This window comes from Phalacrocorax carbo, chromosome 1, assembly GCF_963921805.1.
Source record: "Phalacrocorax carbo chromosome 1, bPhaCar2.1, whole genome shotgun sequence".
Classification (NCBI taxonomy): Eukaryota; Metazoa; Chordata; class Aves; order Suliformes; family Phalacrocoracidae; genus Phalacrocorax; species Phalacrocorax carbo.
In genome coordinates, this window is record NC_087513.1 from 203,191,584 (window position 1) to 203,425,782 (window position 234,199).

General features: G+C 41.2%; 1 protein-coding gene across 1 annotated transcript; it reads left to right on the forward strand.

Annotated features, from left to right (window-relative positions):
- The first annotated feature begins 18,136 nt into the window (after positions 1-18,136).
- On the forward strand, positions 18,137-127,051 carry TRPC6 (transient receptor potential cation channel subfamily C member 6). The gene is made up of 12 exons (XM_064441315.1): positions 18,137-18,671; positions 85,769-86,543; positions 94,349-94,534; positions 95,969-96,133; positions 101,307-101,520; positions 103,352-103,579; positions 107,657-107,921; positions 110,752-110,947; positions 112,537-112,740; positions 120,999-121,082; positions 122,980-123,055; positions 124,850-127,051. Exons 1-12 carry the CDS (start codon positions 18,529-18,531, stop codon positions 124,999-125,001), a joined length of 2,688 nt encoding a protein of 895 aa, XP_064297385.1. The 5' UTR covers positions 18,137-18,528; the 3' UTR covers positions 125,002-127,051.
- Positions 127,052-234,199: the final 107,148 nt, after the last annotated feature.

The following is a 234,199-nucleotide window of genomic DNA, read 5'->3' on the forward strand; positions in this document are numbered from 1 at the left end:
AGGTAACGCCTGCAGTTCTTTACTACTCTGTCATCAAAGAGATGTCTGACCTGTACACATTCCTTAGGAGGTCAAGGTGTTTTCATGCATTGGTCTATGCACAGAAGTTTATCCCACCTTCAGTTTGGTGGACTCAAAAATGCATAAATAATTTTGAAAATGTGTCTTGAACGTATAAGTCAGTTCATCACTTCTGAAAACCTGTCCAGGATCTATTTATCTGGGAGGGAGACAAGACACAAAAGAGAATTCCTGACGTGTGTCATCCGAATCCCACGAGTACCATACTGATTGTTCTCACAAGGGGCAGTTGTTTCAGCAAAGTAGAGCTTAGCAACACATTAAATCTAAAACTGAAATGAGGAATGTAAGTAAGGAGCAGCAGGAGAAGAAGGAAGGAGCTGTGACTATAGTGGCATTAAGATCAGATCTCAAATAGAGAGAAAAGAAATTTGGGAAAGGTGACTTAATGAAAAACCTTGCTAAAGTATATCTATACTGCAGCTGGGTTATGAGATCATAGCATCTCAGCTAGATTTAACCAAGCTACCATAGATACTGACGATGATGACAAGACAAGATAATGATTTTCCTCACAGATAGAATCAAAACACCAAAGGATACCAGATTAGATTCACAGGCTATTCAAAAGACTGCACTGTTACCTGTGCGCTCAGTCCAGTTTTGCCTTTCTCCCATCACAGAGTAGATGGATGTGAAAATACTTCTGTAGATACAGATGACAAGATGCTCTCATCTTTTGGTTCTCTTCGCTCTCCAGCTTGCAAGGTCCTTGACTTCTATAACCCAAATGAATATCAATACAAACAGGTATTGTCATACATAATAGACGTAATCTGGGTGGATGACATAATACTAATAATTTCCTTCATATTGGGAAAAGAAAAAGAAAAAAGATCAACTGGTAAGTAAATCCTGCTAATGTGCAAGGATGGAATAATTTGGAACAAACAGAACCGTAGCATTTAACATGCTACACAAGCATCAGTGATGATATATTGTTACCAAAAACGTTAATTCTTCTCCATCTTTTCCATACAAACTCTACTTCCTGTTGCACCTGCTTCTTGATGTTATAATTTTAGCATCTGGAGTTTACACAGCTAAATTTGATTCATGGTTTTTTAATATTTATAGTCCTTTTGCTGCAATAACATGGGCAGATTATGATTATGATTCAGCTTTATCAAAATCCATTACTTCAATTTGGAGAATTTGTATAGCTTGCAAATTCCAGCTTGAGCCAGTGCTCTTACCTTTTTCTGTGTTAAAGCTAGATAGGAAGTAGGTTTTTCTGCCTTCTGAGGATTTTCAAGTTTTCCAACATTTTCTTCTTTGCTTCAGGAGGAAATTTTTAAAAGTTTCCCATCAGAAAAAGTGAATGAAAACAGCTTTAAATCTGGCTGGAAATGAGCTTCAAAACCCTTATTTAGAACAGGGACTTGTGTTTGACTGTTTCACGTATTCTTTCAAGTTTTTTTTCCTTTTTGTTTTCTTTCATGTTGAAAAATTCCTACTTTCCAATCAAAAAAAACCTAATTTAGTTTCATTGAGTAAACCTCTCTGTTTTTCACCAAAAAATCCCCAGCCAGTCGCACTATCAATTTTTAACATTGATTTTTATGGTCTTTGGAGTTAGCAAGGAAATGGTCTGGGGTATGTTAGGCATGGGTGGGTGAGCGAGCAGCCAATTCAACCCTACTGCAAATTGTATAGAGCTATCTGGAAATACAATATATTTCCAAATGAAGATCAAGAATGTTGACAAGTATGTAAGGAACAGGACTACGAGAGGATTTTGATCAACTGACGAGCCTGATCACTTAAAAGATATGAAAAATCTCACTTGGTTTTCTGTGGTATGAAATAGTTTTTGCCAGACAGTACTGGTTGCTGGTTACAAGACAAATAAGATAGCAAACACTCAAGCTACAGACATTTGGAGAAAAAAAAACCAAGTACAGGGAAGAGACCTGGACATCCAACCAAATCCCAAAGAATAATTTTGAGTGGCAAGAACAGAGAGGCAACAAATTATGTGAATTGTTTAAATGGTTTTCACCAGGTCTTATAGTAGTCAAAAGAATCAATAGCTGTGTTAGAAATCTTTGATGTGACTATATATAGCTAGTACCTGTCCCTGGGGATATCTTTAAGCTATGGTAATGCCATCAGGTACCTGTCCTTGCCACTGGGGCCCAGAGCAGATGGACTGGGAGAAGGACTCCGACACAGAAAATCCCAGAAACGCAAAGAAGGCATGTCAGCAAAAAATGCAAATTTGGCACTTTTTATGAGTTCCAGGCAAAGGGTCAGGACTAAAGCTGTTACACCTTTTCTATTAGGGTTTTTCAGGTAACTGTTACAAGACAGCACGCAAGTAAAAGTGGATTCACAAAACAATAACTACTATAGGAATGTAACCTATAGCTGTAACAGCTCTGTTCCTTCCTTGGCTTGGGGACAAACTTGTTTTGGGCTTTTGATCCACATGCTGCTTATGGCTTGTATGGGTTGTGTACATTTTCTAGAACAGGTGAATTTTGTTCTCAGTTACTCAAGAGAAGACAAGGCACTGGGGAAGGCTGTGCAGCCACGCAGCTGTGGCACTAGAGCATGGATGACACTGTCCAGTGTTAACTGCAGAGGCTGCTGCTCCCTCAGTTCCCCCAGAAAGAAATTCTGGACTATATTATTATAGTTCTGTTTTAATCAGGATGAAAGTCAAGAGTGTAGGAAAAGAATACTAGTATTACTAAGAGCAGTGTAGCTGTACGCTTCTACGGGAGAACTTATCTTGGGCCGCATACCTCCGGGACACAGGGCTCTACCCACCCTGGGGACAGTGATGCACAGACATCAATATGATGGATACAAAATGTCCGTTTATTTAGCTGCGTCACACGCTTATATAGCTCTTGCGGTTCCTGTTCCTGCCACTCCTATGGGGAGGAGTCTATCTTTCCGTCACATCCCGTATTCTTCCGGTCGCCGATCCCTGTCTATTCCCCTACAGAGCAGAATTTGGAACATATGAATTTTGGACTATCCAGTTGTCAGAGACGTAAAGCATCCCAAACACAGTATTGCATTGTGTATTGTTGTTATATTTCCCACTTGCATCCTATGCAATGTAGCAGTATCTCTGTGTTTGGAAATTTGTACTTTCTTCTGTCCTTGAGCAGCCGCTACCTGTTATCAGCAGGATGGCACTGTATGTTGCTTATCGTACAATTTTAAACATAACTGTATAATTGTATTTACTGCTGAAAAACTGTAGAGATTTTTTAAATCTATTATGACTGATTGTCAAAGACCAAGTTTAAGACTCTCCTCAATTCCACATCTGGACATCCAGCTCTCCTGATGTAAATCCAAAAACCTGTCAAAAGAGCATCTCAGCTCTTCTCAGTTGCAAGATATGGTTTTGAAGTAGTCTCACTTTGAACACAACACTTCATAACTGACTGGAATTTAGTGCTAATTTTAACCTATATGAAAATGAGCTTCTTTGGAGTACTGTTAAATGAGCTTAGAAAGGTCCTTTCATTGCTGCATCAGTAGGTAAGAATGGAGGACACACAGACAGGGAACTTCCCAGAACTGTTGTCTCCAAACTGGAGGTCTACTGCATTTATTTTCCCCTTAGAACTGGAACAAACTCCTGCTTTGCTTGAAGTTAAAATTAATTTTAACATTAAAACCTGAAAATTATTTTTAACATTAACCCAGCAGAATATGAAGTGGCTTCTTATTTTCAAGTCCGTCTTTGTAGCCCACAAGACTAGAAGCCTTTTTCAGTGAGAACTCTCATGCAAGTAACAAGACCCCAGGAGATGATGAGTGAAGAAGATGAGCAGAGTCTTTAAGAGTCAGGTTTCTAAATTGCAATTTTCAATATGCAACACTTTGCTCAAAGACAAATAACAGCAGTCTTGTGGTTCAGCCAGCAGTACCATGGGAGTTTTATACAAGAATTTATTTAATAAATGGAAAATCCTCTCTAGAATGCTATTGTGGTCTTGGGAACCTCAACACTTCTTGGAAATCTCAGTATTTCAGTCAAAAACCAAAGGGGACAGAACTCAGGGATCCATTTTTGCAGAGATTTCCTGTTCCTAGTCCGATAGCTCACGTTTTAATTTCCAGTGGAACAATGTAAACACTCAGGAACATATCATAGCTGAACTGACTTACAAACATTTATGCATGGTATGTCCCTTAGCACAGAAAATGGATACAACCCATTATTAAATAAGGGGTCTGGGGAACAATTTCAAAGACCTTCAGTCCAGCAAAGATCACGTATTTAGCTCTATTGATGTACGTTATGCCACCAGAGCGAACGAGCCTGGCTACATAGACCTAAAAAAGCCTGCAAGATTTCAGGTATTACTAGATATAAAATGTCATGCTACAGAAGCCCATTCGGTCCTCTGGAATTTGTTGGCTTTGTAACATGATTGAATTTATAAATGATGATTCTGAAAGCATCCATTGAACAATCATGATATTACAGAATATAATATTGCAAGCACATATAACTTAATTCATACAATGATAATTTTCAAAGTAGTTTTCAACAGTTCCCAGAAAGCAATTCCAAACAAATGAAATTGAAGTACTGGGCTGGCTCATAGCTGTGGGAGAGTTTTTGGTATTATTATGAACAATTAATAACACGAAGAGGCTGATCTAGCTCATCCAGACAGCTGAGATTTGCTTAAAGCTTTTGTCCCAATCCTGCTAATACCCAGGATAAACTCCTGGTTCTGTTGTAGTCCACTGATGGCACAATTTCCATGGATTCCAGTGGGGTCAGAATTTCATATCAATAATTAGGTCTCTGGTGGACTATCTATAGAGGGTGACAACTATTAATTTGTTTCTTTATCAGTAATTTGAATAGCTCAAACTAATTGTCACTGTCTGAAAAAATAAAAATGTTCCAGTGCTTAACTGATGGAAAAAAACTCCCAGGTTTATTTAGCTCTTTGAAATATTTGACTCTGAGAGGGTTTCAAGTATTTAATTCTGATTTCAAATTTTCAAATTTAATTACAAAAAGTGAAATAAAGTAATCAGAAAAAAAATCAAGGGGCTACATTTTGGAGTGGTCAAAAATGGCTGTTTTTCAGTTGGCAATTTAACTGCTTTCTATGGGAAAAAACCAACTGTCAAGTAATACCTGAACATTTTGGAGACACTTGATCTGCTTAAAATTGTCAGAGAAGAGTTTTGTGTGAAAGTTTCAGCAGCTTTAGTCAGCTTAATGAACATGATCATGGTTCTTGAATAAGATTCAGCATTTATGTATTTTTAAATACTTCAATGTCCTTTCTGACTTATTCTTAGAATTGTATGCTGGGGACTGAAATTGCTTTCACAGAATAAATGTATCACTTTTTGTATGAGTTTATTGTTATTGATATTATGAAGTAAAACTAAGGGTGTTGACTACTTGACACAATATGGATAATTTTGTGGGTGTTATTTTTTTTTCAGGTAAGTTTTTGGTTTGTGCTTGTTATACACATTTTTGCCAGCTAAGAGAGATCTACCAAAATAATCTTGCGGACACCAGCAGAATATTCTATTAGTCATATTTTCAAAGACACCATGCGGAGTTAAAAATACCTTGTTTCATCTGTTTATAACAATGAGCAGGATTTTTCTAATCCAGAAGAGATTAATCCATGGTGTAGTTTGGAGGACCCAGACAATATTAAAAATATACGACTGTGGCTCTATATAGGTGGCATGGAATTTAACAGAGTCTGTGCAGGAGTTACAGAATTTTTAGTGCAAACTTACTCCCATTGAATCTCAGTAAAATCTAATTCAGTAAAAAAAAACATCTCAGAATTGAGATGAACTGTGCAGAACACACTGTTCCACATAACTGATGCGTGTGCAGTAGATCATTGCTGTAATTTGCATATATCTAATGCATTTTTTTACCTTCTGTTTTCTTAAGCACTGAGGAATCAGCAGACTGGCGAGAAGCTGAGAACTGTGGAGTCTAGGACAAGATGTTTTGCAACTGCAACTTGTCTTGCAACTTCAGCTTGGTAAAGAAAACACAGAAACCTGCTGACTAAACAACCAAAAATCTGTTAAACTTCACCTGGAAATACTGAGTGAATAACTTTAGCACATCTCTCAGTAGGTCTGGTTTATTCAAAAATTTTTTTTTAAACTTTTAATTTCCCAGAGAAAATTTCTCTGGGAGAATTTCTTCAATGTATTGAACATCAGTACTCTTTTAAAACTGATCATGTCCATAAGACTTAACTTTCAATCCAGTCTTGCTTTTTACATACATATTTATCCCTTCCTCATTAATCCTACTTGTCAGGAATGAACTGAATACCCCAGATTCCTTCTGTGGTGTTTGTGCCTATTGATACTTTGCAGAATCTCATTACATGTGGTACATCTGGTCTCAGGGGATAAAAGATCCCTGCATATTTATTGAAAAGGAAATGAGCATAACAGTTCAATGCATTCATTTTCACATTTTTTTCTTTGCTAGCATTATTTACAAATACACCAACCATGCAGATATTTTGCAAAGCCTGAACAAAAAGTATCCAACCAGATTTTAATATTGCCATTTTATTAATTATTGCTACCAAATGTAAGGTATTAGCATTTTGGAAATACTTCTTACTGCATATCAGTTGTCTTAAGAAAATGGTAAAAGCAATCCCTCTAAAGATGTAAATTTTCTCAAATTCTTAATGAATATTTTTAATCAGAAGGTGAAAATAGTATCGCTTAGAGCTGCTGTGTCTGCCCCTCTGCCCTAACCCCATCCCACTCCTTTAGTGGCCTAATTTTACATTAGAAAGAGTCTCCACTAAATCTTGGAATTGTTGTTTGTTTTTGTTTTTGTTTTTTTGAGGGTTAAGTGACCATGGCATGCAATACAGGTAATATCTCATCATTGCCATTTGCAGAATAGGAGTCTGGAGACAAATATTCCTGTTCAACACATTTCCCAGTTTTGTGTACCGTGACTTTGTGGGACATGCACGCATCTATTCCTATTACATAGTCTAAGTTTTATGTGATGACTATTGTGTGGGGGCCTAAAAGGTAATAGGTGAATGCTGAACGGTGAAACAGAATTTATTTTTGCTTAACTTTTACATATTTGCAGTGTAAAATCATCTACTTCTGGGGTAATTATCTAGGCTTCCCTGAAGATTGCTAGGGGAAAATTTCTGCCTGCAGCATGCAATTAGTCTTAACTTAAATAGATAGGCAATTACCTATAGAAGCCGAAATAGCTATATGTCTGTGTTGTAAACATCTAAAGGTAAGTGAAAATGACTTCCCACCCCTACGATAGTCTTAAAAGCCTAAGCATGATGTACCTCTGCCTCCAAACATACCTTTCCTCTTCTATACCCAGCCAGTATCACTTCACTGATACTGCAGATAGTTTGGTAAAGGATTAGGGAGCTGAACACTGAGATGCATTTTGTAAAGTCCATCAGAAGGAAAGTTTTATTTAGAGAAATTGCAGATGTGCCATGATCTGTTTAATATTTTAACTTTTCTAGTCTGAAAATGATTTTACTTACATGATGCTGTGTTTAATGAATATATTTCTTGTAGCTTTCCAGGGACTGCAACGATTTTGTATGTGCCTTAAATTCCTTAATTCTATGTTATGGTGTTATCTAAATCCTTCCAAACTATCAGAATTTTCATAGAACAAATAGCAGCAAAATTCTCAAATCAAACTTTCTGACCGCAAAACAGTAGCGATCCAGTTGAAAAGACATGTCTTGTATCCTGAAGGGGAAATGAAGAGTCTACGTTAAAGCACAGACTGTTTTAGGGGCTCTGCCCTTACTTCTTGGAAATATTATGGAAGAAAATCCTCAAACCATTTGACTTTACCGTTGCTTACAACGTCATAGTTACACCAATACTAGAAATAGCAAGCTTAAATCTATCCATCAGTTAAGCTAATAATAACAGTGTAGGATATATAACACACTGTAACAGGGGAAGTAGCTTCACTGTATCTAAGAAAGGAGTATGAGTCATTGTATATTTTTTAACTAAGTGGTTTGGCCTGGGTCAAATAAATTTCACAAGCTGTGTAGTTAGTGACCATCATTTCTGAAGTGCCATGATGCAAAAGTAGCAGGCAAATGTTATGCATCGTGGTGTAGTCAAACCAGAGGCCTGTGACACCTGTGAATTACCAAAATAGTATAATCAACAACAGTATAAAATATTTTGTGACACTGTGGTGGCATAGCCAGACACAACGAACAAGCATCTTGCATAAGTATGTCAGCGATGTAACCTCTGAAAGGGATAATTATTTATATGTTTCAAGAATAATCATGTTTGACAAGACCAAGTAATCTCTCAAATGTAGTGTTCTGCATCTGACAGTAATATATGCCTAAAGACAGTGCAAAATAAGGCAAACATAAAATGATACCTCCTTTTATTTCCTAAAGGTCCAGCAAGTTGTGTCTCAGAAGCCTTTCTGGAGTCAGAGTTAATATCCTTTTGCTTAGTAAAAATTGGTATTAGTGCATTTAACTAAAAACTCAGCTGTCAGATTAGCAATGTTCTCTGATTATAAAGACTGAGCTTTCACCATCTGGCAGCCCTGCAGTGCCCACTCACTAGCACTTACGCCGTCTCAGGGATGCCCAAAACAGTGAGGCTGGCGTTCATGGAATAAGGCATATGAGTTTCACTCCCAGAGGTGCACTGGTTGCGAGATCTGTCATCCCAGGAGCAGAGAAATTTTCCAAACAGCTCCGATTACTCCAAGCAAACAAAATCTACAGAAATGCTGCATGGTTTCTATCCTGAAGTCATGCCATTTTTTCCCAAAAGCAGTATTGTAACGCTCGTGTAGAGGCCAGTAGCATCTAATATGTTTTAACATCTCATATTCCAGAGTTTGTATTTATCTGCATTTTAGAAAGCAAGCTTAGTACTTTAAGAATATATGAGGTGAATAAGACCCTGCCTTCTTTGGCTAATCACTAGAGCAACCAACCAATGTCCCAAAACAGATCATGAACAGAAATGTTATGACATAAAACTGAAGGGAATGAATGACATTAAAATCTTCTGTGCTCCATATCACAGTTGCTAGTTCTCACGCTGATGCCACATGCAATTTAAGTTTCATAAACTACTGGTAAAATATAATTAAACACGTGACTGTCCCATCGGTGGCAGGACACAAAGTGACTGCCCACTAAGGTCTGAAGTAATGATGGGTAGAACTGATTGGCAAAGCATGTTCTGGCAGATGCCTCCACAGCTCAAACTGTTAGATGGAGAACATATACAAGCAGAATATATTTATACAAGACTTGATCTTATCCAGAATGTTGGGTAGAGCTTGTCAATTTATTTGTGACAAACCCACCATGTAGCAGACCGAGTTGTCTTACATTTTCTATATCAGCCCTGTTTTCTTCCTCAAGATATATATACAGTTATGTTATATATCCTATATATCATGTTTTAGAATTTAGTACATAGATGTCAACAGTTAATATATGTAAAGAAACTTTATCCCAGAAATGGTTTTGGTTTTTTCCTAAACTTACAATAAGCAAATAGTTATCCAAGTTTTAGGATATTATTTCTTCTTTATGAATGCATGGTGGAACTTTCAAAATAAAGGAAAATAATAGCAGCAAGTAAAGGATAGTAACTGTCTTTTCTTGAACAATCTTGGGCACATGTAACCGCTCATGTGTGATTACAGACATGAGTTTCCTCTCAAAGCAGTTATGCAAACAAACCTTTACTGATCTAGAAATATGTGAATGCCAAATAATGGAAGCCATGAATGGAACCAAAGAGTCACTCAGAAGGGAAGGCTGATGGTGCACCACATAACAGAGGAAGGCCTGTGGTGCTCAGGTGGAGCTGTTTTAGGTGGCACATCCCTTCATGCAACAAAACATTCTTTCCCTAACTCAATTTTCCCTGATTTCCGGAAATAACAGGTTAGGCCAACCATCTGCAGCAAGAACATGGAGAAGATAGGGTGACAGAACTACACTGCAAATATATAAAATACAGGCCTGCCTGCAGGAAGCAGCAGGGGAAGTACCTCTGGTAGTTGGCAGATGTATAGCATCAACAAACAAATAAAAGGACACGTCTGAGTTCAAAGACATTCTCAGCTTGATGCCAGTCGATACTGCATCATGTTTTCTCTGTAACACTGATGCTCTCAGACCTTAGAATTACAAGCAAAAAGAATCAGCTTCTTATGTTTTAGAGGGTGGAATCCCCTCAAAACATTAATGCTGAGAAGCATTAAAGCCCTCTACTCTACTACTGAAGTCACTGAATAAGATGGTGCAGCATCTACTTGTAGCAAAAGAAAGAGAAATGCAAAATGGAATATAATTCCAGAATGGATTATTTTCTTTCTTAGTGCATTGTTAACAAGAAACCGATAGTAGCAACTGATTTACTATAAAGGAACACGATGCACATATGTAATTCAGAGAAAATATAAATAAGAGATCATTTGTGGATAACTTAGAAAATACATCTTTGGCAGATAAAGTGTTCTGAGTATTTTTAATACAGCAGGATGAAATCAGTGGGATATCAATGATCATGAATTCCATCTTGAAGGTAGCAATGCAACAGTAATATCCATTATGTCAGAATCTCTAAATGATAAAGTCGACATAGTGATGAGATATGTTCAGGAGGTACTCACTACAGTTAGTCTGCTTTTAAATATAACAAATCTCTTCTATTGGTCTTCTGTCAACATATTTTTCACATTTTGTGTCTTTATCTGTTTCTCAAAGGAGGCAGAAAACTGCTAGCATTACGCTGGGCAGATAACTGATAACTGTTACATGAGTATCATCAATAAGCATGGGGAACGCCCCTCCCAAAATCATAAAATAATATCCCTATGCATGGTATTTGGTTTGAGAACTAGAGTAAGTACTGGTGTCATCTCTTAATATGACAGAGAGACAAACCTGAACGTTAAACCGACAGGGCTAACTCAAGATTTCTGGTACTCACCAGAAAAAAATGACCGTTCTCTCATTATTAGAAGCTTCACATGTTCAACTTATAAAGATCACTTAATATAAAATGAAAAGGAAATAGAAGATGTTGCAACTGTTATGAACCACTTCATTTTCATGGCAGTATGTGATCCCAGCAAGCTAAACAACTCATTTGAACAAACACACTTCTTTGCTCTTAAAGGTTAAATGTCAGCAATAATTATTTGAATTTTTAAGAACCTCTTTTGCTAAAGCTCTAATTTATTTGTCTCTGCTTATGATACTTGTTTACCCTTTATACATTGGTAGGTCTAAATATCAAATCTCCAAGATGAGTACCACATATTGGTTCTGTAAAGTATTACATGAAAGGCTTCAATGTGTCACTTCCTTTATTTCTTTGATAAAATTAGGCAACAAGGGGAGATGCTTTGAATCTATTGGGCAGGACACAGAAGTTAATACAGTATCTTGAGTGAACATGGAACCCATGTAGAAAAGCTCTTACGTTAGTCATTAAAAGGACAAAGGGTAATTGAAAATATTCTTTATGTAATGACAGAAAGTAGACAAAGGACAAAATCCAATATTGAACTCACTTACACTGATTTAATAATGTTGTAATTCTATTGATTTATGTCAGATTGCTTTTGCTTTCCACAACATATATGATCTCTGGTCCAACATCCCTTTACATATACACTCTTTTTGGAAGGTTAGTACTTTTCCACTTCTTTGGAAACTAGTGAGTTATTTTCCACTTAATTCTATCTAGTTTTGACTTCAAATATCCTCCTACTCACATATAATACAGAAGGAGTATCATATTATCTGTAATGGGCATAGGGGCTTGATGACTAGTTATGTTCTTTATCTTTGAGCAGCATGCCTCAGACTACTGGGTTGGAAACATAGTATTTCTCCAAAACCCACAAAATTATGTGTAATGAAACTGCAATGGATTTATTGACAATATTTCAGTTGCACTGACTTTCACAGTATAGATACAGTACAGGTAGGTGTTAGTGTGTTTCAGATTTTTAAAACTAATTGACAATAGTTAATTATACCATGTAAACCAAGACAAATGTAGCATAACAGACCTTGTGTGAAAGTCCAAGAGAAGAACTATGTTTCTGACAGCAAAGAATAGGATAATGGCTGAGTGGGATCCTGTAAGTCGTGTGTGTACACAGGTGTACGTGATGATGTGATGGTGGTAGGAGCATCCCCGGCAGTCCAGCAGTAATGATGCTCTTGGCAATCTTTTTCTCCCCACAACTAGAGTCCTAAGTATAAATGTCCAGGTAGGAACACATCCTTAAATTCATCCCTTCTCATCACAGACCCTCCTTCTCTCCCCTTTCTCTTGCAGTGCAAAAGTCCTCCAGTATCTCCAGCCCCTGAACACCCCAGTGTCTTCTTAGCCAAGACATTTTGGGCAGCTTTTGAAAACTTTTCTACTGTTTCTCTGATCCAGTCCTAGTGCTCTCATTTGGGTGCCAACATCCCCTAGCCATCATTGAGCTCTCCTTTGCAGGAAAAAGGCCCAGCTGTAATTCCCGACACTGATAAAAATTTGCATTTCCGTTTCATAAATGTATCCAGGCAGCACTCTGTGGGAGGGAGTACAGGTATGAGAGCCGAATGTGAAGCAGTAGGCTGGATCATGGCCAGAAGAGACTGTGCTAGGGAAGAATTTTAGACATAGAGAATGTTTCCTGGTAGCACAACATAGAATCATAGAATCATTAAGGTTGGAAAAGACCTCTAGGATCATCAAGTCCAACACCTACCTGTACTGTATCTACACTGTGAAAGTCAGTGCAATTGAAATATTGTCATTAAATCCATTGCAGTTTCATTATACATAATTTTGTGGGTTTTGGATAAATACTATGTTTCCAACCCAGTAGTCTGAGGCATCAACACCCCCAGGCCTCCTAAACCATGCCCTGAAGTGCCATGCCTACACATTTTTTGAACACCTCCAGGGATGGTGACTCCACCACCTCCCTGGGCAGCCTGTTCCAATGCCTGACAACTCTTGCAGTAAAGAAATTTTTCCCAATATCCAATCTAAACCTCCCCTGATGCAGCTTAAGGCCATTTCCTCTTGTTCTATCGCTAGTAACCTGGGAGAAGAGACCAACACCTGCTCCACTACAACCTCCTTTCAGGTAATTGTAGAGAGTGATGAGGTCTCCCCTCAGCCTCCTCTTCTCCAGGCTAAATAACCCCAGCTCCCTCAGCCACTCCTCATAAGACCTGCTCTCCAGACCCTTCACCAGCTTTGTTGCCCTTCTTTGGATGCGCTCCAGCACCTCGATGTCCTTCTTGTGCTGAGGGGCAAGAAATTACTCTGTCCTCATTCACATTTAGACAAAGGCAGAGGCTAGTTGTGATTAGCAATAGTAGTTGACAATGGTTATTTCAGTTTTTATAGAGAGAAATAACAAAACTACTGAGTAGCAATGGTTCACTTTGCTGGCTTTATAAAAGCAAGCCTTGAGTCCTGCACTATGCAGTAGGAAGGAGTTGCAGCAGGCAGGTTACACATCTTTCACACCTCCAAGAAACTGGCGTTCCTTCACTGTATAGCATAATTCTTTTCTTTCTAAGCGATGCTCACATCCACAGCAGTGACACTGCTTAGCCATGGCGCAATTACACTGACTTGTCCCTTTCCAGGTTTATACAAGTGTATCTTTGACGGTATTCCCAGTGCAGAACAGACAGTCAGGAAACTATGACTGTGGGGTGTGCAATTTAAGCAGCTCACAGAACAAGGCTGTGGTCAAACATGAGCAACTACACACCATTCTATGAGGTCTTGAAAATTTCTGGGCTACAAGTACAGGTTGAGGTTGCCACTTCCATTTGTTCCTAAACAGGTTTAGATTAGTCTGCAAGTAAGCAATACAATTGCACCTATATTTTGCTGCATAGAGATAACCTTTGTATAAGTTATTCAGTGAGGCTGAATCATGGTACTGTGCTATTCTGCACGGCTTCTTTTGCAGCCTTCATTGCCATGGTACCCAAGTGACTCCTAGTAGTGCATTAAGCAATGTGCCTGTCACTCATCAGGCAAGTTCACTCCGTCTCTCATCCTTTCCTCTGTACAGGGAATAGCAGCTTTATATTTTTGTTTTCCATCTTTCTGAGTGAAATATCTCAGTCACTATTTTTGATTGAGTGAATGATGATGGAATAGTTTGCAACTTGCTGTCTGTAATAAAACCAGTTAAGCCAGCCCTAAACTAACACTTCCAATTTTGCACTAAACACATCAATTCTTTTTATCTGAGAAGACGGATGTATTTTCAGATTATGCAATAAAAAAGTGCACATAAAGGAAATATTAAGCAGGGAAATACTGCAATTTTTGCATCATCAGCCAGGGTTATAGATTTTTTATTTCAAACGAATGAAAGGTTAATACGTGTACAAGTCAGATAAAGACCCGGGAAAATGGCTCTTTTGTCTAGTTCTGTGTTCACTCTGATTTAAAATATATATCTGGATGGGAAAGACTGCAGTGAAGATCTGATAACTTTTTCTAGAATGTTTACAGCAACTTCATTAGATTTAGATTTGCAATTTAAATGTCTAATGAAACATGGCGTAAATATCAATAATGGGTAAGTCATTAAAAAATAGCATACGTTGTTTATCTTTGCAACAGAAATACCAAGTCATTAGCAAAGCCAGAATAATATATAAATTTCATTTCGGTGTTGGAAAGACCTGCAAGAAGTGTAATGAATACTTAAAGTCACGCTCTCTGATAGGAACCTTTTTTCTTGTCTCTCACAGAAGGAAAGGAGGACTCCTTGCTTCTTCATCCCAGCACCTTGCCGTCCAAAGTAATTCTCTGTAACCTCGCTAGCTTTCAGACAGTTACGGAGTGGATCGTCATCCCTAGACTATTACTCAAAGAAGGAAGCAGATGCAAGTTCACTCCTATATCCTGAACCCTTTCAGACATAAATGCATCCAAAGGACCATAAGTGCAAGAGGTCACACCACCTGTGGACAGGGTTTCCATCATCTTGTGACTCTTGGAACATCCACTGACCTCAGAAAGTGTGCATTTACCTAACCTCTAGTAGAAGTATGGCCCACTCCTGTAGCGCTGCGTGTTTTCACTCGGTAACCAGTCAATGGAGAATAGACAGTTGCTACAGTACTTTGAGAGAGACTTTTTTTTTTTTTAATCAAGTTCTAAAGATTCAGACTTTCAGCTCAGCATCTTTTTCTCTTTCAAGGATGATAAACATTTTTGTTCCTATGACTTGATATGTCCAATGTTTCTGAAAATCACACAACTGTTTTAATTCAGCAAGTTTTACCAGCCCTTGATGAGGTGAGACAAAACTGCACCATACTGTGGTGGGTTTTTAAAGGTAATTTGTACTGGAAAAGCATGTAGGGACAGAAAGAATATAAATACAAGGGGTTTCTTGCTGTTCCCAAGATAACAGGCGCTTTCTCTGTTCTAGAGAAAATGTGTTGTCCAGTGCCTGTTCAGTTGTCCTTCTGTAAAGATTCCTTTTTACAGTTCATTTTGATAGCAGTGCTATGATACACAAAGGGCCAAAAAACCCAACCTGTATCACAGAAGTAATGACCATGACCATCACATGCCGTTACTCTGAAATCATCAAAAAGCTTGTACTGAGATGACCAAGAACTGGAAGTGTTCACAATGCTACCACATTTCTGAGCTATCAAATACTCAGAATCAGCTGTTTGTGGCAGTAAGCAGTCACGAAAAATACTGATGGAAGTTTCCCTGTCAAAAGTGGTTGATATACTCTCGGTGTCTCATTTCTACAGCATGGACAAATAAGACTGCCATATTGCTTTATTTCACTTTTCATTAGTGTCGCTGTTACGATATGGTGTGAAAGAAGCCATGAGAGTCATCACTGCAGTTTACGAGTGTTGCTTCAGAATTTGTGGAAGATTTGGGATAGGTGAGAAAGTAAGAGTGCCTGGGGTGATACCAGCGCTTACAAGGCTGAAGTGAGAGCGGAGACCAAGGAAGGCTTGGGATCTAGGAAGGGAAGCACCTGAGAAAATGGGAAATGTCACCTGGAAGCTGAGAGAGATGCACAAGTATAGGGGAAGATGGGAAATGATCCTAGGGGCATTCAAACAGAAAGTAGAAGATTGAAGAAAGCAGCAGAAGAAAACAGAGAAGGTGGCTGAGCAGGCTCTGAAATCAAAGGATCTGATAGCCCATCAGTAAAGTAGGATGGTATTAGTTTTAAAAAAGAATTAAATACATCAGAGGGTGAGCAAGAAAGAACGGAGAAAAAAATAAAAGTACCTGGACAGAGAATTTTGAGACACCTGTCTAGCATCAAATAGAGCAGTTGAAATGAAAAGTACCTGCAAATATTTTAGGAATGCACAGAAAAGACCAAGTGGAGAAGCACTATATCTTCATAACAGAGTGGGACAAGTGAAATGAAATGGCTATGGATAAGAGCAGTGGAACACATTAAAATTTCCCCCATCACAGAGTACTCTGTTACTGGCAAACAATTTTCTTACAATAAAAATGTGAGGTATTATCAGCACCATATTTCTCAAATGCAAAGCCTGCACATAACGTTATAGAATCTGTTTTCATAGTAATATGAAGTAAGAATTAGCACGACAACTATAAAATTCACATGCTAACATTGCTACTAAACCTACTTAAAATATTCCTTTAGATAAAAAAGTGTTTTGCAAAGAAAAGAAGATTTCTAAAACCCATTAGAGTCTAATTTGAAAAGTCCTCACTATGAGGACAAAAGAAATTTCAGAAACTTTGAGGAACTGCAGAATTACCTTTGACTGCAGGTATTCCTGAACCTCCTCTAAAGACAACGTAAATGCTGTCATAACCCCAGTGAGCTGTGGATCTCTTTCTGTAGCTCGTCCTCTTGCAGTTCAGTAGCTGAAACATGTCTTAGTGGCTCGGGCAGTCATTAAAACCATGGCCTGGCAAAAGCTGGTGGAGAGCACGGGCAACGTCAGCCATCCTGCGTGCTGTGCAAAGCATTGTGCTGGGGTTTGCCCCGTTAGTTTCTCAGCATATCACCAAATGAGGGGAAGGCGTGCATGCCTGTGCGTGCACAGGGCTGCATGCCGTTCAAATACAAACACTGGCAATGCTCTAAATGTGTGAACGTGGCCGGGAATGAGGGAGAGATTTTATTTGGATACACTGATTTCAGCTGCACATTGACAATATTTAGTTATAAATATTCCTTTATGAAATAGTAAGTCTATTATGTTTAATGTGAAAGGTGCCTATGATCACGTTCTTTCTTCAGTGCCCTACATTTTTTTCCTAGAAGAGTTGTAATTATTTTAGTGTATTTAAGCTACTACAGTCTGTTTAAGTAAAAGAAGAATATCATCAGGCAAAGTGCTACCACAGAAGCAGAACCGAGAAACCCAAGCGGACTGAGTTTCACTGAAGTGTTATTATTGCAAAACTATTGGGTTTTTGCTAAGAAAGGTGATATTTTGCCCCTGCTCTTATCTGAAATTATTAGACGTGAGAAGACCGAGTTCTGCTGCGAAACAGATGAACAGCACCCGACCACAGAACACGCTCTATTTCCAACCTAAAATAAAGGAAGAAGACCTGCTCCTGCTCCCTAGCAGCGGGAGTCAGCCGCCAGCTGCACGCTGGCGCTCCCGCCAGATTCCTGGGGGAAGACTTTTGCGTGGTTTCCTCAGAGCACCGCGGGCCGTGCCGCAGGCAGAGCGGCGGCAGGCGAGCGCTGTCCCTGCCGAGCTTGTCCTGAGAATACAGCCCCTCTTTCGGGGGCTGTCGCGCAGCTCAGGTACGCACACCTCTACTCAGGAGGCTGCACCGCGCAAGGGCGGGTGAGGCGGTGGCCCCGCGGCGGCCGAGGCGGCGGGGCGGCCGCTGACCGGCAGCGCCGCCGTGGCTGGGCCCGGCGGCGGGAGCCGCGGCGGGGCGGGGCGGGGCAGGGCAGGGCCGGGACGGCTCGGGGCCGGCGGGACTGGGCGGCCGCCGGCGGGGGCGGCGCGGAGGCTGCAGCCGCTGCGGCCCCTCAGGGGAGGCGAGCGCAGCCCGCCGCCGTCCCTCCCGCCCCTTCCCGCCGGCCGGGGGCAGCTGCGACAGCTGGTGCGCCGCAAACTTTCCTGCCCCCGTTCCGAGCTGCGCGTCGGCTCCGGCGCGGCGGGCGGCGGCTCCCGGGGCGGCGGCACCGGCACCGGCTGACACAGTCACCCCTCGGCGGTCTCGGAGGGAGCCTCCGCGCCACGCCGCGCTGCCCTCGCTCCCTCCCTCCCTGCGTCCGCCGGGGGACGCGGCGCTGTGAGGAGACGGACTCGCAGTGCCGCGCTCTGGCCGCTTCCGCGCTGCTTTCGCGGCGCCCTGAGGGAGCCGCTGCGCCTCCGAGCGTCTCAGCCGCGGGACACGATGAGCCAAGCGCAGCCCTACGCCCCGCGGAGGGGCAGCTCCCCGGCGCCCGGCGCCCGGCGCAACGACAGCCAGGACTACCTGCTGCTGGACGCGGAGCCGTGCGAGGAGAGCGCCCTGCCGCCCTACGCCTTCTACCCCGTGTGAGTCCCGCCGGCCGGCCCCGCGGGCGCGGAGCGGGCCGGGGCGCGGGGCTGCGCGCTGCCCCCCGCCGCGGGGGGAGAGGCGGCGGCGGGACAGGTGCTGGCGGGCGCGGGGGGCGCTCCGGCCGCAGCACAGCCCGTGGCGGGACCCGTTCGCGGGTGGGGGTCGGCCGTCCTCCCTTGTCTTCCCCCGTGGAGGGGCCGGGTGGCTGTGCGGAAGGCGGCGGAGCGGCGTTAGCACCCCCGTGCCCCGCTGGCGGGGGCCTCCGTCCTCGGCGCGGACCGCGGTACCTGCCCCGCTGTGAGGGAGGCGAAGGACGGCTTCGGCGTGCGGTGCGGGGTGGTGCGGGCCACGTCGGGTTACTTAAAACTGACGGTATCCGGTGGGTTTAATATCGTTACAGACATTTTAACTCCCACCGTAAGTCGCTCCCGCAGAGAGGGTGCACATTACAGGCGTGTTTGTAAAACCGTAATCCTTCCATTACTGCATTTTGTCAAAACCGTGTAGCCTCGTGTAATGCCATTCTCTAAGTTTTGCCGGATAGTTATTGTTGAAAGTAGGGTGTAAGAACATATGCAATAAAAACTAGATGAAACATAAATTATAAAGGTTCCAGGAACAGCATTTTTTTAACATCCAGGCCAGTTGACGTTTGGTGTTGACAGTGTCCCTCTGGTTATGTGTTGTCAGCATGACTTCCATAATTACCACTTGTTAATGCTTCTCAGGAGAAGCTATCCTACAGAGGGGGAAAATGGGTATTAGGCAATGCAAGATGAGTCCTAAAATCTCAGGTGATTACCAGAAAATGTGTACTTTCTTTTGTATGAATTGTGTTTTATTGCTTAACTGGTGAATTCCAGTTATCAACCTCTCCTAATTTATGCTGTTTTATCTATGGGTGACTTACCAGCTCCTTGCCAACTACCTGGGTATGGGAAAGGAATAGCAGCAACGAAAGTGGCAACACTCACAGTGTTTGATTATTTATAAACTCAGCTAAGAACAACCAGAGTTTTCAGAATTCACTGCTATACTGCTATTTCTAAGTGTCTTTGTAGGGTACTAATTAAATATGCTCATGTAGCTATAAGAGCATGCTAAGCTCATGATGGTTAGTTCAGAGATTGGTTCCAGCTAGTGGCCTTCAGCTTTGAACTAATATGGCAATTCTGAAGTTCTTTTGCTGTGTACTCATTCAGAATGGTTGTGCAGCTATGAGAGGATATATCTTGCATAAATGATTCAAAGCATCTCTTAAAATCTGCAGGGTCTGTGGGGTGCTGATTTTTTCACTTCAGCGGCATAAACCTGTGCTAGCAGCTTTTGATCCAGCACACAAGTGTGGAGATCACCTCTCATCATCTCACAGTGGCTATCAGGAAAGCCTACATTCTAATCAAGTTGCTTTGTAGAACAAGGGTAGCACTAAATGCAGGAATTTGTCTCCAATCATGTCATGTCAAGGGCTTAGATGGCTGATTCTGTGGTACAGGTAGGTCCAGGACCCTAGAGTCCCTCCCTGATGGAAGGTGTTTCCATCAGTCTTTGAGAGAACAGACAGGAGCTACCTGATACCTGTGGTGTGTATAAATTTGAGGAATGTGCCCCTTCTCAAATTTATACAATTGCTGCTAAGAAGGCTGTTTTAGTACTTGGTTTTTTTACACATGTTAGGCACAGGGAAGCTGTCCTTTGGGGCTTCTCCGGTTGTGGAAAGGAGCCACTTCACAGGCACCCGTAAACAGTACCTACATGGAACCGCTGCGAGGACTTCCTTGGCTGGCAGGGGTGAACGCAGTGAGTATAGGCTCCACCAGGGTATGCTGGTTACTAAGTATAGGTTTTGAATTTTCTGACCTAAATTCCACCTACATCATGTTTTAGGTACATTTTGCAGATCTGTCTTTTCAGCCAGAAGCCATTTGTTTTAGTAGTGGCCTTCATATGGCCAAGAACATAATCAGATGGCCCATATTTAGGATGTACTGTTTATGGTCTTTGTCATCTACATGTAGTAAGAATACTTTTCTCTACTTTATGTGAAAGTCCTTGAATGACCAGTATTTCCTGATGTTATTACGGTAGAGAGTATTCTAGTATCTGTAGAGTGATAAGGTCTCTGGAGATCCCAAGGACACTGCTGCTGAAGGGCATGTGTTACCCTGACAGATAAATTAGTAAAATCAGTATTTCATGTGCTGTGAATCTACTTGGACTCAGTGTGCATGCCTTACCAAGTCTGTCCGTACATGGTTTGTCAGTGTTTAGTCTTTAGCTACTTTTACAGAAATGGGGCAGCTTGGGGGAGCTGCTCCTGCTGTCAGGTGCCATATTTTTCCTTGAAGTCCTTGTATGTATCTTTGGTGACTGTTCAATTATGAGTCTAACCCATTGGGTCTGTGGGTCTGTCCGTTGAGTTAGAGCTGTGTGTCCCTTGAGATTGAATGGTACGTCTGTGCTTAAATCCAAACACAAGAAAATAACCCACCAGATTACATCAGTTGATGTATTAAAATGTTTTAACTAAAGCTGCTTGTTTCACTTAGAGTATTTCTGGGTATATCCAATTGCTAAGGGTATTATTTTCAAAGGAAGTGGAAAATGATAGGCACCATTTGCACGTGCAGAAATGCCCCAAGAACATCCTGTGAGATGGTGATTATTGCAGAACAGTAACACAGAGTACAGGTGATGTCCAAAAAAGGCTGAAATGTACCTCCTTTTAAACATTACTGAGGGTAACGTGCTTACTGGTGTAATAGGGCACGTGACTGTGGCTTGAAAAGTAGTCTGATACCAAGGAATAGTTTTCCTCAAGTGGCAATTTAACGCTAATGCTGATATTATTGCTTGTGTTGTTTGTAGAACATGCTTTTTATGTGTTGCTTTGTGACTGCATTTAAGTGGTGTAGTGCTGCATAATTTAAAAAAAAGCATTTTAAGAGAACTATTTCTCGTATTTGTAGCTAAAGCCCTAATCCACCAAACTGCTACTTTAGTTCAGTGGTGTTATTCCTGACCCTTGATATACAGTCCCTTTATAATAGCAAATAATTGTCTGTTTAATAAAATACACTGAATTTGCCTCCCCCCCCCGATGATTTTTCAGATGATTCATTGATTTTAAAATAATGTGGTCACATTAAAAATCAGAATGATTGTGAGCGATCAACCCAGCTGGGTTGATGCTGTGTCAATGAGTTCAGCAGCACTGATTGGGTTATTCTGTTATGTTTAGGCTGAGACAGTATAGTGTGCTTAGATATTAAATTACCTGTAAATTGGAAAAAATATTTAAATACTGACCTGTCAATGTTAACTGACTCTGTGAGTAGCAAGAGACCTGAGAGAATTACTCATATATTCAAGGCTTTGAGTTTCAGTACTTGTGCTTAACAAAGTGCATCACATCGAATGAGTATGAATTCCGTGCCCCTCTTTCTGCAGGACAGCATTATTGGGTCTGAGGTAGCTGCTACCTTTGTTACCTTGGGCTCAGCAGCTCTGTCAAGTAGGGTCACACAGTCTTTTGGCAGTGAGTGGATAGAAGAGTATTAACCTGATAAGTGATATGGTGCAAAACAAGATTCTAATGGGATTTTTGTGCTGAAAAATCTTGCTTTTCGTTTGAATTCAGGACCTTTGGTAGGAAGAACACACTCCAGGCTACCTACAGAATTTGTAACTAAATGCCTTCCAAAAGATAAGGCTACTTTTAAAGAATTTAGTAATTGTATATGAGAAATGATATGCAGGTAAACACTTTCTTTCTAGTAGTCATCTTTCATCTAGTCATCAAGGTTTGCCCCTAACATGTCAAAAAATAAATTGCGACATACCTGTCAGAAGATTGCCTGCTGAAATACAAAAATGTGGATATGTTTTTTTTCCCCTCTTGTGAAAGTATTTAATTGTCAAAGAGCCTGGTTGTGTAGTTTAAAACAGGATGGAAAGTGCATTTTAAGGTCTAACGGCAAATCTGAGTGCTGATGTGCAGTAGGACTTGAAAGTGATAGTACGTGTACGTAAACTTCCCTGCTGAAAAAATGTTATTGAAGAACAGATTGTCAGCATACTACGCTAGTGAGAATACACTAATTCAGTCAGACATCTGGTTATATTGCTTATTTATAGTTTGAAATGTTTTGCATCGTGAAAAATAAATATGTTTTCTTATACATGTGAGGTAGGATAATTATAAATGTCAGTTGTAAAGTAAATGAGGCACGTAAATTATCAGATGGAAATGGGAAAAAGGGTTCTAATGTGCAATACTGCCTTGAGGCGAGATTATCCTCAGATTTTTTGGTTTTCAGTTCAAGTGTTTCTCAGCACCGTCAAACCCAATATACTTTAAAACACTTTCTTTGTTAAATAATATGTTCAATAATTTATTTCCTGCCTACAATATAACAGGCTGTGCTATTGGCATAACATATTTTTTATCTCCAGCCTCAACTCTCTTGCTTGAAATGACCTGTAAAATTATCTTCCAGACTCTTCATTAGACATAATCTCTTCAGGGAGTACTGTGCAATGTGGCAGCTGTGTTTCGGATTGCCAGTCTCTTTGCTGGGATGCTATATCCTCTGCAAGTCTGTTGCAATAGTTTTGTTGACAGCAAAAAGGTGGAAGAGTTAGTATGAAGGGGTGTAATTTCCTTTTATAGCCTAGTGGATGGAACACTTTCCTGTGAATTAGGATTAATGGATCTACTTCCTACTGGGCACATGAAAAAAAATCATGTCTGGAACTCTCAGAGTCTGAGAGGCTGAACTTAATCCCTGAAGTCTTGGGTAAAAGAACATCACCATTATTACCAAGCCCCAGAAAATCCAGCTTTTAGTTCCCTCTGCATTTCCTACAAGTATCTAGAAGGGAATGCTTCACTTTGAACTAAAGATAGGCTTAATATTGAGTTTTGCTTTTTTTTTCCCTAAATACATTTTTTTAAAATCTGAATGAAGAATAACAAATAAATATTTTGTTTTAAATCAAAAGGAAATATATTTATTTTGATGTTTCAGCCTGACAGGTTAATTAGTAAAAAAAAGTCAGTCATGCGGTCTGATGTTTCCTGCCTCATCAGAAATGAGGAAAAAAGAAACCATAACTGTGAGTTTTATGGGGGTAGGGCATTCAATAAAGGTTTCTTTTAAAAGAGCAGCAAAGCAGACTGACAATAATTATTTCAGCGTGGAGAGCTGAGGTCTGTTGCTAGTGAGGACTGCTCTAGCTTACCATACAGCTTAGTCCGTAAAGAGCATGATACTGGCCAGGTATAGGTCTTGGTTCGGTGGTCTTCAACATGCTCCTCCATTCCTGGAGCAGGCTCAGTGTTCTGTAGATGGAGTTCTCTACCAGATCGTTTTATACATTGAAGATGTTTGAAAAAACAGTGAGCTTATGCTGGAACTGGTGCCTGGCCTGAAAATTACCTCTCAGAGGTGAATTTAGCCATGTATGTTCATTTTTTGGTGAATACCTGTGGGATTTTTTGTGTTTAGTTGTTAGGCACTTTTGTATTCACTGTGTATGCTCACTAATTGAACAGTGAACTTCGTATGGTCAGCTATGTTACCTGAATGGTTTCGTATGCTAATACTTAATAATAGATTTTGCTTTACCCATTGCAGTGTTTCTGTAGGTTTATTTATACCCACTCCTAAGAAAAGGTGGTATTTGTGGATCATTCTTCCATAGTTATGGAACGAATGAAAGTCACCTCCCTGTGGGACCAAATTTTATAAAACTGGAAGCTTTCCATGTAAATACAAGTCATTTGTTACATTTGCATGAGGAAGGTGGAGTAGTGATTAAGCAATGTGTGGGATATATATGGCATACTTTTCACTGTATAAATATTAATAGCAAGTGTGTTCTTTCTCAAACACCCTCTCAGCAGCATTTGCCACTGCAGAAGCTGGAGGTTATAATAACTGGCTACTTGAAGAATTCCTGCCAAATATCAGTATCCCAAAGAAAGGTGACTTGGCATGGTGGGTCTGCCTCATCACGCTGTGTTTAGACTTTCCAGCTCTGCAAGCATGAGCAAAAGAAAATTTTGGCAGGTAAACTATATTCATCAAATTCTTTATAACTTGGTTTTGTACCTCAAACTGTGATGGAGTGCAAGGCAATGACTTAGCAAAGGGCTTCAATCTTAAACTGTGTAAAATGAGTCGTACGTACATGTTTGTGCACATATTTGTGAGTGTAGACATGCACACAGAGCCTACTCAGCGGGAGGCATAAAGGATTTGCATTGATAAGCAGTATTTAAATGAAAGTTTTGATAATTAAATGTGAACAAAAAGCTTAGTGATAATTAAATTACATGCTGTTTTCTCTGGAATGGTTTAACATTTTTATCTTGCAGTAGAATGCTTATTATTTGTTTAGCAGTGACAACTTAAATACATAATCAAGTATACTACTTTTAGCAAAATAAAAGTTATGGAATATAATGTGAAGGTGACTCATTAAAGTCTGGGTTTATTTTCTATATCCATTTCTATACAGCTACACTTTTTCATACCATCAGTACAATTGACAGCACAACTGTATTGTTCCCCCAACTTAATATATCTAAATAAACCTGTGTCAATATTAAAAAAAAAACAAACCACCAAAAAGCAAGCTTTGGCACTAGGAATGAAATGTGAGATTGGATACAAGAGCCCCAAGTAAATGGAGTAGAAGAGGAACTGCATATCAAGAACTGTGATTTTAGGTGTGTTCTCAAAGCTATGTGGGAAGTGTGGATAGCTTGTTTTCTGCAAGAGTTGACTGTAATTTTGTTTAAAAAAGTTACTAATTTGAAGAAAATGGCAGTGTTGCAGATGCGGATTTCCTGGGTGAAACCTTTTTGTGGAAGGTCCACTTTCTTTTAATGTGGAATAGTAGTGAGGAAATAAAAATGACAAATAGTAATAATAGTAATCATGAATCACCAAGAAGTAGATGTGATGCCCGCCTCTTCGCTCGAACATTCCTTCAGTCGTGTCCTTAGTCATACTGCTGTTAATGTTCTCCCTTATACATCATAAATTAAAACCAAAACCAACCTTGCCCACTTCCAGATCAGAAGAACGTGACTGGAGTTCTTTTATACCCTTGGAAATCGATTAAATACTGTTTTTGATGTCAGTATCTACCTTAGTGAAGAGATTAAAGAACTGAGGGTTTTGTAAAATTATTTAGTATCTGTGAGGCCTTCCCATGCTCATAGAAAGAAGGATCACGAACCAAAAGATTCCAGTTCGTGCAAATTGGATTTAAAAATACCCCAGAAAATGGAGGACGGATCACAAGGTCTGTATGATGCAGTGCTAGCAATTTTACAGAATATTCCGACTGGAGAATTTCTGTGAAACTTTTCTGCTTTGTTACCAAATCTTGAATGAAACAGTGCATCGCTTAAAATTGGCACCTCATATTCTTTTGAATTAAGTCCTGGTCTGTTGAAGGTAGTGGGAGTTTTGCTGGATAGCTCAGGTGTTTAGCAGGTTCATATTACAAACTGGCCTTAATTGTAAATGACCAGCAGCAGCCACCCCCCCGACCACGAGCACAAATAGCTGTTCTAACAGACTTCGGCTTGGCTCTGTTGTGGTATGCTGATAGCTGTGCACACTGCAGCTTGTAATCCCTGAGCTGCACAGGAGACCTCATGTATTTCTAATCAGGTGCTGGTTAGTTGCTATTAATAAGGGCAAACTACTATGGAGCCAGCTGAATTGTTACTTTGAAAAGAGGGGACCTTGATTTCACCATGACACGTAGGTACCCACCATGTGCAAGCAGGCAACATTTAACTCAGAGCTGGACATCAGCTAGCCCAAGACTGAGGACGTGTTGAAACAACTTGGCAGCCACAGGCGTCCTGGTTCCTCCTGAAACATTATTTTTATGCATCCTGATCAGCTTAACTAGCAAGTAAGTATGCGCCCAGCAGACTGACAGGGTTGACTGCAGTGCTGGTCTGTTGCCTCCCATCTTCTGTCAGCACTGATGTTAGTTCAAATGGGCATTTGGTTGTGCTGATTTTCCTCCTCGGCTGGTCTGGGTTTCTCCTCTTGTGCACATTGACTGAGTTTAGGAATGATGACTGATTGCTTAGAAGCCTTTCAAAAGGGAAGATTCCCTCATCTTTGAGTGATTTATGTTTTCTTTCTCTTCTGTAAGATTTTTGCCTGTGGTGTGCATGTTTCAGCTGTTCTAGACATGACTTTTCTCCCTTTATTTAGAACAGGTTGTCAGGTCGGACTGATAAACTTTGTTAGTCCCACCCTGTGTACATGTCTTAGGCCTGCCAAGTGGTAATAATCCAGTACTTGGCACTTCTTGTAAGGCTCCTGAAGTGCATTGCAAACAGACGTGTTGCACACAGTCCAGCTGTCAGCCTTCCAGCCGCTGGGTCCTTGGCAGCAGAGAGAGCGGTTCTTACAACAGCAGTGTTTTAAATCACAGGTTTCGTCAATTAAACACCTCTGTAGCACCTGGCATATCACAGGAGAAAGTAACAGTGGTACCACCAGCGTGAATCTGGGAAATACTTTTAACTGAGATGTAGCTTGTGGGAGGATGCTTTGGAAACTGGCATCACAAAGCGCAGAAAGTCTGTGCCATTGAGACTCGTGCTGCAAACGCCATGATTACAATTTCTCTGCTCATCATGGTGTGGGAAAGTGCCCTCCCTTCCCCACGTGCCCATGCACATGCCGAGTCACGCGTAGCAGAAGCACACGGTGAGCAGGGGCTTGTGTGGGGCTGGTGTCTGGTATGTCTGATCACTTAGCAGTGGGCTCCCACATCCGTCCCACATGAAACAGCTGAGCTTGAGAGAGATGTGTGTCGACTCGCAAGCCCCACACTGGCAGCTTAGTTTCATGAAAGACCCACATATTAGTTAAAAGAGTGGATTGTTGGGTTTTTTTCCCTAAGAATTTACAGTATGTGACAACATTTATGGTCATGTTCTGTAAGTTTCTAACTATGTTTACTGATATATGTGGGATCAGAACCATTGTATTGCGTTTTTGGTTTCTTATTTTTGGTAATCCTTCCAGAAAACACAGTGAAGCAATTTGAGAATTGTTCCTAACCAACTGTTTTTCATGATCAAAGACTATAAACCAATTTCCCCTTCAGCTTCATAACACAATAATTGATTTTCTATATTAGTTTAGTTCCACTCTGCTAATCTTTGTTTTTATACATTATTTCCTTCAGCTAATTTAAAATTACTTTCAATTTTCAAGTGTTCTTTAAAATTTATTAATGAAATATTACATGTACTGGAAATTTCTAGTTTATTTTCTGCACTTGCTATATTTATTGGATTGTATGAGTTGAAGATATATTTCTTTTTTTTTCTTGATAGATTTATTAATTTATAGTTAACTCCAGTAAACCTACTATGACCTAAATATGTTTAGTAGAGAAAGATTTTTGAAATGGTAATTTAAAGGTTATGGAAGTTTTACTTTGGGCATATGTGGGAGAGGATTCTTTTTAGAAATTGTCACAGAATAAGGTTTTTTACATGGTTTTGGTCTAGCAGCAATTTAGGATTTATTAATATTTTTGAGATAGATCACAAAATTAGGTTGTGTAATTCTTAAGCATCAGCCAATTTAACAGAGCGATTCAATGAAATTGTTACAGTCAAAATAGCGACTTAGTTAAAGATTCAGGAATGTCAGGGGTCACCCGCAACTCACAGCAGGGTTGTACACACAGATGGGTTTTAAATCAAATCACACACATGCACAGACGGACCAACAGACAGCTCTAAGTAAATTGCACACATACACACTGACAGGCAGACAGTTTAAATCAAATTGCGCACGTGCACACAAACACCACACATACACACACAGAGGTTAACCTGTGATTAAAATTTCCCTTTTTGTGAGTTTCATGGCTCACTCACTTGTATGTGCTGTCATTCATCAACGGGTGGTCAGTGAACCTCGCAAAGTCAGGCCTTTGAGTCCAAGCGAGACCTTCGATGCATGATCCTTCAATCCTTGCAAGATCTACCCTGAGATGTGTCCCAGGCCTGGGGAAGATATTGGGTCACACAGCTGCGGTTCTGGAGACCTCAAAGGTTCTCCCTCTTGGATCGCTCTTTACAGGATCTTGAGATGATTGGCTTTGGGCAGTGTTTCCCATCTGGCCAAAATTTGTGCTGAGCCACTCCGGTATACAATTCAGGCAGCAGACAGCCCAGGTGTGGCCAGATGGTGCCTGGCACCCCAAGTCCCTGCGCTTGTAAGATAACAGCACAATAGGGCTTAGCCTCAGATCTCCGAGTGGCCCCAGGTGGGGGGGCTGCACCACCACAGAAGTTATTGTAAATGTATATAGTACTAGTGGCACTTATTCAAAGGGAGATCCTGTGTGCTGAGAACTCTCAAGCTTCTCTTAGCTCTGAATCAGAGGATGAATCCATATGCTCATGGATCTTCCTGCACGATGTCCACTGTCTGGCTTTTGCTTTCCTCTGTCCTGGTAGGACCACATGGACTAGGATGGTTGCTCAGAGGGTTCAGCTCTGTGTAGGATCAACATATTCCACTGTACCAGGGAGGTGAAATTAAATTAAGTCCGGTGCAGTGGGATACTTAAGGATATTTGCAGTAGAACTTCTAAAATTTCCACTGAGACGTTTAAGTCCTGCTCTGAGTAAATGATCTGAAAAACCAGATGCAAAGAGCAGGCTGCTGGATGTCAGCAATGACTCTTCCTCTCTTCTAGCTCTTTTTTTCCTCTCTCTGTAAGAACAAGTTTCCTATTAATTTCTCAAGACAGTTATTGAAGACTGCTGCTTTTATAGCTTTCTCAAGTGTGTCTTAGAATCTTACTTCTCCCCTTCAATGTACTATTTAATTTTCCTCTCTCTCTATAAGTGTAGATATCTGAACTGAAAAATATGATTGTTGGCAAAAATGGGATTGAAGTGCAGTAATGCTAACAAAAGTTATATAAAACAGCTTCATTTGTAGGTAGTGGGGATGGGATGGAACTTTCCAAGGATACTAGATATTTTGTATGGCCTCACTTTAGTATTCTTACTTCAGGATCTTAAAACCACACAACATCAAAATTGCTGGAAAGTTTAGGCTGCAGTCTGTGTTTCTGTTCGAGTCCCATGGTAGTTGGTGAGGCTGAGAGTCTGTAACAGCCTCTTGCTGGCCAGGAGAGGCTAAGGCGTTATGGCAACATGGCAGGTATTGTGGAGGAAGAATAGCAGTATCTTGAACTGACATCTAAGCAGTAGATAAATCAAGGAAAAACCAGAGTGGGAGAAGAACATCAGTTTCTGAAGATACAGTCTATATTATTTAAAGCATTTTGTAGAGCACTGCTAACACAAAAGCCAGCAATAGCAGTACCTCCAGGTGGTCTCCAGAATGAACACTGCCTACGATAAGGAGTGGTACCAGTTAGTGTTCTCCACTTTTCTTCAGAAAACAATTTCAGAGAATTAAGTCAGAAAGCTATTTAATCATTTAGCAACATCTGATGTGAGCACATTGGTAGGTAAAGAGCAGCTGACATGATAGTGAAATTTCATCACTGCTTTGTATGATAAAATAATAATGATCTTACCTAATGAGTTGATATATAAAATATACACTGGGATTTCTTTCCCCACAGCTGCTTCCAGCCTAAAATTGGCCACAGTGTTTAATATATAACAGGAGGGGAAATTTGAAAAAGAATGTAGTCCGGGATTCACAGAGCCAGCAAGGCTAATGCCTCTAGTCTTACAAAGCTGTCTGAGGATCTTTAATGACCCAAGGTTTCTATGTTACTGAGTTTTACATCAAATCTGAGGAATAGCAGAAATTTCCCTAACTCCTTAAAGGGAAAGAATATCCTTTGTGGATTAACCAGCTTCAGTTTGTGCAGGGTTTGTGACATGTCTCCATGAATCAATGAGGAAGGTGCTGGTGCAGGGGTAGCAGCACTGCTGGGTATCTGTGTGCCTTTTCCAACCTCTGGCTGTGACAAGACTGACTTACTCCCAGCACGGAAATTTTGATATCTCCAGAGGGTCAGAAAAAGTGTGAAGGTACGCAGTGAGGAGGAGGGGAAATAGGGAGTCTCACTGCGGGGGGTTATGGTGCAGTTCTTATCTGGATTTCCTTTTCATTGAAACTTGAGTAGGGGGTGGGAGGGATGGTGCATGTCCAAGTATCACCCCAAAGACAGCATGGACGCATACAGGAAGCTGCAGAAACTTGGGAGCACTCCTGGTGTGAGTGATGTATAAGCAGCTTCTGATTGCTTCGTGTTCTTGAGTTTTACTTCTCTTGGAAGCAGATTTCGTGAGTCCTGAGCTTCTAGGTTAGGTCCTTGGTATTGCATGTTGTGGGCCAAGCATAGTAGGATTGACAGAAACTCCACATCCATCCATGGTTTGTTTTCAAATCCTATATCCTTTAGCAAAAATGTACCATCGTCTTCTGCTTTTGAATTAGATATGGGATTTGAGGTTGGAAGGTGGAAATCGTGCTGCTACCTGCTTTCATCTCTGTGGTCATCTTCAGGCTGGGCTGGCAGGAGTGGCAGTAAATGTAGGCTGAGGGGTTTGTCTGAAATGAAGCATCCAGCCTGACCTTGTGGTCTGGGCTCCTTCTGTAGCGCATGAATGAGACAGGCCCCTTCAGGGCCTAGTTCATTAGATCTGTTTCAGAACTGGGTGAGTCACGCTGGCAACTCAGATATTGTGGAAAGATTGTTGAAGAATAGCAAATCTGTATTCCACAACACACAGATGCGCTGCCTCTAACTTCAGTCGAATTTGTGTTCCTACCCTTTGGAGAATATTATCCTCAGTCTTCAATATCCCTGAATGTGCATTTTGTCCTGTGTTTCACTGTTTGTGTTGCAGTGTGTGTCAATAATTTATAATTTAAATATGGAAGAAAAGATTATGTATTTCAGGAACAGACTACAGAAATGAGAAATAAGTGAAAACCACATGTAATTCTTGGACTAAGGCCAAATTTTGATGTATGTATATATCAATGAATTTTCTGATCTTTGGCTACTTGAACTATACTAAATGTAGACTGACTTAATTTTTGGAGATAAAATTTTGAGACAAGAGGAATATTTTGTGTGTTAATTATCTGCAGTGCATTAGCGAACAGAGGCAGGAAGAACATGATATACAGACCCTAACAGCTTTATCTTTTAACAAAAGAAATTTTGTTTCAAATCTTAAATTAAAATTTGAGCCAAGTAATCAGAGCGTGCTCATTCACAGAATCACAGAATCACAGAATGGTAGGGGCTAGAAGGAACCTCTGGAGATCATCTTGTCCAACCCCCCTCCTTGAGCAGCCACACCCAGAGCAGGGAGCACAGGAACGTGTCCAGGTGGGTTTTTAATGTCTCCAGGGAAGGAGACTCCACAACCTCCCTGGGCAGCCTGTTCCCCTGCTCTGGCACCCTCTCAGGAAAGAAGTTGTTTCTCATATTTAAGTGGAACTTCCTGTGTTCCAACTTGTGCCCATTGCCCCTTGTCCTGTCATTGGGCACAAAAGAAGAGAGCCTAGTCCCATCATCCTGACACCCTCCCTTTAGATATTTATTGGCTATTGATGAAATCCCCCCTCAGTCTTCTCTTTTCCAGGCTGAACAAACCCAAGTCTGTCAGCCTTTCCTCATGAGGTTGATGCTCCCGTCCCCTGATCATCTTCATACCTCTCCGCTGGACTTCCTCGAGCAGTTCCACATCCTACTTAAACTGGGGGGCCCAAAACTGGACGTAGTACTCCAAATGCAGTCTCACTAGGGCAGAGTAGATGGGGAGGATAACCTGTCTCGACCTGCGGGCCATACTCCTTTTAATGCACCCCAGGACACCGTTGGCCTTCTTGGCCACAAGGGCACAGTGCTGGCTCAGGGTCACCTTGCTGCCCACCAGCACTCCCAGGTCCTTCTCAACTGAGCCGCTTTCCAGTAGTTCAGCCCCCAGCCTGTACTGGTGCCTGGGGTTGTTCCTCCCCAGGTGCAGGACCTTATACTTGCTCTTGTTGAATGTCATGAGGTTCCCCTTGGCCCAGCTCTCCAGCCTGTCCAGGTCTCGTTGGATGGCAGCACAGCCTGCTGGTGTATCAGCCACTCCTCCCAGCTTGGTATCATCAGTGAACTTGCTGAGGTTACACACTGTCCCTTTGTCCTGGTCATTGATGAATATGTTGAACAGAACTGGACCCAGCACAGACCCCTGGGGAACACCACTAGTGACAGCCTCCATTCCTTTTCGTTAAAAGCTTCACTTACAATTTGCAGAAGTATTAAATCTGATTATTTTTTTAATAAATTGTAATGATAGATTCCGTAACCCTCACAAAAGATTTTGCAGAATTTCAGTTCCTCTTTCCTGATTTTTCAGTTGATCATCATGGATAAAGTAATATTGTTAGTGGTGATGCAACTTTGCCTCTAAAAAGCATGCAGGCCAGTACCTAAGTTGTAAACAAGAATGTACCTCAGTTGTAAATAAGATTTTGCTCTGTAGTTATTTAAAATTGTAAAACATTAACTGCATAAAATTTGCATAAAGTTTGCATTGAAAACAGGAATTTTTTCTGTTCAGGAATGAATGAAAGTCTTAATTTTCAATATTTTGATGACCTGAATGTTGACCCGAAATTATTTTTCTCCATTGACAGATTATTTACATATATACAGTTTTTGTTTCATGTGGCTAGCAGCTGTCCCTGGAGTTTAAGGAAGGATCCTGCCCACTACTAATCATCGGGTAGCATGCCATTTTCTCTTCTCTCTAGGCTGAAAGGCACCAAAGAAAAGAGTCTCATTTAGAGACATGAGGACGGTTTTGGAGAATCAGAATTGCGTGAGAGATGCAGCAGAAAAAAGTCTCTTTTGGGTGAGAGGTAATTTCTGAATATTTATTACTTTATCTGGAATAGTTTTTAAAAATACATTAATATTATATTGGGAGAGGGGTAAATATATCAACAGTATTCTGGGAGAAGAAAAATGTTCTCCCAAATGTGAATTACCAGCCAGACAGCCCCTGGACAGTGGCACAGGAGGGATGAATGGTTTTTATTCTAAGAAATATAGAGCGAGATTTTGAGTGCTGAATGCTGCCTGAAAATTCAAGTTCATGCTTCTTTGCAGGCTCACAGCTGGACTCGGCAGCAGGCTGCTGCTGCTTCTCGGCTCGTAAGGGGTCTGGGGATGGCTGAGTTGGGATCCTGCCTCTGTGTCTGCGGGGCTTTACTGCCCTACTGTGTGATGACAGGAAACAGCCAAGACTGCTGCAACTTTATCAGCAAAATATCCCACCTGGTTCTATCAGATAAGCATATTTTTCTGTGGTGCTCCTTGGGCATGTTCATGCTTTGCTATACGTAGTGTTTTTCCTGAACATAGGCAATGGGTCATTAGTAGAATGTGTTCAGCGATACCCACAGCAGCATTTGCAATAATGGGATGATACAGTTCAGCAGTAAGTACAACTGACCAGACTTTGCCCTCAAGAATGATTTGAGACCTTCAGTTGTGAGGTGTGGTGTTTTAAATTTCTGAATTGTTAGCTTCAGTGTACCAAGCAGCTACTTCATCACTTACTGTCCTATGTTGTTGTGGTTTAGCCCAAGCCAGCAATTCAGCCCCACACAGCCACTCGCTTACTTCCTGTAAATGTGAATCAAGAGTCTCTCTATTAAGCTCAGAAATAAAATCAGTGCTTCTACTCCTCTGTCTGGGGACCTGCTCACTGGAAACTGGAGCAGCAGCTTTCCTGGAAGAACCTCCCTGAGTGATTGTTCTTCCTTGCAGCTCACATACCCCTGCCTGTAGGGTCGAGGTAGACTTGCCATCCCACCTCATCATGTCCTCTCCGTGGTCACGCAGGTAGAACCATAGGGTGGCCCGTGGTGAGTAACCTCTCCTCTGAGCAAAAGGACGCTTATTCCTAACAGCTGAGACACTACTCTGTCGAGGTGGGGAGTAGGACATATCTTTGAGTGGACCACTCGGGATAGTTCCTTCACAGCAGAGACTAGCGAGGAAGAGAGATTTGCTTTGTAATCCTGGAGTTTATCAATCACCTTCGCCACCATTGGTGCCTCATCCCCTTCCCAGGACATTACTGCCAATGAGTTTGCATGCGAAGATGGTGCACTCTGTACAAACTTCCGCTACATGAGTCGTGTGCACTTGGCTTCATCTGGATCTTTGGATGACCGTTGGTCGTCCAGGTCACCATAAATCACCTCGAGCACGGCTAGTTCCCTCAGGTACTGGATACCTTTCTCCATGGTTGTCCATTTTCCTAGGCAATATGTAACATCTTCTTTAAAGGGATACCTTTCCTTCACTCCAGACAGGAGTCGCCTCCAGAGGCTGAGGGCTTGTGTTCCTTTTCCAATTGCTTTGTCAACACCCCTTTCCCCCTACCCTGGCTTTTGCCTTTCTCTCGTTATTTTCCTTTTCATGTGGCATGTGGGAAAGCTCATGGGTTGAGATAAGAACAGTTTAATAATTAAAATAAAACAATATTAACAACAACAATAATAAGGCAATGAAAAAGAAAATAACAAGAGAGGCAAAACCCCAGGTGGAAGGGGGAATAAACAACCAAAACAAACCACATGTGACAGAACCACTCACCACCCAATGCCACCAGTCCCTGAGCTGCAACTGCCCCCATTAATGTACTGGTCATGGCGTCACATGGTCTGGAATGAACATCCCATTGGCCAGTCGGGGTCAGCTGTCCTGGCTGTGGCCCCGCCCCTCCCAGCCTCTTGCCCATGTGGCAGAGCGCAGGAAGCTGGAAAGATCCCTGATTACTACAGGCGATACTTAACAACAACTAAAGCATCAGTGTGCCATTGGCACTACACCAGCTACAGTGAAGAGAATTAACTCTATCCCAGCCAAAACCAGCACATATATGTAACTGGAAGTTAGAGATTCCATTGAAATCCTGAATAATTTAGCATGATCCCATTTGGCACAACCTGGGAATCTCTTCATAGTCTTCACTGAAGAATAGAATCACCTTACCTCTTGCTCTGTTGAGCTCAAGATTGAGACACAAGATGTAAGAGAACAGGAAAGCATCTATTGCTGCTAGGTATACCAGAAAGTATCAGTTCTCAGAACGTAAGAGGCAGTAAATACCAAATTATGATTCCTAAATACCTTACAAAAAAAGGGCAAGGTGCTAGAAGTGATGTAACTGGAAGGAATGTTTCAAAGGAATGTAGAAAGTTAGGGATGTACAAAATAAGAATGACTTTTTTGCCACCTGTCCCCAATCAGTCAACATCTTCCTAAAAATTCAAGGTCAATTCCAGAAAACAGCAAAGCCAGCTGAAGCTGCTGTATGTTCTCTTGCCTTGGAACTGGACATCACAGAGTGGGGGAGAGGGGCTGTGAAACGATTTTCATGACACTTTTCATATGCAGCATCTAGAGAAACAATATGTTGAGTAGAGTAGCTTTATATTCCAGAGATTATTTCTGCATGAGAGCATACTCTCCGTTCCTCTCTCTTCTATACTTACTGCTGTTCCAGAGAGTACGTAGTATAACACAAGAGGATCATGGCAAAAAAAACCCTTCTAAGTAAACAAAAATTGTAAGTAAAATTCTGCAAGTGTGTGTGGGGTTTTATTCCCCCCCCCCATTTTTCTGAGATGTCACTTTGTAAACTTGGCAAAACAGAAAAATTTAATTTTTCCAGTAGAAAATATATATGAACACTGTGTTCCCATTTTCCCAAGTCCTATGTAAAAGTGAAAACTGAGTAAGTTTGGAATTTCTGTTTACATGAAACATTACTGTTTTCGTATCTTTTTTTCATGGTTAAAAAAGTTAAAATTTAATTTTTTTGGCCAAATAAGTCTTGACCATGGTGTTCTCAGAAACGTTCACCGTTTACTTTTTGATCCAAACTGTTTCAATATGTCTGAAGTAAGAATGTTTAACTTTGGCTTGTTGAGGTCACCCTAAATAATACGTGAGACAATTCGATATTAACTGCTTTTGTTTCCTTCCCCCCAGCTGACTGTATAGAGGACAGTTTCAGCTCTCTGTTGAACTCTTTCCCATAATGTATCCATGACGTGACTCCCTTGGCAGGCAGCAGCTTCAGAGGGTGTCTGTGTGTTTGTGTTCGGCCAATGGTATTCTCTCGGGAGACCAGCCCAGGCAAGGCAATTGCAACCAAAACTACAATTGTGTCTCCCTTCATTATGAAAATTTAGGAGCTGACGTGAAGTGGTACATTTCAGATGAGTTACAAAGCAACCATACGAATGCTTTCTTCTCCTCCACAACATTAAGGTTTGGATCCACGTAACACAACCTCTCTTTTTCCCCTTCGTTTTAATGTATTTGCTTAAAATCTGGTCAGTGAAGTTAGACAGTTAGACAAGCAAGAAGAATTTCTGTTGAAAGTTTTGCTTTTCAGAACCTGTATTCGCCACTGGATAAATGAAAAGGCCACTCTGATTCTCATTTCTCCTGGTTTAGTTCATTTCTCCAGCAGAAGAGTTTTCATCCCAAAGAAATGGTGCTGTATGGATCTTAACTCTGCTAATGTACGCGTGATTTCACACTAAAAAATGCCTTACATCATTATCCTGCTTTCATTCACTGAATTCTCTGGATGTAATTTTTAAGTGATAAAGGATGTAACTAAAAGTTTTAAATAAATGATCTTCTCTGGAACATGTTGCAAATCCAGTATAGTTTGATAATAAGCAGAACTAAGTAAAAACTGTTTTCAGTTGGCATAAGTACTCCTTAGGAAGAATTTTCATTTCTTTATTTCACCATAGTGAATTATGAGGTAAGGTACGTTTGTGGGGTGTCAAAGACCAAGTTGCAAGACCTCTTTAAATTCAGGCAGAACAGAAATCTCAGTCCACAGTTGCTACTTTCCAGAAAAATGTTGGAACTGTTCTGTCTCTTCCTCGGGTTTCTTGAAGATAAAGGTCTCAAGATTTTCTCATTGTGTTTTGAAACTTTATTTTTCCACTGTGAAAGTGAACCTTTTGATTCCATTTAGATCTAATAACAGTCTTTGGCAAGTGGTTGTAAAAGCCTCCCTATGTTATTTATTCTATCGTTATCACCTTACTGGACAGCAACAACAACTAATGATATCATCAAATATACTAGCTCAGGGATTTCTGATATTCTGTGGGATCAAAAGCAACATGGTGTTTGGTGGATGCCAGGGCTTTTGACTCCCTGAGTGGTGTGGGAACTGGGGGGCAGAGGGTTCTTTAAATGTTACAAATGTCAGGAAACATTCTGCAATTATGAAATAACAGTAACTTAAAGGTCTCATTTTATGCCTTTGATCTCTCTCTTACGTTGTGATGTTTATTGGAATCGTTACTACATCTCAGGTCTGAAAAGGCAAATGATCTTTTCCTGCTGGACTTGCATGTGTGACTTGCTACCAACTCTGTTTTCACTAAAAGTGTCCCTGGGGTCAGGATAGCAAGTGCTTTATTTGTGCGTAGCAGGAAACAATAAACATTGTCATTGTTTCTTTATTCTCATAAAGTAATTACTTTTTAGTAGCAGTAATTACAGTTATTAGAAGTAAACAAAAGTAAATACTTTTAAACATTATTTTCCTTTTATGTAAGCATACATTGAAATGCTAAGTACAGTGCAGTGACTCTTCTTTATCCTGAGGTTATATTACGCTGATTTTTAGTGGACTTTTTTTTGTTGTTGTTGCAGAATGCATATTTCTTCAATGTAAATGCATATTTCTTCAACATACTTTCCATCAGATAATGGGTAACATCTACAGAAAAAACTTCCTCCCTCCTTGTTTTCATGGAATTCAGTTTCATGCTTTTTACCTGGTTTTAGTTTTCTTCTGGGTAACGCCACTCAGCTTTTCTCGTTGAATTGAAACAGTTGACTACCAGTTTGTTTTTTAAACACTTTTAAGGTAAATTTTATCATACTGCCTTGCTTCTTCCATTTAATTAGCAATACATCACATTAACATAATGAAAATGACTTATTCCTAACATAGGTGCAGGAAGGGTATAGATAGGCACATTTCATTATTTTCCCAGTAGAGGAGGAAAAAAAGTGTCTCCAGTACTGGAACTAGAGTTATTGTGGAAATCTTTATTTTATCCAAGAAGGAAAAATTGGATTAGATTTATTGTTTTATCTGAACTTGTTAAAAAATAGTGTTTCTGGTTAGTGTCAGCATTTCATCATTGGTTGAGTTACAAATGAAGCTTTTCTGGGAAATTTTCATTTTGTAGAAATACTTGGTTAGACCAACATTCATATTGGCTAATGGATGCATTTCATTGTGTTAGAGTATAATGAGTGAACAAATGGATAAATGTGTGAAGGTCCCTCATCAGTCAAATGTGATAGCTAGAATAATCATACCTGCCAGCTTTTTGGAATTCTATTTGATATATTATTGCATGTGTTTTATGGGAACCACAGTTATCTCTAGGTTAATTGTTCTCATTAGTACAGTTATATCCTCTTCTGCTTTTTCACAAAGCGCGGGCAACTTATTTTCTCTTCTTTCTCTGGTGCTGAGCAGAACACGTACTCCGTGCTTCTGCACAAAGGAGTTCTCTGTTGCCAAACCCTAGTCACTCATCTAATTCCAACAGGGTCTCCTATTGCTACTTTCTTTTCAGGCATTTAAAAGACCTTTAGTGCTTTTGCCCTTACTCTAAGTAGTTCTGAGGTTGTCAGCTGTCAATTTCCTAATCACTTGTTTACATGGCTTTCATTTCATATCACTCCCTTTTATACACAATTGCATCTACTCATAACTTACCGTATTAGTCTAGTTCTCCTTCAATCACATGAGACATTTGTATTCAGCATGGAGGATCCATGATGTTAAAGTCTGTATTTTTCTCCTATCCTTATTTTCTTCAGGTCAGAGCCCTTGTACCCATGATGGGTGAGAGATGTACAAAGGAGAATATCTGGAAAGATATTTTAAAAAAAGACTAGGATCTGAATAATATTTCAGCATGAAAAACTCTGAAATTAGGGGCTATACTTAGGAGTTGATGCTATTTGATGACATCTTAGGAATGTTGTGTTTCATATCTGCAGTTCTCTAAAAATCAGGCACAATTATCGTCAATGGTAGTGATGAGTGGGTTAGATTGATTTCGGCTGCGTTTGCTCTTAATAGTCAGATTTCAAGAAATAGAGACTAAATAGATCTCCTGAGGGTAAAAGAATTACTCAGTTTTTGGTTACAATCTAAAAGCTGACTAATATGATTAAAGCACAATTTATTTCTATCTTGGAGTGTTAGTTCAGTGCTGACTGGAGGGCGCGTGGATCTGCCGTATCCCTGTTACAGGCTCGCTGGGTTGTACACTATAGGTTTTACGGGTCAACCATGCAGATGTATTTCCTCTCATTCAAATTAATAATTTTTTAATTTTCTTGCACTCTCTTCTATCTCTACTTGCATTGCATGTGGAAATATTGGGGTGATTTTAGTTGCCACATTGTTTCCTGTCTAGAATTCATGCTTTGCAACTTGATGGGTTTTTATTGTCTATCCTTTGTGCTATAGAAGATAAGAATTATTCTGCTGAGGATCTTAATTTCTGTGCATGTTTTTCTTAAAAGATGCCCAGTAGTCTCAGCTTAGGACAGGCAACAAAAAATGTGAATAGCTAAAATTAATACAGGTTTACAAAAATAAATTATCTTATTTAGACTTGTGACCTTTGGCAGCATCTCACCAAGTAGCACAGGAGGCAGCTAGCTGAAATGCTGTCTTATTAAGGCATTTTATGTTACTTTTAGCATCCTTTTCCTCATCCTCTCCAGCTGTTCTGTTGGGGATGGTTTTTGTGTTTCTCTGGCCTTTTTGCTGATACCATACCCTATTGCCTGGACCTACAACTCTCTACAGTAAACTGTGCTAAAGGTAATGGTGGAAATTGTGTCTGACTCACACCAGGAGTAATTCACAGTGCTAGAACAGGGAAAAAGAAGAAAAGGTGACATCATGAGTTTGGTCTGAATTCTGTGCCAGTGCTTCACCCTGTGCTTGAATCTACCCATGCATTTCTTGGATTGCTGTGTTACAATTGGATTTAGATACATTAAACGACTGGCGTGGGCTCATTAAACTCTACTGTGTGATATATGTTTGGTTTTCCTCCTTTTAGAAACATATATATAATATAGGCATCAGTTCATACACGTTCCCTTTTTTCCCCATTTTGAAAATAGATGGCGTTACATGGAATTAAAGGAAATTACCCCTTGTCATTAAGTAATCATTAAATAATCAAGGCAGTGAGAGCTCAGCAAAGCTCTTGGCAGCACTGGCACAGGCTTGTGTTATCCTGTCAGCATAGCGTCACGTTCCTCCTCATCTGCTGAAGTGTTCTCTGAGTAGATGGTGGCTGAACCTTACATGGGTATGAATTGTATGAAGGCAGTCCGGAGTTTCTTCTCCCTCCCCATCACACGACACCCCCAAGGGGAATTGCAGCTTCTGAGCTATGGAAATGCTGCCACTGCTGCCAGGATACCCTTTGGCAGAGTTACTGAAAGACTTGGGGACAAGGAGAAGATAGGATCATGCCTCTGTCCCACAGCCACATAAAAGGGGTGGCCAGGGTAGCCAGCCATGTGGGATGCAGAGCAAGGATTATTTTGCGCCTTGTACATACAGAGCTGTTTTATCTGGGTGAGTTTTTGAGATGTGATGTTAGTCACCACATGCCAGTTCATATATTTTAAATGCCAATTGACATTGTTTAAAGGCTCAGACAGTTTGAGCATGAGTTTAGGGGGAGGCAGCGTGTCCTAGCATCACACCTTTGAAATACAGGCCTACAGAAGGTCTGAAGCAGAAAGTCTTCTCAGTGCCCAAGCATCCCCTTGTTATTGCAGTAATATGGCTAAGTGCCATGCTCTCACATTTGGCAAGTGATTGCAAACATAAGCAAAGCAGTTGAGTCAGAGAATGGCATTTTCAAACAAGGCTCTACATAGCTAAATACACAAATATTGACTGCTTGAGCTTAAAACCGTTGTCTGGAAAGAAGAGAAGACTCTCGGGTTTTTATGTTGATCAGGCATAAATTTGGGAAGGGAAAAGCTGGAGTCCTAGCAAGCATTGTCACAGATGGGTCTTGTTTGCAAGCCTGAAATCAGTTTTTGATTGAACAAGACCTTGTTTCAGCACAGACTGGCTAATATTTTCATACTTTGTTGCAGTTGCCAAACACAAATATTTTATCTGTACAACTCCCTAGGATATTATGGATAGGAAAAGACAGTGCTAGGCAGAGCTCACCTACTGCTGGTAGGTCATGACATTAATAAGGAGAGCAGTTAAATAGTGTTTAAATATTGGAAAATAAACATGTTGAAGAGGTTGACAACTGAAGCATAAGAGATGCAGCTTGTGAACTTTAAGAGAAACGTACTAAACATGGGACTGCAGCACTGAAGATGCAATCCAGCAGAATGCCTAAAATCCAGCCTCACAAAAGCAACAGTAGCTTTATAATACAAATGTTAAAATGGAGGATACCATGGTTGTCCATCTGGTTTGCCCAGTTTCTTCATTCTGCTCAATCACAGATGCCAGCCAGCCAGATTTTTTGTTTGTGGAGGCAAAAACCCAGGCCTGGGAAAGGGGCAGGCAGTGTTGCAGAAGCTTCTGCCTCTTCTGAGGCTATCTGTGAGTATGGCGGCTCCATTCAAAGTAGTGATTAATTCCTGACTAAGAAAGCATGAAAGGGTTATTATTGGTAGATTAAAAATGTTAAAAGACTATAAGGCACTTGGCAACTATTAGTTTGCTTTGACTAATGTGATTATATGTGCTTAAATTGCAGCTCTGTAGAACCTTCTTTTGCTTTTGAATTTATGTGTACAGAAAAGGTGTAGGGAGCAGTGGAAGTAATCCAAAAATGTTAATTATCTAAGCCTATCCATAAGGTTGAACACACATTTAAGATGCCTCCAATTTAGAAAGCACTTGAGCTTGTGATTAAGTCGTAATGGTGTTAATGGAACTAAAAGGTATTCTTAAGTGAAAACCACAAGAGCTTCATTTATGAATTTAGACTTCAGCTACAGAAGAGGAAATGGAAATAACCCATTCTGATATTTTACTACTCCTCTGCTTCTACAAAAAACATTTTTTTTTCTTGTTTCAGGTGTGATATTTTCATTGTAGAGAACTTAAAGATTGTGTAAATATATTAGAATCATAGAGTACCAGGTTGGAAGGGATCTAAAGGATCATCTGGTCCAACTGTTCATGGCAAAAGCTCGGTCTAGACAAGATGGCCCAGCACCCTGTCCAGCAGAATTTTAAGTGTCCAGTGTTGGGGAATCCACCACTTCCCTGGGGAGATGATTCCAATGGCTGATTGTTGTCATTGTGAAAAATTTTCCTCTGTGTCCAATCGGAACCTCCCCAAGAGCAACTTGTACCCACTACCCCTCATCTTTTCGATGTGACTCCTTGTAAAAAGGGAATCTCCCATCTTCTTTGTAGCTACCCCTTAAGGACTGGTACATGGTGATGAGATCCCCTCTGAGCCTCCTTTTCTCAAGGCTGAACAAACCCAGCTCTCCCAGCCTATCCTCATATGGCAGCTTCCCAGTCCTCTGATCATCTTGGTGGCCCTTCTCTGGACCCCTCCCAGCCTGTCCACATCCTTTTTGTAGAGCAGGGACCAGAACTGTACACAGTACTCCAGGTGTGGCCTGACAAGCCCTGAGTAGAGTGGGATGATGACTTCTTTCTCTCTGCTGGCGATGCCCTTTTTGATGCAACCCAGCATCCTGTTGGCCTTCTTGGCCGCAGCAGCACACTGTTCGCTCATGTTGAGCTTCCTGTCCACCAGCACCCCCAGGTCCCTTTCCACAGAGCTGCTCTCCAGCCAGGTGGATCCCAGTCTGTGCTGCACTCCCGGGTTATGTTTTCCCAGGTGCATGATCTTACACTTCTCCTTGTTGAACTTCATAAGGTTCTTGCTGGCCCACTCTTCCAGCCTATCCAGGTCTTCCTGCAGAGCAGCTCTCCCTTCTGGAGTGTCCATTAAAATAACTGTTTTAATTTTCCTACTGTGTGTTTTACATCACATTCATGAAGATGATTCTGGCATTCTGTGCTTTTAAATCATTTATTTGTGCTGATGTTTATTTTTCTTTTATGGTTTCTTACATTGGGAAGCAATAAATTAAGTTTTCTCTAGTATTTATTTGAATATTACACTGTCTTTTAATCAAGTTAATAATAAGGAGTTAGAAATTTCCAGACATAGAAATTTAAGTTCCAGTTTTTAACATTAGTGAACAGCATTCATATGATACATTAGAAGGTTGGGTAGGTAAAGAGGTATACATATATTGAACTAACTTGTTTCTGTGTGTGGATTTTGTAAAGCACATTATAATGCTTTAAAGCACTTGTCAGTTTTGCAAATCAAAAAGGGGATAAAAACACGAGTTAATTTGCATAAATAGAGATTGAAAGATGATTTGGCATAGATGAGCAGTAGGACTTAATCTGCTAAGAGGTTCTATTGACTAAGATTTTAGAATGAGAAATAGTTTAACACAGGTGCTTTCTTTTTGCTACCTGAGATTATTTAAACATGTCAGCACTGAGTAGTGGTGTTAACAACAGCAGAGTCAATGGAGAGAGTCACAAGGTTCCATGCCTGGTTAAAAACAAGTATTTGAAAATGAAGACGACTGACTGCAGGAAAAAAATCGACCACTCATTTAATTTAGAAGAGCAAATGAGAGTATTTAAGTACTAAAACCCAAACCTAAATATGTCTGAGGAAGTGTTTAAAAACACAGAATGTATCTTGGCTGTAGTTAAGTTGTTGACATATCTATTGCCAGAACTTCAGCTATTCTTACAGAAGACAGACAGTGAAGATGTGAACACTAGTTTTATAGCTCTCCTGAAGTAGCCCTGAAACTTGTTTGTGTTACAGAGAAGTAAGTTTCAGCTCAATTTAGCCAGTCAGTTTATTTATTGCAGGTGAATGGGATTTGACTAAGTATTGCTCTACTTACACAAGACTTCATTTTCTAGTTGTAAAACAGGTGATATGTTTTCTGCACTTCTCCAGATATTTACCGGTTGTCTTCTTGTTGTGTAGGCTGAAAGTCTGCGTAGATTTCTGATTACCTGGATGACTTTCATTCTTACTGATTAAACTACCTTTTGTGTGTGTGCGTTGTGGGGGTGTTGTGTTTTAATGTGAGAATCTTAACAGGTTGCATTTTTAGCAATTAAGTATGAATGGGTGATTTGTAAGTTCCAAAACTACAAAAAAATAACTTTACTGTGCTCTGCTTTCCTTAATGACAGTTTGGATGTCTTCATGGTAGTCTTCAGAGTTCCCAGCAATTTACAGAAACAATTCCTTAGGATAGTGGTACAGGCAATGTCATAAATGCGATTGAGACACAGATAAATATCATGGTGATAAGGGGGCATTTATGCATGTCAACATAACTATGAAAAGGTCACTGGTTTTGTAATGGCTTACACCATCTCAGGTTCACCCTTATTTATGGCATTGACTGGGGGAAGGGAACAGTATTTGAACACATCTTGTCTGGATGGCCAACACTGAGAAACATTTTATTTGAAGATCAAATTATTATGAACTTTAAAAAGCCATCTTTTCATACATGCAAAGTCACTGAAATAGTACATTTGTTTTAAAATTATGAAGATTAGTCATTCTGATTATGGATGTTCATTTTGTAACATCACTTTTAGAACTAGGAACTTATTGCATAGGCAATTATAACTACTGTGAAAATAAACACCTTTGATTATTTGTACCTGACAGGGAATTTATGAGATTTCAGGTTTTGAGAGTTTCAAATGAATTTTCTAAAGTGAGCTTCAAGGTTTGATTAAGTTGCCTGTGTGTGATCGTGGCAGTATTTTTTTTATGTGCATTCTGTCAAAATGTATACTTAATCTGAAAATTACAAGTTCTAGTCTGTCAGAAATTCAGTACTCAGCTGTATTTTTTCAGTTACAAGTGTAATAACTTCAAGGAAAGTTAATGGTGACCTTCAAGTGTGAACAACACTGAAACATTCTCTATTTTGAAGTTACGTCTCAAGATGTATAGTACACTTACAAGCCGTGAACTTTCATTAAGGATTTCTATACTGTGAGTTGATGTAATTTTGATTTTGGGGGTTTCTGAACCAGACAGAGGTTATTCTCTGTTTTTCTACAATAGGTGAAGTTTTTCAACTTGAGACAAATGTATACTTTTGACATCCTTATCCTAGGGCAAGTTTAGTGAGGCAGATATTATCTGTGCTTCCTTTATTCTAAAATGTACATTTCTGTATGACCAAAATTCTTGTTTAGGGCCTGAACACAATAATTAGAAATGGAATAATTAATTACATGCTATGTGAAAGTATCTTGCCACATTTGGCATTTGTTGAAAGGTTGCAGTATTTACAGCACATTGCACAGAAACTGGGGCACCTTTCAATTCAAATAGGTCCTACTTCTCATTCACAAGGCTGATTCTGATCTTTTTACTTATGTTGGGAAGGACCCAGACTAGGCATATGCCCAGTATAATACTTGGGCAAAAGGTTTGTTTGTTCCCCAGTTAAAATGCCAGGTACAGTATTTCTAAATGAACTTCTTGTCAATTTTATTTCTGAAGCTTTCCATTTCAGGGACTTTGGGTTTGGAAGAGGCTTCTGAGGTCAGTGGCTTGATTGGCCAGTGCCTGGGAGAAGCTTGAGAGTGGAGTCAAGGCATGAATGTCATGCTCAGTGCTTGAAACTTGACAGATCTGGAACAGTTGTCAGACAACTTGATTATGAACAATGTTGAAAGAGAGTGAAGTGTATATGGCAATGTAAATTATATAATTTGGTGAACTACTCAAAGATGCTGAAGTGCTACATTGAGGGGTCCCAGAAAATTATTTGAAGAATGACATGTATTCAGACTGAAATTATCAGAGAGTTAATGTTATTTAAATGCTAATACTGTAATAATTAGCAGAGCTAAATTGTTATAAAACCAGTCATGGGTGCCTTCAAAGAGCAGTTCTCTGATCTGAACTTTCATCATCCCTGGACATTATTTTTGTCATCACTTTCCTTAAAAAAAAGCAGCTTGCCGTGTGTTGTACATATTATACTTGATCATTGTTATATTCAGTTAGACTACTGGAGTTACCCTAAGGTCCTTTCATAATCAGTAGAGAGAAACAGTAATTTTTAGTGCAGAGTTTACATCAGCCTAAATATAAAACTCTAAGATGTCTAAAATAGCGCAAACCCTGGTTGGGGGTGTGTGTGTATAACTGTCAGTTACAGTGTGAGCCTGTGGTCTAGTTCATGTGCCCCTTTCCACGTTGTACTTACTATGTATATGTTATTTAGATAACTGTATGGAAATGCAGAGCACAGCATATCTCAATGGCGGTGTAACACTCAAATGTAAACATTAGTTGTGTTTAAATTAATTTTTTGCCACTTCACAATAGAAAGCCTCTGTATACATTTTCATATGGGTATTGAAATGTCAAAGGGTCATGTAGGACACTGAGCTGGGGAACCCATGAAAATTAGAAGCTCTTTCATCCTGAAGCAAGCTTGAACATCTTAAGTGTGTTCAAGTAGAACAAGACCTATGAGAGGCTCAGCTCTGCTGTTTTTTACTCCATTGTGTCAGTTAAAATGAGACATACTGAGCAATGTCTGTTTCAAAATGAAACTTTTATGTCTATATCTTTGCATTTTGATTGTGAATCTTTGCTGACTAAATCAGACTTTTGTCTTTTTTAATTGTATTAATGGTGATAGGATCCCTTTATCCCTTTATTATATTTTTTAAATTGCAGGTTACTGAAGACTGATGCCAGCAGTACATTAACTCCTTTGGGATTCTTAGATTCATCCACTGTAGCTTTCTCTTGTGGTGGAGTGGCGATCCAAGACTTGTCTTGGTTCCTTGCTTTCTGTTAATGTGTTTTTGGAATAATCTGACTACTCTTCAGGCACCTTCAAGCTGTTTGAATTTAATTTTTTCCCCCATGCTTTCTGCTTCTGTATTCTCTTCCTGTGTTTGTGCTCTTCCTTAGCAAGCTGTCAATTCTGTTTCCAGTACTTTCCTGTATCCAGAGAGGCCCATGGTTTGGTCAAGATCATCCATTAACCTTTTTATCTTCCACAACAGAAAGCTGTAATATTTGTCCCCATAATATTGGCTTTATTTTTAATCATCCCCTGATTCTTCTTAACTCCTTTTCCTTTTAGAGATTTTTTCCAAGATCTTATTTACTGTTTCTTGAAATGCATCCTGCTATAATCCACTATTTTTGTTTTGCCATTATACTTCCTTCTTGTACTATAACAATTTCCCTTTCCATTTATTGACAAGGTTCTCATTCCACCAACTCAGGCAATTTGATCTGAAGTACATAAAATTAATTTCCTGTTGCTCTTCAACTGTTTTGGTAACAAAAAGTGGATAGATGATTGAAATGAGTTTATGAAATATGATCAAGAAAAAAAAAGAAGAATTACAAGACTGTCTCTTAAAATGAAATGTCATGTTGGTGGAGTTGGTTCAAAACTTGTTATAAAAGGAATAGGGAAAATACTACCATAATTTTTCCCAAGTCTAACAGAAGCTTTCAGTTTCTAAAGGCAATCTTTCCTTTGCCATTTCAGTCTTTAATAGATCTATCAAATAGGGGTGACATTTCATGACTAACCCTGTTTTAAGAACAGTACAGAAAATTTTTAGCAAAAAAATTTGAAGGAAAGATGAATAATAATAATCTAATAATAATTAGATGAAATAAAAGGCATTGAAGGCTAGTACAAGACTAATTTTATATGAATAGGAAGGACAATAGAGTTAATTTACCAGAACTCAATAAGGCATTTGATATAATGTCATATAGGAAATGATTTGTTAAATTGGAAAAGGTTGTTGAAATTGAAGAAACCAATTTAGTGGAAGACAATAGAGTGTTGAGTTCTGGTTTTCAAATGTTTAACTTTTACAGTTTTTCTTGATTTAACTTCTTGCCTAGTCCAAGAGAATAATTATTTCTTTCCTCCTTGAAGTGTTACCTGTCTGAAAACTTTTTTGTATCATGGAAGTCTTCCCAATCTGAGAGTAAACAATACAGTTCCTTCAATCTTTTCTCAAGACCTCTTTTCTTGACTTCTAATAATTTATTACCACATGTTTGCCTGTGATGATTGGGTCCCTATTCAGTCACTTGTAAAGGAAGTTGCCTCTCAAAAACAGTTCATGTTTCATATGTTTCTGTACTTCCAAAATATACTTATGATTAATTTTCTAGTTGGAAAGGGAGTCTACCTTTATAATGGTAAATGAAACAGCTTCTGGAGACATTCCTGGGTACTGGAATGCAGTCATCTATACTATTAAATTGTTCATAGAGCCACCAAATCATAGAAAAGTGTGGGCTGAAAGGGAAGTGTTAGGTCATTTAGACCAAATCCCTGCTCAGAGAAGGTCCAGCTGTATCATATTGCTCATGGCATTGTTCAGTTTGAACACTTTCATTCTCCAGCAGTGAAGATTCCATAAGTTCTCTGGCCAGTCTGTGCCACAAGGAAGAATTCTTTCTTTATATCAAATCTGAATTCCCTGTGTTGCAACTTCTGCCTTCTTGTCCTTTGACTGGGCACTTCTGAGATGAATCTGGCTCAGTTATCTTTATATCCTTCCAGTAGGTCTTTGTAGAAAGCAGTAAGATCTCCACCTCAGCTTTCTTTTCTTCAAGCTGACCAAACACAGTTTCCTCAGTCTTTGATCTTGTGATCCAGCACTCGCTGGACTTGTCCCAGTATGTTCATGTCTTTTTTTTCCTGTCCCGGTGAGCCCAGAACTGGACACAGCACTCCAGATGTGCCCAACTGAGTCTCACCAGTGCCCAACAAAGGGGAAGGATCACTTCCCTTGTTGTGCTGGTAGCACTGCTGCTGATATAGAGTTGTACATGGTTGATTGCCTTTGCCACAAGGGCTCATTGCTGAGTCCTCTTCACCTTGAGGACCTTCAGATCCTTCCTGGAAAGCTGCCTTCTATCCAGTGGTCCTCCAGCCTGTTGCATTGGTTAATCCATCCAGCTGTAAGACTTTACAGTTGCCTTTGTTGAAGTTTATGATGTTCCATTTGGCCCTTTTCTCTAGTCTGCTCTCTGAATAGCAACTCCACCCTCCAGTGTATCAAACACTACTACCATCTTCCCAAAGATGCGCTCTGTCTCATCATCCATGTCATACATTAAACACTATTGGCATTAGTATCATTCCTGGAGGGATGTCAGTGGTAACCAGCTGCAGCTGGACTTCATAGTGTTTTTCACTACCCTCCAAGGCCAAACACCCCGTCAATTTTCTGCTCATGTTATACGTCCCTCTCCAAACTATATCCTGCCAATTTGTCTATTCCACTGTGGCATCATGTTGAAGGCTTTGCAAAAATCAAGGCAAGTGGCAGATGTTGCTCTCCCTCAGTGCAGTGAGCCCATCTTCTTGTCACAGAAGGCAACCAAAGTGGTGAGGAATGATTTGCCCTTTAGTGAATTGATGCTGGCTATTCCCAGTCCCCTTGTTATCCTTCATGTACTGGAAATGTCTTCCTGGAGAATTTGTCACATAGCCTTCCTGAGGAACTGAGGTTGAGCTGATATGCAGAGCTGTAGGCCAATCCTGCCTCTGGGGAAGCCGTGCTTTGAAGATGGATGTGACACTTCCCTTTTTCTAGTCATCAAGAATCAGGAACTCTTCCTGGTTGTCAAAACCTTTCCAAGATAGTAGAGGTCAACCGTGCAATGGTAGCGATGAGCTCCCGCAGCAACCTTGGAGGTGTCTGTTGTGGTCCATTGGACTTATGTATATCAAATTGGCTCAACTTAATCTTCTTGTAATGTAGATAATGCTTCACTCCCCCAGACTCTGATAGTTGGCTCAGGGATATGAGGGGCTTGATGACAAACCTTGCCAGTAAAGACTGGCAACCACAGTACCTCAGACATATTCATGTCACTAGGTTCACTGCCCCATTGAGTAATGGACCCACGTTCTCTTTAGCCTTCCTTTTTCAACATTGTAATTGTAAAAGCCTTTCTAGTTGCTTTTCACTTCCTTTGCTAATTCTAACTTTACCTAAATTTTGGTTTACCTAACTCCATCCCTGTATGGTTGGGCAGTATCTTTGTATTGCACTCAGATAGCTTGCTTCTTCTTCCACTATCCCTGTGCTTCCTTTTTGTACCTGTGGTCAGTCAGGACTTTGTTATTCATCCACGCTGACCTTCTACCATGCTTGTTTGACTTTTGGTAAATCACAAAGGACTGTTTTCATACTTTGGAGGAGGGTTGTCACGATCCACTGTTGGGTTGCACAGTTTGGCAGAAGTTGAGCCTCCTTGCTTTCTAACCAACCTCAGATAATTCTGGGTGGCTAGGGGTGGCTGGGCTTAACTTCGGAGTGATGTTCAATTGGATGTGTTATCGTGACCGGGTTTGTTGTATTCTCGGGAGCAGAATTAAGACTTAAAATGGAGTGAAGTGCCAAGTCACTTTATTTGGCCACCAACAAGTATGCAAGAGAAAAGGAAAGAAAGAGAAAAAAAAAAAGGAAAAAGAGAGACAGAGAGTTACAATAGCTACCACCACGGATCTGCGGCATCGCATCAGTCCAATGTATCTTCAGTCCAGTGGGGGAACGTTCCAACTGGTCTCTGCTGGTTCCGCCTTTTATAGCATTGTCCTGTTGCATAGTCAATGAGCTGGTTTGCATAGTCACACCTCCCACTCGGCAGTGGGGTGCATGTGCAGTATTGTCACTAGAGAGTGCTTGATGGTTCCAGAGGGTTCCAGGGGGTCCAAGCCCCCCTCCCATATGTTGTAAGATGACCCTGAGGCCAGGCGCATGTGCAGAGGACTGGGCCTATGTGCTCTGAGACAACAAGATATAGATATATATGTTCCTGTTGGGTAGAACTTCCTCAGTTGCCGTCGTGGTGAAGCCTTGGTAGTCAAGCCATTCTGCCGACAATGTTGAGACAAGTTTCTAGTCCCTTACAAGGGTGTTCTGAAGATCAACAAGTTCTCCTTGACTTATTTTCCCTCCTACAGGATGCTGCCAAGCATCTCTCTGAACAAGCTCATGTTTGGTCTCCTGAAGTCCAAGACTCTAATTCTTGGTGCCTTCTTTCAGGGTTTTGAACTGCTCAGCATCAGAGTCCTTGTAGACAAGGCTGTGGCTGATTTTCATATCTTCAACCAATTCTTTGTTTGTGAGTAACAAGTTGGAAAGTTCCCTGGCGTGTTTTTTGCCTAAGCCATCTACAGTTTTCCAAACAATTCCCTTCACAGTTTGGGAATTAAGAGTGGTGCTGGAACTGTTCCCAGTTGCTGGTTTTCATGCAGCCACTCTGTTTTCAACAGTGAGAGAGTTTACTGGAACTGAGCACAGTGGTCATAGTTGTGGGCTGCCGGATACCAACTGGCATTAGCTGTCTGAAACATTCATGGGCATTTTTACTCATGTAGATGTAGCTGAGGATTAGTCTCACAGGCCTGCCATGAAAACAGTTGACTAAAATCAGCTGACTATACAAGCTAGCATCAATGAAAACACATTTCTTTGTTCTGCAAAAGCAGAGTTTCTTTAGCTAAAAAGGGGAAAGATACAGAAAATATGATAGAGAAATGAGGAGCAGGGGAGAGAGGTGAGAGAAGAGAGAGAGGAGAGAGAGAGCGTGCACGTGTGTTTGTTTTCCCCCAAGCACTCAGCCAGTCCTGACCTAGGAAAGTTGTAAATAGAGAGTTTGTTCCTGGTAGGAGATAAGTGGCCCAGTACCTCTGTTGCTGTACTGGTTTTTCTTGCTCCAAAAGGTTTCAGCTGAATTTAAGTTTGCTCCATGCTGATTCTAGAAAGAAAGCCTGAAGAAGTAGCTGATACACTTTGCCTAAACTGGCCTGTGCACACTTCCAAAGCCCTGCATCTGAAACATGCGCTGGAAACTTCAGATCATGGTTTCCTTTCCCGCCCCTCCACCTTCCCCACACCCTCATGTTTCCATTTGGCTTTATAGAAAATAAACTTTCATATGCAGCCATAACTCTGGAGTTTACTCAATGCTGAGTTTTGACTTAGTCTTAATAAATACATCTCCTATGACAGTTTAATTTAGCTGGATATTATCACCACAATATAACCATTGAAAAAATAATCTCTGACAATACACTGAAAGTGAATGTATTTATAGTTGTACGATAGAAGTGTAAATGTGTTCTTGAATCCTTCTAACAAAATCAAAATATGTCACAGCAAGAAAAAAGAGAGATTGGCCTGAGAAACACTTAGGAATTCTTGGATGGCTGAATAGTGAACTTTGGCTAGAACTCAAGAAAAAAAGGAGAGCTTACCACCTTTGGAAGAAGGGGCAGGTGACTCAGGAGGACTACAAGGATGTTGTGAGGTTATGCAGGGGAAAGATTAGGGAGGCGAAGGCCCAGCTGGAACTTAAACTGGCGGCCACCGTTAAAGGTAACAAAAAATGTTTTTATAAATACATCAGTGACAAAAGGAGGGCCAGGGAGAATCTCCCTCCTTTGTTGGATGTGGGATGTAACCTTGCCATGAAAGATGAGGAGAAGGCTGAGGTACTGAATGCTTTCTTTGCCTCAGTCTTAAATAGTCAGACTGGTCATCCTCAGGGTTGTCAGGCCCCTGTGCTGGGAGATGGAGATAGTATGCAGAGTGAAGTCCCAGCTGTTGAAGAGGTGGCAGGCACTGACCTGCTCCTCCACCTGGATGTTCACAAGTCCATGGGGCTGGATGGGATCCACTCGAGGATACTGAGGGAGCTGGCAGAGGAGCTCGCCAGGCCACTCTCCATCATTTGTCAGCAGTCCTGGTCAACCAGGGAGGTTCCAAATGACTGGAAGCTAGCGAATGTGACACCCCGCTACAAGAACGGTCAGAAGGAGGATCCGGGGAACTACAGTCCTGTCAGCCTGACCTTGGTGCCAGGAAAGGTCATGAAACAGATCATCTTGAATGCCATTAGGCAGCACGTGTGGGAAAACCAGGGGATCGGGCTCAGCCAGCACGGGTTTATGAAAGGGAGGTCCTGCCTCACTAACCTAGTCTTCTTCTATGATAAGGTCACCTGCTTAGTGGATGAGGGGAAGGCTGTGCGCGTTGTCTACTTGGACTTTAGTAAGGCCTTTGACATCGTCTCCCACAGCATTCTCCTGGAGAAGCTGGCTGCTCACGCTTGGACAAGTGCGCTCTGTGCTGGGTTAAAAACTGGCTGGACGACCAAGCCCAGAGAGTGGTGGTGAAAAGAGTCAAATCCAGTTGGCAGCCGGTCAAAAGTGGTGTTCCCCAGGGCTCAGTGCTGGGGCAGGTCCTGTTCAATATCTTCACTGATGATCTGGATGAGGGGATTGAGTGCACCCTCAGTAAGTTTGCAGATGACACCAAGCTGGGTGGAAGTGTCGATTGCTGGAGGGCAGGAAGGCCCTACAGAGGGACCTGGACAGGCTGGATCGATGGGCCGGAGCCAACGGCATAAGATTCAACAAGGCCAAGTGTTGGGTGCTGCACTTGGGTCACAACAACCCCATGCAGCGCTACAGCCTTGGGGAGGAGTGGCTGGAGAGGTGCCTGGTGGAAAAGGACCTGGAGGTGTTGGTTGACAGCTGCTGAACATGAGCCAGCAGTGTGCTCAGGTGGCTGAGAAGGCCAACAGCATCCTGGCTTGTATCAGGAATAGTGTGGCCAGCAGGAGCAGGGAGGTGATTGTGCCCCTGTACTTGGCACTGGAGAGGCTGCACCTCAAGTACTGTGTTCAGGTTTGGGCCCCTCCCTACAAGAAGGGCATTGAGGTGCTGGAGTGTGTCCAAAGAAGGGCAACGAAGTTGATGAAGGGTCTAGAGAACAAGTCTTATGAGAGGCAGCTGAGGGAACGGGGGTTGTTTAGCCTGGAGAAGAGGAGACTGAGGGGAGACCTTATCACTCTCTACAACTACCTGAAAGGAGATTGTATCGAGGTGGGGGTCGATCTCTTCTCCCTAGTAACAAGAAATAGGATGAGAGGAAATGGCCTGAAGCTGCACCAGGGGAAGTTTAGGTTGGATATTAGAAAAAACTTCTTCACCGAAAGGGTTGTCAGGCAATGGAACAGGCTTCCCAGGGAGGTGGTTGAGTCTCCATCCCTGGAGGTATTTAAAAGAAGGGTAGATGTGGTGCTTGAGGATATGTTTTAGTGGTGGACTTGGCAGTGATAGGTTAGCGGTTGGACTCGATGATCTTAAGGGTCTTTTTGAACCTTAACGATTCTATGATTCTATTTCATTGACAAGTTATTCACAGTGTTGTAGGTAGAATTTGTTTATTTATTTATTTATTTACTGTTTGCAGTATTTCCAGTGAATGTCTTATTTTCATTAACTCCTCTATACAGTATTTCTTAAAACAGTACTCCTCTTTATGGTACCTTCTCTATAACTTCATTGAAACTACTTACGAAGTTTTTGCATTGGTACTGCTCATGTTTAAATCTGTGTATTGATGTAGTCCTGCAGTGATGAGCTCCTCAGCCTGGATGGAGTTATGCTGCTCTGCTGTGGCATACACTGGAACTTGTGAGCCAGGACAGATCAAAACTGGCTCCTGCAGTATGACCGTCTTGGCACCAGTCAGCTGTGCTGAATAGACATAGTAGCTGGATACTGCATGCTATATATGTCTTGGCCCATGTTAGCTCCATTGCTGAAGGCAGTCATTGCTCATGTATTCTAGAGTGATGGAACACTGCAGGAGTCCTGTAGACTCAGTAACTTCAGTTACTGAGCCAGCATGGTGGCTCTAGGCTGGCATTGTGTAGTGCAAGTTATATGTCTCTGCATCACGCTCCCACTGTGCATATTATCACGGCTTTTTCTTATCTTTGTAATCTCAGAGCACTGATATGCTGCTAATGGGAGGTTGACTGTATTAACTATGTAGAAGTACTGGTTTGCAGTACTGGTTTGCAGATGAAAATTACTTCTGTGCAAAGGATCATGGAATGAGATTTCCTGAAGATCTAGTAACAGCCAGGTCATGACTGAAAGAAGTATCACCCATGGGTCAAGATGCATGTGAGGTTCATAAATGTTTCTTTGTGCTGTGCAAAAGTGTCTTGCAGGACTTTTTGCTTTTTAAACACAGATTATCTTCTTACTGTTGGGTGTGGTATGCACATTCCCCTTGATACAAACAGGTAAATCAGAAAATATTCTGCAAGGAGATGTCAAGACAGGTCATAGCTAAGGTCTGCAAATAGTACAGAACAAGTCTTGTCAGTCTAAATTTTAATTGATCGTGGAGGGTAGAAGAACTTGCTAGATGAATAATGGTGAGTCTTGAAAAGACCCTCACGTTCTTTCATTACTGTATTACCTCCAACATGAGAAGCCACCTAATACCCTCTTCCAAAACCTGTAGAAGAGATTTTCAAATACTTTATTAAATACTTTGATTCTATTTTAAAAATTTTCTTTAATTTCAAATTTCAGATCTAAAAAGTAGTTTTTCTGAGTTTACAATTTTTATAGGCATTTGTAGTTGGCTGTCTTAGGACTCTGGTTTCAGCAGATAAGTATAAAGAACTTCAGTCAGAAAGTTGTTCACGATTCATCTTTCCATGTAAATAACTTCTCTTACATGAGGCTGGATTTGAATGAGTATGTCCAATGTTTTGTGGTAACCTAAGGACAAGAGGCACTGCAATAAAGTGTGTGAGAATGAGACAATGAGAAAGTAAAGAATCTTTTCCTCCTCCAGTAAATTCACACCTAAAAAGTGAAGGCAGGTTTCTTGAACCTTTCCCAAAACCCTTCTCTGAGGATTACATAGCACCACTGAGATTCTGTGATGATGATGAGATACAGGGATTTATACTTCGGTATAACCTATTCATATCGACTTTATGCTGTCAAAAATGTGGCAATTCTTGCCTAGCTAAAATTGTCCCGCTCCATGGAACTTCAAGAATTTAACTTCAAAATTATTTTGCTCTGTATTCATAAGAAATTACTTGGCATTCTCATTTTAATTCTGCAGGTACTATCAGTGTATATGCACTTAATGCTTTTGGCTGTCTACAAAATTAGATATTCCATATGCATAGCATAGATGGCTTACTGTTCCCACAGAGAACCTCTGCATGGATATGTATACAGAGTCCTTCACACATGGATGCCAGCTTGGCCTGAACTTGCTTTTAGCTTGTAAATGCCATTGGTATGGCGCAGCATTTGGGTTATGAGCTCAGCTGGAAGGCAGATGGCTCAGACTGAACTTTTGGGTTAGCTGTGGTTACTCAGCTTTGCAGTTGGTGGAGGTTCACATCAGGCCAGCTTAGAAAGTCAACAGAACGAACGCTCGTCTGCAGGCAAAGATTATACAGATGCCAGTGTATTTTTTATATCCCTTAATGTATCTGCCCAGGAACTTCAATGTGGCTGTTTCTACTAAATGTGGAAAAAGGAGAATCTGTGGTGCTGAAAGGTGAATGATCTGTTCTTCTTCTAGCACTACCTTAACTATAATTAAGGTGCTGAACTGTCACTTACCAGTAACATTGATTACAATCTTTTGTCCCCACCAAAACATTCCTTTCCTTGCAGTTCTGTTTTGATTTGATATTTAAGAACGTTTTCAAAGCCTTTGTTTCTTCTTACTGCTCTATTTTTCCACTCAGCTCTGTGTTTACCTTCATGAACAGGTGAAAGATTGCAAGTTGCCTACATAGGAGGACCCCAAAGACCCAAAGGATCCTGACATGGCCATTAGTTGGGATGAAATTGCTGTGCTGTTCTGTCTGGGTGACTTTTCCTCACTTTCTTTCATTTTCTAGAAAATATCTTAACATATCATTTAACAGTTGTAGTCTTAGAGATATCATTGTTGGTTGAAGTTTCAATTTCTTTCAGTTGTTTTATTTTTCCATTCTTCAAATTCCCTCCTATTTATAGAATCTACAAGTTTCATACATGCATTAGTGCAGATCCCTCCCTTCTTTTGTTAGGTTACAACTATCTTTTAATTGTAAAATCATATTTTTACATTGCAAACAGCATGTCCAATAAAAAACAGATGGTTAATTTTTTTTTCTAATAGGTGTAAACCTGAATTGATTAAAAAGGAATTAAGGAAGACTGGGAAAAAGCTGCTGCTTTTTTTGTAGAAGGGACTTCCTTGGTTTTAGGAACCTTATACATTTTTAATGGCTGTGAGACCTCCCTCTCCTCCATCTCCCTCCCTGTTCTCTCAAATCCATCACTAACTGTGCAGCATTCTTTTCTCTTTGTTTTATTTCATTGCTTGTCCTTGGAAATATATGGGGGGTGGAAAACATCTTGTCATTCAGCTAGCCATGTTTCCTGGGTTATGCAAGGTTTATTATTTGTTTTGGAAACACAGGAGCTTTGTTAGGGTTATTCTTGGGCATCTGCTCTCTCCACATTTTTCTTTCAGGACCCAATGTGCCTTTTTCAACTTTTTGTGAGTACCCAGGAGATTCACAAAACACCTGCAAACAGAATCAGTAGGTACTGAGAATTGAAATGAAATTTATATTTTTGTTTCCCTTGTAAACCTGTTGATCCCAAAAGTACTGTGTTTTCGTGCATGCCTGGACAGCATCTCACACAAAGGGTTTCTGCTCAGTGACTAGGGTCCTTAGGCTACGTCTGTACTAATAAATTAATAAATGCCAGAGAATGTTCCTGGGCAGCAGAACTCAGTCATCTGTATGGCTAAATTGTTAGCATGGTCCCTGCTATGTTTTTGGACTTAGCGAACCAGCGCTCCCAAATATTCCCATGCACTGCTCAGGAGTTAAGCCAGGCTGTAGAAAATTTCCATTAGGTAGTCTGAATGTTGCCACCCTGTTTTGGTAACTAACAGAGTTTAATAAAGGGTCATGGGCTGTGCAGCGCCAATTCACTTCAATGGCCCCAGCACACTTTGCTTTTTAGTGCGGTCTTAGAGCTTTTCCCAGTTCCCAGATGTGCGTCCCATCAATACTTTAACTCCACATCAGAGCAAGACCCAAGAACTCATAATTTTCTTCAGATTTCCCTCCCACATCTTGATGCTTCCGAAGAAAGAAAATGAGTCTGCTGGCTGGAAGGCACCTCTAGCATGCTCCGGCCGGGTCCTCAGTCTGGGCAGACACAAGACCAGGACAATGGAGAGAGCATGCAGCAGAAAGCACCTGCCATTCTGTTTCTCTATAGCCTTACATAATGTGTCCTGTTCTGAGCATAAAGCAATTATTTCAACTCTTGTTTCCTGCATTAAAAGGGAGGGATCTTTATCTTCTTGGGAAATTACTTGTATTGCAGGCATTTGAAGCCTATCATTCTCTTCAGGACCCAGCGTGCCAGAGGCAGCTCATTAGCCTTCCCTGTGATCCAGCAACTCACTGCACCTGGCATAAGAGATCAAGAGCAAACAAAACAGTATGGCAAGCTGAAAGCAAGAGAAATGAATGAGCTGCATCCTTTCTATCTGGGATCCTGTCTGTGAACATTTATATCTTAATTCTAGGGTTACAGTCCAGAGCACACCTCTACGAAAAATGTGATATGCAAAATTTTTTGGAAATTTGCACAGATTTACCTATGTTTTATATAGTGCGGCAAAGCAGAATACATTTATCTTTTAAGAGTTGTAATTTTGATTGTTGCCAAGGCATACTGTGAAATCCCAGCCTCATTAAAATGAGCAGCAAAACTTCTATTCCTTTGATGGAGTAAGAGTTTTACCCCTGTTGGGGTTTGGTTTTTTTTTTTTGTTTTTGGGGGGGTTGTTTTGTTTTAACAATGGTGTTCTAATACAGCGTGGTAACTAAAGTAAGATGGCTGCTTATTTTAATAGTGATTCATCTCTTCCAAACAGATAGTATTACTTGATCTCATCACAGGACTTTTCAGACCCTTTTTGACCATTAAAGGTCCAAACCAGTTCCCACACAAGTCAGTAACACTTGGATCAGATCCAAAGAGATGTTTGGCTTTATCTGGCTTACACTGACATGGTACACATGCAAGTGCCTGGGGAATTTCCACAGCATTATTTGACCTTTTGCAAGAGCTTAGATTGCATATCAGAAAGCTATGTTTTTAAGAGTGCATTGGTTCTTATGTAAACCTCTGGGATACATGCTTTAAATTTAATTTCTGGTACGACTTCAAGCATAATTCTCTGTATTCTGCTTTATAGATAGAGGGGTGCAGTCTGAAAAACTGGTATGCTTCGGGTTCCAGAGGCAATGCTGTCATAGTCGTAATTGTTTAAGGATGTTGGAAAGGTAAGGTTTGTGAATAGAGGTGATACCTTTCTTGGACCAATTAATGTAGACCTGAGTCAAAACATGAAAAGTCTTAATCTTCTCAGATAACTTTAGTGGAAGTATATGTAGGTATCTACACCTCATCTATGCATACTCAGCTCATTTTATAATCAGAGCATGCTTAGCTCATTTTAAAATCAGGAGAGATAAATAGGCATTTCTAATGTGCAATTCAATTTAGGCGTGTACTTGGGGCGATGAATCATGCTGTGGAAGGGCTTGTTTCTGTCCATCAACAGTGTTGGAGGTTTGGGGTGCCTAGCTCAGTTGCAGATGTCTGCATTGTGCACATCTATATTTAGTCAAATCAATCCCATCTGATTGTGTCACACATAATGGGTATGATTAGACATTATCTAATTTTCCAAGTCAGTTCTGGTGTCAACATGAGTGTACTCCATTAAAAGCCGTCAGATTATTTTCTGCTTTGCTCAATGACTAATGATTGAATTTTTTGAAGAAAACTACACCACACTGACATACAGCATGTTTCCTGCTAGTGGATTTCTTGTGCAGCGTAAGTCAGAAAGATCTAGTGTAGTAATGTAGGCTGTGCACAACGGGAGAGAGCATGCTTGACAAAAGAGCTCCCTCCAGGTCTCATTAATAGTAGAAAAGCAATTGAGTCCCGAGTCCTGAGTCCGTTCCGGGAGTATTTGGAAGTGCCTGGGGCATTCTGCTCAGGTGTGTTGAAACCTTCTGTGTAACATTGTGAGGACCAAAGGCTAATTTCGTCCTTCTACACAGAGTTGCTGGCATCCAAACAGTCCTTCAAAAATTCTGTAACCGTTCAAAGGGAAGTGATTAAAGATTAGTTTGAGAAGTTCTATTAAGAACATTTAACAATTATAATCAAAAGAAGTGGTGGTAGGGAACTTGTTCTTTGAGTTGTAATTAAAAAATAAAGCATTCATTTAGAAATAAAACTTATAAAGTTATAGACTTAATCATACCATGCTCTGCTAAATCTGTGACTGGAATTTGATGACATATTTAGATATTTCTCCCAAGTTATTGCCCAGTGTCTGGACTTCAGCATTGGGAACAATTATAGTACATGGTCCCTAGACACCAGTTTTGACGTCCTGATTCCTGCACACCCTGTTAACACACATTCATATGCATCCCTTCCTTGCTCATTTCTCCTGCCTAAAAGTGAAAAGGTTCAAATATAAGTGTTAAAGGAATGAAATGGAATCCACCGGTGAACAGAAGTTTCCTGTAGCCTAAAATGTGTGTATATGGTAGTTTTAGCAAGGAGCCTATAATGGCTCCTAATGAACAGTTTGACAAGGTTTTTAGAGATGTTTAATCAGAGAGATACTTCTGGGGGTTGCCCTGTGTTGCGCTGGCAGTTGCTCGCTCTCTGAAGTTAGATGATACTAAGGACTCCTCCACGATAATAGAAGTGTGTAATTAAAGAAAATTTCAGATCTGTAAAGAGGATTATGCCTCCCCTGCTCTGACTCACCCTGGGGCATTGCAGGGCCCAGGTAAGGGGCTGCCGCAGGAGGTCTTTGTGAGGCAGGTCATCCCACCAGGGCCCAGCAGGAGTGGTCATGCATAGGGCAGGCAGTCTGACTTTAGCCCTTTATGAGCTGAGGCATACATTGAGCTGCTTACTTTGGAAACTGAGTTGATAAGAATGTACCATGGGAGAACATCCTGTGAAACATCTCAAAATGAAACCTACAGAGAGTGTCATAACCAGGTATGGGTGCCTTATGCAAAGAGCTGTGGCTGCCCATCATGAAAGCAATTTCAGAAGCTCAGAAAACAGAATACAAAATCTGGTGTTTCACAAAACACAGGATGTTTATTAGTTCTTTACCAAGGACACCATTTAGGACATGCTTCTCTAATCCTAGCAAAACAGTCAATTTGGGAACATTATTTAGCTTCTGACAGCATTCAACAAAGAACCACCCTAGACATAGCAATGCCTCCTGCCAAATAGATGTAATAGGTTACATTTTTCTCCAGATTTATTTTATGATATTTCTTATTCAGTCTCTAATAGTTTTTGCTTTTGGAAAGCCTAAAGAAAGCACACTGTTGTTCAGGTATCTGGTGATGCAATGATGATTGTTTCCAGAAGTGAAAGTGGACAGAAACTGATTGTTAAACCTTAGGGCCACTAACACCAAGTATGAGGTGCTAACACAAGACTTATTTTTCCTTTTAAGGCACAAAACCGGCAATTTGGCAACTAGCATGTGACCTTGAAGATCAGGATTTAAATGTGTCCTTTTGACGCTGAGCAAAGCACCTAAGGCTTTTTTAAATTTTCGGACTGATGGGCCCAAGTTAACATTCAGGTTTTGCTCCATGCCTGCAGTCACTGAAACCTTTCATTTCCTCACTGATGAACTTCAGGCCAAAAAAAAAAAAAAGTTGTTCCCCTAGAAAATAAGCTGCTTCATCTTTTAAGTTCCTTTGGTCCTATCCCAAATGTGTTAACAGCAATGGGAATTTTTTCCTTTGCTGTCTGTGGGTTTTGGATTTGAGTTGCTGCTGTTTTGAGGGAAGTAGAAGCAGCTTAAATTGTTAATTTTTTGAGAGAAGCAGAATCAGCTAACAGATATAAAGCCAAACGGATTATGAATGTCCAGATCAGTTCCAAGTTCCAGGTGGTGACATCTGCAAGTTTATTTATTGCAATTTACTTGCTTACCTTTTTTTTTCCCTTGAAAGACTACCCCATCTGGGAGGTCAGCTTGTGGGTTTTCAGTATTTTTGTGGGCAGGATAATAGGTGTAAGAAGCCTTTCCGTGGTACAAGATAACATGAATTTTGGCAATCTAAGAAAGCAACATGTTCAGACTGTTTCCTTGTATGTCATTGATGTTGCCCATGATTTCATGTGAAAATAATAACTGAAATGTTTCATCACCTGCTGTTTCAGTGACTATTTTGTGCTTCACACAGAGACCCAAAATGGTAGCGATACATCTGTGAGTAGAATTGGTGTAGTTCTGTTAGGCCAGAGAGGGAATGAAGCTTCAACCAGGAGCTGTATACTCATTCCTTTTCTTGCAGTCCATTTATCCACACAGGTTCCTACACAGAAGCTTGTGCAGCATGGCTGTTGGGGAGTGGCGTTTTAAAGATATGTATCAACAGATCTGTAAATCTTTCACTATTCTAGAGAAGCACATTTAGAGCACCTTGCTCTCCTCTGTCCTTTCAGGAATGGAGAACGCAAAAGATGGTTTTATTTTTCTTTCTATTTCTGTAGCTGTTTGATGGTATGGCATGAGGATTCCTTGCTCTCTGAATATGCAGATATGACAAGTTTGGACAGGGTACTTCCACTGGCATTGAAATCCAGTGAAATGTTTTGTAGGGCACATGAATTATTTAAGTAACACAAGAAACATAGGGTTTGAACAGAGCGGACCAGAATGTTTTGTGGTTTTTTTTTCCTCCCCTTGAGGGAAAATGTTGATTTAATGATGCAAAAGGAGAAGGGGGACATGCAGCCAGAAAGGGCCTGACAGTGCACTCTCCTGGAGTGTGTATTATCCATTTTCAGGCTGTCTCTGACACCAATGGATTTTAGTTTTGCGAAGAAACATCCAAGGTCATATACTGCTTCAGGAAACTGAGTTTGTATCCTTGAGTTATTTCCTGACCTGAGGTCCTGGTTGTTAACTTTTCCTTGAATTTTCTCCTGCTCTCTCCTATTTAAAGAGCAGTTCCCCCTTTGCATCAACCGGCTGCCATCTTGTAGTTTTTTAAGTGCCTTAAGCAATCCAGGTGCCAGCATAAGAGGTATGTTTCTAAGTCAGATTTCTTAGATTATTTTCCTTCTTGTCAGCAGTGCTTCCTGAAACAGCCATGGAATAATAACACAACTCTCTCAGGTCATTCAACCAAATTTTTATTGGCCAGTCTAGCAAGTCCTGCTCAGAAGATTCACTCAGACCTCATTCAGCTTTTTTTTTCTCGAAGAAAAAATCTCCAACAAAGACTGATACTGTTGATGTTGTTTTAATCATATTGTTTTATATTTGATATTATTTATTTTGATGATTTATTTCCAAGTTTAACTAATTTAAAAATATTTTTCCTTCTTTGCCTTATTTTAATGTTTGTTTCTCTTTTTTTGTTAATTGAAATGAGTGAAAAACTTGAAAAATTATACCTCAGAGGCAGAAGAAGTGAAAGGAAATATGTGGTATCTGTCTTGGGATTGTTTTCCTTCTCTAACCAATTTGTGATAAGATTAACATCCTTTCAACAAGTTCATTATTGCTATTGTAAAGCTGTCGTGATTGCTCTAGCAATTACAGTAAGCAACAGTTTCAACAGAGGTACAGTATACATGAAAAGTTACGCAAAGGAACGCTGAAGAGTTAGACCAGGATAAATAAACTGTTATGGTTGATGATGCAGAGAGAGGGAATGTAACGTGTTAAACTTATTTTCTCCCTGCTATAGCAATGAAAACACACTGATTTTCTTGGAAAAGATGAGGTTGTCACAGCATATACGCATACTTTTGCTGTTACTGACCTGTCTGTAGAATGAAATAAACTAAAAAAAAATACGACAAATTCAATTAAAATCTCTGGCCTGATTTTTCAGACGGTTTGTAGGACTCATGGTTAGAGGCCAATGTAGAAGCAGATGAAAAGAGGGCAGGAGCAAATAGTACAACTTGTATATGAAAGCCTGAGAACAAGGTCCCTACATTTTATATCTGTGAGTAACTCCGGGGCACTGTGCTGTGCCCATGCAAAATACATTAATCAGAAGAAAGGTAAAATTAAATAAGTTCTTATAAGGAAAATTAATAGTAATTTCTTTGTGTCTATTGTTTCTGCTTTTTCTACTTTATTTCATCTTTTCCTCTTATTCAGTCTTGAAGTTATTCTTCATTTGCTCTTACTTCTTTAAATTTTCTTGTAATGGATGATCAAATCTATTCTCTTCTGCATGATTCTTCTCAGACTCTCTCATACTGCCTGTCCTTTTTCCTCAGCAGTCTTTTCCATTGTTGTCTTACGTTTTGAGAAATAGAAAACACAATATCCAAAAGCATGCAGACCTCAAAAAGAAAGAGCTGAGTTCATCTACCTTATTTTTAACTTACATTAGTGCCAGACATTGCACACCTTTAAGGGGACACAAAAGGTGCTTCAGTAAGAAACTCATCCATTCTGAAACTAAAGGTAGCATTAAATGAATCTGTTCACTTTTTTGGATAGCTGAACTAGTTTTTGTACAGTGAACTTGACCCAGATGCTTCGTACAACTATCACTTACTTATGGGTAAAATGTAAAGTGTTTTCAGAAAAAAGAAAAATATTACTCTTTGCTTACAAGAGTTCTTTATTTAGGTCACATAAAAAGAAGGAAATGGAAAATGTTATACAATATACATGAAACGTGGATAAAGAAATGTAGTTCTGGCTGTGTTTCCAAAGATACCTCTCTCGATTCAAGCTGCAGTGAGATTTGTAGCAAGGTAAGGAGAGGGTAACGGGTACACCAGACAGCAGCTTCTTTTGGCTACATGCAGCAAAGCTCTAGGTGATCTGGATTACTTTTTCTGCTTCCACAAATGAGATAATCTGATATCGTTTTTTCCCTTTAGTATTAAGTACTGGCATGCTTTCGTGTTCATTTTCTGAGTAGAGATCACTTTCTGTTGCTGTCTTGTATGTGGAGATTATAAGGTGTCTCTATAGAAAGGTTTTCCTTGGGCAGCGTGCATGCGGTATGTGAGGAGGTTTTGATTTTTGGCATAATAAACTAAAGTTTAGGCTTTGGGATGGTTTGCTTTCTCTGCTTTATGATACAAAAAGCAATTCAGTGTGAGCCTGGACTACTGAACAGCTTGACAAATGTTGATTAAGGTGGGCAGTTGAATAGGTTGATTAGATACCTTCTAAAATTGTCCAATACATTTATCAGTGTGGAGTTGAAGCATTGCACAATCTCCTAGAGTAAAATTACAGAATTGTTTTTGTCAGCCTCTCCTAGTTGATATTCTACTTTATTATTTACATATCAGACTATCTTGCATCCACTGATTTTTCTGGGTACAGACACCAGCGTACCAATGAACCAATGGAAGTCAAAGCCCAGCGCTCAGCAAGGAGGTGGAGCGGCCGCTCCACTGGCTTCTGCTCCAGCAAAGTCTTCTGAGTGGAGTGGCCTCGACCTGTGGTGCTCTTCTCCTTAACAGAAGGTTTCTAAATATTTGAAAACCTGTTTGATGACAGCTTTTGCGGACATAATTACCTTGCTTCATCCCAGGCTGTCATATTTAACTTTTAAGTTGTGGATTTTTTTCACCAAAACTGGCCAAAGCATAAGTTCACTTTTTTACTTATTCATGGAAGGTCAAGACACACATGGATTTTAGGTAGATTTATTGTTTGTATTGTGAGACAGATTTTTAGTGTAATACAGAAAGAACTCTCCTGCTAAGCAGAACAGAGCTGGAGATAGCAGTGGTTTAGTTGTTCTCAAATACAGTTTAACCTTGCACAGCCTGGAGTACTTTGGAGTGCCTTTTACTTGCACAGACAATGTCAAACTGATTCTTTTCAGTCTCTATATATATACTTCATCTCTGTATCAATTACAGTTGCATGTTCCTGAAGATGGTAGGTAAAATCAGGAATTTGCATCAGGAAGGTCCAGCTAGGGACCTGGCACGTTCTGGTTCCTCTGCAGCACCGGTAATCTGTGAAAGCTCAGTCAAAAAAAAACAAAAAAAAAAAGGCAAGAAAATGGAACGCAGGGGGTGGATGTATTTTTATAAGCTTAATTGATCAGTCTTCAGAACTAACTGCCTGAGGTCATTAGTAAATCTAATGAAGAATAATTATCATGGTTCTTCTTTTCCCCTTTTACTCTGCAGAGGAAGTAATGATTGGGCTCAATATAATACCCATATTATTACTTAAAAAATGGTCAGTAGCACTAGAAGATGACCTGCTCTTTGTACAGGTTTAGCAGTGCTTGTTATAAACTATGAGAATGGAAATCTGGCTTTCTTTGGGAAGTGGAGAGTGAGTCCAAGCTCTATATGGCAGGTCCATCCAGACATACAGCCTGTGTTCCTTCTGTGTTATTTCCAGTTCTTGTACTTCAATGGCCATCTTTCATTCTGTTGCTGGATTGTTCAAAGGGAAAGAATGGTTTGTGGAAAAGCAAGTATATACACTCTATATAGCTATAATATTTTAATTTGATAAATATTTTGCTATATGAACACTGATGTTTCTGTGGTTTGAGGAATTGGAGAATCCCTGAAAAGAGATGGTTTATCTATTGAAAGACAGGAAACTTTGAAAGCAAGAGAGCACTCCTTGTTAATTTTCTGAAGTTGTTTTTAAGTACCCTGAATATGTTGCATCAGAGAAGTGATATTTCTTGGAGATAGCATATTTATGTTTTCTAAAAGCACTTGGCAAGATTCCTCGCTGGAGATCATGAACTATGGTAAAATGGTGTTGAGTGAAAGATGAAATAGGGTATTGGCTAATTCTCAGGAACCAAGGAACTGCCATAGATGGATCTTTTCATAACATAAAGGAGCTAAGAATGGAGTAACCCAGTAGCCTGTTCCTGTCAGAAGGGGGATTTTATTATACTACTGGGCTTCTCCCTGTCTCAGAGGTGAAAGATGGTTGACACAGAGAGACGAACGCTGTCCTGCATCCTGAAAGAATCGTACCTTCCCTCTGTATTTTAAAGATTAATAAATGGAAATGGTAGAAGGGCTTTCTATTTGCTGAAAATACAATCTGGCTGCGATTGTGGATTTTAGGGGTAAAACCACTACGTTTATTTCTTACAATTATAAGGCAAGAGTTTTTAAGCCCTGATTACTTGGGTAGATAGTTATCTGATGGAATCTGGTGTATCTCTATGCAAAGTTTGTGCAACTTTGTACCTGTTTGTATTCCCTGGGGTGCCTTTTCTGTGTGTTCTGGTTTAGTTGATTGTTACTAACAGATGTCTTCTAGGCCCAAATCGTGTAAAGTGCAGCCCATTGCTGCCGTAACTAGCTTTCAGTTTACACACAAAACCAGAGAACCCAAAGGATTGGGAAGAACAGTGCATTGTTTTCCAATTTTTGTTCTAGTATTTTAATTTATTGTATATTATTATTTCCAGGCAATTTATTAATATCTGCCAGCAGGTTTTGAATATGGATAAAGTAGGTGACAATATTGTCTGTAATAAGTGTTGCTTTAAAAAGAAATGAAGGAATTAAGAAGGTGTTTGGGGAGAAGCATTTCACAAATGAGGTTAATTATCACATATGTCAGTAAGTAGAGTTCAGTTTATGAAAAAAAAAACCCCAAACCCCAGCAGAATGAACAAAGACTGCGGTGGAAGGTAGAAAGGTACAATTAAAATAAACTGAAGAGGAGCAATGCTAGCAAGATTATGAAGTTTCTCTGCTTTTAAAATGTCTTCCGGAACGTGGCAGCTTTAAAAGTTGAAGTGAAATTAATCTTTAAACATGCAACTCCGCTGTTATCAGAAGACTAATGCCTCAGGACCATAATAGGACATCTCTTCATATCTGAGGCATAACTTAAATATATCTTTCTCCAGCACTGCCTGAGTTTTCTTCTTTCATTTTTTTTTTTCTTGTCAACAATATTCAGCCAGGACTTTTTCTTGTCCATCTGTGCAGTGTCTCACAGATCTGCCAATTCTAGCAAGCAAAACAGAATACTCCATGAGATGCTGTTACTAAAAGCTGCTAAGTTAGGTTTACTCATCATTTCACAGATTTAGGCAGTCCTTTACATGCTACAACTACCTGCAGTGTTCAGCTGTGGTCAGCTGGAGTCATGGCCCCTGCAGTTCTGCAGCTGGGGTTTTGCCGGAGCTCACAAATGCATAGCTATACTCGAGAGCCCTACCTCTTCAGCCCTTGCTCTTTGCTTTGGGGATATAAGCTGGGGACTACTATTGCTAACTACTTTCCTTGTTGACAAGAGATGGAGTCAGAGTCTTCCATTAGTTTGTAACTTTTCTAGTAAAACTGGTATGTGGCATTTCTTAAAAATAAATAAATAAATAGTCGTGTATGAGTGTTCTTAAATTGTGACATTTATGAGTTTTCATTTAATCAAGTAAACATGGTCTTGCACTAGTGGAATTGTTATTTGTTATATATTAACAGGACTAGATGACCTTTTAAGGTCCCTTGCAACCAAACTCTTCTATGATTCTGTACTGATGGTGTCACTTCCCTGACTGCAGACAGCCTGAAATTGTAGCTCCATGATGTATGAACTGCCCAGTTTTCCAAATCAGATATCTGATGTTTCCTGCCTTTATTTCAAGGTCACCTGGTCCCAGCAGAGTTAAGCCTTACAAGCAGTAAAGCGCTACTAAATGGAAATAAATGTATCTCCCTGAAACCCCATATAGTTGCATCTTACGTTTTTTTCTCTAAAGGTCAAGGTATGCTATGCAAAGTATGTTTCATGCATTATTGTGTGTACTATTCAGAAGAGGATAACTACGTTTAGAAAAAGGTTCTGAGTTGTGCTGTCAGATACTTTAAAGGACTTGAATTTTAAACTGGGGTTGGAAAACACGGGAGAATTTTTCTCAACTGTATTTTTTACAGTTAATTACTCTTGTAGGTAGAAGTTCATCATCAGAATCATGAGTGTTCTCTAACTGTGAGCCATAGTTGTATAAAGTTTTGCAAAGGCAAGAAAGGTTGGATGTAGAGAATGATAGATGACAGTATAATAAATCAGTGTGGCTGCAGAGTTTATAGGCTGTTGCTGCAGCACCAAAAGCTCATGCCATTGCACTTTGACATTTCAACTCTGGAATTTGCTGATGAGGGATGGACTGCTACAGAGCTAATCAATTAATGTTTGATCTTCGTCTCTTTCTGATACATTGTACTCAGATGTTAGTGTCTTTTAAAGCTATTTAATATCAGACATTGATATATATTAAGAAGGAACCTAAATCAAGGTCAGCTGTCTGAACGCTTGAGTTCTTAAAATTCTAAAGAAAAATTGTAACTCAGACCAGTTTCTAATCCTTTCACTTATTTGCACTTATCTCTTTAATGTATTTTTTCTTAGGTGTGAAGTGATTTTATAAACATGAATCCATTAACTGTAAATTACCACTATACTAAATCAGATTCCATGTCTCTGTGATGGATTGTGGCTTTACTCAGAGAAGCAACGCAAATGTAATTTTGTCTCTAGTATATAGACGTACTTTCCTGTTGCCTAATTTAATAATCTTTATCCATACTCAAGTTTATGCAACAAAATTCTCATACAGAAATGAATTTTTATTAAGTTACTTTGTTACAGCTTGCAGACATCTATGTGTTACTTAGAAATGTTAAAATTGTTGGCCTAAATCCAGAGCTCTTCTAGGTCCTGGCCAAAGAATGAGAAAAGAAACAGTCCTTTGAAGATGTTCCTGTGCTTTTCTTGTTTATGAGACACCCAGAGGAAAGCTGTTACCTCTCGGTAAGCTGAACAGCCTCAAAACACCAGAGAACATGCCACTGCAATGTGTTCTTTACTGCTGTGGGGTCACAACAGATTATAACAGGAGCTGTTGGAGTCCGCTGTGGGCTATGCAAACAGCTAGATATGGGAGTACCTTTACTGAATCTTTCTGCCCAGGGTGAAGAATTCAGAAGGCAAGCTAGTACCTCTCCTCAGTTCTGCTTGTGGTTCAAGAAAACCTTTTGAGTCAGGCACCTATATACAACTATATATATGAATAGGTATGTACATGATTTTATATATAAAAAAATATATAAAAGTAATAAACTACAGACCTCACAGTATCCTGTGTCCAGCAGAGGCCAAAATCAATGGCTAGAAAAGCCTATGAGACTGGTGAAGACAAGAAGCCATTCTTCCCTAGCTTCCTGTAGTTTAATGCTCAGAGACTTCGGAAGCTTTGTATTTAATACCAGCAGTGGATTTCTGTTTGCTGTATTTGTCCAGTTGCCCCTTGAACGTATTGTTAAACTTTTAGCACCCATAGCATTGTGTGGCAGGTTCCACATACTAACTGCACAATATAAAGGATCACCTCCTTTTGGTTGTTTTGGACGAGTTATCTGCTAATTTACTTACTGCTCTATTTTCTTCAATTTCCTTTGGGGGGAAGAGCTACAGACTCTGCCTGTACTTGTTCTTGGGAAAAAAAGGGAGGACAGGCAGTACAAGTCATCAGCTCTCCCTCCATGTGCTATTTAAAAACATGCCTATGTGTGGTCAAAATCAAAGAAAACATGACAGAAGGAAAATACATACTATGGAAGTGTGATGTTGTGTTGCCAGGTAGTTTTAAACATGTTGTTCTGTCAGTTCATTGGCATGTGCTCTATAGAGGGAAGGCATGTGTATGTGTGTAAATGGGGCTTTGCTTTTTTTAGGCTCCCAGCCATCCTCTTGGAAGTTCTGTAGTTGCCTTATGATGACTCAGAGATTTGAGCAAGACGGCTCTGCATGAGCAGTCCTGGGGACCACAAGCATCTGCATTTGTGAACTGTAGACAGTGAACAGAGAGTAAAGCATTAAATGCTCAGAAAATATCCTGGTCCCTCTGGACCAATAGGTTTCAACCTGTTTTCTGTTTAGTAGTCACTAAAACTGGAGATGTAGTTGCTTTCAGTGTTTAATGCAGGTCAGCTGAAGGACCACTATTAATGATTTAAATATGAATAATATGCCCAGCTTCTGTTTATTCAGTTGTGACATGGGACACTGCAACACAGAGCTTGATAGAGAAAATCCACATGAAATTACATTGTCTATTTAGCTTTTCACCTGTCTTTTCACTTGTTCGCCATCATAGGTAGATCATCTATCTATTCACTTGATGAGTGAATACAAACTGTTGATTGAAAAAAACCCCTTTTTGCACATCACAGCCTATTGTCCTGACTAATAGAGCTCACAATATAAATATAACATGAAGCAAACAGGATGGTGCAATGGACGCAGGGAGAGCACAAGGAAACAATAAAGCGATACTAAGCAACTTGGTAGACAGTAGCCTTTGTGGCACAGAGCAGTATTACTGTAGCTGTTAAGTAGCATTAGTCTATAGATTTCTATACAGTTTGGGGTGACTTTAACAAACACTGTCACCACAAGAATCAAGTCTCCCTCTTTCCTCACTCCCTGCCACTGATTCCTGTCCTCACACTACCTCCTACAATGGGCCAGCACAAGTGTTTGCATCTGTATGATAAACTGGGTTGAGAGCTGGGCTTGGAGTAAGCATTTCTCCTCCCCCCCCCCCCCAAATATTAATTTTCATTTAGATAAGCGCCTTGATTGGGGTCAGTCTGGAGCTGCCCCAGTACTTATGTCAGAATAAGAAATGGCATGGTGCGAGAGCAATGAGCAGCCAAAGCAGAGAAGAGGGTTGGGATTATTTCTGCAAGAATGCACGTGAAACAACATCCTGACCTAATTTACTAAGCAGTTAGCAAAACTGCTGCACCATATAAATTATGACAGTATATGAATTAACCTGTTTAGTTGATTGAAACCAATTTTAATCCTTTTGAAGCTAAAAAAAAAAAAAAGAATTGTATTTGTCCCTCCATCTCTATTGGATCTACATTTTGTGTCACCAGATTAGATTTGGAGAGATGAAACCTCTCTGAAGGTTGACACTGATCCTTGTCTGTAACTTATTGTTTGAAAGACAGCTTCTCTTTAAGAATCTTAGCGTTTCCAACAGGGGAGTACCAAGATCAAGTTGCTTGTATATAATAGAAATTTGCTTTGTTGGTATCCAGTTTTAGCATTAGTACAAGTATCCACGCTCTATTTTAAGTGTTTGTATTTATAACCAGTGGGACACAGCACTAAAACACATACTACATGGTAGCATAACGTTCCAGAGATCTATATAAGTGGGTTTTGCTTTACTTTGAACTTCTTGTCAGTTTGTTCCTAAGGAACTCTGAGAAAATAACAAGGGCTATCTTGTTGATGTCTTCTGCTTCATTACTGATGTAATACTGTTCTGTTTATAGAGGCATGTTTGTCATAGACAGCCAGCTGTGTTTGTGTTACACCATTATATTGATTGAGATCATTCTAACTGGACAATGTTTTAGCTTCATTTTAAAAAGCATGACCTGTTAGCTTCAGTGATTTACTCTACAATTCATCAAGGATAGTCTTGTGACAGTAATCATGAAAGAATAGTAATATAAAGAAGTGACATTAGGAGAGTTACGGAAATTTCAGTGGTGGATCTAATATGAACTAGATAGATCTTTTCAGTGGGCTCATACTTATGTAAACAAATGGATCCTAACTTGCCATCTCCAATAAAGTCAGACCTTCAAGTTTGAGATTGCTAATTGCAGTAGCTTATTAACACAGAAGCCCTAGGGATAATTAATGGAAAGGAGAAGCTTGCTTGAGGCAGCTAGTCACCTAGCAATTGCTGTCTACAGTAGTCTTCATGATAGCAGCAACTACTGATGGTCATCTCATAATGAGGTGAGTAATGAAAGCCAGTAACTCACTAGAGATTGGGAGCACAGCAGACTGCTTGCATAACACATACACTGTACAGATTAATAGTCTGTAGATATGGCTTGAACTGGACAGCAAGCACTTGACCAGAAGACTGAGTTTCTGAAAGGAGAAATAGTTTTCAGCTCTAACAGAAGGAACCTCAAAAAGAACCATCACCTGCAATGACAAAGTTAGACACTGCATGGTAACTGAGGAGTGAACAAGGCACAGGACATTCAATTTTGCAAAACATGCAAGCTCAGATAGACCTATACATACTGTTTAAGCCCCAACTCCAAAGGCATATAGATACTTCTGGAATTGCAGAATGATTTACTTATCTCAAAATGGCTATGCATAAGACTGTAGGAATAGATACCGAATTTAGCATATCCCTTGCAATATGCTGGAAGTGGGATAACTCTACAAACACAAGGCAAGGAAGGCTGTGATGTACTTTAGGTATTCCACACATGAGACACAGATTAGCAAAGTAGCCAGCTGTTAAATTTATGCAAAAGTCATACTTTGTATTTTATTTTATTTGCTTCTAATTTTTTTTCTTTTTTTTTTTTTTTTTTTCAGTCTTGTAGCTAAAATGCTAGCTTTAAGTTGATTTATTAAGGCTTTTGAATCTTTGTTTTACTGCTGCTGAAACTAATAAACTTTGGATGGTCTGTCTCCAGAGGGGGTAGAGGATGTAACAAAATTATGCAGTGGGTACCAGAAGGTACTTCCTAGAAAACATGTAGGGAATGTGGAGCTATATATTTTTCATTGAGAAGCTGGGTATAGAGGGGAATACTGGTGTTATCAAGTGTCAAGCTTAGTAAGAAGTTCCCTCTGGTGGGTGCACATCAATATTCTTTGCCACCTTCTGCAAGAAACAGTCCTGAAAAAAAACTTCTTCCTGGCTTTAAGCAACCTCAGAGTAACACATTGATCAAATAATCTGTGAAACTAGGCAGTTACACTTAAATTAAAATGTGCTTTAAAGGGTGCATTCAGCATTGTTTTACAGTTGAGGAAAAATGTTTTAGCAGGTATGTATTAGATATAAAGGAACTAGTCTTGCAGACATAGCCAGACACCATTCTGAGCAAGATCAAGTACTGGAAAATGGTAATTCAGGTTTTCAATAATAACCCTAAAATTAGACGTCAAAGCTTATATTTAAGGCTTATTGTCCAATGTTTTCAGTAGCCAGCATGAAATTATGCATGTGCTCAGGTACAACAGGATCTTCAGACCTACAAAACCTAGTTCCATAATAGCCTTCTAAAGCTTAAAATTACACTGATCCCCAAAGAAAAGAATGATAAAAATAAAAAGCTGTCTTTTGCCCCTCTATGCTTAGTAGTCTCAAACCATTTCTTAGTGTTATCTGTCCTGCTTTACCATCCTATGCTGTGTAATCTACCCTGTTTTCTTTGCCTTGCCTTGCAAGTATGGTATATAGTAGGTTCTGGGCTAGTAAAGCAATCTCCTCTCCTTTTTTGTTCTTAGGAAAGAATTTAAATCCCATTTCTCTGTTTAAAAGCTTCAAGCAATCAGAATTTTCTACCCTTTTATTTTTTGTTTCTGATAAATTTCCTTTAAGCAGACTCAGTTACAGTTTTCCAGGCTGCCTTTCCGCCTTGGACCATTTTTCTCCAGACACTGTTTTCTTACTCATTTCCCTAAACTTTTATATTTACTTGTCATTCTCGTTTCAGTTGTGGGCAGCTGCTTCGTCAATAATAAGCCACCAAATTTATTGATGGAGTGAAAAAGTAGGGAAAATGACAAATGAAATGAGGAGCCTGAGAAATGGTTGTTTGCCCTACATTGTGTGCTTTCCCTCCATCTGCCATTAAATAGCCACTGAACTATTTCCCAGGAGAGAGAGAAAAATCTTTTGCTGTTTCCTGAGGAAAATGTTGGACCACTAACCTTCCAGGATCACATCAACAGATATGAACTTTTCACCAAGCTGTGGACGAGGAAATACTCTCTAAAATTAAACTACTTTTATCTGCTTCTGTACAAAAGCATTTGCACAACATAATAAATCAGCTTGGAGATAACACTTCTCAGCAGTATGTAAACAAAAAGCTATGACAGTTCAGGTCTCAGAATTGCCTCCAGGGCAGTCCCAGAAGACACATCAGTTTCAACCATAATTTCAAATAACAGTCTTAAAGATGACATATCTCATACTTGCTGTTAGATGTGCATCTTCTGATAAAAAATCCCACACAAGTAGAAATACTCTCATTTGTACCTTTCAAGTGCTGCAAAATGAAATACTTAAGGGATGTTCATTATGGGCTTTTCTCACTTCTAATGCACTCACTGTCATAGATTGCCTGGAAAGTTTATTGCAAATGTCCACAGCTGGTTTTGGCTTGTTATTTACAGTGCCTCAGCTCTAGCCCACTTACCAGCTTCTAAGGGTTATGGAGGAACCATGAGCCTTTAAACCAAAGCAGATGTCTTTAAGAGGCCTTTCCTTAAACAGATTGAAGAATGATAAAGAATCATTCCAGTTAGAAGAACACCAACAAAAGAAGCCATCTTGCTACCTGTAGAAGAGAAATGTCTCTCTGACACTGTAGTGGTGGTGGCCCCACAAGCTCCCCCAGCTGCACGGTCCTGAGCTCAGATCTGGAGACAGTACTAACCAGCGCCCTGACGTGGTGTCCAGGCCTGTGAAATGGGCCTGTGTCTACACTCAACACTTTGCATTCCTTCAGTTTGTACAGGCTCTAACATTGACGATCAGATTCAAGCCAGGGAGTTGCTGTGGTCTGTAGTTTGTTACTAGCTCCGTATCTTGTGAGAGCTGCATGCACATGCTTTGTAGTAGTAAACGATGTGGGACTGTCATCGGCTTTAGTGACTGATGATGGAGAACTGCAGAAGCATGAGTACTGAATAGGATGGTCTGAGGGCTTTGTCTTCTCCCAGGAGACAGACATACCCCTGTTAATTTGCAGCATCAAACTGTAGACAAGCAAGGTTAGCTGTCCTACAGCCATTCCTATCATGTGTTTGTCTCGGCTGTTCTTCAAGATCTCTGGTGATGGAAAATCCAAGTTCTTTTCAGATATTTGTTTCCAGTTGTTCACCATCTTTACATTGGGAATTTTAATCTGATCTTCCTTTCTACAGCATATCACTTTCTGCCCTGTAGCGTGGCATTGCATAGAGGTTCAGACCATGTGTCTGTCTAAGCTCACATCCTGTCTCTGATTTGACTAAGTATATGTTATTTAATTTTGTACACATTGCTATATATTTTATATATATCAATATATAATTTTATAAATTATGTCTTGCAAGATATGTCATATATTATTGTTATATACTACATGTATGTATATTTTTTATATATATATGATAAAGAAGAGTAGAAAAATAGAATATCCAAATGATCCTTCTTCCTCTGAAATATTTTATCACCATCAAGTTTTAGGGACTTTGGATCTACAGGTTGCCTACTGATCCCAGACCTGAAGAGAAACAAAATACTCCCTTCCTTTTACGTCATTGCTTTGAACATTATCTATCTTCAATCTTCTCTAGATTAAACAAAATGTACCTGTGCTTTTTTTCATATCTTCCAGACCTTTGATCAGCGTTGTAGTCATTATCTAGACTAATTGCAGTTTGGTCTGTAATTGTTCTCGAAGTGCAGGGCCTGTGTCACCACAAGTTTGTGTAACCCCAGTATTATTTCATACCTATCCCACTTCCAGACTAACCTAGGCCATTCCCATCTTTGAACATGTGCTTTCTTATTCATACTTAGGTGCAAACCTTACTTCTTGTTTTCAAATTACATAGTGTTTATTTCAGATCACTTCTTGTCAGGCCCATTCAAAATCCTAACCTTGCTTTCCTCCCATTTTCAGTCCTTCCCAGAGTAAGTCTCCATGCAAATGTAAAACGTGGAGTTTCTCTTCAATCATCCATCATATGTAAGAATATATTAAATCATACCAGATATAACTCAGAGTTTCTGAGCTACTTATCTTTATACCTTGGATTGATAAACTACAGTTTTCCAATGAACTGTGCTTCCTCTTCATAATTTCATTCAGCCTCTTTCTCTAGTTTGCTTCTTAGGATATTATGTGTGACAGCAGCAGAAGCCTTACTAAAGACATATCTGGGTCCTGCCTGGTTCACATGGCCTCTTATTCTGTCACAGAAGGAAATTGGATTGTTTCAAGATCATTTATTCTTGGGTGTTTGGTGTTGATGGTCTTATTTAGCATTACTTCTTATCTGATCTCCTAGCTAATTACTAATTATTGACAGTTTGCCAACAGTGTATGAGAATTAAATTTGAAAATGATTGATTTAGCTTACATTGGATTTTTCTTTTTTTTTTTTTTTTTTTAAAACATCTGTGGCCTTTTGAGTTTTCTGTAAACTCACCCACAGAGGTGATTCAGAGGTGATTACTAATGGTTTCAACATTGTTTCAGTGAGTTACTTGAGTGTCAACAAGCAGTGGATACTCTTCTCACGCTTAGTAATTGGCCATTTTTCAAAATTCTTGAACTTCATGAGATTGAGGAGTTTGTGATTAAGCCAGTGTGGTGACATAACTCTCTCCGTTTACTTTGCTCTGAGAGTATTTATCTCTATGACTTTAATATTTCTCTTTAGGATGCTGCCAGCAGTCTCAACCCCCCCTTTTCCTCCATTCTTCCAGCCTGTGGATTTGCATTGCTGGCAGTATACATGAGTACACATGCATTTTCTCTTCACAAGAACTGCAGGCATGACGTCTGTTTTTGCATTAGTATACCCAAGTAAGGGACTTCAGTGTGGTGTCCCTTACTAAAGCGTGGTCATGAAGACAGAAGCATAATTGGATTTTGAGAGTTTAATATGTTCTAATTTCCTAAGAAGTCGTATAGTCTTCCTCCAGAGGTAATAAATTTTTGAGGGTAAGCCAAACCTCAAGTTTAAATGAGTTAACAGAGTACTCTTACACAGTAAGTTTAGAGTATAATAAACCCTTTTACATGAGTAAAGGAAAAAGAGGAGGAGGCTATCCTGTCACTATGCGAGCTCATTCAGCCTCTAGCAGCTATTGCAGACTCTCCTAAAAAGCTTTCTACTTTGTATTATAATGCTGTGGATGCTCACAACTGTTTCCCACTCCTAGACTTTCCCAGCTCCACAACATTCATAGCGAAAGTTGAGTTGAGGGTCAAAACTGGATCTTTCAGCACAGTTCTTTGAGTTCATAAATCAGAGACTCACTGTTTGACATCTGATTAAGGGAAGTCAGCAAAGGCAGAAGGCTTGCCTCTGGCTCACAGAGGAATCTGTAATGCCTAAACAATTTCTTGGATGTAAATACACCAGAGAGATAGCCAAAGATGTACATTTTAACACGAAATGGTTGCTAATCATTTTACTGCAAACACTGACACATGGGATTACTGGATAGTTCAGGAAGGTGTACTTGAGTGGGTCTTTGTTATGTGGCAGGTTTAGCTGCATGGACATAGTAGGAAATGGGATGAGCCATCCTAAAATTATTATTAAATGAAGACAGAAGAATTGTCTCTCCTTTATCTACAGAGTAGATCAAGATGACTAATTTATACCAGAATCCTACTGTTCCTATGATAGAAGTGAGATGAGTGGAATACTACCCTGTAGAATTCACCAAATCGACCTTATTGTGCTTAAAGTGGAGACTATGTGACCCTCATTGCTCTCTTGCATTTAATTTCTTATTTTGTGGAACTTCTTCCTGTAAAATGGTATCCAAAATGATGACAGTATTCCAGGTTTGGTCATGCTGGCTCTTAGTAATAAGTAGTAATTAGTACAGTCATTTAGACTGTATTTCCCCCCAAATGCATTAATAATCTGTTGCAGCCAATAGTTATTCTGTAGTCTGGGAAGGCTGAGGTTTCAAGTGGCTTTAAGAGGTGTGGCCAGAATCTGTGACAATAGGTACTAAGATGGGCAACTTTTTGATTAAAAGTAGACTGAAAAGTCCTTAGTAATGGTGAAATAAATGTAAGAACGTCAGAACATAACAGGACTGAACATACTCTTCTGGATCATCAAATTCCTTTCTCTGCTCTTGGAGGCAATCAAGTATCTTACACTCTTCTTAACAAACTCCTGAATTAATATTTACTGTGTGTATCTAATTAAGCAGAAATAATAAAGTAGAATAATTTGCCTTCTTTGTTACAATTAAACATTTATAGTCTTGTGCTGCAAGAATAATTTTTAATTACAGACCCTTAACTTTAATTAACTGTAATTGTAAATGGGCAAAACAGGAAATTTATTTCATACATATAAAATATATTGATGCAGGGAAAATGGATTACACTGAGATTCTAGAGCTCTGCCTCAGACGTGTTACAGTCCAGCAAACAATGAAAATATCTTCTGTTTCATTCTGTAATAAGTTCTGCTCCAGAAGATGAGTTGCTATCTAGGGAATGTCTGTACTTAATCTCCCATTTAAGCAATGATTTTCTTCTAAATAGAGGCAAGGAAAGAGGAAATGCCACTGGACAAACAAGCTAATTCTAAGTATTCTTCACTAGCAATGATTACTCTTTGTTTTGATAAATCATACTGAATGTTACTGGAATAGAAATATAATCGGTTTCTATCATTTGAAAAATGAAAGGGAAAGTGTTTAATGAACTAGAGTTTTTGTCTGGTTAACTGAAGTTCCATCGACATCTCAGGGGAAAATAATGACCATGATCCTGTTGAAGGGTTGTTTCCTTTCGCCTTATAAGCATCAAATGCTAGCGAAAAATTTTATACTGGATTAGTTTTGCAGGGCAGATAAAGATAAGTATTTTAAATCAATGATATTGTTATTGTCGCTTAGTTTAAATAAGATCTGAATCTACACTGAATGCATCTTTATTTTTTTGAAGGGGTTTTAAAAATTGTTATATTTTTGATGAGCTGAATTTGTTGTCTATTAATTAAGATCAGTACAAATTATTTAAATTATGTTTAGCAGTAAATGATTGCTGCATACATTATGAAGAAAGAAGCAGTTCAAGATAGATGTGGAGTTTGCCAGCATGCTGCTCAATAGGATGGTTTCTGTGTTTCAGGTTACTGCACTACTGCAGTTTGATGATTAGTTTATTCAAAACTGAGAAGCCAATGGGGAGCTCAGAAAGTTGGAAAACCTGTTTCCTATGAGTAAAAATTCCCCCAGTCGCTATGCACTTCAAAAGGTGCTAGAGACTAGCCTTGAGATGACATCTACCCACCCCCTCTGTACCCTTGGATGCAAGGCTTCAAGATTGTGCATCCAGTTGGCTTAATTGTAGCCCAGGTCAGTCTTCCTTGAATGTAGTTAATGCTTCACTCTGCTACTTGGTTGGGGACCTTTGAGGTCTGCAGAAAGGTCTTACTGGTGAAAACTGAGGCAAAAAAAGTATTGAGTACCTCAGTCTCACCTGTGTCCTTGGTCACTGGGTCCACCAGTCTGTTGAACAGTGGGGTCCACATTAATTCACTTAGCCTTCTTTTTGTTTCTAGTGTACTTTCAGAAGACCTTTTTTTTGCTGGTCTTCACATCCTTTGCTGCTTTTAACTCCAGCTGAATTTTAGCTTTCCTAACTCCATCTTTGCACGCGTATGTATTGTCTCAATGTTTCTGCCAAAAGTGAGAGTCAGGAGGATAAGGAAAAGCAGTAGAGATGTGTTATTATCATGAGTCGAGAAGATGTGGGGAATTTAGGCGATTTATCTTAGGCTAACATAAACATGGCATAGCTTATGTTATGTTAGTGATGCCAGCCATCCTATAAGAGGTATATAATCTACAGAAATGGAGTTCCTGCTCTGAATCCTGGTCTCATGGTGTCTGTTTGCCTTTGCTGCCTGTAGTGGTTGGAGAGATTAACCTCATTAAACTGAACTTAGTCTTTGCAAACTCTTCCCTTCTATGTAGGAGACGCAGCATGCCTCTTTGGATAGTATATATTAGCAGGAGGAGCTTTCATGTACACAGTCACAACACATATGGAAGGAATGGGAGAGATACTGATGGTGTAAGGACTGGGGGGGATAGAACCATGATACCAATTGGAGAAAAAGAACAAATATTTCTTGGTTATATTATCATTCTTATGGTGGTTTGGGTCTTTAGAATGAATTGAGGTGAAATTGAGGGAGCATGGAATCTCTGCGGATTTCTAAGGTGAGAGATACTGCAGTGACTTTTGTTAGAAGATGGTCATGACATCTTAACGTCTGAAGAGGCTGTGGAGAGGGAAATTGCAGTAGCCATGATGCGAGTTAGTAGAAGCACAGGCAGTACAAGTCAGATAAGGACACATATAGCAGCTGATATGCTGACATCTGCTTGTGTTAATTAAAATCTCTCAAAGCTTTTTCTTTGATAAAAGTAAGAAATAAAGATCAGTACATGATAGACACTGGTTACTTTACTCATTGCCCGCTTCTGCTGCCAGCTGAGGCAGCTGCAAAACTCACACTGAGGGAGTGTTAACACCTGTAACGGCTTTTATTGAGCAGAGCAGAAAATTGTGGAAGGGGCTTAATAGCTTCAGAACTGCTCAGAATATAATAGATTTTTTTAACTTTAATTTCATTAATTGGACTGGAGACTCAAACCTATGTGATGGGTGATTAACTGCTGTAGAACATGTCCTGCTGTCCTCTTCCAAATATCTCCTAAGAAGGAGTGGCAATTCACAATTCAGTGAACTGCCATGACATCGCATCTGTAAAAAGTCTTAAAAGCAGTACAGTCAAAGTTTTTGTATCGATTTTTTAATGAATTTGTTATGTTACATTAGAGAAACTTTAATTCTTATCAGTTAAGCTCTAAAATCAAACCATGTTTAATTAAATTTGGTAGAAGCATACATATACAAGATGCGTAACTACAGTATGTATTGTTTGCTTTTATTTAGCTCTAGTTCATTTCACTATAAAAATGTGTTTTTTCCAAGCATCGCACAATTTGGATATGCAAGGGCAATGGTAAACGAAAATCAGTCCTGATCAGTTGATCAGAATCAACTGAACATTATTTTTGAAGATGTTATTATCTGGAAAAAGAGCCTCTCTTTTTCCAGGAAGCTGTAAAACACAAGAAACACATAGTCCAATTTAAAAACCTTGGCCATAGGATTAATTTAATTGGGATATTTAAGTCCTTTATCTGTTGAGAATTGACTGTGTTGTGGAAATTAGGAAACTTGTCTATGGTCATATTCCTGCTGTGGTCATCTCTTAGAAGTTGTTCAGTGCATGAATCTTAAAAGTCAGCAGGTTTTAAAATTTCTCCCTCATCTTGTCATTACCTTCCTTCTCTTTCTTATCTCCCAGCTGATTTTCAGCCTACCAATACACTCTCATATTCCAACTTTGAAGAAACTTTTCAGAACCATATTACAGTCCTTTAAGGTATAACTTTCAATACTGGGAAGTCTGGAATCCACTTTCTCTGCTGTGATCCCTCCTTTGTGCCATTTCCAGTTAAACACTTGTAGGTATGTCTAAAGGCTGACTTCTGTTCAGTGGATTTCAGTTTTTGGCACCAGTGTTGTCACCAATGTCAGTAACATTTCCATTCTTTTAGTTTTCATGTTTTCTATGGAACCTCTCCAAGGCTGTCTTTTCAACAAATACAAATATTTTTTTCTTTTAAAATATCTGGAAATACGCATGGAAAAAATTCAACCAGCCATATAGCATATTCTCCTATAAGACATTGGCAGTATATCCATGCTCTCTCATATGCTTGGAACCCGCAGTAACTGAGACGGCCTTCACAGAGATCTTGAGGAGTAGAAGAGGATGGGATCTAACTTTTTTCCATATCATGAAATGATAGACATAGCCCAAACTAAGACTATAAACATGCCGTTGTAGCATGGTATTAGTACTGTCTGCATATTGAACAATGTTGTATATGTCAATTTTGTTATATTCCACATTCCAATCCTGTGATTATCTTGCAAAAATGTTGTCCTTTTAGATTTAACACTGTGTCAATTTGAAGCATTTCCAGTGCTGCAGAGGACTGTATCTCTGGAACGGAGAAGGCAAGAGGCAAAAACGAAATTTATACTAAAGTTAAATATAAACAATCTAGAAGAAATAATATCTTGCAATGTTACTTTTTGTGAAGACGTTTTGAGTCACAAAGGGCTGATTTTTATACTGTCATTTAAATACTTAAATTCATATTCATCATTAAGCGTTTAATGAATAAAATATTGCTCATGGTTATTATTTTGTGGGTAATACTTAAAATAGTGAAGTGTATTTGAGCATATGGATGTAAAGAATCATTAAGCCACTATTCAAAATGAAAAAAGATGAAGTTGTTGTGAGTATTATGTAGTTTAGCAGAGTAATTCTAGGAGAGGAAATGATTTACAGTTGAATTTCTATTGAGGATTGGGATCTTAGCTGACTGAAGTAATAGCCATGAATTAGATTTTTTTCTTGTTAAAGTGAATGTAGCACATTTTATAGCATTCCTCAGCAAACTTTAAGTTTTGATAATTAAATAGTTATTAAGTAATTAATTAATATAAGAGGTGAAGAATGTCTGAGGGTTTCAGTAGTAGAAGCAGAAGAACAGACAATGTTTCAGAGCTATCATGAAGCAAGAATTGGCAGGGTTTGGTGACAAGCCACTGAGTGGAGGAATAAATAGGATATCGTGGTTATGAACCATAATAATGAAAAGGATGGTGGAGGTGGGGAATAACAGCTGTCATACAATGTAGTTGATATGCTTTTATCTTGTATGGATTCAATTTATAACTGAGCATTCAATTATAGACGGCAGAAAAACATCAGCAGAGTGAAGAGGAGAAACTAGATCCAAAATGTAAGTTAGGTAGTTGTCGAGTAGCGATGGCAATAATAATAAGAGCAAGTGAAGTCAGCCTGCTTGCTTCTCTGAGGCAGAAAGAAACTTAGAGAGTTTCCATGTTTGTGTGCCCTGCTGTGCTCTGCAGTCCCTCGTCCCTCATCCCACAAAATCGTGTCATACTATGACTTATCTTCATGCTGAGCTGTGACTTAGCACGAAAGTAGACCAAGTAAAGAGCTTTGGGTGAATGGCATCCTGAGGGGATGGTGGCTTTCAGCAGGGCCACCTGAAGGCACCTAGGCTCATGTGGTGTCACTGGGACTCCTCTTACCAGCTGAGCAGATGTGGGCTCTTCTCACTGCATTGAGCTGTTGATACCAGCTGTCTCTGGACTGGGATAGTCATTACATGTCATTACTATTCTCCAGGTCATCTTTGTATTTCAAATATATACTTAAACAATGAACTTGAGACCTGAGTTTTGGGTTTGGTTTTTTTTGATACCCAGTTGTTCCAGTGAAGTCCTTCAAAATATCTGCTAGATCTAGCAAAGGTGTCAGAAAGTAGTACATTTATCCAGAGAAAATATAGTTTTGCTCTTGAAGCGATTCTCAAACTTAGATGAATGTTTTCTGTTGAAAATATTCTTGTGATCAGAAAGTGAAATATTGGCATGTAAAAATGTTATAATGCTTTCTTTTTTCTAGATTAAAACAGGAAGCACTTTTTTCATGAAGTGACCTTACATAGCAGGGGATGTGTGGGATAGCAAAAGATGATGAGAAGTTTGGACAGAAGAAGAGTGCTGGAAACCAGAGAGGGTTTTCTGTGTAAACCTGAGAAAGAACTTTACCTCTAAAACTGTTATTCTACCTATGTAACATGAAGCATAATCCAGCTTCACTAAAAATTGTGCAAAAGCTGTGGAGGATGAAATAGGGAAAAAAGTGTAGTCTTAAATTATGATTGACTAGGGCTTTTTCTTCATGTTGAAATAAAACGTAGCTGGGTACTGATTCCAGGGCTGTGTAGCAACAGTGGTTACAGAGTGCATCAAAGCCAGGGTTTATGGTTTCCCTGATGTATTAAAAATATGCAGCAGACAAATGATTAAAATATTTTTATTAATTATTTTTTAAAATGGATATGCCCTTGCATACAACAGAACTAATAATTTCTCTGCTTCCACACAGCCGAGGCAACGAGAATAGACTAGCACTGCGACGGCAGACCATTCTCCGGGAGAAAGGGAGGAGGCAGGCCAGTCGAGGGCCAGCGTATATGTTTAATGACCGCTCAACAAGTCTTTCTCTTGAGGAGGAGCGCTTTTTGGATGCAGCAGAATATGGAAATATTCCAGTGATTCGCAAAATGCTGGAAGAATGTCCCTCACTCAATGTGAACTGTGTGGACTATATGGGGCAGAATGCCTTGCAGCTGGCAGTTGCCAATGAGCACCTGGAGATCACAGAACTTCTGCTGAAGAAGGAGAACCTGTCTCGGGTTGGGGATGCCTTGCTTTTGGCTATTAGTAAAGGTTACGTTCGGATAGTGGAAGCCATCCTAAACCATCCTGCATTTGCCGAAGGCAAGAGGCTTGCATTGAGTCCTAGCCAGTCAGAGCTCCAGCACGATGACTTCTATGCATACGATGAAGATGGCACACGGTTCTCCCATGATGTTACACCGATCATTCTGGCTGCTCATTGCCATGAGTATGAGATTGTCCACACTCTGCTGAGAAAGGGAGCTCGGATCGATAGGCCACATGACTATTTCTGCAAGTGCAGTGAATGCAATCAGAAACAAAAGCATGACTCTTTCAGCCATTCTAGGTCCAGAATCAATGCCTACAAAGGTCTGGCCAGCCCTGCTTATCTGTCTTTGTCCAGTGAAGATCCTATAATGACTGCCTTAGAGCTCAGCAATGAGTTGGCTGTGCTTGCCAACATCGAAAAAGAGTTTAAGGTGAGTAGAGGGCAACAGATTCCAACAGACACAGAATTGCAGAGTTCAGTCAAAGGTCTTTGTCCCATTCTTTGAACACTAAGAGATCAGCATCATCTTCACAAATCAGCAGGATAATGTGGGAAAACATATAATTGTTTAATGAATGGGAGATTTAAGTCTTTGTAAATGTCTTACTGCTCTGTGCTGATAGTAATTCATGCTGCTTATGTAGAAGGTACCAGTGAAGTAATTTTCCACTTCCTATCAAGCAGGATAGTAAGGGGAGTCACTTTGAAGCCATGGGAGAAGCTGGCTTAGGACAGGTGAAAGAGGAGACTGAAAGAGGACAGTTTGGTAACTTATGCAAGCCAAATTACAGCATTCTACTAAATCCTCATACATTGTCATTATTTTCTCATAGTTGGACTGAAGGCTTTCTCACTTCTCACAATGTTTTACAGTTATTTACTAAAAGGACTCTAAATAATCTCATTCTTGTTCTTCTTAAATGCATTGCTTTTCTCTGGTGTTTCTATTGACTTATTCCTCTTTTTTACTTATTTGTGCCTAGTTATATGTGAAGTCTATGAAGTTAGAGACTTTTTCAGTGTAATATAGAATTTTTAATGCTACAAAAATGCATGATTTTGAAAAACAAAAATTGAGACAGAGGTATTCAAGGCCCTTAGATCCTTGAGGCATTAATGTTCTTCGGGTTGTTTTTTTTATTATTATATAGATACAATGGTGTACAACCTACAAAAATATTTACCACAGGTCATTTGTGTTAAGACAGTAAGAATGTAAGCTTTTTGCTGTCAGTAAATGCAAAGTCAGGTCTTGTGCAAACATAGGAAGTGTTAACTATGACTTAGGTTTGCCAAAATCACTTGGACTGGGTTGGTTTACCTTATGCGACCCTGCTGAAAGCAGATGCTAGTATGTGATACTGCTGTGATGGAGCAAGATATCTAGACCTCACTAGGAGGAGATCAGTCCCCTTCCAAAGCAGTAAGAGAATAATTTCCAACATTGTGTTAGGAAGAGTTTGAAGTTGCCATCATCAATATTTAATGTTAATCTTCTTAGCAGTGATACAGTTCTCAAGGCTGTGAACCCATCCCTGCTCAGCCAACCTGAGCTAAGATGTAGCAATTCTGAATTAATTACTCCTGACTTGTTCTTGTAGATGTACCTTTGTGGCACCAATCTGTTATAAGAAGCTGAAGTATTTCAGGGGGAATGTGTAAGGACTTGTTAAAAACAGCAGCTAAACAGCTAGAATAGGAGCAGAGGAGAATTTTTATTTTATATCAATAAGACCAAATTCTGTGAAAAGCATTTCAGCTTAAAACAGAGGATGAAAGTCTGCCCCATGAAGTCCCTGGCAGGAATCCTTAAGACCTCATAGACTGAGATTTCATTCAGTGCTTTCATGTACAGTTCAGAGAAGGCTATTTAAACATACTCTTGTTTCTTTCTCTTTAGCAGCTGCTGAAGATGTGAACAAAAGGACTTGATTAACTTAAAGGGGAATAAATTTAGAACAGAACAGAAAAACATTTTTCATACACCATAAATACAGTCTGTTAAGTTCACAGCTATGTTGAGATTTGTAGGGACTGTGTAGCTCTGTTTACCACAGTTGGAGTGACACAGCTAAGATTATTATAAAGATAAATAAAATCATCATCTAGAACTGTCAGCAAGAGGCGTCCTCCAAATGTGTGCTGCAGTACACAACTGGTGAGATGAACTAGGAGCGCAGTATTTGTCCCTGGTGCCACCAGGGCAGGGAATGGAGCACATGGGTGAGAAAAGGTGGGCTGGTTCAGAAAGCATGCTTCTGCAGCCTGCCCTGAAGTGCCATGACGAGGTCCTTCCTCAGCATGACCTGCTCATCCCCAAGTGACTTTTGGTTTTTTAATTCCTCTTTTGCTTTAGTTGCCTCCTCAAAAATTAGAGCTCTACTTCTAGTGTAGTGTTGTATAAAGGATCACAACAGAGTTTTTGAGGTACTGTCCCTCAGCAGAAACAGGAGGCTAGGCAAGAGACAGAGCAGCTCCATACTGCTGGGCGTGAATCACCCCAGCGCTGCTGGGGACAGTCATGCTCTTTAGAGTAGAGTGAAGGTGAATAGGAACAATGAGGAGCAGGTGCACACAGCAACCCAGAAATTTAGCTCTCCCTTAATTTAAGTTTTCACCCGGAGTAGGTGGCTGGCAACATGAGGTCTTTTGGGAATTTTTTGTAGGTATTAAAATAGTGTGGTGGTTCTGGATAAATTTTAAAGACAAAGGAGAACATTTATATATGCGTTGATGAGAGTTAACATTTACACTATTGATAAGTGATAACATCTACAATATTTACACAGGCTGGGGGCTTGACTGAGAAATACCTGGCTTAGGTTCATTGCAGGCAGTACAAAGGTTGTGTGTACAATCTGCAAGAAATGGATGCTGAGTCTGGGCTTGTTTGGTGTCCTACAAGCTCATATCTCTGCTTGAAGCAATTTATCCAAAAATTGTCACCCTTGCTTTATTCCACAAGTTTGCTACAATTATCCAGATAGTGGAGTCCCTGCATAAAAATGTGGTTTTTATAAAACTGTTTTACTCATGTTAGTATAATCAAAACAAGTATATTTTTAATGCATAAATTAGCTGGACACGGCAAATCTTTAGCTTCACCTAGAGTTTGCCTGAGCCATTTAAAGTATTTAAAACCTTGCCTAAATGAAAATTGAACTTTCTAGTAATACACTGTTTTAAAAGTCACCTGTTTTATAGTGCTGATGGGGTATTGTTGCAAGGGAGCTTCCTAGTGCAGCACCCAGTGGCACAGACAATTTCAAGGTCTTCCTCAGAAAGGGTTCATGCTGAACTGTGATGCTGGTTGCTTCAGGACTATCTTATAAATTACTTCTGTCTCCTGTCTTACACCATTGGTTAAGGTTAGAGATAACACTGACCATGAAAATGTGATTCACACAAAATAGGAAACGCCATAATCAGTGGAAACCCTATTCTCTGGAATAAATGTTTGCTTCAAACCTCCAGTGGTGGTATCTAGCATTACATGCCTGTTACATTGGGGCGCAGGTGGTTTTACAAGATGTTTTTAGGATCGTTCTTTATTAGGAGTAAAACCAGAACAAAATAGAAGATGGCTTCTAAAGGAAGACTAACTGGACAGACATGTCAAGCATAGTGTAGGAATATTTCCGTACCAAGCATACAGCTGATTCAGATTTCCTGAGTAATTCTGAGATCTTCAGGATTTTCTGAAAGCCATTTAATTTAGTTTTTTAAGACACGGCTAAGCGTGCAGCTTTACAAGGTTTGATACTATGTAGACTATTTTTATTTTGGTGGACTGTGTTTGTATTTTCTGTCATCAAAATTGTTTGCCCACCCTAGAGGTAATCTCTACTACGTCCATAAGGATGTAGATGATATCTGACAAATGTTGTCCTGCAGAGATGTGGCCTGGAGTTTTGAGAGGTACAGCTGTGGCCCAGTGCTGTTCAAAATGGATAAGATTTGCATCTAGTGCAAAGTCCACTGCAGCTATAATGGCAACATACTGTTTTACAGTTTAATGGAATGAGTGGAAAAATATATTTTTAAAATAAAGGTAGGTATGTTACTATGTTACATATTAATATAGTTATGTTTGCTATAAATTAATACCCCTAATAAAGTCATCTAAGTTTACTTTTCTGATGAGAAGCAGAATTCAATTTATCATCTCAAAGTCTGATTTTCTGTTGGGTGTTTTTTATTTCATTTGTACAACCCCCATTACAGAAATCAGGTCCCAGTCTTCATTACAGGTATTGTCAGCTCTCTTAGAAAAAAGTTCACATCACTGTTTAGGGAAGAACTGAGGCACCGAAGGAGTAAGAGCTACCTTTGTAAGGGGATTAAGTGTTTATCTACCTACTAAGATGCCTAAATCCAATGTTTAGGTCCCACTTACATTCACAGGACACTGTGAAATCCTAAATCCTCATATAGTGGTACCTGTGTTTCTGGTCTTGGCCTCTACAGTTCACTAAGCAGGGCCAGGACACGATCTAGAGCACTGCTCCATCTCATCTGTGGGGTTCAGAGTCAGCCTGCATCCTGAGAGCATGTTCATCCCAGGCACAGACTGGGGGACAGCAGGAGCCTGTGACTGGTCACAGGAGGCTGCATGGAGAAGACCCCTTTCTTCTGGGAGAAATGGCTGTGGTGATTCTCTCCTGCTCTCCTGGCCATGCTGTCCTGCTTACGTGGTCAGAGGTAAGGCAAATCATGGTCAGCAGAGGTTTTCAGAGTGACCGTGTCCTGCTTGCTGCCTTACCCAGGACACCAAGACAGCCTGAGGCTGCTCCTACTGCGAAGGTCAGGTGAATCCTCTCAGGGGCAGCCACTGTCACCCCCACCCCTCCTGTCATTCTTCTGCCCCTAGCATCTTGTTCCCCTGGTTCCTCATCCCCCACAGCGCTCACTCCTAATCATCACCTTTCTTTTGGAAGCTGGCTTTTCCAGCCACTGCTGCCCCCTTGTCCTTGGTGTGGCAAAATTTGGCAAAATTGGGGTTTTCCTAAAGTGCTGAGGAGCCCTGAACCAATGTTGTCACATGCGTAAAATAAAGCACACACATGATTTATTGCAGAATTAAGGGCTGATTCTTTTTAGAGCCTCCAACTGTAATTTAATTGCTAACTACCTCCTCAGGTCTCCCAGGACTGCTTTTTTAATTCATTAAATTTACAATTTGCAGTAAAGGAGAGAGAACTTGTGGAATTATCTGTGTGCCTTGGTTCACATTAATGGTAAGAGATGTGAAACTCAGGGAGGGGGATTTTTCTGTGTGTGTGTGTGTGATAGGCACTGAAATGTTGAGAAGAGTGCATTAATCGTTTTTGCTGTCACTACACGTTTAAGTGGACCAAGTCGACAAGGGGCAGCAGGTGGCCTGTGCAGTAGTTTCTGCAAGTTAACACACTTGATTTTTTAGAAACAAAATTGCCTGGCTAGAGCTACCTTCCCTGTGTCAGACCCTGACAAACCTTCCTGTAACAGTTTAAGACATCATCCCATCACTCCTCCATAGCCTTCCCCGAAATGATAAATTCTTCATAAGGGAATGCATCTCAAGACAGCAGCTGTGCACTGGAGAAGGGACATGCATTGCCTTCAGTCCCGTGCGGCGGCTGGGCAGAGGAGGTGACGCCGGGCACCGCCACATTCCCCAAAGCTCATTTGCTGTAACCTGACTGCCGAGGAGACGTCAGCTCAGCTACTGATCACAGCTGTGGCAGTATTTCACAGGAGGGGAAGCTGGTTTATTACATTTGCAAATGAGAAAGTAAACTGGTGGAGTTTATGAACTAATTTACTGGATGCTGATATGTACTGTGATAACTGTGTACAAGCCTAAATTCAGAAGGGTTAATTCTGCACAAAGTGTGAATGGGGGTATCTGGGTATTTTTAAAAGTGCCCATTCAGTATTTGTTTTGGTAAGTAGGACTACACTCGGAAGAAATCTTATTCTGTATTAGAATAAATTATCATATATGATTTTTGTTTTGAAACTACCACCATGGAGTAATGGTCCCCTCACATACTGTTTTGAAAACCCATGTCATACCTCAGCCACCAGAGCTGGAAAATGCTAATAAAGAGAGTGTGTGAGTGTGCATGTATATATGTATCTCCTACCAGAAGATATGCACATGCCAATATATTACAAATATATTACAATATTTTGTAATAGTTATTTATGAAGGCCAAAATATTTTGTTCCTGAATTTATTGAAAAATACTCCGTTTTTCATTTGATGTTCAAGGGTCACATATCAGTTTGGAACAGTTCATGGTACCTAATCATATAAGGGTGCATATGTTGACTCTGTGTTTTTCCTTTGTGAATCTCAAATGGCTACTTTTCCTTTAATTTTGAAGAGGACATTTATGTAAGAAAATGTTTAAACACTTAATCTTATCTGAGCTGCTGATACAAAAACTGAAAGTCAAACAGAAGGTGATATATTACTTTCAAAAATGTCTTTCTGTAGTGCCAAGAAGTCAGAATTTTGGTTAATCTCTATTGTTATTCTTCTGAAGAGAGGGAAACTAAATAATACAATAATAAAATACACAGCATGTCGTGAAATGGTTAGTTTTAGTATTTAGCTTCTGTTGTCTTGGTAGAGAAATGTCATTAAAGTTCCTTTCTCTTTTATGACAGATCTGAGCTATCTTGCTTACATTACATTATTAAAAAAATAAATCACTAGCAGTTTTAAGTAGACATACAATGTTGTCTATAACTATTTGTCTGTGAATGTTTGCACCCATCTAAGTAAAACAAAATGTAAAACTTGGATGTAATCCTTTAATATATCCAAGTAATAAACTGGTATTGTGGGTAATAAAGCACAAACATGCATGAAGTACGCCCTTGGCAAATAAATTAGGGTATTCTGTATGCTCAGAGTAATGGTTTCTCTTCCAGGGTGTGCATTACATGGCAGTTAGTATAAGGGAAGTAATTAAAAAGAAGGGACTAAACAGAAACTAAGAGTGGGAGAAGGGGGAATGCTATGAAGAACAGACCGGAACGGGGGGAAATGTGTCGCTGTAATAAAAACATTGATAGAAAGTTATTTTGAACATGAAATAGAGACTACATGAGCAGTCCTGTATGGTTGGGTGGTTGGGGGTTTTTTCATTCTTTTGTCTGGGAAAAATTCTACAATAATTTCATCTTTTTAAGACATTAATTTTGGCAGAGATCACAAAAATATCGGAAGTTGATGACACATGTATGAGTAAATCTCTTGGAAGATCTAGGCCAGGGCAATATATCTGTACACATTTTTAGCTTTAGATATCCATCTATGTCTATATCCATCTAACTCCCGATCTGTCTAGCTATATTAATCTTTCATGACCCAAACACAGCTGCAAGTACGGAGTGGTTAATAAACCGTGGATTGCAATGATCAAAATACCTTTTTTTTTCTGTTTTGACTTATGCCTTTTGGAAAACTGTGACTGAGAAGAATATCTGGTAGTTAAAGCAACAAGCAACTGAACGTGCAGTTGTAGAGCAACATTTTGGCTCACACAATGAAGTCTCATGAGATATTTGAGTAGAGAGTTGAAGTTAGAAGTGTGGTATCACCATGCTAACTGTAGCACTGCTGACACTGTTGCTGGAAAACAGCAATCAAATCTTGTGTTATTAAGCTAAAAGAGATGTTGGAAAATGAGATAAGGTTTATAAGAATAATTCAAGAAAATTCAATATATTTATCTAATTCTCAAGTAGGTTGGGAAGTTGTTTAGATGTGTTCTCTATAGGATACTAATCTTGTCCAGCTGAGATCTCTACAATGTAACTTTCTACATCTAACCTAGTTATCTAGACTTCCGTGACAGACAGTGAGTTAAAAAATTTCCTGTGCTATACATCTCAATTTGAAGTAGTCTTTAAAATATGTCATACAATATTTCTGAAGGTGTTTTTTTACTTTCAGTTGGCTCTAAGGCAAGTCTTAGAAGTGACTCAGGAGTAACTCAGGTGTAAAAATTGGTAATGTAGATGTCCAGGGTAACCAAGGTGAGACAACTCCCACTCTTTGAACATCAAGGGGTGGTGGATTCCTGATAACAAAGTGCTGTTAATCTACCAGAAAAAAAAAACCATAACAAGATGCAAACAAACTGTTGATGCTGACAGATGTGTAGCTGGGATGTAGAACTATTTCTCTCATGTTAGGTCTAAACAGCAAGCTATCTTCTTTCTTCTTTTCTTTTCTAGAATGATTACAAGAAATTGTCTATGCAATGCAAGGATTTTGTAGTTGGACTCCTTGATTTGTGCAGAAACACAGAAGAAGTGGAAGCTATTCTGAATGGTGATGTAGAGATGAGCCATAATAATGGAGAACGTGGTCGTCCCAGCCTTAGCCGCTTAAAACTCGCCATTAAGTATGAAGTTAAAAAAGTAAGTAATTATGTTGATCAAAGAGAGGTGTCATGGTAGTGGTATTAAATTGTGCTATTATTAAATGTTCATGTTTTGGTAGCCTCTGACAGTTAGATGAACATTTTAGCCATTCTGCACAGTGTATTTTACAAACAAAAGAATCCTTGCCCCAAATAGCTTGCAGTATAAACAAGAAGCAGATATTCAGGGTGGATACTGGTCACAGTGAGTATGAGAGCAAATGGCTTTAAAAAATGTGTTGCTATATGCAAAATTTGTAGATGTTTACTTTACAGTTTTAATCTATTAAAAAAAAAAAAAAAAAGATGAAAGAATTTTGCATTACTTCTGCAGCCTGGAAAAGTCTAAGATTTAATAAATACCAGAGGATAGCACAGCAGTCCTGTGCACTGCATGATAAATATTGATACACATTTTTGTCAAGCTGTTGTGTCTTACTCAGAAAGCTGAGAAGACTTAGTGAAATTGTGTGTCTCAGAAAATGTATATTTGTCTGTAAAGAGGATCAGGGACACAATCTAGGAGTAACAGTATTGTGGTTCTCACTTCTGAGGAACAGCAGGCTCCAGGCAGTGTTGAATCCAGGAGTTATTGTCCCTTCTTTGGCTTACTTTCATTTCTAGTGTCAGTTTAATGCTGTGGTCTGCATCTGAAAAGTGCTTAGTGAAACCAGCTGAGTTAGTAGCTGCACCAAGACCCTTGAATTACCCAGAAAACTTCTTCTGGATAATATAGGTGGTAAAGTTCTAGGTGACATGTGTGTAAAGCAGGGAGAAATGATTTATGTGATGAAGTTTGTACAACCGAAGATCAAGAAAATACAGCTTAGGAATATACTTCAAAAGCAGTTTACCCTAAAGTGGATCTATCTCCTGACAGAGCAGCAAGACCTTTGATAAAGCTTTTCCTACATAATGAAATGGATCAGGTCAACACTGAAAATAAATATCTCTAGTCTTTAGTTATGAAGGAAAGAATATGCCACATTTTTACATGCTAACGTAGAAAATACTTTTTTTTTTTTTTTTTTCAAAATACCATCCTTGGCAAAGGATGCAAGAAAGACTTAAAGTTTTGGAATTTCTGAAGCAGTAACATGAACATTATAAATATAAGAAACAAGTAGAGTTTGCCCAGATAAAGTTTAGTTTAGTTACCCTCAGATGGAAATTAATAGTTTTTGATGGAACAGTGTCAATAACATAATAGTTTTTTAAATCAAAGCATTTATTGTTGCTTATAGCAACATGCCTGCATGCTGGGAGATTATGCTCATCAAAGAATTTTTTCTCATACCCTTGTTAATGCTCCTTTGAATATAAGCTGAGTTGTTGCTATTCCCACATTCTTAACGCACTTCATACAGCTGTTGTTAATAAAAAATATTCTGATAGCAATATTATTTTGTTGTGCTCCTTTTCTTTGTTACAGTTTGTAGCACATCCAAACTGCCAGCAGCAACTTCTGTCAATCTGGTATGAGAATTTGTCAGGTTTACGGCAGCAGACCATGGCAGTGAAGTTTCTGGTTGTTCTTGCTGTTGCGGTGGGACTGCCATTCCTGTCTATGGCTTACTGGATTGCTCCTTGCAGTAAGGTCAGTCTGTGAAATCTTGTAATGGCCTTTTATTAACTCCTGTATCATCTGTATGTAGATTCCTGTCTGGCAAAGATGAAGCATGAGTATAAATTCCTGACATGCTTAAATAGTACTTCAGAAATGTCTTATTTTAAAGCTGAGTTAGAATGGAGTGGCTACAAGATTGCATGTTCTGACAATTGTAATTAAGACAGGTAATGCAATGTATATTAAATTAAATCACAATGGCTGAACAAGAATTGTCTTGTAGAAATTGTACTTTAGAAACAATGAGTGAAACTATTTTTCATTTAGTGGTTGTCTTAGTAGGCAGATGCCGAGGATCCTCATTTCCCATTGGTTCAGAGCTAGATGAAGTTCAAGCTGTGAGTTGATTCCAGTTACCTCATGTCATAGAGGTGCACTAAGTCGAACTAGGCAGGTGATGTAACACAAAATAAGATTTATTCTAACCAAAAGTGCTTTGATACTCCAGTGAATGTTTGTAAACCACAGGTTCAGGCTGCCAATGGGAATTAACACTACACAACCAACTTAAGAATTCTTAAGCTTTAGAACAATGACCCAAGATACATAATCACTCACCCAATAAGGTGAGGGTTCTCAACCTCAAGGAGTTACCTTGGGCAGCTTCCTGACACAAGGGGAGAGTCCCTGACGGCAGACCCGCTGCTCCGAGTAGGACTGGCTCAGTTTGTCCCCCGGCAGGACTCTATACCCTAGTGGAATCTGCCCTGTGGTCATAGATGGTCATGTCTGTTAACTGTTGGCCGAGAGCTCCGTCTATCGGCAACTGTGTATGTGACAGCAGTCACAACAAGGCAGTAAGGATGCGAAAAGTATTCAGCAGCTACTTTGCTTCAACAGTAAGAAGGACCCAGTTTCTGTCAGGGCGAGTGTACCTGTCACACCTCAAAAGCAATTTTGGATTTGGTGATTAAAATTTAATAGATAAAAGCCGCTGAAACATGAATGCAAGAAATTATACCAACCATCATCAGTTTTCTAGAAATTGAACTGTGTTGGCTTGTCAAGACAGTGCTAATACTCATTATATTTCATGAGTTTTTAAAGCAGTCATGCAGCCTCCCCTGCATCTCTTTATAATACACTGTCTGGATTCAGATGCTACCACTGTATCTGTTTTGGATGATATATAATATGAAAAGCCTTTTCACTGAAGATGGGTTACAATCTCTGACCTCTGTGAACTTCGTGTTGAATCTCTTTTAGTTGGTCACTATCCTTTTTAAATGGACACTGATGGAAAACTTCCCTTGAGAGTATGTTAGAGGGAACAAATGGGACCCTATAAAGCTTACACAACAGGTTACAGTATAACATCCATGATTTTAGCAGGTCAAATCCTGCGCACATACAATGATTCCAGGGGAAGAGGAAGGTTGAAAGAGAGAACTGAGGTCTTTGTGGGGTTTTTTTACTGTTCTCTGAGAGGAGAAAGGTGGTTGTTTTTTGTTTTGCCATATTTTTCTTTTTTTTTTTTTTTTTTTTTTTAAGTCTGGACAGTAAAAATCCGTTATATCATTTTCAATTTTCTGTATAGTGACTAGGATTTTTTGAATGCTTTATTCTTAAAACATGGCTTGAGATTCAACATACTTCAGTAATTGGTTTTCAACTGTAGCAGTGACTTATCTATTTGTCATTTTACTTTTTCAATCATTTATTGGATCTTAAAGTAAATTTAAACCATTGTACATTCTGGAAAAGCTATTTCAGAATAGCTTTTTAAAGTCAAGGTTCAAGGCACAACATCCTTTAAGGTTTCACTTCCTCTGTCACTATTTTATCATTTCATTGCATGATTTATATGTTGAATGCTTTTGTTTCATTATATTCTGCAAATGTAAAATCTAATCCACCTTTTTCACCAGTTGCCATTTCTTACCTTGTGTTTCACTCATACTTCAAGATTTGATTCTTCTGGTTTTTGAAGAGAAAAATGTTCACTGTTTAACTTCAGGTTAGGATGGCTCCAATACAGAACATGATCTGCATCAACAGCGTCCATTCTTTGTAGGAATTGATGGAATTTTATAAATCTCTTCTCCTCCTACCAAGATAAAGTACCCGTTGTTCTTCTTAGTTTGCCACTGTAGGGCATAGTGACAGAAGAGAGAGAAAATACTCACAGTATTTATGGTGAAAATAACAGCTTTCAGTGGAGTTATTCTGACCCATTTCTTCATATTCTCATGCCATGTCTCTGAGAAAGGCAAAAATATCTTTATGACATTTCAACATCTCAGTCAAGTTACCTGTGTAGCTGACTGGTTGTCTCTTTAGTAAAAAGTTAATCTGAGCTTAGGCCATAGGTACTGAATTGAGAGTTTCATATCTGGAAGAAATTTCATAGAAATATGTGGACAAAGTCATGTTAATTTGGCAGGAATTCACTGGTGTCAGATGCCAAAAGGAATTAAGATTGCCTCTTATTTAATGAGTTTCAGCCAGCAGCCCGCATGGAGGCACTTCAAAGTTTTGTGAACTGTTTGCATTTCTATTTGGTAATTCAGTCTAACTGCTGACACAATTAACCCAAAGCTACTATTTTATTACTTGACATTTTGGAAGAGTAAATATTTTTTTCAGTTATCTCCAAGAATCTCTGTGTCTATGCTGTTCAGCTGTAATTAATAATAGAATTTAGATTTTTAGCTTTCTGAATTTGTAAGTAATTCAGTCAGACCCTGGCCAAGATGAGGGATCTGAATTTGAGATTGAGTCTTCTTTCGCTGTTCCCCACCACCTGGGGTTGACACTTCTAAAAAAGTAACTTGATAAGTCCCTACAAGCTCTCTAGCAGCATGATCTGAGGGTTACACACATTCCTCTTTTGCACTGTGGTAAAGAAATTGAACATTATGTCCAGTATATGAGGAGCTAGGAAATTTTCTTCCTAAAAAAGTATATGCATTATCTCTTTTTTGTGTTAGCAGGCCTTTTCTCCTTTGTGATAGATTTGCTACTTGGAATCCTATTTTATCATTTCTTTATCAATGCCATACTCCATAATGTTACAATACTGATTGTTTCTGCAGAGTCACAAAGGTGGAATAATGTGAGTCACTGACTTCAGTCCCCAGCAATTTCAGGTGACCCTATATACAGACAAATACATATCGAAGTATCCACAGTATATTTTATATCTTGCCCTAAGCCAAACCAACCAGTAAAAGACTCTCCAAAACTCTATAGCAAACCAAAGACCATAGCACAGAGGATCAGAAACCAGAAAAAAAAACCAGAACAAACCCCAAACCCACTTAAATTACAGAAAGAGATACGGAGCATTTAGAAGATCATGTCCTTGGTCTGTGCAATGGGAAGGAATTTATTACCTCAAAATGCACAGTGAAAGTATATTACAGAGGGACTCTAGCTTATAGAAAAGTTGAAATTTGCAAGATTATGGCATTGTCTTTACATGTTGTTCTTTCTTTCCCTGTTTCATATTTTCTGATCTTTATCTTTTCCATAAAGAGATTCAGAATTGTAAAAGTGTCATTTCAAGATTTTGTTGGATCACTGTTACATAGCAATGCCATAATAACTTCCAGCATTTGTGTAATGTTCAACCATAGTCAGTCCTGCTTCCAGGAAGATTTTACTATACATATGTAAAAAATACTTTTCTGTCTCTTTAGAAGGGGTGGGAGGGGGGATGTTAGGAGTCTGGTCTTCTAAATTTTGTATTTTTTGATCAGGGAATATATTAACATTACCTCCTTTGGTATTTTTTCTTCTTTTCTGGCTATGTCTCTTTCTGGCATCTGTCTCCTAACCCATCTTTGTTTGTCAACACAAGCATAATGCATTTAAAAGGACACTGTCAAGGTGCTTTATAATTTTCCAGCTCTGCTTTATTGTGTATTGTTTATGACTGTTCCTTCCTACCTTGAAATAAATCTTTCCCCATGATGATTACCTGTGCTCTTTGTAGTTCACGCAAAATAATTGGTTGTTGATGTTCACCTCATGAGGCTGACAGAATATTTTATTTAATAAAAGATAAATTACTTTTATTGAGTGAGAAGCATAATGAATGGCATGGGATTGCTAAATAACATAAAGGAGAAAGAATATCAAATTTTGTGCTGGCTAACTTTGACAGTGTTCCTTTAACAGTATCTTGTTTTTATATTTGTCTAGTTTTCTTATTGTTATCTGTATTTGAGACCTTACCGTTGCATTCTTGGCTGCATCCTCTTATTCTGTGTTTCTTTACAAGCTGACTGTAAGGGCAGCAAAATTCTGACTTGGATGTTGAAACAAGTACAGCAAAAATACAAATACCAATACCTTATCTTTCTGCTTTCCCCTCCCTTTTCCAGACCACAGATTGTTATAGATTTCAGCTGAGATCCATGACACTTGCTTTGAATTCTTTCCAAGGAATTTTTGTCAGATACAGATACTGCCTTCATCTAAAATAAAAGTGTGGTTTTCTGCAGCTGCCAACTAAGTGAACAAGCTAAGACTTTTACTATTAATACAGGCACTCTCAAAATTAAAGTAAATAATTGCTAAAAATTCAGCCTTGTGTGAGTTTGTATGGAACTTCTAGGTTTTTTGTGTGTTGCACTAAACCATTTTAAAGTTGTTCTTAGTTGTGACAAAGGAAGGAAGGAAATCTTTTGAGGCTTCATGCCTTTTTTTAAAAAAGAAGATAAGTTGAGAAAAATGCAGAATAACTGCTAAACTGAGTATCATGTCAGTCAGGAAAGAGTTCTTTAGTCATAGTTCACCCCGGTGATAATTTAATGCTTTTAGTAAGTGTCAAAATCTCATTTTTTCTTGCCTCGTAAAGATGACTAGCATGTAAGAAATTCAACAACTATAATACATTTTTCTCTTGATTGCCTATAGTAGACATAGATTCACCAAAATAATTACAGAATTATTTCAAAACACTGAGTTAAAACTACGTATATAGTGAAACTGATAGTTTATCTGTCTGAAAACAGCAAATAAGTAGAAACTTTTAAAGGTGACTGTCAGCATGGCGTCATAGTATACAACTTGTTCCGAATATTTCTTCCTATGTGTTATTGACGTATATATTTCTCTGTGTTACTGTTGTTTGTATACGTTTTTGTTTTGGAAGAAGGCAATGCAATATCCTTGTGTTTCATAACCTCTGTTGCAGCTGGGAAGGATAATGCGTGGACCATTTATGAAGTTTGTAGCCCATGCAGCCTCTTTCACCATTTTTCTTGGTCTACTTGTCATGAACGCAGCTGACAGATTTGATGGCACCAAACTCCGACCTAATGAAACAACAGGCAATGTAAAACAGCTATTTAGGATGAAAACATCCTGTTTCTCATGGATGGAGATGCTCATTATTTCTTGGGTAATAGGTAAAGATTAATTTCCACTTGTATTTGTATTGCTGTGATTCCACTGAGGCTGGACCAAATTTTATCATTTGCTATTAATATTATGTGTAAAAATTGCAATAAAGAGAGCTCATTCAACTGGCTGCAATCCCACATTGGCCGCATGTTTCTTATTGGATGTCAGTAGGATTCACATGTGCCTAGTTAATCACAAACATTCAGGTTGACTTAGGTGGAATCTCCATCATCTGAATATGAATGGGTTCCGTTTCATGAATATCAAAGGAGAGTGTCTGCCAGTTTTCTGGATTTTTTTGAGTCTGGCTGTGTCAACTCCCAAGGGGAATGATTTCCACATCATGCACCAAATTTTTTTTGCATCCAATTGTCTCTTTCTGTTAAGTTTCTCTTACTTTGCAAGTATGCCTGTAGAATTAATAACATGTAGCTGAATGTATTGTTGACAATATGTATTATTGGATACAGACCTCTGAACATTGAGCAGTAGATTTTTCCATCCCAACATAGGAATGAAGTGAATACTATGAATAGTACTCTGAGCAGACCCATTCAATTCAGCGATGCAGTACTAGACATAAGAACTTGAATAAGGACCCTCAAAAATATATTAGCTATCTGATTCTTATTTACAAGTCTAATACCATTTATTCCAATGGGATTTAGATGCCCAGATATTTTCAAGATCTGGGTTCTGGTGGTTAGTTAAGTCAGTAATATGGGGGAGTTAAATTCAAGCTAAGTAAAATCTGTTTTCATTCAAGAGGTTATGCATTTAAAATATTGCTTTTATGAGCTCTCTGTGATTGAAACGGGAGCTGTTTGTACACCAACTAATTCTTATAGCCTCAAAAGACACTGACAATCTATTTATTTAATCATATAGCTTTATATAAATTAATATAATGGGATGTTATGGGAATAATATGGCACTTACGTTTCCAAATATTTTATAAATATCGGTGTTTTCATCTGATAATAAAGGAGTAAATAATTTTCCAATTTGAAGTTCTAGTTTGCTATTTTAATCTATTTTTATTTCAGTGTCATGCATAAGATGGTTTATGAAAGATTAATTCAGTGCATACAGATGTAGCACTGAATTTAATTACTGTAATTAACAATTGTCCTTATCTGAAAATGATGAAAAGTTCCTTCAGACAATTCGATAAGTGCAAAAAATAGTGACGTTATTCCAATTCAGTTTTTTATTAGCTCTCTTTAGAATCCTAGAAATGTAGTTCATGATTAAATAAATTTTAATTTAGGAAAAGGATTTGTTCAATAAAAAGGATGACATAAACTAATACTGTACTTCTATATTTTGTTATAAGGGGGAATAATTGGGAGTCGAACAGATACCTTTGCTCTGTTGAAGAAGCATTAACTGATTCTTACTTTCATGCTCATTTGTCACGTATATTTGCAATTTCAGTAAAATAGACTACACCCAGGGTACTCTGCAAATAAGAAAATGTGCATTCTGCTATTAGTTCTACCACTATATGATCATACCAGAGCATTTCTGCTCATTCAGTTTCTTTCTGTGTCTGTAACAGATGGTAATACTCACAATCCGTTATTTTTGAAAGCTTTTTTAGTTGTACAGGAAAAAGCAGTATGACAGATCGTTATTATTACTCACATGAGAAAGAAGTACTGGAATGTATATGAATTGGCAGGTTCAAGGATTTAATTTGTGTTCGAACTGCCACTGACCAAAATGGTTTTGAGTTTGACTGCAACCAAGAGCCTATCTTATACATAATAAAATATGAAATGAAACAAACATGAAGATAAAAGAACACAGTTTTCTCTGTTCTCTCTTTTACAGGCATGATATGGTCTGAATGTAAAGAAATTTGGTCTCAAGGTCCAAAGGAATACCTTTTTGAGTTATGGAATATGCTTGATTTTGGTATGTTAGCAATTTTTGCAGCATCATTCATAGCAAGGTTTATGGCATTTTGGCATGCATCCAGAGCCCAGAACTTCGTTGATGCAAATATGAAAGATCTGACAAGTCCAACACTGGAGCCCAACATAAAATACTACACCTTGGGTGAGTTGACTGTACATGACTAAGACTTACTTCTTGGGCCAAGATGAACTGATTTGCTGTTAATAAGTCTTCAATACTTTAGTTCTACAATGTGCTTCTTAAGAAATTCACAGAATCACAGGATCACAGAATCACAGAATGGTAGGGTTTGGAAGGGACCTCTGCAGACCATCTTGTCCAACCCCTCTGCTTGAGCAGGCACACCCACAGCAGGGGTACAGGAACACATCCAGAAAGGTTTTGAAAGTCTCCAAGGGAAGGAGATTCCACAACCTCCCTGGGCAGCCTGTTCCCCTGCTCTGGCACCCTCGCAGTCAAGTTTTTTCTCATGTTTAAGTGGAACTTCCCGCATTTTGATCTGGCCCATTGCCCCTTGTCCTGTTGTTGGGCACCACTGAAAAGAGTCTCGTCCCATCATCCTGACACCCACCCTTTAGATATTCATAGGTATTGATGAAATCAAGTTCACACCTCTTCTCTTTCTCATCCCTACTATTTGATTACATTCCCTTGGCTATGCTCAGTCATCTCTTCGGGCACTGTTCTAGATATCAGGCACTGAAATGATCTAAGATGAAAATTACCCCACTGTCACCCCACCCCTTTTCAAGATTATTTTAATCCAGGTCATTTCATCTGTTCGGTTACCTGCAATGCTACCCTGCAAACACTTGTGTTGGCGTGACTGCAGATGTGAAGTACTGTAATGCAGGGGCAGAACTAAGCAGTTAGATGCAGGAACTTCTTAAACCTGCTTTGCCAACATAATCAATATATCTTTTATATATTCTTTGCTCAGAGACTGTTATATTATTTTAATATTTCTCAATCCACTCTCTTTACCAGTAAGAAACAAAAATGTTAGCAAACTTGCTTGGCATATATGAGAAATGGCTAGGAGCTATTTTGCCCATATGAGAAAAAATTAAGCTCTGTTTACTTGTATTCACTCTCACCACCACCACATCTCTCTTCCTTTTATTAAATATTTTTCTCTAGATACTGAATTACATCAGTTTCTATCTCTATTGTATGCCTCAAATACTGTTTCTGATAAGGTTGCATTTCTTCATTATCCAACCTGTAGACAAAGCAGAGCAATAAATTTACATTCTGAAACCCATTAAACTATAGTCTAATAAATTTTACTAGAAAGATACAAATTTCACATAAGTTATAAAAACAGCTATTTAAATATTAATTCAGTTTTCGGTAACACCCACTTGAATAATTTGCAACAGGGACTGTTCATGTTCACAGGTTCTGGATATGACAAGCACAAGTCTTGTAACTCATTTATGCTATATAAGACTGTATCATCTAGCAAGGCAGTTTCTGTTGACATCAGTCATGAGTTGTGACTTTGTTATGCACTTAAGCAGAGTTGAGCCATTTTTAGTGTATAGACTCATAGAATCATTTAGGTTGGAAAAGACTTACAAGATCAGTGAATCCCACTGTTAACCTAACACTGCTGAGTCCACCACTAAACTATAGCCCTAAGCGCCACATCTACACATCTTTTAAATACCTCCAGGAATGGAGACTCAATCATTTCCCTGGGCAGCCTGTTCCAATGTTTGATAACCCTTTTGGTAAAGAAATTTTCCCTAATATCCAACCTAAACCTCCCCTGGCACAACTTGAGGCCATTTCCTCTTGTCCCATTGCTTGTTATTTGGGAGGAGAGACCAACACCCACCCCACTACAACCTCCTTTCAGGCATCTCTTCTATAATGAAAAGCTCAGAAAGCTGGGACCATTCAGCCTGGAGAAGAGAAGGCTCAAGAGGGATCAGGTATATAAATACCTGAAGAGAGGGTGCAAAGAGAATAGAGCCAGGCTCTTTTCAGTGGTGCCTGGTGACAGGACCAGCGTCTATGGGCACAAACTGGAATACTGGATGTTTTCTCTGAACCTCAGGAAACAATTTTTAGCTGTGAGGGTGACTGAGCACTGGCACAGGTTGCCCAGTGAAGTGGTGGATTCTCCATCCTTTGAGATATTTAAATGCCATCTGGATATGGTCCTGGGCAACCAGCTCTAGGTGGCCCTGCTTGAGCAGGGGTGTTGGACCAGATAACTTCGAGAGGTCCCTTCCCACCTCAGACTTGCTGTGATAATACAGCTCATCTGGAAACCTAAAAGACAGCCGTTTACTAGCCCATACTGAATCATCTGCCCTCTTTGACTTTAGTTATCCATGAAATCTGAGGTAAAGCTAACATAGGTATGTCTGCGTATGTGAAAATGTGCGGTCTTTTGCCATGCAGACATTTTCTCATCTGAATGTAGTGTGTAGTAGGCTTTACAGTGAGGAGCTCAATAAACAAAGGAATATGCACATACCTACAAGAAACACACAGCAGCTAACAAGGCAATGAATATGTGCTAACTGAGCCTTGTTATGCCTAAAATCAGTCATTCATTACTTTGTCATAATACATGAATGCTGGCATGGCAGTAAGTTCCTTGAAGAATATAATTTTCTGATACATTATTAAATTGTTATTTGTTAGTTAACATATCTTTTTTTTTTCCAAATGCCGGTGATTGCCTTCATTGCATTATAAATTATTCGTTTCACTTTTTGGCATTTACAGTAGAATAAACAGAGATGACAACACTCTCCTGGGATGTAGGAAACCCATCCCAGGTTAACCTCTTCTCTTTACCTGAAGCACAGTAGTGAATTGAACTTAAGCCTCCCACCTCATGGGGGAATGCCTTAGTCTCCATCTAGGAAGTATCCTGAATGGTATTGCTTTGGATTTCTTCTTCACTTTTCTGTAAACATTTTTAAGTACAGGTTTGAACCTGAATGTTCCCCTCTTCAGTTAAATCTGTTCCCTATCAAACAGCAGTATCATTCTGTTATTCTATTAGCTTCAACAGAAGAGACTGATAGAAATGGTGATAGAAAAGGTGATGGAAATGGGTGTTCAGTGTATGTCAGGAAAGGGCCATTACCATTTCACTATGAGCAAAAAGATGGAGTAAATAGAAAATTGGAGAAACATTGTTTCCACAGTTTTGGAGTTGTGGGTGGCAGGTAATGTTTCCAGATCCCCACATCCAAACAGTTCATTTTGGATAGCTCAAACAAATCACATTTTACTTAAATTCTCTAACAGGCAGGGATTTGACTCCCAAAAAGTTACTTCAGTGATCTTACAGCACACCTTTATAATCAATGGAGATCTAAATACAGTGAGTGAGCTGTGAAATTGTTTTAGTGCTACCTGGCTCAATTCAATTGGCCAAATTAAGTGTCTAGTGCCATTTGAATTGCCAGGGTGCTGGTCCAAAAAGTCCTCACATAGATCTGTACAAATAATCTTGGATATCCTGGGCATCTCAAATGGCAATGGATGTCTCTGTTCGGGTATCTGAACCAAGGCCCAAGTGCTTACTATGCTGCAGTGACTATACATCCCATTTGGGTAGATATCTGTAGACACCTTAATCTCAAACTAAAGCCCGCTTGTGGTTTCTTCTAATTAAAAATTACTCTTCTGATGAAGGTGTAAAAAGAAAAGAGTAAAGCATAAGTAAAAAAGTAAAAAGCTTCTCCAACCCTGGCATAGTAGATGGAATAATATCCGACTTCTGTTTCAGTCTTAACAAGGTATCTTCCTTTCCTTCGCTTTTGTTTCTAGCAGCACCTTCATGTGAGACATTCGCTGAACACTGTGGCACTATTTGAGCAGTCATACTTGGCACATGGAAGCCCAAGTTAATCCCTACGTATACACAGCTCTCAGTGAGGACGTAGATTTTCTGTGTGTTTTTTAAGTTTGAAAGGGTAGAAAGTAACTGCTCCTTACTTTTAGACAGCAAAGTCTTAGAATTCTTCTGCAAGTGAAAGTTGCTGAAAATTCATGATGCAATGCACAATAAAGGAAAAAAACCTATGAAGACTGCATCTTATCTGTTCCAAATTTGCATAGCACCATTGTATTTAATTTCTGTTTAGCTTGACTTGTTCATTTTTACTCACCAAAAGAGAGTACTTCAGTGAACAGCCTGAGGTGGACTTTGAAATACTGACCAAAATTCTCATCTTTTGTTTCCAGCCAGAATAAACTGGGATCCATCTGATCCTCAGATTATATCTGAAGGCCTGTATGCAATTGCAGTAGTATTAAGTTTCTCCAGAATAGCCTACATCTTGCCAGCTAATGAAAGCTTTGGACCGCTGCAGATATCACTTGGCAGAACTGTGAAAGACATCTTCAAGTTCATGGTGATATTTATCATGGTGTTTGTGGCTTTCATGATTGGCATGTTTAATCTCTATTCCTACTATCTGGGGGCAAAACAAAATGAAGCATTCACAACGTAAGTACAAGTGATTAAACTGCAGTGATGGTGGGCTGTTTTTATGGCAAGTCGGTTGCTTGCATTCTATTGTTTAAAGTTTACTAATTGTTTTATAAGTTTTGCATCTCTTAAAAATTTCCTTGCCTTGGATTAAGTAGTAATTTTCTCTCTTGGTATGTTGCTTAAAGTATATATTTGAAATCAGAGGATGAGCTCTTGATCTCAACAACACTATGATAAATCAGTAAAAACAGGCTGGGAAGGTGAGAGGTAGTTGGCCTTTACATGAGAGAACAGCAGGAATACTTGTACCTCTGCCTAGGGATAGTTGATGAGCCAGCGAGAGCTTATAGGTCAAGATTAGAGGGCAGATGAACATGGGTGATGTTGTAGTGGATGTCTGCTACGGAATGCCTGGTCTAGACAAAAGTAGATGAGGCCTTCTTCAGACAACTGGAAGAAGCCTCACACTTGCAGGCTCTGGTCCTTATGGGGATTTTTAACCACCCTGATGTCTGCTGGAGGGACAACATGGCAGGGCACAATCAGTCCAAGAGGTTTCTGGAGGGCATTGACAATAAATTCCTGACACAGGTGATTGAAGAGCTGATGCAGAGAGGAGCTTTGTGACACCTGACTTCTACAAAGAAGTAAGAGCTCCTTGGGTACGTTAAGGTTGGGAACAGCCTTGGCTGATTATGAGATGGTGGAGTTCAAGATCCTGAGAAGAGAGAACAAGGCAAATAACAGGACCACAACCCTGGACTTCAGGAGAGCAGACTTTAGGCTATTGAGGGAATAATCTCATGGGATAAGGCCCTGAAGAGAAGAACAGTCCAGGGAAGCTGATTGATTTTCAAGAATTGTCTTTTCAGTGCCCAAGATTGGGCCATCTCAATGGGCAGGAAATCAAGCAAAGGTGTCAGGAGGCATGTATGTATGTGAACAAGAGTGACTGATGGGCCAGCTGGTTGTGATGCCACTCAAAAGGACCTTGACAGGCTGGAGAAATGTGCCAACAGATACCTCATGAAGTTCAGCACAGGGAAATGCCATGTCCTGCCCCTGGGGAGGACTGGGAGGTTATCCCTGGGAGGAATAACCTCAGGCACCGAGACAGGCTGGGTCTGACTGGCTGGAAGGCAACTTGGCAGAAAAGGACCTAGGGGTCCTGGTGGACACCAGGTTGACCATGAGTCAGCAATGTGCCCTTGTGGCAAAGCAGCCCAACAGCCTCCTGGGCTGCATTAGGCTGGGGAGGCTTATAAAAAAACAGAAATACCTCAGACCCTTTACATAGCACTGCACATATGTCAGATGACTTGTCAGTGCAATCTGTTGTTCAAGGATTTCAGGACATAGGCTGGGTCAGACCCTGGGCCATCACTGGCACTTCAGAGTGCAGCGTAGCAGCTCCCTGCAGCATGTGGGAGCAAGGCTGGTTCCTCCAACTTCTGCTGTTATCTGTAATTGAAGCAGACTAATAGCTACAGTGTGATACACATGATAAATTACTTGTCCTTTGATTCAGACAACTCTGTATATTCTGACCAGTCAAAAAAAATTGAATCCCTATTTTAAACTCTGGCTCTCCGTAGTTTCCGATGGCAATAACCTATTCAATCTTGAGAGGAGAAAATATATTCCTTTTTTTTTCAATTCTTTATTTCCTCGGCTATTCTTTTTTTCTTCTCCCACCGTAAGAAGAGAAATTCTGAATTTACTGTGTCAGGAGTTATTTGGTATACATTTGTCATGCCTCTCAATTCTAGCTGTGATTTTAAGATAAATCACTTGAGTGGAAACTCATTCTTTTCTATGCTCTGCGGCCCTTGCCCACTTAATTTCCATCTGTCACAATATTCAAGGTATAGCTGTTATGAAGTATACTAATTCAGGAAGCAAACTTGGCCACAAGGGAAAAAATTGTTACTACTTTTTTATTATTATTGGTTCACACAGCAGATAAAGTACAAAAACCTACAACTCGCAGATGGAATACTGGTAAAATACTATAAGCAGAGAAGTAAATTCATGACTAAAAATTACAAGTTTCTTTAAATTTTTTTTCTTAACAATAACACAGTAAAATCAAAATGTTCTTTGCAATGCTACTGTATTTTTGGGTATGGGGAACTGAGATCTCTTCATCAAAGCAAGAGAAAATATGTCTTCAAATGATTGGAGATAGGAGGTTTGGACTTACGTGTATATATATAAACGGATTAAGAGGAAACACATGCATTCAAATGAACTAACCTGACAAAAAAACAAGTGTCACTACACCATAGCTTATTACCTTTACCCTGGATTTGTGGAATAGTGAAAACTCAACTGGGGGATTATGGTCGGTGAGACTCAGTTTTTGAAAAATGCTGATTTGCAGTCAGAGATCCTATCTTCTTCACAGTTTCAGAATGTTAGTCATATTAATGGTGAAATAATTTGTGCTAACTGAACTAATGGTGCAATTAAAAGAAAGTATTTACAGATTAATTATTTTGTTATTTATGTAATCACATTACTGGCAAGTATGTGGCATGTAGATTAAAGTAGTTAACAAGTGAATCATTGTAATATTCTTTTGAGGATGTATATATAATTCCTAAACTGAATCAGATGGTTTTATTGCCAGTTCTAAATATTAGGAATCTTATATTATGAAACAGCCTGTACCTATGAAACGAGACCGTCTACTTGTCCTGCATAATAGCACTATGGTAGAGTTCTACATTACGATAATGAAAAAATTTTTACACTGTATAAAAATGGTAACTGGCAATTTATACAGTAAGAATATACAGCTTTTCTTCAGTAACATATTCTCGTGTTCAATTTCTCCTTTTAGTGTTGAAGAAAGTTTCAAGACATTGTTCTGGGCTATATTTGGACTCTCAGAAGTTAAATCAGTTGTCATCAATTATAAACACAAATTTATTGAAAATATTGGTTATGTCCTTTATGGAGTCTATAATGTTACCATGGTCATTGTCTTACTGAACATGCTTATTGCAATGATCAACAGTTCATTCCAGGAAATTGAGGTAAAAATAGCATTTATCATGAAATATCACCACATTTACTGTTATAGCTAATTGTCTAAATCTCCTGGAAAATCTTCCTTGTTAACGTCTTATTTAAGAAAAATAACACGTAGGCTTTTGTAATATATTAGGAGAAAATATTAATTCCACTGTACATTTTTATTTTAAAATACCTGGAAATTACCCAGCTGCTTGTGCTTGTAATAGTAAGAACTAGACTGGATGAAGAAACTGCTGTTGAATTATGTTATGTTCCTGAAGAGGATGGGCTACATTGTGTGACTTTGTGAATCTTTCATTTGCCTCATTTGTAATTGTTATTTGGGTAGTGTCCATCCTGCTGCAAGGTTCCTATGTCTTGACCTTGCACACAAATCTATAACATGCTGTCTTCTTCCTGTATTTAAACAACTGTTGCTCTAGTCCTCTGCAGTGAACATAACTTTACTTGACAAAGTAATCAGCAGGGTTACTGAAAATCAGCATGAACTTTTGCATGCCATGGAAAACAAAGAGCTAAATCATTATCATTGTTTAGAAAAAAAGGAAGCAGATCTCCAGGAGCCATCCTGGCCTTTCCCAGGTGACGCCCGTGCCACAAAGCAGCAGACTCAGGTTGTTTGGCACTGCTCTGATCCCAGGTTCTACACTCTGGTTGGGGCTGTAGTGTTGTCCAGCTTGAGCAAGAGCAACACACATTCTTCTGACTCGGGAGGCCGCACAGCAAACTGTCAGATTCAGAGCAATAAAAAACAGGCTATTATTGAAAAATATGGTGACTGGGTAGAAACAGCTTCTAAAAACAGCTACAGCAATATCAAGTCATGTCCTTGAACATGACATCAGTCCTTTCTGCAGAAAACCTTCTTGAACTTTACTCTAAAGTGAATGTTTTGGTTATCGTAAATGTTAAGCATAAACCATGGTGAGGATAGCATACCTGATTTAATCTTATATTCCAGCAATTGGAATTAGGTAAGAATCACTTAATCTTATTTAACTTCATATTTAAAGTAATAGAGTAAAATTTTCATCTAAAATTCTGATACAATGTCTTCTTCACAAAAAAGATAGTAGCTACAGAAGAGACCAATCAGATAAGAAATCAGAGCTGTTAGTCTTATTGAGGGATTTTCATTTTTGTTAACAGAGGAATTTTCCATTTTGTTTACTGAGCGTGACAATGTTCCAAGCAAGCTACTACTCAGTCAAGCCTAAAGCTCTAAATTGGGCATTGTATTGTGCGCTTTTAAGTCAGAGCTTTCATTTTTATCAGTGTTTACAAAGAACACCAAACGAAGAGGTCTGTCTTCATGATCCTATATTGCACTCTATTAGCACTCACTCTGGAGTAACCAATATTTAAATCAAATCCACTTTGTTCTTCTGTAATTGCATTATTTTAAATGGATTACTAAGACCAGTTCCATTCATTGAAATTTGGTTTTCACAGATTATGAACAAGTTCTTGTTCTGCTTGACATGAACTTCAGTCAATTACATTCAAAACACATAAAGTTTAGCTAGAGCATCTTTAATAGTCAAGGTGGTATTAACAGTGTATTAACAACTGTGTTTCTGTCTTTCAGGATGATGCTGATGTAGAATGGAAATTTGCAAGGGCTAAACTTTGGTTTTCTTACTTTGAAGAAGGGAGAACTCTTCCAGTACCCTTCAACTTAGTGCCAAGCCCAAAGTCTTTGCTGTATCTCCTACTCAAAATCAAGAAATGGATTTCTAAACTATTTCTGTGCCAGAAAAAAAGCTTTCAGGAAGATGCAGAAATGAACAAGGTAATTGTGTAGTGTGTATACGGGCTGCTAATTTTAAAAGATATGAACAGTTTTAACTTAATTTTTCTTGTTGACCTGTTTTTCTGATTAATTTCCCAACATACTCAGTACATACTGAAGTCAGTCACTATGAACAGGCTGAAATTCTTGCTTTGTTTTTTAATATATTTATCTACATCTGTATCAGTAAGGGCCAAAAATAGCATTGTAATCTTACAGTTCTTCCTGCTTCTTGTCACAGAATCAAAGAATAATTCATGCCAAGACAGACTTCAGGAGGTCTCTGGTCCAACCTCCTGCTCACACCAAGGTCAAGTCTGAGGTCAGGCCAGGTTGCTCAGGGCTTCATCTAGTCAAGTCTTGAAAACCTCCAAGGATGGAGATTGCACAACCTCTCTGGGCAGCATGAGTCACCTCCTGACTGTTCCTCATGCGGAAAAAGTTGCTTCTTCTACCTCATTTGAATTTGTCCATTGTCTCTCATCCTCCTGTCCTGCAGCACTGTGAAGAGCCCAGCTCCTTCTCCTCAATGACATCCCCCTACACACTTGGGGCTTCTGTTAGGTATGCCTGAAGCCATCTCTGCTTCAGGCTGAAGAAGCCCAGATTCCTCAGTTTCTTTTCACAGGGCAAGTGCTCAAGACCCAGATACCTTGATGACCCTCTGCTGAACCTGCTGCAGTTTTTTAACATCTTTCTCACTGTCCCCCAAGTCCCCTGGGTCCTTTCCTTCCCCAGCCCATGTTGTTGAAAGAGTTATTCCTTCCCATTTGTCCTTACTGAAATTCACAAGGTTCCTGTCAGCCTCATCCTCCTGGATGGCATCCCTGTCCTCAAGCCTATCAGCTGCCCCCTGCCCAAATTTGTCTTTGTCTGCAAACTTGGCAGGGGTGAGCTTCAATACCTCTGACACCTGGTCATTGATAAAGATGCTTAAAAGGGCAAGTCCCAGGGCAAGACCCCTATACTATCCTCTGAGCAGAACCATCCAGCCAAGATTTTGCCCATCTAGTTCTCCACCCATGCAGGCAGTAACATCCTAATGTGGGTACAAGAATATTAGGATATAGTGTTAAAACCCTTGCTAAAGTCAAGGTAGATGACATCTCCACCTCTTCCCTTGCCTGCAAATCCAGTCATTTTATCTCAGAAGGCCATCTGGATGGTCAGACAGGTTTTACTCTTCATAAGCCCTCACTTACTGTTCTCTGTCACCATCTGCTCTTCCATGTGCCCAGAAACATGCTCGAAGAGGACTTAATCCATTATTTTGCCAGTTACCAAAGTGAGCTTGAGCGGCCTGTGGTTGCCCAGATCATAATTTTGGGCCTTTTTGAAGACGGCTTTGACATCTGTCTTTCTCCAGCCTTTAGGGATCTCTCCCAGTCATCTCCATGATCTTTCAAAGATGATAGCATGTTTGCAAGGACCCGTGGACACAACTAATTCAGTCAAGTTCTCTCAAGTAACCCCTGACTGGACCCTCCTCCGCAGCTGGTCATTCTCCTTTTCCTCGAACCCCTTCACTAAGCACAGAGGCCTGAGAGACTGTTGGTGAGGCTTGAGGCAAAGAAGGCATCAAGTCCATTAGTTTTACCTGAGTCCACTGTCACTAAATCCCCTGCCCCACTGAGCAACATGCCCACATTGTCCTTGTTCAGCCTAATACTGCTCCTGTACAGTAGAAGCTCTTCTTACTGCCCTTGCAAATGTCAACTTAAGGTGAGCTTTGGCTTTCCTCCACCACCCTCACAAGCCTGGGCAGAGTTTCTAAAATCCCCCTTTGTAGCCTGTCTCTGCTTTCACCAAAAATGCATCTTGCTTTTGTTGTAAAGCATTGTTACCTGTTTTATTTACAGTAAAAAGCACTTAAGTTGATTCCTTGCTGTATCTCAAGGGCTTATTTAAAGAGTTTATAGTCAGTCTGTTTTTCCTGCAGTGTCTTGGTATAAATCAAATTAATTGCTTTCAGAGGACATGGGGCATTAGCACATGGTGTTAGGTGGTACTGGAAGTGTAAAGACTGGCAGTATTCTAACACATATAGGGAAGAAGAGCTTTGCAAGACAACTGATCAGATGTAATGGGTAAAAAGGTGAGCATATGGTAGCATTCACCCAAAAAAAAGAAATTACAGGTTTGTCACAGTAGCAAAACCAAATGTGTAATTTCTAGAAATTTTAGTGTGCCAGGATCTTTGTTAAAATAGGCAGTAGTCTGAGCAGAGGCCTGCTCAAGGTTAGGAGTTCTTGAGTCTGTAGTCAAGAGTCATTAGACTAGGGGCCAGTAAAGAATTTACGTGCATCTGTTAGCTCTCTGTCACCAATGTGACAGGTACTTTTTCCATCACAGTTATCAGCTGAAAAGAGAAAAGAAACTGATTGCAATCCTAGAAGGAAAAATGGAGCTATAGGGGAAAATACTGTGCCTCTGACAAGTCTCTGCCTCTGGTTAAATTCGTAATAGTTTATAAAAAGAGCCTCAGATATTACAGACACTCACCAAAGTCAAGATTGTGGTTACCTTCAGATTTCTTGTGCGTGCTACTGGTAATTTTTCTAGCATTTCACAGATCTCATTTAATTTTGTTTGGGAAATCTAATCCTAATATATTTAAGATCCAACAGAGGTGATACTGAATTTGCTCAAGATTTTAATGATTCTGATATTTGCAAAACTTTTCATTGAGCTGGTTGATGCAAATTGATTTCATAACTTCTATGAGTGATAAAGTGATCACTGAAAAATCATGACTTTAAGGAGATGCATGTAAACTTCAAGTGGAGTAGTGGTGCAAAAACAAGAAATCAAAGGATATTTTTTCTAATTCACTTAATTTGTGACTTTGAAAAGCATATAAGTAAGTTAGTTTATTTTTAATGACCTTTTAAATTTAAATTTATCTTCCATAAAACAAGTACTCTTAAAAATCCCATTCTTACACCCTGAGGAAGGAAGCTGGATTTTTATCACTCCTTTCCAAAATTATATTGAAACCTAGCAATTCAGATGGCTAAGTGCAAAGTGTAATAATTACCAATCCTAGATAAGACAGTAACAGTTGTGTCTACTTTTACAGCAATCCCTCTGAAAGAGCTGTAATGTTGCAATCATAATTTATCAGATTTTTTCCTAAGCCTGCATTAATTTTTAGTCTTCAAATATTAATGCTCTCCACTCACTGCAGACTGTAGTGTAACTAATGCTAAATGAAATGTGCTTACTCCCTAACCAAAGAAGCTATAAAACTACAAATCAATTAAAAAAAAAAGCTTTTACGTTGAAAAACATAAAGCAGTTGAGTCACATCTATTCATTCACCAGCTTTTCCAGAAGGGTGACTGATATTGCCAGATGATTACATTTTTACTTACCTTTTGGACTGCCGCACACTGTGGAGCTGACTTTATCTGAATCTATCAGACGCTGCCATCCTTCACTCTTCTGAGAAGTAACTAAAATGTTTTTGTGTCACATTTTGACCCACTGTTGGTGATTTTTTATTGCTGAGGCTATTTTATGGCATCTTCTTAAAGCATTCTCAAGCTTTTTGGGTTTTGACTTCAGACTCATCCTGTGCTGAGCAGGTTGGTGCTGCTGTGACTGGTGAGCTACTTGTGCAAGGAGCTGCTATAAATGCAATGAATTGTGCAAAGCTCAGAAAAGATTTGCCAAGACCAGACCCAAGACCTGGTGGCTGTGGCTGTGCTAGTAAAGTAAATGTGACAGGGAGCTTATGTGGGCCCTGAAGCCAATTCAGGAATGGCTTGCTGTCCAGTAGTTTTCCTCCCGAAGTAGGGTTGCTGCAAGCTATTGTCCCCAGACAATTCCAACTGCCACACTGTGCCTAGGGAGAGAGCCGGTTGCTCTGGTGCAAGTTCTACTTGGGAGGACACAAAAAGTCTACTGATAGAAGGCATTGCATTGCAGTACCCAGAAATGTTAACACACGCCTGAGTTTAATGATTCAGATCCAGCCTGTGGGTCTTTCTCCTGCAGAGTCTGCATCTTCTCAGTGCAAAAGCGGCAGCAGCACCAGGGTGAGTGTAAAGACAAGAATTAAGATGGGAATGGGGGAAATTCTTCTTCTAGAGCCAGCTCTGCCCTGATTCCCATTGGCAGAAAACAAAGCCAGATGCCAGCAGTGCTAAATGGCGAGTGATTTACATAGCTGTGTTCGAAGTATAGCATGCCAGAAATTAATTTCTTGAGACATATCTACATATAATAATAAAGGCTGTGAAGACGTTTTCTTTCAGGCTGTTGATTAAAACTTGCAGATTTCTTCTATTTCGGGCTAGAATTGGTGTTTTAAACATCCAGTGGACAAGAAACTCAAACCAAAAAAGGGGAGAAATAAATGAAGAAAAAGGAGAGTTTTAAAGAAACCTACCTTGAGTTTTATTCTAAATTGAAAAATTGCCTTGTGAATAAGAAAATTTATGGTTTAACAATCACAGAACTTGTTCTTCTTCCTGAGCTAAAACCCCACAGTGGCAGATCACCTGTTTAAGCCTTTTTCTTAAAGCATGGACCTTCAGAACAGAAAGAAGGAACAACTGATTTTTGAAACAGCTTTAAAGTCTCACTCAAACAATTAAAAATATGTTAACTTTTATTTTCCTAGTATAAAATAATGTTTCTGAAATTTTCACAAGTGACCTCTAGTTCTGGGAGTGCAAAATGAGTCATTTTCTGGGAACCCTCCCTTCTGGTCAACACACATAAAATTTACTGTCATTCCAAGTTGTCAGCTGCTTCTGAAAACTGGGATTTAAGAGGTAACAAAGTGCTACACAAAACAGCTACACTAATTACATTACTATTCTGATTGCATCGAATTTTAAGTAATACTAGAGAACAATGAAATGAGAAGCAGGTTTAAAGAAGAAGGTGTTTTCTGAGAGCAGTGGTCCATGTAGGCTGCATTTCTTCTTTCACACAACACTCCTGGAGGAGAGTTAACTTTTTTAGGGTTTATATCATTGTTTTATTTAAATGACATTTTTTCCCCTCCAGTTTCTCATGTGCAGACGTTCAATAGATATTAACTTAAAAATATTAATTCTAGTTCATTCATTAATGTGACAGGCTGAGTTTACTCTGGTATTAGTTTTTGGGAGAGAAAAAAGCCATAGGCATGAAGCTTAAAGGGAATTTAAAAGTTTTGTGTAAAAATGAAGTTATAATGAAAACTTGTCAATCTCTGCCACCAAGTGGTCACTCAGCAATATACAATAGATATTCTGTCCTGTTACTGTACACATAAGCAGTTTTAATGAAGTTACACACTTCTGATTTACTTCCAACTTTCAAGGTGCAGTCTGTACCTAAGTAAAAGTACATTATTCTGTTCAAAAAATGCAGAGCGCTGAAGGGTCGAATTTAAGGTAAAGATGTTACAGTGTGTTTGGTTTTACAGGCTTGCAGTGTCTCACTTAACTCACTCCACCACATATTACCAATTTTGCTATTTCAAGTGGAAATCGAGTTTTAATTAAGCATTGGATTAACTCTTAAGTGAACTACCATACCAAAAATTGGAAACTGGTAATCGGCATGACAGATTACATTGTATATTGTAATAAAATATGTATACATTACATAATAAAATGCATAATAAATATTAAAAATACATTATAAAATAAAAAGCATTTGTAGATTATATGTAAACTGATAAGTAAATGCATCATGAATAAGATCACAGGAAAAGTCAGAGGTCCAGAAGGGCTGCGACACCAGCCACACAGCTGGAGCCCAAGCTCACGCCCTAGCGCAGCTTTGGCCAGGGCGGCTTTTCTCTGCCACTGCAGAGGAAGAATACTCTTCCTCTCATTTTACCACATTATTTCCAAAAATTGTGCATTAGGAAACCAGCAGCTGAAGAAGCAAGAAGTGTGTTTTTCTTTTTTAATCTAGTAGTAAAAGTGAGGACCAAGAGAGTATTATTAGTTCTAAAATCCTGAAAGACATAGTGATTACACAGTCATGTAAACTCACTAGCCACTTTTTAAAATTATAAATCAGATATGTAGTTTAAGTTGAAGCATTTAGGTAAACTTATGTTTTCTAATATATATTCAAAATATTTAAGGTAACTTTATTTAAGCAAGAAAAAGTAACAATAACTTGCCCTTTTTATACATCTTTAATTCAATTTCCATCCAAATTCAGGTTAATATGTTAGAGATAAATATTAATTATTCATATGTCTATTTATATATCACTATATATCTTTTGTCATTATTTTTGCTTAGTCAAATAAATATAGTCTGAATAGATAATGTTTTTAAAAGTATGTGTGTATAGATACTGTGAATATTCCTAAAGAACAAGAAGAAATTAGAAATTTAGTGTAAAATTTATATTAATTGTGAATTAATATATTTTACCAATAAATGTAATCTTTTCTTCAGGAGAAAATATCAAAGTACAAACCTGATCTAGTGGAAGATGTCCCTGCCCATGGAAGGGGGCTGGACTACATGATCTTTAAAGGTCCCTTCCAACCCAAACCATTCTATGATTCTATGAAATGCTAAACAAAGTCTAAAAATATTTAAATTATTCCATATTTGAAAATTCATGAAGTTTTAGTTACTTTACTGTTAAAGTGAATATAAAGTTATTTGGAATTCTAGAAAACTAGATTAGTTTTAAGGAGCAAGATCTTCAGTAGCTGGGAGAATTGAGATTTTTAATTAATGTTCTCATTGTTAAACAACTCAATCTGATGCCTCCTTCAGCCTTTTTATATCTAGCCAATTCCTGTTTTTTTATTTTAGCCTTTATGTTAGTACATGTATGTTAGAATGAACCCCCACTAAAGCTCTCTGCTGAGATGTTTTAATCATTTTCTGATTGACATCTGGTGAATATTTATGACATATTCTATACTCCTACTTCCATTTATTATCAGAGTTCAAACATGGGAAGTTCCCATTATACCTCAAGAGATTATAATGATTTCAGTTGCAGGAGAACTGGCTACATGAAGGCTTTAGCCTTCATTAACATCGGGCATTGTGGTGTGGGCCCCCTTGGGGTGTGACATGCCTGTACAGCTGCATAAGCATCTAACCCTCCCCTGCTTTCCTCCCCACCAAACTATATCCCAGCATATCCCACATATTACCAGGCTTCAGAGGGCCCCAGTTTGCTTATCTGTAGGTACTCGATGTGTTAAAACACAGAGATAACCAACATAGAGAACCTCACTGAAAGTACAGCACAATCCCACAGGATCTTAGACACTGCAATGGTAGCCCCACGTTTTAAAACAGTAAAATTTTTTTTTGTATAATTTTGTATGTATAATTACAGAGAACTGACTTTTTAGTGGCAGTCCCACTTATTCCTCAGCCAGATCAATCATGATTTATATTTCACATTTTTTTTTTTATTTCTTGCACTAGTACTCATTGAACTGGCCACATTATCATTCTAAAGTAATATCATTTACTTCGTTTCGACAGTTGCTATTCACTCTTACTGCAGCCTAGTCATTCAGCTTGAGTCTCGGTTCACCATTTTGTGATGCTCTTCCTTCTCAAAGATGTAAATCAGTAACAAAGCACACAAATTGCATCCTTGATGTTTGATCGGGGAGTGATGTTCTTTTCTTTCATCACATGTAGCAAAGAAGATGCTATTCAAAAATGTCAGCTGATAATTCTGTGGTCCCTGGCATGAACTGTGTAACCAATTACATTCAGCCATTAGTGCAAGTGAGGGGAGAGGCAAACCCCTTGTGTGTTTTGTGGTAGTAGAGGTCACATTATTTATGGGCAAGTGCTGTGAAAGAAAGGAAGGTGGTAATGCTGCCACCTCTCCTTCTTCCTTGGCTTCTCCCACACCCTGCCCTGACTCTCCTTCATCCATTGCCTGCAAAGCTCTGCTGCACCAGTGCTGCCTTTGTCCTGATGTGGATCTCCCTGTTGTGCACCTTAGAGGCAAGGGAAAGCCCATGGGGAGGTGGCTGCTTTGCTCTGGTCCCTTGGGCAAGTTAGGAGCAGGTGAGAGGCAGAGAAAAGGGAGAAAATCTCCCAGTTCTCACTTTCCTACATCACAGTCTGAAAGGGTTTCTTTCAACTCTTGTGGTGAAATTCTGCACAGATACGAGGACTTCACCACAGTAATTTAATATCTGCCAAATTGAGCTTAACAGTTAATGTTCTGTCATGCGATATATGCATAAGGAAATTTAACCATATTGTTCTCCTATTTATTTTGTACTATAAATAATGTTTCCATTTCAGCTTGGTCAAAGGAAGCAATCAAGTATAAGAAGCTCAGATGAAATCCACTTAAACAGTATAAACAATCCTCCAAGGCAATACCAGGTAAAAACCAGTTTATTTTTAAACAAAGTCAAGAAGTAGTAGAACTGGCGGACTGACAGCATAAGGACGGTTCTGAATTTATGGTAAACAACATGAATCAAGAATAAATCCACAGACCTTGCATGTATCAGAAATACACGCAATGATTTAGATATTTGCAGTACAATCTGAGGGTATTTTTCTCTCCTCTTTGTTTCTTAAATGCTACCCTTATAGTGCAATATTTTAAAGCGCTTGAAAAATGTTTTTAATTTTAGGGGCAGATTGAGTCCTCAACTGTGCAGGGCGAATTAAGAAAAAAAAAAAGAAGCCTAAAATCTTCCCATTCCATCTGCTGAAGAAGCTCAGCTTACTGTGCAACACCTCTATATTCTACTACCTCAAGCACTGCAAATATCTCTCAGCCTTTATGCTGTCAATACAGCCTGTTTATTCTTTGCTTCCCAAACAACTGCAGTGAGCCTTTGTGCAGTTTGGTATAAAGACACGCAGCACAGTCCACATAAAGCTCAGCTATTCTGGTCCAGAGGCTGCTCCTTTCCTTCCTCTAATACTGCAAAGCAGGTGGAAAGGAAGAAGCAAGAGCTGCCTGGCAATAGAGTAAGACCATCTGAATGCAGAAAGGCATAGAAAACAAGTATACCTTTTTTAGCCATAAGACAGAAAAAAGTGTTTCCCCTTGGGCAGGCTAGCTCTGCTCTACTCTTACATTATGCAGTGTCTGCACAAGTCTATTCCAAAAACTCCCTGACTTTTTCCTAGCCAATTTCATTATGATGCAGTGATAGATAGTAAGATTACAAATTTTTTCCATAAATTTGAGGATGTGTGGCTTTGTATTTGAAACATTCTCGGATTATTAGAATAAGCAGTACAGCTGCTGACTTTGCAAGCATTACTGTAGTGATGATCTGGAACCACTCACTGGTCTGGGATGATTCACTTCACAACCACCTCTGATCAGGTCTATTACTATGGAGAAAAAAGACACATAAAACTGTATATTTTATATATTGTAGTAAAAAAAAAAAAAAAGGTATTGTGTGGTCATGGATTACATCATATGAAAATATTAAACCCAAAGATAGAAAGATAGATCCTCCAAGGTAATTAGATACCTTGTTCTTAATAAAGTAATTTGAACTAATTGGAGAATCAGGCGGAATCCATTTTTCCTGGAAAGGTAAAATTTACAGCTAAATTTGGTGGCCTATATTACCCTTATTATTAGCAGAGAGGGTAGTCATTCTAATGGTGGGACTTATTTGATCAATTTTAGTTGTCCAAGATGAACTGTGCTCTCAGGTTTGCTTTTTCTGTCCATAGAAGGAATTAAAAGGTGACTGCCACAGATATGTAATTAGAAAATAACTGTATTTGATTAGATGAGTCCCAGCTGAGATGCTTAAATGTCTCTCAGAACTGTGGGCCCCATTTTCTCTAAGCCTTACACTGGGAAAATATAACTTACCAAATATAATATGAAAATAGATTAAAATAAACTGACGGCAAAAGGGTTTAATATTTAGCACAGCTAATCGGGGTCTTTTCCATCTTCGGGTAGCAACAGAGGCTAGATAGTTTCACCTATATGAAGATCAAAGCTGCAACTGTATTAATCATTCTCATACACTCCAGTAGTAGGTTAAGATTCATGAATGATAACATTTGTAAGATGTGTTTAGTTTTCTAACTTTCATGTGCATACATGTGCAGAATCATAAAGCATAAAGTTTAAATATCTACTGTAGATGAAAGCAGAGATTTTTACATCATATTCCTTTAACCTGGCAGGTACTACACTGAAATGTCTGATTGCAAAGAGCTCATGTTTTGAAATGTCATAGCAATACTAGAAAGTCCAAATAAGAAAGCTCTTTTTCCTTCTTCTCTGCAGAAAATAATGAAGCGTCTCATTAAAAGATATGTACTGAAAGCTCAGATAGATAAGGAAAGTGATGAAGTCAATGAAGGTGAGTATGTTGATGAATTGTACGTTTATCTCTAATCACAGAATCAAAACAAACTCATTAAAGTGGTTACATGTGCCACTTGAAAAAAATGGTTCAAAAATACTTAATCCACTTGACATGTTTACAAGTGCAAGATGAAAAATAAACATGAAATTGAAGCTAAGGAAGAGATATGGCTTTCTGTCTCTGCTCTCCCATCAGAAACTATCACTGATCTGATGACTTCTCGTGAAAAGCATTGCTACTTCTAATAATGCCCATGCATTTCCCGTGGTGAGGCTGCATTTAATGCAGCAGCTGGTTTGGGGCACTCCCATATGAATTCTCCCTTGTGTGGATATATGTTCTTATTGGGGATTCATGCATGGGGATATACATGATTCAAACTTTTTTTTTGTTGCATGATTTATTACGTGGAAACAGCTAGTGAATGTACTTCATAGAAATGTTCTTATCTGTGTGCACCCCTCTGATCCTGGAGAAACACTTAGTGCAGCAGGAAAAGGAGAGAACTGCTCTCTTTTGGATAGTGAGAGGCCTAGTTCTGGCCAGAAGGACTCAGGCACCCCTGATCTGCATGATCTGCCCTAAACAACCTGGGGATGGTGGTCAACAGCTGGCTGAACATGAGTCAGCAGTGTGCCCAGGTGGCCAAGAAGGCCAACAGCATCCTGGCTTGTATCAGGAATAGTGTGGCCAGCAGGAGCAGGGAAGTGATCAGTGCCCCTGTACTCGGCACTGGTGAGGCCGCACCTCAAGTACTGTGTTCAGTTTTGGGCCCCTCCCTACAAGAGGGGCATCGAGGTGCTGGAGCTTGTGCAGAGAAGGGCAACGAAGCTGGTGAAGGGTCTGGAGAGCAAGTCTTCTGAGGAGAGGTTGAGGGAACTGGGGTTGTTTAGCCTGGAGAAGAGGAGGCTGAGGGGAGGCCTTATTGGTCTCTACAACTACCTGAAAGGAGGCTGTAGCGAGGTGGGTGTTGGTCTCTTCTCCCAAGTTAGTAACAATAGAATGAGAGGAAATGGCCCCAGGTTGCATCAGGGGAGGTTTAGATAGGATGTTAGGAAAAATTTCTGTACTGAGAGAGTGGTCAGGCATTGGAACAGGCTTCCCAGGGAGGTGGTGGAGTCACCATCCCTGGAGGTGTTCAAAAAATGTGTAGGCATGGCACTTCAGGGCATGGTTTAGGAGACATGGTAGTGTTGGGTTGATGGTTGGACTTGATGATCCTAGAGATCTTTTCCAACCTTAATGATTCTATGATTCTATGATAAATTGTGCCAGGGGAAGTTTAGATTGGATATTAGGAAAAACTGCTTCACTGAAAGGGTTATCAAGCACTGGCAGAGGCTGCCCAATGAAGTGGCTGAGTCACCACCCCTGAAGGTACTTAAAAGACATGTAGATGTGGTGCTTAAGGACATGGTTTAGTGGTGGATTTGCCAGTGCTAGGTTAATGGTTGGATTTGGTGATCTTAAAGGTCTTTCCCAACCTAAATGATGCTATGATTCCGTGATCTCTTCTGCAGCAGAACAGCAGGTTCCATCTAATGAATCATTTGAGTTTTGTGAACTGACGTGATATCTCACACTTTTGTGTTCAGATTTGTTTGATTCCTGAATTGCATCTTCATATTCCTATCCTTAAGCCATCATTCACCAATGGGCAGCAGATCATACGCCTTTTCTGCTTCAACAAAAAAATCCAGAGAAAATCCGTGATAACTGTGAGATATTCGGATATGCCGGTTTTTTCCTTTGTTTCTTAATAGTGTGATTTTCTAATGTCTCTTACAGGTGAACTGAAGGAAATTAAACAAGACATCTCAAGTCTCCGGTATGAACTCCTTGAGGAAAAATCTCAAAATTCTGAAGACCTGGCAGAACTTATAAGGAAACTTGGGGAAAAATTGTCAATTGACTCTAAGGAAGAAGAAAGCAAGAGATAACCTAAATGTTTAAGAAAAGCAACAGAATGTTAACAATTCACTTAAAGCCATATTTCTGTTTTTCTCAAGTCTAGCTCACATTTCTACAACAGATACAGAAATTAAATCATTCCAATTCTTTATTGAAATGGCACAGTGGCAAATCCTCTGGGTCTACAGTAGGGAGGAGGTAACACTTGAGTAAAGATACTTATTTATTCTTTACCTGCTGAAGAAGACTTACTTTGAGAGTTACTTTAATATTCTATTTACCTCTTTCAGAATTCCAGTGGAATCTTGATAAGCCCAGTCATGAAAGTTTAAAGGCATAAATCTAAACTTTTCCTACATTAACTGGTTACCTTTGCAAATTTCCTTTTGTAGACATTCTTACATATATTTTAGTGAAGCAAAAGAGGAAAATTCCAGGCTTTTACATATTTATATCAAAAACTATTTAATTTTTCAAGCATTCCAAGCTAGCAAAAAAACCCCAGGCGCTAATTTCTTAAAAATGTGGAGGATATTAATGTATTTGAACGTTTCCTTGAAGAGGTAGATACTAGAATACTCAGAGCACTGTGCTATACTTTTCCCTACTTACCCCGTCACCACTGGACTATCCTGAAAGATACCTAGGTTCCAGTGGGAGTTAGTGCATTAAGAAATAAATATTTTTCACTAAGTTTATTGAAAAGCTATTGCTGAAGCCTGAAGAAAACTTCTTTAATCCAAAATAATTAATCCTTGAAGTTCTAATCTGTTCCAGAATTCCCAGGGTCTCAAGCTTTTATGTCTTGAACTAAAACATGCAAACTGTAGGGTAGGGGTTTGAATGTAAAGCTGGTAATGTTTATTTAAGGTGGAAGACACTAAAATATTACGTGCAAACTGTCTTTTTGAATTCTGGGAACATCACACATTGGGGACCATGTTTCCCCACAGTTAAACTTGTTTAAATCACTGAATTTTGTTCAGTTCTATCCTTAGCAAACAAAAACATGTTGTTCCAAAAATTCTTGAAATTTCATCTTCTATGGATTTGCAACCCTTGTCCTTTTTTCCATTGGAGAAATCTCAGCTCTTGTCCTGTATTCCCTAGGGTTCCTTCAATGAAGAATCTTCACTCCATGTCATGAGCAGGAGCGTCCAACACTTCCACCCTGCCCACTGCAGTACTTCTTTTATGTCTCCTGTTAAACCAGAGAAGTGGTAGCCCAAGCTGTGTCTGGCTGATAGTTGTGTGACTGGCCAGATAATACATCCATGCAGGATAGTCAGCTGGTTTCTGTCTCTCTAGATAGATATAGGCTAAATTCCAGCTAATTTTCCCATCAGTTAATACAGTAATTTGGGTTTCTCTTTTCTGATAGTCACCAATTCTGGGACTGTTAGAAGCATATATTACATTGGGGATCTCTGCTCTCTTTAAGCTTGGTTGAAATTAGTGAAAGGGCTGTGAAAAATTGTGACAGGAATATCAAAATGTATAACACACCTGTAAAAGCCTTGTATGTTTAGGAAAAAAGGCTGAAAATGGCTTGTCAGTAATTGCTTTTAAATTAGCTTTGTGAAACTTATTTGTTGTGGAATGTATCAAAATGTTTGCACCTCTCCCTTTTAGGCTAGAGGTTATTTTTTAATGGGTTTAGATTAGTTTCTAGCTGAATTTACTGATAGTTCTTTTTTTTTAAAATTGCTGGTGAAACCACTGTGTATTTTCAGGGAAAAAAGAGAGTTTTAGGATGAGTTTTGAAATCACATGGAGGCAGGTGGAGGCGAGGGGCTGTGATCTGCCTGGAAAGCAGTGGAAGCTGCTGTGGAGGTCGGCCTGCCCCAAGGGTATTTGTCATGGTCTGGGGGAACTGCTCAGCCTTCTGCTTGGCCCATTAGTTTAGCCACACAGTTTAAGATCCAGGCACTTTTAAAGTGAAGATGTTTATTACAGAGGTAAAATGGACACTGTGAATTTGTTTAAGCCCAAATTTTGACTTACCTTAAAACTATAAGATCATAATGTATATATTGTATTTCATGAAGAAAATACATATGGATTTTTTAATTCAATGAAGATATTTTATATGTAGTTATTACTTATGGAACAATTTGTTACATATATTTGAAGAGGTCTATTGCAAAATGTAGTGTGACAAGCAATGTAGTATTTAAAATGAGCACAATACCAAATATATTATTCTGATAAAAAAATTAAATGTACCAGACTCAAAATACATTTGTGATGCATTGTATGAACATGGTAGTTCTTCACTGGGAACCTTCAGCTGCTCTTGCTTGGAAGACAGCAGCAAGGAAAATAGAGTAAAATACTTTTATTTCCTAGCAACACTAGTACAACAAAAAAGTCTCACAGAAGGATCAAAGGTCTTCTCATACTTAATTTACTCAAGGTCAAGTATTTTGTCTGCTGTGACTAACTGTGACTGATGCTATATGTTTCAAAACATCTGTAGTAGGTAACATAATTTGCATCCTACATAGTTCTCCTGGTTTCTAATAAGACAAGATTGACGTAGCTTTGATGAGGAATTGCCAGGGGTTTTTTTATGAATTATTAGGATAACAAGGTAGTCTTGCTACATACTTAATTGTTTCTTTAAATCTTGTTCATTTTTTGAGCTCACAGTTTGAGATTCACGGTTTCTGCAGCAGCAGCTTCCACATATAAACGAAACCTACTGTGAAAAAGTATTGCCTGTATAATTTTTTCCCTGGCTATTTCTTAAGCTTGAATTATGAGGCATGGTGAGAGGAATCTGTCATCTCTTAGACATTCTCTTTTCCATTCATGCAAATATATTTCACTAGAAGATACAGGATGGCTTATGAAACGCTGAGCAGAAGAAAACACAGTAAGAAAATCCCCAAATCAACAAAGGTTTGCCCAAGGGTTTCTCCCACTATTCTGGATGAAATCAGATCATTCCTAATTATTGGGAAGAGGCCTTATACATCGTAGAGGACTGCAGATATTAGAGAGTAATACTGCAATGCAAGCTTAAGGTACTCAAGATTTACAGTAACCGGTCGTAAGGTCTACAGGGTTTCACATATAGATGCAGATTTTCCAGGTTAAAATCTGCTGTATTTCACACTATTTTAGAGCACTGCCAGGCCAAGCTGATGCACGCTGCTGGTTTTAGAAGTGGGATCTACAGGTTCATCTGATTTTAGATGCCAGCCATGAAGACTTCTCTCATCTAGACTTTCTTTATATTCAGTGGATAGAAGAGGTCAAAGGGATGGTTTTGCTTCATCTTAAGGTAGACAAGTATCCCAGGTGAGTCTTATAGTAGCAGTGACTGTTTCTCCCCAGTTACTCTAAAGAAGCCAGTGGAGCTGTTAGCAGTGTTTACAGTGATGTGTGAGAAGTCCCAGCTTGGCAGAAATGAGCACTGCAGTACACTGCAGAGCCATGAACCATGGCAAATGCTCATCTGCTTGGAAGTGCTTGAACTGATGAGGGCACTCATTGAGAGGGGCAGGATCTAACCTGCCTCCAGAATAATCCAGCCTGTCCCCCAGGGATGATGGATGGGTATGGTTCTTCTGTCCTCTGCGGCAATATTGCATTTTTTGCCTTCTTCATTACTTTAACCGTGGGTAGGCATAAATGAAAATACCCGTTAACTGCATCTACCCTAGACATGAGAAAACCTGTAATGTACTGTAGACATGGCAACTACATTCTTGTTAATAAACCAGGAGCTTTATGAAAAAAGTTCATATCCGATGTTTTAGTACATTGTGTTGAGCATATATTCTCAATATTATGCCTTTAAAGTTTACAATATGAAGTTTGATCTTGGCAGTACTTCCACTATAGCAGCTGTATCATGTAATTTACTAAGAACATGTGCTCATGACTTCAGTGTCCCAAAATGGAGTTTAGTCCAATGAAATCTTGGATTTGCTGCTTAGGGATTTCCCTCAAGCTTGAAATTTGTAACTGAACATTATAATTAATACATTATAGAGCACATAATGTGCAACTGTACTCATTTGCAGAACAGTAGAAGTTGTCCTTATGTTGAAAATTGCTCATTTTTCATGTAAATATTTAATGCTTTTTTTAATTCATTAGAAAATGCCTGGTGTGAATAATATTTCGAAGCACTTATGTTCCTGCTAAAATTTTAATTTGGCCTGTGGAAAATAGAACTCATAAATCTAAAAGTTTGTGTTTGGAAAAATACTTGAACTTCAGGAGCTCATATCAAAGGAGAAGTTAGGTGAGGCTGAGGAGTGTACCTTAAACTCCACGCACTTAGAAGGCCAGGGAGTCCCATACAATACACTGCTCTTCCCTGGTGTATATGACCTTAAGGAGCTCAAACGATTTCATTTGTTCTGGTTTCCATTGTTGCAAAACCCAAGTCTCCTCTTCCTCTTTCTGTTCTTGTCACCATCTTTAATGTGACACCATCCTTAGCATGACAGTGCAGGAGGGATCACAAGGTGCAATCTTTCAGTGCTTTCTATCTCCAAGCAACTGTATTTTAGTAGCATCTGGGTTTGTTTTAACCTTTTTAATATTCTGTGATTCAGCTCCTTGATGTTTACTCTTTGCTTCTTTAATCGATGGACCTCCAATCAAAGGAATTGAAAAAGATCAGAGCGTATAGTATGCAAAGTACAGTTCAGCAGATAAATCATTATCAATATCAATAGCAATATTTTTATGCACTATTATGTATGAACACTTCTATATCACTTTGATGTTTCATTGTGTTTTATAAACTGCAAGGAGTGTATTCTGGTAGGTTTGCACACTCTGTTAAAAAGGGCATAAATAAAATGACAACCAGTCCAAAACCATTTTGACTGTAGGCAAAACCTGCTCACTCTCAGCTAGAGAATGGATTTCTACAAATAAATTTCTTTTCCTACGACCTTTGTCAAGCCAGTTCAACTCTCTGTTCCGCAGCTTCTTCACTTATGCCAGGGGAGAATGATACTACCTCATGTAAACATGCTCAAATATGTAGTTTGAGGAATTTATCATATAAAACTTCAGTTCTTTCTCAGAGGGAGCATTTCCTTGCTTCCAGAGAAGAATTTATTAACTATACCAGAACTCCAGTGGTGTAATCCGCTTCAGTAGAGAAAAAACACAGGATTTCATAAGTTTAATGTCTTCACAGCAAAAGGCATTGCTGTGGGATTGTTCTTGAGAACTGCAGTTCTAAAAATTCCAGTTAAGACACTCACTGAGCCTGTCCTGTCTGTAGCCCAATTTCTCAGTCCCCGTCTCCTCATGGTAAACTGAGGCTCTGCAGCTGGCTCATACTCACTTTTGAATGGTGAAAAATCACTGACAGAGTAAACTGATTAAAAAAACCACATCATGAACACTCTGGAGAATAGAAAATAAGGTACAGTCTCAGGTTGCTATCAAATCATGTTGGTAGTAAAAGATTCAAGACTGCTTCGGGTGGCTGTGTGAGAGCACGAATGATTTCTCCTGAGGTGGTGATTCTGTTTTTCAAAAGAAAATGTTTTTCCTGGAAATGGCCTCGTGCTCGAATGTGGTAGCACCATGTAAGAATACAGTGAGTTTCTTCCTTCTTGAGCAGACCTTGCACTTTGCTTTGCACTTTATTTGAGGAAACTGAACGGCCTGATACAGCCACATCCCTTCAGCAGACACTTCTTTCTGACCCTACAGGAGACCATTGACTGTAGTACCATCAAGAGTGTTAAATGTTAAAGCCAAGCCCGGGCTGGACCAAGAAAGATTTCTCAGAATCAGAGTGCAAGGAAATGAAGAGAAAATTACTCCCACAGAGCCTATGGTTCTTCTACTGTATGAAGTTTGTAACCACCCATGAATGTTCCGTGTGTCTGGAGGTTTTGTCTCTTTGTTCTAGATATCCACAACATAGATAACTCAGCAAGCTATCTAAAGCTCCTCTTCTAGTTTCTGAAAAGACATAGAAAAATTTAGATAGTTTTAAATGTCTAAAATATGCCAGCAAAACATACTTTCAAAATACCTCCTTCTCGCTGCTGCTCAGGTAAGTGCCACCCACTGTCACAAAACCCTAGCTGTGAATGTCTGTGTGAAAGCAAGCACAGACCTCCAGCACCTTTCTGCTTCAGGGCCTTCACTCAACAGACTGCTCTTGCCTGAATGCTGCTTCAGAGGTAAATCTGGGCTTAGAGCAGACACACCGCCTTGGCCCAATCTATTTGTAGCTGCATATCTTGAGAAAATGGGAATTCTGTATTGGGTCACCAATGAGGTTTGCATGCAAGTAGTGACCTAACAGGAAGTTACACATGAAAATACACAGAGTCTCTTCTGATAGTTTCACAGCTTCAAAGTACTTCTGTAAGGCTCAGGCACCTCTAATATTTGTGCCTCTTACAAATTAATCCCCATTACACTTGGCGTTGCACTATACAATCCATCAGCTGCAGCTGATCACAGAATCACAGAATGTCAGGGGTTGGAAGGGACTTTTGCAGATCATCTTGTCCAACCTCCCATTCTTGAGCAGGGACACCCAGAGCAGGGGGCACAGGACTGCATCCAGGTGAGTTTTGAATGTCTCCAGGGAAGGAGACTCCACAGGCTCCCTGGGCAGCCTGTGCCACTGCTCTGGCACCCTCACAGGAAAGAAGTTGTTTCTCATGTTTAGGTGGAACTTCCTGTGTTGCAACTTGTGCCCGTTGCCCCTTGTCCTGTCACTGGGCGCTAATGAAAAGAGCCTGGTCCCATCATCCTAAAACCCAGCCTGTAGATGTTTATAGGTATTGATGAAATCCTCCCTCAGTCTTCTCTTCTCCAGGCTGAACAAACCCAAGTCTCTCAGCCTTTCCTCAGAAGGGAGATGCTCCAGTCCCCTGATCATCTTCATACCTCTCCGCTGGACTCGCTCGAGCAGTTCCACATCCTACTTAAATGGGGGGCCCAAAACTGGACATAGTACTCCAAATGCGGTCTCACTAGGGCAGAGTAGATGGGGAGGATAACCTGTCTCGACCTGCGGGCCATACTCCTTTTAACGTAGCCCAGGATACCATTGGCCTTCTTGGCCACAAGGGCACAGTGCTGGCTCAGGGTCACCTTGCTGCCCACCAGCACTCCCAGGTCCTTCTCAACTGAGCCGCTTTCCAGTAGTTCAGCCCCCAGCCTGTACTGGTGCCTGGGGTTGTTCCTCCCCAGGGGCAGGACCTTATACTTGCTCTTGTTGAATGTCATGAGGTTCCCCTTGGCCCAGCTCTCCAGCCTGTCCAGGTCTCGCTGGATGGCAGCACAGCCTGCTGGTGTATCAGCCACTCCTCCCAGCTTGGTATCATCAGCAAACTTGCTGAGGTTACACTCTATCCCTTTGTCCAGGTCCTTTATGAATATATTACACAGGACTGGACCCAGCACAGACCCCTGGGGAACACCATGAGTGACAGGCCTCCATCCAGACTCTGCTCCATTGATCACGACCCTCTGACTTCTGTTGCTGAGCCAGTTTTCTATCCACCTCACTGTCCACTCATCCAACCTACACTTCCTTACCTTGCCTGTGAGGATGCTATGGGAGACAGTGTCGAATGCTTTACTGAAGTCAAGATAGACAACATCCACGGCTCTCCCTTCATTGACCCAGCCAGTCATGCCATCATAGAAAGGCTATCAGGTTGGTCAAGCATGATCTTCCCTCTTCCATTTGAGTTTCTCTAGAAGCTCTTTGACTCATCCATGCGGGTCTCCTGGCTCCTCTGCCTGACTCCCTCCTGGGGATGCACCGATCTTCAGCTCGGAGGAAGCAGTCCTTGAATACTGTCCATCTCTCTTGGACCCCCCTGCCTTCCAGAGCCCTAGCCCATGGGATTCATCCAAGCAGGTCTTTGAAGAGGCCAAAGCTGGCCCTCTTGAAGTCCAAGGTTGTAATCCAACTTTTTGCCCTGCTTCTACCACACACTATCCTGAACTCGACCATCTCATGGTCACTGCAGCCAAGGCTACCCCCAACTCTCACATCCTCAACCAGCCCTTCCTTGTTTGATAGGATAAGGTTGAGCAGCACATCTCACCTCGCTGGCTCCTCCACCACTTGCATCAAACACTTTTCCTCAGTGCTCTGCAGGAATGTCCTGGATCATGCATGCCTTGCTCAACGTGCTGCTTTTCCAGCAAATATCAGGGTGGTTGAAGTCCCCCATGAGGACCAGGGCCTGCGATTGTGAAGCTACTTCCAGCTGTCTGTAGAAGGCTTCATCAGCTTCCTCTTCTTGATCAGCTGGCCTGCAGCAAACGCCCACAACAGTGTCGCCCATATTTGGCTGTCCCTTAATTTTTACCCACAACCTCTCAACCTCTTCTCCTTCCACCCCAAGGCAGAGCTTGATGCATTCCAGTTGCTCCCTCACATAAAGAGCAACTCCCCCACCTCGCCTTGCTGGTTTGTCTTTCCTGAGAAGCCTGTAGCCATCCATGTCCACATTCCAGTCCTGTGAGCCACCCGATCATGTCTCTGCAATTGCAGTCAGATCATGGCCCCGTGACTGCACACAGACCTCTGGTTCCTCCTGTTTATTCCCCGTGCTCCGTGCGTTGGTGTACAGGCATTTCAGAAAGGTGCTTGAGGACACAGGTGATCTAGCAGCCAATCACTCAACCTCAAATTATTCAATCTTTGCATTAAGCAAGTACCAAGATGTTTTTATTTCATGCAGGTAAATTTTCTACTCACCAGCCAAAACTTAATCTGAAGGAGATTTTGTTGGGGATAGGATGTCTGTTGATGATCCCAGTGAGGTATCACCACCTCCCTGCCCCAACAGCATCTCATAGGATGATGGCATGTCATGGTCTTCATTAATTTCCCCAGGATCTTGATAAGAGAGAATGGAGTTTTTAAGAATTTAGAAGAATTAGAATTATTTTTTTTTAAAATGCTCTTGTTGTAAGGCTTGCTTGAAATTAATTCAAATATGTGGGGTTTTCTTTGTTTATTTTATACAGAGATCAGTTCCAGAGCCACAGGACTACATGAGTGTACTGCAGTAGCTCTGGAAAAAATAATCCCAGCTCTTCCCTTACTTTATCAAACAGAAGACTTGAAAATTTTTGAAGCAGTCTTGGTTACTGCAGTGTTGACATATACATGACTCTCCAGCAAACTCTTTCTGCTAAACTTATCCTAATCCTTCTTTTGAAAAGTAAATTTTTAAGATTACCCATTTATTTTTAGGTTTATTGGTTTACATACTTGGGTTATGCAGGAATTCAATTCCAATTGAAATAAATGTATTTCAAGTAATCATTTTCAATGTCTATAAATTTTACAGTCTTGTTGTAGCATAGTCAGGAGCTGCTGACTATGGTTTGTCATACTAAGCTTCTTCCATGCACAATTAATAACATCAGTTCATGCAATGGTAGGTAAAGCCCTCTGACCCGCAGACCACAGGATGCACGCCAAAAGACAGATGGTGGTAGATACCCATCTCATTTAACTGGCTATAGCAAAGACAGCCTGGACTTTCTGGCAGGTAAATGATGTTTGGATTCACAGGGCACATTGTAGCAGTGCTTCTACTTCAGACTTTGCAGGCCCAAGTCAAATTGTTCCATCCCAGTGACTTCAATGGCAATACGCAAAGAGTGAATTTGCCTTCCTGTGTACCCAGACAATTTAAATTAACTTTATAATTGGACTGAAAATTCTCTATATGCATGCAACAACCTGGAGAAACTAATCTTCAAATGGAATCTCAGGTGTTTCTCAGTTCAGGTGACTCGGTCGGTAAGAGGGAACTAGAGGGAACTATTACAATGGGGGCCAAGTTACGATGAAGTCCATGCAGGGCTGTGGGCAGGCTCCCAGAGCCCAGCAAGAACCATCCTGGAATCTCCAATAACATAGTTCAGTAACAATTGTAAATTTCTAGTCCTAAAAATTGCAAAGGAAAACCTACGGATAGTTCCAATATAACCAAAGAAGTACTGACTGTCTGAGTGAAAGACACCTTCTAGCAACTTCTGAGGTGTATGGTCCAACCAGACATCTCAGGAGAGTTAGAGCATAGTTCCTTCTTTGCCAAAAACCATATGGTAGTGGGTGTCCACATGTGGACAACAGGCAAAGAAACCACCATCAGCTTGGCTGAGCCACAGCAACACTTGTAGTGCTCTCCAAAATAAATATAATTACTGTCTGGCTCAACAAGAGGGTTTGATGTAGCCTAGAAGCATATCATATTTTCTCCAGTGTATAAGAATTACATTCCCTCCTGCACTAACACTGTCTACGTAAGTCCCGCTAAACCCTATCTTCTGCTAAGTCCTTCCCTGCAAACGTCTCAACTGGGTATGTAAATACATGAAGCATCATTCTCTTTCCAATAAAACAAGTATTTTCACAATTTTATTTCCCAACTGTATTTCCATGTTCCTTTGTCTACTCTTTTCCTAAATAACAAAGAGCTTGAAAACAATAATTTCCCACAACAGAGCCTTGGCCCTGCTGACATAAACTCATTATACCATGGCCAGAGGTTTGAATTAACAAGTGCAGTTAGGAAATAGATGCATTGATTCTGTAACAATTATAATATAACCTACTTATCTTTGTGCAGTACACTTATCAAGGTCATGGCTAATTGCATTAAGTACATCAACTTTCCAGAAGTCTTGCTATAAAAAGGGGCAAAAAACCCCAGCAAAAGAACTTGTCTGAGCAAACTCAATTCTGGGAAATAGAACCACTGTCCTTATTCTTATTTCTTCTTGTTTAAAGCATAAAAGGGTTTGAGTATTACAAACAGGCCCTTAAAAGCACAGATTCTATTGGGAGGAGTTACCCTGAGCGCTACCAGTGGCTGTAAGAAACTGTGTTATAGATAAATCCCCTTCAGCAGGTTGCACCCCTATAAAAATCAGACTTTATAGCCTGGTTCATATGTGCTTTCAAGCTGTAGCAGCAGTGAATGCGATGGATCACCTGCCTGGGCATCAGTGTAAATAAAGCACAGCCCCTGATGATCTGGTGGATTTCTATTTCTACATTCATGAGCCCTATTTTCCTGGGAGTATGCATGTAACCTGCCTGCCAAGCATGAACACAAGTCTTAATCCAGGGTAAAGCCTGCTTCTTATTCAGATTATTTGGATGAAGGTGTTAAGGGAAAGCCAGCATGCAGGCTGAGCTCACATGTACCTTCAAAATAGGTTCAAGAGTACGTCTAGCTAAAGTACGTATGGACCTGGCATAGGGCTGTGATTGTGATATTTACCTGGCCTGAGGTCACTGTTGTAATGCCCACAATAGCCACAAAGATATCACGTGACTCCATATGTCTCACCCAGGACAATAAATTGTCTTAAAATCCTATAAATCAGGTACAATAAGGCTTTATCAGTTATTCAGGTGCAAGAATTACAGCACCTGCAGCAATGATGCACAGAGTGTATCAGTGCCCGTGCTTCAGGTGATGTGGGCCTATGGCACCACTTTTCTACCCAGGAGAAAAAACAAATGGGAAAATGCAGTGTGGCTAGAGCTAGTGCCTCCATGACGTCTCTCAGGCACAAGGTGACTGACTGACCAAACAATAGGCAATCACAAGCACAGCCATCACTTCCAACAGATGTTCTAAATAATCTATGTTGAACTAACTGTTCATATTAATTTGCAGTATATTTTTTGTGTATGACTTCTTGAACAAAAAGCAAAGTATGGCACTGTTGGAGCTGCCTAATTAAAAAGCAGGCCTATTATTTGAAGCTCAGGCAAACTGCAAGTACAAAGTGAACCAAAACATTGTTTGACTCTGTATCGATGTGGCAAAGCTTTAAGGACAGAAGTGAGAAAAAGTTCGGTGATTTCAAGACCTGCGATTTTGAAGGCGCATGCAAGAGCAGAATCCACCACGCTGGGGCAGTAACTCCCTGTTGTTGCTTAAAGAGCAGGTGAAGGACGGACTGCGCACAGTCCTTCCCGCCCCTGCCATCCCATCCTACTGAGCAGCGCTGGGAAAACACGCCACACGGGCACTCACACACAAACACACACACACACACACACACTTCGTTTTACACATATACATGTATGTACATACAAATTTACACATATTACATATAAACTCATAAACTCATATGTACATATCTATATACATCAAATTTTATTAATTTTTAGATTTTTATGGTGCCTTGGGCATTCCCATACAATGTTTCCTATAAAGCAGACTGTCAAGTGAGACTAAAACTTCAGTCAAACCACTCAAAGGCCACAGCAAATGCTGTGGAAAACCTTTCAGGCTTAAAGTTAAGCATGTGAATCACACGAGAAGAATAAGGGGCAATGGACACAAGCTGCAAGAAGGTAAATCCAGGTTAGATATTAGGAAATGTGCTTTTCGACTGGCTATGCTCAAACACTGGAACAGGCTGCTCACAGAAGTTCCGTGATCTTAATCTTTGGAGGTTTTGAAAGAATTGACTGGATGAAGCCTTGGGCCGCTTTATTAGGGTTGGATCTACTTTGACCAGGAGGCTGGTCCAGATGATCTGTTGGGCTTCCTTCAAAACTAAATTACTCTATAATTCTGTAACTCTCTGATTATATTATGGATAGCTTTATATGCATTTACAAGCCTCAGTCATTGAAAGTGTTATCTGTATTTATCTAAAGCAAGTATTTGGGATCCTGGATCAGCCACATTTGTAAAGCATCTGGTTTGTGTTGCAGCAATTGAAGGGATGCAAGAAATCATCTGAGATTTCAACATCTCACTTTTCCCTTGGTGAGTTTGGGAAATTTATTAATCTTTATGCATGGCTTCCAGATCTATGATTAATCACTTCCCTCTCATCTAAACACAGCAGTTTTCCAGTATTTGTTTATTTTCTTCTCCCAGCCAAGAAAAATAACCAAGGAACAAGCAGCCAAGTGAAAGCCCCAAGCAGACAAACCAATACAGGCAAACAAGCACAGGCCCATCCCTCCTTGGAAAGGCTGGAGACTGCAGAATGTAACATTTTTATGTAGCAGAAAAAAACATTATTCTAACCTGCAGGGATGCAGCAAAGTTAAAAAGTTGCCTAGAAAGTTGTCTAACAATTCTTTAGAAAGATATTATATCAGTTCTTTATTGTAGCATCAAAATGAAGCTCTATCAAAGAAGTCACACCTGAAGTATAACTCAATATAAATGTTTTAAATCCCTGAACATGGAAACTTTTAAGTCTTAAAAAGCACCCGCTGTCACTCCTAAGGCTAACACTCCAACCATGAAATGGGTTGTGCTCAATCTACTTCAGCTATTTTCATGTTATCCTGTTTCTATAAACAGAACTCCAAATGCTCTTTCTTTTGTCTCCTATCTTGCACCATTTTTCCCCCAATAAATCCTTGTTCATCCATGTTTGATGTGGTTTTTCAAATAGCTGACAGAGCTCATTCGGGTGGGAGAAGCCAAGAGGGAGGAAAGCAGAGAACCTACTCTGGACTTCCAGCAGAGGGTCAAATGACTTGGATTTTTCTTTGTATTTCAATTCCTATGGATCAGCATTAATAGGTTGTAGGTAAATACGAGAAATGTTTTGATTTCTTCTTTCCTTTGTTTCTGAGGTTTACGAGGTTTATTCAGATTTTGTGAAAAGATAACTCTATGATCTCTATTTTCATTCATTATTTCTTTATTAATGTAGATACTTCCCAATTCCAACAGCCAGCCAGTGTTGTAGCTTTGCACAGGGCTTGTGCTGTATTTTCCTCACTCAAGAAGGGTGGATCTGGGGGTTTGTGATAGATGCCCCTGAGTAAAGGGCCTTTTTGGGCACATATGAGCTTTGAAAATAGAGCAGGGAATTTGACTCGGCAGCCCTGGAGTTTAAACGCAGCTTAAGGACAGGACATAGCCCTGGCCTCCACCTCATGGAGGCAGCAAATGTGTGCTGCCCAGACAGGAGAGAGCATGAGCGCTGAGGCCAGCACTTCATCCAGCTCTGCACATACGTGGTGGTTGCTCATCCTCACCCCTATGCTCAGCTGCTCTGGTTTTACAGTGGTTGAGCCTGCAGAGGCATACAAGAATATAACACTCAGCTCTGGTTTTTTTTGGCTCTCCCATGTTAGACCTGTTTATTGGCTCCCAAATGGCTCGTATTTCAGAATGGTCTAAAGGCTGTCTTTTTTTTAAACATAAAATAAAAAGCATTCCAGCCACCTGTTCCACCATCTTGAAGCATCCCAGCAAGACACAGCGGTGACACACCTTGAACAGGCTGCGTGATTTTGGGGTCGATCTATTTCCTTGGGTCATGTTGCAACAGTGAACACGGAAAACTGCAGTCCTGTCCGGCTGTATTTTTGTATTTCTAGTTCCCCTAATTCCACATCTGCTAATTGGTTGTCCATTGCCTCATTTATAAATACGAAATCTCATTTTAATGTTCACTCTCCTTGTGACTTAAGTTTATTGTCCTGGTGTCTTTTGAGGCTGGCATGACTCCCATCCTGGCAGGGTCACGAGTGTTGAATGACTTCAGTCATTGGGTTTTATTCTGCAGAAAAGTGATTAGGTGACATGGCCTTGTGCTTATTTGCTTCCTTCCCTTGCTCTTAAGCCTTCACAGGCTGAGGAGTGATGTGAGTAAATTGACAGCAAGTTTTCTATGCCTGCTAGAAGCTAAGCTGAAACTGCTATTTACCTGGGAAAACCACAGTGATTTATTGCTATATTACATTTTAATGCTTTTTTTATATATATGTAGTTTTCACTAAAGCCGGTGCTGCAATTTGCATACTGCATTTCAGAAAGGAACAAAGATTTTTCAGAGTTTTAGTAATAATTCTTCAACTAAGCAGGTGGCCTTTTGGCGAACTTTGTGAGTTATCATTCCCTGGAAGTTTTGTATCTAGCTGAAACAAGAAGGTTTGTGAAAGTATATGGGACCTAAGGAGGACTTAGCAGAATGGAATAAATACATTTCCCTATTAATGGCTGGGAAATGTTCCTGTTCTTACTGGGGTTTTGTGGAGGACAGGTAGGCAATAAGGTTGACTGGAAGGACTGCACAGCTGCTTTCCAAGTCCTAAGGGAAGGGGGTGGTGTGGAATAACACACATATGGTAAAGCACATGTCCTCCCACTGAAAAAATGACCAAACCAGTTTCCTGATTGAGTTTTGGCAAAAACCTTCTTTAATCTACATCAGGTACATCAATGCAAGAATGTCTCACTGCTGTGTGTTCTGCACAACATGGGTGCTCAGTGAGAAAACACTAAACTACCCCCCCCAGCTACAAACAGCAAGGCTGTAACCTCCCTTAACCCCAAGATAGGGCTGACATGTGTATTTGGTGCTAGTGCTTTGTGATGAGCAAAATAAGGGGCTTTCATGAGCAAAAGAAGGCTTTCATTGCTGGGGCAGTAAAGGTATCCCTCTACTTTTAAACAAAATAGTAAAATCTACCTACTTGTAGTTTAGCCCTAGGTAGAGTGCTGCCACCAGCTTCCACTGTCATTAGTGCTTATATGACTAGCCTGATGTCTAGCATCAAAAAGAGCACTTTTTTGGATTAAGAATGCATTGGGAAGGGGTCTGTGTGTCCTTTCCTCCAAAGAGAATCCCCAGTCTACGCCAGTGGGAGTCCACCCAGCACTGTCTGCCCCAGAGCTACTGTTGCCCCCCCAGAGGCTGCCCCCAAGCAGTCTACATTTCCCAGTCTAGAGGTCCACACCAAACTTCCTTGCTTTGGACCTATTTATTGGATATGAGGGAAAAGAAACAGTATATTTTCTCGAAAAACAGTAGTACTGTCATTCACATATTATCACTCAGCAAACAGTGATTTACTGCACTTTTACATAAAGTTCCCGGAGTTTGACCTCAGAAAGCATCAAAATGACAAGTGAGGGATTAGAGTGACAACCTGCCTGTGCTCTAGAAGCACTCAATGTGTTTTTACCCTGAACATGGATAAAGTAAGCTGAAATGGTAGAGTGAAGGTTTCTTATTTCTCTTTTTCATCAGAATAAAACTTTTTTTCTTCCTCTTGCCCAGCACCATTTCCTACTGCTTCTGTACAGGAAAGGTCAGAAACTTTACTTTCTTATAAATAAATTTATAACTACACCTGATCAAATTCCTTTTAGGGAGAAATCCAATTTTTTCCAAACTTCCTTCTGAACCTTCTCATATTCTTACATTGTTTGTATATTTAGAAACTTGCATATGCAATAAATATACAAACTATTGTGAATATGTAACATATCCCATATATATAGTCTCTGTATGTATTTATCTCTGTACAATGTGATTTATTTATGTACGTGTCCATCTATGTTTATATGAAGATAATATGTAAAATATGTATGATTCTATATAAATGCACGTTCTTGCACACATGCACATACAAACACTTTGAATTTAATCAAATGTCTACAGCCCTCAAAATATTAGAGCAAAATACTCTGATTAAAAATGACTGGATGTCTGTCAATAGTTGCAAATGCCAAACTAGCAGAATTTTCTCTTAATCCAGATCCAGGAAAAGAAGACATTTTCCATTTTTAGTATGAACTAAATGAACTATGAATTCAGCCTTCTCTGAGTAAAGGGCTTGACAAAATATATCTGCCTTCTAGACATGAAATATCACAAAGACAGTTGACTCACAGGATTCTGGCACTCCTAAGCCTGGGCTGCCATCGCTGCACAGACTCATCCACAGTCAGGTGCTATTGATATAAGTTAAAACTCAAAAAACAGAATTCTAACTTATTTTTTTCCAATCCATCACTATAAATCACAAATCAAGGACCACATTCCGAGAGCAAAATAAATCTCCAGTCAAAATATGTTTCTTTTTTACCCTGGTTAAAGATGTTACTCAAACTGACTGAGACTCACAGGATATTAAATGCTTGGAGTTTTCAGAAAAAAAACATCATTAACATTTCAAAACAGACACAGCTTCTGTATTTTGGATACTAAATAAAGTACACTTTGACCCCATTTTAGAAGAACTGCTACATGTATTGCAACTGAAAAATCAAGTGGGAACAGGTTTCTTCTGAAGCTCAAGTCCTGTAATTTCTTCAAATGTCTAAGAGTTTTCCACAGTGACACCAGTGGCATCGCTTTGCCATACATGAAGAAATTCTGGAAGTAACCCTCAGAGTCACCAGTGTTTAGGGGAAAAAAATGCAGGGATTTAACTTGTCCCAGCACAGCGTAAAAATGTATATTTATGGATTAGACTACCTGTGGTGGGTTTTACAGAAATGGTTTCAAAACTTCATTTTCAAAATGGAAGAAAAGCAGAAATGGCTGATCTGCTAATATTTGCAATGAAAATAGATTGAGCAAGAAAGAACATTTCAGTTTCTAAGCTGTTTGTCTTTCAAATTGCCTGGCAAACACATACTATATTCTATATAACTTTCAAATACAAATAATTTTATAGGACAACAAAGGCAAAAATAAAAAAGGCAGAGATGCTTTTGTGATTACATGACAAGACATGAAGTAGAGAAGGCTGAGTTGATTCCATCTCTGGCACAGGCCTCCCACCTCATGTTTGACTTTGTCTACATTGCAGGCTCTTGTTGGTGCAGCTCAGGTTTGGGGTTTTCACAGAATCCCAGGTTGGAAGGGACCTCAGGGATCATCTAGTCCAACCTTTCTAGGAAAAGCACAGTCTAGACAAGATGTCCAGCCAACTCTTGAAAGTGCCCAATGTGGCCGAGTCAACCACTTCCCTGGGGAGATTATTCCAATGGGTGACTGTCCTCACTGTGAAAAATTTCCTCTCATGTCCAGTCTGAATCCCCCCAAGAGCAACTTGTATCCATTCCCCCTTGTACTCTCCATGTGACTCCGTGTAAAAAGGGAGTCTCCATCTTCTTTGTAGCTACCCCTTAAGTACTGATACGTGGTGATGAGATCCCCTCTGAGCCTCCTTTTCTCAAGGTTGAACAAACCCAGTTCTCCCAGCCTATCCTCATATGGCAGCTTCCCAGTCCTCTGATCATCTTGGTGGCCCTTCTCTGGACCCTTCCAGCCTGTCCACACCCTTTTTGTAGAGCGGGGACCAGAACTGTACACAGTACTCCAGGTGTGGCCTGACAAGCGCTGAGTAGAGTGGGATAAGGACTTCTTTCTCTCTGCTGGCGATGCCCTTTTTGATGCAACCCAGCATCCTGTTAGCCTTCTTGGCCGCAGCAGCACCCTGTTTGCTCATACTGAGCTTCCTGTCCACCAGCACCCCCAGGTCCCTTTCCACAGAGCTGCTCTCCAGCCAGGTGGATCCCAGCCTGTGCTGCACTCCTGGATTATGTTTTCCCAGGTGCAAGACCTTACACTTGTCCTTGTTGAACTTCATAAGGTTCTTGCTGGCCTACTCTTCCAGCCTATCCAGATCTCCCTGCAGAGCAGCTCTCCCTTCTGGAGTGTCTACTTCCCCACTCAACTTGGTGTCATCAGCAAACTTCATCAGCCTACACTTGATGCCATTATCCAGATCAGTTATGAAGATGTTGAATAACATTGGGCCCAACATTGGTCCCTGGGGGACCCCACTAGTGACAGGTTGCCAGTTTGAGAAAGAGCTATTTACCACCACCCTTTGGGTGCAGCCTGTCAGCCAGTTCCCCACCCACTGCACAGACCACTTGTCTAGGCCATAACACATCAATTTATCCAGAAGGAGGACATGGGGGACCATATCAAAGGCCTTGGAGAAGTCCAGGTAGACAATGTCCACTGCCCACCCCATGTCTACCAGGCAAGTCACTGTGTCATAGAAGGCCACCAGGTTTGTCAAGCACGATCTGCCCTTAGTGAAGCCAAGTTGGCTTTTCCCAATCAGGTGCTTCATTTGACTTGTGATGGCCCCCAGGAGGATTCGTTCCATAACTTTCCAAGGGATTGAAGTAAGGCTGATGGGCCTATGAGCTCATCCAGCTAAAACAAACACATATTTCAAGGCAGATGGGTTGCCACAGGCACCAGCATAGACTAGTGCCCTGAGCGTACTTTAGTGGGTGTTACAGGGCATGCCGGCTACCACAGCTGTGTTAATCACAGTCTCCAAACTGGAGAGGGTGAAGCTAAACTTTGTGTCCCTCTAGGCGTAGGTACTAATGTATCTCACACCAGCTGCAAATACCTTGATGCTGCAATCTGCTCAGTGTGAAGTTGCCACTGTGGACGCCCTGTGTGCTGCAGTTCGCCTACTCACTGGAAAGCAATAGCAGGGTTTCACATGGGAAACTGCAGAGAATGTTTCTGCACCTGTTTCTTGTCATTATGAGAGCAACAATAGCTTGTTTTTCACTCTTACAAATTCTCCAGCGATGGTTTAATTTTGTGCTTTCTTATGTCTCTCACAAGTGGGAGTTTATAGGGCTGGAGTAACACAAGCAACAACCACAAAAATAGGAGTAAATACTGAGATGCAACACTGTTACAAGTCAACAACCTGGCCAAAAGGCTTCTTCAGTGTTATTTCCATTCCTGTCACTTTGATTCTCCAAGCCATTTGCTGGGGGTAGGTTAAGGGAATCACTGGCAGCTACAGCAGCAATCCCTGTCAAGGCCTGGTCAAAGAAGTCGTAAGCTGGAAAGATGGAGGTTTGTTTTCTTGATTTCTGTTCATGTATTTCCTTTGGGCTTTACAGGAGGAGATGTGAATGTGAGTATTGAAAGTGAAATGTTGTCTTCCAGTGTTCCAGACCTCCTCTAGGATCTTTACCAGTTCTTGCTTCTCTCTGGGTGAATATAAGCATTACCTTTTTTGTGAAATCTATAAGGGCACCCACAAGTTCCTGCAGAGTTCAGTGGGAATATGACTGATAAGAAACTTTGAAATCTACAAAAAAACCTGCTCCCATGGGGTCAGCCTCCCACCTATTTGTTATGTACAGTGTTGCTGATCAGCTTTGCCTTAAAATAGCACATTCTGGCAGAAAAGGACTTTCAAGTATTTTAAAATATTATCTCCGTTGATGAGTCAACAAAAGCAGCCAGGAGTCAGCCTGGTCTTTTAAAAACCCATAGACTCAGAAGTCCACCCCTCATATTGGGCTGGGATCAGCTTTGTAGGTATCTTGCCTCAGTCTGCTTTTAAAAACCTCATATGCTTGTGACTCCACAGCAACCATAACCCATACACAATCTTTACTGTCCCCAAAGGTGGATTTTTCTTCCTCTTTTTTTTTGTGATCTGAAGTTTTCCTACTAAATTTTCAGGCTGTGCCAACCCAGCACAGAGAGTTAGAACAGATTATTCTTTTCTTTTTATCTGCCGCTTCCTATGCATTTGAGGACTACTGTAATTCCAGTAATTTCTTTCAGACTAAAGACCAATCCTTTTCCTCAAAAATTGTGGGGTTTAGACACTTCTCATTTAAGATTTTTTCTTCGGAAATTTGTTTTGTCCCATACTAGATGTGGATCTGCATCTGAGGCCCTGCCAACACAAAATAAAGTTGTCATATGACTTTCTTTTAGAAGCTCGCCTTCGTCTTATAGTGGTCTTTTTCTTGAAAGCACGTCACAAATGACTAATTTAGTTTCATTCCTGATCTACCATAATGTCTGACTCCCGTTTTTTTGGCAGAATTCCTACGTAGTCTGTTTCTTCCCAGCATGAATCTGCAGATAAATGTAGATTTCTTCTCACATTTTAAGTGAATTATATCCTAATTGGAGTTTTCCTCAGATCATTTCTCTAATTTGTCCACATGATTTTGCATTTAGTCTGCCTTCCAGCAGGTCTTCAGTCCCTGCTAGTTCTGGGAAAGGACCATCTTGATTAGAATGTTATGCTTTTTTTCAGAGTTGATGCCTGAGGACCTTCCTGAGTCCAGGCAAAGGTTTTTCTTGATATATCACCACTAACTTAAGCTGAGGCCAGCTGTTCCTCATGTTGTCAGGCTCAGCTTGCTGCATATAAATCAGGTTTTGTGAGAGGTCTTATGACACTGCTGTCCAGCTTGCCCAAGGAACTCCTCTCTTCCCTTACAAGGCTGGAGTGAGCCACTGCTGCTCCAGCTGCCTGAAGGAGGATCTGCTGCTGGCCATGCTCCTGTTCCAGCATCTGAGATGGGAAAGCTATTTGGTGCAAAGGTAAAGGGCCAGCAGCAGCTCATGCACATTTATATAATGATTTTTCATGGTGTTGAATGCTGGCACCTGCTGCTTGAGGTTTTTCAGAACTTCTTCTTGGCTTTAAAGATAATGTTTCCCTGCCTTTTTTTTTTTTTTTTTTTTTTTTTCCTGTGTTGGAAATGCATACCAGTTCCTGGGGAGACAGACTGAAGTCCTGGGCTGGACTGTGAGCCCCTTATCTCAATGATGTGTAGTTATTTAGCCACGGAGTAGCTCCACTAAAATGAAAGGAATTTTTTTCTGACTAATTCCACCTTGACTGGAGCAAGATCTGAGTCTTGCTGAATATTTAAATAAACAAAAATGGAAGATGTTTCTCCTTCATCCTTCCCTTATGTTTCAATTCTAGTTATTATTTGAAGGATCACTTGTAATAGCAATACATGGAAAAAACCTAAAAAGCCAGGTTTTATTTTCTTCTATACCAGCCAACCCTTCCCACACTGCCTGCTTTTGAGGCACTTAATAACTGCATTCTTAATTCACGGTATTTCACATGACAAGCCTCCTGTTAGATGCACTGTTGCAGGAATAAATCACAAATTTTGAATTCTTTCGAGGCTTCTCTTTGCAAAGCAGCTTGAATTTAATTCCCAGCAGCACTGTAGAAATGGAGGGGCAAAGTTATAACATTTATTATCACCCTCTAGGTGAGCCTTTCTCTTTTGTCAAACTGATCTATCTCCATCCATTTTCTTGAAAGAATTTGCTCATCTACAGGTCTCTTTCTTAGCCCACCAGAAAAGTTCTTAGAGGCTTAGATACTAAAGCAGGATTAAGATGAAGTATCAATGCCTAAATCCCAAACTATTATCATAAACCTTTGCTCGGCTGCTGCCTGAGCTCACCAGGTGCCTAAACTTGCCAAATCAGCCCTTAGCTTTACTTTCAGCTGCTGAGATTACCTGTGAAATTCATACTTCATAGCAGCAGCAGTGCAGCATTTCCTGCAGTTTCTAATGCAGCCTCATGTTTGGACTGGACCTGGGAAAAGAGGGGAAAGGCTGTCTCCACTCCATGACTTCAGTGGTGGAGGCAACTGTCTGTTTGCCTTCTCCTTTTGATGATGAAGAAGATGGAGGTGCAGACACAGCGTGAGAGCCCCAACCAGCTGCCAGGGAGCCTTCTTTCAGGAAGTATTGGTGGCCACAAGCAGGACTGCTGGACATTTCCTGAGTATTGATGTTAACAATTAACTTCATACATTGTCTTTCTCTATCTTCCTGCAGTTTCTGGGACAGACTATTTTCTTGTACAGCAAGCAGATTAAAAAATGTAATACCCTCTCTCTTTCATGATCTGGGGAATGTGGAATACAAGACAGTTTGCTGATGAAGTAATGATGAAAAGGAAACAGTGGTATCAATGTCAGTATAACATTTTCCTCACTCGAAGTTGTGTGAGCTGTTTACAATGTTGTCATGTTGTGTATGGTATCCCCCCATCTCATCTTCTCTGATCCTCATTGTTTTTCTGCAGGGTAACAGCTATATTTTTCAGGATGGACACCACTGACTTGCCCCATCCTAGCATGACTAGCTCTTTGCTGTGGGCTGCAGAGCCTGTTGTGTGCATTGCTCCATCTCTGTGGAGTTCTCTCTGAACTGCTTTCTTCCTTCGAATACGTTTTGTAATCTTCTGCAGCACAGCCTAGCCTCTTGTTGAAACTATATTTAGAGCCATTATTCCATCATGTTCTACACTATTTCTCTGTGCCCTCCATTCAACTTGACTTGAAGGGAACTAGCACAAGATATTTGTCTCTACCAATACTTTTCAATTGCTTTGCCCTTCTGTGCACCTTGAATTGAGGCCAGAAGCCCTATTAAGTTGCTACAGCTCTAGCCTGGTTAGCTTTTTACGAATCCAGAGCATTTACTGGCAGAACGGACTATACAAGTATTACTACAGAAAATAAAAATGAAATTTAAGGCATGAGATCACTCAAGAACAGCTAAATATAGTGCACTGATACATTTGTTGAGGAAAAATCTTTGCAGCAAATCTGATGTTTATTCACGTATGACCCATCTTTGAGGATTCCCAGTGTGGCAGGAGAATGTGATATATGTGAAAATTGTCTTTTTGTCTGTCTCCAAGTGCCATGCACTGGTGTCTGGATGAAAAGTTTATAATAATTCTGATGATGTGAGGAAGTGTTTTCCTCACACTTCCTCATATTGTTTGGGGGGAAAAACACCAAAACAGTTTTCATAGTTCACTGTTTCTGTTACCTGGTTGCACAAATGTTCTGTCATAGATTTATGCTACTTTAATACTTACCTTTTTCCAGCTGTAATGTAGAGCAGTGTCTTGGAAGTCTTTTAGGACTTTCATCTTTTATTGTGATGGGACCTGGATGTATTATCAGTGTGGAGGCCTGAGTCTGGTCCCTGTGGCCCTCTGCTTTAGTTGGTTGGCTCGGCAGGGTCCCTTACAAGATTTGTATGTCACTTTTGGTGTGGGTTTTGTGTGTTGATGTCACTAGGTGGTAGCACTACATGCTTTACATTTTTTCTCGACTTATTTTTATGAATTATAAGCAATTCAACTTCAACTGACTCCCTGCTTGCAAAGGACAAACTCTTTGGTAAATGTTCAACTTGTAAGCTTATGTGTAAATTTGCCGTGACTATTACTAGTAATAAGTTCTGGCTATAACACATCCTAGCTGTTAATAAATTATTTTTGTAATGGCCTTGATTAGCAATTCCTCCAGAGAATCATGGTAATGATGTTTGAGTTCAGGGTTTAATTTAATTTTCTTAGAAACAAACCAGCCAGCTAAAATGTTCGTGGCTGATGCCAGCTGAAGATATAGAGGAGGGAATGAATGGGAAAAGTACAATATTGGAATTGTCTGGGAAATGTAAGGGAGTCGTGCTGTCATGCTTTACTGCTCAGGAACACACCTGAGAACTATCAGGGAGTGGAATGTCATGAATATGGATGTAAATATCTATTCTCATGTAAAAGCTGTATAAATTCCAGAAGACTAATGCTAACACAACTGTCTGTCTGTGTTTCTACACTCATTCAAACCTTGGCTGACTTCAAAGAAACTAGAAAAAACTGTTGGATATGGGCAGCCAAAGAAAATGTAATTCTGCAAGGAACAGATACAGGGTTTTGCTGACAGGGTTATAACAGAAGATGATTAGGCTTTAGTATACTAGATCTTTAATAGTAGTGAATCCAAACGCCCAGAGGCTCTAGGGTCAATGTTTATTTAGCAGCTTCCTTGAGAGCATCTGGATTCCTCCATGTTTCTGGAACCGTCACTAGTATGTCATGTCTGTGCCAGAGCACCTTGAGAGGTGGGTGGAGTGGGTACCCAGGCTCTGACCAAATGCCCTGGTGACAACAGGTGCTCCACTCTAACTGTCTTATCTAGCCACTAAACTTGCTGTTAAAGGAGTATTAAAGCTGTAGGATCGAATACTCAAAAGGTGTCTGACAAACATGAAGTTTCTTGTACAACTTTGCATGCACATTTTAAGTTAGGCTTGAGTAAAAAATAAAACAAATTCCAGGTTATATATAGTATTTTAGCTTGTACCACATCAAGCTTTAACACTGCTATGACAGTATGCCCATATGGACATAGAAACTCATTAAGTCATGGACAGAGAATAACAAGGTACCTGAGCCAAATAAGAAAGGTGGTTTTTTTTCCCCAGGATATCTCACAGTTACTACTGACAAAGACAAGACATCTAACTTCTGTTTTTAATTATATTTTCTACATGCTGTTTCTTTTCGTAATGGTCATTCTTATATTTTTCATCATCCTCTCTTAATTTTCACCCCCTTTCCTGTTCTGCTCCTGCAGGCATTGAACCTGCTCCTCCCACCACTCAACTTTTCAGTATCTTTCTTGCAGCATCAGCCTGTCCTCTATGTCAGGACCTGTGTCAGTAACCATCCACCATGCTGCCTTCTGGCCCTGCCCTGCTGTTGTCACCTCCTTCCAGAAAATCACTGTTTTTCTTATCCTTTACTTACTTTTGGCAAAGACAGAAGTAGCTGAAGGTAAGTATGTAGAAGATATGGCAGTTCAGGCACCATCACTTGTGCCAGTGGTCATGTACAGATTTTCAGATGCGCTTCTCCTTGGCCTTTATGCCGCTTCTGCACTGGCTGCATTACGTTCAGGAAATACTTCCTCCCCACACATGCCCCCACCACATGATGGCTCATGTCAGAAAACTTCTCTTGGGAACTCTTAGCATACAACATCCCTCTGACACTGAGTGAAAACATTTTATTCCTGTGAGGTTGGAAATAACTTGTATATAGATGGTTATGCTACTGTTAATGTAACAACACATCCTGCAGAACATATGAGACCTCTAGCTGCCATCCAGCCTCTGACTGAGGAGGGATCATGTGGAAATTTTGCATACAGGCCTTCCATTACTTGCCATGTATTGGATGTTTCTCATGTCAGTACTCATCAGGATACCTGGGCGTCTTCCTGGCAGTGACACTGTTTCATTTACGTTCTTTGTGAACAAAGATACCTTTCCCAAGACAAGATCCTTCTAGGAGATATGTCATCTTGGAGAATATTTCAATGCAGGACAGCCATAATTAGTTCTGTGGCTAAATTAGACCTGTCCTGTTTTGATGGGAAAGAAGTTGAAGGATCTGTATGGATCTCTCTGTGTCTGGTGGATTTGGTCTTTTCTCATAAGAGTGAGGGTAAGACATATTAAATGCTCTCTGATTCAAAAAATGTCATCTCATCACTCCTCATTGGCCTTGATCATGTGTGGAATTAATCATGGCAGAAAATGAATATAAAAGTTGTTGAGATTTGTTCTAAAAATGTTAATTTGTGATATCATGTACCTCCCAGATCTGAACAGCAAAAATGCCTTTCTGCTGCAGTTTCTGACTCAATTAAATGGTCATTGCCCCACGACAGAAAAAAAATCCACAGTTGTTGGTGTCTTTTTTAATACCTTTTTTCCTGGAGAAATTATGTGTACCAACCTCAGCTTATAGGTGGAGCATGTTAAGGGAGCAAATTTAGGTAGCTGTCTGATTAAGGAAAGCTTCATGAATTACTAATTCGAAAGGAGATTTACTGAACACACAACCCGGGCACTTTTCTTTATTAAAGGAAAGAAAATAAAATCGAAAAAAAATTAAACCAGCAACTTCAGTAGATATTTCTCTAGATCTCTCAAACATTGTAAGAGCTTTTTCCTATAGAACCTGCTTACACTCCATGCTCATTTCCCATTCATATTTTTATGCCAGCTTCATCAATAATGCATCTCAGCAAAAGGGCTGTTGTAAAGTGTGTAATATTGTAAAGGGAACATTCCTTGCTGTAGGTGCAGCAACAGCCTGTGCATTGTGAAATGTTAGAAGATAGTGAACATCCAGCTGGTGCTTCCATATGCCCAGTTTATATTCTTTGGTTTGCTGGTTTTCTCCTCCACTTTTTGGTCACTATTCCAGAATTAAGCATCCTTTTCTATGGTTGTTCTCCTAAGTCTAAGTTCAAATGTGCTGTGAAATTACAACTCTTGGATTTGGAGACGTTTCCCCAATAGTTTCTTAGAATCAACAAAAACTTCTTGGCTGTCATGAAGAAAAAGACAGTTTGTAAGCTGCCTTCTTAGCTTATGCTCTGTTATGCAGTCATCAACAAAAGCAGACTTTTTAAAGTTAATTGTGCAGTCCCTGTTTTACTAAAGAAGGATACTTTTGTATGAAAGACAAAGTAATCGAAGAGTCCCAGTGAAGTCACTCTGTTCCACTGTATCCACTCATTTGAGAAAGACAGCAACTAGAAAATGTAACAGGATTTTTCTTTTAATTTACAACCCTTTTTAAATGGTTGAAAATGCTAATAAAGGTACTTGTGAAGGAAGGGGATTATATATAAAAAAAATAACAGTTAGGGAGAAATGCGGGCCAAGTGATCCTCCCACCACCGGTCTAGCCGCTTAAGGTCCCTGAGCACTGGTTTAGCAGTATCTTCCAGCACACTGCCAGATTTCCTTAGGGCAGAAGGCTAATAAGACATTAGGGAATCCATTTGCTGACTGCAGTCTCAGCCCTTCCAGCTGTTGTTCCTTCTTGGCCAGTTGGAGGCTAGATTCTACACAGTGCTACTCCAGATAATTTAATCTGATTTCTTATCATCAACAGGCTTTCTCCAGTGTAGCAGTCTACAGATATTTCAACCAGGAGGAGAAATCTGGAAAGAAAATTGCTCTCTATCTGCAGTAGCTTGATCATGTGACATGGCAATGATGATACATTCAGAAATGTTTACTGAAACACAGCTTTGGAAGTCACCCTTTCATAGAGCAGATAAAAAATAATTTGACTTAGCATGTTATGGCTATTGAAAACCAGCAAACATGCCACGAAAAGCAGTGTGATTAACTTGTGAACAATTCATAGTATCAAATGTAATGGTGAAAATGAATAGTTATTTTTTAAAAAATCTCTAAAATAATTTTCTTTTATGATTAGGGGAAACTATTTTTGACTGAAGGCTATGAAGCATGTAGAAACAGGTGGCTTGTACAGAGGTACCAATATTAACTTATTCTCAGCTTTCTGTCCTAGGTTTTAATGAAGAAACACCCAACTGGCGATCATGGTTCCACCAGTTCACACCAATTAATGCTGAGAAAGATAATCAGAAATTCAACAAAACTGTAGGCTCCTTTTCATGATCTTTGCTGGCACAGATAATTAGGTAAATGTGTTCAGGGGTAAGGCAGTTCACATTAAGAAGAATTGGTTCAGTTCCTGTAGGCATGGGTCATCTGATATCTCTTTTTATACAACAAAGGCCACGGTCCAGGTAGATGCCATGGATAATCTGAGAAAGCACTGGTTAGGCTCCTAACCCCTTAGGTCTCTGAGCATCCCACATACCTAAGAGTGTACAAAGCTATTGTGCTACAAGCACTGATACAATCCTACAGCAAATGAGCTACTGTGGACCTCAGAAATGCTTAACTGAACTCCTACTAGGTAGAACAACTAGGCAAGCACTGGGGAAGAACAAGGGTCTTCTTTTTGCTAGGGTAAACCTGTGTGTGGCATGTAAGAAACTTGGTTTAGATCCCTGGTCTGTCCAATTGGGTGCTTTCAACCCAAGTTTCCCCCTCCTATATCTTAGGTATAGTCTAACTTTTCAGGTATTTGAGATTCGTGCCTTCCAATCATTTCTATTATTTTTGTTGTAAGAAGTGTAGATACTCACCAGAGCAGGAACCTGCAGAGGCATTTAAGGTCCACCTCCTCCTTCTGAAATTAAATCTTCACTAGCTTCAGAGGTTTCTCAGGATCAGTTCCACAAGCACCTAATTCTTCCAGGGCTGACTGACCTGGAGACAAGATTCAGTTCAGTGCCCCTAGACGCTGTTCATCTCAGTGTTGCAAGCCTTCAGTACCTTTAGGATTTGGCCCTTAATCTGTCTTGTCCATTTATTCCCCACAGACATAATGAAGTTCCTACTTCAAAACCACAGGGTATTCTGAGGAACAATACATTTTTCAGTGCTTGTGAAGAACTCAGTTACTGTAATAATGGAGATAAAAGTGGACAGATGGGCAGATATTGTATAGCCATCTACCCCAGGGCACTGTGTACATGTTAAAAAGCACTTTCATTTATCTGAGGGCAAAAGAGGTTGAAACCATACCTACTGAAAATTCTAGCACACCTTCCTAACAGAGAGAGCTCTTGCAAAGAGTCCAGTGTCATATTTGATTAGGTCAGCTTGACATGGTTTCTGGAAATCAGAGAAAAATATATACAGATCGGCTACAATAAAAGATACTTAGGAAGCTCTTAGAAGAAAGTTAGATGGACAAAACCAGCAGCAGGGTACTTGAAATCTCAAACGTGGACTGTGAAGCATGACTGCAAACTTCAGTTAGGAACCTGAAAGTCTGAAAAACAATGCTAAGAAAAAATTGGGTTTTGTCAATTTTAGTGAACGAAAAGTGTTGAGTGGGCTTTTGCATGGATTAGGCTCAGAAACAGTATAATTCCTTTTGGTTAAGTCCTCTTTCCTTTAAATAATGATATAGGATTCAAAAATTTAAGCTGCAGACTAAGATTATATTTAGACAATGATAAATGTGACATAACTTATGTCTCACAGATGTGAAAATGAAGACAAAATGAAGGTCCAACAAGGTGACTTGATTCTTGACATCAAAACAACAGGCAGCCAAGCAACAACAATTAACCTCATGGTACTTGCTATAATATCAGTGGTTTAGCATGAAAAAAAATTATTAAAAAATCTCTGGAAGTCAGTATGGCATTGGTTTTGTTCCTTACCTCTTGGGGAGTACTTTAGAGGGCCTCGATGAAATACAAATGAGCAATCTGCTCTGCAGACTGGTTTAGGCCCAGGTATGACACTACAATTTAAAAAAAAAAAAACAAACCCAAAAACCCAAAACCACCACACACGTGCCATATGGCTGATGAGGTATAGTAATGAGACCCAGCAAATCAGAAGCCAAAGAATAAGACACATTTTTAGCCACCTAAAACAGAAATAGATCTTAACCTGAGATTTCATCACTGTTAAAGTCCTTAAATGTTCTGAAGTCTTATGAAACAATCAAATTTGAGTATGTAAAAAAAAACCCTATAAGTAGTTTTATAATCTCCATGCAGAAAACAATCAGGAAAAGGCAAAAAGTGTACAGCTGAATAAGTCACCTGCACTTCAATGTGATAACCCGTGATAAGCTATGTCTTGTTGGCTTTTATTGAACAATGCCCGTCTCCGTCACACTACTGCAAAAGGATAAGGGTGAATATAAATAAGGATAATTTAGGTTCCTCACAGGTTTCAGTGCAGCATTTTTAGGAGTTCAGAAACCTTATCATTCTGTCCTGCTGTGGGTGGAGACGACAAACATTTTTAAGGTTAAATGCTTGCTTCTCAAATGCATAACAGGTTATAGAAACACAATGTGATGATAAAAAACTAGCTTGTAAAAATATAATTCATTGCTCCTTAGCTTATGGTATTTGACTACTATAAATTATTTCTGGTCAATAACCTCTGAAATTATTGCCATGTGAACAAAGTGGGTGCCCTATGGGTGCTTCTGAATGCTCATCCTCTGGCTGATAGTGATGCACAGAGGCACAGCCAGGCAGCAAAATCAGAATAAGAGGAGCATGTGCATTTTAAGGTCAGTGCCGTTCAATGAGCTGCAAATCTAGTTTGGTTTCCACATTCTCCTTCTTATGGCTCATGTGATATAATGTGATGATTTCAAGCATTTTTTTTTTTTTTGCCTTCAAATAATACTTCCTCTGGAAGATAAAAAGGACATCTTTGACAAACTGAAACTCACTGGAAATTTTGTTATCGGCGCATCCCAGCTTTGTTGCTATGTGCAGCTGGCCTTTTCCTTAGCTGCTGAAATTGCAAGATCTGCCCTGTGTACACAGCTGAGAGTGTGCACAGGCCAGTATTGGTTTGAGCAATACTTGATGAAGTATAGTCTTCTGCCCTCCAGGAAGTGCTGGAATTGCTTTGATTAATATCTATTTCACACAAGATGTCTTCTAGGAATGCTGTGTCAGTGGCATAATGTCTTCCCTATGGCAAGTTACCTGGATGTACAGCTTAACACTTCAAACAGATCATTGATTTTAAGTTATAGCTACAGCATATGCCAGAGATATAGATGAACAAATGGAAAGTTTCACAGCTTATTCAATAGAAGGGGTTACATTTTTGCAGGGTCCCTCACATTTGACTCACCACATCGATGTCTCACGGCTCACTAGGCAGAGACAATAATATGGTTTTGCTGGCAAATCAGTCATGTAAGCAACACTGAATTGCTTGTTTCAGTGAAGGCAAGTCATTTTACAGCACCTGGACAAAGTATCTTACGTTTGATTCCTTGAACAGAAAATTTTTAAGGGCTCTTCTATTTTATGGCAAGTTTCCTGCATTTTGGAGAATAATTTTGAGGGATGACTAAACTAGTTGATGGTTTCAGGCTGAATGACGTGAGTATTTTTAAAAAGCTAACCCCCAGGAGATACTGAAGCTGGTAGTACAGACAAGCACTTTATGTGGGTGACAGAGCGAATTTGTTCTGCAAAGACTTCTGTGGGTGTGAAACAGGTGAGTGAGGAGGAGGCACGATTGAATACAGCACTAGGGACAACTTAACATTAAGCACATGAGATTGGTGCCACCCCTCCAGTTCTTCATAACAGGTATTATTCAGAATCCAATGTGAGGCTATGGAGTGTCAGCCCATGCACCATGCATGAATCCAAAATTGCCTTTGTATCTTGGGTTGTTCACATTCAAAGGGAGACAGGCAGGCACATCGCTGTAAATGGCAATCAATATCAGCAGAGAGCTGGTAAATACCATCAGAGCATGGCCAGCTGTGAGCTGGAGAAGGGGGGCAGGGGAAGCAGATGGGATAACCAGCAAATTATTTCAGCCAGTGTTGATTTATTTGTGTTGATTGTTGTCTGGTTTTTTGCATAGTCACACATAAGTATATTTCTGTTCCCTTTAGCTGCCTTCTAATTCTTAAGGCTCCCAGAGACAGATTTAAGAAAGGCAAGGCTTGTAAAGAGAGGTAATATTTGTACTTAATTCTCACAGTCAGTAAATACAGACAAGCATTCACTCAAGGACTCCGTCAGGCCTGAAACAGAAGCAGTGACTTTCATGCCAAGCACAATTTGGAAACAGTTACTCTGACTTAAGATGAATTTTGCTAATTTTCTGAGTGCTTGGGCAGGTATTATGATTTGCTGTGAAGTGGCAGGTGAAGGTGAGACAGTTTGTTGTCTTTATTCATCTCTGTGGCACAGAAGGAGAGAAAGCTCATAGTAAAAGCAACCAGTACCCACAAACAGCTTCACAACATGCCACCTGCACAATGATGTGAGCAAAAGCAGCTCCAGTCTCTGCCTGCTTGTTCCTCCTTCTGTTCCCCAGCTTGGCCCGCTTTTACAGTTTTGCTGGTCTATCTTATTAGGAAACAAACTGGATCACTAAAACAGAGATTTGGGATTCTTTTTTCAGTCAAGTGCAAAGTAAAAAGGAGAACCTACTCCATAAAATATAATGAGACAATAAATGTCATGATTGCTCTAAATTAGAAAATATGAAGCGGAAAAGACATCAGGGAGAAAAATGTGCTGGCAAGGCTGAGTACAGCCTAAGTCCATTTTTTAAAAGTGGAAGGGATAGAAGAAATCCTAATGATAATGTTTGTCACAAAAAGGCAGTAATAAATAATGACACACACAAAAAAAGGTGGAAACACTCAGTAATTAATCTTGCTCTGGTCCTGGGAAGGAGCAGCTGTGTGCCATTCTAGATGATAAGGCAGCATACTGGTTTTGGTTGGGACAGAGTTAATTTTCTGCACAGTAGCTTGTATGGGGCTGTGTTTTGGATTTGTGCTGAAAACAGTGTTGATAACACAGGGAGGTTTTAGTCATTGCTGAGCAGGGCTTACACAGAGTCAAGGCCTTTTCTGCCTCTCGCCCCACCCCACCAGCGAGTGGGCTGGGGGTGCACAAGGAGTTGGGAGGGGGCACAGCCGGGACAGCTGACCCCAACTGACCAGAGGGATATCCCACACCATATGACGACATGCTCAGCATATAAAGCTGGGGGAAAAAGGAGGAATGTGGAGATGCCTGGAGTGATGGTGTTTGTTTTCCCAAGTAACTGTTGCACTTGATGGAGCCCTGCTTTCCTGGGGATGGCTGAGCACCTGCCTGCCCATGGGAAGGAGTGAATGAATTCTTTCTTTTGCTTTGCTTGCATGCGTGGTTTTTTCTTTACCTATGAAACCATCTCTATCTTAATCTATGAGTTTTCTCATGGCTACTCTTCTGATTCTCTCCACCATCCCACTGCGGGGGCAGTGAGCGAGTGACTGTGTGGCAGTTAGTTGCCAGCTGGGGTTAAACCAACACCTGAAATTGGGCTGCCTGTGGCAGGGCATAATTTTCGTGCCAGGGGTTTCCCACGGATCCCCATTCTCTCTCTGTTGGAGCCAGAGGGTGACAGTGCACACCTGCGGGGTGGGGAAAGGGCACAGCTTTAAGCTGCTGCGCTGCTCAGTTTGCCAAAGCTGAGGCTGAGCAGAGCCATTTGGGGCTGTTGGTCAGAGAGGTCCCTGTGCTGCCCTAGCATGGCTGCTGAGAGCCATGAACAGAGGTCATGCTGCAGGAGAGGTCAGTAAGTCCGGGTGACCCTGGTGAGTAGGGGGCTGGAAGGAAGCTGACCTTGCACAGACCAAAACTTGGGAAAGGCTCCTTTTACTTGGTTTTGTTCCTATTCCTTCAGTGCCAGTCCAGCGCCAGCTGGGGTCTGCCTCCCACCGTTTTTCCGCATCATTTTGTTCTACATTTGCTGTGCAGAAATTATGATGTGGGTAGGCTCTACTCTCATAACAAATACCATGTCCCTTGTGCTTCTATAAAATGCTCTGTCTTTAAGCCTCGAATCTTCAATTACAGATCCACATGGTCTTTAAAGTCCCTTTTATTAGGCAATAAAATAAAAAATTTATTAGGAAACTGCATACACAGATTTATTCGAGTGACCGAAGCACACAGTACATTTCACAAGGAAAATATGGAACACAGTGACCTGAAAAGCTTTGTGTTGGTAGCCAGTATATCCTCATGGCAAAACATCAGACAGAGTGGGTGTTGTTTTTTTCCTCTGTATTGTTAATAGTTTATTACCTACTGCAGTTCCTCTCCCAAGCAACATCAGAAAGACAAAATGATGAGTCTTAGCAATTTTAAAGTGGCATCTAATTGCTATTTCTGTTAGAACGGTTTCTATTAATCCTCTTTTGTCATGTTTTTCTTATTTCAAGTTGTACTGAAGTCATGCTCATGTGAACAGTGTTTGTTCTGAGGTTAGGGAAAGCGCTGAGCAATGATCTGTGCATAACTGCATAATCCTCAAAGGCCCTGCCCTCCCTTGTCACCCCGTCCCCACCCCGAAGTAAGCCACGTGGAGGAAAGCAGCAATGTGCTGTTGAATGTACCCCCTTGTTAAGCCATGATACTTCAGGGACAGAACTGAAATCAGCTGTCAACCCCTTTCCCACCCAATCAAGGCTGACAGGAGTAAGGTTTGCCGGGTCTTGTCACTAATTTTTTGGTGGGTGGTAGAACTTGTGGTGAGAGGGTTTCTTATCCTCTCCGTCTCTTGTGCAGCTGTTATCTACATCACACTTTAACCCTGAAAAATTAATCTGCTGCTTTGCAGAGGATGTTCAGGAAGTAAAGTTGGCAGAGAGTAAATGTCAAATGAATTCATCCTACCTACTTACTGAAGCAAGGTCAGAGAAGGATGAGAAAACGATTAATTTATACAGTCTCAGACAACTGAGCTGCCACTATAATTCATTGGTTTAATGTGTTATTTTTAATTATATGACTATAAGAACCTATATTATGGAAGTAAAGATGGTTGTAAATGCAAAGTCAAGGAGTTGAGTACCTTGCTCTATTACAAGCAGAGTGCAACACTTGCATTTTGACAGAAGCACATCTGTTTGCACAGGGAGATGTGACCCATTCCTGGTTTCCCCATTGCCTTTCCAACCACATGATCTATGAAAAGCACATAATTTTGAAAACAATCTTTTCATTTGAGCCCTCCTATCCTTTAAATATACATTAGTTACATACTGCTATTACATTTTAATTATGTCTGGGTAAGTCCATAACTTTACTGCATTGTGAATCCGTTCCATAGGGCTGGGTGACTGATTCCCAGGGCGAATTTATGGTTTTCTACACACACAAGACACGGCACAACCACACAGGACTTCTGCAAGGTCGTTCAAGACTTTTGGTGTCATACTGTGAGGAGCCTGCTGGGCTCAGGAAAGCCCTACTTTTTGAGATGGCACAACTTAGGTTGTGTCCAGAGTGGTCTTGTTACGCGAGACATTGCGCACAGCCTCCATTCTCACACTTCCCCTTCGTCTGGCAAAACATGGTTTCCAAAGAGGTATGCAGTACCCTGACCTCTCACAAGGCAAGACTGGAGAGTTCACTGTATATCTGGTTTTCACCTCAAAAGTGGATGAACAGGCAATGGCTGCTGTTCTGGAAAGAACAGTGGCTTTTTTTTTTCCAGTAAAACCTTAATCTCTGTCTTGACTCATCAGCTTCTGGCTACTGACATGTATGTTTGTCTTTTCACTACATTTCATGTAGCTATCAGATTTGCCAGCCTAATGACCTTTAGGGGATCTAAACCTAATTTCTAAATGACTGCTGAGTACATACTGCTGCACAGGTAGATAAGTGTATCTGTAACACAGTGTTCATGGGGAACTCAGTTCTGAGATGCAAACCTAACCTCTGAATTTTATGTTTAGTTCTGAAAGCTTTTAAGTATTTTAAAACTTTTTAAAAATTGAAACAATCTTGTAAATATTTGGAAGAACCTTAGTTGATTGGTTTTTTTTCTATTTCTAGATCAGTTTCAGTTAGAATAGAGAAGTACCACAATTCCATTTTCATCAAAGAAGAAAACCCCTCTAACAAAGAAGAAAGTATTAATTTGTCATTCACCTTGGTAATATTTTTCAGCAGCTTTTGAAGATGCTTAAAAAATCTTTGAGATTACCCAGCACTGATTTTAAGCACAACCATCCTGTTTCTGTTCACTCTGCACAGCAAAGGTCTTTGAAATCACTTTGCCCTTTGTTGATGCATGCGTTTATTTTGATGTCTCATAAATTAGAAAATCAGATGAAGCAACTTCAGATACACCATCATAATCTGAGATAACACAGGTCTATCATCTCTGACTGGGGAAACGACCAAGTAAAGGAGTGACATCACAGCTACACTAAATTTAAGATGACTGTGCTTTAATGTAATTTGGATATGTACCTAAGAACTGAATAAGCTTTTTTGCTGACTTCCATCACTGTCAGTGTCCAGGCCTTTTTATTTCATAATGACTTGGAGGTATTCTCTTTCCTCATGTCTGTGCCTCAGCACTTGCTGGCTTCTAAACTCAGCAGGATCCACAAATTTGGGCACATCCCAAGAGAGATAAACTTCAGAGTTTCAAAAGGGAGTCCTCTATATGAAAATGGATAAGACTGACTCCCCAAAAAAATTCATTTTACATATGTACCAAGTCATACACATAGGGAAACAACAACAGCAGCATATATTGATACATTCAAATGTTGAAAGCAGAAACCACACAGGAAATAAATAATCATGTTATTGTACTAGATATTTGCTCAGCAGCTGTCAGAACCACGGGTGACTGGGAGGCGTTAGCTGGAAATGACTAGACAACCAAGCAGATAGCACTGTTATGCCGCTGTCTGAACAGTGATCGTGCAAAAAAATGCATTTCAGTGTGAGAGGTCAGATAAGATGTCTGAAAACTAAGCACCCAGGTTATACCTCCAAGATCTAAAACACTTGGTTTTGGAAGACAGAAATTTGGGAAAAGGCTGTATGTAGTGTTAATGAAACTGTTACTAGATGAGATTACGATCAGACTGAAAGGTTGCACAGCAGGGCTTCATGCTAAAGTCTGACTCATCTCAAAACACACATTTGATAGCTGCCACGTACAATAAAAGTTTATGTACTTTATTATTAGTATAATTTTCTAATTTATTCAGGAGTCTGTAGGAGTCAAAGGGGAGGAAGCTTTTGTAAGTACACTTTTTATTTTTTGAACTTGTTAAACAAGCAAAAGAAATAAGATAAACCACCTTGTTCTAATCTCCCTAAGCAAAGCAACATATTCACATTGGAAGACAAACAGAAGACTACTTCCAACTAGTCGTTTAAGAAACTCATAGAACAAATCTAATTTAAATGGTAATTGGTAAAATATTTTACTTTTCGTCTTTGTTTCCTTTCCAACAGGTGTAGAAAAGCTATTCAAGCTGAAGGAGATCATATAGCCCATGTACACATGCTTCAGTGAAGAGGACCATGAAACTGATGCAAGGATTAAAGAACATAATATTATTTGGCTTCTTGAAAAGATGGTAGAGAAATGGTTTGGATCCTACTCTATAAGTATTTTCCCATGGATTGTGTAGGATTTTTCAACAGAATTAAAAGAGGTGTAACAAAACGTTGTTGCTAGATGTTAAAGATAGGAAATTCATTCTAGAAATACAGAATAAGACCAGGATGGTACATTTATCATTACTTACCCTTTAAAATAAGGTCAGATTTTTCTAGAAGACTCTTCTTCTGGAAGAAGTTCCGTGTCTAATATGTATCCACACAAGCGCATGTGCAGGCTACCCGAGGTTAAATAATGCTTGTTAATCTGCCTGTTAAAAACATGTTTCTAAGCCTCAGTTGTCAATGTAACATCTTACACCAGTTGCTAGGTTTGGGGGTTGGGAAAATTCCTTCCTCAGATCTGAGATCTTGAGGGACTTTAGTTTTTCTCTTGTCATGGTTTAACACCAGCCAGCAACTAAGCCCCACGCAGCTGCTTGCTCACTCCCCTGCAGTGGGATGGTGGAGAGAATCAGAAGGGTAAAAGTGAGAAAGCTCGTGGGTTGAGATAGAGGCGGTTTAATAAGTAAAGCAAAAGCCGTGCACACAAGCAAAGCAATACAAGGAATTCATTCACTCCTTCCCATGGGCAGGCAGGTGTTCAGCCATCTCCAGGAAAGCAGGGCTCCATCAAGCATAACGGTTACTTGCAAGGACAAACACCCTCACTCCAAATGTCACCCTGCTTCCTCCTTCTTCCCCCAGCTTTTGTTGCTGAGCATGATCATATGATCATGCTCATATGATATGATATGATCATATGGTATGGAATATCCCTCTGGTCAATTGGGGTCAGCTGTCCCAGCTGTGACCCCTCCCAACTCCTTGTGCACCCCCAGCCCACTCGCTGGTGGGTGCTGTGGGAGGCAGAAAAGGCCTTGATTCTGCATAAGCACTGATCAGCAATAACGAAAACCTCCCTGTGTTATCAACACTGTTTTCAGCACAAATCAAAATCATAGCCCCATACTAGCTGCTGTGAAGAAGATGAACTCTATCCCAGCCAAAACCAGCACACCTCTGTGCTTCACATGTGATGAGCAAGGCAGAGCTTATCTGTTGTTCAGATGCCCCAGATTAGTAGCACCCTATGCACTTGTATTATCAGCCAGTTCTTCATCCTCGTGACTGCAATTTCACTTTGTGTAAGTCTTTACAAAAGAATATTTGTACAAAACTTAATGACTTACCATGATTTAGGTCAGAGTAGAAGATGCGGTACTCTGTGATGGATGTAAACTGTGCAGTGAAATATTTCTGTGTGTTGTACTGAACAAGTATCAGGCAGATTTAAGTAAGAAGGTTAAGAAATGGCTTATGACATATTTTTAAGGGGCAGTATGACATTTATAGCCAGAACAAATATTTTTAAATTCAACGTATATTAAGAGAAAATATAAAAATAAATAGGGTGTACTGACCCCACCACATGTTCCTATTTTCATTGAATAAGTTACCTTGAAAAAGAATGGGAAGATTTACGAAACCAGTAATATTCATACACCAGAGACATCTTAAAATAAGTAGGTATGGCTAATTAATAACTGCAGCTCAGCCTCAAAGTACAGTATTTGTCATTGTGTCCTAGTTCCAGTAAACCATGTTTAGACATCACCTACTCCAAACACATTATTACTCCCACAAAACGTGTTTGCTCTCCTGTCTAATCAGTAGCAGAGAGTCCTTGCTCTCCCATCAAATATTTTATAAAATATAATAGAATGCTCTAGAAATAATAGGGCAGCTGAGAATGTTTTAAAATCTTTTATTACTTAGAAGGATATGGTTAATTTAAAACGCGTGCTTTTGAAACAGGCAAAGCATCTGTGTATGGCCAAAAAAAGCATTGCACTTGTAAAGTTTTGTATTAACATGGACAAAAATCTTTGTCTAAAGTCATCTAAACATTGAATTGGCTGAGCCCATCTGGCAGGAGTAGCACGTTATGTAGCAAACACTGAACATCTGACAGACAGTGTAACATTAGCATGAAGAGGGGAGGGTGCTGTGACTGAATCCCCTCTCAGAAAGGAAGCTGAAAGAACCCTCTGAGGTTGAATCTGTATTTGACATAATCCCTATCAGAAAAAAAATTTCTATAACAGGAGAGTTTAGGCCTCTGTCATGATCCTATTCAGGCACAGCGAAACTAATGTATGGCAGCTAGCTAATGGATTAAGTCTCTGTTCATTCTTTTCTCTTGAGAGAACGTCTTGTCTAGGCTGTGCTCTTCCTAGAAAGGTTGGACTAGACGATCCCTGAGGTCCCTTCCAAACTGGGATTCTGTGATTCTGTGAACAGTTAATATGACCAGCTATAAGGTGTCTACTATAGGAACACCCGATGGGCAAACTTTTTGGGTAAACAGAGTTACCTCCAAGTTACACTGACTGTTTGACTCTATTATCTCCATCATCTACTGGGGAAGCTTAGCCACCTAGTTTATCTGTAGCCACCTACTTGCATACACCCATCTCTTGGTATTTTGATAGCAAAATGCACCCACCCAAGCAGTTCAGTTAAAGCAGAACCAGTCTTATAACCTTGAAAGGCACCAAAAGAGTTTTGGATAAAATGGATGGCACAGAAGTTATCTAAAGTCATTAGGTTTCTGCAAGGTAGAAGAGGATGCACAGTGTGTAGGTCAGGCAGGACAGGGAAGAATTAAGCTGATGTGTGTGTTAAACCATCAGCATCCAAAAACCCAAAGAAAAAATGCCGTTACCACCACCCAGCAGCTGTTTGCAATGGATTCAACCTGAGATAAGACATTTCATCAGGAGGAAGAGAAAATAAATTCTACCTTAAACCAGCAGTTTGGGCCAGGCTGTATGTAGAGCTGACAGTATCAGGCTGGTGTGTGAGCTGCTCAGCTCTTCTAATAACAGGGCTGACAAATAAACCTCCTGCCTATTTTGATACTGTGACAGTGGTACTATGGGGACTTTTGGAGTAACAAACTACTTAGCTTTCCACAGTCTCAGCCTTTGATAATTCCATAATTTTTGTTTCCTTCTGCATGACTTTCACCACCTTGACTCCAGGGTAAGGATTACACCACCGTTTGGGTTATCCTTATTATCCTCATTACAGTAATTTATAAGTTCTCTTGGTAGCACAGGGACAGCAGCTGCTCCCTTTAGTTTTTCTCCCTCTGCTATGCTATCCCAGATTCTCCAGTACAGTGGCCAGTACAGCTTAACTGGACAACATAGACCTGCATTTATAGGATTTTACTGCTATGCTATCCCAGATTCTCCAGTACAGTGGCCAGTACAGCTTAACTGGACAACATAGACCTGCATTTATAGGATTTTACCTATTGGCCATTGGTTCCACCTTGTGTTTGATTTGTCACACAGAATGATAAATGATCAGCTTTACATATGTTAGGTCGCTTGCCAATGTCCCACTCTGCCATTTAGCTCCCACACTGAGAAAAGCTGTTAGTGATAATTCATGGTATGTTTTCCTGGTGATTGTTCAGTATTAACTACAAACACATGGCACTTTGCCCAGCATTTAAAATATTTTGCTGCTGAGCCATGGTCCATCAAGGGATCTTTGCCCTGCTCTGCAGACATATCAGAGAGACGGACACATAACTAATGGACCACACATGGGACCAGCAGGACAACCTCTTTGGCTTGTGAGTAGCAGAAAGGGTGGCCCTATACACCAGCCAGGCATCTCACCAGCTGAAAACCCAATGAGTAATGACTCTGTGTCAAGCTGAAAGCACTATGTTCTGACTCAACAACGGTCAAATCCTCCCTTACATAATGTTGATGTTTCTCATGGTTGTGATTAAACTGCAGTCTTAGTCACGTAGACCAATTTGATATTGATCACTAATCTTCTGCCTGCCTTGTCATTTTATAGCTATTTCTTTCAGGAAGAATTGGAGAGAATAGTTTATCCAACTGAGCGAATGAATTAATAATACTAATAACATTAAACATAATTGATATTATTAATCATTTTAGTTTTACCAGGACTGTAATCAATCAGCCATACAAATGTACATTTTTCTCAGTCAAAGGAATAGGGTTTTTTGCAGAGCTACAACAATGTGAGTTAATAGAGTGAGATGACTTTGATGTAGCTTTAATGTACCCATATTTATTACTCACTTATTTTCCTGGGTTTGGAAACTTCTTAGATTATATACACGTGTTCCTTATCTTTGTGTCTAAAATAGTGGGCAGGTTTTGAAACCACTTACACATCTTATTCTGGACATCTATTACTATTGTCTACACGTTGTTCTTTTGGAATAGGTATATGTCCAGCCATCAGGACCAGACTTAAGAAAAGATATGTGTTCAGGAGTTTCAGTGGCTCAAGCGTTAGAGCTCCTCTGACTTACAATTTAGTAAGTGCTAGTAACTATTATTTAAAGAAAAGCCTTCAAACTAAACCAGGATAATGTAACACAAAGTATTTTTGTGATTTGAAAGAGAAAAAAGGTAATAAAGCTGCTGAAAATCTTCCAAATTTATGATTGTGGAACAGGCTGCTGTAGAGAGATATTGGTTATGGTGGAAGTATACAAGTAACTTTGAAGAATAGTAGATTAACTTACATATTTTTCCGACTGGTGATCAAAACTGTTCATCGTAGGCTCAACCCACACTCATATTTCCATTCAAGTCAATGGATGTCACCTCTAAAAGGTTTGGAAGTAGAGTGTGACTTAATGATAACAATATTTCTTGTTCAGCATCACTCTTAAACACACACTTATTTCCCATGTAAGCCATCAGGACTTAAATTTGTCCTTAAATACTTGGCTGAATAGGAGCTTACACACCTGATTCTACAATTCTCACTCTTGCAGGGTAGTACTTATAGGGTCAGATCAACTGAAATTATGTCAGCTCACCCCTAGATAAGTACAATTCAAGAACAGATGTTTGGGCTTGGTAAGATCTGCATCCTTCATTGTGAGCTGTACAACTCCTGGGAAGCTGGCTGGGGTGACGGCTAAGGTGGGCAAACCCTTGGGCTTCTTAGAACACTTACAGCATTTCATGATAACTGAAGATCCACAGGTTTTTCCCACGTGGTCATTTACACAGTTCAGGGGTCACAAGTGGATTCAGCACTACCATCTCTACTGGTGTAGAAAAGCGGTTAGCACAAAGCTGCATTTTTCTTTCTGGTAGAACACAATATGCTTGTCCACACAAAAGCTGCTTTAGGAATTTGAGTAATGTAGATGGTAGAGTGAACTGACAGCAAATATTCAAGGCAAATTGCTGCAGCAGGCACAGCTGAAATTGAGGTTACTGAGAGAAGGCTCTTCCCCTGGAACTGGTCTTGCTGCTTTTCTTCTGAGATAGCATTGGCCACTGTCAGAGGCAGGATATGGGGCTGGATGTATCTCTGACCCAGTACAATTGTTCTTCTGTCCTCACAACATCCTTCCACTGCAGACAGAAATGGGCAGGTACACACTAACAGTCCCTGAACAAATGAAAGCCCCTAAACCATCTGTTGCTGGAACAGTTTCTGCTGTTTCTACAGGACCGAAGCCAACATTTGCAGCTGCTTTGTAACTTTCAGTAAACTTGTTGCTATTCCATCATCCATGTCAGGTTGTCTTCAGTTTCACATCTTAAAAGCCGAATTTGGGGAAGTCCAGAAACACTAATCCAAGGACTTCTCCAAACCTACAAACATGGACCACATTTTAAGTTGAAGTCAAACTCATTCACTTCCTGACATTTGGGTTTTTTTAATTGTTATTGGTACTTGGTAGTAAAACATATAACGATAGCAGAAGAGATGATTAGTTCAAACCTCCCATGTGCTAGGACTGTTCCCAGGCTTTCACTGCCCACAGTGTCACATTCTCAGGAAATCACACACATTCCCTCTTTCCTTTCCTTTTCCTCTACCACGTGAAGCCAGGAGTGTGCTAATCCTGCAAGCCGCAGGGGAGAGCAGCTTTCAACTGTGTGTGAGAGACAGCTTTGAACAAACCAGCTCAGGTCTGGAAACAGTCTTGCTGTGGCAGCACTGTGGTCTGCACAGTTTGACTTAACTTTCTAGTTTTCAGTGCAAAGTCTGCCAGAATAGCCCTCAGCAGCCAATAGAAAACACTTAACTGCTTCCTAGAAGTGTCAAACCATGTACAAGTATTTGAGACAAGCATAACACACATTTTCAAGACTCTAGTTTGCAGAACTTCAACATCAGAGCTAGAGTTGTGGGTACATCTCATCACAAAATTTCTACAGTCACAGAGGAACTCATTAGGATCTTGCATTGTACTTAAAATGTGTACTGGGTTTAGTTGCTGCCTCAGTTTGGATTAAGAGAAAGTAGTAAGAGGGAATATTGATTACCAAAATACAAAGAATTCTATCTACAGGAATTTAGATTTATTAAAATATTAATTCTAAATAAAAAAGGGTTTCACAAGATCAATCTAAAAATAATTTTGAGATTATAATTATTAATTTTTGTCAGTAGTCTGCCCATAAAATGCAGTGTATACATACGTGTCAATTATTTTGCTATGCAGATATGCTTGATAAAACACAGTTTGGTATATAAAAATTAGTTTAAATTTAAATTAGTTTTACACAGGGATGTGCCACAGCATTACGCTTATAATATTGCAATAAGCACAAAAAGAATAAAACTGGCATTTCTAAACTTGATGACTGAGTCAGACATCTTCTTTTTAGCAGCTTCAATAAGTGAAGGGATTGTCAGAATTATCATTGTCTTTCAGTTTTTAATGACTTAAATCTGCAGACTTTGGGCACCGGCATTTAAAAATGGAAGTCTTTGAGTTTGTCAGATAAACAGGAACTACTCTGTGATTTCTCAGGAATGGCCTTTGAAACAGAAAGTGTTAATTGTCTTTTTTCATTCTACCTATCGTTCTAAATGGAAAAGGAAATCAGTGGCTGAGAAGAATATCCTTGCTTGACACATGACTTTCCAGAAACAATATGTAGCTTCATACTGGAGGTAATCTTGGGCATTAAAATCACTTACATAACAGGTAGAAACAATAGACTTGCTTCTGGAGAGCTGCAGATCTGGACTTCTCTTATAGTTTTGCTACAAATATGAAAAATGTAACATAAGAACTTCCAGATAAGAACTGTGTTTTTGATATATGCATAAAAGTTAAATAAGGCCAGTTCTTATGCAAATATACCAAAGATCATGATGCAACTGTCCAAGTCCAGGGAAAGTTTTGTTTAATAGGTAGTATAATAGGTAGTATTATAAATATATATATATATTATTATATATATATTATATATTATATATTATATATATATATAAAAGGTAGTATAATAATCAACCCATCTTTTCTCTGTGATCTCTTTTTCTTACTTAAATAATGGAAAAAATATTTATTATATATATATTCTGTATATATAGAATATATAGAATATATAAATATTTTCATCCTGGCAATGTCTCCACAATTCCCATGGCTGTCTCTCTTCATATTTCTTAATCATTACTTGATCTTGTGCAGTTAGATTATTCTGTCAACTGCCCACTTCCCTCACCTCCCACTCTCTTGCTAATGACTGTGTTTTTTATTCCACTTCTGTCTTTTCAAGCTGCTCTCTTCTGCTTGTCTCTTCCCCCCCCCCCCGCCCCAAAGAATGAACCTATTTCTTTTAGTTCATTTGCTACTTTCCTTTTTTTTCACACTATTGTTTTCTTTATCTTCTTCCTGTCTTGGCTTATAATCTTTTTTAACTCAGCACATTTACCCATTGACTATGCTTCTTCAAGCTATTTCACTGACACTTTTCACAGTATCACAGAATAGTGGGGGTTGGAAGGAACCTCTGGAGATCATCTTGTCCAACCCCCCTGCTTGAGCAGGCACACCTAGAGCAGGGGGCACAGGAACGCATCCAGGTGAGTTTTGAATGTCTCCAGAGAAGGAGAATCCACAGCCTCCCTGGGCAGCCTGTTCCCCTGCTCTGGCACCCTCACAGGAAAGAAGTTTAGGTGGAACTTCCTGTGTTCCAACATGTGCCCATTGCCCCTTGTCCTGTCATTGGGCACCACTGAATAGAGTCTGGCCCCATATTCTTGACACCCGCATTGATAAGATCCCCTGCAATCTTCTCCAGGCTGACCCCAGGTCTCCCAGCCAGTCCTCATATGGGTGATGCTCCCGTCCCCTGATCATCTTGGTAGCTCTCGGCTGGACTTGCTCAAGGAGTTCTGCGTCCTACTTAAACTGGGGGCCCCAAAACTGGACATAGTACTCCAAATGTGGTCTCACTAGGGCAGAGTAGATGAGGAGGATAACCTCTCTACCTCTCTCCATCTGCTGGCCACACTCCTTTTAATGCACCCCAGGACACCGTTGGCCTTCTTGGCCACAAGGGCACAGTGCTGGCTCAGGGTCAGCTTGCTGTCCACCAGCACTCCCAGGTCCTTCTCAACTGAGCCACTTTCCAGCAGGTCAGCCCCCAGCCTGTACTGGTGCATGAGGTTGTTCCTCCCCAGGTGCAGGACCTTGCACTTGCTCTTGTTGAATGTCATGAAGTTCCCCTTTGCCCAGCTCTCCAGCCTGTCCAGGTCTCGTTGGATGGCAGCACAGCCTGCTGGTGTATCAGCCACTCCTCCCAGCTTGGTATCATTGGAGAACTTTTCCTGAAATACATGGTAGAAGCAAGGCATTACCCCCAGAAGTGTGAGTAGAAGCACACTGCTTGACTAAGTGAACATCTGCTTTCAGGGCAAAGCAAACAACCGAACCAGACAGGCACACAGAGATATTTCATTGTACATTTGAAGCAATCAGAAAGCAAACAAAACAAAAGAAACAAACAAAAAAGAGAATGTAACAATGATTAAATAATGTTATCTCCTAGTCAAGAAAGAAGACAAATACCTAATTTAGATTAGAAACAACTATATTTGAACTCAGTACTTTCCTGTAAGAGGAAACAAGAGGATCATGTAACTTTCCAAGACCTCAGTGATATAATTTAGAATCCATGACTCTCACAGATCCTCTGTCTCCCCTGCAAACTCTCAAGCTCCTTTCATCCAGGAATTCTTCTCCCTCCCTTTCCAGTTTTTTTCTATCTTCCTATACTTGGTCCAGCTGCTGCAACCACTGTCTGCTCCATCTGCCACCACAGACCTATGGCCCTTTTGCAGATTCAGTGTTCAGAGCAGCAGCAGCACCTTGAAGAGATCTATAGGCATATGAGAGGCATAGCTGAATTATTCTTACATTCTTCAAAGTAAGTGTGCAGGTTACAAAAGTGATGGTCAGATTAATTGTTAAAATATATCTCATTAAAGGAAAACTAGCACAAGATAAATCAATTGATTATCTTTTGGGGCTCTGTGAAGCTGCCCACTGCTATGGAAATGCTATGCATTTTATTAGAAATTCACCAAAAGTTGAATCCTTACACCACTGGAATGTAGGGGTCACAGGCATGTTCAAAGGCACTTCATTTATGCTCACAAAAATAAAACAACATGGTGAGATATACACCATTAAAAATACTATGGAAACAGAATTACTGCTGCACAGCCTTGCAGCAGTCCTCTGAAACTTTCTTGAACAGGGCCATGGCTGGGCAACTTTGCCTAATGCTCAGCCAAGAACAAGACCTATGGTTAAAGTTACGGCTAAAGTTACGGTAAAGACAAAGCTTGAGGTTCCAGTGATGGTGAGGCTGCCAAAGGGAAGAGAGGGCATCCAAACCGAAATAATTTCTGGGAACTTTTTCAAGAGCAATATCATGTGGGTTACGGAGTAGTGCACAATTGAGACCAGCGGCCTCTTGGTCTCAGCTGTGCCTTTAGCCCAAGACACCCAGCACTATAGTGTTGAACAAGACGTCAGTAACGATTTCTGTCTTTAACCCACCCCTTCCCCTGGCAACCCTGCTGCAGCCCCAGACCAGCTGGAGCTCTGGGTTTGTCTCTGCACTAACTATAACCCTAACCTAAACCCTAAGCCTAAACATAATCCTATGATATGTCAGTGACTGAGCCTTACCCCAAGACTCCCACACTTGAGCCGTAGGCTTTGTGTTTCTCCTAGCTCCAACCCTAAATGTAACCTAAGCCAGGCTTGGGCTTGGCTGAACTTTTCTCAAGACCCGCTTACTTCATTGCTTTACCAAAGTTCTAAGGTGACCTTCTTTTTTCTTTTTCCACTTCCCACACTTTCCTTGAGCAACTCTTTTGCAGCTTCACTCCAGCTGTAGCCCTAGGCTTTGCCTGTCACTTAATCTTAACCTAACTCTAGACTAAAGACCTTGGCCTCAGCAGAACCCATCTCAAGACTCCCACCCACGCCACTGTTGAAGAAGTCCCCATGAATGATTTTACTTTGCAGTCTATCCCTCTCTTGATCAGCCCCTTTGAAGCAACACTCCAACTGAAGCCATACATATTGTCTCTGTCATAGTACTAGTCCTAAATCAAGGCCACAGGATCTTGGCCTTGGCTCAGCCATATTCCAAGATCTTCAGTCATGGCGCTCTTGAATAAGTCATCAGTGTAGATTTCTTTTTGCATCCCACCCTTTCCTTGGATGTCCACCTTTGCAGGCCCACTCCAGCTGGAGTCCAAGGCTTTGTCTCTATCATAATGCTAACCCTTAGCCTAAGTGTAGGTCTTAACCTGGTCTGAATCCTACCCCAACATCATTGAGCCTGTGGTACAGAGTCTTGGGGGGGATTATCTTTGCAGCCCAGCTCCTTTTTTAGCATCCCCTTTGCACTAACACTCCAGCTGCAGCCCTAGGTATGTTCTCTCTCCTAAATCTGACAGTAAATACTACCCTAGGTTGTGGCCTTTGCTGATCCTTAGTCATGGCCCTCTTGTCCAAGATCTTAAGGGACATTTCTCCTTAGACCTTGCTGTAGACCCCTCCTTCCTTTTCAGCCCCTTTGAAGCTTCTGTTACTATAACCTTACATACAAACCTAAATCTTGACAACAGCTGAGCCTTAGCACCAGTCTGTCAGCCACAGCCCTCAAACTAGTTCTCAAGGGAAAATCCTTTTTGCAGCCCACTCTTTTCTTGTGCAGCTTTTGTGCATTTATGTTATGGCTAGAGTCAACTTTGGAGTAGTGTTAGGATCAGTTAGGAGACTGACAAATCCAAGCACTCCAGTTGGAGTGGGTCTGCAAAGTGGATGACCAAAAGAAATCTCCCCTGAAAACTTGTTCAAGATTGTCATGGCTGGAAACCCGGAGAAGGCTCAGCCAAGGTCAAGGCAAAGACCTGGTGCTAGGCTTGGGGTGAGGAAAGAGACAAAACCTGGCACTTAAAATGTGCAAAGGTGAGAAAATGCAGACAGGAATTGCAGTTTTGATGTGGGTTGAGAAGTCATGATCCATCGGGTGCCAGTCAAGAGCTGCTCTAGCCAGGTCTGCACCCTACAGAAACAAAACCCATTGGATGCTGAACTTCAGCCAGTCAGAGAGGTATGCAGTGCCCCTGCTCACACTCACTTTAGAAAGAAATGGGCAGCCGTGAAGGGCTGCAGACACCCTGCTGAGGACCTTCCAGGCCAAGGGGGAAGGATACTCCTGAGGGACTGTGGCTGTGGGTGACCCATGCTGGCGTGGGGACAGCCCTGAAGGACTGTGGCCATGGGCCACCCTGGCAGAGCAGGGGTACCTCTGAATCTGAATTTATTTCAAAACTTACAACTTCTTACCAAGAAATTTAGTCAGCTGGTTTGTCTCTAAAAAGCATAGTTCCTTGATGACAGCAATAAAATTACCCATTTCCTGAGGTCGGCATTACCAGAACTTTACTTCTCTGGAGGACACTGTTTCGGATCCCCTATCCGGTGACACTTGCGCAGGAGGTGTCACCATGGCAACCAGCCGAGGTCAGCGTGACCGTTGCTAGGCAGCAGGACACCACAGGCCAGGCTCCCCTCTGGTCTCCAGGCACCCACAAACCTGTCTGGACCAGTCCCCCAGGACGATCAGGCAGCTGTGGCGATGGTGCCTATACGTGGAAGTGCTGGGAAACAAGACATTCTGCGTGGTGCATTTTAGATAATTACAGCATAGCTCTGGCAGGTTTATGAGCTCTGAAGCTGATGGCAGTGTGGCATCAACCACCCAAGACATGCAATAACCTTCTAGAGATGGGCAATATGAAAAGCCCTGTTGCTGTTCTAAAATTGAATTTTCCCATTTGTGTTTACAGAGCATTATTAACATAGACAGGAGTGAAATGGATTATACTAATATCCTTCAGAGAATGGTGCAAATAGATGGGAAATGAGTAAGTATTTGGATGTAATTACAGCTTAGGGTGCCTATAATATAAGCAGCTGCCTATAAAACCAGGCAGCTGGCAGGCAGAGGAACTGGGTATTGCCAGCTGTTTTTACCCCTCATGAAAGGCTCCACGACATCATTGTGTTTTCTCCCAGGCTCCATGGCACTTTGTAGATGACACCTGTGACAGTAAGATAACACTAGACTTCTCCACCCAGGAGGTTTCTCCCTTTCCCACCACCTCCACCTCTAAAAGGCAATGCATGGCTTCTGCAGCTGCTGCCCTGAGGGATTCATACGTCTTGTGGTGAGTGGTCCAGGACAAAACCCATCTCACCATGCAGACAGCCCCTTCCTGCAGAAATAAGTGGAACAAGGGGAAAACTTCTTTTTCCTCCACAAACACGCTCCTGATCTACCAACAGGCTCGTGCTGTCTGCATGCTGTCCAAGTGCCTCAGTGTTTCTCACGCTGGGGCAAGCGTAGAAAACAGTGCAGAAAAAGAAAATAGTTTTCCATGCCTGTCTGCAGTGGCTGGTGCCTGGACGATCTCTCTGTCCCAGCTGAGGAAAAGTGTGCGCAGGGACCTGTACCTTAGAGAGTTGCAAAACCAGGTGAAGACCCTTCTCCTTTAAAGGTCCTTTTCAACCCAAACTATTCTATGATTCCCACCTTTCTTCCCTTTTCTTCATACTCTTTGTCCAAACCATGCTGTGTATTTTTTCTTTCCCAAAGAACTGAGTATGACTGTAAGGCTTAAAGTGTTGAGTTACCTTTGGATAGTGACAAACTGATAAAAAAAGCAGAACACAGTTTTTATCAAGTACTTGGTAAGGATGAAGATCAAAAATAAAAGTGTTAAAACCATTACTGGGTATTTTATAAGCAAAGTAATATAAGCCATTTTAGGACAGGTAATTTAAGGCCCTTACAGGGTACTTTTCAAAACAATTCCTTATTGAAGGTAAGTTGTAATAAAAATAATTTTCAACGTAAACTGTATTACTGACCTGATTCAAATCTCATTAGGACTTAAACTACAAAGTAGTAAATTACAGAGTACATTTTTTTCTGGTTTGTTCTTCTGCCCAGCTGTACATTTTCAGCATTCCACTCAAATATAAATATTTTAGTTTTATTTAATGTGTGGAATTAGGAGATGGCTACAGATCAAATTAGGATGTATTTTTAAAAGACTATTGAGGTTATAACTATTTCATGGAAACCAAGCACATAATTCAGTCAGATACAATTCACATGTACAAGAAATTAAATATATCCAATTGCAGTGGAGGTAATCATTATTTCAAACAATAAACCTTCAGGTATATAAACTTAATTTTATATCTGAAGGCAAACAGTTTAAAATAAAGTATCAAATTATCTGAAAAGAAAGAATGTAAACGTTCTTCTCAAAGGCACTATTAATATTTACATTGCCTTCACTGAGAGGCAATGCAAGCCATAAAGGATAGGTTTTTAATGGTGGGATTATACTGGATGGTTGCATATTCCAAGGCAAGCATGGGAGAAGTTTAGCCAAAGGGGAAAAGATGCAAATGAAACAGTATAGAAAATGATAACTAAATACTGTTAAGATAATATACATTTCTACTTTGTACAGACTCATTTAAGATCTCTTCTAGAAACCAAGGTGAAAATGAAAAATAGCAAGAGGAATATGTCTTCAGATCTATAGGTTAGCATTCTTGCAATATGAAGAATAGGAAATTAATCAAGACGATGGTCTGATTCAATGGTTTTAGTCATTATCCATCACCAGCTCCTGCTTAAAAAGTGAAGTATTTGAAGTACTTCCCAGCACTTGGAAGAAAGGACAAAAAATTACATGTGTGGAGTTTGCTGCGTAGGCTCATTATCCAAGGATTAAACAGAAGGTTGGCAAAGCTTGGTTTTGCTTTAGGCTTTGGGTCTGACTCAGGCAAATCACCTCACTGCTCTATGCCTTTGTGTCCCTTCCCACACTTTGTCTGCAAGGATCAGCTGTTATTTTGGGGTGGGATTAATCTCACTTAACTTCAAACGGCAGCAGTATCAACAGTGACACCTGAGCAGTCACCCCAGGCTACCTCCGTAATCAATAGAGAGAGGCGCTGGCACCGTGGGGTGCGTGGGGGGGTGTGTGGTTCAGTTGTCCTGTTCCAAATTAGGACTTATGCCCTAAAAGTGCTTTTTACTCCCCTTTAACCATAGCAAGACAGCAGTTTCAGCAGCTCAGATAAAACTGCCTGCGATTTGCATTTGAAGAGGTTAACTCTATCTTTACATATGTTTGCGGCATAACTCCATCCTCACTTTGGGTTTCTAAGGCGTTGCAGTTGGACAGTTGATATATGAAATTAAAATGAGAAGGTTTTCAGGCTTTTATGGGATCCTTCACTCTGACTTGTAAACTGAGCTTTTTCAGGTAGGAGCTGTCTTTATTGTCTGATGTATACAGCCTTTAGCAATTACTAATGACTTCTATGAAATTCCCTTCAAAAAAAATGCTTTTGAACTTTTGATGAATCATCCTAATCTTACATTTTCTGGGCTTGGAAAATGCTATCAAAGAAAAGAGAGACTATAGGTCTAAAACATATCTCTGAAAACATCTGGCAGAAAGAATTTTACTGACTGAATCTTAGATAAGAGTCTGGATGGATGGTAGAGTACGAAAAAATAAATGGGCTTCTGAATTGTTTACCTTTTTGGACTCATCAGACTGTGAGGCAGAGTGACCTCATCTCAAATGAGCTGCATGTGACAAAACAGGAGTGAAAATACTTTAAATCTCTTTAAGGATGAAAATTTTGTTAAAAGGGAATAACCCTGGTAATATTCAGTGTGAATAAGGGCCTGAGATGGGGAGGGAGGAAAAGGAAAAGGGGACCTGTGCTTGTAACCTAATTCCAGAATACACACAATTAAATGACTGAGAAATAGCTAAGGAGAGAAATTGTAAGACTGATGGTCTGAACAACTTTCAGCCACTGAAGCTGCAGTTCTATATCAGAACAGACAGACAGGCAGACATAAATGTCTCTTACCTTTGGCCTATGGCTTTCTCTGTAGATTGGATTACTTACTTTCAGTAATTGTGTGAACAAAAAATGGTCTGTCAGGCACTACAGCTGAACTTTGTAAAATTACTGGTGATGGTATTCAGCTGGATTTGTAGTTAAAATGTGGCTCAGGAAAGTGTTACTGGTGCACAAATTTAAACATCATCATCAAAGTCTTTTTATTTTGTAATATCATTTGGGGATTCTGAATGCATTTCATATAGAAAGTACAAATAGTTTGTTATCAATTTCCTCTTGACTAGTTAAAAGAGTTACAAAAAATAAAGACCTTGTTTTTGGTTTCCAATCCTGACTCAAAGTTGGCTGATAGGTTTAGAATCTTGGAAACTGGAATTTGAAATGAAAAAAAGGCTTTGAGAATAGACCTTAGCCTTTTATAGTTTGGTAAAAAATAACAGATCAGCTGATTTTCCCTTTATCTTGACCCAGTCCAGGGAAGAACAGAGCTATCCAATTTTTTTGCTTTTAATTGTAGATGTCCCTGTAAAATATTTTAACTCGAACCATTCTCATTGTTCTAGGGCTATCAGGAAACACACTGGACAGCACAGAGAGCAGTCTCAGACTGCAGCGAGGAAGGTATTTCCAGAAAGACCATGCCTTCAGAAGCACTGATTCCTATCATTTCTATCAAGTTATACTCTACCATTTGTGTCCACAGTTGTTGAACATCTCCTGTAACCATGAAATACAAGGTATACATTATTTAAACTTCCAATGAAAAAGAAAATATTTTTGCAAGTTTCAAGCTTTCTCATATACACACTCTGTCTATGCTCCTATTCTTTTACCCAGACATACGATTGTCCTTATATCTGAACTACTTCTCCACTTTTAGCTAGGAATCACCTGAAGCAAAAAAACTCCACCCCTATATTCTCCTTTCAACCAAGAAATCACAGAAGAATATTCTAATTTCTGCACAAATAAATAATTTCTGCACAAATAAATAATAGTTAAAAATCACAGAAAAGAAAAAAATAAGTGTTAGTGACTTGTTAAGAACAACTGTGTATACATCTCAGTGGTCTTTGCTACAGGCTGTCATGCAGAACAGAAATAATCATTAGTGTGTGTGCATTTCATATCTAGAAGATCAGCTGCACTATTGATATATGCTTTTGATTGAATGTTTAGATTTGGATTATGATTCCCAGCGGCTGATGTAGTAAATGCTGCCACTGCAGACTGCTGGAACATGTCAGTGATGTTTTATTTTATTCAGTTGAATGTTTCAGAAGAGATTCAGATGTAGTTCATAGGTTTTTGTCACTAAGAGAGAATGGCAAAACCCCAGATTTCTGACTAGGATAAGGACAGCTGAGCAGAAAGTAATTTAATTTGGCTAAAGCCTCGGCAGCCTCGAGTACACCCATAAAATGCTGGAAGTCCTATAAACAGCCATCAATACTTTATACAGCTAGTCTACCCAATTAAGGATTCAGTGAAGGATCACTATCATCCTGCTGCATAAAGCTGTAACCATACTGCAGTCCCGATGAAGCCTGCAGTCCTGACAAACAGCCTTGCTAGACTCTGGCATTGGCAGTTAAAAGCAAACCAGGATGGTAACGTCTGTAGTTTTAGATTTACTGCATCTTATAATTGAACCGGTTGTGTACTGAAAAACTGACTGACAGTCTGTACGGTGCTGCAAAGTCCACAGCTTTGAAGTGTGAAACAGCTTTTGGTTTTCACTTTTCTTGCCAATGAACAGAAGATGGAGTGGTACAATGAACAAGCTGGTATAGAGAATAAAATAATCTGTATTATGTTTTAGTATACCCTGCTTTAAAAATGTAGGCTTATATTTCAGGAAAAGAAAAACTGCATTATGTCGTTGATTCTGACTTCTGCCCAGGTAAGTGAGTATACATTTACAATTATGTATCATTCCCCAAGGAAAAGAGTATTAGTGCATACTACCTTTGTATTTTCTCACTCCAATGTGGGTATGTTAAATTAATGCAACATTGACTATATTTTATCATTTTATTACAGTAATGCCTAGGCATCTAAGATAAAATAACTTTCCTTGTCAGATACTGAACAAACCCAGAACAGACTTTGCACAAAGAGCTACTCATTATTCAGATATTATTACAATTATTTAATGCACTGCATATAATCAATTGTTACAGAATCTGCCAGTTGCTCTTACAAGTGTTAATCCTGGCAGGTTTTAAAAGCAAACTCATTCTTAACAGGAGGTGATGATTTAATAAACTCTAATTAAATTTAATGATTGATTTAGAGGAAAGTAGTCATATACTAATTCTTTCTGCCCAATCATTATTAATTTGAGTGGATGGTCTTTCGGACAAAATTATTCTTTCACCATCACCATGGCAAGAAAATGAAATTAACAGAGCACAGCCTAACTCTGATAAAATTATAATGTTTAGAGAAAATATATTAATATGAAAAAGAAAAAAGCAATTGAAAACAGACATAAGAAATCTGTAATATCAGTCCATTTTCTTCTTATTATGGCAATTTATTTATTCTTGTATATTCTGTCCTAAGTGCCACTTTATCCTGAGTGCATACAGATGCCTGTTTTGGGATTTTATTCTAACATGGAGAAATAGCCAAAATTTTCCTCCGTATTAGTCTATTTTGTGTCAGGACCATTTACACCTAGCAAAGTCAACCAGAGCAGACACTTCAGGGTGCGAGTTTTTTGGATGGCCTCTCCAAGGCACCTATCTCTTCTGAGACTGAACACAGAGTTAGTTTTCTCCTGGACATGGAATTCTTCTTCAGGGCCAGACACCAAACAGTTCAGTGTTCAGGCAGTAGAAAACCTTTCTAAGTACAGGCATAAGTAATAAAATCCGTCTTGCTTTAGGTCCTGTGTCATTTCATGGTTTCATATGGCAAAATATGTTCATAATTATTACTAGTAATATTACTATCACTGCTAATTATAATCTATTAGCAATAATGATATTATGGATCCATAACATCCTTGTCACTGAAAACTATAGTGGTTCATCAGTGAGATATGCACTGCTTCCCTAAAGACATGGCAGTAAGTTTTGTGTGACAGGACTAAGGAAATTTTTTTGGAAGAGGTACAAAAAAAAAAGCAAAAATGCATAACTCTGTCAGGGCTGTTGTTTTTCTTTGCCACATCATTTCTTTTCTGATTCTCTGTTGTTGCTTCTTGGCAATGCCTACTTTTTCCCATAGCACAGAGTTCATAGATGCAGTACTTAATTTATCACACTAAATTCTCCTTTCTAAGAAAAAAAGGGGGAAATAGAGACATTATCTAAAAAGGCTAATCAAATGAGATTAAAAAAAACACTTCAGTGTGCTGTAAATCCCAGAGGTCAAGGACATTTTCAGTGATACAGTGCTGTAACAGTTCAGCTGCAGTACAAATGCCAAAGGACAGCCTTGGGCCAGGATGTGACTTTTACAACAACATATTAAACCCATCCTCCAGCCAGTGAATCTGAAGTATAAAGGAACCTGTGGAAACTGATGTTGAATCATCCAATATTTTCCAAGTTCTTTATTTAGCCTCTGCAGAGTAGGCTAGAGTTCAGGAAATACAAGCTACACGTCCAGTGCAGAACTAGAACATATCTTCTGTGAAAGCCACAGGAAATGACCGCAAAACGTGGGGCCTGCAACTCAACTCCAGGCTCATCAACTGCTAGCTCTGCCAAGGGGGTCACTTGCTCAAGAACTCGGGTTCAGTTTTGAGATAAAAAATGGCAGATAAGAAATAGGTCCTTCCATCAGTTGCACCCCAGTTTTAAGTACTCTCTGACAGTGATTCTTAATGCTGATTCTAGTTCACAAAAGGGAGAGCCTGTTCACTGACACTGCAATTACACTTCTGAATGTAAGGGCAGGGTTTGGTTCAGAAAAACTCTCTGAATGGATCATCCCCTTTTTCCCTTATACTGGTTTAGCCAAATGGTAGTTTTGGAAATCTGGACTGCTGTGGCAATTGCTATGGAGTTGTTTTTCTCTTGAGTTCGATAACTTTTGAATTTGTTGGTCTGCTTAGTAGGTACTATCCCTTCTGATGCTCATAGGGAAAGTACGCAGGAATGGACTGATATTTTGGAATGGAGATGGGCATATGAGAATGTCTGGATTCTATATTTTTAGAATTGTTTATTCTCTGTTTAACTGGTGGTAACACCCCACACCCACCCACCCCCACACACCCCCCCTTCATATAATGTTGACTGTTTCCTTTCTTTCTATAAACAGAATACATCTGTTTTATAAAACAGAATAAATCCATTACCTAAATGCAAATACTGAAATTATCAGAAGATGGTAAGAAGCACAAAGGAACCTGGCATGCAGGAATTTAGCATTCAAAGTTTTTGTCAGGCTAACGAGGGAAAAAATGAGCAGTATAGAAAACATGACTGGATAACCATTACCACAGCTGGTTTTCTGAAGGGATCCCACAGCTCCATCAAAGGAATTACTAAAATTGAGAAAAGTATGACCTGGGAAGGGAGGTGTATGATAGTTGTCTATTAAACAATGAGTGTCGTGGAAAGGGGACAGAGATTCACTGGTCTTTTTTTTTTTTTTTTTTTTTTTTCAGTACAAGAATGAGGGAGGCATCAAACGAAGCCAGAAGGGCTCCTGTTCAAAATGCACAGTAGTAGTTCTTTATAGAAGAAGTAATAGGCCTGTGGAACTTAGCTCAGAAGAGACAGCAAATCATTAAAGTTGGTAGAGATTCAAGAGCATACTACAGAAGTTCCTCAAAGATAAATCTATACTATAGGTATATATCTAAATATAGCTTAGATATAGTTAGTATATAAAGAATAAAACTATAACTGATTGATGTGTACTTGTTATCACTGCTGGAAATTACTAGATAAAAATGGAGGAGCTGTAAATGGGATGCTGGAAAACATTTTAACTCAAGCATAACTAAAGCAAAGAGGGAATCTGATATAAGTATCAATAACACTAAATTATATGACTTTAACTTGTGATCATCAAGTGCTTGTGATCACTGGATGACCTGAAAAAGTCTTCTGCTCCTGGTGAAATATATACCAGAAATTGTAACCTACACAGTGTTGCTCAATTCTGTTCAATTCTGAAGCCTTAACTGTCTACTTACCTGGCTGCTCAGATGAATTAGCAGCTCCTCCTAGGTAAAACGAGAAGTTGAAGGTGAGAGAAGGTGACTCGGTCTTTTTGTAGAAAAAGTTAGGGTTCCAGACTCTCTGTAAATTTTTAATGATGCTTTTAGCAATTTCTGAAGTTTAATTTTTAAACTCATCTGAAAAGAAACAGTTTCCAATGAATGTAATGTTCCATCCACACAGCACAATTGTCCAATTACTACATACAGCTCAATGTAAAAATACCATTATCAATCAATTCTGTTTTAGTGATGCAAGTAATGATAATTACAATAAGTCTAACAAGAACATCACAACAAAATTACAGAAAAGACAGCTATATTTGCAGAACTTGAACTGAATGACTGTAAACTTCTTTTAAATGGCATTTCAGATGGTAACAGTGGTGCACTCCTGTGGCTTATTTCAGGAAGCTATCATAAGGAAACAAATTTTGTGCCCATATTTTTTTTTCATGAGCACTCATGTCAGCCTGTTTTTAGCTTAAAGAATTATAGTTCCCAACAGAAAACAACATAATGAAAAATTTTTTGAGAAGTCTGAAGTAGCTCTCAGAAATGCCAGCATGACCTCTACAAAGCAGTAAAAATCCTCAAAATAGAACCATTCTCCATAACTACTGGAGAAAAATTCTACTCATTTCCACTCTTCTAAAGTGATAAGATGGAATAGAGAGGGGCTGGGGGTATTATGCTTACAAAGAACCCTTTGTAACAGCTAATATTCTGTAATAATAGGCAGGGAAGAAAACCTTTCTTGTTTTTGCCTCTCAGCAGTACATTTTCAGCTCGGTAGGTTTTAATTTGGTCAGAACTATGCATTCTCTTGGCACAGCACAAAAATGTTATTCTGAGACAGCACCTTCTCTGAGATGGGCTGCTCACCACAGAGTGCTGTCCAAGTCCTGCAAGGGTACAAAGGTAAAAGAACATGGCATCTCATTCTGGCTAGAAATCCTGAAAAGTAGTCAGGGAGATATTTTATTACCATTTTTGGTCCAAATATTTTAATGTAACTACTTCAGCTGATAAAATCAGCAGGGTGGAATGGTACTAGAAACAACCACGTGATATGGAAGCAAAATTTGGGAGAAATTATTTTTCATATCATCACATACAGGAAGCCCGTGGGATGCCCAGCACTGAGGCCCTTGGCCCTTTGCTCTTTGGGATATCTGTGGAAGACTGTGCCTGCAGACCAAACTCTTGCAAGAGGAAAGAGAGATCTTTGAATTCCCTCCATGATTGAAAGCCTCTAAATCTACTTTCCCCACTGGCCTTCAGCATAAGAATCAGAGAAGGTCTCTGAAGGTGCTTCCTCAAGGAAAAGCTGAGCGCCATGGAATGAGGACAGAAAGCCTGGGGGCTAGCAGAGAAAACCCAAGGGCTGCTGCCCAAGGGCAGTGGATGTCCCTGCAAGAAGCGTGTGGCACTTGTTCCACACCCTGGAGAACACATTGCACTGGGCAGTGCTAGCAGCTCTGACCCTTGGGGAAACCTTCTCCTGACAAAGCTCCCCTCTCTCATGCAAATCCTCCAGCAGGAATCAGTCTTTAGTCATCGCCGTGCTGGGTGCAAATTCCTCTTGGCTGATGATGGTGGAAATGGGCATAACCAGACCTATACCACAAAGATGAGAGTACTTTTGCCAAAGGGCCACACAGGGCAGTGCAAGCTAGCAGGCAGTGTGTGCTGACACTTAGGGAAGGAGATGCGAGTCTTGCAAACCCTGAAGATTGTGTTAGTGCCAATACTCAAGGGACAGGGAAGGAGCACCGTGCTTCACTACAGAGAAGACCCTAAATGCAGTGGGAACCCAGAGACAAAAGGGCAAGTTCTTGTGTTACACCAACATTAGGTGTCCAGACCCAGGTTAGGAGGGAGACTTCAGACTATCACTGAGCCCTTGGAGGAAAGGGAAGCATAAAGTCTCTGGTTGGGAAAGGAAGGACGGGGTCCCTGGCACAGGGAATATGGGCAGAGATGTCCACTGAAATCAGAAAGTGAGAAAGTCAGAAAAGTGAGGCACCAGGTGGGATCATATGGGTCTGTGAACTACTATTGACATGTCCAGAACACCCAGAAAAGAGCAGCTTTCACTGTCAAGTGGCTGTCCAGGTACAGCTCCTGGGGCCTGCAGCCCCCTGAGTGGGTGGCAGCTGACCAAGGCTTTGCAGGGGCAAGCCAAGATGTTGCTCTGGGATATTATTCTGATGACTTCCATACGAATTTCCATTGTTTCATTGATGTAAGTGATGGGGTTTAGCAATGGAGGGACAAAAAGATAAACGTGACTGTGAATGCAGAGTTAGCCATGACTGTTGGGCATGAAAGGGGCACAGGGCAAATGCAAGACATGAAGTTCAGAACTTCAGGTGCTGTGCAACAGGGTGCAAGACTGAGATTGAAACATGATTAGTTTACATGGCCCTACGCTTGCTGGAGACAGATGGGGTTCACCTGTCGCAAAGGGGGAAGAGGATTCTGGCTCAGGAGTTAGCAGGCCTTGTTGAGAGGGCTTTAAACTAGATACGAAGGGGGAAGGGGATAAAACCAGGCTTGCTAGGAATGAGCCTAGGGGTGGCATACCTGTGTTAGAAACAAGACCAATAGACCAACTGAAGTGCATTTATACCAACGCACACAGCATGGGCAATAAACAGGAGGAGCTGGAGGCCATCACGCGCCAGGGAAAATATGATGTGGTCGCCATCATGGAAACATGGTGGGATGAGCTCTTTAGAAGGGACAGGCAAGGAAGGAGAGGTGGAGGGGTAGCTTGTATGTTAGAGAGTGTTCTGAGTGTCTAGAACTCAATGATGGTAATGATAAGGTTGAGTGCTTATGGGTAAGGGTCAGGTGGAAGGCCAATAAGGGAGACATCCTGGTGGGAGTCTGTTATAGACCACCCAACCAGGATGAGGAGACAGATGAAGTACTCTACAAGCAGTTGGCTAAAGTCTCATAATCTCTAGCCCTAGTTATCGTGGGAGACTTCAACTTACCAGGTATCTGCTGGAAATACAACACAGCAGAGAGGAAGCAGTCTCGGAGGTTCCTGGAGTGTGTGGGAGATAACTTCTTGACGCAGCTGGTAAGCGAGCCAACCAGGGGAGGTGCCCCGCTGGACCTGCTGTTTACAAGCAGAGAAGGCCTGGTGGGTGATGTGGTGGTTGGAGGTTGTCTTGGGCTCAGCGACCATGACATGATAGAGTTTTCAATTCTTGGAGAAGTAAAGAAGAGGGTCAGCAAAACCACTACGTTGGACTTCAGAAGGGCAGACCTTGGATTGTTAAGGAGTCTGGTTAACAGAGTCCCTTGGGAGGCAGTCCTGAAGGGCAAAGGAGTCCAGGAAGGCTGGATGTTATTAAAGAAGGAAGTCTCAAAGGTGCAGGAGCAGGCCGTCCCCATGTGCCGTAAGTTGAGCAGGTGGGGGAGAAGACTGGCTTGGCTGAATAGGGAGCTTTGTCTGGAACTCAAGAAAAAAAGGAGAGCTTACTGCCTTTGGAAGAAGGGGCAGGTGACTCAGGAGGACTACAAGGATGTTGTGAGGTTATTATGCAGGGGAAAGATTAGGAAGGTGAAGGCCCAGCTGGAACTTAAACTGGCCGCCACCATTAAAGATAACAAAAAATGTTTTTATAAGTACATCAGTGACAAAAGGAGGGCCAGGGAGAATCTCCCTCCTTTGTTGGATGTGGGATGTAACCTTGCCATGAAAGATGTGGAGAAGGCTGAGGTACTGAATGCTTTCTTTGCCGCAGTCTTAAATAGTCAGACTGGTCATCCTCAGGGTTGTCAGGCCCCTGTGCTGGGAGATGGAGATAGTATGCAGAATGAAGTCCCAGCTGTTGAAGAGGTGGCAGTCACTGACCTGCTCCTTCACCTGGATGTTCACAAGTCCATGGGGCCAGAAGGGATCCACCTGAGGATACTGAGGGAGCTGGCAGAGGAGCTCTCCAAACCACTCTCCATCATTTATCATCACTCCTGGTCAACTGGGGAGGTCCCAGATGACTGGAAGCTAGCGAATGTGACGCCCCTCTACAAAAATGGTCAGAAGGAGGATCCGGGCAATTACAGGCCTGTCAGCCTGACGTCGGTGCCGGGAAAGGTCATGGAGCAGATCATCTTGAACACTATTAGGCAGCACGTGTGGGAAAACCAGGGGATTGGGCTCAGCCAGCATGGGTTTATGAAAGGGAGGTCCTGCCTCACTAATCTGCTCTCCTTCTATGATAAGGTCACCTGCTTAGTGGATGAGGGGAAGGCTGTGCATGTTGTCTACTTGGACTTTAGTAAGGCCTTTGACACTGTCTCCCACAGCATTCTCCTGGAGAAGCTGGCTGCTCATGGCTTGGACAAGTGCGCTCTGTGCTGGGTTAAAAACTGGCTGGACGGCCAAGCCCAGAGAGTGGTGGTGAATGGAGTCAAATCCAGTTGGCAGCCGGTCAAAAGCGGTGTTCCCCAGGGCTCAGTATTGGGGCCGGTCCTGTTCAATATCTTCCTTAATGATCTGGATGAGGGGATTGAGTGCACCCTCACTAAGTTTGCAGATGACACCAAGCTGGGTGGAAGTGTCGATTGCTGGAGGGCAGGAAGGCCCTACAGAGGGACCTGGACAGGCTGGATCGATGGGCCAGAGCCGACGGTGTGATATTCAACAAGGCCAAGTGCCAGGTGCTGCACTTGGGTCACAACAACCCCATGCAGCGCTACAGGCTTGGGGAGGAGTGGCTGGAGAGGTGCCTGGTGGAAAAGGACCTGGGGGTGTTGGTTGGCAGCTGGCTGAACACGAGCCGGTAGCGTGCTCAGGTGGCCAAGAAGGCCAATGGCATCCTGGCTTGTATCAGGAATAGTGTGGCCAGCAGGAGCAGGGAGGTGATCGTGCCCCTGTACTTGGCACTGGAGAGGCTGCACCTCAAGTACTGTGCTCAGGTTTGGGCCCCTCACTACAAGAAGGGCATTGAGGTGCCGGAGTGTGTCCAGAGAAGGGCAACAAAGTTGGTGAAGGGTCTAGAGAACAAGTCTTATGAGAGGCAGCTGAGGGATCTGGGGTTGTTTAGCCTGGAGAAGAGGAGGCTGAGGAGGAGACCTTATTGCTCTCTACAACTACCTGAAAGGAGGTTGTATCGAGGTGGGGGTTGATCTCTTCTCCCTAGTAACAAGAAATAGGACGAGAGGAAATGGCCTGAAGTTACACCAGGGGAAGTTTAGGTTGCATATTAGGAAAAACTTCTTCACCGAAAGGGTTGTCAGTCATTGGAACAGGCTTCCCAGGGAGGTGGTTGAGTCTCCATCCCTGGAGGTATTTAAAAGAAGGGTAGATGTAGTGCTTGAGGATATGTTTTAGTGGTGGACTTGGCAGTGATAGGTTAGCGGTTGGATTCGATGATCTTAAGGGTCTTTTCCAACTGTAACAATTCTATGATTCTATGATTCTATGATTAGAAGACCAAACAAAGAGATGTGCTTGTAAGAGACATACCAACTTAACTGCCTGTCTTCAGGTCTGGAGATGAAAGTTTGTGCCTGAGAACTTGCCCCTTTTGTCCACGTGCACAAACCTACCTGCAGAGGGGGGAGGTTGCCTGTATGTGAATGAATTAACCCGTTGCAAATGAAGCTTTCCTGATTATAGGAAGGCTGAATGCACAGTGTATTTCTATGAAGCATGCCTCAATAGGACTTAATTTGCCATAGTTGGAAATGTCTGCTTTTCAATTAGTTGCCTGCTGCTATGTATGCGAGTGAGTAATTGGATTCACATCTATGTTTCTAGGTCTGCATCTTTACCTCTGTGCTCACAACTTCAGCCGCACAATAACAAATATAATCTTGAGGACACAGAAGATGTCAGACTGGCTTTTGCTGTGCTGTAGGGAAGAGGAATTTCCTGCATGCAGTTTATTGGAAAAGATATTGCACTTTTCAGGACTTTGTACCAGGCACAGGGACATGTAGTCCTTAGGTTTCCCAGCCCTTGACATAAAGCAAGTTGGAGAAATTAATTGCAAATAAGACAGTCTTATACTGTTTAATCACCAGAGTTGTCAGGGAAAGTGTAATGTATTTGGTGATCTGTGTTTGACTGCAGATGGAACAGTGGCACACCACACTGCAAAATTTGGCAGCTGAATATTTATTTAGACATGAGGCTCTGGTGGGGCAGTGACGGTGAGGCAGACTGCTCCCAAGGAATGGCCTCGAAACACAATGTTCTTGTGTAAATCTGACACAGGCATCACTGCAAATATGAAATCCTACTGCAGAAAGCTGTTTGCAGCTAGATCGAACCAACTGAGGAGCAAGGTTTGGTGCCTCAAACATCAGGGAAATTATGCTTTTGTTAGTGCACGTGCTATCTAGTGGGCCTCGCAGTAGAATTAGGTGGTCCAGGCTGTGCTGTCTGTGCTTGGAGCAGCCTTCCTTGGTACTTGTGGCTCCTGGAGTGCGTCAGTTGCACAAAAGATCTGAGTGATTTAGGTTTTTACTATCCCAAGCTGTCAGACCCTGGATCCCTAGGAAAGAGAAGCAGTCTAATGCAGAAGTAAAGCAAACCATTTATTTGTAAAGACCGTTTATATCTTATAACAGCTACCTCTGGTCCTGCACTTTTGGAGAGACAGGTGACCTCCAGCAGGCAGTCTGGCTGAGCAGCATCAGTGTTTTGACTATTTTCTCACAAAGGTGTCCTGCAGATTTTGAACATTTCCTCACAAATGTAAAGGGCTGGTTTTCTTTCTATGGACCATATGTTAGATAAGATGATGCCAGGATGTAAATGACTGTGAAGTGGGCAGGGACAGAGTTTCCTGCTGTTTCTGGAAGGTGGGATATTGTGCATGCTGAATGTAAAAGCAACAACTGCCTTGCTCATCATGAAGACTGGATTAGAGACCATCAGTCATGGACATAATTCCCAAAGAATTCACAAAGGGTGCTGATAAAGAGCATGGTTGTGCACACTGTGCAGCAGTTTACTTCTCTACATTCTCTTAGAATAATAGCAAGTTGATCAAAGTATCCTTCAAAGTACATTAAATGATCAAGGAAAGAAGGCTGAAATCACCTACTACAGACTGTCTTAAGAAGTTCTCCTGTCTACATTATTTATGATGCGGCCATTTCTTATCATTGCAAGTGAAACAAAATATTCTGGGCTACTTTAAATGCTTCCAGGATTCTTGTTCTCAGAAAAGGAAGTCCAAACAAGCTTTGTGTTAAAACTCTTTCAATTTCCATTTTGTCAAATTATAAAATTCTGCTCTGTGAAAAGAGAATTTTTCCTTCAGAGCTGCTACCTAACAGGCAATGTAACAATATATTTTTTGTTCTTTTACATGTTAAATGTTTAACACATTTTGTTTATACTGTGTAAATGAAAGGCACAAAAGCTGGCATCAAAGAATCATGTGAGTCAACATCTTGGGCAACAAAATATGATATTTCTTCCACTGAGAATGAGAAAATGGTGTGCAACATATCAATTTCCTAGGTAGCATGCCACTCTGAACTTTTAAATGCAGCCTCTCAGGTAATGTAATAAAAATAAATAAACAAATAGGTTCTGGCTCTAGAAATCATACAGGAAATATTGTTTAATAACTTACTACTCAGTCATCTTCTCTTGTCATATTCTCATTGTGTTTACATTGATTTGATGTACAAGGCAGCTGTAGAGTTTCACATCTCCCAGTATTCAAGAGTATAAAGTATTAATAAAATCCATATTAAAACCAAATTATCTCTGCAACACAGAAAGAAATACAAGTAATGTTACTGTCTGATGGCTGAGTCTAAAGACCAAGAGACGTTTGCAGATTGGTCAATGGGTTTACTAAAAGCCCAATTAGAGAGATAATTACAAACTGCAACACAGTGAAGTCATCCAAGTGTCGTGGGTGCAGCGTGTCTGTTCTTAGGGATGCAATCTCCTCCCTGCAGGATGAAGAGAGTGTGAAAGTCCAACCTCTTCCCCAGTTGCTACCACTCCCAGCAGGATGCATGCCCATGGCCCCTGGATCATGCAGCCCCTCCTTGCACACCTTGTGTGCCCACAGCTAAGGCTGGGTGCAGCACGTGGCAGTTGCACGGGTCAGCAGTGTCTCAACAGCAGGTGACACCTATGGACATTTGACAAGCCTCTCTAATTCTGCTGCTTAACACTATGCAACGAGTTGGGTGGATGCTCCTGAGCCGGATTTACACTGGTCTGAGGCTGACAACCTGCACTGCTCAGCCACACGACCCCTGCCCCTTCCATGGCTGGCCAACTGAGTTCAGAACTGCACAGAGGGTTTTATTTCTTTGTAAGATGAACTCTGCATGAAGATGCATAGACCTTATCTGCTCTCCACTTATCCATCCAGACACAAGCAGCACAAAACTATTGACTGAACAGATTGTTATAAATGAGAATTACAAACACTGTCTCCTCTGTTGGTTAGACACAGCTTCCCAGGCCATTAGCAGGGACAAAAATCCCAATTATTTGAGATGGAATTCAATGTCATTATAAGAAGGACTATGCTCTGTGGTTCTCTGTTACAGAAAGGGTCTGGGCTGAATGACCTGAATTCCTCCAAACTTGCACTCCTAAATCACAGGTGGTTTAGGTCTGCTGCCTGGAAATCATTCTGAGGATGTTCTTTCAAATACCTTTGTTGTTCACACTGTAAATGAGAGACTTGAGAACAGGAGGCACAAACAGGTAAATACTGGCCATCAGAAGAGGAAGTTCCTCCCCAAACCAGTGTATGGTGGAGACAGCAGAGACACAGGTGACACAGGGCTTTGAGATGCTGCCCTTGAGACGTGACACTGATGATGGTTGTCCAAATCATTACACAGAAGATGACAATGAACAATGAGTCTATTCCAAAGACTAGAATAACAGCACACAGATCATAAAAAATATGAAGAAAAAGGACGGCACGAGCCAACCGTATTACATCTAGGTGAAGACAGTAGGGATGGGAGAAGGCTTTGGCACAGCAATGGCAGGCACCTAAGAAGAAAAGCCAATGGCAATAGCGTGCCAAAGTATCTCACTGCGGCAGCCAGCCCTGTGCGCAAGATCCTGGTGCCAACGAGGGTGGACATGTAGTGCAGTGGGCTGCACAGATGGCAATGAAGCAATGGAAGGACATGGCCAGCAGCAGCCCAGAGTTAAGGAGATGGAGTGGATGAAAAGCATTTGGGTCAAACAGGCTCTGAATCTGGCTTCTCGGGTCAAAGCAGAAGGTGTCTGCGGGCAGGCTAGAGAATGAGATTGTTGAGGTTGTTGAATGACAATGTGCAAAGGAAGAAATACATAGATTGATGGAGATGTCAGTCTTTTCATATGATGCAGAGAACAATGCAGTTCCCCATAATGGAGACGATGTAGAGGGTGCAGATGAGGAGACCAAGCCAGATGTGGACAGCCTCCAGGCCAGGGGTGTCTGAGAAAAGCAGCAGGCTGGATGATGGTGATGTTGAGGGCTGTCATCACAAGAAACATCTGAGCTTGTTGCATCAGGTCTCCCCACAACAAGAAGCTATGGATGTGAGTGCTGGGGTGATGGGGTTAAAAGGCATCACAAGCTGAAGACCTGTAGTCAGGGGGTGTCTCTGCAGCATGAGGGAGATGCTCTCAGGCAGGTTGTTGCTGGGGGGCTGGAGGGGTGGGTCTCAAGACCTTGGGGGGGCTGGTTGTCAGATGAAGTGTATTCCAGCCCTTTCACTACACCTGACTTACAATCACCTGGTACCTCTGTGTTTACAGCAGACCTGTCCCAGGGAACATGAGTGCGTTGGAGGTGTTGGGGGTTGCTGAGCCAAACCAGTCCCAATGTTTAGGCTTTCTCTAAGATCTCTGCCACATAGTGTTTATCTCCTGAAACACTGTTAAAAACCTCAACAACCATTAACATGGGCTTGCTTTCTCTTGGAGACAGTGTGTGATCTAATTTTACAGAGAAATGAAGGAAAATGCCTCTGCTCTCAGATATATGCAGGCTGAAAGCCAGGCTCACCCAGGAACACAGTGTGTCAGTCCTTTGGATCTGTTGCGGGTACAACTGTGTGTCCTCATGGGCAGAGTGCAGTCCAAGTTTTCCAGCATGCAGCAAGGGATGGTGAGGACATTCATGTGTGTGTGCGCATGTGTGTGTACATGCTGTGAATACCAGATGAGCTGGCTGAGATACGCTCCCTGGCATGGTGATACCCAAATTAACTTGCTTGGGTATCATTAGCAGCTGCAGCAGCAGTAGACCCATGTCCCCAAGCAGTGCACATCTACCTTCTAAATTACCAAGCCAGGACTAGTTCACATCTTGTTCCCCAATTAGGACATGAGCCTTGTGCCCTACAAATCTTCCTACTGCACCCTTTCAAAAGAGGACCTGTGGCCTCCACTCCCACCCTCCTCCTGCATCATGTGTTCCTGCCCTCCTCCCACAGACCAAGCTCCAAGTCACACTGTGCTTCACCTGGCTCCTTTTCCCTGCACCCTGCATTCTCTAGACCCGGGGCTGTTTCTTGGAGCAGCTCCTGTCTCTCAGGACAACAAGGACTCCAACCTTCCCTGCTCCCACCAAGCACACTACCATCACATGGGAAGGATCCACTTAACACCCATCACTCACCTTCCTCTGATTCATCAGTCATCTAGCCTGAAAGAAAAATACAAGAAAGATAACGAGTTCTCTTGGACCTTCCTCATCCTGGAAGAGTCTGATGACCGTGAAAACAGCCCAGCAGTGTAGGTTGCAACAGCGGGAGGGTTGGACACTGAAGCATAACCTGACCCCTAATGCCTGGGACAAGGAAGCATTGCACTGGGAAGACTGTGCCTCTTCTACAAACTGATCTCTGGTTTTTCAGTCTAAAAGGACTAGAGAGGTTTGCTGGCTTTGCGAGGCTGCACTGCATTTTCCCAGCATAATTCGCCTGGCAGATATTAAAAAGCTGAGAAAAGGGGATGACAGGTAGATTTAAACAGACCGTCCCAGAGAAGTGAAGGCAAGGCACCCACCTACAGTCTGACCTGGGAAAAAAGTTTCCTGATGAAAGGTAAACCCCTTTTATGTGTATCCTGATTATAAGCTTTAAAAACAAAGAAAACTGTCTCAGCTTAAGTGCTCCTTACTCCTGTTGAAAGCCAGAACTAGAAGTGTAAATAAATCAAGCTCCTTGTCTCACCTACCAAAGGTGATTTTGGCTGTTGCCGTCATTATGCAGGAAATAAACCTCAGTGAAGAGCTGACCTGGCCTCTCAGACAGCATCTTTCAGGTTGGTGACTGTCACGTTTGTAACATCCTTGAAACAACACCTTGGGGACTGGAGTCTCATGGGAACTTCAGGAGAGCCTGGTGTTTCCATGTGTAAAATCCCCACTATGTTCTAGTCCTAGAACAAGTGTTAACTCTTTCTGGGTCCTTTCCCTTGGGTACCTATCATTTTGTAAGCCTGGAGTCTAGGCTTACCCTATAGACATTGCAGTCTCCAGACACTGCAGTAACCAGAGGTTGTCTGTATCTGTTATCTTGGTGTATTCTGACTTTATTTCCAATGATACTACGTGTGGGGAAACTGAAGATACATGAACATACAGCAGTTAAATGTTTGAACTTAGCAGCCACTGCACTTTGCGTCAGGCAAAGCACAGAAGATACAGAATTCATTTCTTGAACCCCCAGATTTTGTTATTATTGCTGGGCTTTAATGTTCTCAGTGGTCATGTAATGGCCTAAATGTTCAAAAGTGACTAGAAATGTTTGCTACCTCATTGTTTTGATACTCAGCTTGAAAAGTCTTAATATATGCTGGCTTTCAAAAAAGCAGTCAGGTCTGTCTACAGCACTGGATCACAGAGCAATATTTCAGTTTGAGTACTGTAACATTAATCCACCCCAAATCACCAGGAACTTCTGCATTTTTAAGATATAGTTCATCTGTTCTTTAGCCTAGATACTTATAAAAGAAAATGCTATTCAAATTGAGGCAGGTCTGTGCTGTCATTCTCATGATAAAGTGTCACACAAAACACAGGCAGCAGAAGGATATAGAATAGAATAGAATAGAATAGAATAGAATAGAATAGAATAGAATAGAATAGAATAGAATAGAATAGAATAGAATAGAATAGAATAGAATAGAATCATTAAGGTTGGAAAAGACCTCTAGGATCATATCTCTTTGTCTGTCCAGTAACTCAGATTTATAGTACATATTTTAATTGTCCTTTGTATAATAACAAATCTACATAGATGAAGACTCCTCAATTTGTAGAGAAGATATCTTCGGTTATAGATATATTTACCTTTATAAAGACATTTAACAACTTTAATAGGTTATCAAGAGACTGTGACAACCATTGGCAATTTTAAGAATAATCTGATAAAAAACAGTCTAATTATTCTAATCCCTCAGAGGTGCAACCTGGCAGGCCGGAAGACGGTGATGCTAAGGGCTGTCACAATAAACAGTGGTTGCATAAGCTTCTCTGTAAAAACAAAACACATATACAGGTAATTCTGTCATTAGAAAAGGGGGAAGGTGTGTAAAATCACAGAATCACTGTCAGAAAAAAAAAAAACAGAGAAAAAAGGGCAAGTGCTGCTGGGGAATGGGCTGAAATGCGATGGATCAGTCTTCTACCACTTCTTCAGGCTGTGAGCTCAGGTCCCTGGGCTTCTTCCCAAAGCAGATCCCCAGCAAATGGATTGGAAGGGTGGGTGCAGCTCAGTCCTTTCCTCATCCTTTGTAACTACATTTCCCACAATATCCAATAAAGGATGAAGATTCTCCTTAGCCCTCCTTTTGTTGTTAATGCATTTAAAGAAGGAGCCAGGGGCCTAGGCTGAGGAGGAGGACTGGGAAGACTACAGCAACAAAGAGTTGTCCCAAGGGGAGGACATCACCACCTAAAATATCTGGGTCAGCCCAGAGCAGGCAGAAGCACAGGGAGCAGAGCCAGCACTGATGCCAGAACTAGAACATTGAAATACCCCATGAGGACAATATGCTGTCATGGGGCACTATTGAAAAGAGTCTGGGCCCATTGTCCTGACACCCTTCCTTTAGGTATTTATAGGTATTGATGAAATCCTCCCTCAGTCTTCTCTTCTCCAGGCTGAACAAACCCAGGTGTCATCCCTCATAAGGGAGATGCTCCAGTCCCCTGATCATCTTCACACCTCTCCACTGGACTTGCTCAAGGACTTCTGTGTCCTTCTTAAACTGGGGGGCCTAAAATTGGACACAGTACTCCAAATGTGGTCTCACTAGGGCAGAGTAGATGGGGAGGATAACCTCTCTTGACCTGCTGGCCACACTCCTTTTAATGCAGCCCAGGACACCATTGGCCTTCTTGGCCACAAGGGCACAGTGCTGGCTCAGGGTCACCTTGCTGCCCACCAGCACTCCCAGGTCCTTCTCAACTGAGCCGCTTTCCAGTAGTTCAGCCCCCAGCCTGTACTGGTGCCTGGGGTTGTTCCTCCCCAGGTGCAGGACCTTATACTTGCTCTTGTTGAATGTCATGAAGTTCCCCTTGGCCCAGCTCTCCAGCCTGTCCAGGTCTCATTGGATGGCAGCACAGCCTGCTGGTGTATCAGCCACTCCTCCCAGCTTGGTATCATCAGTGAACTTGCTGAGGTTACTCTCTATCCCTTTGTCCTGGTCATTGATGAATATATTACACAGGACTGGACACAGCACGGACCCCTGGGGAACACCACGAGTGACAGGCCTCCATCCAGACCCTGCCTCGTTGATCACGACCTTCTGAGTTCTGTTGTTGAGCCAGTTCTCAGTCTACCTCACTGTCCACTCATCCAACCTACACTTCCTTAGCTTGCCTGTGAGGATGCTGTGGGAGACAGTGTCAGAAGCATTGCTAAAGTTGCTGTAAACAACATCCACGGCTCTCCCTTCATTGACCCAGCCAGTCATACCATAATAGAAGGCTATCAGGTTGGTCAAGCATGATCTTCCCTCTTCCATTTGAGTTTCTCTAGAAGCTCTTTGACTCATCCATGCGGGTCTCCTGGCTCCTCTGCCTGACTCCCTCCTGGGGATGCACCAATCTTCAGCTCGGAGGAAGCAGTCCTTGAATACTGTCCATCTCTCTTGGACCCCCCTGTCTTCCAGAGCCCTAGCCCATGGGATTCCTCCAAGCAGGTCTTTGAAGAGGCCAAAGCTAGCCCTCTTGAAGTCCAAGGTTGTAATCCAACTTGTTGCCCTGCTTCTACCACACACTATCCTGAACTCGACCATCTCACGGTCACTGCAGCCAAGGCTACCCCCAACTCTCACATCCTCAACCAGCCCTTCCTTGTTTGATAGGATAAGGTTGAGCAGCACATCTCACCTCGCTGGCTCCTCCACCACTTACATCAAACACTTATCCTCAGTGCTCTGCAGGAACGTCCTGGATCATGCATGCCTTGCTCAACGTGCTGCTTTTCCAGCAAATATCAGGGTGGTTGAAGTCCCCCATGAGGATCAGGGCCTGTGATTGTGAAGCTACTTCCAGCTCTCTGTAGAAGGCATCATCAGCTTCCTCTTCTTGATCAGCTGGCCTGCAGCAAACGCCCACAACAGTGTCGCCCATATTTGGCTGTCCCTTAATTTTTACCCACAACCTCTCAACCTCTTCTCCTTCCACCCCAAGGCAGAGCTTGATGCATTCCAGTTGCTCCCTCACATAAAGAGCAACTCCCCCACCTCGCCTTGCTGGTTTGTCTTTCCTGAGAAGCCTGTAGCCATCCATGTCCACATTCCAGTCCTGTGAGCCACCCGATCATGTCTCTGCAATTGCAGTCAGATCATGGCCCCGTGACTGCACACAGACCTCTGGTTCTTCCTGTTTATTCCCCGTGCTCCGTGCATTGGTGTACAGGCATTTCAGAAAGGTGCTTGAGCACACAGCTTTCCCCGGAGGGGTGCACGAGGACCCACGATAGCCATGCAAACCCTGGAGGTGGCTGGTCTCCTGGTTGCCATCACATGAGTCTTCTATGGCACCTTTATCACTGCTCTGGTTGACCTGTCTTATTCCCCCATTGCATGTGTTGGCAATAGCATTGCCACTTTGTCCCCCTTCCCCTAAGGTCCTCAGCTCTCCTTATAAAGTTTGCCAGCCTGCTCCCAAAGATTCCCTTGCCCCTTCCAGACAGGTGGAGTCCATCGCTCCCTAGCAGCCTATAGTTGTTGAAGACCATCTGAGTGCTTCAGTCTCCAATTGCTCCAATTGCCAGGAGTTTCCACAGATCAGCATGCCCGCCGGAGAGCAAAGCGTTGCTTTGTGCTGGCACAGGTGGCCTCAGTTAGAGTTCAGCCACTGCCCTGCTTGGCCACCAGTCTCTTGTCTCTCTCTTCAGCAATGCTCAGGTGGATGCCCTTTCCACAGGGCAGGGGGATCCACGGCTTGTTGCCCTGCAGCAAGGGACAAACCCACCTCACAGCGTGACACCCAGACAGGGGCAGAGGTCTCCCTCTCAGGGGGGAGCAGCAGCAGGTGCCAGCCCCTGCCCATGCTGGGCCACGCACACATGGCCGTCTGTGGCAACGGCCCAGCAAAACCCCCTTGGGAAGGTGCCCAAGGTGTACAGGCCTACATCTGCCTCTTCCAGTCACCTCCATGAAGAAAGCACCTCAGCCAAAACAGAAACACCCCCTCTTTCCAAGCGTGACAAAAGACCCCATCAGGGATGGTGGGCAAGAGAGCAGAGGCACTGGCGGGGAGGGCGCTTTCACTCGGAGCGGCTGCCCGGGTCACATCGAGGTCTGAGCACCGGGCACTGCACTGCTCCCAACTCTCAGAAGTTTTAGAAAACCACAGGGCTGCTTCTTGAAAACGTCCCCATTGCTAATTTTACGGATGCTTCCCCTTCCCCGAGCGGTCAGCCTGGAGCAGGCAGAAGCACTGGGAGCGGAGCCAGCAGTGGAGCTTCCCTGTGTGACGGGGCCTGCGGGTCTCCCCTGCGTTCCTCTGAGCCCACAGGCACCCCAGCACCCCCAGGCCCGGGGGCCCTGTGTGGGAGCAATGCCTGGGGACAAGGCCACGGCGGTGGGACCCAGAGTGCCCGAATGCACACAGGAGGGAGCTCTGCAGCAGCCACTGGCCCTGGGAGTATGTGGGAGGTGTTGGCTTAGGCCGGGCCAGAGCCTTGGGGAGGGCAGAGCAGGGGCTGGGCCAGGCCGGTCCCAGCCGGTCCCAGCCAACCGTGGGCGTGGGCATCTCCATAGCGACCCCCAGGGCTTTGTGATGGGGGATCCTCATCATGGCCAAAGGCCATTGTGATGGGGGTCCCCGCGGTGACCGTGGGGGCATATAAGGAGCGAGAGCCCTGGGGCACCCACTCCCAGGAGAGCACCCCCTTCAGGAGGCAGCATCTTCCCTGGGTGCCCGTGGCAGGTCAGCGGTGAGGATGTCAAAGATGCCCATGGATGAGGAGGCGAACGCCCACTCCCAGCCCTCCAATGGGCTGCTGAGCCTGCGGAAGAGGAGCCAGGTGAGGGACGGGGCAGGAGGGAGAGGCCCGTGGTGGGACGGGGCCGCATGGACCTGCCTTGGTGCTGGGCTTGCCGGCACTGCGGGGGCCGCTGTGCCAAGGCAGCTGCTTCCATCCCATGCCTTCTCCTCCTCCTGCCCACAGGTGGGCTGCAGGCAGCTGCACACAGTACCGCAGAGCAGACAGAGCCAGGCCTCATCCCTCCATGGGGACAGGCTGCCATGGCTCCCCTGCCCAAAGAGCTTGCAAGCAACTGGGAGCCGCTGTGCACAGGTAGGGAAGGGAGCCCTACAGAGACGGGGCCAAATATGTTCCTGACCCCAGGAGCTGCTGATGGGCAGGCGGGAGGTGCAGGGTGGGACAGACGGGCCCGTAGTGAGCTGAGTCCCCTGTACTGTTGCCAGCAGACTGCCCAGGCATGCTGGGGGTGCTCCTGGGAGTTGCCGTGGGGCACCAGCACTCTTCGCAGCCAGCTCTGGGAGCAGGGCAGCAGATGCCTGCAGAGCTGAGCATTGCCCTGGGGGCTGGCAGGGGAGCGCAGCTGCAGGAGCTTTTCCAGCCAGGGCGTGGGGACATGTGCCACAGTGACACGGCCTCTCTGTTTGCCTTCTCTTGCAGACGGACAGCCTGGCACTCTGCAACAGGGTGACACGGGAAGAGACAGCCCATCTGCCTCCCTTGCCACCTCTGCCTAGGCAGGCAGCAGCACACGGGCATGCACCCGCAGCTCGGCCAGCAGCAGCTGCAAGCATCTGCTCCAAGCTTCCCACTTTTCTGGCAGCACCCTCTGCTTCTTCTGCCAGGGGCAGGGAAACGGCCATGAGCACCACAACCAGCAGCCACCAGCAGCTTTTCCCATCTGGTCGGGGCACCTACCGTGACCAGTGCACAACCTTGAGGGTGGAGAGCTGGAGGCCTGCCCCACACAGCCCAGCAGCCAGTGCCACAGCTGTGAAGGGCACAGCCCGGTGCCTGGTGGGTAAGGTCCAGGGCAATGTCTTGAGTGGCAGCCAGGGACCCAGCCAGCAGCCAGTGGCCCCACGGGACTGGGCACAGAGCAGAGCTGTGGCGATCACGGCGGGAACTGACAAGGTCTGGGTGACCAGCGGGAGCAAGGCCTGTGCAGATCAGCCCATGCCTCATCGCCTTGCACATAGCAGCATCAGTGCTGCTGGCAGGGCCCTGGCACCAGCACGGCCAGGCAGTGGTGCAGGGCCAGTGCAATCGCAACAAGCAGCAGAGCACGACCCATCAGCGGCGGCGGCAGCAGCATACATCAAGTCCTACCTCGATAGCAGGGCATTGCAGATGCACCATGATGCTGCTGCAAAGTATCTGGCCACCCTGTCCGTTGAGATGGAGGGGTGCTGCCTGGGCCGCAGTAAGCGCAGCCAGGCCCAGCTCAGCAAAACTATCATGCAGCAGCAGCAGCAGGATGGCCTGGAGAAGCGTAAGCTCCATCAGCAGGAGCGCAAGAGGCAGCATTCCTCCCTGATGCGGTTGGGGCAGCTCAACATCCCACCCAGGCAGGTGAGTGCCAAGGAAGGGATGGGATGGCGTGGGACAACACAGGGGGATGAGCCTCCCTCTGCCTAGGGCTAGCCGCTGCGCTGTACAGCTGCAGCCCCATCATTACCCGTGTCGATATCCCAGCAGCTGCTGTTGGAGAGTACCCAGAAGCCAGCTGCTGGTAGGAGCCAATCTACCTTTACAAAGCCCCTTTGCTCCTTTCATACCTGCAAGGTGTACGCATTTTTCCAACAGCCAGAGCTGAACCGCGTGGAGCTCCTGAAGGGCTCTGCGAGGAACAAGGAGCGACAAGAAGCCCACACCCACCACAAGAAGCAGCCACAGGCAGCAAGAGGGGCAGTCCTGCACTTGCCAAAGTGCAATCCAAGGCCCTTGGTCAAGAAGGTGTGGTGTGATTATGACGTCAACATTACCAACATCTGGGTCAACCCCTTGTTCCCGGAGCTCTTCCAGGACCCACACTCCGGTCCCCAGCAGCAGCCTGGCTGCCCCAGCAGCGTGGGCACGGAGGCGACACGAGAGGCAGCCAGTGAACAGCAGAAAGCAACTCCTGCCCCAGCGGGTGCCACGGATGCTGAGCAGGCACCTTCTGCTCTGGCCGGAGCTGCTGAAGAAGAGGGGCACCACGTGCCACTCGCCCCCACGGCACAAGAGGGGTCGAAGGCACCAGCTTCTCTTGTCTATGGCGAGCAGGCGGAGAGCCAGGCACCTGCCGCGCACAGCCGCACAGACTACAAGGCGGCTCTGCAGGACACAGCCCAGCACATTGTGAAGGACGCTGTGGCTGTGATCCTGGGACTCGGCCAGCAGCCGGCGGAAGAGCAGACCGTGGTCCAAAGCATGGATGCAGTGTGCGAGGCTGGGGAAAATATTGCTTCTCCCGTGCCTGGGGACCATCAAGGAGAGGCCGGCACAGCCATTGTCTCCCCGGCACTGTATGAGGATGAAGTGGCTTCTCCATTGCCTCAGATCCCTGCAGCAGGTGCTGGCACACCCCACCTTGCCACAGCAGCAGACGATGCAGGAGACGCAGCGGCTTCTCCATTGCCTTGGGACCCTCGGCACCAGGTGAGCCAGGCGTGCATGGCCAGCACTTGGTGTGTACGGCTGGGAGATGCCTGGGGCTCTCCGTGTCAGCCCACTGACATCCCCGCCCTCCCCTGACTGTGCTCTTGCTCTCCCCTCGGGAGGAAAGGCACTGAAGAAGAGCAGCCCGTGAGGGTCCTCCCCAGTAAGCACCCACCAGCCAGGCTCAGGACACCGAGCGCCACCACCCCTGGAGCCCAACCTGGCCAAAGCAACACCCCTCCATGGCACTCGTCACAGAGCCACAAAGGAGAAGCCTCCCCACACCATGGGACCCAGATAACTAACTCCCAGCACCAAGAGAGACAGACAGCTGCGGAGGGCTGGGGAGAGGCGTTAGCTCTTGATGGTTCTGCTGAGGGTGTTTTTTCCAAGGCAATGGCTCCCCCGGGGACTTTGCTGGGCTCCCCAGGACAAGAAGCCTCTTCCAGTCCCCTGGCTCAGAGAAGCATTACCAGCAATCTTGGATGCTCTGCTGGTACTGCCCCAAACAGAGCTTCTCCCTGAAGAGCCCCTCGTTTGTAACCATTGGGTGATGTCTTAAAGCTCCTCTGCAGCCCCATGCAGGGGCTCAGAGAGGCAACGGCAGGAGGGGCAGCCCAAACCGTACTTGCTCACCTCCAGTCAACTGGGGCCTCCCTGGTTAGCCAGGGCTGCTGATAAATGATGGAAAGTGGCTTGGTGTGTGCTTCTGCCAGCTCCCTCAGCACCCTTGGGTGGATCCTGTCTGGCCCCACAGACTTGTGTGTGTGTCAGAGTGGTGGAGCAGGTCGCTAACCATTTCCCCTTGGATTCTGGGGTCTTTGTTCTGCTCCCATCCCCGTCTTCCAGCTCAGCAGGCAGGGGACCCCGGGAACAACTGGTCTTACTCTTAAAGGCTGAGGCAAAGAAGGCATTAAGTACCTCAGCCTTTTCCTCATCCTTTGCCACTACGTTTCCCCCCACACCCAATACAGGCTGTACATTCCCTTTAGACCTCATTTTGTTGTTACTGTATTTAAAGGAGGAGCCAGGGGCCTTGGCTGAGGAGGAGGAGCGGGAAGATGACAGTGAGAAAGAGCTGTCCCAAGGGGAGGACATCACCACCTCCAACACCTGGGTCAACCCCTTGTTCCCGGAGCTCTTCCAGGACCCACACTCCGGTCCCCAGCAGCAGCCTGGCTGCCCCAGCAGCGTGGGCACGGAGGCGGCAGGAGACGCAGCCGGTGAACAGCAGAAAGCAACTCCTGCCCCAGCGGGTGCCACGGATGCTGAGCGGGCACCTTCTGCTCTAGCCGGAGCTGCTGAAGAAGAGGGGCACCATGTGCCACTCGCCCCCACGGCACAAGAGGGGTCGAAGGCACCAGCTTCTCTTGTCTATGGCGAGCAGGCGGAGAGCCAGGCACCTGCCGCGCACAGCCGCACAGACTACAAGGCGACTCTGCACGACACAGCCCAGCTCATTGTGAAGGACGCTGTGGCTGTGATCCTGGGACTCGGCCAGCAGCCAGCGGAAGAGCAGACCGTGGTCCAAAGCATGGATGCAGTGTGCGAAGCTGGGGAAAATATTGCTTCTCCCGTGCCTGGGGACCATCAAGGAGAGGCCGGCACAGCCATTGTCTCCCCGGCACTGTATGAGGATGAAGTGGCTTCTCCATTGCCTCAGATCCCTGCAGCAGGTGCTGGCACACCCCACCTTGCCACAGCAGCAGACGATGCAGGAGACGCAGCGGCTTCTCCATTGCCTTGGGACCCTCGGCACCAGGTGAGCCAGGCGTGCATGGCCAGCACTTGGTGTGTACGGCTGGGAGATGCCTGGGGCTCTCCGTGTCAGCCCACTGACATCCCCGCCCTCCCCTGACTGTGCTCTTGCTCTCCCCTCGGGAGGAAAGGCACTGAAGAAGAGCAGCCCGTGAGGGTCCTCCCCAGTAAGCACCCACCAGCCAGGCTCAGGACACCGAGCGCCACCACCCCTGGAGCCCAACCTGGCCAAAGCAACACCCCTCCGTGGCACTCGTCACAGAGCCACAAAGGAGAAGCCTCCCCACACCATGGGACCCAGATAACTAACTCCCAGCACCAAGAGAGACAGACAGCTGCGGAGGGCTGGGGAGAGGCGTTAGCTCTTGATGGTTCTGCTGAGGGTGTTTTTTCCAAGGCAATGGCTCCCCCGGGGACTTTGCTGGGCTCCCCAGGACAAGAAGCCTCTTCCAGTCCCCTGGCTCAGAGAAGCATTACCAGCAATCTTGGATGCTCTGCTGGTACTGCCCCAAACAGAGCTTCTCCCTGAAGAGCCCCTCGTTTGTAACCATTGGGTGATGTCTTAAAGCTCCTCTGCAGCCCCATGCAGGGGCTCAGAGAGGCAACGGCAGGAGGGGCAGCCCAAACCGTACTTGCTCACCTCCAGTCAACTGGGGCCTCCCTGGTTAGCCAGGGCTGCTGATAAATGATGGAAAGTGGCTTGGTGTGTGCTTCTGCCAGCTCCCTCAGCACCCTTGGGTGGATCCTGTCTGGCCCCACAGACTTGTGTGTGTGTCAGAGTGGTGGAGCAGGTCGCTAACCATTTCCCCTTGGATTCTGGGGTCTTTGTTCTGCTCCCATCCCCGTCTTCCAGCTCAGCAGGCAGGGGACCCCGGGAACAACTGGTCTTACTCTTAAAGGCTGAGGCAAAGAAGGCATTAAGTACCTCAGCCTTTTCCTCATCCTTTGCCACTACGTTTCCCCCCACACCCAATACAGGCTGTACATTCCCTTTAGACCTCATTTTGTTGTTACTGTATTTAAAGGAGGAGCCAGGGGCCTTGGCTGAGGAGGAGGAGCGGGAAGATGACAGTGAGAAAGAGCTGTCCCAAGGGGAGGACATCACCACCTCCAACACCTGGGTCAACCCCTTGTTCCCGGAGCTCTTCCAGGACCCACACTCCGGTCCCCAGCAGCAGCCTGGCTGCCCCAGCAGCGTGGGCACGGAGGCGGCAGGAGACGCAGCCGGTGAACAGCAGAAAGCAACTCCTGCCCCAGCGGGTGCCACGGATGCTGAGCGGGCACCTTCTGCTCTAGCCGGAGCTGCTGAAGAAGAGGGGCACCACGTGCCACTCGCCCCCACGGCACAAGAGGGGTCAAAGGCATCAGCTTCTCTTGTCTATGGCGAGCAGGCGGAGAGCCAGGCACCTGCCGCGCACAGCCGCACAGACTACAAGGCGGCTCTGCAGGACACAGCCCAGCACATTGTGAAGGACGCTGTGGCTGTGATCCTGGGACTCGGCCAGCAGCCGGCGGAAGAGCAGACTGTGGTCCAAAGCATGGATGCAGTGTGCGAGGCTGGGGAAAATATTGCTTCTCCCGTGCCTGGGGACCATCAAGGAGAGGCCGGCACAGCCATTGTCTCCCCGGCACTGTATGAGGATGAAGTGGCTTCTCCATTGCCTCAGATCCCTGCAGCAGGTGCTGGCACACCCCACCTTGCCACAGCAGCAGACGATGCAGGAGACGCAGCGGCTTCTCCATTGCCTTGGGACCCTCGGCACCAGGTGAGCCAGGCGTGCATGGCCAGCACTTGGTGTGTACGGCTGGGAGATGCCTGGGGCTCTCCGTGTCAGCCCGCTGACATCCCCGCCCTCCCCTGACTGTGCTCTTGCTCTCCCCATGCAGGTGGCCTCCGAGTACATGGGCAACACACAGCCCTCCTCCGCCTGCAGGAACATGCCCAAGGATGACCCTGGTATGTCCCAGAGTCATGCAGCAGCCCAACTAAGGCAGGCCTGAGCCCTTTTTTCCTGGTGGGCAGCACCCAGGTCAGGCTGGCAGCACTGTGCACCCGCGGGCCAGAGAGGACATACCCCTGCCACCTGTCCCTGGGGAAAGCCTTTGGTGGCTGGGGCAGGCAGGTTCTTGCCCGGTGCCCGCACAGCCCCTCACCTACAGCTTTCCTTCCCCCACAGGCGTCGCCGCCCTCCCACACACAGTGGCTCAACAGCGACGGCCCTCACTCTTCAGGAGGGCGCTCAGGGCTCTGCGCAGGGCTTTCCACTGTGCCTGCATTGCTGGACAGCAAGAGACGCAGCACCCCGCTGCCAGCACCAGGCGGGTCCCCGGACATGGTGTCTGGCCCTGACCCTGCATGGCATCGAGAGGGAGTGGCACGAGAAGGTGCATGAGGATGGGTGCATGGATGGTGCCCCAGGAATTGAGCTGCTCTGCGGATCTGTGGATGCTTTCCGAGGCCAATAAATTATGACCATTTTCCCCCAGTGCTTGACTGTGCCTGCTGCACCTCGGGAGAAAGAGGGGTGCAGGCAAGAACCATGTCGGCAGGCAGAACAGGAGAGCCCCTCTGCTCCCTCGTCTCCAGGCCGAGCAGAGTCCGTGCCCTTGACCTCTGCCCGTGCCTCTGGCGCTCCAGCTCCCAACCACCTGGGGCCTCCACTGGCCTCACTCCACAGGCACACTGCCCACCCCTGCCCACCTTGGCCTCCAGGGCCTTTCCCACAGCCACTGCTGCACAACAACCACCCAGCCCCAACCCCAGCCCCACCTCCTGCGAGGCATCAGCACATCCCTGGGCCGGTACTTGGTGCAGCATCAATAACTTAACTCCCATGCTAGTTTCTGGGGCTGGATCTCCTGACTGTGCACACTGCGGGATCTCTTTTTGGGTGAACCCCTAGCTCCCTACAGTGCAAAATCCAAATCCAGGGGTGGTTTTAGGGGCAATTATCTCTGGCCCCTATCAATAGCACACACCAGACTGCTCCAGATTTGGCACTGTCTGCCCCTACAGAGTCCACCAGCCTTATCCAAACACATGGCACTTCAGTGGGCTCTCATGCCATATCCCAAGGTACGTGACATGTTCTTGGGGTCAGATTATACCAAGCAACCACTCTTACATTATCACTAAGTACTTTGAACTATAAAAATCAAGCAAACAAAAGTGATGTCTTGGACCCCCTGGTTTGCCACAGGAAAGCCAGTGATGAAGGTCAAGCGGCACACAGTATAGGCACAGCTACCTTGCCCTAGTACGGCTAGCCCCAAACAGTGAACAAGCACCAGTTTCCACCTCTTGCCCAGAGGCCAAATCTCTACCTGGAGTGGGTGTTTCTGCAGTGTAAACAAAGCCCACCATGCCTAGCCTAGCACCACAGGCAATCATTTATCCCAACACTAGTTTATAGCCAAAGATAATCCATACATGAAGTATCAAACCTGTAGTCCTTTAGACCATCTTCCACAGACAGTAAGTCTTCTGGCATGCCAGAACAGCAGAGACATGAGATCCTGCTTTAGCAGCAGGAAGACCTGGGACTTGCTCAGTGGTGTGTACCTCCTTACTCACCCACCAGATGTGAAGATGTTCCCCTTCACAGCAATGTTTCTGTTTCCCTGCATTAAAGAAGCCTGGGGAAATGTTCATATGTCAGTGACGGAGCTACTAGTGTGGAAGCTTACTATCTTCACTTGAGAATTTTCATTACTTTTTGGTATGTTATACAGTGCTTTCCTAATTTTGATAGATCTTGTTTTTTCTGATTATTTTGTCTCTGATTTTAGGTATGTTGTTACTGATAGGCTTCTGCATATTGCCATAGCATCTGAGTTGTGAAAGACTGATGCTCCAGCATATTATTATTATCCAACAAATTCTGGAAACATCTGAGCACACTCTTTTCCCTTCCTACTACCCCTGGACCTGGGATTAGTAACTGGACTAAAATGCACCAAAAACAGTTGAAAGAGTTTATTTTTTCTAAATGAATGAAATACGTGCTTTTCTGTCTTTCCTGAACCCATTGCACCTATGTGTGCACTTCCAGATCACGTTTTGTGAATCTCAAGGGCAAGAAGAAACGTTCTGATTCTGCTACTGTTTTTTCAATTTATCCTAAGAATTGACATTTCCAGACCATCTGAATCACATCAGGTTTAATCATTAAAAGTGATGGAAGAAACTGCAGTGGAAAAGCATTCCTTTGGAAAGTTTAATTCCATCCAATCATGTTACCTTAATCTGTAATTTATAATAAGAATTCAGCTGAAGAGTAAACCCCAGCATTTTGGGAAAGACACAGATGTTGTCCAGGTTTAAATTTATTTTAAATAAGGTATATTATACATGATAGTATAATTTTATTTCTGAAGGGACAAACAGCAGCAGCAATATTCCCAAATTGTCTCATTGTCAGCTGGCTGGATTTTAGAGTCAATTAAATGTCTATATAATCCCACTCCAGTAAAAATACTGAACAGGCTAAAACTCTTAACTACAATTTCAGATATGCTATAGGGCCATTATCTTCTGTTTTTAATGCAAGTCCTATTACATGCAACTTTGCAATCAAAACTCCAACAAAAATTTCCTAATATTATAAATCCTAGCTTTTAATTAATGAAATAGATTTTTTTTAAGGACTGCCTGTTGGAGTACCTAGAATGTTCCTTGTGTTTATTTTAATTATTTTTTATAAATGAAAACTGCCTAATAATCTCAGGAAAATATACGTATTACATTAAAAAAACCCATAATAGAGCACTCTCTAAGGCTTTGCCATTAATGGCAAGGTCAAACGTGGTACTTTTTGCTCCATTGATTCAGCGATTCATGACCCAAGTGAGGTCATTGCTTATGCACAGAGCACAATTAAATCAAGGTTAGACAAGCAGGATTCCTTAGTACGAGATAGTGTGCCAGCAGATTACATACTACTAGGAAGTTTTCATTTGAATCATGCTTGATGAAGATTATTTATTCATTTTCATGAGAAAAAAAAACACAGTACTTTTATCACTATCATTAATTCTGTTTATAGAAAACATATTAATAACTAAAATGACCACCTGAAATCTAAGGGTGATTTTACATGTACTCCTAAAAAAACCCCAAACAACAAACAAACAAAAAGAAATTGCTTTGTTCAGTGTTTTATGTCTTGTTTACGCTTTTTCAAGATAGCTTTTATGTAACAAATGAGCTGGAGTAACTCCATAAGCAACATTAATATTCTTTCTAATCAGAATTCAACATAAAACATAAAGGTTCCTTTTGCACACTAAAAAATTCCTATCTTAATCCTTCAATAAGCACATAGTGTGCAGTCCTTCACATATATGCTTAAATAAATACAAGGCCATAATTGAAGTATGACATTTAGGGACTGGAGTAAAATAATATCATCTGATGTCAGAAAATTAATAATATGCATGTATTTTTCCCTAACAAAAACTGATCATAATTCAAGGCCGATATTTCACTGAGTAAAATAATTAACTGGAAGATTTCTACCTGAATTATTTACTAAATGCTGTCAATGTATTAGTGCGTTTAAGCTCCCAGAAGACTACTAAGGCACAAGGTCCACAGATCAAAGGCACAACATTGAAACAATGCATGTAGTTTCTTCCAAGTATATTAATGTTTCTCAGTTTGTGAAAAAGCATCATGGAAAAAGTTAGTTTTGAGAAGTGACCTGGAAAAAAAAGGAGTATCCATCAAGTACTCAAGTGGGGAGGTCATAGGGAGGATGTAAAGATGTCGCCAGATTTGAAGAAAATTGGACAAGGCACAGGACTAGTATGTGTCAACCCAAGGCTAAACCATGAATGCAAACTGGGCTCAGTTCAAGAGTTCAGTAGATTGATGGTTTACACCAAAACAAGAATCCAGCATATGCAGCTTATGTGATAGTGAGGTGCATTTGTACATTTTTACAACATTAATTGTTGTTTGCTATTCTCTGTGATAGTAGCCATCGATCCAAACATTCTGAGGTGATCTAAGGATGGCACAGTCTAGCAACATAATTTATATTTACTTAAGTATATTGCACTGGGTCCCTGAGACCTCGCTCAGTGCCTCAGGAACACAGTAATTGTCTCAGAGATCAGATTACCTGTTCATCAAGTCCAGAATCCCATGTGTGACAATAGCTCCAGCTGCTTGAGAAGGAAATAGAAATTATTTCCAAACGATGCAGGGCTGAGCCTCCAGTCTGAATAATAGCATATGGTCTGAGCTAGTATAATTGTGTTCTGCATCTTCAGCCTACTTTTATTCAGATTTCCGTGTTACATCTTACTCCACATTACTGCTTGAGCACCTGTATGTCTGAAACTGGCTTGTTCTAAACTGAAACGAAATCTTTGTCAGCTTCATCCTTTTGAACCCACTTCCACTTTCAGCTGCAAAGATACTCATTTGGTTTTTCCCCCAGTCTTAGGCCTGGAAGACACTGTCTCATTTGAGATACAACTATGTCCATGTATGCATGAAAAATTGTAACAGTATTGGTGAGATTTTGGAAGACAGTTTTCTTAGGACCATAGGATAATTCATGCTGGAAGAGCCTTGGGATGTCTCTAGTCCAACCTCCTGCTCAAAACTGGTTTAACACTATTCAAACCTGGTTGCTCAGAGCTTTTTCTAGATGGGTCTTGAAAACCTCCAAGGATGCAGACTGCATAAACTCTTTTGGCAACCTGTTCCAGTGCTTAACTATTCTTGTTGTGAAAGGTTTTCTTTGTACCTAGTCAGTACCTCTCCTGTCTGCATGAAGGCCTTTGTGTCTTGTTTCCCCAGCATACACCTGAGTAAAGAGACTGGCTCTGTCTTCTTGGTAATCTCTTCTTTTGTTTTATCAGGCTGCTGTTAGGTGTCCCCAAAGCCGTCTCTGCTCCAGGCTGACCAAGCTCAGCTCCCTCAGTGTCTCATCATGGGGCAGGTGCTCCAGCCCTACCATCTTGGTGGCCTCCCCTGAACACCCCAGAGTTCCCAGAAGTTCTCTGAATTTCCCAGACCTTGTTCCCAGAAGACCAAGAAGATGTAGAAGCAGTGCTCTGACTGCTTTTCACAAATAACAATTAAATATTAATAATATCTCACAATTCAATAGCAAATTTGCCCACAAGCTATTACAATTTATAAATACACATTTCTCCTACCAGCAGTCCTTTTTGGCAGGTATTTTTCACATTTGAAATGAGTGAACAAGTGACATAACCATGCCTAGCTCACAGAAATAATCAACATTTGAGCTAGTAATAGATTCAACGATGCAAATAGGTCCCCAGACTACTTTTGACAATTAACCAACACTGTTATGGTTTAGTGAGAAGTGTCCTGTTTTTAAAATGTTAGTACTATACCTGATTTACTGCTGAATGAGGAAATACAAGTTTATGAAAACGTTACAGTATTCTATAACCTGTTGTTTCAGAGCCAGAAAGGGTTAGCGAACAGTATTCTTAAAGCTGTGTTGATATTACCAATGTTGTTAGTGCACAAACAAGCCCACAAATGAAATGCAGCCAGCTCGGCCAGTGCTTCAGCTCACTCCTCTGCTAAGTGGAAAAGTACTCAAGTGATACAGACCAAACAATATATTCAGGCTTCTGAGCAGAGAACAGAGTACTGCTGGCCACGGGGACACTGTCATGTCACAACTGTCTTTACTCTGGGTGTTGTTTTGGAATTCTCTCACCCTCTGAAAAATGACAGCATCAGCTAGCCAAAAAATATCACCTGGGTGACACCAAATATAAATATCAGGTTTATATTTAGTGCGTTGCAAGATGCTTGTTACCACCAATCTGTGGACCAGAAGGATGTCAAAAAGCAGGAAAAGACTGCTTGGGAATAACATTTGTTTCTGTAAAAAGTGACCTGATTTTTTTTTTTGTGCTGTGTATCTGGTAACAGTTGTCAGCTTTTCCTCCATTCCTGGTGGGTGCCAAAAGCCAGGCCATGCTCAGCTTGCATAGCTCCGGTGCGTATACAGTCCCATTCATTTCAGTAGCCAGCAGTAAGGATGTCCTTTACGTGGCACTATTTTTAATATTATTGATAAAATAACACATATGTTCATACTAGATATAAAGAAGTTATTTTTGCAACGAGGATGGTGAAACACTAGAACATGTTGCCCAGAGCGGTTGTGGATGCCCCATCATTGGAAGTGGTCAAGGTCAGGTTGGACAGGGCTCTGAGCAACCTGGTCTGGTTGAGGTGTCCCTGCTCATTGCGGGGGGGGGGGGGTTGGACTAGATGACCTCTAAAGGTCCCTTCCTACCCAAACTATTTTATGATTTTATGATCCCATGATTCTATGTTAAAAAGTAACATCCACGCTAGCACCATCTGTTACAACACTGGTTGGAATAATATGTGATTGCAGTTATGGAGAAAATAGTGAAGTGTGAGCAGTGTGTATAACCCCCATCTTTATGTGCAGACACATCCCCTGAAAGGCATATGCCAAGGACTGACCTGAAAGGAAAAAGATGTATACAAGAGTCAGATAGCAACATACCCACCAATATTTGGCAACATAAACCTTGCAGTTTTTACCTTGGTCCCTACCATTTCTTTTTCATTTCTCTGTTGGAAAAAGAAGAAAAAAAGAAACTTCCCTGTCTTTAAGAGAATCCAGAGCCCAGTCAGATTTATGATCTACCTTTTCAAACACTTTTCCCTTCCCACATACTTTCGTTATCATTTCCTGCTCAGAATACCTGAGGTTTTGGAAATCACTATTAGTGTCTGAAAAATTCCACTAAATCCAAAGGTAGTCAGGGATAGCTGTTAATTGGTGCTGCAAAGGGCCAGCTGGCTGGGTGGGAACAGCACCAGCCAGAAGATCAGGTAAAAGAGAAAGAAGGAAAGGAAGAAAAGACTTTTTTATTCACTCAGAAGAAGGTAGCACGAGGCAAAAATTATAGTGACCACAACAAACTTGCCTATAGCAGGAGTTTTCTGTCTTTGGCAGGTACTACTTACCATCAGTGGCAAAAAGCGACTTGCAGATGTCTCCTGTCCCTATTTTACTTTCTACAAAATCCAGGCATGTTTTCACGTTTTCTAAATGTGAAATGTCAGTTTATGAAAACTAATATGTAAAAGTGCTAGTTGTTACTGTTCTTTATGGGAGCAGTATTTTTATTGGAGCAGTTAATGAGGATGGAAAAACTTTTTCTAAGGTCACAGGAAGACTGAACAGTGAAACAAAGAATGAGAAAAAATAAATAAAATACAATTATTTGTCCATGAGAGATGGCAGATGGCATAGGACTTATTTGTCACTGGAAAACTATATGCATAACAACTAATGCACTGTGTGAAGTAAGAATATAAGTAGTATGAGGAAGCCCTTCTCAATTTCAAAGAGATACCCGAAGGCAAATTTGTCTAAAATGAAGCTTCATCAGTTACAAGCACAGACAATTTGATCCCACTCAGGGTCAGACCCCCTGCTCAGGCCAACACTAGAAAGAAAATAAAACACAAGACACCCCAACTGCTCAGATTGGGATATTAGGACAACTCTTAAATAAATAAATAGACAAATATGGTGGGAATTATGGGGGTGGTCTGACATGGGGATGTTCGCAAACGGGGAATGTTGCACGGCCGTATGTGAGGATAGAGTCTGTACATGGACTTAATATGTTTGTAGTTGTTTGGGCTTTTAGTATATGCTTTTTGGGACTCTGTCAGGTAAAAGCACTACTTACATTTGAGAAATATAGTCTGATCCTACTAAATATTTTGATCCTATGGGTGTGAGCAGAGCATCAGAATTACACTGACATTCTGGCAGACACAGAGATGAAGGCATGACCTGGTTAACAGCAATCATGTTGTTTTGTTTCATTCTGCTTCTCAGAATGGAGTGAAAATATAAGTGACCTAGACTGATTGGCGCAAAAATAGTAAAGTGGGGATGGGTGATTTGATTTCTATCTGTGCAATGCTCCATTAAGAAAACTGAATGCTTCACTGTATGTATATTGCCTACCCCGCTTCCAAAGCAGTCAGCATTGCTCTTGCAAATATGCACCTTCAAATATTTATAACTTCATTTCCTACCTAGCTGTCTTATTCAATCTCTCAGTTAGTGTTATCAGATCCAAAGAGTTTGGCAGACTAAGTTGCCAGTGAAAACAGCAGCTCTAATACAGCAGCTGAAACCACATATCTTTTGACCCAGAAAGTATCTCACACAGACTTTTCCCCAGAAAAGTAATCTCTAAAATCACAAAATATAGCCTGCCAAGCTTTCCAAAGCATAAACTTAACCCTACTTAAACGTTTATTTCCTCTTATAGATGAATAAGACAAGGGCACATTGGTTTTCTGTTTGGTGAAAATGAATAAGGGCTCCTACCTATGCTTTGTGTATATGCTCATACTGTGTATATGCTTAGGGAGGTATCACTACAGCTTATGCAGGTGTAATCAAAACAGCACAACCTATCCAGCTCATGCCAATAATACTGAAGACAAGACGGTGATGGCTGCCAAGATGGCCAAGATTAGTTACTAGGTCCTGTTGAGTATGCTAGATCTTTACTACAATGTTTGTATGTTGTTTACACTCAAGAGAATTAGATGAAGCCTGTTTTTTTTTACACTGTAGTACTAATTGCTGTGTGGACTCACACACGGCCTGGCAGTGGTCTAAGGGATTAAAACATAGAAGCAGACAGGTCAGAGCTTTTCCAAGTAATGCTACCAACACCCATAAAGGAGGGATGTCTACACGTCCTGAAACCCTAAGTCCCCCTCCCTTGGCTCTGACAGACTCTCTTTTCTACTCAGTTGCCAAAACTGTAATTCCTGTGTAGGGTCAAGTAAGTCCTGGGAGGGCTTATGGCCTGGGGCTTCACACTGATAGGTGAAGGTGGTACCCCTGCAGAACCAGGCTGCTCCAGGAAGCAGAGAATTACTTTATTGTACTTTACTTGGTATTATTACTTGGTATTGTACCTCTGCCTTTGCCCATGGATAACAAGTGAGCTGAAGATCCCATCCTCAGAAGATCTGATGGATGGCTGTACAGCATTTTAGCTGTAGGTCACAGCACAATATGCAAAGACTAATGACATTGAAAAAATAAGAATGTAAAAGTGTAAGATCAACCTTAAATAACAAACCTAAATCAATATAAAGAAAAAGAAATAACAAAGCAGGGACATATTATTTTTATCATAAACAGTGTGTCTTTGGCATACTTGAATTTTACTTTTATGACTAATGAGAGATGAGGGCAAGAACACATATAACTGCTTTGCCAGACAGCAGTCTTTTCAAGATTTGAGCCTCTGTAGTAAGAGGCCTACTAACCAGGATTGTGTCACTTACCAGATGAGAGGATATGAGTCAGATGAGACTTATGGAAAAGATGCTGAAAGCAGTAGATCCTTGATTTGGTCAGATGTACAAATGGAAAAAAAAAAAACCTTTTAATGACTCCCAACCTACCTTTCTCAGATTCAACACTGGAAAACTTGACAGGCTCGTTTCATCTTCTCAGCGTTCAAAACACCTACATATTCTCATAATTACACACACACAGACAGACTGCAAAACCAGCTATGGTTAGCATTTGTTGAACTGATGACTGCAGCTTCTACTGTGAGCATAATTTTGTTTGTTTGTTTTATTATTTTTGCCTACAATTCTAACCAGGTTACTTTTCAAGCGGGTAATAGAATAAAGGAAATAGCAATTTGCAAAAGCATTTAATCTCTAAGCTTTGGGAGGTCTTATAATTCACAGGATGAATACATAACTGAGGAATTTTGGAAGATGATATGCATTAGCTGATATTGCACATTCTGGAATCTTGAAGAGCAGACAGATTTGGCACATTACTTTTGGGTATATTTTGTGCAAATCTTTAGCAATAGAAGATAATTTTGGCTACACGGAATCTGAGACACAGACAGTAGTTCTCAGAACTAAGCTGTCCTATGGACATGACTGAGGTGAAGCAGTTTGCATAAAACTTAATACTCCTTTTATCTTTACTGTCAGCATTTAAGCCCTTACAGATAACTCAAGATCTTCTAAAAGGGAAAACACATCCTGTTCAGTAATAAGTCTACTGACCTTCTATATGGGCAGTCTCTGTGAAAAAAATAGGTTTTTTCTGGTGTCCTCTGCCATGTGCTCTTGCAAGCTAAAAGAATCCCAGTTCTCCAATGCACAATTTGACGTAGAGAAGTGCACAACAGCAAAAACAGGTCATCTGTATGAAGAAAAAGCAAAAGAAGAAAAAATTCCAGTTATTTCCTTTGGCAAAAGAAGGGAAAGGAAAACTAAACTCCATGTTAAGCCACAAAAAGGTCTTTAGTATAAGCATTAAAAGGAAAAGAGGCATATAATATTTCTTCAGTTTGGGAAGTAACTTCCAAAAATCAAATGAAAAATGCAGTTATCATTAAAAATGTCAGAAAACCTATTTCTGAAAGCATCTTAATATTTAGAAATAGTATTCAATTCTTTGCCCAAACATCTATTTCTCAAACTAATATTTTTAGAGGATCTCTATTGGAATTATCTATGAAACACTGTGATACAAGTGTATCTAGGAGTCATCCCCCCCTGTTAGGTGATAGGGCAGTCACAGGACCACAGAATCATAGAATAATTTAGGTTGGAAGGCCCATATGGAGGCCACCTAATCCAAGCCCTTCAACTTCTCTGGTCGAGTTTTGAACACATCCAGGGATGGAGAACCTACAGCCTCTCAGAACAAACTGTTCTGGTATTTAAAAAAATACAAAGACATGTTCTGGTTTGTGCCCATAGCCTCCCTTCCTATTGCTGTGCACCTCCAAGAAGAGTCTAAATCTGTCTTCTTGATACCCTCTGATAAGGTAATTGCAGGCAGCAACAAGGTTTCCCCTTTGTTTTCTCTTTTTCAGGCTGAACAAACCTGGCTTTCTCAGTGTTTTCTTGTATGTTGCCCAAACGCCCTGACAGTTTGGTGGCCTCCACTACACTCATTCCAGCACATCCATGTCTTGTACTGGGGAGGCCAGAACTGGACACAGCACTCCAGATGTGTCTCACCAGGGCAAGGGGAAGGATCACTTCCTTACATCTTCTGGCTACACTTGCATACAGCCCAAGATGGTGTCCAACTTTTTTTGCTTCAGAGGCAGTATCTCCCATGAAGACAATGTCATTCACAGCTTTTTTAATGAGGTAGCCTTGGCTTTGGTTTTCATTAGTCATTAGTCATTAGTTTTTTCATCAGATATTTATCCCAGCCCAGGTGAAACAAAATTGTACATGAGTTCTGATGGGGCGTTCATCCTTTCATATGAAGAGAGCAAAGACACTTAGAAAATTTTCCAGTTTGTTTGGGACTTTACCATAAAAGGTACCATAGAATGTTTTGGGTTTGAAGGGACCTTAAAGATCACCTATCTCCAACCCTCCTGCCATGGGCAGGGAAAGGGGAACCCTGCAAGAACCCGTCCCTGGGTGGGCTCAAACCACCAAGCCTTTCGGTTAACAGCTGAACGCGCTAACCCATTGCACCACAGAGACATTGGCAGACAGTAAGTATACAGTTCTACTCATTGCTTGAACAAATAGATCTTAATGAATATTCCTGGTTCTGTGATTTGTGCAGGAGTTTCCTGGACCTTAGTCTACATCCTAGTATGTTGTGTTAAAATTTTTCAGACCTGCTACCAGTTCAGGCAGATCTCTTTTTTTTTTTTAATCTATTTTTTTCTTCTCTTTTTTTAATCTCCTGACGAATAAAACATATAGTAATCTTTATGATTAGAATAATCCATTCAGACAGTCCTTCAAAAAGGAAGAAAATTAATTTCCATTACAATACATGTATTTTTTGAACACGTATTTTGACCCCTGCTACATCATCACTGGCCTATGAGTTATGTTTCCATAAGCAGCAGGCTTCTTTCCTACATCTCAAAGTGGGTGAGCTGTAACAAAGGCTTCACACCATGAAACATTTAAAACTACAAGGAATCTATAGCCTCCAGCAAAGGTTTGGTGGTTTTGTTCAGATCAGCTTAGAGACAATCACCTTGGATAAGAAAGGGCAGTTTCTAGTGAGACCTAACAAGGTCAGTGTGAAAAAAAACCTACTGTCACTCACAACTGCCACAACCTGTCACAAATTCAAAACTCAGACAGTGGTCTACACTGAGCCATCACTAGACTGAATGGAAAACAAGGAGAAACCTCAGGTCTGCTACTTTGTTGCATTTCCTGTTATGGTAGACTTGCTTACTTACTATCGCTGGACAAAGGGACAGTGTGTAACCTCAGCAAGTTCACTGATGATACCAAGCTGGGAGGAGTGGCTGATACACCAGCAGGCTGTGCTGCCATCCAGCGAGACCTGGACAGGCTGGAGAGCTGGGCCGAGGGGAACCTCATGAAATTCAACAAGAGCAAATATAAGGTCCTGCCCCTGGGGAGGAACAACCCCAGGCACCAGTACAGGCTGGGGGCTGAACTACTGGAAAGCGGCTCAGTTGAGAAGGACCTGGGAGTGCTGGTGGACAGCAAGGTGACCCTGAGCCAGCAGTGTGCCCTTGTGGCCAAGAAGGCCAACGGTGTCCTGGGGTGCATTAAAAGGAGTGTGGCCAGCAGGTCAAGAGAGGTTATCCTCCCCCTCTACTCTGCCCTAGTGAGACCGCATCTGGGATACTGTGTCCAGTTTTGGGCACCCCAGTTTAAGACAGACAGGGAACTGCTTGAGCAAGTCCAGCGGAGAGCTACGAAGATGGTCAGGGGACTGGAGCATCTCCTTTCTGAGGAAAGGCTGAGACACCTGGGTTTGTTCAGCCTGGAGAAGAGAAGACTGAGGGGGGATTTCATCAATACCTATAAATACCTAAAGGAAGGATGTCAGGACAATGCGACTAGGCTCTTTTCAATAGTGCCCCATGACAGGACAAGGGGCAATGGGCACAGATTGAAACACAGGAAGTTCCACCTCAATCTGAGAAACAACTTCTTTCCTGTGAGGGTGCCAGAGCAGTGGCACAGGCTGCCCAGGGAGGCTGTGGAGTCTCCTTCCCTGGAGACATTCAAACCCACCTGGATGCATTCCTGTGCCCCCTGCTCTGGGTGTCCCTGCTCAAGCAGGGGGGTTGGACAAGAAGATCTGCAAAAGTCCCTTCCAACCCCTACCATTCTGTGATTCTGTGATTCTGTTATGATGGATAAATTACCTCTTGATTACTTGCTCCTTGTCCTCATAATTCCTGCATTCTTGATTGTATGGGGCCTGAGAGTGATAAATATATAAAAGAACAACTGCAAGCCTTAATTCATATTTTAATTTTTTTCCATAAATATGACTTTTGATTCTCCTGTCCACCTCCCTCCTCACAATGGACATATCTATTGAGTCACTATGTCACATCTTTAATAACAGTCACTACTTAAAAAACAAAACAAAACAAAACAACTGCTGCTTTTGCATGGGTCAGAACAGGAGTTCTAGTGCTGTGAGCGGGTTCTTATTTGGGTAATTGTATTCTGTACAATGTGAAACCTTTCTAACATTCTGGTGAAATGGAACATTCTTTACATCCTTTCTGAATGACTGCTAATGCTTTGGAACATTTACTGACTGAGGTTTAATACCAGCGATAGAAACCTTTTCTGACGAGCAAAGTCCTGCTTTAGTAACAGAAAGCATATGAAATGTATCAGTCTATGAGAGGAATCTAAGTATAAGTCAGTATTGTTTTCTGTTTTAAAATTGTTTTTGTATTTATGCTTTGTTTACTCAAAAACTACTTTTGCTTTGATTTCACTATGATGCCCAAAGCACAGAGGTATGGCTCTAATTCAGATTTCCTTTTGGATCGGTCATGGTGGCTTTGGCCATGTTAATTTTCCCCATTTTCATGTAAAAGGGTGAATATTACTAGACACATGACAATTAAAGTGTTTTTTAAACATCATCATATATTATTCTGGAAATGGCAGCACTTCACTTTCCCAAATATAGATTACTTTTTGATAACTGTCATATCAAGCGCATCAGCTTCTCATCATGCACTTTATTTTTCATCCACTCTGATAGAGCACTTTAACACAAATAAACTGTTGATCGCTTTTCATTACCTAAAAATCAGGACTGAACATCGTGTTATGAAAGACCAGAGAAAGAGGAGTGAGATCAGAAAGCAAACATGCTGAAAAGATTGATTAAATACAACTCATGGCAGAATGGTCATGCAGTATAGCCTAGGATTAAAGGCTAAAGGAAAAGATGCCATTTACTGATAAGAAAAATGTACATATGTAAGCACAGATATGAAGACAAATAAGAAAATCTTGGTTTATATTTTTTAACCTTAAATGTTCCCTGTTTTGCTAGATTTTAACGTACCCAATTGGTGTATGTTGCTCATGTATTCTGAATTTGGGATTTGGGACTAGGAGGGAAATTTTCTCCTAGCTCAGAGAGGAATGATAGTTTGGACATCACGGGATAGAGTCAAGGTAGCAGTAAACATTCCTTAAATCCAAAGTAATAACTGGGAGGAGGGGTTTAATGCATTTATAGAATTTAGATAAAACATTATATAAAATGACATGACATTTTTATTTAATGTATAATTTATAAAATATATAAAATTTAAGAATATTTTTATATTAAAATTATTTATTGCCCTCCACGTTTTTCAGTGACTTCCAATAGCTTGGAATAAGTGCCCTATTCATTTAGCAATTGTATTCTATTAGAATTCGAGCTTACACCCTATATCAGGCAGAATTTATATCTAATCTGTTTATTCAGATTTGTATGTTAATGATAGCAGATTTCTGGTGGTCTATGTATTAGAGATGTTGCGGAAAGCTAAAGTTCTGGCTTAACATGAGATTTGTTGTTAATAAGTGATGAAGAAGAATAGGACAAACAGACTACAAAAAAGCAAAGTCATCCAAGCTTCTGTCTCTGTAGCAGAGGCTCCCACTGGTGCCCAACATGTAATCATGGCATTGGTGACACTGCCTGGCCTTCTCCTTTCTATTCATTGCTTCCTTCATCCCTCCTGCCACCTGGTGCCACCACCCCACGGATACCTCTGGTAACCTAGTTCCTACCTCATTAATCTATTTTTCCATGACCTGTGACAATCTTTTTTAAAATTTTATGGCAAACAGCCATACACATACAGATAGCACCTCACTATGCAATTTTTTTGTCATTACATTTCCCTGTGAGTACACTGGCTCCTCAAAGTGAAAATGTAGCTATTACTTTTTAGCCTAAGACAATAGCAAGATGGCAGAAGTAGTCATGAGAAAATCACACCCTACAATATCCCCATAAAGATGCTTTATGGCCAGAATTTCAAAGCCAGCATATCTGGAGATTAATTTTAGGGCAGAGTGATTAACAGCTGTAGCTGGCTTCTGGAGTTGTGATTAAATGAACATCTTCCTCACAAGCATCTATATTTCTGCAACAAATGACATCATCTTAAAACTTATCTTTTGTTTTATATGAGATTAAGTAAATTTCTTTCTCTGAGAGGTTTTCAGGACACTTTTTATTCTGTTAAATACTTAACATAGAACTGGGGGCTTTGATCAATGACAGACACTTCTAGGAATGAACACAACACCCGCAACTAAAACTAATAACAGAACTAATGAGGCCATTTAACAAAGGAATATTTTAGCCAGAGTTTCTCAAAATCAAGGACAAGAAAGCCTGTGCTCTCCACTGACATGAATAAATTTGCTTCTTTGAAGTAAGCATAAAAGACAAGGAACAAGGTCTTTTCTGTCTTTCCATTACTAGTTAAGGGACTCATCTTCAAATTTTCATTTCAGGTGAACATAAAAACAGTTTGTGTAACTTGAAGGTTTTACTCTGTAGTAAATAATGTTTCCTCAATCTGTTAAACAACCCAGAATTTACACCAGTTTAGTTTAGACAGCCTTCTCACCTTTTAGAAGATCCCATTTAATTAAAGTAATGGCCTTTTATTTTTTGTATTCTGTACAAGTTTCACTATTGATTTCATTTATAAAGGGCATGCAGTAATGTTAAATTTCAGTGATGAAATTTAATTTGCTGTGATTCACTTAAGAATTCACTCGGGGGTATACCTCCCCTTCACTTCCTGTCATTTAATATCCCACATCCAAATCAGTGTCTAGAAGGCTTATGGCTTATCTCTGGCTCTTTTTTTATTGAATACTGAGAAATAAATTGAAATCTGCTGAGGCTTAAATTGAGTGTTTGCATGACAAATCTACACTTCTGGGTTCCTTGACCATCTTTTCACTACTCTCAATTCAGAGTCATGCTCCCTTTCCCAAGAATTTGGAATAACTCAGCCCTTTTCGATCAGCCAAATGTGAAACACTGGTTTTGATTGACACCTTGAGAGCAGTTTACTGTTTACACACATGTGCAGACCCAAAGGTACAAATGTCTTCTAGGCTTCTTGGGAAACAATGACCCAGTATTTATTATCCTTAAATGACACACTTTAAGGGAACTTTACAACTGGGAGAATGAAAGAATATTGGTCTCTTGACAGTTTTTAAGTTTGATTCCTTCACTGGATCTAATGCAACCGTGCTGATTTATGGCATTTGAGTATCTGATGCAAAAAGCAGAGCCTAGTATTTCAGTTCCTTAATGTTTGGCCAATTCAGAAACAATTAGCAATACTTTGAGGAGATTTTATTGTTACACACCATCTGGATAGAACTGAACCTTTCGAAAGGTGAAGGACTTCTACTTTGGTCTTTACTTAACTTTAATATCACAGGGCACATTCCTTCTCATCTTAGCATTTCTACTGCAGAGTTGCCTAACTCATGGACACCTTCATAGCTAATCTTCATACATTGCACCCCATTCTTCATACATTGCACCCCATTCTTCACACATTGCACCCCATTCTTCACCATATAGCTAAATTTGTCACACGTGTATCTGTCTTGTTCTCTGCAATCACGGAAAAATGCTACCTTGCCACACCATCAGATAACAATTTGCTTTTAATTTAACCAAGTAACTCAGCTATTTTCAACAATTCACTTTCACCCTGCCGTGCAGCAATAATGCAAGCCTCCTGCCTGCCTCCTTAGATTCCCCTTATACCACATGCCCAGTTATGAAGATTGAGGAGCGTTTAATGAGTAATAAACAAATATAATTTATGGGAATATTCACTGAAGACAAACACTGTTTTGCCTAAAGTTCTTAATATTAGAAAACAAGCAAAGTAGATCTTCTTGATAACTGTTTTCCTCAAATGGCACTGTATAAATCAGAAGTTATTATTTAAAATTATCTTATGCAGTGATGAAATTGGATACATTAAATATAGAGACAGGGAACACTGTAAAACATGATCTCTAAAGCCCAGCCATGAACGTCAACCCACAGCGGAGGCAAAGATAAGAATTGTTCCAATGCTGAGAAAAAAAATTTAAGAATTATTTTGCTACAGTAATATATTTTATGATGGCACAAAAAGATCTAAAGGTTGTTTAGATCAAGGCTTGGTAGCAATGTAAAGTTATCTATCTGGTTGAAGCTAGCAAATTATTATTTACCCACAAGAGGTTCCATATTTGCACATGCATAATTTTTAATAAATTTTTAGGAAAATGGATTTTTCGCAGACATACCTGTTTTCAAAAAACATATCATTCATGCACAGATAAGATATTAACCATTACACAATACAAATTCCTTATATTCTATCTTAACAAATTTAAGTTCTCATAGTAATGAGTAACTATAGCAAAACTTGATTTAGGTGCTGTTTAATTCAGTGTACTTTAGCCAAATGAATTTGTGAATTCATCAGAGAAAATCTGGCTAAAAAGCAGCATCTGTTTGTGAAGGAGCCATGAAGATAAACTGGATAATTTCTGATTTTAAAGAATTCAATGATGATGAATAATTCAGTAAGACTTAAGAGTTAGTCTTAACATTCTGGGCTCAAATTTAAGATAACAACATGTCCTAGAAAGAGCAAATAAAAGCTAGAGATTCATCTTACAAAAGGAAGTATAAATAAGTACCATATTGAGAGCTGATATGTGCTAAGGAGAACCTGCATACACAGAAAGTGTGACAGATTTGATGCAGAGTCCAGAGCCTAACTCCTTTTGTTGATGTCACCCCATGTTCTCACAGCAGAAGTTTTATTAATGCAGCTCATTCATGTACAGAAAGTAGCTTGGTCTTACCTTTAAATAGGCAGGATGACCAACAAAAAAGACCTAATTTTTTAAACAAAGTAATTTTGATTTTGAAGCTGTTAAAGGTGAGCAGACATGGAAAATATTTATGCCATTTTAAAATTTACGTATTTGTGTAGAACCCTTCTCTCATTTAGGAGACTGAGCAGGCTCACATCCAACACAACAAGGTTTCACAGCAGAGGCATAGCTTAATGGTGTAGCTTAATACACAAATGCCTTGAAAGACCTCTTTCCTGATTACATGGCAGACTATTATTTTATTACAAAATTGGATTTTGCAGAATGCTAGAAAAAATTTTGAGATTTATTCTACTACATTGATTATATAGGCTATACCGTTTCAAAGGGGCATATGTATTTTGGAAAAGTAAAGTTATATTTTGGAAGCTTTGAATAATTTTATTGCTGAGCTCTAATTAGGAAATGAAATTATAAAGGACATAATTAAAAGAAGAACCCAAGAACTTTTCGATTCAAACAAAAGAAGAAAAAAAAGGAAGATTTGGATTTCAGGTGACATCAATGCAAAGCAGTGCTCTTTTTTGCCTTAAGTAGTATTATGGTTATTGACTTCATATGATTTTTCTAATATAAAAGTTTAACAGAACTTTCGGTTTTGAATCCTTTTTTGCCACCCAAGAGTAACCTAATTAAAGTCAGTCCATCTATAGAAATGTGAAAAAACAACGTGTCCACATCTGGGCACCCAGACCACTTAAATTCCAGCTAAGGCTGAATCAGGCAAATGTTGGCACCCAAGTCTCTGCAAGTGCTTCGACCAGCCTGCTCTGGAGTGTAACCTAACCCTGCCTGCACTGCTGTTTTGAGACAGGAAGTTTACTGTTCCCTGCCTCCTGTTGCACAAATGCTTGCACAAGAAGCATGCAGCTAGGTACAACTATGTTGCGCTTCTCTGCTTTCCTAGAGTACATCTGTGGAAAGCTGTGCGGTTTGTCAGGAAGACGTAGACAGAGCTGGACCCAGAACAACACACAGGACAAGAGATAAAGAGCAAATAAAATGACCTGGAATTCCATCAGAACCAAAATTCTCTGGAAATTTGTTATACAGAGGATGGAGTTTTAAGCAATGATTTAGTCTTTATGTAGCAGTGATGGGACACGGTAAGATAAGAAACAGATTATTTTTTACATACTTGATACAAGGTTATTTAGCAATTTCCAATTAATTTTGGCATAGCTAAGTATGATGCAACTGATTAATACTGTATTTCATATAAAAAATAATAAATGCCTTTAACCTGAGGTTATGAAAAGAAACTGATAATTCAGAGGAGTTTGCAAAGATTCTAAGGCCGAAGAGTCAACTTGGAGACTTTATGGGACAATCTCTGGTGGCAAATTAGACTGTGAGTAGAAACAGGAAGAAAAACTTGGGAATATTTTAAGTAGATGCAAGAATAACCCTTGCAAAGACAATTTGAATTTGCATAGGAAGGATATCTCTTATGAAATTAAAGTTGGCAAGAAAGGCTACACAAAAGTAGAAGAAAGTCATGCCTACTCCTATTTATGGTGTGGCTCAACTCCAAGGTAAGCTCTACTTCATCCAGATTATGAACTCTTAAGAAAGTGTCATAGTTAGGTTCAACCTTTGTTTTATCTTTGTGTTGAATAACATTTTCACATCAATTTGGATATCCAAATTTACTTGTAAATTTCCCAAGGTTCTATCCAGTTTTTATCTTCTTTTCTATGATTATTTCAGATTCACAATTTAATCAGTATATTAGTTTTAATACTTCTGAAGAATTATTGGCTACTACTTTCTGAATTTCAGAGATGTTAACATCTGTTTACTATCTCTGGTTGCAACTTCCTACTCTCCAGCCAGCAAACAAGACTTGTTGCAATACATTGGCTATCATGAAAGTTAAACTGCTGGGAATCATCTCATTCCACCTAGCAGCACTGGGTTCAATTGTCTGTATACTTTACATATTTATATGAAATATATATTTCATATATACAGATAACTGAATAACATATTTTATATAAATCAGCCTATATTTCTTCGTCTGGAGGCAACAAATCCACTTTAAGGAAGATGATGGGTTTGGATAAAGGTCTCCTAGCTAGGCCTTGAGGGATGCACAGCATGTGCCCTTTGACACCTCAAGGGTATGCATCCACTGAAAGCCACAGGGCAAAACATTCGAGAAAGTTTTTGAGGATGTCGTCCAGTAAGCAATGACATTCTCTGTAGAGCATAAAACCAGGAAGCATCTCTTTTCTCCTCTTTTTTTCTCACTTCTCATGCTCATGCTTATTTTCTCAGATACAACTGTATTATGTTCTGCAGTTCAGTGAGCGTTAGCCAAAGTATAAACAGACAAAGAACAATAAATAAAATGTATTACTTCTGTCCCAAGAGCAACTGTTACTTTTGTGAATATAATTCAATACCCATCTATTTCCCCTCTTTGGACAATTTATAAAGATAAAAGTGTCTCAGAGCCCACTTCACCTCCCATATCAATATTACCCCTGTGGCAACTTTAGCACCTGAGAGCAAGAAATAATGTAATGTGCACTGTGATTCACTTGCTTTCCCTCATCTCCTTTTATAACTCTATTGCTTACTTTCTTTGCCACATACTTTGGTGTTTGCAGAACCTTTTTGCATTTACGTTTGTTTCAAGACACCCTTGTATTTAGTAAGCCAACAATTTTGATAGCTTTTTTTTTAATTTGATGGTTTAGCTTAAGCTAACAAAACACCTGATAACAGACTACAAAGATTAATTATATTGTGGCATGCCCTTGCTTAGGGGAAAATAGAATATGCTCACAGTGCAGTTTCCAAAACTATGATTCCTGTAATGTTTTTAATCATTGTAGTGAAGAGCACTGATACTGCATTTTAAGGATTTAGGACTCTATTCAGACCCCTTACTTTAGGCATTGATCTTGGACATTGCACTGCCAAAAAATCACGGCTGTTAATCATAGAGCTTCAGATCACAGAAGTCCTTTATATCTTTAATAAGAAGTCATTAAGTGTCTCTGAAGAGCTCCAGAGGATGAACTGAACTGTCCCCACAGATATCTATGACTCCTACCTGATTACAGAAGCCTAATCACCTGATTCAGATGTGAACATTTACGATTGGACCACACCCCTAGTGTTAAGTACTTTCTTGACTTAGCTGGTTCTTCAAAATTATGATCTCTGAGAAGTGCATATTTAATGTTTACTGACATCCTAATTGAATTGAAATTTAACATGCTAATTAGGGGTCTAAATATTTACAGAATAGGTATGCAACCACAGAAGTACATCTCTCCAAAACTGTAACATACAAAGAATGTGCTGTTATTTGCACAACACTGCTGGCTTTTTATCCTCTACACTACACACTGAAGAAGTGGGAGTTTTTGTAGTGTAGGAATTGCAAAATGCAACTCAATGAAATAGAGGCCTTTTTTGTATTTTAAATGTTATTTCTGTGATAGAAGCAAAAGCCTCTAAGCCTCTTCTTATAGAAAATGCTTTTTTTTCTTTTTTGACTGTGAGCTCATAAGCAATTTGAAGCAGATCATCTCTCTTCCTCTTCGTTTATAAAAAGCGAATCACATTTTCGGTTGTATCATACCCTAAACAATGGTAGTATATAATTGTCAGGCATTGATAAACCGTGATAAAATGAAACATTATTTTTAACTTCCAAGTTCTATTCTCAAAAAGCTTGTGCAGAACAACGTTGTGGTCACTGTAAGAAAGGTCTGTATGGACTAAGATGCTAATTCAGGTTTTCTAGTGTAATCAGTATGTCCTCAGTCAGATTTAAACATTAAGTCACTAACTTTATGGCACTGCTTATATGGAACACTCCTGAAACACAATGGAACACTTTAGTCTGAGAAATGGAACTTAGACTTTGCCAACCTTCAGGCCATGCTTCAAGATTATTTTAAGAAAAGGTGGTCATCAAAAAGGTTTGTGATATTTTGTGATATTTGTAGTGTTTGAGGAAGCTGTGCACTTGTCTTTTATCTCGTACAGTACTTTCTCTTTTTATTTAAACCAAAAATATTAGAAATATTTTGAAGGGTTTATAAAAAATTTATACTGCTTAAAAGTGTACAGTTGAATGTTGGAATGGTCAAACAAAGGCTCAGGAATCACTTAAAAAATTAAATGCAAATCTACAACATTACAATGAAAGTTCTCAGTACAATTATATTACTATTCCTGTTGATGTTTCATACAGGAATTGTGCTGCAAAGCAAGACAGCTGAGAAGTTGTGTTAAGTGCAGCTTTTACTAATCCACAGTTTTTGAACATAGCATGGAGATAGGCACAAAAATGATTTCAGCTCTCAAATATTATATTTGCAAGTTCTGGTTAATTTTAAGAAATGCAATAGTGTCAATTGTGCACTCCAATATTTTAATGTTTGGTTTGAAAAAGGTCTATTCTGAAGTATAAATCTATTCATAATGCTTGCTTTTTGAAATGTTTGTATTAAGTAGAAGCTTACTGAATATAGAGAAAAGTCATTTTTACATCTGAAATGAAAATGACATTTTCAATTTTAATGTCATGTAAATGAAAATTAGCTGCGGAAATACCATAACAAAACTTGTTTATTTGTAATCATAGAATCACAGAATGGTGGGGCTCTGGATATCATCTTGTCCAGTCTCCCCTGCTTGACCACGTACCCCTAGAGCAGGGGGCACATGAATGCGTCCAGGCAGGTGTTGAACGTCTCCAGGGAAGGAGACTCCACAGCCTCCCTGGGCAGCCTGTGCCACTGCTCTGTCACCCTCACAGGAAAGAAGTTGTTTCTCATGTTTAGGTGGAACTTCCTGTGTCCCAACATGTGCCCATTGCCCCTTGTCCTGTCCTTGGGCACCACTGAATAGAGTCTGGCCCCATCCTCTTGACAACCACCCTTCAGATATTTGTAGGCATTGATAAGATGCCCCCTCAGTCTTCTCTTCTCCAGGCTGAACAAACCCAAGTCTCTCAGCCTTTCCTCAGAAGGGAGATGCTCCAGTCCCCTGATCATCTTCATACCTCTCCGCTGGACCCTCTCCAGCAGTTCCCTGTCTTTCAAGAACTGTATGCAGTACTCCAGATGTGGCCTTGCTAAGGTGGATGAGAGGGGGAGGATAACCTCTCTTGACTTGCTGGCCACACTCCTTTTAATGTACCCCAGGACACCATTGGCCTTCTTGGCCACAAGGGCACAGTGCTGGCTCAGGGTCACCTTGCTGCCCACCAGCACTCCCAGGTCCTTCTCAACAGAGCCGCTTTCCAGTAGTTCAGCCCCCAGCCTGTACTGGTGCATGGGGTTGTTCCTCCCCAGGTGCAGGACCTTGCACTTGCTCTTGTTGAATGTCATGAGGTTCCCCTTCGCCCAGCTCTCCAGCCTGTCCAGGTCTCGTTGGACGGCAGCACAGCCTGCTGGTGTATCAGCCACTCCTCCCAGCTTGGTATCATCAGTGAACTTGCTGAGGTTACTCTCTATCCCTTTGTCCTGGTCATTGATGAATATATTACACAGGACTGGACCCAGCACAGACCCCTGGGGAACACCACGAGCGACAGGCCTCCATCCAGACCCTGCCTTGTTGATCACGACCTTCTGAGTTCTGTTGTTGAGCCAGTTCTCAGTCTACCTCACTGTCCACTCATCCAACCTACACTTCCTTAGCTTGCCTGTGAGGATGCTGTGGGAGACAGTGTCAGAAGCATTGCTAAAGTTGCCGTAAACAACATCCACGGCTCTCCCTTCATTGACCCAGCCAGTCACGCACGACATCATAGAACGCTATCAGGTTGGTCAAGCATGATCTTCCCTTGGTAAATCCATGTTGACTATCTCTGATAGTCGACTACTTCTGATAGTCGACTACTTCTAGAGGTGGAGGGGTAGCCTTGTATGTTAGAGAGTGTTCTGACTGTCTAGAACTCAATGACAGTAATGATAAGGTTGAGTGCTTAAGAGTAAGGGTCAGGGGGAAGGCCAATAAGGGAGACATTCTGGTGGGAGTGTGTTATAGACCACCCAACCAGGATGAGGAGACAGATCAAGTACTCTACAAGCAGTTGGCTAAAGTCTCATAATCTCTAGCCCTAGTTATCGTGGGAGACTTCAACTTACCAGGTATCTGCTGGAAATACAACACAGCAGAGAGAAAGCAGTCTCGGAGGTTCCTGGAGTGTGTGGGAGATAACTTCTTGACGCAGCTGGTAAGCGAGCCAACCAGGGGAGGTGCCCTGCTGGACCTGCTGTTTACAAGCAGAGAAGGCCTGGTGGGTGATGTGGTGGTTGGAGGTTGTCTTGGGCTCAGCGACCATGACATGATAGAGTTTTCAATTCTTGGAGAAGTAAAGAAGAGGGTCAGCAAAACCACTACGTTGGACTTCAGAAGGGCAGACCTTGGATTGTTAAGGAGTCTGGTTAACAGAGTCCCTTGGGAGGCAGTCCTGAAGGGCAAAGGAGTCCAGGAAGGCTGGATGTTATTAAAGAAGGAAGTCTCAAAGGCGCACGAGCAGGCCGTCCCCATGTGCCATAAGTCGACAGGCGGGGGAGAAGACTGGCTTGGCTGAATAGGGAGCTTTGTCTGGAACTCAAGAAAAAAAGGAGAGCTTACTGCCTTTGGAAGAAGGGCAGGTTACTCAGGAGGACTACAAGGATGTTGTGAGGTTATGCAGGGGAAAGATTAGGAAGGCGAAGGCCCAGCTGGAACTTAAACTGGCCGCCACCGTTAAAGATAACAAAAAATGTTTTTATAAGTACATCAGTGACAAAAGGAGGGCCAGGGAGAACCTCCCTCCTTTGTTGGATGTGGAAGGTAACCTTGCCATGAAAGATGAGGAGAAGGCTGAGGTACTGAATGTTTTCTTTGCCGCAGTCTTAAATAGTCAGACTGGTCGTCCTCAGGGTTGTCAGGCCCCTGTGCTGGGAGATGGAGATAGTATGCAGAATGAAGTCCCAGCTGTTGAAGAGGTGGCAGTCACTGACCTGCTCCTTCACCTGGATGTTCACAAGTCCTAGGGCCAGATGGGATCCACCCGAGGATACTGAGGGAGCTGGCAGAGCCATCTACAAGAACAGTCAGAAGGAGGATCCGGGCAATTACAGGCCTGTCAGCCTGACGTCGGTGCCGGGAAAGGTCATGGAGCAGATCATCTTGAATACCATTAGGCAGCATGTGTGGGAGAACCAGGGGATTGGGCTCAGCCAGCATGGGTTTATGAAAGGGAGGTCCTGCCTCACTAATCTGCTCTCCTTGTATGATAAGGTCACCTGCTTAGTGGATGAGGGGAAGGCTGTGCGCGTTGTCTACTTGGACTTTAGTAAGGCCTTTGACACTGTCTCCCACAGCATTCTCCTGGAGAAGCTGGCTGCTCATGGCTTGGACAAGTGCGCTCTGTGCTGGGTTAAAAACTGGCTGGACGGCCAAGCCCAGAGAGTGGTGGTGAATGGAGTCAAATCCAGTTGGCAGCCGGTCAAAAGTGGTGTTCCCCAGGGCTCAGTATTGGGGCCGGTCCTGTTCAATATCTTCCTTAATGATCTGGATGAGGGGATTGAGTGCACCCTCAGTAAGTTTGCAGATGACACCAAGCTGGGTGGAAGTGTCGATTGCTGGAGGGCAGGAAGGCCCTACAGAGGGACCTGGACAGGCTGGATCGATGGGCCAGAGCCGACGGTGTGATATTCAACAAGGCCAAGTGCCAGGTGCTGCACTTGGGTCACAACAACCCCACGCAGCGCTACAGCCTTGGGGAGGAGTGGCTGGAGAGCTGCCTGGAGGAAAAGGACCTGGAGGTGTTGGTTGACAGCCGGCTGACCATGAGCCAGCAGTGTGCTCAGGTGGCCAAGAAGGCCAATGGCATCCTGGCTTGTATCAGGAATAGCGTGGCCAGCAGGAGCAGGGAGGTGATCAGTGCCCCTGTACTTGGCACTGGAGAGGCTGCACCTCAAGTACTGTGTTCAGGTTTGGGCCCCTCACTACAAGAAGGACATTAAGGTGCTGGGGCGTGTCCAGAGAAGGGCAACAAAGTTGGCGAAGGGTCTAGAGAACAAGTCTTATGAGAGGCAGCTGAGGGAACTGGGGCTGTTTAGCCTGGAGAAGAGGAGGCTGAGGAGGAGACCTTATTGCTCTCTACAATTACTTGAAAGGAGGTTGTAGCGAGGTGGGGGTCGATCTCTTCTCCCTAGTAACAAGAAATAGGACAAGAGGAAATGGCCTCAAGCTGCACCAGGGGAAGTTTAAGTTGCATATTAGGAAAAACTTCTTCACCGAAAGGGTTGTCAGGCAATGGAACAGGCTGCCCAGGGAGGTGGTTGAGTCTCCATCCCTGGAGGTATTTAAAAGAAGGGTAGATGTGGTGCTTGAGGATATGTTTTAGTGGTGGACTTGGTAGTGATAGGTTAGCGGTTGGATTCGATGATCTTAAGGGTCTTTTCCAACCTTAACGATTCTATGATTCTACGATTCTATGATTAGAAATGCTGCTGCAATTTCCAGTGAGCAGGTCCCAAGGCAGAGGAGTAGAAGCGCTGATTTTATTTCTAAGTGTAATAGAGGGACTCCTGATTCACATTTGCAGGAAGTGAGTTGTGACTGCCATGATCAGGACTGGAGGGGCCCTGCCTCCAGCCGGGTGGAGGAAAGGGATAACCGGGCTTAGTGGACTGTGTGGATCCGATGGCCTGGCACGTCCGACCCACAGGAGTATAAAGCTTTAGCGGACACTGGCGCAGAGTGCACCTTAATGCCATCAAACTATAAAGGGGCAGAACCCATCAGCATTGCTGGAGTGACAGGGGGATCCCAAGAGCTAACTCTATTGGAGGCCGAAGTGAGCCTAACTGGGAATGAGTGGCAAAAGCACCCCATTGTGACTGGTCCCGAGGCTCTGTGCATCCTTGGCATAGACTATCTCAGGAGAGGGTATTTCAAGGACACAAAAGGGTACAGGTGGGCTTTTGGTGTAGCTGCCTTGGAGATGGAGGAAACTAAACAGCTGTCTACCTTGCCTGGCCTCTCGAAGGACCCTTCTGTTGTGGGGTTGCTGAAGGTCAAAGAACAACAGTTGCTGATCGCCACCACAACAGTGCACCGGCAGCAATATTGCACCATCAGAGACTCTCTGATCCCCATCCATGAACTCATTCACCAACTGAGGAGCCAAGAAGTCATCAGCAAGACCCACTCACCCTTTAACAGTCCCATATGGCCGGTGCGGAAGTCTAATGGAGAGTGGAGGCTAACAGTAGACTATTGTGGCCTGAATGAAGTCGCTCCACTGTTGAGTGCTGCCGTGCCAGACATGCTAGAACTTCAATACGAACTGGAGTCAAAGGCAGCCAAGTGGTATGCCACAACTGATATCGCTAATGCATTCTTCTCAATCCCTCTGGCAGCAGAGTGCACGCCACAGTTTGCTTTTACTTGGAGGGGCGTCCAGTACACCTGGAATCAACTGCCCCAGGGGTGGAAACACAGTCCTACCATTTGCCATGGACTGATTCAAACTGTACTGGAACAGGGAGAGGCTCCAGAACACCTTCAATACATTGATGACATCATTGTGTGGGGCAACACAGCGGAAGAAGTTTTTGAGAAAGGAGAGAAAATAGTCCAAATCCTTCTGAAAGCTGGTTTTGCCATCAAACAAAGTAAGGTGAAGGTACCCACACAAGAGATCCAGATCTTAGGAATCAAATGGCAAGATGGATATCGCCAGATCCCAAAGGATGTGATCACCAAAATAGCAGCCATGTCTCCACCAACTAGCAAAAAGGAAGCACAAGCTTTTTTAGGGGTTGTGGGTTTTTGGAGAATGCATATTCCAAATTATAGTATGATCGTAAGCCCTCTCTATCAAGTGACCCGGAAAAAGAATGATTTCAAATGGGGCCCTGAGCAACGACAAGCCTTTGAACAGATTAAACGAGAAATAGTCCATGCAGTCGCTCTTGGGCCAGTCCGGGCAGGACAAGATGTAAAAAATGTGCTCTACACCGCAGCTGGGGAGAATGGCCCTACCTGGAGCCTCTGGCAGAAAGCGCCAGGGGAGACCCGGGGTCGACCCCTAGGGTTTTGGAGTTGGGGCTACAGAGGGTCCGAAGCCCGCTATACTCCAACTGAAAAAGAGATATTGGCAGCATATGAAGGGGTTCGAGCTGCTTCAGAAGTGGTTGGTACTGAGGCACAGTTGCTCCTGGCACCCCGACTGCCAGTGCTGGGCTGGATGTTCGAAGGAAACGTCCCCTCTACACACCATGCAACTGATGCCACATGGAGTAAATGGGTTGCACTGATCACCCAGCGGGCTCGAGTAGGAAACCCCAGTCACCCAGGAATCTTGG

Excerpts from the sequence above, each read along its gene's own strand:
- TRPC6 (XM_064441315.1), top strand. The coding sequence starts at position 18,529 with ATGAGCCAAGCGCAGCCCTACGCCCCGCGGAGGGGCAGCTCCCCGGCG. Across the intron at positions 103,580-107,656 it reads CATAAAATACTACACCTTGG|CCAGAATAAACTGGGATCCA; the intron begins GTGAGTTGACTG and ends TTTTGTTTCCAG. Across the intron at positions 112,741-120,998 it reads AAGATGCAGAAATGAACAAG|CTTGGTCAAAGGAAGCAATC; the intron begins GTAATTGTGTAG and ends TTTCCATTTCAG.